This window comes from Rana temporaria, chromosome 2 (assembly GCF_905171775.1).
Source record: "Rana temporaria chromosome 2, aRanTem1.1, whole genome shotgun sequence".
NCBI lineage: Eukaryota > Metazoa > Chordata > Amphibia > Anura > Ranidae > Rana > Rana temporaria.
The window spans coordinates 48,780,848-49,069,205 of record NC_053490.1 but is presented as its reverse complement, the minus strand read 5'-3'; the positions used below and the strand labels follow the sequence as shown (position 1 = coordinate 49,069,205).

General features: G+C 45.7%; 1 protein-coding gene across 2 annotated transcripts; it reads left to right on the top strand.

Moving 5' to 3' along the window:
• Window positions 1-69,877: 69,877 nt before the first annotated feature.
• Window positions 69,878-253,389, top strand: SESN3 (sestrin 3). 2 transcript variants are annotated; one of them, XM_040340172.1, is made up of 10 exons: window positions 69,878-70,115; window positions 169,128-169,190; window positions 188,791-188,988; window positions 198,867-199,049; window positions 200,416-200,652; window positions 204,262-204,409; window positions 234,194-234,312; window positions 236,836-237,026; window positions 240,981-241,125; window positions 245,388-253,389. In XM_040340172.1, exons 1-10 carry the CDS (start codon window positions 70,041-70,043, stop codon window positions 245,472-245,474), a joined length of 1,446 nt encoding a protein of 481 aa, XP_040196106.1. In that variant the 5' UTR covers window positions 69,878-70,040; the 3' UTR covers window positions 245,475-253,389. The 2 variants fall into 2 exon arrangements, with proteins under 2 accessions (XP_040196106.1, XP_040196107.1); XM_040340173.1 differs by lacking the exon at window positions 169,128-169,190.
• The last annotated feature ends 34,969 nt before the right edge of the window (window positions 253,390-288,358 follow it).

Below are 288,358 nucleotides of genomic sequence, written 5' to 3'. Positions count from 1 at the left end.
CCATCGCTGGATCAGGACAACGCAGGAAGCCGGGAACGAGTGGATTATCACCGCTGGAGGTTTTTTTTTTTGAATAAAGTACTTTATTCTACGGTGTGTGCGTGTTTTTTTTTACAAGACTTTACACTTCCTTCGTGAAATGGTAGGGGTACAGTGTACCCCATTACCATTTCACACAGGGGGGGGTCAGGATCTGGGGGTCCCCTTTGTTAAAGGGGTCTTCCAGATTCTGATAAGCCTCCCGCCCGCATACCCCCACAACCACCGGGCAAGGGTTGTGGGGATGAGACCCTTGTCCCCATCAACATGGGGACATCCTCCCCATGTTGAGGGCATGTGGCCTGGTGCCGTTCAGGAGAGGGGGGGGCCGCACTCTGTCCCCCCCTCTTTTCTGCGGCCGGCCAGGTCAACGTGCTCGGATAACGGGTCTGGTTATGGATATTTAGGAGGAACCGCACGTAATTTTTTTTTTAAATTGACGGCGGGGTTCCCCTTAATATCCATACCAGACCTAAAGGGTCTGGTTTTTGAATTTGCGGGGACCTCCGCGCATTTTTTTTTCCCGAACGCCGATCCCGGACCCAAACTTTTTCCAATTATTCGGGTTCGGGTCCGGGGTCGGGAAAAACCCAAAGTCCGTACCGAACCCGAACTTTACAGTTCGGGTTCGCTCAACTCTAGTTATAACACCTGGCAGATTATTTTTTTGCCACCTGTGTCTCATTGCAAAGATTTCCCTTCACTCCCTGTCCTATGGCCCAACAGGAAGTTAGAGGAAATCCCTGTAAATTAAGGGAATCCCTTGGGGACCCCCAGGTCACCAGAACTAGTGTTCTCATTAGAAGATTTCCCCTCTATTACTTTTCTGGGGACAACCCAAAATTCACTTTCACTGTCAATGCTATTGGTAAACAGAACAAATAGAGTGAATCTGCTTAACGGGGGAATAGACAGCAATAAAAACTGATAGGGGTTCTAATCCATCTCCACTCCATCCAAAAAAAAAAAAAGGTTTCTAAAAAAAATAAAAAAATAAAAACATTTTCATTAGAGAGTCCCTTTAAGAAGAATGTAAACAAGAGCAGGGCTGGCATTAGATATTGTTATGGTTATAGGAAAGCTGGAAGCCAGGGTGTGTTATCAGTGTAAGTTCAGACCTCAGGAGGCCTCTCTCTTCTCTTAGCAAAACAAATCATTCTTTCACAAACTACATCATGCTAAAGAAGAGGGGGAAATAGTTATATGAGAGGCTTGTAGGATTATAACAGTTTACAGCCGGACTATTGGATAGAAGGTGGATGGGTTAGCACCCCAGTCTGGGTTTTGTGCTGACTGTAACCCTGTGAAGAAGAACTCTCCTTTCTTTTCACTTTTTTTTTTTTTTTAACAACAAGGTTGGTCTTTATTTAATGCAAGAGTGGTACAATACAAGGTACAAGGTATAAAGAACAAAGCAGTATCATAAGCAGACATGAGGTCCAGGAAACATTTGCACAGAAAATAATCTACTGTAAGCCAAGCTTAAACACAATTCAATGGAGCATATGCACCAGAGGTAATGACAGTGAAGTGACCCGGGAGAGGGGAGGGGGGGGGGAACGGGGAGGGGGGGGGAACGGGGAGGGGGGGGGGGGGGGGGGGGGGGGGCCAGCAAGGAAGCAGGGTTTCAGCAGGCGTGATCAAAGAGGGTTCATCCATGGTCCCCATACTCGCTCAAACTTCCACGGGCATCCCCTGTTCATGTATGTCATTTTATACAGAGGAAGAACAGCGTTAACTGCATCCATCCAGGCACCCACCGTGGGAGGGGCCCTAGAGGTCCACTTCAATAGAATTGCCTTCTTCGCATAGAAGAATAACAATGATAGCAACAGCTTAACATATCGAGGTCTTTGCTCATCGTCCTGTACCCCCAGGAGCATCAGCTCCGGGGAGACCGGAAGATTCAGGTGGAGGCGGACATTGACCGTCTCAACCACAGCGGACCAGAAGTCCACCAACCTAGGACAGGTCCAGAACATGTGCATATATGTGCCCTCTGAGGTGTAGCATCGTGGGCAGTTAGGCGAGCGGTGCGGATATATCCCATGCAGTCTCTGAGGGGTGAAATACACCCTGTGTATGAACTTTGCCTGTATCAGCTTATCCCTAGACGAGATCACCAGTTTATACCCATCATCGAAACACTCCTCCCAAGTCTCCCTATCTAGGGACGGGACATCCACCTCCCACTTACGCCACAGGGCATCCATCTTGGGGGAGTCCTTGCTAAGAATCGTTAGGTATAGAGTGGACAGCGCCTTTTTTAAGGAGCTTTGGGCCAGTAAGTCCTCAACCAGGTCAGCCCTGAGAACGGGGGGGGTAGGGAACTGGGCCCTAAAAGCATGCCGCAACTGGTGGTAGCGAAACAGCATCCAGGGCGCCAGACCAAAACGAGTAGACAGGGTCGAAAAAGGGAGCAGGGACCCATCGGCAACAATGTCTCTCAGGAGTTTAATACCGAACCGCGCCCACAGCTGCGGGTCCGGTATGGTGCGAAAGTGCCCGAGGTTAGGATTCCCCCACAGTGGGGTAAAGGGGGACCACCTGCCGGGGGATTGAAAGCGACGCCTAGCCGCCCCCCATACCCTCAGCGTGGTTCTAGACGGACCCGGCAACAGGGGGTATCCAGACGGGCCCCGGTAGACCAGGTTGCTAAGTTCAGTTAGGGACCCCACGATAGCCGCCTCCAGACAGACCGCTGCATTGGCCCTGGACTGCTCAAACCACCACCGGACCGTGACCAGTACAGCAGCCCAGTAGTACACCAAAAGGTTGGGCAGCGCCAACCCCCCGAAGCCAATAGGCAGCTGAAGGGTGGACCTGGCCAACCGGGGGGACGAACCCCGCCACAGAAAAGAGCCAATGCAGCTATCCAATTCCCGAAAGAGGGACTGAGGCAGCCATACAGGGCTGTTCCTGAAAAAATATGTAAATTTGGGCAGAAAAATCATCTTGAGAACATTTATGCGCCCAAGGAGGTTCAACGGCAGAGTGCTCCAGCGCGAGCAGTGGTCCCTAAGCCTATCAACCACCGGTCTCAAATTGAGTCGGTAGTAGGACTGCAGATCCCGGGAAACCTTCACCCCCAAGTACACAAATTCTTCAACCCACTGTAGCATCGACTGCGAGGACACCTCCCTAGCCCCAGCATCCAGCGGGAAGAGAACAGATTTAGTCCAATTGATACGTACCCCAGAGTACTTACCGAACTCATCAAATATCTCCAGCGCCGAGGACAGGGAGTCGACTGGATCGTGGAGATACAGGAGAGTGTCATCCGCATATAAGGATATTTTCTCCTCCAGAGGGCCTACCCGGAGGCCCAGTACACGGTCCGAGTCCCTGACCATGACCGCCAGGGGCTCAAGGGCCAGGGCGAACAGGCTGGGTGACAAGGGGCAACCCTGCCGGGTCCCCCTCCGGAGGGGGAAATAGTCAGAAAGATAGTCGTTCACACGAATCCTAGCCCGAGGGGACCTATATAGCATTCGGAGCCATTGGAGAAACTTAGGACCAAAGCCGAATCTACGGAGTACCTCCCACAAATAGTCCCACTCCACCGAGTCGAAGGCCTTCTCAGCATCTAGAGAGGCCACGACTCGGGTGCCCCCATTATCATGTTGCGCATCCAGATTCAAGAACAGGCGACGGATGTTGATGTCGGTGCCCTTCCCAGGCATGAACCCGGTCTGGTCCACGTGTATCAGGTCCTCAATCACAGTGGCCAGCCTAAGAGCCAAGAGCTTAGCAAGGAGTTTGGCGTCCGCATTAATAAGTGAGATAGGCCTGTAGGAGGCACACTCTTCAGGATCCTTACCAGGTTTGGGCACCAACACCACAATCGCGTCAGACAGTGAATCAGGAAGATACCCCAGATTAAAGGCCTGCTTAAGTAGGGAGGTGAGCCTGGGAGCAATAAGCTCCTGGTGCACTGAATAAAATTCAATTGGGATACCATCCGGGCCGGGGGTCTTCCCAGACTGCATAGAGTTTAGGGCCACCTGTACCTCCTCCAGTGATACGTCAGAGTCCAGGAAGGTACACTGCGCCTCAGTCAAGGAGGGAAGGGAGATCCGATCCAAATAGTGAAGCAGCTCTGCCGTAGTATAGGTTACTCTAGAGGAGTACAAGGATTGGTAGAACTCCAGGAATCTAGCCCCGATGTCCACAGAGGACGTAAGCAACCCCCCATCTCGGTCACGCAACCTCCCCACATGGGTCAGGGGTCGCTGCCCCCTGGCTAGCCAGGCCAGCAGTCGACCATTCTTGTCCCCGTATTCAAAGACCCGCTGGGCACTCTCTAACATGGACTTCTTGGTGAGGTCCACCCTGACCAGGGAAAGATCTCTCAGGGCGTCGCTCCAGGGCACGTAGTGCTCCGAGTCCGAGTGACCGAGTGACTTGAAGGCATCCCACTCCACCAGGGGGTCCACAGAGCCCTCATTGTCCAGCCAGAAGGCACAGAGGGCCTCCGGCATCTGCTCCTGAATTCCGGGATCCATGATCCAGTACTTGGATAATCTCAACAGGCGCACTCCCTCCACCCGGGACAGCTGAAAAGTAACAGATACCGGAGCATGATCTGAGATACCTCTAGAGAGGATCTCCACGTCAACTACCCTCCTGAGTAGTTCAGGGGAGGCAAACGCCAAGTCGATGCAGGACATAGTCCGGTAAGTGGTAGACAGACAAGTATAAGCCCTGGTGGAGGGGTGCAGCTGCCGCCAGAGATCCGTCATGCGGAATGCATCCGCCCAATTGGCCAGGCCATGTTGCTGTGGGCCAGAGGCATGCAGCCTGTCCAGATCCCTAGACATAACAAGATTAAAGTCCCCCACAACTAATACATCACCAACGTTATACATAGTAGCCAATTGCATTATAGAATGGAGGACATCTAGGTCCGCAGGGGGGGGCAAGTATACACCCACCAATACAATAGGTATGCCCGATATTAAGGCATGCAGCAGCACATACCTCCCGCCCGGGTCCAGCTTAACGTCTAGGAGCTGGAAAGGGAGGGATCTATGTAACAGCACACTGACGCCGCGAGCATAGTTAGAATACGTCGCATGATAATGTGCTCCAACCCATGCCCTCTTTAAACTCAGGATACGGGAGCCCATCAGGTGTGTCTCCTGAAGGATACACACCTGGGGGTGGAGCTTCTTCAAGTAGTTCATGACCAGCGACCGTTTCACTGCCGAATTGAGTCCCCGCACATTCCATGAGATCACTCTGCACTTAGCCATATGGGATGTCAGAAAACAGCGGAGAGATCCCCCCCGGACTGTGCCAGCCAGAGCCAACCCACCAGAGAGACCTGAGCCCGCCCAGCCCCGGTCCGCCAGATCCAGCCAACGCCCCGGGAGTGCCCCAGTACCCCAATGTGTACACATACATACTGATAAGCATAGAGAGCAAAGACCAACCAACCTTATATACAAATAAAACCTTTAACCCTCCCGCCAAACCGTGGTAGAAGAACAGCCCTCCCCCCACCCCCCACCCCGCGCACCTCGGAACATTAAGGAGCACTTAAAACCCATCAACCCCAAAGTTTATGAACAGTACCACCAAAGTGGGGAGCGTGTAGCCAGAGTTGGACACTAATGCACCTTCCACACACAAAGCAGAGGAGAGAAGTAAAATAGAAAAGGGGGTAACCCAAGTCTCTCTCCAGTGCCCTGGAGCGATGCAAGACGGATGGCTAGCTTAACGTTTTCACCTGCCTGGGCAGGGGCACATACTTAAACAGTCTGAACGTTGCATTAACAAGAGCACTGGGATTGCGGGCAGTATCCACGTGTTGTAATTAGCCCCCAGCGGCTCCATCATGGCGCCCATCGGCGGGAGAGGTGGGGGACATCTGCCGAGTACTATAGGGCGGTAGGGCATCCCAAACGGATATGGCAGCGAGGGGGGAATAGGTCTCTTGCAGGAAAGTCAGCTCAAACACCCCACCGCTGCCACGCCGACATGTCCCGGCAGCCCCATGAGCATACACAGACCGCAGGAACCACCGGACAGTCACAGACAGTACTCACTTGTAGGTGAAGAGGCTCCGCAATCCCATAGTAATGGATTCAAAAGGGTGGGGGTTCAGTTTAGAGTCTCGAGCCATGCAGAGGCATCCCTCGGAGAGGTGAAGAAACGCACCGTCTCCCCATCCACCACTCGCAACTTCGCCGGGAATAGAACACTATATTTGATCCCCTTGCGTCGGAGAGTCGCTTTGACAACATCAAAAGAGCGGCGCTGCCTCTGGGTCTCCATCGTATAATCCGGGAATAGCATCAGCCTGACATTCCGGTACGGCAGTTCCCCTGCAGCGCGGGAGGCCCGAAGCAGCTCGTCGCGGTCCCGAAAGTTCAACAGCCGGAGAATAAACGTGCGGGGAGGGGCCCCCTCAGGGCCAGGTCTAGGGGGAACCCTGTGAGCCTGTTCCACCGCGAAGTACGGAGAGAGCCGGGCCGCCGGTAATAATGAGCGGAATAGCTCCTCCGCAAACTGAGCTGGGGCACGACCCTCCACCCCCTCCGGCAGCCCCACGATCCGTAAATTATTGCGGCGACTTCTATTTTCGGCGTCCTCCGCACGGTACTCGAGGGCTTTAACCTTGGACTGCAGGGCCCTGATAGAGGCATCATGTCCCGAGACTGCGTCTTCCGTCTCGCTCAGCCGGTGCTCCACTTCAGACACCCGGGAGCGGATCTTATCAAAGTCCTGCCTAATGAGGCTGACATCCAGCTGGACCTCCTCGATCTTGTTGGTCAGGGCTGCCTGGCACGACGTGATAGCCGCCATCACTTCAGGGATGCCAGGGGGGGAGTGAGCCGGGCCCTCCTCGTGGTCCGTCTGCGACGCCATATTGCAGATGCGTGCAGGGGACGGCAGGCCGCCGGTGCTGAAAGTGGTATCCTCCGGGATATACGCCGGGAATTTCAGTCTCTTGGGCTTCTTCTGACTCCCGATGGCTTTAGGCGGCATCAAGAGCACCACGGGGCCCCGCAAACAGGCCCAGGCAGGGAAAAAAGGCTATTTCACGGATCACACTCCAGGAGAGTTCAGGGAACACGTCCTCTCAGTCCGCCATCTTGGCCACGCCCCTTTCTTTTCACTTTGACTGACTGGAATGGAACAGGAAGTGAAGGGAAGACCCCATAAGCAGCAATCTGTCTGTGACTCCCTGAGGGAAATTTCCCCTCACTTCCTGTACGTATCACAAGTGTCAGACAGAACAGAAAGAGAAGAGCAAATTCCTCTGTGTGGATATATTGAAACCCTGATAGAAATTAACCACTTCACCTCCAGAATTACCCCCTTCCTGACCAGACCAAGTCGCTCCGACTTAGAAAAAGGTTCATGTACTACTTTGGGACGACTTCAGGCCGACTTTCATTGACTTCAATACAGAAGTCATTTTGCAAGTCGCCTCTGAAGTCATGCTGCCTCTGTGTGAACCGGCTCTAACAAAAGGGAAATAGAAAGAAAAAAGAAAAAAGACAGAAGACAAAAAGAAAAAAAGATTTAAAAATGTCTTCCTTCTTTGTTCATGTGGGCCACAAAGTGTCACATATTTCATCCAAATGTGCATTTATACAAATCAACTGTCTTTTACAGCTCAGCTTCTCAATATTAACCTCTTCCCGCACGGTCAGTCAGGTGCCGATGCGCGTGCCTGTCGACCGCGATGTCCACCAGGCACCCACGATCGGTGGTCACAGAGACAGGGATGTGGAGCTCTGTGTGTAAACACAGAGCTCCACGTCCTGTCAGGGAGAGGAGACTGATGGTGTGTCCCTTGTATATAGGGACAACCATCGGTCACCTCCCCCAGTCACCACCCTCCCCCCACAGTAAGAATCACTAATTAGGGAACAGTGTTGTAACTAACGGCGTTTAAATAAACGCCGTTAGGTTACGATGGGCCTCCTGAGGGCAACGAGTAATCTATCAGATTACTTTTTCCCTCTCAGCAACGCCGTTCCCATTACTGGGCGGCGTTACCGAAATAACTCCTACCCGTGTCAGCAGTCCTGCAGCCGTCGCCCATCGCCGTCGGCCATCCATCATTAAAAAGAGCGCGCCTCCTGAGTGTTCCGTGATTGGCGGAACACTAAACAGAGGCTCTGCTGGGAAAATTAGTGTTCCGCCAATCACGGAACACTCGGGAGGCGCGCTCTTTTTAATAATGGATGGTCGCCGGTGTAGCAGTAATATTACTGCACGAGAAGTAGAACACAGCGGAGTCAGATTAACCCTGCACGCGCCGAGAGCTACTGCCGAGGAGCACTGCATCTGGATGACCGCGGGGGACACAGGCTTGTATAGGCTACCTACGGGGGGGGGGGGTTCAGTCTATATGTCACGGGGGTCAGTCTGGGGGGGTCATTTTGTATGTCGCAAGGGGGGTCAGTCTGTATGTCAAGGGGGGTCAATCTGTATGTCGCAAGGGGGGTCAGTCTGTATGTCATGGGGGGGGGTCAGACTGTATGTCATGGGGGGGGGGGGTGGTCAGACTGTATATCGCAAGGGGGGTCAGTCTGTATGTCATGGTGGGGAAGGGGCAGTCTGTATGTCATGGGGGGGGGGGTCAGACTGTATGTCGCAAGGGGGGTCAGTCTGTATGTCACGGGGGGGGGGGGTCAGTCTGTATGTCACGGGGGGGCAGTCTGTATGGAGATTTTGTAACAGCCTCACTGTGCCTGTAACATGCATGTTACAGGCACAGTGAGGCATGTTTACAGATGGCACAGTGTCGTCTTTTTAATACGCTGGCAAAAAAAAAGTCAGTTACTTTGCTGAGTAACTAGTTACTTTGCCAATGAAGTAACTGAGTCACTAACTCAATTACTTTTTCAGACAAGTAATTTGTAACTGTAACTAATTACTTTTTTAAAGGAAGATGAGCAACACTGTTAGGGAATACATTAACCCCTTCCTCGGCCCCTAGTGTTAACCCCTTCCCTGCCAGTCACATTTATACAGTAATCAGTGCATTTTTATATCATTGTTCGCTGTATAAATGTGAATTGTCCCAAAAATGTGTCAAAAGTGTCCGATGTGTCTGCCGCAATATCGCAGTCCTGACAAAAATCGCAGATCGCCGCCATTACTAGTAAAAAAATAAATAATAATAATAAAAAAAATGTCATAATTCTGTCCTGTATTTTGTAGACGCTATAACGTTTGTGCAAACCAATCACTATACGCTTATTGCGATTTTTATTTTTACCAAAAATATGTAGAAGAATACGTATCGGACTAAACTGAGAAAATTATTATTATTATTTTTTTTTATTGGATATTTATTATAGCAAAAAGTAAAAAATGGTGGGTTTTTTTCAAAATTGTCGCTCTATGTTTGTTGATAGCGCAAAAAATAAAAACCGCAGATATGATCAAATACCACCAAAAGAAAGCTCTATTTGTGGGGAAAAAAAGGACATACATTTTGTTTGGGAGCCACGTCGCACGACCGCGCAATTGTCATTCAAAGCGTGACAGTGCTGAAAGCTAAAATTTCACCTGGGCAGGAAGGGTCTATATGTGCCCAGTAAGCAAGTGGTTAAATTAGTTGTAAATAGGATAGTTCTTCTTCATATCCTCACTTTGTATATATTAGTGTAGCAAAGTCTTTAAAGCGGGAGTTCACCCGGAATTTTTTTTTAGCAGTATATTGGGCCTAATTACGGGAAGCAGAATCGGGTGTTTTGATTAAAATCAATGCAGTACTTACCTTTTTTGAGATAGATGTTCTCCCGCCGCTTCCGGGTATGGTCTTCGGGACTGGGCGTTCCTATTTGATTGACAGCCTTCCGACGGTCGCATACAGCGCATCACGAGTTGCCGAACGTCGATGCGGCGCTTTCCGGCGCCTGCGCACGGACGTTCGGCTACTTTCGGAAACTGGTGACGCGCTGTATGCGACGGTCGGAAGGCTGTCAATCAAATAGGAACGCCCAGTCCCGCAGCCCATACCCGGAAGCGGCGGGAGAACATCTATCTCAAAAAAGGTAAGTACTGCATTGATTTTAATCAAAACACCCGATTCTGCTTCCCGTAATTAGGCCCAATATACTGTTAAAAATTGATTTTTTGGGTGAACCTCCACTTTAACCTCTTCCGGCCTAATGAGGACCTTCAAGGCCAAAGACAGCTGACATCCTTCACTATGTAGTGGGTTGTGCAGCATAGTGGGTGCAAAGATGGTGAAAGTCATTGGGCGCCAGGCACTTTTTTGGATGCAAAAGAGGTTTTATTTATTTTAACAGTCTTTTTTATCCGAGACTTCACAGTATAACAAATGTATGTGGCGTACCACATGAATAAGCATTAATATCAAACAGGAAATAGTTAGTCACGTATGAGATCCAGATAATGTGAAACCTCGGATTGCAAGTAACGCGGTTAACGAGCGTTTCGCAATACGTGCACTGTTTTTTTGAAAAATCCTGACTCAGTTTGCGAGTGTTGTCTCGCAAAACAAGCAGGATCCAAGCCAAATTACTTTCGTTTCCATTTGACTTCTATGGGGAAACTCGCTTTGATATGCGAGTGTTTTGGATTGCGAGCATTCTCCTGGAACGGACTATGCTCGCAATCCAAGGTTCCACTGTATTATAATAGTTATTTACACTTTAAAGGCGGTAAAGCAATAGCATTGCTCCCTAACCATCTATCTAATATAAACAGTTGTAACAGTATACAAATGGTTAGTGTTGTTATCCGGCTAGATCCCTGTCTCTCCTTAGCCAAGGAAGACGCACCGACTCACCAACATCTGAAAGAGAGAATACAAACAATGTAAAAGCATCCTGTCCTATAAGAACATGGTGCAATATGTACACAGCGATCTGAGCTGGTCCTCAGCTGAGGGCAGCAATAAACGTAAGAACATCCTATACATGTCTACAATATTTATGTAGTGGCCTGCTCCTGTTGGGCGGGCGCTGCTTTAAATTTAGAGGGGGTCTGAGTTGTTAATTGACTCAGGCAAATTTAATTTTGGGCAATTTAGCCTCTGTTTCAGCCATGGCTGTGCTGGGAGTAACCACCATTGTTCGCTAGGGGGGGGGGGGGGGTTTACCATCACAGGCCAAGGGTGGCAGCAGCAGAGTCAGGGTGTATTGGGTGTCTCCCTCAGCAGCGAATCAGAGGAGTGTGCATGCTGGGGAGGGGTACTTAAAGGACAGACTCTATTGGACCAGGGTCGTCGGTCTGGTCATCCCACACACCTCGTGACCCACCTGGCCGGGGGTGCGTGCTCCTGAATCCTGGCTCCGGGACCATGCTGGTCCGGGGTTGTGGTTTAGCTAAGTAGGCCCAGTAGTCAGACTGGGTCTGCGCTTTCAAGGTGATCCTGTGCTGTCTGTCCTGCGGGAGGAAGCCACTTGATGAAGGAAACCAGGGGAGGACTTATCCTGGATAGGACCATGCAAGAGGCTGGTATCTTGGGAGAAGGCCTGGAAACTTAATCGAAGGATGTACCGTCCACTGAGAGGCTTGATGGTGAAGGTCTGTGGCAGAGACTGTACTTTATTCTGTGCGCCATTCCGTTTGCTAGGCCAGTGAGAGGGACCTATCCGAGTGAGCAATACCCACTCTTGCTAGAGTGGCGACAAGAACTGTTTGCTGGAAGCAGGAGGGTTTCCTAGTTGAGATTATGCACCTGAACCTACCTACCTATTTACCCTTCCACCCCTTCAACCATTTCTTCTTTTCTTACCAAGTTCTGCAAATAAATCCTAGAAAAGAAGTGTAAAGTGTGGACATTGAACTTTTTCAACTCTCTTCTACTACCCTGGACAGCGAGAAAATAGAGGTAACATGCCGCCCGAAATACTCAGCAGCTCCTTCGGGGGTAGTGCTTCATTTACATATTGAAAGCAGGCCCCATTCTCTTTAAAGCGGGAGTTCACCCCCAAATCAACTTTCTGACATTAGTTCCAGCATACTGCTAACATCTGCAGTATGCTGTTTTTTTTTTTTTTTTTCGCTACTTATCGTTTTATGAGCCCTTGTTATCCGGCTCCGAGCGGGGAATCCTGCGGGGAGTAGGCGTTCCTAAGCGAAGAGGAGTTGATTGACGGGCTGCTAAAGCGCGTCACGGCTTCTGAAAATACCCAAAATGACACTCGGGTGTTTACGGCACTAAACGGCGCCTGCGCCTGCCGTGTAGAGCTGACTGTGCAGGCGCCGTAAACACCCGAGTGTCACTCTCGGGTATTTTCGGAAGCCGTGACGCGCTTTAGCCGACCGTCAATCAACTCCTCTTCGCTTAGGAACGCCTATACCCGGAAGCGATCCCCGCTCGGAGCCGGATAACAAGGGCTCATAAAACGATAAGTAGCGGGAAAAAAAAAACAGCATACTGCAGATGTTAGCAGTATGCTGGAACTAATGTCAGAAAGTTGATTTGGGGGTGAACTCCCGCTTTAAGAATGCCACCCCTTTCATAATCAGTATAGAACCTCCTTTTCTTCTTCAAAAGGAACTCCAGGAACAGGGCATGACTGCATTTCAAGCAACAAGCAGTCAGGCCAAATTGCAAGGGGCCGCACTTCGGGGACACAGGTCCCCTTGCAAGAATATCTTCAGTCTGCCCATATGGCAGCCAAAGACAGAAACTTCATTCATTCTTTTGCAATTAACAACCTGCTGAAGTTCACAGACCGCTCTTTAGGGTGAAATACCCCAACAACTTTAATCTTTAGCCAACATGGCTCAAAATGATCCTCTTCCTGTAACTGCCGGCAGTATTCAGTCCAGCACAGTCCTGGCGCTACAGCTTTCTGGGATATTCACATTAATAATGTAGCGCCTGTGTACTTTCGTACAGGTGCTATATTTAAATTTAGTGGGGGAATGAGAGAGTTATGTTGCTCTCATTCCTTAATTTGTTAAATTTGGCTGTCGCCAAATCTGGATTGTCCTGTGGGTCAGTCTGTGCCCCAGAGATGCAATCTAATCTCTGGGCAGCAGGTGGCGCCAGAGGGGGTCTAGGCGGAGTCGCTTCTTCTCAGCAGCCAATTAGAGGAGTTTTCTCTCGCGGGGCATGCTGGGGAGGGGTATTTCTGTGGCGGAGGCCGTTGTTCTGGGTTCTTCGCGGGTTCCTGGTTCCAGGTGCGGCACCCACCTTTAGGGTGTGCGCACATCACGGGCCTGCTACGCGGAGTTCCTGACTCTGGGCTCTCATAGCCCGGAGCAACTGATGCTGCCAAGGGGCCCCAGTGACCTACTGGGTTCCCACACCTATTGAGAAGATCCCAAGCTGGGTGCTGTTCGGTGGGGGATCGGTCTGAGGAGAACCCGGAGGCAGGTGATCCAACAGGGCTTGAACGAACCACGGGGGATCTGGGTGACCGGACACTGACAGGTCACATTCAAACTGTCAGTCGGTGACCCCAAAGACAAGCTGGGAGGATTTGCTCTATCGTTCAAACTTTCAAGTACTAGGCATGTGGCAGAGGTCTCACCTTAACATCCCAATTTAATTAGTGCCAGGTCGGTGGCAGAGACTTGTTCCTCCCAGAAGCTCTAAGTGGCACTCTGGCTGCCAGGCCTGTAAGAGAGGTCTGTCCAGGGGCACTTTACCCACTCCGACTGGAGTGGCGACAAGACGAATACAATTGCTAAAGGGCAGGACTGCCTTTACTATCCATAGCCTGATTCTGTGAAGTTGCTCTTCCTTCATCAACCTGTCCTGTCTACCTTAAGTTGACATGTTGGTCGTGTTTGACCAGAGAATAAAGCATTGAAAACGTCAACCAACGGTTCTGGACATTCTGTTACTGCTCTCAACACTACCATCACCCCTAGACACAGTATAGAGGTAACTTAAATACGCTGATCCCAAATCTAACCAGCGACTCCTCCGGGGGTAGTGCTACAATAACATTTTAAATGGGTGTGCAAGGTAACTGTCAGCAGAGCGTCCTTGACATCACACAACCCATATTTGTAATCCGCAAGGTATCATTTTGACAGGACTTCACCAATAATATCTGGGATCTGGCTTACTGGTGAGTACGCTGTCCAGATTACTTTTACGGCCGTAGCCCCAGACATTTAACATTGAAAGGTTTTTCCCCTTTTTAAGAACTTGACACAAAGGATACTAGAGTAACTTCAGCAGAGTGTCCTTCACTTCACAAGGGCACCTTTATAATTCCCCAAGAGAGACGGCTGTGGTATCTCCATAACAATTACCAGTATTTCCTGGGAGCGGGCAGGATTGAGGTTCCTCTTGTAACATTGGGGCTGTGATTGCTATGGGGCCTGTGATTACTAGGGGCACTGTGATGGAGCTGTTATTACTAGGGGCACTGTGATGGGGCCTGTGATTGCTAGGGGCACTGTGATGGGGCCTGTGATTGCTAGGGGCACTGTGATGGGGACTGTGATTACTAGGGGCACTGTGATGGGGACTGTGATTACTAGGGGCACTGTGATGGGGCTGTGGTTGCTAGGGGCACTGTGATGGGGCTGTAATTACTAGGGGCACTGTGATGGGGCTGTGATTGCTAGGGGCACTGTGATGGGGCTGTGATTACTAGGGACACTGTGATGAGGCTGTGATTACTGGGGCACTGTGATGGGGGATGTGATTACTAGGGGCACTGTGATGGGGCTGTGATTACTAGGGGCACTGTGATGAGGCTGCGTTTACTAGGGGCACTGTGATGGGGCTGTGATTACTAGGGGCACTGTGATGGGGCTGATTACTAGGGGCACTGTGATAGGAGCTGTGATTACTAGGGGCACTGTGATGGGGGATGTGATTACTAGGGGCACTGTGATGGGGCTGTGATTACTAGGGGCACTGTGATGAGGCTGCGTTTACTAGGGGCACTGTGATGGGGCTGTGATTACTAGGGGCACTGTGATGAGGCTGCGTTTACTAGGGGCACTGTGATGGGGCTGTGATTACTAGGGGCACTGTGATGGGGCTGATTACTAGGGGCACTGTGATGGGAGCTGTGATTACTAGGGGCACTGTGATGGGGGATGTGATTACTAGGGGCACTGTGATGGGGGCTGTGATTGCTAAGGGCACTGTGATGAGGCTGTGATTGCTAAGGGCACTGTGATGAGGCTGTGATTGCTAAGGGCACTGTGATGGGGCTGTGATTACTAGGGGCACTGTGATGGGGGCTGTGATTACTAGGGGTACTGTGATGGGGGCTGTGATTACTAGGGGCACTGTGATGGGGGCTGTGATTACTAGGGGCACTGTGATGGGGGCTGTAATTACTAGGGGCACTGTGATGGGGCTGTGATTACTAGGGGCACTGTGATGGGGGTTGTGATTACTAGGGGCACTGTGATGGGGGTTGTAATTACTAGGGGCACTGTGATGGGGGTTGTGATTACTAGGGGCACTGTGATGGGGGCTGTAATTACTAGGGGCACTGTGATGGGGCTGTGATTACTAGGGGCACTGTGATGGGGCTGTGATTACTAGGGGAACTGTGATGAGGCTGTGATTACTAGGGGCACTGTGATGGGGGTTGTGATTACTAGGGGCGCTGTGATGGAGCTGTGATTACTAGGGTCACTGTGATGGGGGCTGTGATTCCTAGGGGCACTGTGATGGGGGCTGTGATTACTAGGGGCACTGTGATGGGGGCTGTGATTACTAAGGGCACTGTGATGGGGGCTGAGATTACTAGGGGCACTGTGATGGAGCTGTGATTACTAGGGGCACTGTGATGGGGGCTGTGATTACTAAGGGGGACTGCACTGTAACAGGGCACTGTAATCATTACAGTACAGTCCCCCTTGTATCACAGTGGCCATTTACAATACAGTGCAGAGGATCAACTATCCCGTCACCAACCACCCTATGAACGCCCGACCAACCCCTCGTATTAGTCCCTGCCAAAATTGGCTGCTCAGTCTAATATGTCTATTTCTTGTCCCAGTCCGGGCCTGCTTCAAAGTAAAGAGGTTCATAATTATTTTGGTTGTGTGCACACAGCAGCTGCATCTACAAGGCATACAGACAAGTATTCCATAAGTAAGAGAAGTTCTTTATGGGCAAATGCATTTATCTTCTACAAACACACCTGCAGGTCAGATTCCAGCACCCACCTGTTTAGCTATCATCACTCCTCTCCTGTATAATATGGATGCAGTATCTTTATTAGAGTGAATCATTACCTGCAGAAAAATAGCAGACCTTCACATTAAACCCAGAAGGATTACCATGCACGCTTTAAAAGAACAAAGCTCACACGATCGTTCTCAGTTGAACTTGTGTAAAAAAAAACAACAAGCAGATTACGTGACAACCCAGGATTGCCATATAGTCTATGTTCTTCACACATAATAATAACAACACATTTTTATTACCTCTATCAGTGGTCTGACTACTAGGCCATCACCGTGGGCACAGATAACTGATACTCACAAATAAAAGATGCTCAACCACGAAATATACAATACAGGAAAAACCTTGGATTGCGGGCATAATTCGTTCCAGAAGCATGCTTGTAATCCAAAGCACTTGTATATCAAAGCAAATTTCCCCATAAGAAATAATGGAAACTCAAATGATTCGTTCCACAACAATTTATTCATAAGTCCTTCAGTTTATAGTCCATATAAAAAGATTATAGTAAGTAAAAAAATGATTGCGCTCGTTCTAAATGTGAAAGTGGAAAAGCTGCGACCAAAAAGTGTTATACCACACAATACAAATACAAAAACAGAAAGCAGATCGCGCTAATATATATGACAAGCTATCTGCAAAACCTGTAAATCAAATTGAATGACAACGTATGCAGTGAGCTGTGGTGAATATGACTACTTAGTGAAAAAAATATATATATAGTCCTTAATAAAAAACATATAACTCATAAAGAGAAAAAAAATTTGTGATGAATAAGTCTTATGAATGAGCCAAAAGTCCACCAAGCAGAAGGTTCAAATTGAAGATGTCCCCAGTGCAGGATAAATAAAACATCCCAGGAAAGGTGATGAGAAAGGCACTTCCACCAAAGACAAACACTGCCTCTTACCAAATTTTTTTGGTCTCTGTTTAAGGAGACCAAATACAGCATGTAATGATGTGATTCGAACAGGTAATCCCACAGGTTAGTCCAACTCAGAGCTCCCAGAATCGATCAATCATCTCAGCCAACCAAAGGTAAGTATATGCAAATAGAAGAGGGACTCACATAGTGTAAAATCCTCGCGATTTATTAAAAGTAAAAAAGGTATGCACTTACATCACGTTAGAACAGTTAAGGCATCCAATAGACAAACAAGCCGGCCAGCTCTAAAAACGAACGCCCGTATCTTCCGGGTTCAAGCGATATGCGCGGTGAGGTCAGAACGTCGCCTCCCTACGTTTCGTCGCAAGGGGACGTGGTCACGGAAAAGATTATAGCAATGTGATAAGTTGTGTAACCATAAAATGTCCATCCACAAATGGAAACCTCCACAAGGGGATTAGAAGCAGAAATCCATCAGGAGCAATGTCTTGGGATATACAAGTAGCGTCATGTCACAAGTGAGTATAAAAGAGAAGACAGGTGCCTCCAAGTGTAGCAATATGTTGCTAAATGTTGTACCTTCATTAAATGTAACCATATTGCTACACTTAGGCCGGGTACACACGGACAAACATGTATGGTGAAAGCGGTCCGTCGGACCGTTTTCACCATACATGTCTGCCAGAGGGCTTCTGTACGATGGTTGTACACACCATCGTACAGAAGTCCGCGCGTAAACAATACGCGGGGCGTGTCCGCGGTGTCGCCGCGTCGATGACGCGGTGTCGCCGCGACAATGACGCGGCGACGTGGGCGGCCCGCCTTTAAAATGCTTCCACGCATGCGTCGAAGTCATTCGACGCATGCGAGGGACGGCGGGCGCCTGGACATGTACGGTAGGTCTGTACTGACGACCGTACATGTCCGAGCGGGCTGAATTCCAGCGGGCTGTTTTAAAACAAGTCCAGGAATATTTGTCTGCTGGGAAAAGGCCCGGCGGGCAAATGTTTGCTGGAATTCGGCCCGCTCGCGCCCACACACGACCAAACATGTCTGCTGAAACTGGCCTGCGGGCCAGTTTCAGCAGACATGTTTGGTCGTGAGTATGGGGCCTTAGAGGCGCCTCTCTTCTCTTTTATACTCAGTTGTGACATGACGCTACTTGTATATCAAGACATCGCTTGTATATTAAGGCAAAAATGTTGCTTGTCTTGCAAAACGCTCTCAAGCCAAGTTACTTTTAATCCAAGGTTTTACTGTATATACAAATCAAAAAAATCTTCTATAGGAGGAAAGCACTAAATGGTGAAAACTGTGGCCAGGCTAAATTGGACGAGCATCACAATTTGCAAGTGTGTCATGTTAAGGCAGCCCATTCATAATGGATGGAGCACCAACGCACTTCAACAGACCGATTAAATCCGGCAATAGATGCTGCGAATTTTGTCCGGTTCAGCAGGGACCGGCTGAGATTTGATCTATCTATGAACAGGCTGATTGTACTCAAGTCGATCCATCGACAACCGGCATGTTGGATATCTAGCATGTGATTATTGCCAATGGCTATAGTCGTTAGCAATAATTTAATTGTGGCTCCCTGCACCCCTTGCAGGGAGAACACAATAACGGGAGGGATTCCCCCATCAACACTGTCTGTGTTGATGGGGGAATCAAGCGATTTTTTCCTCTGCAACCCGTGGTTACAGGAAAGAAAATTGCATAATCTATGGCCAGCCTTACAGAAATGACCCTTAGGGCTCTTTCACACAGGCGGACCATTCAGACCTGAACGGACGCTCCATACATCTCTATGGAGCGACGAATGTCAGCGGTGACTTGTCCGCTGACATCCGATCCGACCCGCTTTGCTAATTCCAGATGGATGAAAACCCTATTTTCCATCCCTTTGGCAGATCGAAACGAATGAAAACAGACTCTACTGTCCATTTTCATCCTATCCTCCATAGAGGACAGCGGAGATCTGACAGGTCAGTTTCTGCACAGTGTGCAGAGACGGACATGTCATCCGCCGGCTCATCGGGGATCAACTGAGCGATCCTCGCTGAGCAAGTGGATGTCTAAAAACGGATCTGCCCATGTGAAAGAGCCCTTAGACACCACTGTACACCAAAACTCATGCTTTGTGAGAATGCTCACCTCTGCACTGCAGACTTAAAGGGATACATTTTTGTAGCGTTATCACCGTAGGGGCTGCTAAGTGATGTGGCCCACCTGTTACCCTGCCCAGCCCGGCATTCACTTCTCAGACACTCCAAGACAATGAACAGTCCATTGACTTTGTTTTGTTGTTTTATTTAGGGAATTTAACCACTTCCTTACTGGGCACATATACCCCTTCCTGACCAGGTGAAATTTCAGCTTGTGGCACTGCGTCACTTTAACTGACAATTGCGCGGTCGTGCGAAGTGGCTCCCAAACAAAATTGACGTCCTTTTTTCCCCACAAATAGAGCTTTCTTTTGGTGGTATTTGATCGCCTCTGCGTTTTTTATTTTTTGCGCTATAAACAAAAATAGAGCGACAATTTTGAAAAAAAAACAATATTTTTTACTTGTTGCTATAATAAATAGCCCAATTTTTTTTTAAAAACATTTTTTTTCTCAGTCTAGGCGATACGTATTCTTCTAGATATTTTTGGGGAAAAAAAAAATCGCAAGAAGCGTCTGGTTTGCGCAAAAGTTATTGCGCTTACAAAATAGGGGACAGAATTATTATTATTTTTTATTATTTTTTTTTACTACTAATGGCGGCGATCAGCATTTTTTTCGTGACTGCGACATTATGGCGGACACATCGGACACCTTTGACACATTTTTGGCGCCATTCACATTTATACAGCGATCAGTGCTATAAATATGCACTAATTACTGTATAAATGTGACTGGCACTGAAGGGGTTAACACTAGGGGGTGAGGAAGGGGCTAAATGTGTACCCTAAATTGTGTTCTAACTGTAGGTGGAGGGGGGGTGACTGGGGGAGGTGACCGATCTATGTCCCTATGTACAAGGGACACAGATCGGTCTCCTCTCTCCCCTGACAGGACATGGATCTCTGTGTTTACACACAGAGCTCCACGTCTTGTCCCTGTAGCTGCCGATCCCGAGTCCCTGGCGGACATCACGGCCGCCAGGCACTTGCATCGGCATCTCAGCGATGCGGCGAGCACGCGCGCGCCGCCGTCGGATGCGCGCGCAGGCCGTCTTTTTACGGCCTGTTAGGCCGGGTACTCACGAGCAAACATGTACGGTGAAACCGGTCCGTCGGACCGTTTTCACCGTACATGCCTGCCAGAGGGCTTCTGTACGATGGCTGTACTAACCATCGTACAGAAGTCCGCGCGTAAACATTACGCGGGGCGTGTCCGCGTCGTCGCCGCGATGATGACGCGGCGATGACGCGGCGACGTGGGCAGGCCTGCCATTTAAAGGCTTCCACGCATGCGTCAAAGTCATTCGACGCATGCGAGGGACGGCGGGCGCTCGGACATGTACGGTAGGTCTGTACTGACGACCGTACATGTCCGAGCGGGGCAGGATTCCAGCGGATGGTTTTAAAACACGTCCAGGAATATTTGTCTGCTGGGAAAAGGCCCGGCGGGCAAATGTTTGCTGAAATTCGGCCCGCTCACGCCTACACACGACCGAACATGTATGCTGAAACTGGCCCGCGGACCAGTTTCAGCATACATGTTTGGTCGTGTGTACGGGGCCTAAGAGATTCAGAACCACCCCGCGGCCGTATAAAGTCGTACGGCCGTCGGGTAGTGGTTAACTTGGATAGGTATGGGAAATATGGGAGGCCCAGTAGAATAATGGCAAAATTGCTAGGGACAACTATGTACACTCTTTGTACACTTCTCAAGGCTCCTCCTGCACAACTCTTGCTTGCAGACTATTGCTCTCTCTCTTTCTAGGATCAGCTAGCACATGGTTAGGCCTGACACTGGCCCAGCCAGGCCTTAGGAATTGCCCTTTGCAAGCAGGGACCGCGGGTCTCTGTAGTGTAGCAGAAAATATGGAAACTCTTCTTAGTGCTAGCTGTCCTTACAGATGGACTACTGCTCCCAGTCAGCCCTTTCTAGGCCCTGTCAGCCCTCCTGGCTGCAGCTGCCTGACTTCACTGCCCGCAACATCACAGTCCACACCACTGGTTCTGAACCCATCCCAGACTGCGCACTCCCAGTCCTCTCTGGCATACCTTCCCAGTCCTCTTGACTGTGCATGTCACTCACCAGCCATCCTGGCTTCCTTTCCGGTGGTTCCTTCCTGAAGACTTGCCCGGCAGTACTAGCTCCTGTCTCTCTGACTCCTCCTGTTCAGATCCTTCATGAGTTCTTGAAAAGGCTCCATCCTGCTGCACCCAAGTCCCAGGCCCAAGGTCATCCCCCACCCCAGACTGGGGAGCGCTCTTAAAGGCCCCGACAGCCTAGTACTCCATCCTCAGTTCTTCCACCAGACAACTCCCCCCAGCTGGGTTGACCATGAGTATTTCAAGGTGGCTTGCCCCCTGCCAATCCTAGTTGGGGATTGTTCAGGGCTCCCTGTGACACCCCAGACAGATCCACCTCTCTTCCTCTCCTCTTCTTCTAGAATCCTCTAAAAGAAAGAGGGAGGTAACAGAAAAGTAATGCTGTCTGTGAGTCATAGCTGCTACTCTGAGCCACTCCCAGCCCACACAGATCAAAAACAAACAGGCCCAGGTTCCAGCTAGGCTTGCTTAAATTTGCCAGCTCTATCAAAATTCCTAACCTCTAGCAACGAACTATGTGAAGGGTGCTATTCAAATGCTTCAGCATTCACACAGCTATTGTGAACAATGCCCATAATGTGTCTGATATGTGTATTTCCTATGATTGGCAGCTCCATCTAGTGGCCATAATGCTGTAATTTCCTGATTTCGGTATTTCAAGAAAATGCACATTAAAGGGAATGTTTTATTTGTGATTGCTGTGCAAGCGCTGAGGCATTTGCAAAGTACAATTTTTTATAAATAGACCCCAAAGTGTAACTAAAGGGGGGGAATGGAGTGGTGAGGTGTAATGCCGCATACACACCATCACTTTATGTGATGAAAAAAAAACGACATTTTCTGTGAAGTAAAAAACGACGTTTTTGAAACTTAAATTTTCAAAGACGAAGTTGCCTACACACCATCGTTTTTTCACAATGCTCTAGCAAAGCGAGGTTACGTTCACCGCTTGTTTCCATTGAAGCTCGCTTCATAACTAGCTTCTGGGCATGCGCGGGTTTAAAAACGTCGTTTTAAATGTCGTTTTTTGCTACACACGGTCAATTTCTGTGAAACAAAAAACGACTATTGAAAAAAGACACATGCTTAAATTTTTTTTTGTCGTTTTTCACAAGACATAAAACAATGTTTTCCCCCACACACGGTCATTTAAATTGACGTTTTTAAAAATGTCGTTTTTTTTCATCACATAAAGTGATGGTGTGTACGCGGCATTAAGCTCTTATGGCCCAGTTAAAGAAATTACAGTATAATTAAAGGCAACCATTTTTTTCATTTTGGATATATCTAAATACTCGAATGACAGTATAAATGAAGTTTACTGAATGCCCTGAATAACGAAATGAAATTTGTCCGAATTTCCAAAATTTGAATTGAAATTTGAATTGAATTCCGGTCAAATTCGAACTGTAAACATATTTCTGAAATTAAAGACTGTGTGTGTTATTAGAGTACCATTTCGAAATAATGCTGTTTTTGTTAAGGTGATTTAAAGAGTCATTGTGATTTGGTGAAGATTTTTATTTTGTTTGTTCACTTTGCTACATTCAAATCGAAAAAATAAAAATATATATATATATATATATATATAACATTTTCGATTCAACTGATTAAAAATGTATACATTTTGAATCGGTCTAATCGAAAACGTTATATATACAAATTTACCGATTTTATATGCATAAAATCTGTAAATTTGAAAAAGACATTAAACGAATAGTGGGGATATCTTCCAATAGGGACACTAGTTCTGGTGACCTGGGGGGCACGAAGGTATTTCCTTAACCACTTGCCCTCCAAAAGGTTTTACCCCCTTCATGACCAGGCCATTTTTTGCTTTTTATACTTTTTATGCTTTTTTTACACTGCGTTACTTTAACCGACATTTGCGCAGTTATACAACACTAGTGTACATCAATGACATCTATGGCCCAGATTCACAGAGAGCACGGCGCACATTACGCTGCCGTAGAGTAACCCATATACGCTACGCCGACGAAGCGCAGAGAGGCAAGCATGGAATTCAGAAAGCCAGTACTCCCAACGCTGCGCCAGCGTGGCGTGGGTATCAAAGGCGCAGGCCGGCGTAGGTGGAAGTGGGCATGACCCATGCAAATGAGGCGTGACCCCATGTAAATGATGGGCCGAGCGCCAGACAAGTACTTATAACGAACTGCGCATGCGCCGTAACGTGGATGCATCCCCCTGCGCCTGCTCACAACCACGTCGAAACAACTGCCTAAGATACGCCGGATCACTGCGTACGCCGTGAACGTAACCTACGCCCAGCCAGACACACGTCCAACGTAAAATGCGCCGGCTTGTGTTCCTTGGTGCAGACCTTTGCATGTCTGCTGCTGGGTTACACCTCCTTTATGGGGCATAACTTTATGCCGGACGTACAACTTATGCGCACCTCTCGTAGCCTGCGTCGGGCGCACGCAGGTTCGTGAATCGCCGTATTTCCCTCATTTGCATGTTTGAATAGCTAATCAATGGGAGCGGCACTATGCGCCCAGCCTAAATGTGCACCCACTCTACGCCGGCGTAGGCAAGTTACATTGGCGGGATGAAGCCTGTTTTTAGGCGCATCTTAATTTGTGGGTCCGGCGCACAGATACGACGGCGCACATTTGCACTAACGTCGGCGTAACTTGATATACTTTGGCGTAAGTGCTTTGTGAATCTGGGCCTATATATTTTTCTTCCCTACAAATAGAACTTTCTTTTGGTGGTATTTTGATCACCACTGTGTTTTTTATTTTTTACGCTGTAAACAAAAAAACTACCAAAAATTTGAAATAAAAATGTAACTTTTTTAACTTTTTGCTATAAAACATCTCCAAGAAAAAAATATTCTAAATCAAAATTTCCTCATAAATTTAGGCCAATATGTATTCTGCTACATATTTTGGGTAAAATAAATTCCCAATAAGCCAATATTGATTGGTTTGCGCAAAAGGTATAGCTTCTACAAACAATGGTATATATACACTTGATTTTTTTTATACTAGTAAAGGCAGTGATCAGCAGGGGTTATAACCCTCCCTTACTCCATCCAAAATGAAAGAAAATCGTTTTGCTTATAGTTCTATTTTAAAGCGGTTTTCCACCCTAAAGTGAAGTCCCGCTGATCGGAACCCTCCCCCCCTCCGGTGTCACATTTGACACCTTTCAGGGGGGAGGGGGGTGCAGATACCTGTCTAAAGACAGGTATTTGCACCCACTTCCGGCCCGGCATTCACGGGCAAAAGACGGGCATTGCGTCACATCCCGTCGCCCCCCCGTTGTGTGCTGGGAACACTCGGCTCCCAGCACACAGCGGGAGCCAATCGGCAGGCGCGGCCCGACTCGCGCATGCTCCATAGGGAACCGGGCAGTGAAGCTGCAGCGCTTCACTTCCTGGTTCCCTCAGCGTGGATGGAGGGGGGAGCAGCAGGGTGACGAGCGATCGCTCGTCATCTGCTGCGGACGCCGCTGGACTCCAGGACAGGTAAGTGTCCTAATATTAAAAGTCAGCAGCTGCAGTATTTGTAGCTGCTGGCTTTTAATATTTTTTTTGGGCGGAACATCCGCTTTAAGGGCCTTGGCATCTTGGTACATTTGTTTTTTCTCATATTATTGTGCGTTGCGTTAAAGTGGAAATAAAGTTCCAGTGTCACAAACTGCCAGCAGGCCCTTTTTTTCAGAAGAAACATGCAATGTCTCTTCTGCAATAAAATACACCTACCTGCCTGCTCACAGCGCTCTCTGGCATGTACACTGAGCTCAGCTTACATCATCGGCACGGTGATGTCATCCCACGCCAGCCAATTAGGATTGCCACCTTTCCTTCAAACCAAACCTGAACACTTTAGCGGACTTGGCCACCTTTGGGTGCCCCAAGGAGAGGAGTAATGCAGTGCGCATAGCGTGCCGCAGCTAACATTGGGTGTGGCCAAATTGCTCTTGCTGACTTCATTGCCCTGCCCCGCAGTGATGCCGAACCTGCCCACAGACAGCCGACTGCAGCTCCCGGATGGCAACAGATTTGTGTGTGGCTCTCTTGGTTACTTGGGGAGCCATAGCCCAGTCTGAATAATGTGTCTGGGTTTCAGTCTGTCTGAAATCCGGACATATGATTCAAAACCCAGACTGTCTGGGTGAATCCCAGACATGTGGTAACCCTACAGCCAATGAAGACAGTGGATTCCCAGCATCCCGGAAGAAGATGTGGGCACCAGTGAGGGACTGGGAATGTTGAAGGAAAGGAACGTTTGCCTCCGCTTTAACCGGATATACTGCTAAAATGCTTCATACTTACTTTAACTAAGCAGTCCTGATTTATTTCCCCCCATAAAGTGAGTGTTTTCCCATTCTCTTCAGTGTTTCTTTATGACGGCCATTTCTGTCTGGAGCCCCCCTAGCATCCTATAGACTGCACAGAGACAGCAGATTTATGTTCTTATTTGTTCTGAGAGTCCCAGTCTCCACCACAAACCAAACAAGCAGTAACTTTTCCTCTTATTCAGTATGTCGTGTCATTTTCCCAGGCAAAGCTCAAATCTTTCCTATAGAGCAGGGGTCTCCAAACTTTCCAGTTGGAAGGCCACATTGTATATTTTACAAATATAATATAAGTAGTGCATGCTTTTAGGTAAACAGCAATAATACAGTATCTCACAAAAGTGAGTACACCCCTCACATTTTTGTAAATATTTTATTATATCTTTTCATGGGACAACACTGAAGGAATCACATTTTGCTACAATGTTGTGTAGTGAGTGTACAGCTTGTATAACATTGTACATTTGCTGTCCCCTCAAAATAACTCAACACACAGCTATTAATGTCTAAACCGCTGGCAACAAAAGAGAGTATACCCCTAAGTGAAAATGTCCAAATTGGGCCTAATTAGCCATTCTCTCTCCCCGGGGTCATGTGACTCATTAGTGTTACAAGGTCTAAGGTGTGAATGGGGAGCAGGTGTGTTAAATTTGGTGTTATCACTCTCACTCTCTCATACTGGTCACTGGAAGTTCAACATGGCACCTCATGGCAAAGAACTCTCTGAGGAAAATTTGTTTTTGCTCTACATAAAGATGACATATAGGTGGATTCAGAAAGACTTAGGCCGGCGTATCAGTAGATACGCCGGCCTAAGTCTGAATTTGCGCCGGCGCTAATTTAAGCGTATTCTGGAAACCAGATACGCTTAAATTAGGCTCAGATACGAGCGGCGTAAGTGTCTTACACCAGTGGTCATCAACCCTGTCCTGCAGGGCCCACTAACAGGCCAGGTTTGCAAGATAACTGAAATGCATCACAGCTAATATCATTTGCTCCTCAGTGATTGCAGTATTCTAGACTGCATCTCCCCAAGGTAATACATAAAACCTGGCCTGTTAGTGGGCCCTGCAGGACAGGGTTGATGACCACTGTCTTACACCGTCGTATCCTAAAGTGTAATTTTTAGGCTGACCGCTAGGTGGCGCTTCCATTGCGGTCGGCGTAGAATATGTAAATCACTAGATACGCCTATTCACGAACGTACGCCCGGCCAACGCAGTAAAGATACGCCGTTTACGTAACGCATTATCAGGCCTAAAGTTATTCCATCAAATAGCTGGGATAGTAATGTTAAGTATGGCCGTCGTTCCCGCGTCCAAATTCGAAAAATTTTACGTAGTTTGCGTAAGTCGTCCTTGAATAGGGATTTACGTCATTTACGTCCACGTCGAAACCAATAGGACCGTGCGGCGTACTTCGCCGCAATGAACACTGGGATATGTAGGCGGACGGCGCATGCGGCGTTCGTAAAATACGCCAATTGCGTAAGGTCACCCTCCATTACCATAAAACACGCCCCCTCAGCTAAATTTGAATTAGGCGCCATTACGCCCGCCCGATTTACGCTACACCGCCGTAACTTAGCAGGCAAGTACTTTGTGAATCATGTACTTGCCTCGCTAACTTACAGCGGCGTAGTGTAAACACGATACACTACGCCGCCGCAATGATACACCTGCCTACCTGAATCTAGCTAATAGGCTATAAGAAGATTGCCAAGACCCTAAAACTGAGCTGCAGCACTTTGGCCAAGACCATACAGCTTCTTAACAGGACAGGATCCACTCAGAACAGGCCTCGCCGTGGTCAACCAAAGAATTTGAGTGCACGTGCTCAGCATCATATCCAGAGGTTGTCTTTGGGAAACAGACATATGAGTGCTGCCAGCATTGCTGCAGAGGTTGAAGGGGTGGGGGGTCAGCCTGTCAGTGCTCAGACCATAAACCGCACACTGCATCAAACTGGTCTGCATGGCTGTTGTACCAGAAGGAAGCCTTATCTAAAGATGATGCACAAGAAAGCCTGCAAACAGTTTGCTGAAGACAAACAGACTAAGGACATGGATTACTGGAACCATGTCCTGTGGTCTGATGAGACCAAGATAAAAGTATTTGGTTCAGATGGTGTGTGGGAGCGTGTGTGGTGACAACCAGGTGAGGAGTACAAAGACAAGTGTGTCTTGCCTACAGTCAAGCATGGTGGTGGGAGTGTCATGGTCTGGGGCTGTATGAGTGCTGCCGGCACTGGGGAGCTACAGTTCATTGAGGGAACCATGAATGCCAACATGTACTGTGACATACTGAAGCAGACCATGATCCCCTCCCAGAGACTGGGCCGCAGGGCAGTATTCCAACATGATAACTACCCCAAACATACCTCCAAGATGACCCCTGCCTTGCTAAATAAGGAGGGTAAAGGTGATGGACTGGCCAAGCATGTCTCCAGACCTAAAAGAGAAGGTGGAGGAGCGCAAGGTCTCTAACATCCACCAGCTCTGTGATGTCGTCATGGAGGAGTGGAAGAGGACTCCATTCCCAACCTGTGACGCTCTGGTGACCTCCATATGGAAAGTGATGGTGAAGCGCTGTGAACTAATAATAGAAGGGGGATCTCAATACCTAACAAGTAGGTAACCCTAAAGTGAAATACATAAATAAATAAATACTAGGTGACTATTACAGGGAAAGAGAGGTGAATAAACAACATATAATGTGAACATAAAGTGACACGAATGTACCAGGCTGGATAAACCAGAAACACAGTAGTAAAGGTAGGTGCATGGATGTGAACCAAACAGTAGCTTACACAAACTAAAATAACTGTGTACAGAAACAACGTATAGCAAAAAATGCGTGAAAAAAGTATTTTTAAAATAGTGACATCCCAGGAGACAGTCCATGCCCTATAGGGTTGCCATCTTTTCTTCAAGTCAAACCCGGACACTTTAGCGGCGCACAGATTTTTATATATATATATATATATATATATATATATATATATATATATATAAAAAAATCTGGGATTCTCTGACCGGGCCTCCCGTCCCACCGGGAAACCTGATCCTCCATCCGGCGCCTTCTGTGTTCAGGCAGAGACTGACACTAAGCCGTAAACGGCTTTGATTCAGTCTCCGCATTGAAACCACGGAAGCGGCGTCATGACGTCACTTCCGGGTTTCTCGGCTGCCAATGGCGCCGGATTTAAAAAAGTACACAGTATTCAGAATCGCCGTTTTCGGCAATCTGAATACTTTGAAGTGCAAAGGAGGGCTCGGAGGTCTTTTAGACCCCGATCCCTCCATAAAGAGTACCTGTCACCACCTATTGCTGTCACAAGGGATGTTTACATTCCTTGTGACAGCAATAAAAGTGATCAAAATGTAAAAAAATAAAAAAAACACAATTTAATATTATAAAAAATAAATAAATAAAAAAGAAAACAAAAAAAAAATGTTTTAAAGGGTGAACCTCCTTAATCGCGCGATTAATCGTGAGTTAACTATGACATTAATGCGATTAATCGCGATTAGAAATTTTAATCGCTTGACAGCACTAATATATATATATATATATATATATATATATATATATATATATATAAGCTACTGTATGCATATATTTTGAAGTTAAGCACAAGAGTCTCCTTTATATCAGAGTCCACAGAGTTCCCCTTTTACATCAGAGTTTCCTTACTGTAAAGGGGGGGGGGGGGGCAGACTTTGCAGTAAGGGAAAACTCTGGGGACTCTAACATAAGGGATGTTCTGGGAACCATGATTTAAGGGGGAACATTGAGGACTCTGATGTAAGAGGCAACACTGTGGCCTCTGGTGTAAAGGGGAACTCTGATGTAAGGGGTGCTCTGAGAACCCTGATTTACCTTACTGTACTCACAGGAGAGAGAAGGGGGGGAGCAGGAGAGAGAAGGGGGGGGAGACTTCAGTCACAGACAGGGATGGATGTAGAGCTCACTCACCCCTTGACAGTCAGCACCTCTCATCTAGATGTAGATGAGGCTGCTAGATTTCAAATTTCCGGCCCCCACTTTCCTTTTCTGAGGCACAGCACCAGGGATTGGAGTGTGGGCAGACACAGAGGGGTAGGGGTATGAGGAAGAGCTGCAGATCAAGCCCTCTCTCCTCTCCCGTCTGTGTGGTGGGAGGGGGAATTGACAGGTGCTGACTTTGAGCAGTGGGAAAGAGAGTGTAACAGACACTCTCGGCGTACACAACTGCAGCCAGAAACCCTGCTGGGAAGCCATAGTCTGATCTGAATAATGTGTCCGGGTTTTAGGTGGTCTGAAACCCGAACGCATGATTCCAAACCCGAACTGCCCGGGTGAATCCCGGACAGATGGCAACCCTAATGCCCTAGAGGGTTATGGCAGTGCTGGAAAATAATGATGGCCACACAAAATATTGACACTTTGAGCCCAATTTGGAAATTTTCACTTAGATGTGTACTCACTTTTGTTTCCAGCGGTCTAGACATTAATGGCTGTATGTTAATTTATTTTGAGGGGACAGCAAATTTACACTGTTATACAAGCTGTACACTCACTACTTTATATTGTAGCAACGTGTAATTTTTTCAGTGTTGTCACATGAAAAGATATAATAAAAATATTTACAAAAATGTGAGGGGTGTACTCACTTTTGTGAGAGACTGTATGTATGAGAATGATACTGGCATAATACATGTGGCAATTTGAAGAGATAAATCAAACCCTTGACTCCAGATTTTATCAAAATTGCAAAGCAACCAAAGACATACCATGGTGATTTTGATTGACTGCAAAGAGATGGCATCAAACATGTCCTAAATGATAGCAGGCACGTTTTATTCCACACATTACAATATAATTGTACAATCTCCTTGGGATCTACCAACAGCTATGTAGTGCTAGAGCCTGTCTGATTGGATACAAAGTAACAAGATAGTTTAGCCAAGTCCTCATATTAAATAGTTTTGGTAGATCTAAAATTGTTTGCACAAGGACTGTAAGGCCTCGTACACACGACCGGACAGTCCGCTGAAAACGGTCCGTCGGACCGTTTTCATCGGATATGTCCGGTCGGAGATTTCTGTCTGATGGTTGTACACACCATCAGACAGAAATCCGCACGTAAACAATACGCGGGGACGTGGCCGCGCCGTCGCGGCGACGATGACGCAGCGACGTGGGCGGCCCTGGAAGTTCAAAGCTTTCACGCATGCATCGGTTCAGTACGACACATGCGAGGGATGGCGGTCGGTCGGACATGTCCGGTGAGTCTGTACAGACGACCGAACATGTCCGACGGACATGGTTCCAGCGGACAGGTTTCTTAGCATGCTAAGAAACATTTGTCTGCTGGAAACTGTCCGATCCGCCGGACAATTGTCCGGTCGGGCCTACACACAACCGAATATGTCTGCTGAAACTGGTCCGTCGGACAAATATCAGCGGACAGATCCGGTCGTGTGTACGGGGCCTAAGGTGCATTGTAACATGCTTTACACCATGCGTTTTTAAGACATTACCTCTACAACATTTTTACCGTTTTTTTTAAGATATACACTGAGCAAAATTATTAACGCAACACTTTTGTGTTTGCCCCTATTTATCATGAGCTGAACACAAAGATCTACGACTTTTCCTATGTACACAAAAGGCCAATTTCTTTCAAATATTGTTCACAAATCTAACTAAATCTGTGCTAGTGAGCACTTCTCCTTTACCAAAATAATCCATCCACCTCACAGGTGTGGCATTATCAAGATGCTGATTAGACAGCATGATTATTGCACAGGCTTGCCTTAGGCTGGTCACAATAAAAGCCCACTCTAAGAGCCCTTTCACACTGTGCCGCCCCGAGCGTCGGCAGTAAAACTCCGAATTTTTTAGGAGAATTTTCGGTGAATGGAGCAGCTGTTTGAGGGCGCTTTGCATTTGCTATTTTTAACGCTATAGTACCTGCAAAGCACCCTCAGTGTGAAAGGGAAAGTTTTACTGTATTAGGGGGTCAGGGGGTCAGTATCTGGTGTGACCACCATTTGCCTCATGCAGTGCAGCACATCTCCTTTGCATAGAGTTGATCAGATTGTTGATTGTGGCCTCTGGAATGTTGGTCCATTCCTCTTCAGTAGCTGTGCGAAGTTGCTGGATTTCGTCAGGAACTGGAGCACGCTGTTGTATACGTCGATCCAGAGCATCCCAAACATGCTCAATGGGTGACATGTCCGGTGAATATGCTGGCCATGCAAGAACTGGGATGTTTTCAGCTTCCAGGAATTGTGTACAGATCCTTGAAACATGGGACCGTGCATTATCATGCTGCAACATGAGGTGAAATACACCACTGCATGTATCCCTCTCGGTTTTGTTCCAGTATGTCTCTCACAGTCTGGTCTCTGTGTGCCCCCTCAGTTTGGCCCTCGTGTATCCCTCTCAGTTATGTCCCAGTATGTCTCTCACAGTCTGGTCTCTGTGTGCCCCCTCAGTTTGGCCCTCATGTATCCCTCTCAGTTATGTCCCTGTATGTCTCTCACAGTCTGGTCTCTGTGTGCCCCCTCAGTTTGGCCCTCATGTATCCCTCTCAGTTATGTCCCTGTATGTCTCTCACAGTCTGGTCTCTGTGTGCCCCCCTAAGTTTGGCCCTCGTGTATCCCTCTCAGTTATGTCCCAGTATGTCTCTCACAGTCTGGTCTCTGTGTGCCCCCTCAGTTTGGCCCTCATGTATCCCTCTCAGTTATGTCATACTTGCCAACTGTCCCGTTTTTAAAGGGACAGTCCCGTCAAATAGGACCTAGTCCCGGCTAATTTAGCCTGCCGGGACTTGTCCCGGCTATTGGGGAAGGCAGGTGCGGCTTCTGGGTCTCAGCAGGGACCTGAGCCTGCGGTGTGTGTTTGGGATGCAAAGCTCCAGCCTCCCCCTCCAATCAGCAGCGCGGTGTGCTGTGAGACCTGGGAGGCGGAGCTCAGTGTAGCTCCTGTCGGCTGGCCAGAGAAAGGGAGGAGGTGAGTGAGCTGAACTTTTCTGGGAGAAGTTTCCTAGGGTGGATAGCAGTACACACTTTCAAGGAGATTTTTTCTTAGGAGAAGAATCGGGGGAGATAGTGAGTTTGAGTGTGGGGGGGGCGGTGTGAGGTCTGCAGCCCAAACACATTTTGACAAATCACTTCTAAGCATGAACACTCTGTGCAAACATCATCCAATCCAATTGCTCAGACTAGATAATGTGGGGTCATTTATAGCCATTCATGTAACCTGTGTGTGTATGTGGTGAGTTCACACTTCTCATTGTACAGACTCAGAACCTGTATACATGTATAATCAGAAGTGTGAACTCACCACATACACACACAGGTTACATGAATGGCTATAAATGACTCCACATTATCTACTCTGAGCAATTGGATTGGATACAGAGTGCTATAAACTGGATTACATAGATCTGTACTTACATCTAGTACTGTTGTAGGATTCATTGTTTTAAATGTTTTTAGTGGATGAGTTTTTTTTTTATTATATCTGACCATTATCGCTATCTGACCACTTCTCAGTCCCCCTCTCCTGTACATACTGCCCCAGCATACCCTCTACACTCCTCCTCCTCCTCTCCTGTACATACTGCCCCAGCATACCCTCTGCACTCCTCCTCCTCTCCTGTACATACTGCCCCAGCATACCCTCTGCACTCCTCCTCCTCTCCTGTACATACTGCCCCAGCATACCCTCTGCACTCCTCCTCCTCCTCTCCTGTACATACTGCCCCATCATACCCTCTGCACTCCTCCTCTCCTGTACATACTGCCCCAGCATACCCTCTGCACTCCTCCTCCTCTCCTGTACATACTGCCCCAGCATACCCTCTGCACTCCTCCTCCTCCTCTCCTGTACATACTGCCCCATCATACCCTCTGCACTCCTCCTCTCCTGTACATACTGCCCCAGCATACCCTCTGCACTCCTCCTCCTCTCCTGTACATACTGCCCCAGCATACCCTCTGCACTCCTCCTCCTCTCCTGTACATACTGCCCCAGCATACCCTCTGCACTCCTCCTCCTCCTCTCCTGTACATACTGCCCCATCATACCCTCTGCACTCCTCCTCTCCTGTACATACTGCCCCAGCATACCCTCTGCACTCCTCCTCCTCTCCTGTACATACTGCCCCAGCATACCCTCTGCACTCCTCCTCCTCCTCTCCTGTACATACTGCCCCATCATACCCTCTGCACTCCTCCTCTCCTGTACATACTGCCCCAGCATACCCTCTGCACTCCTCCTCCTCTCCTGTACATACTGCCCCAGCATACCCTCTGCACTCCTCCTCCTCTTCTGTACATACTGCCCCCATCATACCCTCTGCACTCCTCCTCCTCTCCTGTACATACTGCCCCCATCATACCCTCTGCACTCCTCCTCCTCTCCTGTACATACTGCCCCCATCATACCCTCTGCACTCCTCCTCCTCTCCTGTACATACTGCCCCCATCATACCCTCTGCACTCCTCCTCCTCTCTTGTACATATTGCCCCCATCATACCCTCTGCACTCCTCCTCCTCTCTTGTACATATTGCCCCCATCATACCCTCTGCACTCCTCCTCCTCTCCTGTACATACTGCCCCAGCATACCCTCTGCACTCCTCCTCTCCTGTACATACTGCCCCAGCATACCCTCTGCACTCCTCCTCCTCTTCTGTACATACTGCCCCCATCATACCCTCTGCACTCCTCCTCCTCTCCTGTACATACTGCCCCCATCATACCCTCTGCACTCCTCCTCCTCTGCTGTACATACTGCCCCCATCATACCCTCTGCACTCCTCCTCCTCTCTTGTACATATTGCCCCCATCATACCCTCTGCACTCCTCCTCCTCTCTTGTACATATTGCCCCCATCATACCCTCTGCACTCCTCCTCCTCTCTTGTACATACTGCCCCAGCATACCCTCTGCACTCCTCCTCCTCTCTTGTACATACTGCCCCAGCATACCCTCTGCACTCCTCCTCCTCTCCTGTACATACTGCCCCCATCATACCCTCTGCACTCCTCCTCCTCTCCTGTACGTACTGCCCCCATCATACCCTCTGCACTCCTCCTCCTCTCCTGTACATACTGCCCCCATCATACCCTCTGCACTCCTCCTCCTCTCCTGTACACACTGCCCCCATCATACCCTCTGCACTCCTCCTCCTCTCCTGTACATACTGCCCCCATCATACCCTCTGCACTCCTCCTCTCCTGTACATACTGCGGAGTGGGTGGAGCTTCGGGGAAGTGAGTGTGGTAATCAGGGCTTTTTTTCAGGGGGAACTTGGGGGAACTCAGTTCCACCACCTTTGGCTCAGACCCTTTGGCGCCTGCTCACCACAATCACTTGTAAACACAGAAGTCTGGTTTCTGTGTTTACAAGTGACAGCTCTGCACTCTGTGTGTAACCCCCTGAGCTCTGCACTCTGTATGTAATGCAATCCTGGTGTTTAATGCCCCTTTAAGACCCTTCTACTGTTTGTGAAATCTGAACGGGGTCGTGGTTGAGTTCCTGCACCTATCTTCTGAGAAAAAAAGCTCTGGTGGTAATTAATTAATAGCTGTGCTGCAAAGTGTCCCTGGAATTTTTTTTCAAATGTTGGCAACTATGTTATTATGTCCCAATATGTCTCTCACAGTCTGGTCTCTGTATGCCCCCCTCAGTGTGGCACTCATTTATCCCTCCCAAGGGGGGGGGGGGACACACAGAAACCAGACTGTGGGAGGCATACTGGGACATAACTGAGAGGGATAGATAAGGGCCAAACTGAGGGGGCACAGAGACCAGTCTGGCTCCTGTGTGTCCGCCTCAGTCTGTCCCCTGTGTGTCTCCCACAGCCTGTCCCCTGCGTGTCTGCCCTCAGTCTGTCCCCTGCGTGTCCCCCTCAGCTTGTCTCCTGTGTATCCCCCTCAGTCTGCCTCCCAAGTGTCCCCCTCAGTCTGTCCCTTGTGTTTCCCCCTCAGTCTCATGGTCACATGCCTGATAAAGCGGTCCTGCATGGCTCCAAAATGTTGCTTTCTGCTGTAACGATGTGATCGCTGATTAAAGCCTTGGACTCATTTTTGGAGATCTTGGTGTGCTGATGACACCCCCCTCAGTGTGTCCCCTGTGTGTCCCCCTCAGTCTGTCCCCTGTGTGTCCCCCTCAGTCTGTCCCCTGTGTGTCCCCCACAGTCTGTCCCCTGTGTGTCCCCCTCAGTCTGTCCCCTGTGTGTCTCCCACAGTCTGTCCCCTGTGTGTCCCCCTCAGTCTGTCCCCTGTGTGTCCCCCTCAGTCTGTCCCCTGTGTGTCCCCCTCAGTCTGTCCCCTGTGTGTCCCCCTCAGTCTCTCCCCTGTGTGTCCCCCTCAGTCTGTCCCCTGTGTTCCCCCCTCAGTCTGTCCCCTGTGTGCCCCCCCCTCAGTCTGTCCCCTGTGTGCCCCCCCTCAGTCTGTCCCCTGTGTGCCCCTCTGAGTTTGTCCCTTGCATGTCCCCCTTACTCTGGCTCCTGTGTGCCCCCCCTTAGTTTGTCCCCCGTGTGTCCCCCTTACTCTGGCTCCTGTGTGCCCCCCCTTAGTTTGTCCCCCGTGTGTCCCCCTTACTCTGGCTCCTGTGTGCCCCCCCTTAGTTTGTCCCCCGTGTGTCCCCCCTTACTCTGGCTCCCGAGTGCCCCCCCCCCATTAGTCTGGCTCCTGTGTGCCCCCCTTAGTTTGTCCCTTATGTTTCCTCGTTATTCTGGCTACCAATTGTCTCCCTTAGTTGGGCCCTTGTGTGTGTCCCCCTTAGCCTGGCTTCCGATTGCCCCCCTGAGTCTGGCCCTTGCGTGTCCTATCCTATATCTATTTAAAATGCATGATAAACTCCCTTTAAAAAGGTCTTGACTTAATTCTCTATTACTCACTTTATAAAATAATGAAGGTGCTTGATTTTCAGCTTCCTCTATATCTGACATTTATAGGAGTGCTCATTGTTTCTGCCCTGTTTTTGTACATTTGCTGTGACCAAGCAAAAACATCCTGTCATTATTAGGCATGTATGAAGATGGGTTTAATTCTCCATCTTGGATTATCCAGATTTAGGACAATACAAGCTGTTGACGAGCACATATCACGTCAGTCCCCTCAGGGCAGAAATTGTTATTATGCACACATCGGCGTCTGTGGATTTCAGTGTCAGTGCAGAAAATAATCAGCATCAAAAAGACAGAAGTGATTTAATATCTAGTGATGGAATTCATACGACTTTAATGTTGTAGTAACACCTCTTATTAGCCTTTAAACATTCCCCAAACCAATGAAAAATAGTAATAGTCATCCTAATAGCACTTGAGCTAAGGGAGGTAATACTCTTGATTGATAAACTCTATTTTCATTTGCATTAGTACACCTAAAGTGGTTCTAAAACCAAAAGCAAACATTTATTATATTGCAGATTACCAGTTCTTAGATATGATGGCTGCATTAGATTTATTTTTATTTTTTTAAGCTTTCTTTCCCTAATTTTCTTCTGAGGATCTGGCCAGTAAGTCTGTTGTGTTTCAAAAAAACAACCTCTCTTGCAGATGTAGCAGTTAGATGGATCAACCCAGGGGTCAAGTCCTGGGGAAAAAAGAGTGGGAACTCCCACCCAAGATCCACTCCCCCACCAAAAAAAAAAAAAAATGATACGCTCAAATGCATAATTACTAAACCGCATGTTTTTTTTTTTATCGATCCACTGTACCTTAGTAATCCTTTATGTTACTGGCCGTACTGGTCTGCCGCAAGTTATCGCGGGATTTAGAAAGAACTTTAAGCAAGTTCTTTCTAAATCCCGCGATAACTCGCGGCAGACCTCCGCAATGTCTCCTGGGAACAATGACCAAAGCTCCCAGGAGACATTGCGGCATCGAGGAAGTGACGGAATACCCACACACTACCCGATGAATCCATATACAGGAAGCGGCCAGTAACATAAAGGATTACTAAGGTTTGCCTGCCCCTGACAGTGACTCGAGCTGGGCATCGCCGCTTAGTGAAGGATTGGCTCGGGTGGCTCGGCTGCTCTCAGCTGCTCTAGTTCTGCAAAGGGAACTGCGTTCCTGCTGTGAAAAAAGTGCAGGGACGCCATTCCCACGCGTTCCCGCAGGACTTGAGCCCTGGATCAACCCCACCCCTATGTTTATCTGTCATTCAGGAATAACACTCGTCACAATTTTGTTTTTCGCTTGGGTCTGCGTTTTATTTTTTTTAAATAAAGGACTGGTGTGTTTTTATTATGTGTTTTCATGAACCCTTTGAGCACTTTTTTGGTAATTGAGTTAGGGTACTATGCAATGCTGTATTCTGGCCTAGGCCAACAAGGCCCAGGCCTAGGGCAGCACTTTGCAGGGGGGCAGCACAGACAGAGTCCCTGCCGGCTTGTGCTACACTGTTAGTGTAACACAAGCTCCTTCTAATTTTGACTGTCCTATCAGCCTGGACCACAAACCTTCCTCACTGTGCTATATGTTTTCTGCTGCACTATTGGCATGGTTATATCTTCTTAGTCCTCTCCAAAAAATTATCAGAAATTTGTGCTTAAAGTAGAACTATAGGCAACACTTATTTTTTCATTTTGGTTAGAGTGAGGCTGTGTACACATGGTCGGACAAAACCAATGAGAATGGACCGAGGTTCAGTTTCATCGGTCCAAACCGACCGTGTGTATAGCCCATCGGTCTGTTTTCCTTCGGTACAAAATTTTAAAACATGCTTCAAAACCGAACCGATGGACCGCTGCCCCATCGGACCAAACCGATGGTTAGTACAGAAAAGCATCGGTTCAAAACCCACGCATGCTCAGAATCAAGTCGACGCATGCTTGGAAGCATTGAACTTCGTTTTATTCAGCACATCGTGTTTGACGTCACCGCGTTCTGACCCGATCGGTTTTTGAAACGATGGTGTGTACGCACATCAGACCATCAGGCCACTTCAGCGGTGAACCAATGAAAACAGTCCGTCGGACCATTCTCATCGATTTGGAACGACCGTGTGTACAAGGCCTAAGGGAGGGTTATAGCCCCTGACAGTTTATTTTTTACCATCGCTGACCCATTGCAGCGATTTCCCTTCACTTCCTGCCCCACAGCCAAACAGGAAGTGAGAGGAAATATATGCACACTAAGGAAATCCATGCCCCTCCCCCCTAGGCCCAAAGAACTAGTGTCCCCACTCGAAAATGTCTTAAACAGAAAGGGGTGTTGCCTTGACAGATAGGGGTGGATCATATTTAAATTAGGGGGTGCATACGTTTAGTCAGGCCTAGGGCAGCACAAACCCTAAATACACTACTGGTACTATGTACCCCTACTCATTCACATGGGGGTGGGGGGCTGGGATCTGGGGGCCCCCTTGCTAAAGAGGGCTTCCAGATTCTAATAAGCCTCCTGCCTGCAGACCCCCACACCAACTGCCAGGGGTGTGGGGAAGAGGTCTTTGTCCCCAAAGTAAATAAAAGCAAAAAAACAAAAAACAATGCAAGACAATATAACATTTGATATACACAGCTTAGTCAGGCTGGTGCTCTGGTTGGAGTGTGTCCACGAGTATTTATAAGGTGCCTGCTCCCTGCCAGCCATTTTGCTGGGGATTGGCTGGGGCCCTCATCAATACTCCAAGCAGCTCCTCCTAAACACCACCCTCTACTTCTGGAAGCTTCTCCAAGGTTCCAGAGAGCTGGGGGAGTTACCCACATTTTCCTACACTGCAACTATTGTTGGCTTCACAGTGCCCACAAGCAAAATGACAACGGTGTGGACATAGTTTTATAAACTATCTTTTTTGAATAACTATGCGGAGCGGCGGCGGATTGTAAAATAGTAAGTGACCGCATATATATTATAAAATGCATGATGAAAGGACATACATTTAAAAAATGCTTATTGTGGTTGGAACCCCTCTTTAAGAGATGGTTTGCTCTAAAAATGGGATAGAAGGACAAAATAAATGTGCCTTGTTGAACATCTGTTTTTACCATGAATCATATAATGCATTGCAGTAAGCCTTGACTCAGGGTTTCAGATTGTTGAACCAAGACACCAGAATATGTAAGCTTCACATTCATTTTTATATGTATAGATGCTTTTCATTTTAAAGTTAATTCCCGTATTGTGATTCATTTTAAAAATAACATCTGTCAGAAGTAATAGAATGCAACTAATGTCCATAATAAATCAATTAAAACAACCATATATGAAATAACAGACGCTCTTTGTTGTCAATGTGTAAACACTGGGGAGATCTGGCAAAGGCAGGGACCATGTAACCTTCTTGTGAGTACAAAGCCTGAGGAAGATACTGTAAGATACAGGCCCATTTTCAAAGACATACAGTAGCTCATAGCTGAGATAGGTTATCATTTGGTGATGGGTGGCAAATGAAGACACTTGCCGCTAAGCTTGATCTACTACAGTAGCAATCCATGCAGCTGCTATGGGGCCCAGGGTAGAGAAGAAAAGGGTGAGTGACAAAGTCCACCAAAATGCTGTTCTCCTTATCTGCCCAGCCTGAATGATAGTACCTTGACTAGCATGTAAGAAGGTTGGAACGGTTAGTGGGTGCTGTCCCAGACTGGGAGGGTTGAAGTTAATGCTTTACCCACTCCCCGTCATTTTTTTTTTTGCCCCATTTTCATGTCTAGGTCTGGACCTTGTGTGATATACTGTACATACCCGTGTTTCCCCGAAAATAAGCCCGGGTCTTATATTAATTATGCCAACAAAAGACACAGTAGGGCTTATTTTCGGGGTAGGTCTTACCATGTATTGTGCTGTCTTCTCTCCCCCTCTCCCTCCCTGCCTGTCAGGAATCCCCAGTGTAAACTGAGTTAAAATGCTTGTACAATCCTATAATCCACTCTATTACAGTAGTATATAATGTACAATGTGTGCGTTTCTGTAATATAATTGTGCCAAATACATTTGTTATTATGCCGCTATGCACTTCTGTTACCTGCCGGAGCTCTCTTCCCCGCAATTATATTACAGAAACACACACATTGTACATTATAAACTACTGTAATATAGTAGATTATAGGATTTTACAAGCATTTTTAACTAGGGCTTATTTTTGGGGTAGGGCTTATATTGCAGCCCTCCTGGAAAAAAGCTAGGTCTTATTTTCAGGGTAGGTCTTATTTTTGGGGAAACAGGGTAGCAAGACAGTGGTCCGGTCTGAGGCCCTGTGGAAGTTCAGGGTGTTGTCAGTGGTTCCACGGGAGACATTTTGCATGCATAGTACAGCCTTGGGTTGTGAGACCCATAGGGGATGGATACAGAAGAAGAGCCCCGTAAGTGTAGGAGGAAGACACTCGTCATGGCCCACAGCAGAGACTTTTTACTTGGGGTTTGCCTTGAAGATACCAGCACTGGATTATGCCTCCAAAAGATCTACACTTGCATGAGAGAGCCTGTGAAGGACTAAGGACACTGGAATGCACTTTCACAGGTATGCCAGGGCAGCACATTAGCCTGTAGCTATAGTAAGAAGTAGGGAAGCATCATGTTTTGCCTGTTGGACTGTAAAATGTATACTTTTGCACCTTATTAAGTAAAGCTTTCAAAGCTTTGTCCTTGCCTGGTCTGAAGTTGTTAAAGAGGTGTATTGCAAGTAACCGGCACACATACAGTTAACAAGTGGGTCTTCAACACATTTTGGTATGAAGACATCAGCGTAGAATGAAGTAACGTGAAGACATAAGTAGTTGCCAATAGTAAAAGAAGTGTAACAAGCAGCCTGTCAATAGCTTGTTCTTGTTATAGGTGGCACAGCCTCTAGCAGCAAGGAGATGTTGTCGGCACTCCTTGTGCCAGTGGTCTGTCTCCCATAGCAATGTGTCTTCCCTATCCTGTGTGTGTGGAGCCTGCGCAGAGTGCACAGCAGGGCCCATTCCGCTACTTGGGAGTAGTAGTGGAAAATGCTAGATAGGTGGTTGTGGAACTTGGCCTCAACATGTCTCTCCAAAATGCAAGGTAATGTGAAGGTGTGCATTGTCAAAGGAACCGAGAATTAACTGGAGAACAGTTACATTGCAGTATACATGGTGTATGTTAATCTCTGAGTTGTAGCGGCCCGTCTTAAAATTGAGTAGTCTCACGCGGCAGCCTCTGCCTTGTCTCAAGGTATCGCGAAAATGACACAAAGTAAAGGTACCCTGTGGGCCTCACATAAGACCCAGTATATGGCGTCCAACAAGGTAATGGGGAATATGGAGGATGTGAATAATAACCACACATTAGCTATCCCTGTTGGCTCAGGCCCTACCAGCCAGCCTACAAGCGCTACTTTGAGTGTAGATGGATCTGATGCCTTACAGAGCCTGTTTTGGCAAAATGTCACTTCGCAGCGCCAACAGCAATACCAGAGTCTCTTCTCCTTCACCACAAGTTGGTTACCACTGATACCAATGGTCTTCTTTGAGTTGCCCACCAATGTAAAGCAGCCCTTCGCTCCCACTGACCACCAAGGTAAGGGTGTCCCTCCTTTTCCCACTGGCCACCAATTTATGGGAGCAGTGTCTTCTACAATGACCATCAAAATAAGGGAACCTTCTTCCCCCACTGACCACCAAAGAAAGTGGATGGGCATCTACCCTGACTGGGGTGGCAGAGTATAGAAAGACAGACAGCCTAAATGAGAAGAAAGAACTTAAGAGGGATATCCTAATGAAGATCTAAAACCAAATATTGTTTGGGAGTACACAGGGCCGCCATCAGGGGGGTGAAGGCAGTACACCTGTAAGGGGCCCGGAGGTCCCCAGGGGCCCCCAGGGCCCCATATGGCAACCCCCCTTTTTTTATTTTATTTTTATTTATTTATTATTAAAGTGCCAATTTTTTTTTTTTTAAGAGGTCCGGAGATCCCCAGGGTCCTTTTTTTTATAAAAAAAAATCTTTTTTTTATATATTTTTTTATTTCTTTTATTTTTTATATAAATAAGTGCTGTCAGTTAAACGCGTTATTAACGGCGTTAACACAAACCCATTTTAACGCCGTCAATTTTTTTATCGCGCGATTAACGAGGTTCACCCTTTAAAACATTTTTTTTTTGTCAGCACGTACCTCCTAACCCTTTCACGCCGACGGGACGCATATATGCGTCCTCGGCGTTCGGGGGTTATACCGGGATGATGCCTGCAGCCGCAGGCATCATCCCGGTACCGTTGTTTAGAGCGGGCGATCAGCTATCCAAACATAACAACCGATGCGGCTAAAAGCCGCTCGGTTGTTATGCCGGAGGAGCGGGAGGGGACATCCCCCCCTCCCGCCGCCTTTCGCCGCTCTGACCGGGCCTCCCGTCCCACCGGGAGACCCGATCCTCCATCCGCCGCGTTCTGTGTTCAGGCGGAGACTGACACTAAGCCGTAAATGGCTTTGATTCAGTCTCGTCATTGAAACCACGGAAGCGGTGTCATGACGTCACTTCCGGGTTTCTCGGCTGCCAATGGTGCCGGATTTAAAAAAGTACACAGTATTCAGAATCGCCGTTTTCGGCGATCTGAATACTTTGAAGTGCAAAGGAGGGCTCAGAGGTCTTTTAGACCCCGATCCCTCCATAAAGAGTACCTGTCACCACCTATTGCTGTCACAAGGGATGTTTACATTCCTTGTGACAGCAATAAAAGTGATCAAAAAGTAAAAAATTAAAAAAAAACAATTTAATATTATAAAAAATAAATAAATAAATAGGAAAACAAAAAAATAAATGTTTTAAAGGGTGAACCTCCTTAATCGCGCGATTAATCGTGAGTTAACTATGACATGCGATTAATCGCGATTAGAAATTGTAATCGCTTGACAGCACTAATAAATATATATATATATATATATATATATATATATATATATATATATATATATATTAAAGGGCCCAGAGGTCCACAGGGCCCCAGATGGCAACCCTCCTTTAAAAAAAATATATATATATTTTTTATTTCTTTTTTTCTTTTTGTTAAAGGGTCCAGAGGTCCCCAGGGCCCGGATTGCTACCCCCCTTTTCTTTATATATATTTTTCATTATTTCTTCTTCTTTTTGTAAAGGGCCCCCCCGCTTCTCAGTTCACGGCAGCCCCCCCGCTTCTCAATTTCAGGCGGCAGCACCCCCGGCTCTCTGCTCCAGGGGGCCCATGCCTGCTGAAGCTGTGTAAGGGTCCCCATAATTCATGATGGCGGCCTTGGCAGTACATCCAGTGACACTTATTTTTTTTATATTTAGAAAACTGCAAAGAGTTGGTGACTATTGACACTGCTTTGCCTGAACACCACAAATTGGATGCAGCCAGAGAAAAATATGCATTGCACCAAAATATTGCTCTTAATTAGGCCATGGCCATCTATAACCAATTAGTGAACTGCTGCTTGTTCAATAGTGCCTTTGTTATCACTTACATCCTTTGAAGTATTATCCCCGTAAATGAAGAATGAATTCTTCCTCTACAGGAATGCAACACAGTAGTAAAATAGTATTTGGTGAGTCACGTGACCCATTCCTTTCCATGTTTCTCTATGTCTTCCAGCTTGCAAATTAACTGTTGAAAGGAGTTGTCAAAGCATGCTATGGTAATATTACAACTCAATCAAGTCTAAAATGGCCAACTAAAAATAACTACTATTTATGTCATGAGATGTCCAGATTATATACACCCGGAATATGTCGCCCGAGACCATAGAGATATCTATATATTGTATATGAAGCTTGTTTCTCTATACCATCTATGTCATAATTTAATCTGATAGGACACCTTTTTCATTTGTGTAGTTTGAATTCATCTGCCTGTCCATATATACACAAAATTACCAAAAGCATTGGGACACCTGCCTTTAAACGAACATGGGGCTAGATTCACATAGCCCGCCCTAACTTTGCGGCGGCGTAGTGTATCGTGTTTACACTACGCCGCCATAAGTTAGCGAGGCAAGTACATGATTCTCAAAGTACTTGCCTGCTAAGTTATGGTGGCGTAGCCTAAAGCGAGCGGGCGTAAGGGCGCCTAATTCAAAATAGGCTGAGGGGGCGTGTTCTATGTTAATTTGTGTTGACCTGACGTGATTGATGTTTTTTTGGAACGGCGCATGCGCCGTCCGCCTACATATCCCAGTGTGCATTGCGGCAAAGTACGCCGCACGGGCCTATTGGTTTCGACGTGGACGTAAATGACGTAAATCCCTATTCACGGACGACTTACGCAAACGACGTAAAATTTTCAAATTTCCACGCGGGAACGACGGCCATACTTAACATTGGCTACGCCACCTGGGGGGCATGTTTATATTTAGGCAGCCTATCTCTTACGGAAACGGCGTATCTTTACTGCGACGGGCGGACGTACGTTCGTGAATAGGCGTATCTAGTGATTTACATATTCTACGCCGACCGCAATGGAAGCGCCATTTTACAAATCTCCATACAATTTAGCATCTACAATAATTTAAATCCCTCCAACATTAGCGGACTGTTATGTTTTAATTGCTTTTGAGAAAACTTAGTGGATTTGTCTGGGGGGGGGGGGGGTGAATTTTTCTTTATTAGGGGTATAGTAGTGCCTGCAGCCTGCAATACGTTGGGTGCACTATACGCCCGTTGAGTGTCAGAATCTCAGAGCATGTGAATGACACTACAAATATTAATTCTAAAAATATCTCAAATGTGGCAAAACATTTCCAAGAATTTCACCATGGTAATCTTGATACTCCTTCCTTTTTTGGTGCTGAACAGGTTAATACTCATCGTATTTTGCTTAAGCGTGAAGTGTGGTGGATCCATACCCTCAATACTAGAAAACTGTATGGCTTGAATGATAGGATGGACATAAATCTTTTTTTAACATAATCTCATTGTTTTGATACATCTATTGTACCACATTGAACATGCTTTATTTATTCATGATATGTCCTGCAGATACCTGCTGTGCTTCTTCCTTTCTTTTCTCCATGTGTTTTTAATTGTTTTGATTACTTCTGATCAGGATGCACCCGCCCCATTTGGGGTGCGTACGTTGTTATAAATATCAGTTTTTAAATTAAACATATATGCTTTGATGAAGGCTTCTTTGCTGAAACACGTCAGCGTATAGCCTGTACCCATGTAACCAATAAAGTACTTTTATTCAAGAGCATCCGAGTTTCTAGTCCTTTTTGATTCAAGTTTGGTTGTAGTTGGTTGTGGTTTGTTTAAATGGACTTTTCTGACGTTTTATGAAGAGTAAGTTCTGGAACAATTAAGAAAATTAAAATGTTTGAGGTCTTTAGGTGCTACAGCCAAAATAACTTATTTTGCTCTGCAGCTCTACATTCTAAGGCTGGGTTCACACTACTACACTACTTTCATCCTACTTTGCTCTGCTACATTGGTCCTACATTTATCCAACATTGGTCCTACATCCATCCTACTTTCATGAACAGGATACTACTTTGGCCCGACTTCAATGATATTCAATGGGCCTGAAGTAGGATCAATGTAGGACCAAAAGTAGTACAGGGAGCATTTTCAAAGTCGGACCGACTTGTGTAGGACGCTACAAGACGCTCTCATAGGGAAACATTGAACACAGAGCAAAGTAGGATGAAAGTAGTGTAGTAGTGTGAACCCAGCCTAATCCTGAGTACACAGGGTCGGAATTTCCGACAACAAATGTTCGATGGGAGCTTTTTGTCGGAAATTCCGACCCTGTGTAGGCTCCATCGGACATGGAAAAGGAAGAAGGAAAAAGAAAAATAGATATTATACACAAAAGGTCACACGGTTGATAATAAAAATAAGGTTTTATGGAAATACAACTAAATATTTTTGTATAAGATTGTAAGCACAGTGTGTATTATAAGAGAAAAATTCTTAAATAAAAAGGAATTTAATTAAAGTACGAGACCTAAGCGCTCGGTCTGGTAAAACGAACTTTCGTAATGGAGATAGCACATTCGTCACGCTGTAACAGACTGAAAAGCACGAGGCTGAAAAGCGCAAATCGTCTCTCACCAAACTTCTACTAACACAACTGGTATTGAACTTCCTTTTAATAGTGTCATCGTACGCAGGGCCGGCCTTTGCGGTGTGCGGGTTGTGCGACCGCACAGAGCGCCATGACAACAGGGGCGCTGTGCGGCCGTCACAGCTCGCAATCATTTTAAATAAATAAATGATGTGTGCCGGGAGGCCGCCGTCCGGGTCCCTGCTCGGGCAGCCAGCACGGCACCCGGCGCTGCAGAGGGGGGGAGGCGCCGACGCGCCCGAAGTGTCTGACAAGACACTCTCACACTGGTCCCCCCTGCTGGCTGGCACGCCCTCCGTTCCTCCCTCCTCCTCCTCCTCTCCTCCGCTCCTCCGCGTCTTGTCTCAGGTCAGGTGGGTAGCGCGGCGCCGTTGCGTGCATGCGTAATGCATGCAGTTCAAAGTCTAACGGCGGGACCAGAACAGGACGGGACTGAAGAAAAGTAACGGTAAGGCCGCCCGTCCCCTCCACCTTATCTAGAAGGCTGATAGGTGTCATCCCTCCTCCCACCTCACCTGTTTCCCAGGCACCAGATGTGAGCCAGTTTTTTTAAAAAAACGTAAAAAAAAAAAAAGGATGTTATATAGCAAAAATTATATTTTTTTGTCAAAATTGGTCTTTTGCTAAAAAAAAAAAAAAAGGAAAAAAATAAAACACAGAGGTGATCAAAAACCACCCGCAGTTGTCAGCTTAAGTTATGCAGTGCACATATACAAAATGGCCTGTCATGAAGGGGGGCGTAAATCACTGATTAACCACGTGACCTCTGGAAGATTTACCCCCCCCCCCTTCATGACAGGCCATTTTTTGCAATGTGCACTGCGTAACTTAAGCTGACAACCGCACGGTCATGCGACGCTGTACACAAATAACATTTGTATTTTTTTTTTCTTGTGGTATTTGATCACCTCTGCGTTATTTTATTTTTTCCATGTTTTTTTATTTTATATTTTTTTTTTTAAGACCAAATTTGAAAAAAAAAAAAAAAAGAAAATGTTACTTTCTGCTATATAACTTGGAGCCCTTTCACACGGGGCGGATCAGTAATGATCCGCCTCCGTGTGTCCGCACAGCTCAGCGGGGATCCTCCGTAAAATCCCCGCTGAGCTGGCAACTGACAGGGCGGTCCCTGCACACTGTGCAGGGACTGCCCTGTGTTTCCTCCACTCTCCCCTATGGGGAATCGGATGAATACGGACCGTATGTCCGTGTTTATCCGATCCGGCAGACGGAAGAAAAATAGGATTTCTTCCGTCCAATTTTGCGGATCTTTGCAGAGGCGGACAAATTACGGGTGTCGCTGACACCCGTAATCACATAGGGACCCATGTATGTCCCGTTTTCATCCGCAACGGACAGATGAAAATGCGGACATACGGTCCGTACGTGTGAAAGGGGCCTTATCCAATTTTTTTTGTTGTGCTTCAGGAGGGCCATTTGGAGTACAAAAGGTCCTGATGTCAGTGGGGAAAAAACAATGCTCCATCTTTGGTGTCAATGGGAGAAATTGTGCCCCATAATTGGTGTCATTAAGAGATATTGTGTCCCATCATTGATGTCAATGGGAGTAATGGTTGCCCTATAATCGGTGTTGTCAGGAGAAATTGTGTCCCGTCATTGGTGTCATTGAGAGAAATTGTGCCCCATTATCGGTGTCATTGGATGAATTGTGTCCCATCATTGGTGGCAGTAGGAGGAATTGTACCCAAGGGCTGAAATAAAAGCAAGCAAAGGCCACATCTGGCCCCCGGGCTGCATTTTGGAGACCACTGATTTAGGCCAATGTTTTTGGTACAAAATATCCTAATAAGTGTCTACAAACTATTGGATATATTTATGGAATTTCTTTTTTTTTCTAGTAATGGCGGAGATCAGTGACTTATAGCGGGGCTGCGATATTGCGACGGACAATCTGACACTTTGTGGGAACCAGTGACGCATTAAACAATGCCACATTTTTTGGTGTCAGTGAGAGGAGTAATAACCCATCGTTGGTGTAATTGGGATGAACTGTGCCCCTTTGTTGGTGTTATTAGAAGGAAATTGTTCCTCATTGTTGGTGTCATTAGGAGGAATTGTGCCTCATTGTTGGTGTCATTAGGAGGAATTGTGCCCCATTGTTGGTGTCATTAGGAGGAATTGTGCCCCATTGTTGGTGTCATTAGGAGGAATTGTGCCCCATTGTTGGTGTCATTAGGAGGAATTGTGCCCCATTGTTGGTGTCATTAGGAGGAATTGTGCCCCATTTTGTATGTCAGAAGATGAAATATTGCCCCAAGGGCCAGATAAAAGCAAGTAAAGGGCCACATCTGGCCCCCACGCCGCAGTTTTGAGACCCCTGATCTAGGGCAATTAAAGGCTTAACTGTGTTGCCTAACAAGTGCTTTATGTGTTTTTGCAGTGCCTCAGTGTGAAAGGGGCCTAAGGCATTTTTACAGAGAGGGGCGTTTTTGTAGCATTGTTTTAGCGGCCAAAAGCTGCTCCAAAGATGCTGCTTGCAGGACTCAGTGTGAAAGGGTCCATAGAGATGCATGGATTGTTTGCACATGCACTAAAATTGTCTGTTTATTAAAACAAATTATTTGTTACAAATATTTTTGTCCTCTTTGTGTATGTTTAGGTGACGAGGGGGTGAAGATGGGGGGGGGGGGGCGCCACGGGATTAGCTCGCACAGGGCGCCTGAACACCTAAGGCCGGCCCTGGTCGTACGTCTTGTGTGTCACCGCGTTCTTGGCGTTCAGAATTTCCAACAACATTTGTGCGAATGTGTGTATGCAAGACAAGTTTGAGTCAACATCCGTCGGGAAAATATCCAAGTTTTTGTTGTCGGAATTTACAATCGTCTGTATGCAGCATAAGAACAATGTTGCTTAGGCCTGTCTGATCTAGAACCATGTTAGCTATATTAATTTGAAAGTGGTTTGGCCCAAATGATGGCACTCATTCAATAAAGAACTTAACCACTTCCTGACAAGGCCATTTTTTGCGACACGACACTGCGCCGCTTTACCTGACAATTGCACGTGCGACGTTGTACCCAAAGAAAATTGATGTCCTTTTTTTCCCACAAGTAGAGATTTAGTTTGATGGTGCTGTATTTGATCACCTCTGCAGGTTTTTTTTTTTTTTTTTTTGCGCTATAAACAAAAAAAGAGAGACAATTAAAAAATAAACTCAAATTAATTTTTACTTTCTGCTATAAAACATTTCTAAAAAAACAGCAAAAAAACAAATTTATTCACCAGTTTAGGCTGATATGTATTCTGCTACATATTTTTTTCAAAAAAATCACAATAAGTGTATATTTATTGGTTTGCGCAAAAGTTATAGCGTCTACAAAATAGGGGAAAGATTTATGGCATTTTTATTATTTATTTATTTTTTACTAGTAATGGCGGTGATCAGTGATTTTTAGCAAGACTGCGACATTATGGCAGACAGATTGGACACCTAATGGAGTTTTTTGACACTTTTTTGGGAACCAGTGACATTATTACAGTAATCAGTGCTAAAAAATTGCACTGTTATTGTACTAATGACACTGGCAGGGAAGGGGTTAACATCAGGGGCGATCTCCCCTGTCAGAACAGAGATTTGCCTTGTTTACTCAGGCAGATCCCCATTCTGTCACTGCGGGGAAAGATCGCGGCTGGCCGGTGGACATCAAGTCCGCCGGACCCGCTGATTGGCTCCCCCGCTGGCCAATGGCGCGCCCACAAACTGGGTACGAGCTGTGTACGAGCCGATGTACACCTATGGCGATTTGTGGCATTGAGCCACCTTGCTGCAGTATAATGACGTCGGCTAGTTGGGAAGTGGTTAAAGAGGAAGCTTAGCATACTTAGCCATAATGATTACTATTTGCCATAATGATTATGTTCAGCAATCCCCTTCTTGAAATAATTATAGCAAGTGACAAATGTGCTATATCTCACTATTACAGGGTTATGAATACCTTTGATCTGCAGATTAGTTCTGCCTGATCAGCTCTCTAAGTTGTCACTCACTCCTCCATGTGTCATAACTTGTTTTGTAGTGCCAAAATCCTGTCACTCTAGCAGTTAGAATTATTGATTGATTTGAATGCAGGAACATTTAGGGTCACTCAGCATAATTGTTGTTTGTGTGGGCTGTGTAGATTAGAGATGACAAAATTGATACATGCAAGTCACAAATTGACGCAAGTCCAGCCAGTTCCCTTTGAGCCAGGGTTTACTGGGAACTCAGAAACACAACGTCCTCAATGTAACTAGTAAAATAAAGCAGGAACAAAGATTGTCTCTGGACAGCCGCACTCTAAACAAATTGTAGCCTTTTATTAACCACTTGAGACCCGCGCTATTGACAAAAGATGTCAACAGCGCGGCTCTCAGGTGCCAAGTGGACGTCTTTGGACGTCCTTTTTAAAAGCATTACCCGTGCACGCCTCTGGGGGGCGCGCAGCGGGTAAACACTGTCCCGGCGCATCGCTGGGGAGCCGATGCGTGTACCTGGCCGCCGCGATTTCCACCGGGTACACGCGATCATCGGGAACACAGCAGGGACGTGGAGCTCTGTGTGTAAACACAGAGCTCCACGTGCTGTCAGAGGAGAGGAGACCGATCTGTGTCTCTTGTACATAGGGACACAGCATCGGTCACCTCCCCCAGTCACCCCCCTCCCCCCACACAGTTAGAACACACCCAGGATACACATTTAACCCCTTCCTCACCCCCTAGTGTTAACCCCTTCCCTGCCAGTCACATTTATACAGTAATTAGTGCATTTTTATAGCACTGATCGCTGTATAAATGTGAATGGTCCCAAATTTGTGTCGAAAGTGTCCGATATGTCCGCCGCAATATCGCAGTCCCAATAAAAATCGCAGATCGCCGCCATTACTAGTAAAAAAAAAAAAAAAAATCATAATTCTGTTCCCCATTTTGTAGGCGCTATAACTTTTGCGCAAACCAGTCGCTTATTGCGTTTTTTTTTTTTTTTTTACAAAAATACGTCGAAAAATACGTATCGGCCTTAACTGAGAAAAAAAATTGTTTTTTAAAAAAATATTTAGTATAGCAACAAGTAAAAAAAATATATATTTTTTTTTAATTGTCGCTCTTTTTTTGTTTATAGCGCAAAAAGTAAAAACCGTAGAGGTGATCAAATACCACCAAAATAAAGCTCTATTTGTGGGGGGAAAAGGACGTCAATTTTGTTTGGGAGCCACGTCGCACGACCGCGCAAATGTCAGTTAAAGCGACGCAGTGCCAAAAGCTGAAATTTCGCCTGGGAACGAAGGGGGTTTATGTGACCAGTAAGCAAGTGGTTAAAAGAAGGACAGCACTACAAGTCACAGCAAAATAAAATAAAACCTGACTGCTGACGCGTTTCGCACTGAAACTAGTGCTTAGTCATAGCGATGACTAAGCACTAGTTTCAGTGCGAAACGCGTCAGCAGTCAGGTTTTATTGTGCTGTGACTTGTAGTGCTGTCCTTCTTTTAATAAAGGATACAATTTGTTTAGAAGAAAGGAGTCACCGCTCCAGGTGGATCTTGTGGGCAATTAGGAACCTCTCAGGAAACCAAAGGTGCCAAGGGCTGTCCCTTTCTGTGGCTGTGTCTTGCTGTGTATGCTCACTTTTACCGAATAAAGACAACTTTCCGAAGTTTATCTGGAGTGCGGCTGTCCATTTTCTCTCAAATTTTTTTTTTGCTAGAAAATTACTTAGAACCCCCAAACATTATACATTGTTTCTAACACCCTAGAGAATAAAATGGCGGTCGTTGCAATACTTTCTGTCACACCGTATTTTGGCAACGGTCTTACAAGTGCACTTTTTTGGGAAAAAATACACTTTTTTTTAATAAAAAAATAAGACAACAAATAAAGTTAGCCCAATTTTTTTTATATTATGAAAGATAATGTTACGCCAAGTAAATTGATACCCAACATGTCATGCTTCAAAATTGCGCCCGCTCGTGGAATGACGACAACGTTTTACCCTTAAAAATCTCCATAGGCGACGTTTAAAAAATTCTACAGGTTGCATGTTTTGAGTAACAGAGGAGATCTAGGGCTAGAATTATTGCTCTCGCTCTACCGATCGCAGCGATACCTCACATGTGTGGTTTGAACACCATTTTCATATGTGGACGCTGCTCACGTATGCGTTCGCTTCTGCATGTGAACTCGGTGGGACGGAGCGCGTTTAAAAAATATTAGTTTTTTTTATTTATTTTACCTTTTCAGTTTTATTTTTTACTCTGTTCTTTAAAAAAAAAGCGGTCACTTTTATTCCTATTACAAGGAATAGAAAAAAAAGCAGGTCCTCTTAAATATGAGATCTGGGGTCAAACAGACCTCAGATCTCATATTTACACTAAAATGCAATAAAAATAAATAAAAAATGTGACATTTTGACATCGCTTCCACCCTTCTATGGTATGGAGACGGGTGGGGGCCATCTTCCCCTCACTCGTCTCCATACCCAGCCACTAGAAGGACCGGCGGCTCCGGTAAGTAGCTGCTCCGGTAAGCCACGGCTCCGGTAAGCTGCGGAGGGTACGGGAGAGTGGCGGGAGGGCCCCTCTCCCACCACCGATAAAAGTGATCTTGCGGCGAATCTGCCGCAGACACCACTATTATCGGAAACTGGACCGCTGGCTGAAGAGGAGGATACCTGGGTTTATGGCAGCCAGCTGCTGCCATAACAAAGATATTCCTCTTCAAACAGCCAACATATATCGGTGTGCGGCGGTTCGGAAGTGGTTAATTAAAAAGTGCGCTACTGCTATTTTAGGTTGTAGAAAGAAGGGACTCTTAACTATTTATTATTATTTATTTTATTTATTACAGGTTCCGTACGTCTATATACTAAGTATCTATATAGAAGAAACAGGACCTTCTTCCTCCTCCTGGTGATCCCTCTAGTGATATAAAGATCTATATAGAAGAATCAGGATCTCCTTCCTCCTGCTGGTGATCCATCTAGTGATCTATATAGAAGAATCAGAATCTCCTTCCTCCTGCTGGTGACCCCTCTAGTAATATAAAGATCTATATAGAAGAATCGGGACCTTCTTCCTCCTCCTGGTGATCCATCTAGTGATATAAAGATCTATATAGAAGAATCAGGATCTCCTTCCTCCTGCTGGTGACCCCTCTAGTGATATAAAGATCTATATAGAAGAATCAGGACCTTCTTCCTCCTCCTGGTGATCCCTCTATTGATCTATATAGAAGAATCAGGATCTCCTTCCTCCTGCTGATGATCCCTCTAGTGATATAAAGATCTACAGTATATAGGGGATCAGAACCTCCTTCCTCCTGCTGGTGACCCCTCTAGTGATCTATATAGAAGAATCAGGATCTCCTTCCTCCTGCTGGTGATCCCTCTAGTGATATAAAGATCTATATAGAAGAATCAGGACCTTCTTCCTCCTCCTGGTGATCCCTCTAGTGATCTATATAGAAGAATCAGGATCTCCTTCCTCCTGCTGATGATCCCTCTAGTGATATAAAGATCTACAGTATATAGGGGATCAGAACCTCCTTCCTCCTGCTGGTGACCCCTCTAGTGATATAAAGATCTATATAGAGGAATCAGAACCTCCTTCCTCCTGCTGGTGATCCCTCTAGTGATATAAAGATCTATATAGAAGAATCAGGACCTTCTTCCTCCTCCTGGTGATCCCTCTAGTGATCTATATAGAAGAATCAGGATCTCCTTCCTCCTGCTGATGATCCCTCTAGTGATATAAAGATCTACAGTATATAGGGGATCAGAACCTCCTTCCTCCTGCTGGTGACCCCTCTAGTGATATAAAGATCTATATAGAGGAATCAGAACCTCCTTCCTCCTGCTGGTGATCCCTCTAGTGATATAAAGATCTATATAGAAGAATTAGGACATCTTTCCTCCTGCTGGTGACCCCTCTCGTGATATAAGGATCTGTATAGAAGAATTAGGACATCTTTCCTCCTGCTGGTGATCCCTCTAGTGATATAAAGATCTATATAGAAGAATTAGGACATCTTTCCTCCTGCTGGTGATCCCTCTAGTGATATAAAGATCTATATAGAAGAATTAGGACCTCCTTTCTCCTGCTGGTGATCCCTCTAGTGATATAAAGATCTATATTGAAGAATTAGGACATCTTTCCTCCTGCTGGTGACCCCTCTAGTCATATAAAGATCTATATAGAAGAATTAGGACATCTTTCCTCCTGCTGGTGACCCCTCTAGTGATATAAAGATCTATATAGAAGAATTAGGACCTCCTTTCTCCTGCTGATGATCCCTCTAGTGATATAAAGATCTATATAGAAGAATTAGGACATCTTTCCTCCTGCTGATGATCCCTCTAGTGATATAAAGATCTATATAGAAGAATTAGGACCTCCTTTCTCCTGCTGGTGATCCCTCTAGTGATGCATCCTGAAATTATATTTGCTTTTTCCACTGCCTGGCCACAGTGTTTGCTCATTTTGTAATCATCTGAAATAAGTACCCCCAAATCTTTTTCTTCTGTAGTGCTGTTTAACACTGTTGCCCCAATGTTGTACACAGGACCGATGCTTAGGGCTCTCTCTGCTGCTGGGCGAAGTGGCTGACTGCTAGCAGAACACTAAAAAGGTGCTGCTTGTTAGTTTTGGGGAGCCCATTAGGGGGCACCCTGTTAGTCAGGAACTGACCTGGGATTCCTTAGTAGCTTGAATGAGCAGATGTTTTATTTGTTTTTATGCTATAGGCTCTACTTAAATCTAACCCTTCCCTGCTGTATTCAAAACTACAAAACATGTTTTTGGCTTGACATAGACTCTAATCATCAGCATCTGGCATATTTCTGTAGCATGTCCACAGCCTCTGACACTCTGATTTAAAAAAAAAAGCCTTAGCGCTCTACAAACATGTTTTCCTGCAGCGGTACTAGTTTGCTGTGTTGGTTATGATTAAGCAGCACCTTAGGGCCCTGTAGTCACACCCGTTGTTTTGCTGAGGCATGCCTAACATGGCCCTTACATGTGCCGCTTTCATGTTTTGGAAACAGAGGCGGTATGACAAGACAGAGAGTTACGGACTGTCTGATTCAATGGCTTCAGTGCTAGGAGCTATAAAGATGTCTAAACTGCCCCGCATTTATGTAGTCACTTGAGAAAGAGATCATCAACTGCTGGAAGAAGAAGACAGCGCCTGCATACATTTTAGTAAGCCCATCTCATCTACCATCCTAAAAAGTAGAAAGCACATGTAGCGCCCCCTTTACTTCCAGACTAAGGGCACTACGCTAAAGTTAGTGGGAGAATGAGAGAGGTAAGTTGCTCTCATTCTTGATTGTGTTAAATTTGGCTGTCGCCAAATCTGGATTGTTCTGTGGGTCAGTCTGTGTGTCCAGAGATACAGTCTCATCTCTGGATGGTAGGTGGCGCCAGAGGGGATCCAGGCGGAGCCGCTTTTTCCCAGCAGCCAATGAGAGGAGTTGAGCCTCGCTGTGCATGCTGGTAGGGGGTATTTCTGTGGTGGAAAGCCGTTGTTCTGGGTTCTTCGCGGGTTCCTGGTTCCAGGCGCGGCACCCACCTTTAGGGTGTGTGCACATCGCGGGCCCCACCACTATGGCCTACCTGGTCTGGGGTTGCGCGCAACGCGGAGTTCCAGACTCTGGGTCCTTCTGGCCTGGAGCCACTGATGCCACAAAGGGGCTCCAGTGACTTACTGGGTCACCCTTCTATTGAGGAGATCCCAGGCTGTATGCCGTTCGGTGGGGGATCGGCTTGAGAAAAACCCGGAGGCAGGTTATCCAAAAGGGCTTGAACGAACCATCGAGGATCTGGTGACCGGTTACTGACAGGTACGCTGAAACTGTCAGACGGTGACCCTGACGTGACTTATTGGGAAGATTCGCTCTGCTGTTCACCCTGTCAGCATTGAGCCTGTGGCAGAGGCCTCAACTGGCGTCTTAATCCGATCAGAGCCAGGCCTGTGGCAGAGGCCTGTTCTTCCCAGCAACCTTGGAGTGACGCTCTGGCTGCCAGGCCTGTGGCAGGGGTCTGTCCGGGGGCACTTCACCCACTCTGGCTGGAGTGGCGACGAACTGTGTCACTGCAGAAAGCAGGACTGCTTTCCTACTATCCAGAGCCTGATACCGCAAAGTTCCTTTACTCCATCAACCTTTTCTGTCTACCTCAAGTTGATGTTGGTCGTGTTGGGCCAAGGAATAAAGCATTCAGAAAACCTTATCTGCAGATTGGACATTCTTTTATTGCTCTACTCACTACCTTCACCCCTAGACAACACATAGAGGTAACTTAATATGCCGATCCCAAATCAATCAGCGGCTCCTGAGGGGGGTAGCGCTACACACATGTAAAGGAATCCCTGATACTTTCCTTATTATCATTCCTGGACTGAGGCATGTTTCTGCTGTCTGCACTCTACAATGCATACAGCAAACAGGCTGGAAGCAAACAACACAGTTTTTTAACAAGAGGTCATAGAGGATCCAGGGTATGCCTTCTCAGCAGCAGGGATGAACTAAGGCAGGTTCGGTGATGAGTCCAAACTCATCTGAGCACCGGGAAACTGTCACTCCGGGGGGAGTTGTATACTATGGGGTAGATTCAGAGAGAAGATACGACGGCGTATCTCCAGATACGCCGTTGTATCTCTGAGTGTGCGGGGTCGTATCTATGCGCCTGATTCATAGAATCAGTTACGCATAGATTTCCCTAAGATCCGATGGGCGTAAGTGTCTTACACCGTCGTATCTTAGGCTGCATATTTACGCTGGCCGCTAGGTGGCGCTTCCGTATATTTACGCGAGGAATATGCAAATGAGCTAGATACGCCGATTCAGAAACGTACGTCCGGCGCATTTTTTTACATCGTTTACGTTAGGCTTTTTTCGGGGTATAGTTGCCCCTGCTCTATGAGGCGTATCCTATGTTAAGTATGGCCGTTGTTCCCGCGTTTGAAAACTTTACGTTGTTTGCGTAAGTCGTTCGCGAATAGGGCTGGACGTAATTTACGTTCACGTCGAAAGCAATGACGATTTGCGGCGGAATTTCGAGCATGCACACTGGGATTTTTTCGAGCATGCGCCGTTCGTAAAAAACGTCAAATACGCGGGGTCACAGTTAATATACATAAAACACGCCCACATCATCCACATTTGAATTAGGCGGGCTTACGCCGACACAGATACGTTACGCCGCCATAACTAAGGGCGCAAGTTGTTTCTGAATACAGAACTTGCGCCCTAAATAACGGCGGCGTAATGTATCTGAGATACGTTACGCCGGGCGGATAGATAGACCATTCTATCCAGCCCAGTATGTGTGTCTGTGGGACAGGGAATGCCTCGCCCATTTATGACTAGCTGTCCACAGTGACAGCTTCTTGACTGGGTAGCTTAGATGGTTCGGGCTTGTGTCCAAATTTGCCTGAGCTCATAGTTGCCTAGCATCTGATAGACCTTTTGGAAAAGCTGCTATGGGGTATATTTATAAAACATTTGATGGACAAATGTCACAAGAATTCATCCAAGCTGCACAAATTCTGCCCATATTTTTAGTAATACTTTGACTTCTTATGACCGTCAGCTCCATCCAGTGGCCGAAATGTGGTATATTTCAGACTGAAGTATTTAAAAAAAAATATACTGCATTTTGGCCACTAGATGGCGCTGACGATCATAGGAAAGGCGCAGAGGCATAGCTTGAAGCTTGTGGGCCCCAATGCAAAAGTTGACCTGGCCCTCACCCTGTGCTCCTCTCCATTCAGGAAATGGCTCACAGCTTGTCCCCAGCCAATGAGAATGAAGGGGTGTGGACTGTGGAAGGCAAAGTGGAAGCCCAGTACTGGAGCGTGGCTGTGGGGCCCTTGGGCAGATCGGAGCTGGACTTTGTGGAGGATATGATAATATGACAGGGAGACTGCATGTGACTCGCCCCTTGTGACAGCGCTGGTACTTGGCTCAGTGCTGTCACATGGGGCAGGGATATCATTAGCCTAGTGTAAGATTTTAACCACATAAGGACCGGACCAATATGCTGCTACATGACCCAAGGGGTTTTTATAATTCGGCACTGCGTCGCTTTAACAGACAATTGCGCGGTCGTGCGACGTGGCTCCCAAACAAAATTGGTGTCCTTTTTTCCCCACAAATAGAGCTTTCTTTTGGTGGTATTTGATCACCTCTGCGGTTTTTATTTTTTGCGCTATTAAACAAAAATAGAGCGACAATTCTGAAAAAAATGCAATATTTTTTACTTTTTGCTATAATAAATATCCCCCAAAAACATATATAAAATTATTATTTTTTTCTCAGTTTAGGCCGATACGTATTCTTCTACCTATTTTTGGTAAAAAAAATCGCAATAAGCGTTTATCGATTGGTTTGCGCAAAATGTATAGCGTTTACAAAATAGGGGATAGTTTTATTGCATTTTTATAAATTTTTTTTTTTTTACTACTAATGGCGGCGATCAGCGATTTTTTTCGTGACTGCGACATTATGGCGGAAACTTCGGACAATTTTGACACATTTTTGGGACCATTGTAATTTTCACAGCAAAAAATGCCTTTAAATTGCATTGTTTATTGTGGAAATGACAGCTGCAGTTTGGGAGTTAACCACAGGGGGTGCTGTAGGATTTAATGTTCACCTAGTGTGTGTTTACAACTGTAGGGGGTGTGGCTGTAGGACTGACGTCATCGATCGAGTCTCCCTATAAAAGGGATGACTCGATCGATGCAGCGCCATAGTGAAGCACGGGGAAGCCGTGTTTACATACGGCTCTCCCCGTTCTTCAGCTCCGGGGAGCGATTGCGAAGGAGCGGCTATAAATGAATAGCCGCACCGTCGTCCCGGATCGCTCCCCGAGGGAATCCGACCGCCGCATGTAGCGGGGGGGTCCCGATCTACATGCGGCGGTCGGGAAGTGGTTAAAGCTCAACTCCAGGCAAATAAAAAATGATTCCTTGCAGTGGGGCTGCAATTTAATCACTTACTAAGTATGTAGCTTCTTCATCTTTTAATCCTTGCCTATGTTCCGGTTTAAACTGGTGCCATGACTGTTGCCCAAAGATTTCCAATTTCACGGTGGCTCCTTTCTCCCGCAGCATCCTATGGAGCCACCATTGTATGCAGGGCTAATGCCGCGTAAACACAACCGTTTTTCGGGTTGTAAAAAATGACATTTTTAATGGTCTAGAAAAAACGACGTTTTTTTCAACCCGATCGTTAAAACGGCCATGCCTACACACGATCGTGAAAAAAAAAATGCTCTGGCAAAGCGCGGTGACGTACAACACGTACGATGGCACTATAAAGGGGAAGTTCCATGCGGATGACGCCACCCCTGGGGCTGCTTTTGCTGATTTCGTGTTAGTAAAAGACGATTCACGCTTTTCTGTCTGTTACAGCGTGATGAATGTGCCATCTCCATAAGGAACAGTAGTTTTACCAGAGGAGCGCTCCCGTCTCATAACTTACTTGTGAGCATGCGCGTTTTTTTCAATTAGAGCATGTTCGAAATTTGTAATGCCCATTTTTTACATCGTGAAAAATGCTCTGGAGCCCACACACGATCGTTTTTAATGACATTAAAAGAAACGTAATTCTTTACAACCCGAAAAACGGTCGTGTGTACGCGGCATTAGAGTTGTATCTCTCTACACTGTGTGCATCAATAGAATCACACAGCCCCACAGCCTAGGATGGCAAGGCACTCCTTTAGCCCTCTCTCCTCCACCTTCCTCCTACTACAAGCTAACAGAATGACTGTCGACTGTTATGTCTTTCCTGTAAAGACTGGAAATTCAGGGAAGCAGCGCTGGGAGAACAGGAGCCAGCAGAATAGAAAACAGTAGGTCAGTAGTCCTGGGATAAGAATTTTAACAAATAGTTTACTGGGAAATATGTATTTAATTGTGCTCAACGTGTTAAACTTAAAAATGCTGGGCCAGATTCAGAAAGATCAGCGGATCTTTCTGCTGGCGTAACGTATGTCATTTACGTTACGCCGCCGCAAGTTTTTCAGGCAAGTGCTTTATTCACAAAGCACTTGCCTGTAAAGTTGCGGTGGCGTAGCGTAAATCACCCGGTGGAATTCAAATTCGGCGGGTAGGGGGCGTGTATCATTTAAATGAAGCGCGTCCCCGCGCCAAACGAACTGCGCATGTGCCGGCCGTGACTGAATCCCAGTGCGCATGCTCCAAATGACGTCGGCAAATCATAAATTACGTAAAAAATTCAAATTTTGTCGCGGGAGCGACGGCCATACTTAACATTGGCTGCGTCTCATAGACCCTGGGGTAACTATACGCCGGAAAAAGCCTAACGCAAACGACGTAAAAAAATGCGCCGGGCGGACGTACGTTTGTGAATCGGCGTATCTACCGAATTTGCATATTCTGCGCTGAAATCGACGGAAGCGCCACCTAGCGGCCAGCGTAAATATGCAGCCTAAGATACGACGGTGTAAGAGACTTACACCTGTCGGATCTTAGGGAGATCTATGCGTAACCTGATTCTATGAATCAGGCGTGTAGATACGACCGAGCGCACTCAGAGATACGACGGCGTATCAGGAGATACGCCGTCGTATTTCTTTCTGAATCTGGCCCGCTGAGTTTAATACTGCTGTAATCACTTACCGACCACGCTATAGGAAAATTACGGCTACAGCGTGGTTGTCCAGTTCTGGGAGGGCGTTTATAGATGTCCTCCCAGAACCACGCCCACTGCTGGCCCGCTGCGGTGCACTCCCGTGTGCTCTGTAATCGCTATGTTCTTCAGACACAAATGATCACAGATCGGGGTAAAGGGCCAATCACAGCGGCCCTTTACCATGTAATCAGCTATGCCAAACCACAGCTGATTACGATGCCAGTTATCGGTATTCCTTTCCTCCCGCTGTCACAGCATAGGGTGACCACGTGTCCCGGATTGCCCGGCACAGTCCCGCATTTTGCAGGTCTGTCCCGGGCACCTTCATTCCAGGACAATACAGTGTCCCGGAATAAAACTGACACAGCCACCCCACGGGCCAATCTGATGCCCACAAAAAAAGGGCAGCACATCACAGCTTTACTCACTGACAGTACTTGTCCTGGCCAGGAATGCCTGGAGGAGCCAATCAGTGCCTACTTGGTGCCCTTCATTGCTAGATATCAGTACAGTATATCAGTGTTGCTTCATTAGTGCCCATCAGTGCTGCCTATCGGTGCCCATCAGTAAAGGAGAAAAATTACCTGTTTGCAAAATTTTATAACAGAAACTATGAAGTTTTTTTTTAGGGCCTATTTTCCTTTGTTCAGCAAAAAAATAAAAAAACCCAGAGGTGATTAAATACCACCAAAAGCAATGATAAAATGTCACATGGGTACAGTGTTGCATGATCGTGCAATTGTCATTCAAAGTGTGACAGCGATGAAAGCTGAAAATTGGCCTGAGCAGGAAGGGGGTAAAAGTGCCCAGTAGGCAAGTGGTTGATGTAGAGCTAAAGGCAAAACTTTTTGTTTCATTTTAGATAAAGTAAGGTAGGGTTATGACCCCTGTCAGATTTGTTTTGCCCTCTGTGTCCCAATAAGGGGAGATTTCCCTTGAGTTCTGGTCTCATAGACTAAACAGGAAGTAAGAGGAAATCTCCAGTGAGGGGAATCCCTGGTTGTCACCAGAACTAGTGTCCCCATAGGAATATTTCCCCTCTATTCCTTCTCTGAAGACAACCCAAAGTTTGGGATTTTTTTCCAACTTCGGTGTGCTCACTACAACCCTTCTGCCCAGGCTACTCTGTGCCCGCTACAAACCCCCCCCCCCCCCCCCCCAGGTTACACTGTGCTTACTACAACCCCCCCCCCCCAGGTTACACTGTGCTTACTACAACCCCCCCCCAGGTTACACTGTGCTTACTACAACCCCCCCAGGTAACACTGTGCTTACTACAACCCCCCCCAGGTTACACTGTGCTTACTACAACCCCCCCTAGGTTACACTGTGCTTACTACAACCCCCCCCCCCAGGTTACACTGTGCTTACTACAACCCCCCCCAGGTTACACTGTGCTTACTACAACCCCCCCAGGTTACACTGTGCTTACTCCAGACTGTGGACTTCATTCAGACTGGCCCACTTTGACAGGTCTCTCCCATGGCGGCCGGAACAAATCCCGCCCCCCCCCCCGGCCACCCAAGCCCCCTCTCCCCCTTCACTAGCCACTAGCCATTCTACTTTAGAGTAGAACAGCTGGTACTGGTACTCTTATAGGCAGGACCAGTGGGAAAGCTAGACATTATTTTACCCGTGGCAAAGAATCAGTTTGGTGCCCCCCTTTATGGGACAAGATTAGGCAGAAGTGAGAAACTCCCAGGCCATAGCTGTTGAGTCAGCTGTCTGTCCCCTCCCCCATGCTCCTCTGTCATCCCCCCTGCTCCTCTGGTCCTTCCCCTGCCTCTTTGTTCCCCCCAGGTGAGTACTACAGGGAGGGAGAGGAGGTGAGCGCTGCGGGAAGGGAGAGACAGAGGAGCGGAGGGGGGGGGCAGCGGTCCGCTGTCACTGAAGCCGGCCCACTAAGCCACCGGCCCACCGGGAAACTCCCTGTAGTCCCAATGGCCAGTCCATCCCTGCCCCCAGGTTACACTGCGCTTACTATACCCCCCCCTAAGAGCAGAGTTGTGCCAAACCCCCCCCCCCCCCCACCCGGTTTGGTTCACACCAGAACTCTCAAACATCGGACCCGAACTGCGAACCCTATCAAAGTCTATTGGACCCGAACTTGAAAAATCAAAAGACTCCATTTTGAAGGCTTATATACAAGTAATTGCCTATACAAAGTGTATGGGGGCCCGGGTACAATTTTTTTTTTTTACAGGATCAGTGATTTTAATAAAGCTTAAAGTGAAACAAAAGAAATGAAAAATTCCTTTAACCACTTCAGCCCCGGAAGGTTTTACCCCCTTAATGACCAGGCCATTTTTTGCGATATGGCTCTCCATCGCTTTAACTGACAATTGCGCAGGCTTGCAATGGTGTAGCCAAATAAAATAAAGCTTTCTTTTGATGGTGTTTGATCACCTCTGCGGTTTTAATTTTTTGCGCTATAAACAAAAATAGAGCAACAATTTTGAAAAAGAAAAACAATATTTTTTACTTTCTGCTATACTGTGATACATATAAATACAAAACATTTTTTTTAACCACTTCTCTACTTTGTGTGTTTTTCAGATTTGGTGTTTACAAGACTAAAACAGTTTTTTTTGCTAGAAAATTACTTAAAACCCACAAACATTATATATTTATTATTTTCTAATAACCTAGAGAATAAAATGGCGATCATTGCAATACTTTTTGTCACACCATATTTGCGCAGCGGTCCTACAAGCGCACTTTTTTTGGAAAAAATTAACTTTTTTTAATTAAAAAATAAGACAGCAATACATTTGGCCCAATTTTTTTATATATTGTAAAGGATAATGTTACGCCGAGTAAAATGATACCCAACATGTCACGCTTACAAATTGCGCCCGCTCGTGGCATGGCGTCAAACTTTTACCCTTAAAAATCTCGATAGGCGACGTTTAAAAAATTCTATAGGTTGCATTTTTTGAGTTACAGAGTAGGTCTAGAATTATTGCTCTCGCTCTAACGATCGCGGCGATACCTCACTTGTGTGGTTTGAACACCGTTTTCATATGCGGGCGCTACTCGCGTATGCGTTCGCTTCTGCGCACAAGCTCGTCGGGATGGGGCGCTTTAAAAAAAAAATTTTTTCTTATTTATTTTTATTTATTTTATTATTTTTTACACTGGAAAAAAAAATTGATCACTTTTATTCCTATTACAAGGAATGTAAACATCCCTTGTAATAGAAAAAAGCATGACAGGTCCTCTTAAATATGAGATCTGGGGTAAAAAAAACCTCACATCTCATATTTAGACTCAAATGCAAAAAAAAATAAAAAAAATTGAAACTGTCATTTTTTCAAATGACAAAAAAAAAAAATGTTTCTTTAAGACGCTGGGCGGGACTGACGTTTTGACGTCACTTCCGCCCAGCAGAGCTATGGGGACGGGTGGGGGCGATTTTTCCCTCACTCGCAACCCCACACAGCTGCCGAACGGACCCGATCTCCTCCGCTGCTACCGACGGCTCCGGTAAGCGGCGGAGGGCGCGGGAGAACGGCGGGAGCCCCACTCCCGCCGCCGATAACGGCGATCTTGCGGCGAATCCGCCGCGGAGACCGCCGTTATCGTTAACAGAACCGCTCACACTAAAGATGGATACCTCGGTTGTGGCAGCAGCTGCTGCCGTTGCCGAGATAGCCATCTTTAAAGTTAGGCCGTATAAAGACGTACAGCGGTTTGGAAGTGGTTAAATAAACGTATTCATCAGTTTAGGCCAATATGTATTCCTCTACATATTTTTGGTAAAAAAAATTGCAATAAATGTATATTGATTGGTTTGTGCAAAAGTTAGTGTCTGCATGGGATAGATTTATGGTATTTTTTTATTGTTCTTACTGGTAATGGCGGCGATCTGTGATTTTTAGTGGGACTGTAACATTGCGGCGGACAAATCTGACCTCAAGTGACACTTTCTGGGTATCAGTGACATTTTTACATTCATTAGTGCTAAAAAAAATGCATTGACCAATCAAGGGGTTAACTGTGTTCCCTGGGTGTGTTCTAATTGTGTGGGGGATGGGCTTACTGGGACAACACAGCCTCCTGTCTTTATTTTTTACACTTTTTTGGTGAATGGGTAGGGGGGTACTATGTAACCGATACTCATTCACAAGGGGGGGCGGGATCTGGGGCCCCCTTATTAAAGGGGGCTTCCAGATTCCAATAAGCTCCTCACCCGCAGACACCCACAGCCACTGGCTAGGATTGTGGGGATGAGGCCCTTATCCTCTACAACAAGGTGCTTTGGGGTGGGGGCAGCCCCAAAGCACCCCCCCATGTTGAGGGCATGTGACCTGGTCTGGTTCAGGAGGGGGGGGGGGGCGCTCGCTCACCCCCCCTCTTTCCTGACCTTCCAGGCTGCATGCTCGGACAAGGGTCTAGTATGGATTCTGGGGGGACCCCAGATTCCATACTGGGGAGGATGGGATCTGGGGCCCCCTTGTTAACCGGTTAACGACCGCCCACTGTATATATACGTCCTGTTTTTAAAGATGGATATCTCGGTAACGACAGCAGCTGCTGCCACAACCGAGGTATCCATCTCTTCAGTGAGCGGTCCTGTCAACGATAACGGCGGTCTCCGCGGCGGATTCGCCACGAGATCGACGTTATCGGTGGCGGGAGAGGGCCCCCTCCCGCGCCCTCCACCGCTTACCGGAGCCGTCAGCAGCGGCGGAGGCAATCAGGTCCTTACAGCTGCTGTGTGGGGATGCGAGTGAGGGCAAGATGGCCCCCACCCGTCCCCATAGCATTGCTGGGCGGAAGTGACGTCAAAACGTCAGTCCCGCCCATGCGTCTTAAAGAGACATTTTTTTGTTGTCATTTTTTCAAATGACAACATTTCCATTTTTTTTTTTTTTTCATTTTAGTCTAAATATGAGATCTGAGGTCTTTTTGACCCCAGATCTCATATTTAAGAGGACCTGTCATGCTTTTTTCTATTACAAGGGATGTTTACATTCCTTGTAATAGGAATAAAAGTGATAAAAAAAAAATTTATTTCAGTGTAAAAAATTATAAAATAAATAAAAATAAATAAGAAAACAAAATTTTTTTTTTAAAGCGCCCCGTCCCGACGAGCTCACGTGCAGAAGCGAACGCATACTTCTACCTATTTTTTGGTAAAAAAAATCGCAATAAGCGTTTATCGATTGGTTTGCGCAAAATTTATAGCGTTTACAAAATAGGGGATAGTTTTATTGCATTTTTATTAATTTTTTTTTTTACTACTAATGGCGGCGATCAGCAATTTTTTTCGTGACTGCAGCATTATGGCGGACACTTCGGACAATTTTGACACATTTTTGGGACCATTGTCATTTTCACAGCAAAAAATGCATTTAAATTGCATTCATTATTGTGAAAATGACAGTTGCAGTTTGGAAGTTAACCACAGGGGGCGCTGAAGGGGTTATGTTTCACCTAGTGTGTGTTTACAACTGTAGGGGGTGTGGCTGTAGGTGTGACTTCATCGATTGTGTCTCCCCTATAAAGGGGATGACACAATCGATGCGCCGCCATAGTGAAGCACGGGGAAGCCGTGTTTACATACGGCTCTCCCCGTTCTTCAGCTCCGGGGAGCGATCGCGACAGAGTGGCTATAAACGAATAGCTGCGCCGTGGTCCCGGATCGCTCCCCGAGCGGACCCGACCTCCGCATGTAGCGGGGGGGGGTCCCGATCGGACCCCCCACCCGCTAATAGGCAAGGACGTACAATGACGCCCATGTGCCTGTACGTGCCATATTGTGGACGTACATTTACATGCGGAGGTCGGGAAGTGGTTAAACGGAGATTTTTAAGGGTAAAAGTTTGACTTCATGCCACGAGCGGGCGCAATTTTTAAGCGTGACATGTTGGGTATCATTTTACTCGGCGAAACATTATCTTTCACAATATATAAAAACAATTGGGCCAAATTTATTGTTGTCTTATTTTTTTATTAAAAAAAGTGTTTTTTTTTCAAAAAAAGTGCGCTTGTAAGACCGCTGCGCAAATACGGTGTGACAAAAAGTATTGCAATGATCGCCATTTTATTCTCTAGGGTGTTAGAAAAAAATATATATAATGTTTGGGGGTTTTAAGTAATTTTCTAGCAAAAAAAAACTGTTTTAGTCTTGTAAACACTAAGGGCTAGATTCAGGTAGCTGCGCTTGATGTTACGGCGGAGCAGCGTATCGTATTTACGCTACGCCGCCGCAACTTACAGGAGCAAGTGCAGTATTCACAAAGCACTTGCTCCATAAGTTGCGGCGGCGTATCGCAAATGGGGCCGGCGTAAGCCCGCGTAATTCAAATGTGGAAGGGGGGGGGGCGTGTTTTATGCTAATGTTTGATGAACTGACGTGATTGACGTGTTTTACGAATGGCGTATGCGCCGTCCGTGTACATATCCCAGTGTGAATTGCTCCCAAGTACGCCGCAACGACGTATTGGTTTCGTCGTGAACGTAAATTACGTCCAGCCCTTACGCAAACGATGTAAAAAAAAATCAAATTTCGAAGCGGGAACGACGTCCATACTTAATATTGGCTGCGCCACCTAAAAGCAGGAGCAACGTTATGCCAAAAACGCCTTATGCAAACGACGTAAAAAACTACCGCCGGGTGCACGTACGTTTGTGAATCGACGTAACTAGGTAATTTGCATACTCTACGCCGAAAACAACGGAAGCGCCCCTAGCGGCCAACGTAATATTGCACACAATTATACGCCGCCGCATTCAAGTTACGTCGGAAGCCTATTTTTTAGACGTATCTGCCTTGGAGAATCGGCGTAACGATACGCCGACGCAGATTTGAAATTACGGCGGCGTATCTGGAGATACGCCGCCGTAACAGGTACTTGAATCTAGCCCTAAATCTGAAAAACACCTTCTGTCCTTAAGTGGTTAAAGGGGGCTTCCAGATTCCAATAAACTCCTTGCCCGCAGACCCCCACAGCCATTGGCCAGGGTTGTGTGGATGAGGCCCTTGTCAACTTTGCCACCATCAACAAGGTGCTTTGGGCTGGGTTGGGGGCAGAGCCCCCCTCCAAACCCCATGTTGAAGGTATGCAGCCCGGCTTGGTTCAAGAAGGAGGGGGGCTTGCTGACCCCCCCCCCCCTGCCTGACCTTCCAGGCTGCATGCTCGGACAAGGGTCTAGTATGGATTCTGGGGGGGGGGGGGGGCACCCCACGTCGTTTTTTTGCCGGCAATTTTTCTTTTGACATCGCTGGCTTCCTGGCAACCAGCTTTTACTGTGCCCAGATTGGGCAAAGCTTTTGCCCAATCAGAGCGCAGAATGCACTGTGCAGGGTGGCTGTATCAGTTTCACCCTGGGACTATGTATTGTCCCGGAATGAAGGTGCCCGGGACCTGAAAAATGCGGGACTATCCCGGGCAATTTGGGACATGTGGTCACCCTAACACACATAGAGACTTGCATGCTTCTTATTGTGCACGGGTGGGGGTTGTATTGGGGGTACAGCGCAGTCCCCCCTCCCAGGTCACACATACCTCCCAACTGTCCCTGATTTGGAGGGACTGTCCCTCTGTCCCTCATTCCTCCTCATTTGTCCCTCATTTTGGTCTGATCTATAAAGTTGTATATAAAATGCACTTTTTATCTATCAAAAAGTGTTTCCCAGAGCTAAACCTTCCATCTGATTTGTAAATTGCTGCATTTGTAAATTCTAAAAGCCAATATAAAGGAATAAAAGTGGTAAAAAAAAAGCACTTGTGGGTTTAACCAATCTTGTTTTTTTGTACAATTCTCCTTTAAGGGGGCGTGGAAAGGGGTGTGTCCTATGCCTGCATACTTTTTCTGATAGGTGTCCCTCATTCCCATCTCAGAAAGTTGGGAGGTATGGGTCACATGATCACACACACCGGCCAGGGACATTTCCTTTCTCCCGGGCTTCTGATGACATCAGCGCCCCGCCCCCTCCAGAGAAGCCGGACCCGCCCCCTCCAGCCATCGGATGTATTATACTGGGACTGCAATAACAAGAGACATAGACTGTACCATCCCTGACTGTGGGGGGGTGTCAGCCATCTGAGAAGCAACAACCGGCGAGCCCAATTGAGGTTATAGAGGGGGGGTAGGTGACTGACACAAGTACTGTGAGGGAAAGCAGGGAAGTGAGTGGCGGGTGGCGGGTGGACAGTCCCCACACAGGAGACAAAGCCCGGCTCAGCACTCTCCCATCCTCCTCTCCCTCACACAGCTGCACCCCTTGTTTATCACTACTCCTTTTGTCCAACAACTAAGCCCTAAGCTCTGGTGGGCGTGGCGACTCCTGTTTTCGAGTTTTTCTCATTGGCCGAGCGTCCTTTCTCCTTTCTCACTCCGCGATTGGCTGGCACAGAGCAGTTACCGGGGGGCGTGACGTGAACAGCGGCTCAGCCGCGATTGGCCAGCACAAACGTGCAAGTGAGAGGAGGTCCCTGTCAGCGCAATGGGGGCGTGGCTATGCCTGCAGAGGGCGGGAGCATGAGGGAAAGTTATAGGAGTGGGCGTGTAAGAGGCGGGGTGGTGGGCGTGAGCGGCGGAGAGGTTATATATACCTCAGCTGTGTGGGCGTATCTGTACGAGTCAGCCCCGCCCTGTGGTGCCTGTCACTCGTCCTCCGTCTCCTGTGGCCGGTTTGTGCTCTCGGGGCGGCCCGCAGTTCACAGCTTACCGGCCGCTCTTCCCCAGACAACCAGCAAACAGCCAGATCACCGGCCGGGGAAGAGGGAACACCATGGACAGCACGGAGAGCCTGAGCAACAGCAGGGACTACCTGATCTGCAGAAACTGCCACAAAGTGCTCAGAAAGGTGAGCTAACATCTGACAACTATTACTGCAACTGTCCAGGGGGGAGGAGGGCTACAAGTACCAGCATGCCCGGGCATGGCACACTTACAGGAAGTCTCAGGTTGGTAGAGATGGGGGCACATCTGTCCCTGGAAATGCCTCAGACTTCTATCATCCCACATAGAGACCCATTGCCTGAGAGATCTGTTATCATTGGAGCAGAGGTGCTGTGCATAGAGGAGTATATGGAGAGTGCAGGGGTAGTACATGAAAGAAGGGGTGGTGCTTGGAGCGTGCAGGGGGTTGGCGCAAGTAGCGTGCAGGAGTTGGCGCATGCAGGGGTTGTGCTTGAAGCCTGCAGGGATGGGGTTGAAGTTTGCAGGAGGTGGCGCAAGTAGTGTGCAGGGGGTAATGCATGGAGCGTGGCACATGGAGCATGCAGGGGGTTGGTGAATGGAGCGTGCAGGTGTTGTGCTTGAAGCGTGCAGGAGGTGATGCAAGGAGCGTGCAAGGGGTTGGCGCAATGAGCTTGCAGGGGTTTGGTGCTCGGAGCGTGCAGGGGGTAATGCATGGAGAAATACATGAAGCGTGCAGGGTGAAATGCATTGACAAGTACGTGGAGCGTGCAGGGAGGAATGCATGGAGAAGTACATGAAGCGTGCAGGGAGGAATGCATGGAGAAGTAGGTGGAGCGCGCAGGGAGGAATGCATGGAGAAGTAGGTGGAGCGCGCAGGGAGGAATGCATGGAGAAGTATGTGGAGCGTGCAGGGAGGAATGCATGGAGAAGTACGTGGAGCGTGCAGGGAGGAATGCATGGAGAAGTATGTGGAGCGTGCTGGGAGAAATGCATTGAGAAGTACGTGGAGCGTGCAGGGAGGAATGCATGGAGAAGTACATGAAGCGTGCAGGGAGGAATGCATGGAGAAGTAGGTGGAGCGCGCAGGGAGGAATGGATGGAGAAGTAGGTGGAGCGCGCAGGGAGGAATGCATGGAGAAGTACGTGGAGCGTGCAGGGAGGAATGCATGGAGAAGTATGTGGAGCGTGCAGGGAGGAATGCATGGAGAAGTATGTGGAGCGTGCTGGGAGAAATGCATTGAGAAGTACGTGGAGCGTGCAGGGAGGAATGCATGGAGAAGTACATGAAGCGTGCAGGGAGGAATGCATGGAGAAGTAGGTGGAGCGCGCAGGGAGGAATGGATGGAGAAGTAGGTGGAGCGCGCAGGGAGGAATGGATGGAGAAGTAGGTGGAGCGCGCAGGGAGGAATGGATGGAGAAGTAGGTGGAGCGCGCAGGGAGGAATGCATGGAGAAGTACGTGGAGCGTGCAGGGAGGAATGCATGGAGAAGTACGTGGAGCGTGCAGGGAGAAATGCATTGAGAAGTACGTGGAGCGTGCAGGGAGGAATGCATGGAGAAGTACGTGGAGCGTGCAGGGGGGAATGCATGGAGAAGTACGTGGAGCGTGCAGGGGGGAATGCATGGAGAAGTACGTGGAGCGTGCAGGGAGGAATGCATGGAGCGTGCAGGGAGGAATGCATGGAGCGTGCAGGGAGGAATGCATGGAGAAGTACGTGGATCGCGCAGGGAGGAATGCATGGAGAAGTACGTGGAGCGTGCAGGGAGGAATGCATGGAGAATGCAGGGAGGAATGCACAGAGAAGTAAGTGGAGCATGCAGGGAGAAATGCATGGAAAGTACGTGGAGCGTGCAGGGGGTGGTGAATGCATGAAGCGTGCAGCATCATTGGACTTGGCAGCACTGCCATACCCTAGAAATGTCTGCAGCAATGCTGGGTGATGTAGAGGATCTCCATGGAGGTCTCTTTTTTTCCGCTTTTGGTGATCTGATAACGATGCAGAGTTGAGGTCGATGAAATATACCTGATGGTGGGCGGAGCCATGCTGGAACATGTTTTTAAGATCTCCACAAGGTCTGTTCTGCCAAACTGCGATGGCAATGAAGAGTAAAGTGGGGGGTTGGTGCCAGCGACTGCGGAGACAGCGGGTGGCACTCACATCTAATGCAGGTGATGAACAGTATTCATTCTTTGTATTGGCATAATTGTTTCCCCTTAATTGAATGAGTGATGGTGGCCCAGAAATGTTCTTGCACAGGGGGCCATTGGCATCAAATAGCAGCTTCGTCTCGCGCCGCCATCCTGTAGGTCTCAGTATGGTTTGGGCAGGTGGTGAGCGCTATATATCCATCATAATGCCCTAATCTTTCTAATTCAAGACGGAGGCCCCTTTTATTTTTGTTTAGGGGCCCATTAATCTGAGATGGTAGCTGAGAATCCCTCCTCCATCATCCTGTAGACCTCGGCATATCGGGTCAGTTTATAAGCAGTATTCATTCTTCGTATTGACCAAATTGTTCTAAAGGAAGGGGGGCCCCAAAAAATGTTCTTGAACGGGGGCCCTCTGGGATTTAGGGGCCCTTTCCCTTTAATGGAAGTAATGGAATTAAGCAGGGGGCCCAAAATGTTTTTGCCAAGGGGCCCATTTACATGACCTGAGCGTTAGGTGACAGGTGGCACCACTCCTTTGCCATCCTGTAGATCTTGGTAATGTTTGCCTCCTAGGGTAGGAGATGAGTGGTATGCATTCTTCATAGTGCCCTAGTCATCGAATGAGGAGGTGGGGGGTCAAAAATATTCTTGCATGGACCCTCTGGGAGTTAGGGACCCATTTACATGAAACAAGGTTAGGTGACTGCTGAGGACTCCCTCCTCTGCCCTCATAAACACCTTGGCACTGCTCGCCTCTAGAGAAGCAGGTTAGCACTATGCTTTCTTCATAATGCCCTATTTATTGAATGAGGGAGACGGACCCAAAGATATTTTTTCATGGGGCCCTCTGGGAATTAGCGGCCCATTTACATGAAATTAGGTTGGGTAGCAGCTGGGTATTTCCACCTCTGTCCTCCTATAGACCTAAGCTCACCTCTAGGGAAGGAGGTGAGCACTATGCATTCTTAATAATGCCCTAGTCATTGAACGAGGGGCCCAAAAATATTTTTGAATGGGGCCCATTTACATGAAATGAGGTTGGGTGACAGCTGGGGACCCCTTTCCCCTGCCTTCCAGTAGACTTAGGCACTGCTGACCTCCAGCGTAGGCGGTGAGCACTATGCTTTCTTCATAATGCCCTAGTCCTTGAATGAGGAAGAAGGGGTAAAAATGTTTTTGCATAGGTGCCCATTTACATCAAATGAGGCTTTGTGACAGTTGGGGATCCTCTCCTCTGCCTTCCTGTAGAGCTTGGCACTGCTCACCTCTAGGGTAGGAGGTGAGCACTATGTCTTCTTCATAATGCCCTAGTCATTGAAAACAGGAAGGGGGTCCAAAATATTTTTGCATGAGGCCCATTTACACCTGTTACCTAACCTAATTTTATGTAAATGAGCCTCATGCAAAAATATTTTGGACCCCCCTTGCCCTTTTCAATGACTAGGGCTTTATGAAGAAAGTCCTGTAGACCTATAGGGCAGAAGATTAGCTCTATGCATTCTTCATAGTGCCCCCACCACTGGCTGCATCTGATACACATCTGCATAGACGTCCACCTATAGTCCTCTGCCGAGAAATAGTCCAAGTGCAAACCGATCCATCGCATGTGACAACTGCACATTTCCTATTGCGCTTTGATTGCGCACATTTGTGCTGGTGACATTAAATAGATTATTCCTGCATATTGAGCGGTGTTGCCAACCTACCAGATTGAAATTTACTGGCACGACACCCGAAATTTACTGGCGCAGCCACGTTTTTACTGGCATTTCACAAAAGTTACTAAATTACATTTTTTAGGTGCAAATTTCAGTATTTAGGCTACAAACAAGTACGCTAGGCAAATAGCAATGTGATTTAAGGTAGATATTAAGGTAAAAAAACATATTTTTGTTATTTTCGATATAATAAGAAAAAATAATTCAATCACATCACCCTCTGCCACCAACACTCCCTGCCTTCACCCACCCTCTGCGGTGCCTCCAATCACCCCCTGCCTCTATCGTCCCCTGCCTCCATCCCCCTCTGCGGTGCCACCAACAACCCCTGTCTCCATCCCCCACCCTCTGCGGGGCCACCATCCCCCTCTGCAGGTGCCACCAACACCCCCTGCCTCCTATCACCCCCTGCCACTAACACCCTCTGCCTCCAATCACCCCCTGCCTCCATCCCCCTCTGCGGTGCCACCAACAACCCCTGTCTCCATCCCCCACCCTCTGCGGGGCCACCATCCCCCTCTGCAGGTGCCACCAACACCCCCTGCCTCCTATCACCCCCTGCCACTAACACCCTCTGCCTCCAATCACCCCCTGCCTCCATCCCCCTCTGCAGTGCCACCAACAACCCCTGTCTCCATCCCCCAACCTCTGCGGGGCCACCATCCACCTCTGGGGTGCCACCAACACCCCCTGCCTCCTTTCACCCCCTGCCACTAACACCCTCTGCCTCCAATCTCCCCCTGCCTCCATTGCCCCCTGTCTCCATCCCCCTCTGCATTGCCACCACAGCCACCATCACCCCCTGCCTCCAATCACCCCCCGCCTCCAATCTTCATGCGCAGTTCCAAGCCGAACCAATCTCGGCTATTTTTACTGGCACATTCCTTCAACCACGAACATTTACGAACAGGGGAAAAAAAGTGCCTGTTTTTACGAACTGTGCGTAAAAATACGGACGGTTGGCAACAGTGATATTGAGTATTCTGTCACAAACTGAATATTTGCACAAAGGAGGTAAATTTTTTTTTTTTTTTTTTTTTTTTATCCTATACACCACACTATTGTCATACTGGATAGTGAGATCCTAAAAACAGATGCCCCCCCCCCCATAGACATATGACCTGTCAGTATATAATGGCCCCCCGACTGAAATGTGAGGAGTACGATCCTTCTCCCCCTGCTGTGACAGCCAGCAAACCCCATTCATCTGTGTCACGGTCATGAGTCGCCTTGTGTTTGCCACTTGTGTAGAAGTATTCTGTAAGGTTACACCTGCTACCGGCCGTGGAGGGACTGTGTCAGGGACTGCGGAACTACAGATTTCTGAAGGTTCTACTAGGAAGGTCTTACTAGGTCCACCAACATTGTAGCTATTATTAGCCTTGTAAGGATAGGATGTTGACTTTTTGTGGGTATTTTAGGCATCTGAGAAGTTATGTCTGCTGTGGCAACAATTAAATTGCATTCATGGGCAAAAGCAACAACAACAACATCTATACTGATGTCTGTCGCCAACATCGCCATGGCAGTTTTTGTGTTTCTGCGTCATCCTTGTTTCACCCTTTCAGTAAATGAGTTGATTTCCCACTTCCTATAACCAGGTGACAACGTTGTTTGTTCTGCGGTAGAATCACTGCAGCGTTGTCACCCTGTGCACATGTTGTTTAAGTTTTTTGTAATGGCTGCAGCTAACGCTTTCAACGCCAAAGGTTTTCTAGAGGAAAAAACCTTTAATTTGTATAAATAAAACTAGGGTTGTCCCGATACCACTTTTTTAGGACCGAGTACAAGTACCGATACTTTTTTTCATGTACTCGCCGAAACCGAATACCGATAGTTTTTTTTAGTTTTTTTATGTCATGTGACAGTTTTCAAACCACAATACAGACTAAGTCCCCTTTCACACTTATACGACTTGTCCCACGATTTTGGACTGCAAAATCATATGACAAGTCATTCTCCATGATTTTCAATGACCACCATTCATACTGGCACGACTTTAAGTTGTGCCGACTTCAATGTAGTCCCTGCACTACTTTGGTCCGATTTCACACAGGCATTTATTGAAATCGCGGCCGCAAAATCGCCGTAAAATAGTGCGACTTTGAAGTCGCACAAGTGTGAAAGGGGCATAATGATATGAAGAATGCTCCTTACATTGGTGGGCAGTGGGAAGAATGCTTCTTACATTGGTGGGCAGTGGGAAGAATGCTACTTACATTGGTGGTCAGTGGGAAGAATGCTCCTTACATTGGTGGGCAGTGGGAAGAATGCTCCTTACATTGGTGGGCAGTGGGAAGAATGCTCCTTACATTGGTGGGCAGTGGGAAGAATGCTCCTTACATTGGTGGGCAGTGGGAAGAATGCTCCTTACATTGGTGGGCAGTGGGAAGAATGCTCCTTACATTGGTGGGCAGTGGGAAGAATGCTCCTTACATTGGTGGGCAGTGGGAAGAATGCTCCTTACATTGGTGGGCAGTGGGAAGAATGCTCCTTACATTGGTGGGCAGTGGGAAGAATGCTCCTTACATTGGTGGGCAGTGGGAAGAATGCTCCTTGCATGTCACAATTCAATTCTACTTACCTGCCTGAGGACTCGCTCTGCTCTCCGCCCCCTGCCCCTCTCGCCGCTCAGTCATCGCCCCTCCCCTCTATCCGCCCGTTTTACGATCGGTCACCGCCCTGCTCTCTGCCCGCTCTCTCATAAAAAGTACCGGACTGGGCATCAGGAGCAATTGCGCGAGTACAAATACTCTCGCAAATGCTCGGTATTGATCCCGGTATCGGTATCGGGACAACCCTAAATAAAGCCTAAGCACTCCAGGCAGTGTAATGTGCTTTGTCTCAACATTTGTCCCTTTTGCAGGACAGCTTGGCCTGCAAGTTAATGTTAATGTGGAGAAAAATAGAAATAAAGGGGTGCATAATTAAAAAAAAAAAAAATTATATTCTGAATATTGTCATTGCAGGTATGAGCCCCATACAGCTACTAGATTATAGGTGACATTAGGCGACCAGTCCTCCTAAACCAGGCTTTCTCTATCAGGATTCCTTGGAATCCTCTGAGTTCCCAGAGGTTCGTAGGGTTTTCTATGAGCAACACGTAATGTCAAACTTTCAGATAAGTGAAACTGACACCAATCATTGTTTTAATTATCTATAAGGGGGGTTTCTTCCTACTTACCACCAATGTAAAAAGCATTCTTCCCGCTGACCACCAATGTAAGGAATGTTCCTCCCACTGACAATCAATGTAAGGAATGTCATGTCAACCCTTCAGATGTTACCAATGTAATGCCACGTACATACGAATGGATTTTCAGTTGGAAAAAAATCAAGTCCGACCGTGTGTACGCGGCATAAGGAATACCATGTTAACCCTTCAGATGAGTTCCCACTGACACAAATAATTTTTAAATGATCTATAAGGGGGAATTCTGCCCACTGACGTGACGACCAGTGTGAGGAGCATTCTGCCCACTGACGTGACGACCAGTGTGAGGCGCATTCTGCCCACTGACGTGACGACCAGTGTGAGGCGCATTCTGCCCACTGACGTGACGACCAGTGTGAGGCGCATTCTGCCCACTGACGACCAGTGTGAGGAGCATTCTGCCCACTGACGACCAGTGTGAGGCGCATTCTGCCCACTGACGACCAGTGTGAGGAGCATTCTGCCCACTGACGACCAGTGTGAGGAGCATTCTGCCCACTGGCGACCAGTGTGAGGAGCATTCTGGCCATATATGGGGCTGCTTGCCGGGAGACAGAGGTAGACAAGGTCTCCACAGTACCATAGAAATCTATGGTGCTGGAGGTAGAAAAGCACCATGGGAGTCAGTGCGGAGACACGGCCGGGATGGTAAGATTTACGACGTGGGTTGTAAACAATCCCCAGAAGCTTCGGGCACTGGAACTTGGAACGTGCACTTGCTCTTTGGCTAATAACTGTCCAAAATCCTAAAGTGAAAAACACATAAAAAATGTGCGTCAACGCATATAAGAAATGCACTTTGATCCATTACACTGCACCTGCCTGACGATACAAAAAATCCACCTTTACGCATATCTATAGATCTAAATGGGTCCTAAAGATTAGTGTTGTGTGGATTGATCCTTTTTTAAGTGATTTGTTCAAGGTCAAAAAATGCTGACGGCGTGATTCGAAGCAACGGGTCTGACCGAATCTTTATTTGTGTGTAACTGTACCGTGACGCTCGGCGGGTTACTGTACAAGCCTCCTCCGTGCATTGTAGACTTGTATTCAGCATGTTGTTGTGAGACGGTAGGCGTTCACGTCACTCTGTACGACTTGTGTATAAAGCAGTGCTCTGCGGATAATCCAGCCCTCGGGCAGAAGTATATATTGAAATGTGCACAGTTATTTCTTGATTAGTGGTTCATTACCTTGAGGCTCGCTCTTGTTTGTCTCTTTTTTTTTTTCTTCGTCCTCTTTTCACGCACTTGCCATAGAGCTCAATAGATTACACGCCTTTCATGTTGCAGAGCGAGAGACGTCCGGACCTGCCTTGTTTGCGCATTTGACATGTTTTGCTGCCTGGGTCTTACTCATTCTCTGCTCGCAATCCCTATTAATTCACATTGGATTGTAATTGATATGCTGTTGTCAAAGCTTTAACTCTCTTGAGATCTTGGCAGGTTCTTATTTCTTGTTTACTGAAACTGCGATTCCTTTGTTGCACGTTAGAAGGTACCGGGATCGATTCCTGCTCCTTTCTACAATGCTGCATTTAGATGCTGTTTTACTGTTCAGCTATCTTCTTTTTTTTGTAATTTTTTTATATAAATTCTTTATCTTAAATAGAAACAATGGGGTAGATTCACGTACCTTTAGGCGGGCGTAGCGTATCTCCGATACGTTACACCGCCATAACTTTGAGAGGCGAGTTTGGTATTTTCAAAGATTTTGCCGCCGAAGTTACGGTGGCGTAGCGTATTATGGCTGGCGTAAGCCCGCCTAATTCAAATGTTGAAGCTGTGGGCGTGTTTTATGTATATTAACTGTGACCTCACCCCACGTAAATTACGTTTCGTTCAAACGGCGCATGCGCCGTCCGTAGACGTATCGCAGTGCGCATGCTCAAAATGACGTCGGCAAATCGGTATGCTTTCGACGTGAACGTTAATTACGGCCAGCCCCATTCACGGATGACTTACGCAAACGACGTAAAATTTGAAAAATTTGATGCGGTTCCGACGTCCATACTTAAAGTGGTTGTAAACCCACTTTTTTTACTTTTACCTACAGGTAAGCCTATAACAAGGCTTACCTGTAGGTAAGGAGAATATCTCCTAAACCTGCACGGTTTAGGAGATATTCCCCTCGCAATGCGCCGCGGGCATCTACGACGAAAGGACCAGCAGCGGACGGACCTTGCCGAGTTTTAAATCTCCCGCGCACGCCAGGTTTCCAACCGCAGGGTCTCTATACCCTGTAAACAATCATTTCAGCAAAAAAAAATGTTTTATTTACAACTCCTTTAATGCATAAGGGGGCGATGCATAGTAGCCCAGTATGCTTTACCTTTACAGGGAAGCAAAGAGGAAGTATCACCCATCAGGGTTTACTTCCTCTTTAAAACTTGTTATGAGGCTGAAACGCATCAAATGTTTACTGGATTTGTTACCCTTGTATGACATTGCTTGAATAAAGACAAGGGACTGCAGTTTATGGTGCTGCCGGCTCTTTTGGTCGGTCCGTACCTTGAGTATTCACCAAGGTGCTGGCCCCAGTACTACCCTGCTATGCTCCCTTGGCATTCCCATTGTGGGATAAGTAGACAACCTCCTATTGCGGGACCAGGCAGTCTGGGCTCTGTTGGACCCTGCTATGCTCCCTTGGCATCCCTATTGTGGGATAAGTAGACAACCTCCTATTACGGGACCAGGCAGTCTGGGCTCTGTTGGACAGCTTTGCATTGACTTTCCAGACGCTTCAGTGATTTAGATTGGATCCTGAACCTTCAGAAGTTGTTGATGGAACGGACTCATTTGGAGTATCTGGGTCTAGTCCTTGACATAGCTCAGGCTGAAGTGTTTATTCCACAGGAGAAACTTTAGACGCTCCGGTCTCAGATTGCCGTTGAGTTCATTGGCAGGCTAGCTTGTTATTAAAAAATAAATAAATAGAATAATACTTGTATATTAACCTCCTTTTTACTAATCACATTGGTGGAGCTGTCACAAAGGATACAAATGAATGTCTATTTTTGAGAACTGGGTTTTAACCCTCATTACGTAGGATTGAAGCCACAGGGATAGAGAGATATATAGCCAGATTCAGATAGACTGGCTTAATTTTGAGGTAGCGTATCGCATATACGCTACGCCGCCGTAAGTCAGAGAGGCAAGTGCTGTATTCACAAAGCACTTGCCTCCTAAGTTACGGCGGCATAGCATAAATGGGCCGGCGTAAGCGCGCCTAATTCAAATGATGAACAGGGGGGCGTGTTTTATGTTAATGACTAGTGACCCGACGTGATTGAAGTTTTTAACGCCATTCGTGGACATATCCCAGTGTTCATAGCTCCAAAGTACGCTGCAAGGACGTATAGGTTTCGACGTGAACGTAAATTACGTCCAGCCCCATTCACGGACGACCTGCGCAAACGACGTAAAAATTTCAAAATTCGACGTGGGAACGACGTCCATACTTAACATTGGCTAGGCCAGCTTTTTGTTCGACTAACTTTACGCCGGAAAAAGCTTTACGTAAAAAAAATGCACCGGGCGTACGTACGTTTCTGAATCGGCGTATCTAGCTCATTTGCATATTCTACGCCGAAATCAACGGAAGCGCCACCTAGCGGCCAGCGTAAATATGCACCCTAAGATACGACGGCGTAGGAGACTTACGCCGCTCGTATCTTAGCCTAATTTAAGCGTATCTGTTTTCCAGAATACGCTTAAATTTACAACGGCATAGATTCAGAGTTACGACGGCGTATCTACTGATACGCCGGCGTAAACGTCTCTGAATCTAGCCAATACCTTGGAGGACCAACTCCAACCCTGACTCAAAGGTTGCTGGTCTCTTTCTAATTGCGTGAAAGGAACATTTTTTATGATGTATACAGTAGCTAAACTAAAAGAGGCTTTTCATGTTCACAGGATTATTTTACGAGGCGTTTGCGTGTGGTGTAGGTGTTTATAATAATGAGGATATGTTGAGTTCTGGATGATTTCATAATGCCTTTGCTATTAAAGTAGAACAAAGTTCTCACAAAAGAATACTGACTATTGTAAAACTTTGGTCAGTTTTCCCCTTACTTTGTTCATGGTTTTCTCTCTCTGCATTGTGTATATTCTGTAGACTCTTTGTACGAACTTCCTGTGGATTAGAGCGGCACGATTCTGGCTAAAATGAGAATCGCGATTTTTTTTGCTTAGAAGAGAGATCACGATTCTCGCAGCGTAATATCATCTTTCACATTAAAACAAAAAAAAAAATGGGCTAACTTTACTGTTTCGTTTTTTTTATTATTCATTGAAGTGGATTTTTCCCCCAAAAAAATTGCATTTGAAAGACCGCTGAGCAAATACAGTGTGACATGAAATATTGCAGCAATTGCCATTTTATTCCCTAGGGTCTCTGGTAAAATATATATAACGTTTGGGGGTTCCAAGTAATTTTCGAGCAAAAAATATTGATTTTAACTTTAAAGCGGCGTTCCACCCAAAAGTGGAACTTCCGCTTAATCCACTCCTCACCCCCTTACATGCCACATTTGGCATGTATTTTTTTTTTGGGGGGGGGTGGGGGCTTCAGGAGGAGTGAGACTTCCTGTCCCACTTCCTCCTTCCGCCCAGGGGCCGCTAAGGCGATACGTCAGATCGCCTTTTGGCGGCCCCCTTCCTGTAGGCGATCACCTGGGTCACGTGACAGGTCCCAGGCGATCGCCTGTCCAATCGGGTAGCGCAGCGCCGCGCCGCTAGCTTATGCGCAGTGAGTGCCCAGCCTTGAAGTCAAAAGCTGTCACGGCCGGGTGCCCAGTTAGGATGGAGGCGCCGGCGAAGAGGGGGGGGGGGGAGCGTCGCATCGCTGGACAGTGCAGCAGGTAAGTGTATGTTCATTAAAAGCCAGCAGCTATGCTTTTTGTAGCTACTGACTTTTAATAAACATCCAAAAAGGCTGGAACTCCGCTTTAAGACACAAGTGTCAGAAAAAGATTTGGATTTGGGTACATTTCCTGCATTACATACAGAAGTTTGCTCTAAGAAGGAAGTTAGTTACAATGGGCCAGATCCACAAAAACCTGGCGCAACTTAAAAAATCCCATTTAAGTTACACTGCCTTAAAATTTCTACCTAAGTGCCCGATCCACAAAGCACTTACCTAGAAATTTCAGGCTGTGTAACTTAAATCCGGCCGGCGCAAGGCGTTCCTATTCAAATGGGGCGAGTCCCATTTAAATGAGGCGCGCTCCCGTACTGCGCATGCGCGAAGTTACGTTACGCCGAGTTTTGTGGATCGCGCCGGCTAAAAAAAGTTGTGTCGGGAAAAAAAAAAAAATTAAAAAAATTTGACAGCGCCGCTCGGCATGCATTCCTGAGGGAGAACTCCATGCCAATTTTCAAATAAAAAACCGGCATGAGTTCCCCCCCCAGGAGCATACCAGGCCCTTAGGTCTGGTATGGGTTGTAAGGAGACCCCCCTATGCCGAAAAATCGACGTAGGGGGTCCCCCTACAATCCATACCAGACCCGTATCCAAAGCACGCTACCCGGCCGGCCAGGAATGGGAGTGGGGACGAGCGAGCGCCCCCCCCTCCTGAGCCGTACCAGGCCGCATGCCCTCAACATGGGGGGGTTGGGTGCTCTGGGGCAGGGGGGCGCACTGCGGCCCCCCCACCCCAGAGCACCCTGTCCCCATGTTGATGAGGACAGGACCTCTTCCCGACAACCCTGGCCGTTGGTTGTCGGGGTCTGCGGGCGGGGGGCTTATCGGAATCTGGGAGTCCCCTCACATAAGGGGGCCCCCATATACCGGCCCCCCACCCTAAGTGAATGGATATGGGGTACATCGTACCCCTACCCATTCACCTGGAGGCAAAGTGATAGTTATTAAACACACAACACAAGGGTTTTTAAAATCATTTATTAGTCTGCTCCGGAGGCCCCCCCTGTCTTCTTTAGCTCTAATACCAGGGGGGCTTCTTCCGCTCTCCGGGGGTCTTCTCCACTCTCCGGGGGGGGTCTTCTCCGCTCTCCGGGGGTCTTCTTCTATCTTCGCCGCTCTCCGCTGTTGACTCGGCGCACCCCGGTTCTTCTCCAGCTGTCCGGTGCCTTCTCCTTCAGCGCTGGCTGCCTGCTATCTTCGTGTGTTAGCTCAATTACTAGCAGGCAGCCCCCCCCGGAGAGCGGAGAAGACCCCCCCCGGAGAGCGGAAGAAGAAGCCCCCCCCGGAGAGCGGAAGAAGCCCCCCCTGGTATTAGAGCTAAAGAAGACAGGGGGGGCCTCCGGAGCAGACTAATAAATGATTTTAAAAACCCTTGTGTTGTGTGTTTAATAACTATCACTTTGCCTCCAGGTGAATGGGTAGGGGTACGATGTACCCCATATCCATTCACTTAGGGTGGGGGGCCGGTATCTGGGGGCTCCCTTATTTGAGGGGACTCCCAGATTCCGATAAGCCCCCCGCCCGCAGACCCCGACAACCAACGGCCAGGGTTGTCGGGAAGAGGTCCTGTCCTCATCAACATGGGGACAGGGTGCTCTGGGGTGGGGGGGCCCGCAGTGCGCCCACCCCTGCCCCAGAGCACCCAACCCCCCCATGTTGAGGGCATGCGGCCTGGTACGGCTCAGGAGGGGGGGGGGGCGCTCGCTCGGCCGGGTAGCGTGCTTTGGATACGGGTCTGGTATGGATTGTAGGGGGACCCCCTACGTCGATTTTTTGGCGTAGGGGGGGTCTCCTTACAACCCATTCCAGACCTAAGGGCCTGGTATGCTCCTGGTGGGGAACCCATGCCGGTTTTGATTTTACAAATTGCCGTGGAGTTCTCCCTCAGGAATGCATACCAAATGCCGTCGCTTGAATGTGCTTTTACATGGTGTTACTAACTTTACACTTTGTAAAAGCAGCCCTAATTTTACACTTGCAAACTAAAACTTACGGCGAAAAAACGAAGCTGAAAAGCTTTGTGGATCGCCCTAAGTGCTAATTTGCATACCAGAAGCGGCATTTCGACTCGAAATGCCCCCAGCGGCGGATGCGGTACTGCATCCTAAGATCCGGCAGTGTAAGTCCCTTACACATGTCGGATCTTCTGCCTAACTTTGGAAAACTGATTCTGTGGATCAGTTCCAAAGTTAGAACCAGGGATACGACGGCTTACGCCGGCGTATCCCTTTTGAGGATCTGGCCCGATGTTTCATGTTGTTACAAACTTGGCAGACTGCCTGGATTTTTCCTTTACACAAAGAAGTTTATCCCTTTGATCTAAGAAGGAAGCATTAGTTACAATGTTTCCTGTTAAGAACTTATGGGTTTTACTCTGATGACTATGGCAGAATGCGTCAGCGCTAAATACCCTTTAAAGACTCATAAGCATGTAATACAATTTAGATTGTTATTAAACCCAAACATTTCAGCAGCTGACCCCCAGTACTTACATTGTGAGCCCCCTCTTCCTCTTCAGAGGCCTGCGCCCTGTTATGTAAAAAAATAAAAATCTGCTTTTTGATTTGCAGTGCCACACAGTGTTTGCGCTTTACTGCGCTTTCTCACACTGTGCAAGTTTATGGGTCACCCGGTTTACTGAGTGGTAAAAGGAAACTATAATGGTTTTGGGGTCAGTTTAAAGCGGGAGTTCATCCGGAATTTTTTTTTTTAACATTAGATTGAGGCTCATTTTGTCTAGGCCGGGGAATCGGCTAGTTTTTTTTAAAACGAAGCAGTACTTACCGTTTTAGAGAGCGATCTTCTCCGCCGCTTCCGGGTATGGTCTTCGGGACTGGGTGTTCCTATTTTGATTGACAGTCTTCCGAAAGGCATCTATCGCGTCACGAGTAGCCGAAAGAAGCTGAACGTCGGTGCGGCTCTATACTGCACCTGCGCACCGACGTTCGGCTACTTTTGGAAAATCGTGACGCGATAGATGCGACCGTCGAAAGACTGTCAATCAAATAGGAACGCCCAGTCCCGCAGCCCATACCCGGAAGCGGCGGAGAAGATCGCTCTCTAAAACGGTAAGTACTGCTTCGTTTTAAAAAAACTAGCCGATTCCCCTTGACAAAATGAGCCTCAATCTAAGGTTAAAAAATGTACATTTCCGGGTGAACCTCCACTTTAATTTTATTATCTACAGTATAAGTTTTTGAAATTCTTTTTAAAACCTTTTTTTGCTATACATAAATATATATTCTTGGTTATACAAATAAATCTTTAATACAAGGCTCCAGAGTGTTCCAGAGTGCGGCGGGTCAGAATGAATAGCAGCCCTGTGCGTTCTCAGAGGAGTGCGTTTTCACTGTGGGTGGTTGAGGGTAAAGGAATCGCTACGATTCCTGCCTTGGACTACAGGAGAGTCAGGACGCCCACTAACACACAACTCCTTTCCCTATCTGCAACGTAGAGAGCGTCCTGACTCTCCTGCTCGCCCCCTCAAGGTAGGGGGTGAGCACGACACTCCACACCAGGGAGAAAGCCTCACATTACTGTGTGTAGTTACAGACACAAGAACAGGAAGTGAGGATTTCTCAGAAGAAATAAGGACATTTAAAAGCAAAATGGAAGGATGAGGTAAGTGAAGGAGGACTGCACTAAGGTAAAGGAAGCTATTTAGGGAAAAAAATTGTATCTTTACAACCCCTTTAAATATTATCTTGCTTCCATTAAAATCCCTACCCATTTTTTCCCCTAAATTTTTAAAAACAGAAACAAAGTCATTGTTTAGGCACTTCCTGTCATAGGGTGACACCTCTCTGTCTCCTCATTGGTGCTCCATTGTTGTTACCCTAACCCACGGGTTTCTGATACTAATGATCATTTCAATGCACACATTCAGACATGGTCACTATCAGAAAGCCCACCCTGAGTAATGCCATTCAGCCATCGCTGAAGTGCATGTAGACAGGAAGTGACAGCAAAGAATATGCAGGAGATCAGCTACACTGAGCTACCACATAGGGTGAAAAGAGGGCAAAACATGTATTCTAAAAAGCCAATTGTTTGATATGCAGTGTTTGATTAAAGCGGGGGTTCACCCTATCGACCAAAAAAAAAAATATTTTTTTTCTTTTACCTTAAAATCAGGCATTGTAGCGCGAGCTACAGTATGCCTGTCCCGCATTTTTTACCCCCGTACTCACCTTGTAGTCGTCCATCGAAGATACCGGGGAATGGGCGTGCCTATGGAGACGGAGGATGATTGACGGCCGGCTCTGGCGCGTCACGCTTCTCCGGAAATAGCCGAAATAGGCTTGGTCTTCACGACGCGTGCGCATAGCCTGTGCGCAGGCGCCGTGAAGAGCCGAGACCTACTCCGGCTGTCTTCGGGGAGAGTGACGTGCCAGGGCCGGCCGTCAATCATCCTCCCTCTCCATAGGCACGCCCATTCCCCGCGGGAGCCGAAATCTACGATGTCCGAGTACAAGGTGAGTACGGGGTTAAAAAAATCGGGACAGGCATACTGTAGCTCGCGCTACAATGCCTGTCTCGATGGTAAAATGTGTCGGGGGGGGGGGGGGGTGAACTACCGCTTTAACACAATATCATTCAGTTGGGGGTTGACATCTACTTGTGTGCTCAAAAAATACGTCCTACTTTGCCTATTGAGGCAGCAGGCAATAGACACTAACCCGTAGCGACCAACTCATCTGTGACCAACACAATAAACAGAAATAATGGAGCTGGTTGCTGTTGATTATTTATTCTAGAATATTTCTGTTGCTCTTCTTAATGGCTGATTGAAAATGCTTGACAGAGTCTGTTATTAAAATTAAAATTCCTACCTGGGCAGGTTAGTATGAGCTAGTTGATACGTGCTTCGACGCATCCCTATTATGTTAATCATTTGTTTTCCTTTTCTGGACGGAGAAAAATTTGTATGCCAAGAAGAAAATAATTAAAATTCAACCATGGGTATGGAAGGTAAATGATAATGTAATCTGCATTTTATTTTACGAGCCTTGTTGGAAACAATGAAGGTTCACTAAGGGCCCGTTCACACCCATGGTTTAGCTGTTGTATGCACGTTGGGTGTGATGGTGCAATGTGGTGCCATTTATTCTGAAGAGCAGTCCAGCTTACCTTGCATATAGTTATGCGTTCGCACAGGGGCGGACTGACAACTCATGGGGCCCCCGGGCAATAGGAGATTATGGGGCCACACAGTACTGTATACGCACACACACACACACACACACTGAGAAGTTACTGGAGAGGCGGGGCATCTATAATCTTGGGATTTCTAGACCAAAAGGATTTAAGTGACATTTCAGTGACAGATGTAAAAAATTACAGATTTTTACATGCTGTCCCTGGTTTTACTGAGGCTGGTAACCCTGATGGGGCCCCCTTAGTGGCATGGGGCCCTCGGGCAGTGCCCGAGTGCTCAAATGGTCAGTCCACCCCTGCGTTGGCAGTGCTCTGTTAAGAAAGTTATGTATATAGATACAAAGTTGATAAGCTGGAAAGAACACATAAGTCCATCTAGTTCAGCCATTCTCAGCTGGGGTTCTGTGAAACCCTAGGGCTCCTGCTGAGGTTCCTTGAGCTGTGGCTGATTGACCTCATATTAGCTGATGCCTGCACAGTTCCAAAGCCCACACCACTTGGCAGAGCTAGCTGCATGACACAATAATTTTGTAGCCACCTGTATCTAACCACCATGGTTAGGAGTAGGGATGAGCTTCGAGTTTGAGTCAAACTCATGTTCGACTCGAACATTGCCTGTTCGCCTGTTCGACGAACAATTAGGGGTGTTCGCGGCAAATTCGAAAAGCCGCGGAATACCCTGTTAAAGTCTATGGGAGAAATCTAAAGTGTTAATTTTAAAGACTAATATGCAATTTATTGTGCTAAAAAGTGTTTGGGGACCTGGGTCCTGTCCCAGGAAACATGTATCAATGCAAAAACAAGTTTTAAAAATGGCCGTTTTTTCAGGAGCAGTGATTTTAATAATGCTAAAAGTGAAACAATAAAAGTGTAATATTACTTTAAATTTCGTACGGGGGGGGGGTGTAAAGTCAGCATGTGAAAAAGCGCATGTTTCCCGTACATAGAACTGTCCCTGCACAAAGTGTCATTTCTGAAAGAAAAAAAGGCATTTAAAACCGGCTTTGCGGCTCTAATGAATTGTCGGCTCCGGCAATTCAGAGATGATTCATTCATAAAAAAAAAAAAAAAAAGCCTGGGGGTTCCCCCAAATTCCATTAACAGGCCCTTCAGGTCTGATATGGATATTAAGGGGAACCCCGCCATCAATTTAAAAAAAAAATGACGTGGGGTTCCCCCCAAGTATCCATACCAGACCCTTCAGGTCTGGTGTGGATTTTAAGGGGAACTCCACCCCAAATTTAAAAAAAAAATGGTGTGGAGTTCCCCCAAAAATCCACACCAGACCCTTATCTGAGCACGTTAACCTGGCCAGCCGCAGAAAAGAGGAGGGGACAGAGTGCAGCCCCCCCTCTCCTGAACTGCACCAGGCCACATGCCCTCAACATGGGGAGGATGTCCCTATGTTGATGGGGACAAGGGCCTCATCCCCACAACCCTTGCCCGGTGCCGGTGTATATTATGCTGACTGAGGATGATGATATATGCACTCTTTTTTGGTGGAGCAATAAAAAAGCGCATAGGGGTGACTTTTTCAAAACTTTCAGCGCTGTTCCAAGCAAGAGTATAATATGGTGTGGTTCCCCGCTGGTGCTCAAGAAAAAGAGGGTGATGGGGTCCAGTTTCGCACATCCAGAGTGTCAGCAAAAAAAATTATGAGATGCCGCTCAACCAACTCGGTCCATGTTGGGTGTGAATGGCATCTTCAGCCAGCCCTACGAGACTCCTACTGATGCGTTTTGCCCCAACATCGGGGCTTAGTCATAGATCTCTATGACTATAACATGGATCGAGTTGGTTGAGCGTCTTACTGACACTCTGTAAGTGCATAGGGGTGCCAGCGCAACGTTATATGTGTTACTGCAAATGCATGATATTACCATGTACTGCTGAGCTCTGCTTTTAAAAATGCCAGGTGCCTGGCTTTCTAATTTTTCAATCTTTGCTGGCTTGACAAATTTAATACATGGCCACCAGGTCTTTCCTCAACTCCCACTTGCTCATCTCAGCTTGGCACTGGCATGCAGAATGTGATAACATGCAAGCACAGTGAGAACATGCAAACTCCTTGTCTTGACCAAGATTCTAACCAAGTACCTCCATTCCTGTATTGACTTCAGTGGGTGCCTTTGGTAAGCGTAATGCCTCCCGAACGCAACGTGGCTATGTACTGTGAACATCATGGCAATGTGAAGGTCACAGGTGTGCCGACAGTATCTGTCTCTGGCCTGGTCAGTCCATATGTAAGTAGGGAGGCTTCCAGGTAGGATGGCATGTTCCTGTCTTTTCCCTACTCCTCTGGAACCTATCCTTGATGGTAAGCACTGTCCCTGGCAGACAGGTGACTTGTCCCTACTCTAGCCACATGCGAAATGCATGCCAAGCCTGGGAGCAAGGGTCTTATATAGACTGCCTGACCCAAGATGGCCTCCAGAGCCACATGGGGGCGCCGGCACATGCGCAGTGTGCTCTCATTGGGTGGCGCTGTCCATTCAGAGAGCCGTGCCGCAGCTGTGACTCCCGCGCTCATGTATGGGAGTGACATTATCGTGGCTCGGCCAGTCAAACAGCTGAAGCCCGTAAACCTGGAAGGAAGACCAGATGAAGATGGAATCACTGCTGGAGGGCTTCGTTCTAAGGCTGAGTTCACATCTAAGTGGCTCGCAGCAGGGGCCCGCTGTGTCCCTGTTCTCTGATAAATCGGGCCAAATTTTTGCCTGAATTTGACCCTGAAACAGAGCTAAAGACGCACAAGATTGCTGTGCAAACCGCTACCGCAAACCGCTACGCAGCTGCCACAGAGATATATGAACTGGCTCTATAGAGAGTCAGTCAAAATCTTGCGAATTGCATGCAGAGAATTTCGCACTAGTGTGCCAACCTAAGGCAAGTCTTTCATAATGTGCTAGTATGCAATGCATACTAGCTTATTATGCTATTATCCTTCAGGGGACCATTTAAAGAGAAAAAAATTTTTTTTGCAGTTTGCTACCGCTTCAACGTTCCTATATATACACACACGCCTTACTTGAGTGTTTTTTTTTCTTTTAAAAGGTGGTAATCAGCCAGTATATTATATTTGCATATTCACGTATATTGTCCCCTACATGTTTCAGAAATTTTTCAGAGGCAGGAGGCGGATTCCAGGAGGAAGATACCGCCGGGAGCCTCTAAACTAGAAAGGCAGATCTTTAAAACGCAGGCTAAGAAGGCAGTTATTGCAGCCCTGAAGAACGCATCAAATTTAATACGTATCGTTTATCAATTTAAAAGCCGTGCGAAGAAGCCCGATGTGTATACGGGACAGAATGTTGATCAAGATGTCCCTTCCCAACGCATTCTATAATAAATTTGTTGAGCTGTTCATTCCAATGTTCTTTCTCTTGGGGGGGGGGGATTCTGCTTTTGAGTACAGCGATACGGAGACTGACGCGCGCCGTGTATAGCTATACACTTGGGGTGAGGGGCTTGTCGTGTGTTGGATGAATGCGCAAACTCTCAAGTGGTCCTTTGGTGGATATTAATAAAGTATCAGGTTTCAGGCTTGACAAACACATGTGGGGAGGGAGTCTTGGAGATTTAACAATGCCGCTGCACTCCTTCCTATACCAGTCTATTCCTCCAGACTAGCTACTCTTATGTCTTTTATCAAAACGTATTAAAGCGGAAGTCCAGGCACACATTTTATTAAGGAATTTTTTCTTGATTGCATGCAAAGGCACAAAGAAATCAAGACTTTAGCAGGCCATACATGATGCCATTTTTTTCTTTCTTGCCACCACAGGTTGCAGGTAAGAAAATCACTCAATTCCCCCATCCGCATAGTCAGTATTGATAGTGGAATCCCTCCCGCGAAGCGATCATATTCTCAATGCGGGGGGGGGCAGGCGATCCCTGCCGGGAGAGCACAGTGATAATTGCTAGCAGCTTTAGCCACTGGCAACAATCGCATTTAAAAATTCGACATGCTGGTTGTACCTAGTTGTGCACCATTTTGGTACTGAAAAATACGTAAAAAAAAATATATAAAAATATATTTTTAATTAATGTCATTCATTTAAATTGAATTTATTGTCGCCCATTATTGGCACCTTTATGAAGCAGTGTTAAAAATCTTGCTTGCTAAATTTTTTGGTGCATATTTGGGAAATCGCACAAAAAACAAACCTCCACATTGAATGCATTGAAAACACAATGTTGAATTTTTTGATGCATTTTTTGAGTCAGATGACCTACAAAAATCACACCATAGGCAAGGTAAAATCGTGTCAAAATCACGGGCGTTTTCGGCAGCCATTAGCAGCACTTTTTTATTTCAACATGCTGAAAACCCTATTTTTGGCCAAAATGCGGTGGCCGAAATTTTGGTGCATTACTGGTTATACCCAAGTCAATTGATGGATCGACTTTGGTACAATCAGCCTGCCCAGCCGAGATTCGAACCGTCTATAGCCGACTTCTTTAACCACTTGCTTACTGGGCACATATACCCCCTTCCTGCCCAGGCGAAATGTCAGCTTTCGGCACTGTCACGCTTTGAATGAAAATTGCGCGGTCGTGCGACATTGCTCCCAAACAAAACTGATGTCCTTTTTTTTCCAACAAATAGAGCTTTCTTTTGGTGGTATTTGATCATCTCTGCGTTTTTTATTTTTTGTGCTATAAACAAGAAAACGACAATTTTGAAAAAAAACACAATATTTTTTACTTTTTTTTTTTATTGGGACTGCGACATTATGCCGGAAACATCGGACACTTCTGACACATTTTTGGGACCATTCACATTTATACAGCGAATGGTGCTATAAATGTGACTGGCAGGAAAGGGTTTAACACTAGGGGGCGAGGAAGGAGATGATTGTGTTCCCTAGGAGTGATTCTTACTGTGGGGGGAGAGGACTGACTCAGGGAGGACCGATCTGTGTCCCTATGTACAATGGACACAGCATCTGTCTCCTCTCCCTGACAGGATGTGAATCTCTGGGTTTACACCCACAGATCCACGTCCTTGGCTGTGTAAAGGCCGATCGCAGGTACCTGGTGAACATCGCGGCCGCCAGGCACGTGCATCGGCACCTCAGTGACGTGGCGGGCACGCGTGCGCCACTGCTCACGCGCCCCCCAGTGGCCCGGAGGAGCCGAGGACATCAATAGACGTCCTCCCGGCATTGAAGAGCCACCTTGTGGCTGTCAAACTACAATGGCCCGGGTACAAAGTGGTTAATAAAATGTATCTTGTATCTGTCATTTAGATCTGTTTAATGGGACTGATAGCCACTATGCTCTCTATTCCAGTGTTTCACAACCTTTTTTTTAATTGTGGCACCCTTTAAAAGTATGTAAAATCTTGGAGCACCCCAGTCTAAAAAAACATAAATGTTACTTATCAATGTAAAACCGGAGCCTGGGGCGATGTACACAACAAAGGGGTTCTCTGTATTTTTAAATTGGAGGAGTCTTTTTAGGACCCAGCGAGTAGCATTGTGTGGAGCCTGGTTGGATAGTCCTTTGAATTGCTGCAGTATTTTCTGTCCCGGTGATTATAGACAGATCTTTACAGTCCTGTGTTAAACATTAGCCTCTCAAAGTCCACACTGAAGAGTCCAAGTATAAAGCCAAGGCCATGGCTCACGTCGTAGGGCCCATGTCTCTTGCGCAACGCCTAATGTACTGTGTGGTTGTGGTACAGAAGGTTGCTGGGAGGACCTAGAATGCGGTCTTTTGTTGTTAAACCTGCAGTCCAATCGGTCATTACTAGTTTTAGGTGAACAGACTGATACTCAAACGTTACCATAGAGCGGTGTTGACAGTCTTGCATCCGTTCCAGAAGCCCTTAAAAAAAGAAGAGTAGAGCGGGAATTTCAAATTCGGGGTCTGCTGTATGGGCAATGACAGCTCATCACCCTCAGAGAGGTACAGCAAGGACCGGAGGGAGTTGCGGATGCATCATGGCACCCTGCATTGTTGCTAGGACGTTGCTAAGACACACTCAGCTGTAAGGCTGCATTTGCTCCTGAGCATCGCGTTTTTAGTGTTTTTTTTTTTTAAGTTTCTGTAAGCACGTTTTTTGAACGCTTGTGTACAGCATTTTTGAAACGTTTTTGTGCCTTGGCATTTTTTAGTTAGCCAATGCAGAAAAATATAATTTGTTTCATCATTTATTGCTATGTTGTTTAAGCTTTTTCTTCATCCTTTTATTTATAATTTATTTTACTTTTTTTTTTTTGTAAGGGGTTAAGGTTTAAAGGTTAGGGGTTTAATTTATATTTTTATTTATTTTGTTAGGTTAGGGTTAATATTGGAAGTTAATATTAGGGTTAAGGATTGGGGTTTGTATTTTTTTGTTTATTTATGTTCACTTAACTACTTCAGATCCACGGTATAGCCGAAAGACGGCTACAGCGTGGACCTAATTTGCCAGGAGGGCGTCCATGGACGTCCTCCCGTTCTCGAGTGGCCTGATCCCGACCCCTTATCACGTAATCCGCTGTCAGTCAATGATGTAAACAGAGCCGGTAATTGGTTATTTTTTCTCCTCATGCTGATAGCGTGAGGAGAAAAATCTGTGTCCATGAGGCCTGATAGAAACCAGCAGGATCAAAACTGCAAAATGCGGCGGCTGTCAGAGGGACATCGATCCCGAACAAGGAGAGCCGCCTGCTCATCTGTGCCACCTGCCAGTGCCCACCAACGCCACCCTTCAGTGCCCACCAGCACCACCCATCAGTACCCACAGTGCCAGCTATCAGTGTCACCTACCAGTGCTGTCTTATCTGTGCCTCAGTGCCCACGAGTGCAGCCTTTCAGTGCCCACATAGTACCACCTCATCAGCACATATCAATGGAGAAAAATTACCCCATTTTATAACAAACCATGAAACATGATTTATTTTTTTAAATTCTCCATGTTTTTTTGTTTAGCAAAAAATTCAAACCCCAGCGGTGATTAAATACCACCAAAATAAAGCTCTATTTGTGTGAACAAAGTTATATAAATTTCATTTCGATACAGCGTTGTATGGCCGCGCAATTGTCATTCAAAGTGCATCAGCGCTGAAAGCTGAAAATTGGTCTGGGCAGGAAGGGGGTTTAAGTGCCCAGTAAGGAAGTGGTTAATTTTTGCATTTGAGCAGGAAAACCACCAAAAATGCACAACAAAACCCACTAAAATGCTTGAATTAAGCGTTTCCATCAGAGGTGCACCGAAATTGGACATTTTGGTACCGAAATTGACAGTTTTTTTTAGATATAATTGTATTATAGTTGACTTTTTAATTAATATCATGCATTTAACTAAGTTTGTTGGCTATTATTGGCACCTTTAGCGCAAGAAAAATGTATCCCTTTTAAATTCTATGTATGTCTTCACGATGGTCCGCCGCGGTGTTAAAAATCTTACTGCATTTTTTGGTCAGTTAAAAAAACTGCACTAAAAGCGTACCTCCCCATTGAAATGCATTGAAAACGCATCAATTACGCACCCGTGTTAAGCTTTTGATGTGGTTTTTGAGTCGCATTAAGTATGAAAAACACCATAAGCACAGTAAAATTGTGTGCGTTTTCGGCACCATTATGGTCATTGTCAAAATACATTTTCGGGTGATATTTTTCGGTCCATCTCTAGTTCCCATGCATTTCTATGGAACAAAAACGCTTCAAAAGCACACCAATCTTCCCGATTTGAGCAACAAAAAAAGCTCCAGAACTTTTTTTGAGTTTCAGGCAATTGGCTTCAGACGACTTGCAGTGGAGATGTGAACCTTCTCCATATAGTATATAATTGTTTTTTTCCTACTCCAGCCTTTTGGAGCTTCAAGCTGAGGTGAATGGGGCCTTACTGGTCATCCCCACCATCCTAGGAGCGAGTTCCCAAACACTGAGTTTAGAGCTACTTCGTCAGGAGAGAGAGAGCGCATGTGAGGGGGTTTAACCACTTTACTACCGGCCGCCGTCAATTGACGGCAGCACAATAGTTCCATTGTTCTGACAGGACATCATATGACGTCCTCGTCTTTTAGAGCCACTAGGGGGGGCGCGCACCGGCCGCGTTACTGGGAACACGATGCGCGTGCCCGGCGGCCGCGATTGCCCAGTAACTGAGCAGGACCGTGGCTTTTTGTGTGTAAACACAGAGATCCACGTCCTGTCAGGGAGAGGAGACCAATGCTGTGTCCCTTGTACATAGGGACACAGATCGGTCACCTCCCTCAGTCAGTCCCCTCCCCCACAGTTAGAATCACTCCCAGGGTACACGTTTAACCCCTTCCTCGCCCCCTAGTGTTAACCCCTTTGTTGCCAGTCACATTTATACTGTAATCAGTGCATATTTATAGCACTGTTCACTGTATAAATGTGAATGGTCCCAAAAATGTGTCAAATGTGTCCGCCATAATGTCGCAGTCCCAATAAAAATCACAGATCGCCGCCAATACTAGTAAAAAAAAAAAAAAAAATAATAATTATGTCCCCTATTTTGTAGGTGCTATAACTTTTGCGCAAACCAGTCACTATACGCTTATTGCGTTATTTTTTTTTCTTCCAAAAATATGTAGAATACGTATCGGCCTAAACTGAGGAAAAAAAAAATGAAAAAAAAAATTGGGATATTTATTAAAAGTAAAAAATATATATATATATTTTTTCTAAATTGCCGCTCTTTTTTTGTTTATAGCACACAAAATAAAACCCGCACAGGCGATCAAATACCACCAAAAGAGAGCTATTTGTGGGGAAAAAAAGATCGTCAAATTTGATTGGGAGCCACGTGGCACGCAATTGTCAGTTAAAGCGACGCAGTGCCGGAAGCTGAAATTTCGCCTTGGCAGGAAGGGGGTATATGTGCCCAGTAAGCAAGTGGTTAAATACCAGAAAGAGCTCACATGTGCCCAGTAAGCAAGTGGTTAAATACCAGAAAGAGCTCACTCCTGTGATGGTGAACAGTAACAGGTGTGTCTTAGCAACGTCCTAGCAACACGCCAGGGTGGGATGATATGATCTCTAGAAGGTTTTCAGTCAGACTTCCTGAGGTAAGTAAATGACCTACACCTACAGAAAGGACATTATTCAACTTTAGTCAGAGCTGCACAGTTTTGTTCGTATGTACAGGTGCATAGGTAAAGGTGAGCTAACCCTTTAAGCCTCAGACCATCAGCGTTCATTAGAACTTAACTTCATCTTGGTCTCATGTGGTGGAGCAGACATTTTTGTATGGTGAAGAGGATGGCCAGGCCTGTCGGGGAGGTCAAGTGACAGGTGGGGTGAGGGGAATGCAGTGCAGCGCTGGTGCCCTGAGTAGACTTTTCAAGAGTTTACATAGCGGCCTTTGAAAAGGTTAATTCAGCATTGGCCTCCACATTCCAGCGCTGCTCATAATCTTATTGGAAACGTAAAAGATTATCCCTTTGGTGCTTGGAGGACCAGCTGTGTCATGTATTTATTGAAGCTTCTTATAACAAACAGTTTCTGCCTGGCAAAGCCATTTCATAGTTTGCAGTACCTTTAAGTCATGCTTGGCAAGCAGTCAGCATTATATAATGTGTTTGCTGTGCTTTGCCTTTTGTTCCCTAGTTTAAAAATGCAGCGTTTTGATCCTGCTGGTTTCTATCAGGCCTCCTGGACATGGATAATTTGGGGTATTTTAGCGCCCAAGGGGCACAGGTGAATGCAGCCTCATGCTAGAGCTGCACGATTCTGGGATAAATGAGGATCACGATTTGTTTTTGCTTAGAATAAAGATCACGATTCTTGCAGCGTAACATAATTTTTCACATTATACAAAAAAATTGGGCTAACTTTACTCTTTAGTTTTTTTTTTATAAAGTCATTAAGGCTGGGTTCACACCTCCGAATGCGGCTCACAGCAGGGTCCGGTGCGTCGCTGTTTGCCATTTCAAAGACGAATCGGGGGTCAAATTTTTGCTTGAACGGAGATAGAGAGCCAGTCACAATCTCCTGTCATGCAAATTGGATGCCGCGAAAACCCCATCCAATTCGCATTGGTGTGAACCTAAAGTGTATTTTTTTCTGAAAAAATTCAATTTGAAAAACCACTGCCCAAAGACATTGTGACATAAAATATTGCCGCAACCACCATTTTATTCTCTAGGGTCTATGCTAAAAATATGTAATTTAATATTTGGAGGTTATAAGTAATTTTCTAGCAAAAAATGATTTTTAACTTGAAACCAACAAGTGTCAGAAAAAGGTTTAGGGCTAGATTCAGAAAGAATGGCTGAAGTTTAGGCGGGCGTAGCGCATCTCATATACGCTACGCCGACGTAGCGTATATGAGATGTACCGTATTCACAAAGAACTTGCGCTCTAAGTTACGGCGGCGTAGCGTAAATGGGCCGGCGTAAGCCCGCGTAATTCAAAGTAGGCTAGTAGGGGGCGTGTTGTATGGAAATGAATCGTGACCCCACGTAAATGACGCGCCTAACGAACGGCGCATGCTCAGTATAGCTTCGAATTTTCTCCCTAAGTTACGCCGGCTCAATGCTTAGTCGACGTGAACGTAACCTACGCCCATCCCCATTCACGCACGACTTATGCAAACTACGTAAAATACGACGCTGTTCCGACGTTTCCGACGTCCATACCTACCATACATACATGACTTACCCCTGCTTTTTTTACATACGTCCTTGTACACGAGTACCGTTCAGAAAGCAGGGATAAGAAAAAGAGTGATTATTCCCTCTGTTCACAGGGCTCTGGGCTGTGATTGCACAGAGCTGATCAGCAGGTACCAGCCACAAATCATTGTATACATCGGGGGCCATTCTAAACTTGGCAGCGGCGTACCAGTAGGTCACTTTGCCTGCGTGGGCCGCCCCTCTGTAGTATATTGCAAGTGGACAGCCCTAAAGCGGATGTCCGCTGAAAAAAAAAGCCAGCAGCTACAAAAACTGCAGCTGCTGACTTTTAATATTAGGACACTTACCTGTCCTGGAGTCCAGCGCCGTCCGCATCAGAGGACGAGCGATCGCTCGTCACTCTGCTGCGGCCCCCGAGTCGCGCTACGCGTGCCGATTGGCTCCCGCTGTGTACTGGGAGCCGAGTGTTCCCAGAACACAACGGGGGGGGGGGGGGACATCATGCCCGCAGTCTGCCCGAAACTGTGTGGCCGGAAGTGGGTGCAAATACCTGTCTTTAAACAGGTATCTGCACCACCCTCCCCCTGAAAGGTGTCAAATGTGACACCGGAGGGGGGGGGGGTTCCGATCAGCGGGAGTTCCACTTTAGGGTGGAGCTCCGCTTTAAAGTGATCCTAAAGACTAGTTTTTTTTTTTTACTGTTTAAAAAAAAAAAACATGTCCTACTTGCCTGCTCTATGTAGTTGGTTTTGCCCAGATGCTCTTCTTCTCGGGTCTCTTTTTTTCAGTGCTCCTGGCCCTTCCCTCTTGTCGAGTACCCCCACAGCAAGCAGCTTTCTATGGGGGCACCCAAGCCGAGCTGCAGTTCTGTGTGTCCATTCGGACACGGAGCCGCAGTTTGGCCCATCCCCTTCTCTCTCTTGATTGGCTAACTAACTTAGATTGACAGCAGCAGGAACCAATGGCTGTGTCTGAGCCAATCAGGAGGGAGAGTCCCGGATGGCCGAGGCACTCGTGCAATATTGCTGGATAGAGATGGGGCTCAAGTAAGTATTAGGGGGGCTGCTGCACACAGTTTTTTTTTTACCTTGATGAACAAGAATGCATTAGGAATAAAAAAACTTCTGCCTTTACAATATTAACCACTTGCTTATTGGGCACACAAACCCCCTTCGTGCCCAGGCGAAATTTCAGCTTCCGGCACTGCGTCGCTTTAACTGACATTTGCGTGGTCGTGCGATGTGGCTCCCAAACAAAATTGACGTCCTTTTCTTCCCCACAAATAGAGCTTTATTTTGGTGGTATTTGATCACCTCTGCGGTTTTTATTTTTTGCGCTATACACAAAAAAAGAGTGACAATTTAAAAAAATATATATTTTTTACTTGTTGCTATAATAAATATCCCATTAAAAAAAAAAAAAATTCTCAGTTAAGGCCGATACGTATTTTTCTACGTATTTTTGTAAAAAAAAAATCGCAATAAGCGACTGGTTTGCGCAAAAGTTATAGCGCCTACAAAATAGGGGACAGAATTATGATTTTTTTTATTGTTTTTTTTTTACTAGTAATGGCGGCGATCTGCGATTTTTATTGGGACTGCGATATTGCGGCGGACATATCGGACACTTTTGACACAAATTTGGGACCATTCACATTTATACAGCGATCAGTGCTATAAAAATGCACTGATTACTGTATAAATGTGACTGGGTTAACACTAGGGGGTGAGGAAGGGGTTAAATGTATTCCCTGGGTGTGTTCTAACTGTGTGGGGGGAGGGGGCTGACTGGGGGAGGGGACCGATGCTGTGTCCCTATGTACAAGGGACACAGATCGGTCTCCTCTCCTCTGACAGCACGTGGAGTTCTGTGTTTACACACAGAGCTCCATGTCCCTGCTGTCACCTGCTGTGTCACCGCCGATCATGTGTACCCGGCGGACATCGCGGCCGCCAGGTACACGCATCGGCTCTTCAGCGATGCGCCGGGACAGCGTTTACCTGCTGCGCGCCACCCAGTGGCGCGCGCGGGTTTATTCTTTTAAAAAGACGCCCAAAGGAGTCCACCCGGCACTTGAGAGCCGCGCTGTTGACGTCTTTTGTCAATAGCCCGGGTCTGAAGTGGTTAAGTGGATAACTAGATACTAAAATGTATAGGTCCAGGGAATATCTGATTGCCTCTTGGGAGGGATCAGGAAGGAATTAATTTTTTTCCCCTGCTGGAGCAAATTGATTTATGCTTTTATTGTTTTTATTTTTTTGCCTTCCTCTGGATCAACAGCCGATGTAAGGTTGTATATATGGAAGTTTTAATTTGTGTGTTATTTTTTTTATTCTATATTTTTATTTATGGATTGAACTAGATGGACTTGTTTTTTTTTTTTCAACCAGATTAACTATGTAACCATGTTAGAGAGTAAAGGGGGAAATTGTTTTTCTTGTCGGCTCTGGCCCCCAGCCAGCACCAGTTGTTTGTCAAGCCTTCCCCGGCCTTTGGCAGCTGGATCCGATGTAAAAGGATCTTGTTGTTGAAGTGAACAGTTGCAGATAGAAGGGATTTGGCGAATTGCGGATGGGGATTTTTTTTTTTTTTCTGAAGTCGGACTGGACACTGCAAGAGAAAAACACAAACAAACACCTAATAAGAATGTTTTTATCTGCTTATGAAAGAGGAGTGTGTGCCGTTATTTTCTTTTTTCCTCGCCACTCGGGAATCGGATTACATAGAATGCGTTCGGCGACCCTCATTGGACTGGAGGAATGAGCCTCAGCAGAGAAGGGGGAATTGTCAAGATTACTGGCGGAGTTAACCCCTCGTCCGCTGGCTCCTGAGACTTGCACAGCATTTTTTTTTAGTTGTTTTTCTCGAAAGGAATGCTCCATATTCATAGCGCCGGGGGCGTTTCTGCTCCGCGCCTTACAGGAATACGCTCCAAGCATGTCTCTGGCACAGTTGAAGTGTGTCAAGGAAAAAATTATAATTTGCGCAGGAGTTTTTATTGCTATAAACAGGAGGGTGGGTTATTACATCTGTGTAGTATAAGCCATTGCCTGTACACCCTGATCAGCCATAACTGTATGACCACTGACCGAATAAGTGAATAACATCAATTATCTTGTTACAACGCTATCTGACGGTGGGATACCGTATTTTTCACTCCATAAAACATACATAGGTTTTAGAGGAGGGAAACGAGAAAAAAAAATATTCTGAACCAAACTGTGTACTAAAATATAAGGATGAGCTCCGGTGTGTTCGCATAGAACATGTGCAGAGCCCGCCAGGAAGTCGGCACCCGCGCTGCGCTAATCACAGCCAGGGAGACATTGTCCGATGCTCGGCTGCAGAGATCGGAAATGTCTGCCTGGCTGTGATTAGCGCAGCGCGGGTGACGACTTCCTGGCGGGCTCTGCACGTGTTCTATGCGAACACGCCGGAGCTCATCCTTGCTAAAATGTTTACCAGTGGCATTTAAATTCATCCTTACCAGTACCATTTAAGGCCTCTTTCACACTGGGGGGTTATTTGAGCGTTTTTCGAGCGTTATTACAGCATTATTCGAGCGAAGCCTCATCTGCAATCCCAATGTGCTGGTAAAGCACCGCTAAGACCCTAACGTTTTAGGGCGTTTTTTGCAGTGCCTCAGTGTGAAAGGGTTAAGCGTTTTTACATAGTTTTCGATTCATTTCAATGGAGAGGGGCGTTTTTGGAGCGTTTTTTTTCAGTGCCCAAAAGCTGCTCCAAAGATGCTGCTTGCAGGACTTTTCTCAACGCCCCGCCAGTGCAACGCCTCGGTGTGAAAGGGTAAGGCGTTTTTACAGCGCTTTTCAATTCATTTCAATAGAGAGGGGCGTTTTTGGAGCAGGACTCAGTGTGAAAAGGTCCATTGAGATGCATGGAGAGCGTTTTATGAGCGCTATTATTAACGCTAAAACACTGTAAAAACGCTTCAGTGTGAAAGGGGTCCAAATGCAGCCTTACCAGTACCATTTAAATGCAGCGTTACCAGTGCACCTGAAAATCTGCCTGACCAGTGCCCAGGCCCGGATTTCCCACAAGGCCACTGAGGCCAGGCCCTTGGGGTGGCAGGGCGCCAAGGGGCGGCAGTGGCATGGATTCCCCTGACGCCCGTAACATACAGTGCTCTTCCCATCTCAGCTGTGACAGGAGTTTGAGCACAGTGCTAGGACTCCTGTTTTGGAGGTGACAGGGTCAATAAAGAGAACCTGTCACCTCCAATTGCTATCACACAAAGTGAAAAAAAATGATAAAAAAATAAATAAATAATAAGAAATAATAATTAAATTAATAAAATAAAAAAGTAAAGAATAAGAAAAATAAGAAAATTATACAAAAATAAAAAAAAGTAAGCGAAAAGCTACAAATAAATAAAAATAAAAAAAGTGATATAAAAGTAAAAAAAAAAATATATATTTGACCACCCCTGCCATCCGGGTGCCATTGTCCATTTATTTGGGGGGGTAGTTCGGTTGGCGGGCAGGGGGTGCATTGCAGAAACTGGCCTTGGGGCGGCAGGGAGAGCAAATACGGCCCTGCCAGTGCCCATGAAAGGCAGCCTTGCCGGTGCCCACGAAATACAGCCTTAACACACACAGCTCTTTCACGGATTTGAATATCCCGGCGCCCACTGTAACAAGGTCCCGCCTCCTTTGATACACGTCACTGATTTAGTGTAGTATTGAATCAGTGTTCCATCTATCTAAGAGGCGGGACTTTTTTACAGTTCTCCACCTCGCACAGACTGGCATTCCCTGGCGGGGACGTCATCACATCTGCCTGTCGCTCAGATAGAAGACAGAGTGGCTTCCGCGGGCCATACACCATTTGTCTACTTGGGCTGCTCTGAGTGACGGCCCTAGCTGGGAGATTGCCCAGCGCTTGCAGGAGGGGGAGGTCAATATTCGCTTCACGGGACTATAGACCTTTCCTCACATTTTTTATTTGGGGGGGGGGGGTGCATCTTATGGAGCGAAAAATACAGTATATTAGGCAGCAAGTTAAAGCGGTAGTTCCCCCTCAAAAAAATTGTTACCCTTAGATTGATGCTCATTTTGTCTAGGGGAATCGGCTAGTTTTAAAATCGAAGCTGTACTTACCGTTGTAGAGAGCGATCTTCTCCGCCGCTTCCGGGTATGGTCTTCGGGTCTGGGCGTTCCTATTTTGATTGACAGTCTTCCGACGGTCGCATCTATCGCGTCACGATTTTCCGAAAGTAGCCGAACGTTGGTGCGCAGGCGCCGTATAGAGCCGCGCCGACGTTCGGCTTCTTTCGGATACTCATGACGCGATGGATGCGACCGTCGGAAGCCTGTCGGAAGCCTGTCAATCAAATAGAAACGCCCAGTCCCGAAGACCATACCCGGAAGCGGCGGAGAAGATCTATCTCTACAACGGTAAGTACAGCTTAGATTTTAAAACAACTAGCCGATTCCCCTAGACAAAATGAGCATCAATCTAAGGGTAACAATTTTTTTGAGGGGAAACTACCGCTTTAATGTTGTCCTTAAAGTTGATCTGTTGAAAGCAGAAAAAATGGGCATTGCAGTTTGTTGTGTATGGTACTTTGTATCTGCAGACGTGGTCGGGGTGCCCATACTGCCCCCTGTCCAAAGCCATAAGCACCTACAATGGGCACGTGAGCATCAGAACTGGACCACAGAGCAATGGAAGAAGGTGGCCTGGGCTAATAAAAATCACATTTCCTTTTACATCATCTGAATAACAGCTGAAAGATAAACAACAGAAAAAAAAGTGATGGTTTCCCATAAAATAAACCAGTTTATCGCGTCTTCTGTTACTTGCCGTGCGGGTTTCGGCGCATACAACTTAAAAGGGGAAAACCCTAGACGAGTCTCTATACAGGATCCTGCTGAGGTCGGCTGTTTTTCAGTTCTGGCCCAGAGATCTGACATCTCTAAGCCGGTTATAGCCTACGACAAGCCATAGCATAAAACATGTCTGCTATACGTTCAACTCCAATCACAGTGTTACGTTTTTATAAAACCAGAAGTGGGATTTTGCTGACTCGGCTAGTTGAGCAAAAATTATTCAAGTGTGAAAAATATTCCCTGACTGCAAAAAAGTTTTCTGTTAATCCTGAGCTGTTTTTACACATTATACATACCAAGTCCCAGAGCTGTGTTGGGGATCTGGAAATGGGAATTGTTATTATTAAACTAAGACTTTTGCGTGACCTTTGACCTATAGGACTAAGAATAATGACGCCGCTGTATACTGTGTCTGCTCACCCAGAACTGCCATTAGGCCCAGTGTTTGGTAATGTCCATGGTTTCCAGACATCAGGCAGTCATTGCCACTAAAGGATTCTCAATAAAATATAAAAAAATTAACATTTTATTTATGATTATATTTGTTTGTCCAATTACATTTGAGCCCCTGAAAAATGGGGGACTCTGTATAAAAATGGTTGCAGTTCCTAAAATGTGTACTTGATATTTATGTTTAACCCCTTGAATTAAAGCTGAAAGTCTGCACTTCAAGCTCATTTGGATTGTTTAATTTTAATTGTATTCTTCTGGCATACAGAGCCAAAAGTATGAAAATTTGTGCCTGTGTCCAAATAGTTATGGACCTAATGCCGCGTACATGATCGAAAATTCCAACAAGAAAACCGTGGATTTTTTCCCAGCTGAATTTTGGCTCAAACTTGAGTTGCATACACACGGTCACACAAAATTCTGACCGTCAAGAACGCGGTGACCTACAACACTACAACAAGCGGAGAAAATGAAGTTCAATGATTCTGAGCATGCGTGTTTTTTTGTGCATCGGAATTGCATACAGACGATCGCAATTTCCGACAAGAACTTTTCGCATCGGAAAATTTGAGAACCAGCTCTCAAGGGTTTGCTGTCAGAGATTCCGACAGAAAAAGTCCGATGGGGCCTACACACGGTTGGAATTTCCGACCAAATGCTCACATCGAACTTTTCTTGCCGTAATTTCCAATCGTGTGTACGCGGCATAACTGTGTTTCCCCAACTGCTGCAAACAGCTGCCCATAGAAATCAGTTATAGGAAGTGGCTTAACCACTTAAAGCGGTAGTTCCCCCTTAAAAACAACCTTTTTTTATTCCACTGCCCCCCCACATTCCATCACGATTAAGGCTCTTATTTTTTTTTTCCTGCTGTACATACCTTAGTACAGCATATTCACCCGTGCATCCGGGTTGCGAGTCCCGCGGGAGTGGGCGTTCCTCACATGCTGTTGATTGACGTTTAGCCCAAAAACGAGCTCCCCCCTGTCGCCTAAGCCGCGTCACGATTGGCGAAAGGAGCCGAACGGCGATGCGCATGCGCAGTATAGCGCCGACTCGCCGTTCGGCTCCTTTCGCCAACCGTGACGCGGCTTACGCGACGGGGGGAGAGCTCGTTTTTGGGCAAAACGTCAATCAACACCATGTGAGGGACGCCCACTCCCGCGGGACTCGCAACCCGGATGCACGGGTGAATATGCTGTACTAAGGTATGTACAGCAGGAAAAAAAAAATATGTGCCTTAATCGTGATGGAATGTGGGGGGGCAGTGGAATAAAAAAAAGTTGTTTTTAAGGGGGAACCACCGGTTTAAGGACCCCTTCACGCCGATATACGTCGACAGAATGGCACGGCTGGGCACATCCACGTACATGTCTCTTTAAGCCAAGCCGTGGGGTCGCGCACGACCCGGTCCGAAGCTCCGTGACCGCGGGACTCGCCAACCCGATCGCCGCTGGAGTCCTGCGATCGGTCCCCGGAGCTGAAGAACGGGGAGCGCTGTGTGTAAACACAGCTTCCCCGTTCTTCCCTGTGGCGCTGTCATCGATCGTGTGTTCCCTTTTATAGGGAAACACAATCGATGACATCACACCTACAGCCACACCCCCCTACAGTTAGAAACACAAATGAGGTCACACATAACCCCTTCAGCTCCCCCTTGTGGTTAACTCCCAAACTGCAATTGTCATTTTCACAGTAAACAATGCATTTTTAATGCATTTTTTGCTGTGAAAATGACAATGGTCCCAAAAATGTGTCAAAATTGTCCGAAGTGTCCACCATAATGTCGCAGTCACAGAAAAAAATCGCTGATCGCCGCCAATAGTAGTAAAAAAAAATGTTTTTTTATAAAAATGCAATAAAACTATCCTCTTTTTTTTGTAAACGCTATAAATTTTGCGCAAACCAATCGATAAACGCTTATTGCGATTTTTTTTTTTTTTTACCAAAAATAGGTAGAAGAATACGTATCTGCCTAAATTAAGGAAAAAAATAATGTTTTATATATTTTTTGGGCATATTTATTATAGAAAAAAGTAAAAAATATTGCATTTTTTTCAAAATTGTCGCTCTATTTTTGTTTATAGCGCAAAAAATAAAAACCGCAAAGGTGATCAAATACCACCAAAAGAAAGCTCTATTTGTGGGGAAAAAAGGACGCCAATTTTGTTTGGGAGCCACGTCGCACGACCACGCAATTGTCAGTTAAAGCGACGCAGTGCCGAATCGCAAAAACTGGCCGGGTCCTTTAGCTGCCTAAAGGTCCGGGTCTTAAGTGCCTAAACACGGTGCATGCATTTGGATGGACTCAGTCTGTCTGCGGCCATCTTTATGTGTACACCCCAGTGCCGGCCTATTAGCTGCACATGGCCACATTCTGTGACTAATTTTATGGGTAGCTGTGGCCCCTGGGTGGGTAAATTCTCCTGAATTTTATGTCACTTGGCCCTAGGCACTTGTGTGCATGAGGTCTACATGGAACTGAAGATGCACAGGAGGATAAGATGAAGTTAAGCTATAGAAACCACTAATAATTCTCGTACCAGGACACGTCTGTGTTTGCCACACCTGTTGGCATTCTCAGAACACCAGATAACCTGAGTAGACAGACACAACAACAACAATTTTATTTGAAGTAACACTTATAAAGCACCTCAACGATGGCAATAAAACAGGTGATGTGGTTCAGAGTCCATTTCTAGAAGATATATTGGTCATATTTATTTGTTTTGTATGACTGTAATTGTGTGCATGGTTATAAAACTCTCTCAATAAAATCTGATCAAACCAGAATGTACTGTACATTGGCACAAAATCTGCACTTTTGGCTCTGGTACTTTTTTTGCATGTTCTTTGGGTTACGACACTAGGAAGATAATTTACCATCTTCAAGTAAGCCGTATGATCAAGATCCTTTATGCGGTGGTGACCTCTGTCCTTATTAAACGGGCATGATAAGAAACTGGTGAATATGCAAATGTGGCAATACAAGCCTGAATGACTGGCTGACTGGAGACATTCAGCCGGGTTTGGCAGGGCTCTATTTTTGCCAGCTTTGACTCCCTGGTGCCATCAGAATTGATCTCAAAGTTCAGGCTCTCTACAGCCTAACACAGTGGATAAGGGTGTGCGCACACTAGATGGTATAACTGTGGCAGGGGCACGGTTCATCCCCTTGGTCCGGCTCGTTTGTGTAGTGTGAGCATTCTGAATTGACCTTCGGCATGGTCACGCGTACTGGGAGCACTTGAAAGGGGTGGTCTGTGGCATGGATTACTTTTTCTACAATTTGTAAAAGTACTATTTGAATGACCCAGTATAGTTAAAGTGGAGTTCCACCCATTTTTTTATGTTTGTCTGTGCTGCATGCTCTAATCTCATAGTGTTCAGAATGGACAATTTTTATTTAATTTGTTGCTTGTAAATACCTTTATTTTGTAGTCCTTCATTACTTCCTCCTCCTTATTAGCCTAGGCTATTTGCAAGGGTTTCTGGGATAGGCATCATGTTTCCCAGTAGTCCTTGCAAACCTGACTGAAACCTATTACGTTGCTTGTGCACTGAGCATGTGCGAGATATTCAAAGCTGAAATCCAGGAAGTCATACAGTCTGGCTTCATAATGCCCACACTTAAGATGGCCACGGTCTATTTCTAGATTATAAACTATCTAAATGCTGTAATAACCTAACAAAACGGACCTTAGTTTACAGACTAACTTTACTAGAATACATTAAGCTTGTGTATTACAGGGGTATTTATATTTAAAAAGTGAAATTGTGGATGGAACTCCCCTTTAAGGGTTTCTCAGTTAGGGTTCCTTACAAAGTTGCTAGGGGTTCCTTGAGCAATTTCTGCCCCTTAGATAAGTTTCCCCTGACACTATTGATCTTTTTAGCTTTGTGTAAGGGGGTAATTCGTCTCAATTAGAGGTGCACCGAAATTGAAATTTCAGAAACGAAACCGAAATAAAAAAAAATGTCAGGCCGAAACCGAGACCAAAAATGACCTTTTTTTTTTATAATTGTATGTTAAAACACCACCCCCACAATCGCCTCCTGCCCCCACCACCCCCTGCCACCATCACCTCCTGCCAGCACTTGCCGCCATCACCTCCTGCCCCCACCACCTCCTGCCAGCTCTTGCCACCATCACCTCCTGCCAGCTCTTGCCACCATCACCTCCTGCTCCTGCCACCATCACCTCACTCACCCCCTGCCATGGTGCCACCATTACCTTTTCCACCATCACCTCATGCCCCCACCACCTTCTGCCACCATCACCTCACCCACCTCCTGCCACAGTGCCAGCATAACCTTCCACCATCACCTCATGCCCCCACCACCTCATGCTCCCACCACCTCCTGCCACCATCACCTACTGCCACCACCAGCTTCTTTATTACCTTAAAGCTGGACATGGCTGTGCTGTGCTGTACAGGACTGGGCTGTCAGGGCTCTGTCCTCGCCGCCTGGCCGAGCGGATACGAGCTTTCCCGAGCCCGAAGCCGGGCTCGGGAAAGCTTGTATCCACTCGGCCGGGCGACGAATGCGCAGTTACGTATTGGCGCCACCGGCGCCATTTTTGAATAGCCGATCAAGTCAGGAGGACTCAGGGACACTTTGGCAGTGACACTCTTTGGCTCGTGCAGTGCACTCGGACGGAGCCGTGACAGCCCAGCGGACATCTTTTTACGGGCACCCGATGCCCATTATCGGCAATTTTTATGCTGTTTCTGCATGTCGCCAAAACAGCTGTTTTCGCCCGATATGTATCGGCACCGATATATCGGTGCATTCCTATTCTCAATGACCACAACTATAAGAAGCATTCTTTCCACTGGACCATTATACTAATGTATCATGAGTTGTAGTTCTAGTACTTTTTTAGCAGGGGTTCCCTGAGACCGTAAAATTATTTCAAGGGTTCCTCTGTGTTGAAAAGGTTGAGTGAGGATGATTCAGAAGGTGCAAAGGGTTTTTCTATTGTGATACAAAATTTTTTGTTTGATTAACTTTTGTATTTGTTGCAAGTTTTCTCTCCTCCGCTTTCATTGCTTGGTAGAGCCACCGTTGGCCACATGTCTTTTGGGGAGTACTTCTCTACCAGAAGTTCCTGTTCCTTTTGTACAAGCTTTTTGGAAACAAATACACAATTTATGTCAAGTTGGAAGGGGACTGAACAGAACTGCCACAGATTTTCTTTTGGATTGAAGTCTAGACTTTTTCGGGAAATATAAGGCGTTCAGGTTCTTGGTTTCAAAACAGTTATTGGTTTTGTCTGTGTGCTCAGGGTCATTGTCCATCTAAAGATGAACCCCTATCATTGCTTCTCTTTTGTTGGACACAGAAGCAGGTTTCCTCTAGTATTTGCCTTCAAGCTGACAACAAGTAAACAGGTTTATTTGTTTTTGGAGCCAGTTCATAGAAAATAATGGGAAGCCCCACCCACATAATGACCGTTTGTAGGCACAGCAGAATCTGTTCATGGGCCTGAGGATGCTGTAAACACAATGGCCCGGATTCAGGTAGATTTGCCCCTTATTTGCGGAGGCGCAGGGCAGCGTTTTTGCCCTGCGCCCCCGCAAATTTACTGCGCTACCCGCGATTCACGGAGCAGTAGCTCCGTAAATTGCGTGTGCGCTGTGTAAACTTGCCCTGCGTAAGGGCGCCTAATGTAAATGATCCCGTAATGTAAATTAGGCGCGCTCCCGCGCCGAGCGTAGAGCGCATGCTCCGTCGGGAAACTTTTCCGACGTGCATTGCGGCAAATGACGTCGCAAGGACGTCATTTGCTTCAAAGTGAACGTGAATGGCGTCCAGCGGCATTCACGAATCACTTACGCAAATTACGTAAAATTCGAACGTCGCGACGCGGGAATGACAGGTATACTTTAGCATTGGCTGCCCCTGCTATTAGAAGGGGCAGCCTTACGCTAAACACGCCGTACGGAAACTACGTAAATTGCGTACGCAGGGCTCGCGCAACATTGTGAATTGGTGTTAGTATGCAATTTACATACTATACACTGAGCACAATGGGAGCGCCCCCTAGCGATCATCGCTAGAATGCAGCCTAAGATATGCGTGGCATAAGAGCCTTATGCCACACAGATTTTAGGCTGCAGACGGCGTTACGATGTTCCTGAATCAGGAGCATTCGTAACGCCGGGGCAAGTAAGCAATTGCGCTGTGTAACCTATGGTTACACAGGCGCAATTGCTTCTTGAATCTGGGCCAGTGTAGAAGTTGATGGTGAAAGAACAGAGGACAGCATAGAATTGCTATCCAAATCTAGCCACCCTTAACCTCCCTAACTTCTCTAACATCTCTCTTTCCTCGACTATCGCAACTCTCTCCTCGTTAGCCTACCTTTACACAGGCTATGACCCCTTCAGTGTATAATAAATTCTGCTACTAGACTCATCCACTGTCCAGTATTCCCCACTCTGTCAATCTCTCCTTGGCTTCCATTCGTCCAATATATATATATTTTTTAAATACTAACAACATACAAAGCCATCCACAACTCTTCACTGAGCTACATCGCCAACCTCCTCTCAAAATATCACCCCAACCATCCTCTCCACTCCTCCCAAGACCTCCTGGTCTCTAGCTCCCTCCCCCTCCTCCTCCTCCGCTCACTTCCAGGACTTCTCCAGAGCCTCATGCATCCTCTGGAACTCCTTACCCCAATCTGTCCAACTATCTCCTATTCTCTCCACCTGATGATCTCTGAGAACTCTTCTCTTTAGGAAATCCTATCCTATTCTGTCTCCAAATAATAAATTGAACTTTTACTTACTCGTCGGCTTATTCCCCACAGTTGCTACCTTTTTGTATTACTTGACCATCCCTATTGCTTTTAAAGGGGTTGTAAAAGTATATATTTTTTCCTAAATAGCTTCCTTTACCTTAGTGCAGTCCTCCTTCACTTACCTCATCCTTCCATTTTGCTTTTAACCACTTAAGGACCCCTTCACGCCGATATACGTTGGCAGAATGGCACGGCTGGGCACATCAACTTATATGTACGTTGCACTTTAAGCCCAGCCGTGGGGTCGCGGCCACATGCCCGCAACCCGGTCCGAAGCTCCGTGACCGCGGGACTCGCGGACCCGATCGCCGCTGGAGTCCCGCGATCGGTCCCGGAAGCTGAAGAACGGGGAGAGCCACGTGTAAACACGGCTTCCACGTTCTTCACTGTGGCAGCATCATCGATTGTCATCCCTTTTATAGGGGGACACAATCGATGATGTCACACCTACAGCCACACCCCCCTACAGTTGTAAACACACATGAGGTCACACATAACCCCATCAGCGCCCCCTGTGGTTAACTCCCAAACTGCAATTGTCATTTTCACAATAAACAATGCATTTTAAATGAATTTTTTGCTGTGAAAATGGCAATGGTCCCAAAAATGTGTCAAAATTGTCCAAAGTGTCCGCCATAATGTCGCAGTCACGAAAAAAAAACGCTGATCGCCTCCATTAGTAGTAAAAAAAAAAAAAATTATAAAAATGCAATAAAACTATCCCCTATTTTGTAAACGCTATAAATTTTGCGCAAACCAACCGATAAACGCTTATTGCGATTTTATTATTTTTTTATTTTTTTTTACCAAAAATAGGTAGAAGAATACGTATCGGCCTAAACTGAGAACATTTTTTATTTTTTTTATATATATTTTTGGGGGATATTTATTATAGCAAAAAGTAAAAAATATTGCATTTTTTTCAAAATTTTCGCTCTATTTTTGTTTATAGCGCAAAAAATAAAAACCGCAGAGGTAAACAAATACCACCAAAAGAAAGCTCTATTTGTGGGGAAAAAAGGACGCCGATTTTGTTTGGGAGCCACGTCGCACGACCACGCAATTGTCAGTTAAAGCGACGCAGTGCCGAATCGCAAAAAGGGGCAAGGTCCTTTAGCTGCATTTGGTCCGGGTCTTAAGTGGTTAAATGTCCTTATTTCTTCTGAGAAATCCTCACTTCCTGTTCTTCTGTCTGTAACTCAACACAGTAATGCGAGGCTTTCTCCCTGGTGTGGAGTGTTGTGCTCGCCCCCTCCCCTGGAATACAGGAGAGTGAGGACACCCACTAACGCACATCTCCTTTCTCTATCTGCAACGTAGAGAGTGTCTTGACTCTCCTGTAGTCCAGGGGAGGGGGCGAGCACGACACTCCACACCAGGGAAAAAGCCTTGCATTACTGTGTGGAGTTACAGACAGAAGAACAGGAAGTGAGGATTTCTCAGAAGAAATAAGGACATTTAAAAGCAAAATGGAAGGATGAGGTAAGTGAAGGAGGACTGCACTAAGGTAAAGGAAGCTATTTAGGAAAAAATAAATTCTACCTTTACAACCCCTTTAAGCTCTCATAAGCATGGCCCATTCACCCCTCTTTTACTGATTTGTATTGGGATTGTTTTGCCTCCCTTATCTTTTTTTGAACTGCTATACAAACTGCTACATAAATCCTGTGTGATAATAATTGAAATAATAGTGCAGCTTTGCACAAAGCCAGCTCTTAATATCTTGTGACCTTACAGCAATCATGTGTTTTTCGCCTTTATACAGCTACAAGCTTGCAACCGCTCTGTATGATACCAGTTCAGTAACAATAAGTGACATTGATCTGGTCTGCCCTCAGCATGTTTGACATTACGCTATGGCAAAAACATGCACTGTAGCGTTGCTGTAACTGTAAGTTAATCAGCTACTCCTATTGATTTCATAAGCTTCCCAGGTGTTCCAATCCCAAAGTCCCAGGATTTGCTGAACCCAGGGTGACCGCAATTGTTCAAACTTAAAGCGGTGTTTCGCCCGAAAAAAAACTTTCTAGCATGTCATTCAGCATAGTAGCGCGAGCTACGGTATGCCTTTATATATTTTTTTGGCGCCGTACTCACTGTTTAATCGCGTAGTAAAGTTTCAGACTCCCCGCGGGGAATGGGCGTTCCTATGCAGAGGGCTCGTGATTGACGGCCGGCTATGGCGCGTCACGCTTCACGAAAATAGCCGGAGTAGGTCCGCCTCTTCACGGCGCTATACGGTGCCTGCGCACAGACATCGGAGCTGACTGCGCAGGCGCCGTGAAGAGCAAACTCCTATTTCGGCTATTTTCGTGAAGCGTGACGCGCCATAGCCGGCCGTCAATCACGAGCCCTCTGCATAGGAACGCCCATTCCCCGCGGGGAGTCAAACTTTACTACGCGATTAAACAGTGAGTACAGCGCCAAAAAAATATATAAAGGCATACTAGCTCGCGCTACTATGCTGAATGACATGCTAGAAAAAATTTTTTTTTTAGGAAGAACCCTAAACCTTGACAGAAAGGGACCAGTAGGAGAATGTATAAATTAGGGAAGAAAATCAGAAAAAAATCTAACACAATATTAGATGGTGGTGAAACACAGTAATGTGTTTTGAGTGCATTTATCATTAAAGTGGATGTAAACCCAAAATCTTTTTTTTTTATGTCACAATGTAGAGAATACGATTTCCTATCATCTGTGCCCAGTCTTGCCACACAGAGTTATTCCACCGCTGAGCAATCCTCTTTTTATTTTTCAGTGAAATAAAACAGACTTCCAGATAAAGACCAAAGTCCTTGCTTGAGTGACAGGTTATTTACATATCTCGTGCACTAACTTGCAGACATGCACAGCTTCTTGTCTATGTATATTCTGATGGCTGTTTACACTGAACTGTGGATCGCCACATATTTTGAAAACATTTAATCAAAACACAGGAAAGACAGCCAATCCTGGGAGAGCTGGACGGGAGAGGAGAGGGGAGGGGGATGTGAATTGTGCACTTTACAGAAGCTGTGCATGTCTGCAAGCTTGTGCACGAGATATGTAAATAATCCGATGATAGGAAATTGTATTCTCTACATTTTTTTTTCTTCCCCCCCCTCTAAGCTGTACTATTGGTTGTCCCCAAAAAAACATTCAGATGTTCAGCCAATCCAGCGTTGTCTGGTGAAACCCGCCACACGCCAAGCCCCACGCTGCTATCTTTTTTTATGTTTTATATTCTTCCAGGTTATTACACCCGGCAGCCCTGATGTGTGCTTGAGAAAGGCTGGTGCAGTGTGCTGGACATTGCCTCAAAGCCCCCTGAGCAGGGGTCAAGTCCTGGGGAAAAAAGTGTGGGAACTCCCACCCAAGATCCACTCCACCACCAAAAAAAAAAAAAAAATGATACGCTCATATGCATAATTACTAAACCGCATGTTTTTTCTAAATCCCGCGATAACTCGCGGCAGACCTCCGCAATGTCTCCTGGGAACAATGACAAAAGCTCCCAGGAGACATTGCGGCATCGAGGAAGTGACGGAATACCCGCACACTACCTGATGAATCCATATACAGGAAGCGGCCAGTAACATAAAGGATTACTAAGGTTCGCCTGCCCATGACAGTGACTGGAGCTGGGCATCGCCGCTTAGTGAAGGATTGGCTCGGGCGGCTCGGCTGCTCTCGGCTGCTCTAGTCCTGCAAAGGGAACTGCGTTCCTGCTGTGAAAAAAGTGCAGGAACTCCGTTCTCACGCGTTCCGGCAGGACTTGAGCCCTGCTCCTGAGATAAATGACTTGGGTATCCCAGAAAGCTTGTGGTAGGAGGGAGAGGCTTGATTTTTGTCTAGAAAATGCAGGACCCAGACAAAAAAAATAATCTCTGATTGTGTGACAAGGAGAGGGAGGAAAATTACGTAAACTAATGAGGGTGAAGGTCTGCTTTAAAACAGTCCTAATGTAGGTTAATGCCTAACAGATAAACCTAATGGCCTGCAGATACTTACTTGCCACCTCTGGTGCATCACACAGATTCTTATATTAGTGGAGTCTTTTAATAACAGACTGTGAGCAGGTAGGCTAATATTGCAGAAGATAAAAAAAACACCTGCCTCAGCCATACACGCTAGCTTGGGAAAGGGACCCCAGGTCTTCTATAAAGGTTTTCTTAAAGATCTGACCAGACAGTATTTGGTCCCACAATATTAGATGGTGGTGTGTTTTGAGTGCATTTAATAAAGTTTTTTTTTTTTTTTTTTTGATGTCACAATGTAGAGAATACGATTTCCTATCATCTGTGCCCAGTCTTGCCACACAGAGTTAATCCAGCGGGTGTCAGCGGATGTTTATCCGCTGACACCCGCAATCACATAGGGACCAATGTATGTCCCTTTTTCATCCGCAGACGGATGGATGAAAAAGCGGACATACGGTCCGCCCGTCTGAAAGGGCCCTAACTCTTGGGACGTACTAGGCCATTATACATGTGGTGATATTACTAAGATGATACCTTCTTTGATACGTTTCTGTTAATATTAGTTACAGTTCTGCTACTTTATATGTTACCACGTTTTATTTTAGTGGAACGTTTTACATAATGTGATTTCTAAATTTTGAAGGTTCATCCTCTTGAATTACATATAACTGCATTTTGTGTTGTCATACTTGGCACTGTGAGGCATATATGCTGTTAAAATTCTGCTCTACCATCAAACTTTTGAAAGTTAAACACCTACCTGACTGTGTTCTGCAGGATGTAAACTGAGCTGCGCATGAGCACCTTGGCATGGTTTTGTGATGTGCAGGGCTTTGCCATTACACAAAGTATAGGAAGGGTTACAGGGGAAGTCCTTCAAGTGTCGGTTCCCTTTAGATAAATAAACAACTGGACAGGAAATGCAGCAGACTGAAGCAAACCACTGGTCTTGCAAACTTTTAATAGTTTAATATGTAACATTTTATACTGCACATGTTTAATGTTTTTTTAAAGGGACATAATAGTAAAAAGTGAAAATCAAGTCTTGAAATGCACAGATGAAGTATAGCCCAGGGTTTGTTTTTCATCCAGGCATAGGTGCTGTGCACCTGCTCATCCTGCTTGTAACAGCCATCTATCTTCTGGAAACACCACCTTATCAAGGGTTGGAACCTGCATGGTTTAGGCTGGGTTCACACTACTACACTACTTTCATCCTACTTTGCTCTGCTACATTGGTCCTACATTTATCCTACATTGGTCCTACATCCATCCTACTTTCATGAACAGGATACTACTTTGGTCCGACTTCAATGATATTCAATGGGCCTAAAGTAGGATCAATGTAGGACCAAAAGTAGTACAGGGAGCATTTTCAAAGTCGGACCGACTTGTGTAGGACGCTACAAGACTCTCTCATAGGGAAACATTGAACACAGAGCAAAGTAGGATGAAAGTAGTGTAGTAGTGTGAACCCAGCCTCAGGAGATATTTACCAAATACGCTTGCGCCGGCGTCATCGGCATATGCACACTGAAGAAAGGGCATGGTCGTGCCGTTTGCTGAAGGGCCCGTGCCATCGCGCGACTCCGGACAGTCACAGACCTGGAGTCCATGGCCCCAGAAGGAAGAGGGGTGAAGATGGACATCGCTGGCTTTGTTTGCAGGTAAGTGCAACATAATGGGCTAGTTTACTTTCTCTTTAAGTTATGTGTAATAAAATGGAATGACACAGGGACTGAGAACCGAGCGATCTAACACTGTCGATCGCTCAGTGAGCAGAGAGCTGGTGTGACTGTCAGTCAGAAGCCCTCTGTTCTGCCCCCCCCCCCCACCCCCATGCGCACTGGATCTCTGGGCTGTGAAAAGGGTGGGCCTAAGGTTTTAGACCAGTTCATCCCCAGTACCCAGGAAGTAGGGTTTAAGGTAAAAACAAATTCATCCCCAGTGTCCTGTGAGTAGGGGTTGAGGTTAAGAACCAGTTCATCCCCAGCACTCAGGAAGTAGGGCTTGAGATTAAAGACCAATTTATCATCAGTTCCATGGGAGTAGGTTTGAGGTTTAGAACCAGTTCATCCTTAGTAGCCAGGGAGTAGGGCTCAAGGTTAAAATGTAATTCATCTTCAGTTTCCTGGGAGTAGGACTCAGGGTTTATAGACCAGCTAATCCCCAGTTCCCTTGGAGTGCACATGTGCTTGGAAGAAGAGGTTAAGAACCATTCATCCCCAGCACTCAGAAGGTAGGGCTCGAGGTTAAAGACCAATTCATCCCCAGTTCTCTGGGAGTAGGGGTTGAGGCGAAGAAATGTTCATTCCGACACTCAGAAGGTAGGGCTCGAGGTTAAAGACAAATTCATCCTTGGTTCTCCTGGGAGTAGGGGTTGAGGTTTGAGAACCAGTTCATCCTCAGTAGCCAGGAAGTAGAGATCAAGGTTAAAATGCAGTTTATCTTCACTTTCCTGGGAGTAGGACTCGGGGTCATAGACCAGTTCCCTTGGAGTGCACGTGTGCTTGGAAGAAGAGGTTACCGAACCAGTTCATTCCCAGCACCCAGGAAGTTGGAGGTAAAGACTAATTAATCCCCAGTTCCCTGGGAGTAGGGGTTGAGGTGAAGAACCGTTCATCCCCAGCACTCAGAAGGTTGGGCTCGACGTTAAAGACAAATTCATCCTCCGTTCTTCTGGGAGTAGGGTTGAGGTCGAGGTTGAGAACCAGTTCATCCCTTACCCTGTCCACCTCTAGGAGATTCCTGAAAACTCATTTATTCAGGGAAGCCTATCCCACACCCACCTAACAACTGTCCCCGAGCCACCCCCATCAAATCATTCCCCGCAGCTATTACCTTTTGTACCACCACCCCCTCCCTTTTAGAATGTAAGCTCTACGAGCAGGCCCCTCCTGTACCTTTTGTATTGAACTGTACTTGGCGCTATATAAATCGTGTATAATAATAATCCTTAGTAGCCAGGAAGTAGCGATCAAGGTTAAAATGCAGTTTATCTTCAGTTTCCTGGGAGTAGGTTTCGGGGTTATAGACCAAATAATCCCCAGTTCCTTGGTAGTATGGCTTGAGGTTATAGACTAGTTCATCCCCAGTTCCCTTGGAGTGCACATGGGCTTAGGAGTTAAGGTTAGGAGCAGCCAGTTCATCTCCGGCACCCAGGAAGTAGGGCTCGAGGTTAAAGAGCAGTTGATCCTCAGTTTCCTGGGAGTAGGATTTAAGATTATAGACCGGTTAATCCCCAGTTCCCCGGAAGTATAGCTTGAGGTTATAGACCACATGGGCTGTGCAGTCTCATGCTTTTATCTCTTCAGCACTCTGGAACTATTACTGCAGATTAGATTGTTCTCCCACTTGCAGCAACCTTTCCCTCAGATTGATCATGCTTGAAAATGACAAGTGATAAGATGCTTAATTATGTTTTTTCTTGCCATGCTTAGACATCATCAAGCAGATAGCATGACTCACCCGCCAGCTGGAAAAGAATATCAAAGGTTAACTAGTGGAGAAGAGAAACATTCACAGGCTTTATATGTATTTGCCTTGTATCTATTGCGTTTAAAGATACTTAGATTTAACGCCCGCCGCACGACTATTTACATCCGCAGAATGGCACGTACAGGCAAATGGGCGTGTATATATACGTCCTTGCCTTCTAGCGGGTGGGGGGTCCGATCGGGACCCCCGCTGCGTGCGGCGGGCGGGTTCCCTTTGGGGAGCGATCCGGGACGACGGCGCGGCTATTCGTTTATAGCCGCTCCGTCGCGATCGCTCCCCGAGGCTGAAGCACGGGGAGAGCCGTATGTAAACACGGCTTCCCCGTGCTTCACTGTGGTGGCGTATCGATCGAGTGATCCCTTTTATAAGGGAGACTCGATCGATGACATCAGTCCTACAGCCACACCCCCCTACAGTTGTAAACACACACTAGGTGAACACTAACCCCTACAGCGCCCCCTGTGGTTAACTCCCAAACTGCAACTGTCATTTTCACAATAAACAATGCAATTTAAATGCATTTTTTGCTGTGAAAATGACAATGGTCCCAAAAATGTGTCAAAATTGTCCGAAGTGTCCGCCATAATGTCGCAGTCACGAAAAAAATCGCTGATCGCCGCCATTAGTAGTAAAAAAAATAATAATTTATAAAAATGCAATAAAACTATCCCCTATTTTGTAAACGCTATAAATTTTGCGCAAACCAATCGATAAACGCTTATTGCGATTTTTTTTGTACCAAAAATAGGTAGACGACTACGTATCGGCCTAAACTGAGAACATTTTTTTTTTTTTATATATGTTTTTGGGGGATATTTATTATAGCAAAAAGTAAAAAATATTGCATTTTTTTCAAAATTGTCGCTCTATTTTTGTTTATAGCACAAAAAATAAAAACCGCAGAGGTGATCAAATACCACCAAAAGAAAGCTCTATTTGTGGGGAAAAAAGGACGCCAATTTTGTTTGGGAGCCACGTCGCACGACCGCGCAATTGTCTGTTAAAGCGACGCAGTGCCGAATTGTAAAAACCCCTTGGGTCATTTAGCTGCATATTGGTCTGGTCCTTAAGTGGTTAATGACATAAAAAAAACGTAATTTTTTACAACCTGAAAAACGGTTGTGTGTATGCGGCATAAGACTTCTACATGTTTTTTTACTTGGATCTACCATGCCAGTCATGATTAGTCAGTCCAGCCAAACTGACATTTCAGCAAACTGTACATCTAGAGATTTATGAGTTTCTGAAGGTATTTCTGATTTATTGCCTAATGTGCCAACAGTCAAGATATAAATTCAGTTTGGTCATAAGCCGCCACTTCTTCAGCCCCTGGGGTCCTACTTCACATGCATAAATAAGGCAGTTACACTGACTTTTCAATAAACTTTTTTGGAATCAGACATGTCCCAGTACAGTTGCTTTAATTAACTGTTAAATCATGACAAACCGGACTGGTTTGCAATGGCCCGATTTTATGCATGTCTGGGACTGCGGCAGTCCATTTTTCAAAAGTCCTGTGCGATTTCTAGGCCCAGTTCGGGTACATTTCCAAGAAAAAATTTCCACCTGAACCGGTGAACAAAACTGCACCGAACTTCTTTTAAAAACGGACTGCAAACCACAGCCTAACCTAAAGCTGACCATAGACTAGTAGAATTTTGTTTGAAATTCCTAGTTTTAAGAATGTTTGTTTGATATTTTAATTGTGCGTGTGGGGGCTAAACGACATTAGAAATTCATGCATTCAAATTTTCTAGTGGTGCACCAAAATGAAAATTCAGGATGCACTTGGCCAAAAACCGAAACCTAAATGTTTAAATGTAATAGTGAAGCACGGGGAAGCCGTATTTACATACGGCTCTCCCCGTTCTTCAGCTCCGGGGAGCGATCGTGACGGAGCGGCTATAAACGAATAGCCGCGCCGTCGTCCCGGATCGCTCCCCACGGGAATCCGACCGCCGCATGTAGCAGGGGGGGGTACCGATCGGACCCCCCACCCGCTAGAAGACAAGGACGTACATGTACGCCCATTTGCCTGTACGTGCCATTCTGTGGACGTACATTTACATGCGGCGGTCGGGAAGTGGTTAAACGCTGGTGAGCCACGTTTTTGAGCGTTTATTTGCTGAAAAAAGCCTCTGAGGACCCACTAGTTTTTTAGTTTTTTTCTACAGCCAAAAAACGCCCCAGCCAAAAACAGTTGATAACCGCCTATGTGTGCATGGACACATAGGATAACATGCTGGAGAGTTTGACGGTAGAAAAAAACATCTGAAGCCAATAACAGCAGCTGTAAAAACATCCAATCAGCTAGAGGTGACATGGTTCTTTTGTTTCTAATGCAGGAGATTGTGTGGAGATTATTCTCAGGAATTAACCCCATGTGGTTTACTTAAATGGGGAAAAATAGCCCAAGATTCTCTTAAATGAGCAATTGTTGACCATTTAATCTCCAACCACCATTAAAGTCTACAGAGTAGAAGAATGGAGATTAATTGCTAATCGTTCCCGCCACACAATTAAGGGCATTGTGTGATCGTGGGAGATCAGTCACTCAATCCCACGACTGCACCGATCACATTGAAAGTAATGTGATGAAAATAAAGGGATCAATCTCATCAGATAGCATAATAGTGCAATTAGAGTGTATCTAAACCCAAAAACATAAAATGTAATATACTGCCGTTTACCAATCCTTATATATAGTGGCTTTATTAATTTCATTTATTTTTCTTACCTAGTAGTCAGGCAAACAATACACTTCCTGTATTTGGATTGGCTATGTTCACTCTTCCACTGGCATCCATGGAGGAGCAGTGTAGCCGCTCTTGGTCAACAGCACTGTCAACCTCTGCAGAGGATGGTGTTCATTTGTTAGTCGCTTATGTAAAGTGCACCTAAATCTGTTAGTCTAACACCAAAAGCAGTATTAAACCTGAAATCAAACATTTATTATATTGCAGCTTACCAATTCTTAGAACTGATGGCTGCATTTGTTTTTCTTTTTTTAATTTTGCTTCTATTTTTATCTGGTGATCTGGCCAATAAGTCTGGTTTTCAAATGAACAATCCTTCTAGCATTTAGAGCAGGGGTCTCCAAACTGCAGCCTGGGAACCGGATGCAGCCCTTTGCTAGCCTTTATCCCCATGATATGAGGCACTATTTCTCCCCATGATATGAGGCACTATTTCTCCCCATGATATGCGGCACTATTCCTCCCCATGATATGCGGCACTATTCCTCCCTGTGATATGGGGGCACTATTCCTCCCCATGATATGCGGCACTATTCCTCCCTGTGATATGGGGGCACTATTCCTCCCCGTGATATGGGGGCACTATTCCTCCCCGTGATATGGGGGCACTATTCCTCCCCGTGATATGGGGGCACTATTCCTCCCCGTGATATGGGGGCACTATTCCTCCCCGTGATATGGGGGCACTATTCCTCCCCTTGATATGGGGGCACTATTCCTCCCCGTGATATGGGGGCACTATTCCTCCCTGTGATATGGGGGCACTATTCCTCCCCGTGATATGGGGGCACTATTCCTCCCCGTGATATGGGGGCACTATTCCTCCCCGTGATATGGGGGCACTATTCCTCCCCGTGATATGGGGGCACTATTCCTCCCCGTGATATGGGGGCACTATTCCTCCCCGTGATATGGGGGCACTATTCCTCCCCGTGATATGGGGGCACTATTCCTCCCCGTGATATGGGGGCACTATTCCTCCCCGTGATATGGGGGCACTATTCCTCCCCGTGATATGGGGGCACTATTCCTCCCCGTGATATGGGGGCACTATTTTTCCCACTGTGATATGGGGGCACTATTTTTCCCACTGTGATATGGGGGCACTATTTTTCCCACTGTGATATGGGGGCACTATTTTTCCCACTGTGATATGGGGGCACTATTTTTCCCACTGTGATATGGGGGCACTATTTTTCCCACTGTGATATGGGGGCACTATTTTTCCCACTGTGATATGGGGGCACTATTTTTCCCACTGTGATATGGGGGCACTATTTTTCCCCGTGATATGGGGGCACTATTCCTCCCCGTGATATGGGGCACTATTCCTCCTCCATGATATGGGGCACTATTCCTCCTCCATGATATGGGGCCGCTATTCCTCCCCGTGATATGGGGCCGCTATTCCTCCCCGTGATATGGGGCACTATTCCTCCTCCATGATATGGGGCCGCTATTCCTCCCCCATGATATTGGGGCCACTATTCCTCCCCCATGATATTGGGGGGCCGCTATTCCCCCCCATGATATTGGGGGCCGCTATTCCTCCCCCATGATATTGGGGGCCGCTATTCCTCCCCCATGATATTGGGGGCCGCTATTCCTCCCCCATGATATTGGGGGCCGCTATTCCTCCCCCATGATATTGGGGGCCGCTATTCCTCCCCCATGATATTGGGGGCACTATTTCTCCCACTGACACCAATAATGGAGCACCATCTCTTCCACTGATACCAATGATGGAAAGGCCATGTTTACTCTCACTGATGCTGGCCTCGGGACATTTTCTACCCCCACTGACCACAATTTGGCCCCGGACAGTAAACTGGCCTTTTGTTTGAAAAATTTGGAGACCCCTGATTTAGAGTAACGAAACAAAGAACTCAACACTGACATTGCTGTTTATTTATGGAAAACCTTAATACCAAAAGGATAACAACTATTTTTAAGGTGCGAGTTAGAGCTGAGTTGTGTCTTGTGAATGGTCCTGTAGTCTTCTGGGACCTTTGATGTGTCCCAGAGGACTGCAGGGGAAGGGGGGGGGCATCGCGGCGATCGATCTGAGGAGTGGGAGCGGGTGCCTATACTACTTTGGTGCAACTTTGATTACTTAAGTAAATGGAGCCATACTGGCAGGATCAACAGGTAATACTACTGTTAAAGTTGAACTGCTGTGTTAATGCTAGTGATAGATTGCATCATAAATGTGTTTTTTTTTTTTTATTCTGTCCATAGGTTTACTTTAAGCTACCAAAATTGTTCTTATGTTTGCCAAAGGGTCCATTGATTTGATTTTGTTACATGATCATTTTAGATGCATATATTGCTTTGCAGAGTTCTTCTTTAAATGGAAACTGCAATAAACACACACAACTGCAATAAAGTGTTCTCATTTTGCTTAATCAGCAGTTTGGAGACGGGCAAGATTGTAAAGCCATGAAGCGTTCTTATCTGTTTCATACAGAGCGATACATAATAGCATGGACAACGACAACACGTGTCACAATGAAACACTGTACTGTACGTGTACACAAACACACACACTGCATCGTTCAGGATGTAATACAAATCGTTCTAGAACATCTGCTGCTTGGGACGCACTGCGCTCAACCCAATCTCATCTGAAACATTGTTCAGCAAGGGAGAATCTGACATTGGCCCATTTTTTCACATAGCAAATGTATACTACGTTACGGGGAAATAATCGCTCTTCGGAAAACAAGAGATATCTGGTCTAAGCAAAACAAGGGCTCTCTGGTTTAAAAATAAAAAATTAAATTTTATATATATATATATATATATATATATATATATATATATATATATATATATATATATATATAAATTTAATTTTTTATTATATGGTTTTGGTGAATCTGAAAACATAAATATGAAGATGGGGTATTGCTTTACTTTGTTAAAGGGTTTTGTAAAGGTTTTTTTTTTTCTTTTATCTTAATATCTTCCTTTACCTTAATGCAGTGCTATTTTCATGTCCTCATTGTTCGTTTTTGCTCTCAAGTTGCTGTAATTCTTCTCTGATCTCCACACTTCCTGATTGTCTGTTTCCTGATAACCACAGTACTGGGAGCTTTCTCTCTGTGGTCACTAATCAAGGAGGTGTGATTACTGTGTGTCTAAAACCCCTCAGCACCAATCAGTTTCGTTTTTCAAACCATCACTGCCCTGTATTGGCTCTGTGGCTCTGTACATCACAGAAGCAGGAAACATGCACGAATGAAACATTATATGATTGATTTTTATCTATTTTTAATCATTTTTAAAATAAATCAGTTAACTATTATGCCTCTATACCCTGTAAACAGTCATTTCAGCAAAAAAATAAGTTTTTCCTTTACAACTCCTTTAAATTAAAGAGGACGTAAACCTTGATGGGTTTTACTCCCTCTTTGTTTCCCTGCAATGGTAAAGCATAATGGGCTACTATGCATCGCATTATGTGTCACTTACCTGAAACCGCAGCCTGCGATGTCCCCACTTCCACGAAGCGTCCATATTCCTTACGGGTATCGTGGCTCTGGCACTGTGATTGGCCGAAGCCGCGATGACGTCACTCCCGCACATGCGCGTGAGTGCCGCCAGTCACAGCACGATCTCCTTTAGAAACGGACGCTGATTGGTTTTTATGTACAGCTGCACCAGATTTTGCACTCCATTTTTGTAAATCAAAACCATTTTCTCCATATGAAATGTTGCTGCAGCTAAAAACCGCCTTCCATTCATTCAAGTGTGACTTTTCACACCAGTGCGGTGCGCTTGCGGGTTTGTTCCCGAAAAGTTCTGCAAGCAACATTTTTGGGGCGGGTTGGGAGTGCTGTATTTAGCGATCCCAAAACGCCCTGACGATTGGAATGAATGGGCAGCGCTTCGGAAGCGCCTGGGTGTTTTTGGCAACCATTATCGGCATTTTGTTTTCTTTTGGCACAATGCCAAAAGGAAACAATTTATTTTCGCCCACTATTTCGGTGCATCACTATTTTTTATGGCTTTAGATATGCCCTTAAAGCAGGGTTCGACCAAAACCCGGGCGCCCGGTCGATACCCAACATGTCATGCTTCAAAAATTGCGTCCGCTCGTGGAATGCCGACAAACTTTTACCCTATAAAATCTCCATAGGCGACATTTAAAAAAATCTACAGATTGCATGTTTTGAGTTACAGAGGAGGTCTAGGGCTAGAATTATTGCTCTCGCTCTAACGATCGCGGCGATACTTCACATGTGTGGTTTGAACACCTTTACATCTGCGGGCGCTACTCAGGTGTGCGTTCGCTTCTGCGCGCAAGCTTGGCGGGACGGGGTGCGTTTTCTGGCTCCTAAATTCCAAGCAAATTTGTCAAATCCTGCCTTAAAGTAAAACTATGTTGCTTCTAAAGTACCGGTATATAGACGTTCCAAAACAGATGCAGCTGTTAACACACAAATCTGTTTTTGGATAGCGCATGTAAGCAATAGAACCTCAGTCAGGTGCTTAATGTTGTCTGTGAGACTATTTTGGAGGTTCCTCCTCAATACCCAAGACTGAACTGAGGAGCATTTCTCTAGTGGGGACACAAACCACAAAAGAGAGTGGTGAAAGGTTAGAACCTTTGAGGGACTTTTTACTGCATTCCGTGCCCAATGATCTCACATAGAGTTGCCGTACAAGGCCATTCAACTAAAATCTATTGCTTTCATTGGGCCTGTACACACACATGCGTAAATATCAGTTAATTAGTTCCGTGTTTAACCACTTAAGACCCGGACTAAAATGCAGGTAAAGGACCCGGCCAGTTTTTACGATTCGGCACTGCGTTGACTTAACTGACAATTGCGCGGTTGTGCGACGTGGCTCCCAAACAAAATTGGCGTCCTTTTTTCCCCACAAATGGAGCTTTCTTTTGGTGGTATTTGATCACCTCTGCGGTTTTTATTTTTTGCGCTATAAACAAAAATAGAGCGACAATTTTGAAAAAAATGCTATATTTTTTCCTTTTTGCTATAATAAATATCCCCCAAAAATATATATATATAAAAAAAATTGTTTTCATCAGTTTAGGCCGATACGTATTATTCTGCCTATTTTTGGTCAAAAAAAAAAAAACCCAATAAGCGTTTATCGATTTTGGTTTGCGCAAAATTTTATAGTGTTTACAAAATAGGGTATAGTTTTATTGCATTTTTATTAATAATTTTTTTTCCTACTAATGGCGGCGATCAGCGAATTTTTTCGTGACCGCGACATTATGGCGGACACATCGGACAATTTTGACACATTTTTGGGACAATTGTCATTTTCACAGCAAAAAATGCTATACAAATGCATTGTTTACTGTGAAAATGACAATTGCAGTTTGGGAGTTAACCACTAGGGGGCACTGAAGGGGTTAAGTGTGACCTCATATGTGTTTCTAACTGTAGGGGGCGGGGCTGGACGTGTGACATCATTGATCGTGCTTCCCTATATAAGGGAACACACAATCAATGACGGCGGCACAGTGAAGAACGGGGAAGCTGTGTTTACACACAGCTCTCCTCGTTCTTCAGCTCCGGGGACCGATCGCGAGACTCCAGCGGCGATCGGGTCCCACGGTCACGGAGCTTCGGACCGGGTCGTGCGCGCGCGTGCCCGCGACCCACGGCTGGGCACTTAAAGAGGACGTACAGCCGTGCCATTCTGCTGACGTAAATGTGCAGGAGGCGGTTCTTAAGTGGTTAAAAAAAAAATATGCGTTACTGGTCAATATTTCTTCTGCATACATGTGTAAATCACACCTCCCACTTGAACAGCTGATTACTGTATATTATTTGAATATTTGCCATTTTGGGAACTAGAAGAACTTTTTCTTGTGTAAGCATGTGTACTATATGGACCACACTTGCATGTTTTGCGCAGGAACTTTCTTCCAGGAAGATCCGATGTTCATACATCAGATACCATCTACAAGGACCTTTTATATGTCCCAGATACCTTCTGCTGCATTTAGAATATCTAAACACAGAGGAGCCGGTGCGAATGTGGCCTAAGAATGAATCCCTTTAACAAAGAAGACCTGCAAGGCAAACTCGCTGTGAGCTCTTCTGCTCCTGAGCACAGAAGCGTTAATGGGCCCTATGGACGCCTCGCGTTCTAGTTTTCATAAGCTTCGGTTACAGGAGCATTGTTATAGCCCCAGAGCAGAAGTGAAGCAGAAGGCAGGCCTGACGGATCACTTCTGACAATTCCCGTGGTTCTTATTTATTTGGCAGTCCGGGGCCGGCTTTAAGCAGAGCTGTGGATTGAATCCTTGCCCAGAAAAGATTGTGATCTCCTGCTGTAGTCAGCATTTGTGAGATAAGGAAACGCCACTACATGATACTGCGCCGTACAGGCCGAGCGTTTGGGAATAGCCAGAGACTTGAACGGCAGATCGTAATGTCCATGACCCAAAGTCTTCTCTTTTTTTTTTTTTTTTTTTTTAATTAACCACTTCCCTAACTTGGTTGAACTTGAAGTGTAATGCCGCGTACACACGATCATTTTTCGGCATTAAACAAAACGTTGTTTTTAAAAAATGTCATTTAAAATGATCTTGTGTGGGCTTCACATTATTTTCGGGTTCTGAAAAACGACAAAAAAAAAATTCGAACATGCTGCTTTTTTTAACGACGTTTTAAACAATGCCATTTTTTGGGTTGTAAAATTTTTTTGTGTGTGGGATAAAACGACGTTAAAAACCCACGCATGCTATGTTATGAGACGGGAGCGCTCGTTCTGGTAAAACTACCATTCGTAATGGAGTAAGCACATTCATCACGCTGTAACAGACAGAAAAGCGCGAATCGTCTTTTACTAACATGGAATCGGCTAAAGCAGCCCCAAGGGTGGCGCCATCCGCATGAAACTTCCCCTTTATAGTGCCGTTGTACGTCACCACGCTTTGCTAGAGCATTTTTTTAAAACAATGGTGTGTGGGCAACGTCGTTTTAATGATGAAGTTGGAAAAACGTAGTTTTTTTTCTACATGCTAAAAAACTTTTTTTTTTTTCATGCCGAAAAATGATCGTGTGTACGCGGCATAAGTCCAAGAGATGTAACCACAGTTCAATGGAATTTAGTACAATTTGATTGGATTTTACAGATATGTTTTCGAAATGTAATGAAAATGTGGAGGTGCAGGTATGTTTAAATTTGAACAAGTAAGGCCTCTTGCACACTGCTTCCTAAAAACTCAGCATTTTTAGGCACACAGGCTTTTGTTTTTTACTGATCTAAATCCAGCACATTTGTTTTCAGTTTCAAAGCTCGTTTGGCTGTACTTCTCCTCTGAATCACAGGAGTGCAGTTTGTTCTGCACCCCTGTGACCCGTTTTCAGCAGACAGCGGAAACATTCCAATCATGTGGTCGGTATCCGCACTCATGCCTGGACCAGCACATGGCTCAGCCTCTCAGCAAGCCGCTGAGAGCTTGAGGCGGCTGCCTCCCATCCCCTCCACAGCCCAGCGCTCCAGTGAGCACGGGGGCAGAACAGAGAGCCAGTGACTATCAGTCATCGGCTCTGTGCTCATGAATCTCTGAAAATGAGGAATCAGCTGTGTTTTGATCACTAGGTTTTCAGTCTTAGAGCCGGCGTTGGACAGATGCAGCATCGGATCGATGCTGCATCCACCTAGGTAAGTAGGATTCAAGAAAAAAAAAAAAAATCCTATACGTCTCTTTTTAAATTCCATTGTGAGAGATAAAGTTTATTTTATGGATGTACATGCAAATACTTACAAAATTAACACAGGGAATTTTGGCCAGGAATACTGATGTTCAAGCATCGGTACCGTGTGCAAGTATAGGTAAATGATCCAATGAAAAACTTGCAAAAAATACTCTGTAGTTTCTCTTTAGGCTCCATGCACACTGAAGCTGATAAACTGTAGTTTATTGGCGTTTTTTTTTTTTTTTTTAAAGCCCATAAACATAGCCTATGTGCCCATGCACACCTGGGCGTTTTTTTAGTGTTAATGAGCTTTGGAGTTTATTGGCTTTTTTCTGAACGCCCGAAATTTGCGTTCAAAGTGCCGTTTTTTGGCGGAAAAAAAACGCTCAAAAACGCAAAACGCCGAAAAACGCTTAAACGTAGGTGCCAGCGTTTTTTAATCCATTGAAAAAAAAAAAAGCTACACTGAAAGACGCTGATTAAAGCTATTGCAAAAACGATAAAAAACGTTGAAAGGCTCCCTGCAAAGCTACTGGCGTTTTTTTTATAGCTTTTATCAGCTTCAGTGTGCATGGAGCATTATAGTGAGTTGTCAACAGAATAAATGTAATTTTATAAAGCATGCTGCCTACAAAGACAAAGTGACACTACTAATTAGACACAAATCAGGGACACCACAGCCCACACAACTCAACTGTGATAGAAACCACCTACAAACTAATGCTAAAGTAGTAACATAGGGCCAGATTCACCAAAGAGATACGACGGCGTTTCTCCTGATACGCCGTTGTATCTCTGTTTCTATCTATGCGACTGATTCATAGAATCAGTTACGCATAGATATTCATAAGATCCGACAGGTGTAATTGTTTTACACTGTCGGATCTTAGGATGCAATACCGCGGCCGCCGCTGGGGGGAGTTCGCGTCGTAAACCAGCGTCGTGTATGCAAATTAACAGTTACGGCGGATCCCCGATGGATTTTCGCGTTCGCTACGTCGCTGCTAGTCTAGTTTCCCGTCGAAAAGTTTGTCGTCGTTTGAACTGCCCTAACTTTAGTCAGCAATCGTATTGCTGTCTAAAGTATGGCCGTCGTTCCCGCGTCGAAATTAAAAAAATAACGTTGTTTGCGTAACACGTCCTGGAATACGGAAGTACGCTATGCGCGTCGCCGTTCGAAAAAATTACGTCACGGCGCGCAAAGCACAACGGGAATTGCGAAACGGAGCATGCGCAGTAGGGCCGGCACGGGAGCGCGCCTAATTTAAATGGCACACGCCCATTTAAATTGGCCCGCCTTGCGCCGGAGGCCGCCGGCGTAGGATTTCATCGCAAGTGCTTGGTGAATCAGGCACTTGCGATGAAAACTTGCAGCGGTGTAACATATCTACGATACGTTACGCCGCCGCAATTCTACGTGAATCTGGCCCATAGTTCCCTAAAGCAGTGGTTCTCAACCCTATCCACCAACGGGCCATGTTTGCAGGTTTTCCTTTATCTTGCACAGGTGCAATAAATCAGAGTCAATAGGTTGGTATTTTGGACACCTATTTTATCTAAGAGAAATTCCCATAACATGTCCTGTTGGGGGTACTTGAGGACAGGACTGAAAACCACTACCCTAAAGCAGAGGTCCCCAACCCCTGGGCTGTGGACTGCTGCCAGTCCATGGCCTTGTCAAGAGAGCGAGGCTTGATTTGTATTTGCTGTGTGTATAGCAGAGCTACAGCCAAAGAATCTTCAACATCCAACACATTTTGGGGCGTGTCAAAGGCCTGTGCCATGGCATGGTATTGAATTTCTCTATTTATAACAAGTGGGCCGCCATGTTTTTTTCTGTGGTCGGGTATAAAAAAGGCTTCTGAACATCCATACTTTCTGCCATGCAGGGTAACTTCTGTGGTCATTCTGCTTTTAGAAAAGGAAACTATTGTCTTGTAGAAGCTTTTGCCGACTATAGGCAGACTCATGATCTTCTATAAGTGACGCAAGACTTGTTTCTATTGCAAAGAGGGGACAATGACAGAATGACCACATTCATGGTACACAGCAAGGATGTTCAGAAGCAATTTTAAACCCGACCACTGAAAAAAATGTTTGTTATATATAGAATGACAGATATGGAAACCTCTACCTCAGGGGTCTCCAAACTTTTCAAACAAAGGGCCACTTTATTGCCCTTTAGACTTAGATTGGGGCCAGCAGGGGAAGAAAATGTCATGGCCCCAGCATCAGTGAGAACAAATATGGCCTCAGGGTTGGTGGTCAATAGGAGGAGGAGTATTCTCCTATTAGTAGGAGAAATAGTATCCCATCATTGGTATCAGTGGATGACATAGTGCCCCATTGTTGGTGTCAATGGGAGGAATAGTGCCTCATGTCAGTGGGAGGAATTGTGCCCCAAGGGCCGGATAAAGGCTAGCAAAGGGCCACATTTGGCCCTCGGGCCGCAGTTTGGAGACCCCTGCTCTACCTGTACAGTATAGCATCGGGACTTGCTGCTGTTTCTTGTCCAATTGACAGATGTTGCAGACGGTTGTAGTATGTGTCGGGGGGGGGGGGGTGTCATTAAAAAAATAAACTGTCGCTATGCTCCAAACTTTTCAAAGGCCCAGTTTATTGTCCCTTCAAATTTTAGGAGGGCCATATTATGGCCAGCGGGGGCAGAAAATGCCCCAGGCCCAGCATCAGTGAGAGTAAATACGGTCTTAGGGTTGGTTGTCAGTAGGAGGAGTGGTGCCCTTACTAGTAAGAGGAATAGTATCCCATCATTGGTATCGGTGGAAGAAATAGTGCCCCATTGTTGTTGTAAGTGGGAGGAATAATGCTTCATATCAGTGTGGGGGGGGGGGAATAGTGCCCCAAGGGTCAGATAAAGGCTAGCAAAGGGCCACATCTGGCCCTCAGTTTGGAGACCCCTGCTCTGGATGAACAAAGTTCAGGTTTGTGTTTAGTCATGTATTTGGACTACCAATTAGAGATGCATGGAGTTTTTGGTTTTTGGCAAAGTGCATCCTGCATTTTTGATTTCGGTAACAAAATTTCCATTCGGTGCACCTCTACTACCAGTGTATATTCCAATCATTGTGATACTCATTCTGGGCTCTCATCCCTCTGTTTACCCAGCCAAGTACATTCCTCTCCTACCCATCAGTTTACCGTGCCAAGTTTTTTTTGATGTCACAATGTAGAGAATAAGATTTCCTATCATCTGTGCCCAGTCTTGCCACACAGAGTTAATCCAGCTCTGAGCAATCCTCTTGTATTGTTCGGTGAAAATTAACAGAATTCCAGATAAAAACCTGTCTAAATAAAAAGTCCTTTCCGTCCCCTTGCTTCGAGTGACATACGTTACCTCTCACAATGAACTGTGGATCACCCCCCATATTATGATAAACATCTAGGAATGTGCATGTGTCCAAGCTAGTGCACGAGATATGTAAAAACCCTGTCAATCGAAGCAAGGGGACGGAAAGGACTCTTTATTTAGACAGGTTTTTATCTGGAAGTCTGTTAATTTTCACTGAACAATAAAAGAGGATTGCTCAGTGCTGGATTAACTATGTGTGGCAAGACTGGGCACAGATGATAGGAAATCTTATTCTTTACATTGTGACAGCAAAAAAAAAAAATGTTTGGGTTTACATCCACTTTAAGCTTTCCATTGGCTGCTGGCATTTTGATACAAAGATAACTGGGTGGTTTAGTATTAGGCTGCTTGGTACTAAAAGGTGCCTTCTTATGCCCTGGTGAAAAGGCATAGAATAGTACATATAGGGGTAGATTCACGTAGAATGGCGTTTCTTTGTGCGGGCGTAACGTATCCTATTTACGTTACGCCTCCGCAACTTTTACAGGCAAGTGCTGTATTCTTAAAAGAAAGCGTAAATAGGCCGGCGTAAGCCCGCCTAATTCAAATTTTGAAGAGGTAGGCGTGTGTTATGTAAATCAACCCTGACCCGGCGTGATTGACGTTTTTCCCGAACGGCGCATGCGCCGTCCGTGGAATTTCCCAGTGTGCATTGCTCCAAAGTACGCCGCAAGGACGTCATTGGTTTCGACGTGAACGTAAATGACGTCCAGCCCCATTCACGGACGACTTACGCAAACAACGTAACTTTTTCAAATTTTGACGCGGGAATGACAGCCATACTTAACATTGGTACGCCGCATATACGCCTCATATAGTAGGGGTAACTATACGCCGGGAAAAGCCTAACATAAACAGCGTAAATGTACTGCGTCGGCCAGGCGTACGTTTGTGAATTCGCGTATCTAGCTGATTCACATATTTCTAGGCGTAAATCAGCGTACACGCCCCTAGCGGCCAGCGTAAATATGCAGTTAAGATACGACGGCGTAAGAGACTTACGCCAGTCGGATCTCATACAAATCTATGCGTAACTGATTCTAAGAATCAGGCGCATAGATACGACGGCTCGGACTCAGAGTTACGACGGCGTATCTGGAGATACGCCGGCGTAACTCGTTTGAGAATCCGGGCCATATTGTTTTTATTCTGTTTATCTAGCTGGAGCCGCCCTTTAACTTAAGTACGGAGACATCTGCTTCAGGTTTACATATAACAAACACTGACATCACCTGCTTAGCAGCTAAAGTGATGCAATCAGAGTCATGGTGACAATTTGCCAAACACTTCAGGTCAAAGGGCATGTGTGTCATCGGTAGAGCACAAATGCCATATCATGGTTGTGCTTCAAAAGTACAGGTAAGGTGAATGGCTCTTCTTTCTGGGTTGGTGGGTTCACAAAGGCTTCTGGTAATCTAAAAATCCCCGGTGAGCTATAATCCTGTAAACTACAGTTTATTCCTTGAGATATGAAAAGAACAAAAAAGTATAATATGTTTTAAAGATCTTCTAACTGGAAAGAGAAGGTAAAAGGGGATTTTTGAAGGAAAAAAAAAGGAAGCTCTGTGTATTCGAAACAGGTCAATGTAGTAACAGCTGAGATCTGCAGCTACAAAATCCACTTATTCCTCCATTCCATTCAGCTCCATTGTGGTGGGACAAAAAAAATGCAATGGATTTGTGGGATTTGCTGTATTTCAGAAGACTTCAAGAGGAAGTAAACCCCAAAAATGTAATAAAAAAATAAAGAACCCTGCAAGACAAAGGCATAATATGCATAGCATACTAGCTCATTATGTATTACCGTATTTATCGGCGTATACCGCACACTTTTCCCCCCTGAAAATAGGGGGAAAATCACGGGTGCACGCTATAAGCCGATAGTGTACCTTGGGCTCGGAGGGGAAGGATGGGGACGAGCGCCGCTGGAATCCATGAGCCGTCTCTCCTGTTTACTCGGCTCTAACGTCACGTGCACAGTCCCGCTTCCGCCACCGGCATTGGACAAGTGTTCTATCAATCACAGGAGCTGGTCCAATGCCGATGGTGGAGGCGGGACTGTGTGTGTGACTGCCATCGAATGAACAGGACGAACAGGAGATGACGGCTCGTTGATTCCCTCACTCCACGAGAGAAGGTGAGGCTGCAAATGGGCACATAGGCTGCATCTAGGCAAATAAAACTTAGGGGCACATAGACTGGAGCTGGGCACATAGGCTGGATTTAGGCTGGAGATGGGGCACATAGGCTGGATTTAGGCTGGAGATGGGGCACATAGGCTGCATTTAGGCTGGAGCTGGGCACATAGGCTGCATTTAGGCTGGAGATGGTGCACATAGGCTGCATTTAGGCTGGAGCTGGGCACATAGGCTGCATTTAGGCTGGAGATGGGGCACATAGGCTGGAGATGGGGCACATAGGCTGCATTTAGGCTGGAGCTGGGCACATAGGCTGCATTTAGGCTGGAGATGGTGCACATAGGCTGCATTTAGGCTGGAGATGGGGCACATAGGCTGCATTTAGGCTGGAGATGGGGCACATAGGCTGCATTTAGGCTGGAGATGGGGCACATAGGCTGCATTTAGGCTGGAGATGGGGCACATAGGCTGCATTTAGGCTGGAGATGGGGCACATAGGCTGCATTTAGGCACACTGACCACAAAATAAAATAAAAAAGTTTTTTTCCTGAAAATTCCCTCTGAATTTGGGGTGCGCGTTATACGCCGGCGCGCGTTATACGCCAATAAATACGGTACTTACCTCAAATCATAGCCCCCGCAAGTGTCCTCGTTCCCTTCTCTGTCGGCCGACATCTCACCCGGGGATTTCTTCCGGGTATCTCTTTTGTGCTTCCACTGACAATAGAAGAGCATCAGGAAATTGGGCACTAACTGTTAATTATTCAGCCACATCAGCTTAGTGCGATTGGCATATACCATGAGTGTCAGGCTCACTTTCATTTTATGTGGTGGTGTAGCAGGGGAGAAGCTTAGTGCTGTCAATTTCAAGAACGTATATCTTGTTTTGTCAAGTATAAGTGAAAACCAAATGTCACATTGCTGTATATTGTGATTGCATTTCATGGTTCGACAAACCACAGGAAGATGTAATGTAGTAAATTGCTGTGCTAGCAATTCTCTACTCCCGACTTGCAAATATGATGTGCTGGCTGATAAGAGAGTTTGTCATAGGCAGCTGTAATGTATTTTTAAGTGCACACTTTATATATTGTACTAAAACTTTTAGGCCTCATGCACACTGCTGCTCTTAAACTTTTTGTGAGTTTAGGTGGTATTTTCTTCCTGTCCTTGAACTCCCCTCTGTTATCCCGTGTCCATGTTTTTTTGGGAGTTTAGAGGATGTTTTCTGAACACCCTAAAACGGGGCTTGACAAATTTGCTTGGAATCTAGGAGCCAGCTAAAAAAGTTAGGAGCCAGGAACGCGCCTCGTCCCGCGTGCAGAAGCGACCGCATACGTGAGTAGCGCCTGCATATGAAAGCGGTGTTCAAACCACACATGTGAGGTATCGCCGCGAATTGGTAGAGCGAGAGCAATAATTCTAGCCCTACAGCTCCTCTGTAACTCAAAACATGCAACCTGTGGAATTTTTTAAATGTTGCCTATGGAGATTTTAAAGGGTAAAAGTTTGTCGCCATTCCACGAGCGGACGCAATTTTGAAGCATGACATGTTGGGTATCAATTTACTCGGCGTAACATTATCTTTCACAATATAAAAAAAAAATGGGCTAACTTTTCTGTTTTCTTATTTTTTAATTAAAGTGTATTTTTTTCCCAAAAAAGTGCGCTTGTAAGACCGCTGCGCAAATACGCTGCAACAGAAAGTATTGCAACGTCCACCATTTTATTCTCTAGGGTGTTAGAATAAAAAATACATATAATGTTTGGGGGTTCTAAGTAAAGGGAAGGAGATGGGCGGGCAGTGAAAACAGGCAGGAGAAGCTCCATTAGCATTGCTGGTTGTCTTGTCATACCCACGGGCGCCAGATTCCAGGAGGTAGCATAGGGCTGCAATCGCAGCGGGGGGTGCGCACGGAGACAGGATACGCTAATTCTAGTCGAAAATGTGACCAGGCACCCGGGGTTTGTCAAACCATGCCCTAAAATCACGTTAAGGAGAGGGAATTTTGACCACAAAAATCGCTGAACGCTGTTAAACACCTGTAAACGCTAGGTGCGTTTAGCACTTCTGTGTTTATTTCAATGGCCAGAATAAATGAAAATCTGGCCAATGAAATAAACACCCAAACTGTGTTAAATTCCCCTAAACTGGTTTGAAAAAATGCAGCTTAGGTGAGTTTATAACGCTGATTTTCTCCTGTAGAGATAAACAATCTTTTCAAGAAACCCAGTGTGCATGAGGCCTAATCCAGAAGTTATTTTTCCCACTTGCTTTTTCATATTTTGATGATTGCATCAGTATATCAAGAAATATGATTGGCATAAGTGCCAGTAATAATAAGACTGCTCAGAAAAGGTCAGTTAACGGCATGGTGGGTATGTCCCCCCAGATAATCAGACCTGACCTGTAGGCTTTCAGGTCCCCCACCAACTCTATAAAAGTCTGCTGTCTGCTCCGTTCTCAGGTCGGCTCTGAGCACAGAGCGTTGACTGTCAGTCGCTGCTCTGTGCTCTTCCCCTCTAGCACTCTCTGAACTGCCAGGCTGTGCAGGGGGCAGGAGCGGCTGGCTTGGGCTCTCAGCAGTGCGCTGAGAGGCTGAGCCAGCTGGTGGTCAGGCATCTGAGCTGAACCTGATCATAGAGACCGCTCAGACTGATATATACAGTGCTTGCATGGGATCTGAACTCTGCAGGTATTAACGGACAACCTTCAACCACCTTTCTGCTGTCGCGCATTAAAAAAATAGTGAAGCCCAAGGCAGTCAAAAGCTGATCTATTGGAACAAAATCAGTCTTGTGCCAACCGAGGAAGCATATATGGTGCTTTATAGCTCATTCTATGGGGTTGATTTACTAAAGCTAGGAGAGTGCAAAATCTAGTGCAGCTCTGCATAGAAACCAATCGGCTTCCAGGTTTTTTTCCTTTAATAAAATAGCCAGCAGGAACAAGTTCCATCCTGACATGTTTGGTGCTAGGCACAGCGCTTTCTCAGACAAAGATCTTTACCATTCTCATATTTAATACTAGGGTTGTCCCGATACTAGTATCGGTATCGGGACCGATTCCGAGTATTTGCGTATTTTACTCCCGCAAATACCCCCGATACCGAAATAGAATACTCCCACCCCCCCCCCGCCGCCGCATCCCCGCTTGGTTAATACGGGCGGGGAACCTTACAGCTTTCATTTGAATAGCTGTAGTGTTTCCCGAGGGGACATGGCTGCAAAATGGGGGGGACATGGCTGCAAAATGGGGGGGACATGGCTGCATATGGGGGGGACATGGCTGCATATGGGGGGGACATGGCTGCATATGGGGGGGACATGGCTGCATATGGGGGGGACATGGCTGCATATGGGGGGGACATGGCTGCATATGGGGGGGGACATGGCTGCATATGGGGGGGGACATGGCTGCATATGGGGGGGACATGGCTGCATATGGGGGGGACATGGCTGCATATGTGGCGGGACATGGCTGCATATGTGGCGGGACATGGCTGCATTTGTGGGGGGACATGGCTGCATTTGGGGACACATTTAAAAAAAAGTATCGGTATTCGGTATCGGCACTTGAAAAAAAGTATCGGTACTTGTACTAGTCCTAAAAAAGTGGTATCGGGACAACCCTATTTAATACATCACCCTGTCCACTTATCATACAGAGCTGCTGGAATTGTTCAGCGTAGTGCCCCTGGTGGTCTTCATACATGGCTAATGCTGTGCTTTGTAGAGGCAGTGCCATTCTTTAGAAAGGCTATTTACCAGAAATGTAAGCAAATCCTGAAAGCGAAAGAAAAGTTTCAAAGGTATGTATGCTGATTGGCTCAGTTTTATTCTGAAAACGTTCAGGTTGACAATATTATAGGATCTTTGTAGAATTTCCCTCACTTACGATGGAGTTCCCCCATCTCCTTGCTAGGGTTGGGTGATTTCCAGTGTGATAAGGACTAAGTTAGCGAATTTGTTGTACAGACAGCCTAGGACAAGCTTGTTCCAACATGGAGAATAAGGAGACGCCAACATCTTCTACCGAGGTTAGTGATATCCACTTGTGCTTTTCATGGGAACTTCTGGGAATAGCAGTTTGAGGCCTTCTACTTTTTTCGAAATTTTTCTCTTCAGAACACAAATGGTATACCTACATAAATCTACGTGTTTAGGTGATTATATTTGTCAATAGGTAAACCTTGCCCTACTGCCCTTTGTTTTGGTCATCCTTATAATTTTTATGTGCATTTCTTAATCTTTCACATTCTATGTTATTTTTTTTTTTTTTACAAATATATTTGTGTATTTCGAGGCACTAAAGCTCATTTATAGTCTCAACGTTTTTACTGTCTGAATTAGGGAAGGGATGTCCTGATCTCTCCTGCATGCCTACTTCTCACAGCAAGCAATTTTAATTTGTTGAATGGGCGCCTCCTAACCACCAGTGTCATGCAGCCTCTTCCTTTCCAGCCCAGCCATCATACGCACCCCCCCTTGAGCTCTATCAACTGTCAGGGTGACGTCATGACACCTACTCTACTAGCAATGGCAATTACGTCTGTTACCCAAAACTCACCTGGTAATACCCATTGCAGATAACTGACCAGTATACAGTTATGCCAATTCTTCGTGCTGCTACCTACCTCCAGCATTCCTTAATGCAGGGTTTGACAAATTTGCTTGGAATCTAGGAGCCAGAAAACGCACCCCGTCCCGACGAGCTTGCGCGCAGAAGCGAACACATACGTGAGCAGCGCCCGCATATGTAAACGGTGTTTAAATCACACATGTGATTTATCCCCCCCGATTGGTAGAGCGAGAGCAATAATTCTAGCCCTAAACATCCTCTGTAACTCAAAACATGCAACCTGTAGATTTTTTTAAACGTCGCCTATGAAGATTTTAAAGGGTAAAAGTTTGTCGGCATTCCACGAGCAGACGCAATTTTGAAGCGTGACATGTTGGGTATGAATTTACTCGGCGTAACATTATCTTTCATAATATAAAAAAAAAATGGGGATAACTTTACTGTTGTCTTAATTTTTAATTAAAAAAAGTGTAATTTTTTCCCAAAAAAGTGCGCTTGTAAGACCGCTGCGCAAATACGGCATGACAGAAAGTATTGCAACGATTGCCATTTTATTCTCTAGGGTATTAGGATAAAAAAATATATATAATGTTTGGGGGTTCTAATTAGAGGGAAGCAGATGGCAGTGAAAATAGTGAAAAATGACATTAGAATTGCTGTTTAACTTGTAATACCAACGGCCACCACCAGATGGCGCCAGCTTACACATCTGGTGGTAATAACTTGTAATACCAACGGCTCACCACCAGAAGGCGCCAGCTCACAAAAGCTTCCACCTTCTAAGCCCAGTCGCCAGGACCCTATTTCTAGTCGCCATGGCGACCTGGCGCCCGGGATTTGTCTAGCCCTGCCTTAATGACTATAGGGGCATTTAGGCACCATTAGTCTCCATCCAGGGCCCAACCTTTCTAAGAATTCTATTTTTGACTTAAAGGGTCGCTTAACTGTACTTCTAAAGCAAGATTAATATTATTTAGAGAGCCCAACAAAAATATTGTAAATTTAGCAGAGGCTGGGGTGGGTGAAAAAGGCATTTTTTTTGCTAACCATTAAAAGTGGTTAGCCTGTATCACCCTATTTAAAGTTCCTAGTATTTGTGTGGAATACCTTCTTTTGTCCTCTAAAAAGCCTGATGGATTAATACATCTTCATTAACAAACGCTCAACTCCAGTCACCTGTAAAAATAATCCCTTTGAGGTAGCTCTATTGGTCCTGTATTAAACGTGATGATATCGTGATGGGGCTGCCACGCGGTTAGCAAAGAGTTATGGCTTTGTGGGACCAGTTGTCCATTAACTCTGTCTATTCTGTTATAGAGGTTTCGAAACAAAGGGCCTGTTTACTGACTTTAGGGGGCCACAGTGTGGCCAGTGGGAGAAGAAAATGTTCTGGCGTCAGTGGGAGTAAACAATGCTCCATGATTGGTATTAAGGGGAGTAATATTGCCCCATTGCTGGTATCAATGGGAGGAATAGTGCACCATCATTTGGTGTCAATGGGAGGAATAGTGCACCATTATTGGTGCCAATGGGAGGAATAGTGCACCATCATTGGTGCCAATGGGAGGAATAGTGCACCATCATTGGTAGGGTTGTCCCGATACCAGTATCGGTATCGGGACCGATACAGAGTATTTGCGAGAGTACTTGTACTCCAGCAAATACCCCCGATACCTAAATAGAATACTTGCCCCATACAAATAAACCCCCCCCCCCCTGCCGCCGCAACGAATGCCGCCGCCGACCCCGTCGCATACCGCAACGCCGCCGCCACATGGGTTAAACAGCGTGCGGGGAATATCACAGCTTTCATTTGAATAGCTGTAGTATTTCCCGTTGAGCCGCCTATAGACACTCCCCCTTGCTCGGGATCTGTCCAATCCCGAGCAAGGGGGAGTGTCTACACACGGCGCAGCGGGGAATACTACAGCTATTCAAATGAAAGCTGTGATGTTCCCCGCACACTGTTTAACCCATGCGGCATCTAGGTATGGGGGGACATGGCTGGATATAGGGGGGACATGGCTGCATATAGGGGGGACATGGCTGGATATAGGGGGGACATGGCTGGATATAGGGGGGACATGGCTGGATATAGGGGGGACATGGCTGGATATAGGGGGGACATGGCTGGATATGTGGGGGGACATTGCTGCATATGTGGGGGGACATTGCTGCATATATGGGGGACATGGCTGCATATGTGGGGGGACATGGCTGCATATGTGGGGGGACGTGGCTGCATATGTGGGGGGACATGGCTGCATATGTGGGGGACATGGCTGCATTTGGGGACACATTTAAAAAAAAGTATCGGTATTCGGTATCGGCGAGTACTTGAAAAAAAGTATCGGTACTTGTACTCGGTCCTAAAAAAGTGGTATCGGGACAACCCTAATCATTGGTGTCAATGGGAGGAATAGTGCACCATCATTGGTGCCAATGGGAGGAATAGTGCACCATCATTGGTGCCAATGGGAGGAATAGTGCACCATCATTGGTGCCAATGGGAGGAATAGTGCACCATCATTGGTGCCAATGGGAGGAATAATGCCCCATCATTGGTGTCAATGGGAGGAATAGTGCACCATCATTGGTGTCAGTAGCTGCAGCTATGTCTGCAACAATGGATGGAATAATGACCCAAGCCCGGATAAAAGCAAGTAAAGGGCTGCAGTTTGGAGGCCACTGGTCTATTACATGCCCTCAGACTAAACAAGCATTAGAACTATATGACGGGTGGGGGTAGGGCAAGCTACCAAAAGGGGATTTTTATCAGCTGACCAACTGACTGAGTTTAGCTTTAAGATGGCCACTTGTGTGCGCCTGTAAAAGTTTGCTAACACTTATTTGTTTTTGTGCCCTTTGATGCGCTTAAGCGCATAAGTGCCGCGTGTGGCCGGCTATGCGGAGTACTTCTGGGTCCTCTTTAAGTGCCAGTTGGAGACAATACTGTGCTTTGTCCTCGCTGTGAAGGACATGATTGTTAAATTGTATGATGGTGTTTGCTTTCACTGCTATTCTGAAAGACTCCCACTCAACCCCCTCCATTTATTTCCATTATAATACTCTGCTATAATCTTGCATTCTGTGTGGCTAATTAACGTGACCTTGTTTGATTTTTCGCAGACTAACGAGCTCGGAGTGGGCACAATAAGCCAAGGTTCGCTAATCGCTGGAATATAGCTTTTTTTTTTTTCTCTCTGTCTAAATTAGTTTAGATCGAACATTCTTCATGTTGGCCCTCAGTTCGCAAACAAAAAAAGATTTGTTCTTGGTACCTGTGTTGGCCAATCAGATTCTTTCTTTTATTCTTACTGTCTACTGTCCAGTAAGATAAGACAGGAGCAGTCAGGTTTCGGTAGAGTTGGCAGTATTCCTAGTTCAAAACAAAGGACAAGAGAAGTTGTGGTTTTATGGTTTGTTAGTTCATAACTTGAAGTGTGCCAGTGGGCATGAAGTAGTAAGTTAAGTGAATTGGTTCGGAATAGTGACTGTGATACCACGCAGTTCTAATTGCATGTGCTAGATAACGGAGGCCCTAAATAGGAGCTCCAACCAAACTCTTCATTTTTTTTGTTCCCCCCCCCCCCCCACTTACTTGATGGTGGTATTTGCACATTTCATATATTCACCCATCCAGTGGATCCAACGTTGACCCACTGAGATCATCTCATTCCCGGCCACAGCTCCATACTGCGCCGCCATGTTCAATTTGACATCATCAAGATACCCAGCTCTTCCGGGTTCAGCGGGCGGGTGGGCATCTCGATGACGCGCCAATAGGCCCGCCCCATGTTCCTGTTCTTCAGTTAAAGACTATTAGGTAGATTCAGGTACATATGCTTAAACTTGCGGCGGCGTAGCTTAGCGTGTTTAGGCTACGCCGCTGTAAGTTAGCTAGGCAAGTACATGATTCACAATGTACTTGCCTGCTAATATACGGCGGCGTAGCCTAAAGCGGGCGGGCGTAAGGGCGCCTAATTCAAATGTATGTAAGGGGGGCGTGTTGTATGTTAATTGTGCTTGACCTTACGTTTTTCACGTTTTTTCCAACTGCGCATGCGCCGGGCGCCTACATTTCCCAGTGTGCATTGCGGCTAAGTACGCCGTACGGGCCTATTGATTTGGACGTGGACGTAAACGACGTAAATCGCTATTCGCGGACGACTTACGCAAACGGCGTAAAAATTTCTAATCTCGAAGCGGGAACGGCAGCCATACTTTAACATTGCTATTCCATCTAATAGATGGAATAACTTTAGGCCTGATAATGGCTTACGAAAACGGCGTAAATGTACTGCGGCGGCCGGGCGTACGTTCGTGAATTGGCGTATCTACTAATTTACATATTCTACGCCGACCGCAATGGAAGCGCCACCTAGCGGCCATCCGAAATATTGCAATCTAAAATAGGACGGCGCAAGCCGCCGTATCTTAGATATGTTTAAGTGTATCTCTGTTTGAGCATACGCTTAAACATAAGTCGGCGTAGATTCTGAGTTAGGTCGGCTTATCTTCTGATAAGCCGGCCTAACTCTTACTGAATCTACCTATATGCCTCCCAAGATATGGGTAAAGTGGTTATTCCTGCGCTACAGTGGAAACTATATGTGCAAAGGTGCAGCAACTATCGTTTGGGCCAACCACTACCCACAGTGACGTACATATCCCAGGAGGCACCACGGGCCTAAGGCAAAAGAGGAGAGGTGGGATCTTCCTCGGGAGGGTGAAGGTCCACTTTAAAGTAGTTGTAAAGGTTTATATATACCCAATAAAGTGACTGGCCTCAGGTGATACACAGAGATGACACAAATCCTCCTACATTAGTTGTTCCTGTTTATCTGAAGTCTTCTTTACACCCTTTCAAAGTCCAGAATTTATATATCTTGTTTGAGCTGTCAGAAAAAAAAGTGGGTGGAGAGCTGAAACTACACATTGCAGAGCTCGGTGGGAGCTGATTGGAGGGAAGTGACACACCTCCCTGCACACAGGAATAGAGCTGAAGCTGTCAAGCACAGGCTGTGTGCTGCAGATCCCCTTGTTACTCTTTGTCCGGAAATCTTGTCGGATGTAATTTATGCTGATAGCAGAGGAATGAAGCAGCAGACATAAATGACACTTGGTGCTCTGGATTAAGACAAACATACACTATAGAGGGATATTCTTTGTTCATATTTCATGTCGGAGGTTTGCAGGGGTTTAGTACTTTGCAATAGTTTTTATATATTGCAACCTTTGAATTCTATGCAGCCTGCTCAGTGGACTTTGATCATTGTATAGCTGTAATTCTGAAATTGAGCAACCACAGAGTGCATACAAACCCCACAGAAGTCTCTGCAGTTCATTTTCTGTAGTCTTTGCACATACAGCATCTCACAAAAGTGAGTACACCCCTCATATTTTGGTAAATATTTTATTATATCTTTTCACGTGAGAGCACTGAAGAAATGTCACTTTGCTACAATGTAAAGTAGTGAGTGCACAGCTTGTATAACTTTGCTTTATATAATATATATATATATATATATATATATATATATATATATATATATATATCTATCTGGACACACAGCCATTAATGTTTAAACCACTGGCAACAAAAGTGAGTACACCCCTAAGTGAAAATGTCCAAATCGGGCCCAAAGTGTCAATATTTTGTGTGGCCGCCATTATTTTCCAGGACTTCAACCCTCTTGGGCATGGAGTTTACCAGAGCTTCACAGGCTGCCACTGGAGTCCTCTTCCACTCCTCCATGACAACATCATGGAGCTGGTGGATGTTTGAGACCTTGCCCTCCTCCACCTTCGGTTTGAGGATGCCCCACAGATGCTCAATAGGGTTTAGGTCTGGAGACATGCTTTGCCAGTCCATCCCATTTACCCTCGGCTTCTTTAGCAAGGTAGTGGTCGTCTTGGTGGTGTTTGGGGTCGTTATGTTGGAATACTGCCCTGCAGCCCAGTCTCTGAAGGGAGGGGATCATGCCCTGCTTCAGTACGTCACATGTTGGCATTCATGGTTCCCTCAAGGAACTGTAGCACCCCAGTGCCGGCAGCACTCATGCAGCGCCAGACCATGATACTTCCACTACCATGCTTGACTGTAGGCAAGACACACTTGTCTTTGTACTCCTCACCTGGTTGCAGCAACATGTTTGACACCATCTGAACCAAATATGTTTATCTTGGTCTCGTCAGACCACAGGGCATGGTTCCAGTAATTCATGTCCTTAGTCTGCTTGTCTTCAGCAAACTGTTTGCGGGCTTTTCTTGTCTATCATCTTTTTTCTTTTTTTTTTTTAACAAAAAAGCTTGTGCATCATCTTTAGAATAGGCTTCCTTCTGGGACAACAATCATGCACACCAATTTGATGCAGTGTGTGGTGTATGGTCTGAGCACTGACAGGCTAAAACCCCCCCCACCCCTTGAACCTCTGCAGCAATGCTGACAGAACTCGTACATCTATTTCCCAAAGACAACCTCTGTATATGACGCTGAGCACGTGTATTCAACTTCTTTGGTCGACCATGGCGAGGCCTGTTCTGAGTGGAACCTGTCCTGTTAAACCGCTGTATGGTCTTGAACTTTCAGTGACCAGTATGAGAAAGTGAGAGCGATAACACCACATTTAACACACCTGCTTCCCATTTACACCTGAGACCTTGTAACACTAACGAGTCACATGACACCAGAGAGCGAAAATTGTTAATTGGGCCCAATTTGAAGATTTTCACTGAGGCTGGGTTCACACTTGTCCGACAAACGCTCCTACATTGGGAGCCTCGTGTAGCATGACGTGTGAAAATCAATGTTTCCCTATGAGTGCTGTCTTAACTGGTCCGACACAAGTCGGGCCGACTTTGAAAATGCTCCATGTACTACTTTTGGTCCTACATTGATCCTACTTCAACCCATTGAATATCATTGAAGTTGGACCAAAGTAGTATCCTGTTCATGAAAGTAGGATGGATGTAGGACCAATATAGCAGAGCAAAGTAGGATGAAAGTAGTGTAGTAGTGTGAACCCAGCCTTAGGGGTGTACTCACGTTTGTTGTTAGCGATTTAGACATTAATGGCTGTGTGTTGAGTTATTTTGAGGGAATAGCAAATATACACTGTTATACAAGCTGTACACTCACTACTTTACATTGTAGCAAAGATAGAATAAAATATTTACAAAAATGTGAGGGGTGTACTCACTTTTGTGAGTTACTGTATCTGTCTTCCTAAATGCTGAGCAAGGTGTTTTTACAGTCGTTTTTATCTTATGTATTTACGATCTGACATGCGAATGCCGGTAATCGTACCAATCTGACAGCTGCGCTCAGCATTTGTGAGAATATAGCCCTTTCAATCCGCCATTGATATGTCTAAGGTGGGGTAGGGCTGATGTCACTGGAGCGCTCTCTCATACATTGCAATTTGAAGAATTTGTCTTGTGTGCCCACTGCTGAAGTATACCAGATAGCTTTTTTAATCGGGTACCCAGACCAACAGTGGGCCTGGAAGAAAATGTGCTATTTTGCCCATTTAGAAAAAAAGTGCCGAACGCCAAAGCCGCCTGAAAAAAAGGGTCCGGAACTTGTTTTGAGCTTCAGGCGTACAGCGTTCGGCGTGGAGATGTGAACCATCTCCATAGCCGACAATGTTAAATCACCCCTCCACCGTATTTCAGGCTGCAATAGCGTCGGGCGTAAAAACGCCTAGGTGTGAATGGAGCCTTAGTGAGAAAGGGTCCATTGAGATGCATGGAGAGCGTTTTATGAGCGTTTTCATAGCGCTATTTTTAACGCTAAACCGCTGTAAAAACGCTTCAGTGTAAAAGGGGTCTAAGGTGATATTAAACCCAGTTTTTAAGTACTTTGAGAAGCTGATTTAACCACTTGCCAACCTTGCCAAGCGCCAGCTGTAGGCAAAGCACCCTGCCCCTGCTGTGATTGTACACAGCGGGAGCCAGCCAATGATTCACGGCCAGGACTGCTAGTCCGCTGTGTGCAATCACAGCCCAGAGATGTGTGTTGGTAAAAATCACACAGCTCTGTACAAAGGAAGCAGGCTCTACAGAGATCGGGGTCGCGCCGTGAGTCCCAGGGACACAACGCACCCACGATTGCTGCGTGCCCCCGTGGGTGTGTGATCATGGTGAGACCGGTCAACGTTATATGTTGTCGCCCCAGAACAAGAGCATTCCGTTGTCATTTGTTTATACGCCGGGCGGGAGGCAGTTAAATGCCTTGTACAAGTCAACCTGAAAATACACAATTTTGATTGAAACATTAGATTTTCAAAAGACAAAAAAATGGTATCACTGACTCTAAAGCTGCTTACTGCTCTTTACTGTAAACTAGGGTTGTCCCGATACCACTTTTTTAGGACTGAGTACAAGTACCGATACTTTTTTTCAAGTAGTCGCCGATACCGAACACCGATACTTTTTTTAAATGTGTCCCCCACATATGCAGCCATGTCCCCCACATATGCAGCCATGTCCCTCACATATGCAGCCATGTCCCTCACATATGCAGCCATGTCCCTCACATATGCAGCCATGTCCCGAGTCCAGCCATGTCCCGAGTCCAGCCATGTCCCCCATACCTTTGCCGCCGCCGCATGGAGAAGATCACAGCATTCATTTGAATAGCTGTGATGTTCCCGCACGGCGTTTAACCCATGCGGCGGTGCGGTGCGATGCGGCGGCTTTTGATGCGGCGGCGGCAGCGGCGGGGGGGAAGAATTCTATTTAGGTATCGGGGGTATTTGCACGAGTACGAGTACTCCCGCAAATACTCGGTATCGGTCCCGATACCGATACTGGTATCGGTATCTGGACAACCCTACTGTAAACCAAGCTCGAATGATTGGTGTGGGCCCCTCAGAGGTCATTCATGGTCATTCGTTCGGTATCTAGTCTTAGACTGCTGCCCTAAAAAAAGAAAAATCTTCAGTTCATTACATTTCTGCAGCTCTTAGTAGTCAAGTAGATAATATGCCAAATGCCAAGAGTTCAAATAGCGGAACAAAAGACTGAGCAATATTAAAATCTGGCATGCTGGGCCGGCTTGGATAATCCTAAAAAGCAAAATCCCTGTGGAGCTCAGCTAGTCTGCCTCTTCAGAGGGTCAGGTGGTGGTTGGGTTGTGGGGGGGTCCTGGCACTTACACGAGGTAAGATTTTCTTTAAAGTGGTTGTACACCCTGTATAACCACTTCTACCTTCATGTAAGCCTAGATTAAGGTTTACCTGTAGGTGCAAGAAATATCTCCTAAACCTCCACAGTTTAGGAGATATTTACAATAGAGGCTTGCGCCAATGTCTATGGCGCACTTTAGTAACGGCGATCGTGCCGTTTCTAAAGGAGGTCATGCCGTGACTGGCAGCTCCCGCGCGCATAACGTCATCGCGGCTCTGGCCAATCACAGCGCCGGAGCCGCGATACCCGGAAGTAACTCCTGGGACGACATGTCGCCGGCCGGTGCTGTGTCGGACAACGCAGCGGGTGCTTTGATCCCAGGTGAGTATTGCATAATGAGCTAGTATGCTGTGCTTACTGGCTTCTTATGCCTTTGTCTTGCAGGTGTTAGTTCTTTAGTTTACAACCACTTTAAAGAAGAAGTAAAGCCAACAAAAAAAATAAAAAATACACCCCGCAAGACAAAGGCATGAAGTACTTACCTGAGATCGAAACCCCCGCAGCCTCCCTTGTTCACCTCCTCCGTCGCCACCATGTCTCCCGGAGTGACTTCTGGGTATCGCATCTCCGGCGCTGTGATTGGTCAGAGCCGCAATGACGTCACTCACACGCAAGCTCGTGGGTACCACCACTTACGGCATGATCACCGTTAGCAGCAGAGTGCGCCTGCGCACTGTTGTCTACGGCGCATGCGCCTGCGCACCGTTGTCTACGGCGCATGCGCCTGTGCATCAGTGCAGGTCTTTTTTTTGCAAATATCTCCTAAACCGTGTAGGTTTAGGACTTATTTCTTGTACCTACAGGTAAGCCTTAAACTAGGCTTACCTGTAGGTAAAAGTGGTCTGTAAGGGTTTACAACCACTTTAAAGTGTAAGTAAACCCACCTATCATTTTCAGCCAAGGAAGCTGCCATCTTGGCCTATATTTAATCTTTAATCTTAAACTGCCATGGTGCTGCACATGTGATCAGTTATGACACCAGCCATTGGATGGTTTGACCGTTTGGTTGAGAGCACAACCAATGGGACAGTTAGCAATGCCGGAAATGTAACTGCTTTTTGAAACTGTTAAATCGATGGGTTTACTTCCGCTTTAAGGTAATGGTATTTCTGTGTGTAGTTTGTTGCTATTTATATTATTATATATACATAGTGTAAGCCATAGTTACTCATAGCATATACTTAAAAGGGTTCTAAAGCCTAAACAATTGTTATTTTTTTAGTTCAATAGGAATGCATTAAAATATTAGGCTTCAGCATCTCTCCTCACCCCCCTTTTACTTACCTGAGCCCTCATTCGATACAGCGCTGTGCACATCAGCAGCTCTTCTCTCCCCTAACTTCCGGGTTTCGCTGGCTTTGCTGGGGCATCAGGAGCCATTGGCTCCCAGTGCTGTCAATCAAAGGCAGTGACGAGGCCAAGTCCCGCTGTCTGTGTCAGCTGTGGGGCTCGGGAGTGCCCCCATCAGAAGCATCTTCCCATGGGGGCACTGGATAGAGGAGGGGAACCAACAAGAAGGGTAAAGAGGGGGGGGTGGCACTTGGCGTTAATGCGCATTTATCTGTGATAATTCTTTGTTTTTAAGCACCTGGAATCCTGCATTGTCTTTTTCTCTCGTGCTACGCTTCTGCATGTCCTGTCCCATGCCGCCATCTTTGTTTTCTTCATTATTGGAAGCTGGCCTTCCCTTCCTGGTTCTTGCAGTCGGCCCCCTGATGATGCAGCACCAGACATTTTTCCTGTGTTGTGGGGAAGCTGATGCCTCAAGAGATACGTGACGTCTGTATATCATTAGGTGATTGACATACCACCTAGATCAACGCATGGGGTGGATCAAATTGTAAAAACAAATATAGAGTTTGTGTGTGTAGATATACATACACACACACACACACACACACACACACAATAATATTATATATATATATAATATTATAGTGTGTGTGTAATATATATATATATATATATATATATATATATATATATATATATATATATATATATATGTATATATATATATATATATACACACACACATTCACACACGGGGGTGGGGGATATTAGAATGGGGCATAATGTATTTTTTGCTTAGGATCTATTTTGAAATTTTAGACCTGTATCCACCCATGACAGTTATTTAAGGTATCTTGCTGCCATCAATACATCCTAATTGTACAGGAGGAACCCTCCAGTCTCATCCATCAAATTTTGTTTTAATGACCCTTCCTTGTTGTGGACGCTGTTTTGGACAGCTGACGCCTTGACTCTTTAGCTGTATATTGTAAGCAAATTTAGGGCTGATAATTTATGCATGTGCGCCGTATTTCAAGATAACCCACAGGAGACTAAAAACAGCAAAAACGTGTTCTTGAAAGGAGATGTGGTTGTGAGAATGGAGAAGTTGAACAGCACAGATGGGATTTGCAGGGTATAAATAGCAATTTACAACATATAGTGTGCGTATGTATTCATTTAGCTTGTAAACATGACAGAAGGAGCAAAACCTGCCTTGGCGACATTTCCAAAATGCAACCTTTTTGGTTAACCCAAAAGAAGGAGGTTTCAGCGTTTTTATTAACCTTTCATAACTGCAAATTAAAGCAAACCTGGCCTGTGTTTTAAAAAAAAAAAAAAACAACAGCGCTATTACCTCCCAAATGATGCATTGCATTCATTGCTGAACGATTAGGGCTCAGGCACAGATTGCGGTCCACTAAAGAACTGCAGAGAAGAAAGATCGCAAGCACCATGGTCAAATGCAGCAGGACATCAACTTCATTAAGACATCAGTGTGTGCGGCATGCAACACGTTTCTGCCATTTAGCCTTACTCATGGCTGATTAAGGCCATTATAGCAGAAACACGTTGACTGTTTTGTGCTGCACACCCGATGTCTTAATAAAGCTGATGCCCTGCTGAATTTGACCAGGGTGCTGGTGATTTATCTTTTCTTCTGGTCTGTATTTGAACCTGTTGCCGCCCACGTAACACAAATGTGTGTTGGCAAAAGGATACATGAGCCACTGAGTGGCGGATTTTTCTAGTGCCCTAACTGCGTGCTCCTAGCACAGAAACAGCTGTCAAAGACAGCTCTCTGTCCCAACTAATGATTGGTAGCCGGTGTATTGTCACATTCTGCTGCCTATCGTAGAATGCTGCAGAAGTCACGTGTCGGCCAACTGCGCATGCGCGATGCGTTCCAAACGCAAATGCGATGCGTTCCAATGGATTCACGACAGTACACACCAGTGAAACCTCGGTCGGCATCCAGGCTCTTTCCTTAACATCCCCATGGATTGGAGGATGTTAAAAAAAGAGCCAGGAGGCCGAGCGAGCAGAGCGAGTCGTCCGAGCGAAGCGACGACGTGAGGCCGACTGGCCACTTTCCTATAAATCCACGTCGCCCTGAATGCCGGGTTCGCTGGTGTGTACTGTCGTAAATCTATTGGAACGCATCGCACTTGCGTTTGGAACGCATAGCGCATGCGCAGTTGGCCGCCACGTGACTTCCGCAGCATTCTATGATAGGCAGCAGACTGTGACACTACACCGGCACCCGATCGTATGATCTCTATGACAGCCAAACGAGTCCACATGATCAGCGATTTTTGCCGCCACTACGGATGTTCAGAACTATTTATAGGGACAACGGGCAGGCAGGAAGGGTTTAAAGAATTCATACTAAAGTGAAGTTAATATATCGCTATTTATCCCTTAAGGGAAAAAAAACTATTGTGACCGAACTGCTTGGCACTCTGCTTAGGTGCTTCAGCTAAACCGTGCCTCCTGCCCTCCAAACCGTTCCAGCAGACCGAGAGCTAATACCAGCCCTTTTACCCCAAGCGTACACTTCAAAAGTAGGTCAGTCACCACATGAACAATAAAACCAAATATTCGCCCCAAACATCACGCAATGGTTAGATAACGAGGTAGAGCTGAAACTAGGCTAATCCCTTCATAAGAAGCTCCAAAAGTTAGCCAAATTAGCCAACAGACAAACAATAGGTGACTAAATTAAAGTGGTTGTATACGCTGTTATACCACTTTTACCTACAGGTAAGCCTATAATAAGCATACCTCCCAACTTTTTGAGATGGGAATGAGGGACACCTATCACCAAAATTTGCAGGCATAAGACACACCCCTTGCCATGCCCCCTTAACCGCTTGCCGGCCGTCAAATGACGGCTGGACAGTGCGACTCTTGTTCTGGGCAGGTGTCATATGACATCCTCGCCTTCCCGGGCCAATAGGGTGAGCGTGCCACCCCACGTCACTGGGAACCCGATGCGCGTGTCCGCCGGGCACTAGCAATTGCCCAGTAAGGGAGCTGGACCGTGGATCTGTGTGTGTAAACGCACAAAGATCCACGTCCTGTCAGGTGAGAGGAGACCGATGGTGTGTTCCTTGTACAGAGGAATACCCATCGGCCTCCTCCCCTTGTGAGTCCCCTCCCCCTACAGTTAGAATCACTCCCTTGGACACATATGTAGAATAATACATATCGGCCTAAACTGAGGAAAAAATTTGTTTAAAAAAAAAAATGGGATATTTATTACAGTGCCGGACATTCAGAGCCTGTGCCAGAAACGGTGGCTCCCGACTCTGAGAACCCAGAAGAAACCCCCGGGCAAAAATGCCACCCATCTCAGCGGTGAGCAGGCACCGCTGGAGGGCTTTGTTCTGAGGTATTTCATAATGTGCTAGTATGCGATGCATTCTAGCACATTATGCCATTGTTTTACAGGTTTTTTTGTTCTTCAACGGTTTACAACCACTTTAACTCAAATAACAATGGGAATTCACACCTAAAAGGTACACAGTGGGAGAGACACACATAACTTAAACAGTGATTCCACCCCACCTCAGACTGACCGGCAGCAGCCTACAACAATCTGAGACACTCATACAATGTTCCAGTAATCTAAAAAGGTAAAATGTAATATGTCACCTGAGGGGTATTGTTAAATATTTCTGTACCAAGTGAAGGAGCCTCTCCAACCCAGTCTGCAGGAGGGCCACCATATTTCCTCTGACCATGAACCTGTACAAGATTAATATTACACCTTTCCATCCACTCCAAAAGGGAAGCTTCATTGTCCTCATTCAGAGACATAACCCAAGCCTCGCTCTCAATGTTCATCACGTGGTCGCCCATCATTAGAGAACGATCTGCTCTCTCCATGGGCCATAATCAGTGGGTAGGATGCTCGCCCCTAGTCCTCTCCAAAAGCTCCTGTCCTGAGTGGGTCTGTCAACGATCAAATCAGATATGAATCAAGACAAAAATGGCATCTCCGAGCGATACGTGACTGATTGTGAGGGTTTTGATTGACCCAAGTTGTGGTGGAAAAAAGAAAATCGACCATACAAGGTACATGTAGATCAATTGCACATGATTTAGAAGGTTGTGTAAAGCGCCATCAATTGATCCTTCACAGTCAATATTTTTTATGCCACAACCGAATGATTAAGGCTGATTGAAACCGTCATTATCTTTTGCTCATCGCTCTGAAATAAAAAAATGTTGCCTCGCTCAATCGATGTCAGATTTTAAAGCGGTGGTTCACCCTCAATAACAATATTCTAGCATTAAATTTAGCATAGTAGCGCGAGCTACAGTATGCCTTTATTTATTTATTTTGCCCGTACTCATTGTTTAATCCTATAGTGAAGATTCAGACTCCCCGCGGGGAATGGGCGTTCCTATCCAGAGGGAAGATGATTGACGGCCGGCTATGGCACGTCACGCTCCCTGAAGATAGCCGGAGTAGGTCTCGGCTCTTCACGGCGCTATACGGCGCCTGCGCACAGACTAGGCGCAGGCGCCATGAAGAGCCTAGTCCTATTTCGGCAATTTCCGGAGAAGCGTGACGCGCCAGAGCCGGCCGTCAATCATCTTCCCTCTGGATAGGAACGCCCATTCCCCGCGGGGAGTCTGAATCTTCACTATAGGATTACACAGTGAGTACGGGGCAAAAAAAATAAATAAAGGCATACTGTAGCTCGCGCTACTATGCTTAATTTAATGCTAGAAAAAAAAATGTTTATAGGGTGAACCCCCTCTTTAAATATACATAAAAACACCTCTAATCTGTCGTATTATCCTCCTGTTATGGGCACGCTATCCAGGAGGGGAAAAAGCCGTAAAACTAGTGAGCCATGATATGATTACTGCTCTCCTGTGAATTGGAGTGGGGTGGATTTTCTCAGCGGTATGACGGCTTCCATTGCGGAGCCGTGTGAAATGATGTGCTAAGTAAACAGACCCATTTCGCACCCAAGTGAAAGTTCACGCAGATACCCATCTTTGAAAGTGTGAGGAGGGGAGGGAAGGGGGGGGGGGGTTACCATCTTGCAGCCATCGCACTGATCCGACATTGTACAATCTGGAAAGTGGCTGATATGACCTAATCTCAGTGCTGATAACAAAGCTTGGCTCCCGCTTTAATGGAAGGGCTAGAGTTTACTTTATAACTGTGTGCAAGCGCAGAGTACACACAGAGCGAGATATTAATGTGCTTGTTTTATAGTGTGCTTAATCCTGTCATTAGTCTGTCGGTAATGATGCCATTAAATGTGGCTTCCTAGCGGGGAGGTTTGCAAAAAGTAATGACAGTTCTAAGAATTCTGCAGCTTTCTGAGGATCTCGGTAGAATCTCAAAATGGATTTTGCATCCATGACGCTTTTGTGGCATTGATAAGAAGTTGTTGCTAAGCAATTGCCGGCCAGAACCTTTATCGCCAAGCAGTCACAAAAGAAGGAACGAGGTTCACTTATGAAACCCAGGGCACGAAAAACAAAAAAAAAACATTAAACAGCTATACAGATACCGCCATTCTTTAATAAAGGGCAAAGAGAAATGCTTGCCACCTGTAATTCCTATAACTGAATTTCTGAATGTCAGTTTCTTAGTGAAGTTATATAATTCAGTAGTTAGCTGGAAACTTGGGCCCATATTAGTGGAAGGGGACACATACTCGTGTGATGTCACCAACGCTGCTGTGCATTAATACAATGGTCAAAAAAATTAAAGGAACACTTAGAAAACACATCAGATCTCAATGGGCAGTGGCGGTTCCTCCATAGAGGGCGCTGGAGCGCTGCCCCCTCTGGCTCTCGCCCGCCACTGAGTCTAATAACATACATTGATGCAATGCATGAATGTATGTTATTGTTGCCAGCTGCCGCTGGTCTATTCAGAGATGGCCGGAACTTGAGCGCCGGCCACCTGAATAACGGCAGCTGGTTGGCTGTGCAGAAGTGCCTATCGGAGCCAGTGGCTCTGATAGGCTTTCCGAGTATGTCTTATCCTCGGAACGTACGGGGGGTGCGTTCCTTGGATAAGACTGACGGCCGTCTCAGCCAAACAGGTTCCCCGATTCTGGTTATCGGTAACCTGATTGGCTGAAGCGTCACCAAGGCGGGATAAGACATCGAGGAACGTGGAAGGAGTAAGGTAAGTGCATTTTACAGGGCGCAGCGGCGACAATGGGCACAGTGGTGACAATGGGCACAGTGGCAACAATTAAAGGGCACAGTGACATGCACAGTGGCATCAATGGGCACTGTGGTGACAATGGGCACAGTGGCAACAATTAAAGGGCACAGTGACATGCACAGTGGCAACAATGGGCACAGTGGTGACAATTGATGGCACAGTGGCTGCGTTTGATGGCATGGCACAGTGGCTGCGTTTGATGGCATGGCACAGTGGCTGCGTTTGATGGCATGGCACAGTGACTGCGTTTGATGGCATGGCACAGTGACTGCGTTTGATGGCATGGCACAGTGGTGCGAATTGATGGCATAGTGACTGCATTTAATGGCATGGCATAGTGGTGATAATTGATGGCACAGTGGCTGCGTTTGATGGCATGGCACAGTGGTGACAATTGATGGCACAGTGGCTGCATTTGATGGGCACAGTGAGGCTGCAATTTTTTTTCTTTTTTTTTTTTTCGTTTGCGCCCCCCCAAAAATTTTGAGCACCAGCCGCCACTGTCAATGGGGAAAATATCGTCTTGGGTATCTATACTGATATGGATTGGGTAATGTGATGGGAATGAAAGGATGGCACATCATTTGATGGAAATGAAAATTATCCACCTACAGAAGGCTGAATTCAAAGCCCCCCATGAAAATCAAAGTGAAAAAATTATGCAGCAAGCTAGTCCATTTTGCTTAAATCATTGCAGCAACTCAAAATGGTACTCAGTAGTTATGGCCCCCCAAGTGCTTGTATGTATGCCTGACAACGTCGGGTCATGGTCCTAATGGTGTCCTGGGGTATTTCCTCCCAGATCTGGGCATCACTGAGCTCCTGAACAGACTGAGGTGCAACCTGGCGGCACCGGAATGGACCAAAACATAATGTCCCAGAGGTGTTCTTTTGGATTTAGGTCAGGTGAGCGTGGGGGCCATTCAATGGTATTAATTTCTTCATCCTCCAGGAACTGGCTGCATGCGGGCATTGTCATGTACCAGGAGGAACCCAGGACACACTGCACCAGCAAAGGGTCTGACAATAGGTCCAAGGATTTTATCCCGATACCTAATGGCAGTCAGGGTGCCATTGTGTAGCCTGTAGACGTTTGTGCGTCTCTCCATGGTTATGCCACCCCAGACCATCACTAACCCACCACACAACCTGTCATGCTGAATGATGTTACAGGCAGCATAATGTTTTCCATGGCTTCTCCAGACCCTTTCATGTCTGTCACATGTGATCAGGGTGAACCTGCTCTTATCTGTGAAAAGCACAGGGTGCAAGTTGCGACACTGCCAATTCTGGTTTTCAATGGCAAATGCCAATCGAGCTTTAAGGTTCCGGGCAATGAGCACAGGGTCCATTATTTGACGCTCGGCTCTCAGGCCACCCTCATGGAGCCTGTTTCTGTGTGTTCGGTCAGAGACATTTGAACAAGTGGCCTCCTGGCTGTCATTCTGTAGGGCTCTGGCAGTGCTCATCCTGTTCCTCCTTGCACAAAGGAGCAGATACCAGCTGATGGGTTAAAGACCTTCCACGGCTCTGTCCAGCTCTCCTAGAGTAACTGCCTGTCTCCTTGAATCTCCTCCATGCTCTTGAGACTGTGCTGGGAGACATGGAAAACCTTCTGTCAATGGAACGTATTGATGTGCCATCCTGGAGGAGTTGGGCTGCCTGTTCAGATATCGCCTCGTGCTGCCAGTAGTGACACTGGCACTAGCCAAATGCAAAACTAGTAAAAAACAGTCAGAAAAGATGTATAGGGGAAAAAAAATATTAACACCAAAGCAGCTGATTAACAATCCCCTCTGCTACTTATCTGACCAGATCAATATCCCAGGAGTTTAATTGACTTGATGCTATACTCTGATTAAAAAGAGTTTCTTGAATTTTTTTGACCAGTGTATAATGCGGCACACTGGGGTCTGGGCAGAAGGCATGGGCATACTATCCAGCCCTGCTGCTGGTAGCCTGCATAAAACTCTATGAAAGGTTAAAAATAAAAGCACACAGAGTGCAGAGGTCAGGTGGCTGTAGCGGGCAGAGGTCAGGTGGCTGTAGCGGGCAGAGGTCAGGTGGCTGTAGCGGGCAGAGGTCAGGTGGCTGTAGCGGGCAGAGGTCAGGTGGCTGTAGCGGGCAGGTGGCTGTAGCGATCAGGTGGCTGTAGCGGGCAGCGGTCAGGTGGCTGTAGCGGGCAGAGGTCAGGTGGCTGTAGCGGGCAGAGGTCAGGTGGCTGTAGCGGGCAGAGGTCAGGTGGCTGTAGCGGGCAGGTGGCTGTAGCGATCAGGTGGCTGTAGCGGGCAGCGGTCAGGTGGCTGTAGCGGGCAGCGGTCAGGTGGCTGTAGCGGGCAGAGGTCAGGTGGCTGTAGCGGTCAGGTGGCTGCAGCGGGCAGCGGTCAGGTGGCTGTAGCAGTCAGGTGGCTGTAGCGGTCAGCGGTCAGGTGGCTGTAGCGGTCAGGTGGCTGTAGCGGACAGCAGTCAGGTGGCTGTAGCGGGCAGCGGTCCGAAGGATGTAGCGCACAGAGTTCAGAGGTCAGGACAGCACCACTATAGCACACAGTAGCGATGTAAGGGTCGGTGAGAGCAGTCATTCTTTGCAGCAGAAGACACAGGAGATCAGACACTCGGAGCAGATTTCAGGGATAGATTTTTTTTTCTTAAGGGAACGTCATTCCGTAGTGGAGAGGCAAGTGTTTACTCCCTCCTTTACAGGGATATCTTTTTAGTCAATTTTCTTTATCTAACAGGGTTGCTTTGCTTTGAGCTGCTTTGGGTAACTGAGGCACCTAATTGCTTCATTGTCGATAATGTTTAGTTGGTTTATGACTTCTGTCTGCAGTACAAGAACTAAGACCAAGACTTATCATAATGAGGCCGCAGGTCCAGCTTTTTATCCTCGTGAGATTTTTAGATTTTGCAGTTCTGTGTTGTACAATGTAGAGCTGTGCTAATGAGCTCTTCAGGGAAAGCTCACCAAAACCACTATTGTAGGAGCAGTGAAGATCAAGGCCACCATGACACGCTGTCGGACTATAGGCAGTTACTGATTCATTTTAATGGAGCTGCAGCATTTTCAGCAGTGTGCCACATGTACGCTTTGTTGTGCTATACTGTCAGGCACATTGACAGCTACTGTAAATACTGTATAATATAGGCTTTGGGTTTCTAAAGGATTGACACATTTATAAAATAAATATTACGTAACAATTTGCCCAGTGAACGTGCATTTACATTCGTTCCTTGGAAAGGCAGCAAAAAAAAAAAAACGAATCTTATTAGGGTATGTCCTGTGCTGGTTGAATACTTTTCATCAATTTAAATACGTGTTTCCCCGAAAATAAGACCTACCCTGAAAATAAGACCTAGTGTGATTTTCGGGAAGGGCTGCAATATAAGTCCTACCCCGAAAATAAGACCTAGTTTACAGTGCTGTCCACTCTATTACAGTGTTATTAAGTGTAGAGAGTGTGTGGGTGGGTGTTTATGCGATCTAGTTGTGCCAAATACCTTCGGCATATCGATGACCTTCCGCTGCTCTCAGCTGATCTCTTGCTGCTTTCCTCTTCTCCTCTCCTCTGAGATGTCAGTGGGGGATCTCAAGCTCCCCTCCCTCTGCAGTTCTCGGAGCTTGGTAGAGGCTTCCGATGGAGCACAGAAGCGCCGAGCGGCGCACGGCTGATGTCACTCTGCTCTGCTTACGGTATTTGCAAGCTGTCAGCAGGAGATGTTGGGGGCCCCTCTTCCTCTGTAGTGCTCGGAGCTGGGATGAGGGCCCCGGCTGGCCATGGAAGCGCCGAGCGGCGCTCAGTTGATGTCACTCTGCTCTTCTGCAAGCTGTCAGCGGGGGATGTCAGGCCCCCCTGCCTCTGCAGTGCTCGAAGAAGGGGAAGAGAGCTTTGGTGGGTAACAGATGTGCCAAGCACTATAAGGTATGTGGCACTAATGGATTGCAGAGACATACAAATTTTGCAATATGTAGTGGATTCTAGGATTTTACAAGCACTTTACACATTTCCACAGGGGATTTATGACAGGCATGGGGGAGAGAAGACGGCACACGGCATAAGACCTACCCCGAAAATAAGCCCTAGTGTGTTTTTGGGTGCCAAAATTAATATAAGACCCGGGCTTATTTTCGGGGGGAAACACAGGTAGCAAAATATCTAATTTTGCCACTAGATGGTGCAATATAGCCACGTTTGCGCCATCTTGTGGTCAGACGTGGTATTTACTGTTTTAAATCAATGAAAAACAATCAACTGGCACAGATAATGGCCTAAAAGCAGTCTATTTTTTTTGGGCTTGGATAGATTAATAAGGAACTTACATTTTTCATGGGCTGCCTCCTGTGCTGGTCATGTGACTTAGAGCCTAGGCATTTGGTCATATGATCCATGTTGAAGATGGGCATCAGCCTTATTCACTCCACTCCTATAGGAACACATATTGTGGGTGGAGTGGCCTTATTCTATGAAAACAAGAACTCTCCTGCGCTCCGGTATTTTTGGAAGATATTATGGGATGGTTCAATTAAAGCTTTTGAATTAAAATTTAAAAGGTATCTTCTATAGTCTTGCAGCCCTCCTCAGAACCGTGGGAATTCATAAAACTGAAAGAGAAAAAAGAGAGAACGGAGGGCGCACCGACCTAGTGTGATACTGATAAGATTTTAATAAAAAATGTTAAAATAAATCATCATACTCACAAAGGGAGTATAAAATCAGGCCTTGAAAGACAATGCAGCAAAAGTCCAACACATCGGCAAAACACGATATTTACTTCAATCAATGACCGTTGTTAGGGCTGATGCGTTTCGGGGGCGTTCCACTGGAACACTGCAGACCACCAAGCTCTGAGGAAAGGGGTACGCCCCCGAAACGCGTCAGCCCTAACAACAGTCATTGATTGAAGTAAATATCGTGTTTTGCCGATGGTGTTGGACTTTTGCTGCATTGTCTTTCAAGGCCTGATTTTATACTCCCTTTGTGAGTACGATGATTTATTTTAACATTTTTTATTAAAATCTTATCAGTATCACACTAGGTCGGTGCGCCCTCCGTTCTCTCTTTTTTCTTATTCTATGAAGTCAAAAGCTCACTTATTACCCGGTTTCCTCAAAAATAAGACCTACCCTGAAAATAAAACCAAGCATTATTTTCCAGGAGGGCTGCAATATAAACCCTACCCTGAAAATAAGTCCTAGTTTAAAATGCTTGTAAAATCCTATAATCTACTATATTACAGTAGTTTATAATGTACAATGTGTGTGTTTCTGTAATATAATTGCGGGGAAGAGAGCTCCGGCGGCTAACAGAAGTGCAGAGCGGCGCTATAACAAATGTATTTGGCACAATTATATTACAGAAACGCACACATTGTACATTATATACTACTGTAATAGAGTGGATTATAGGATTGTACAAGCATTTTAACTCCGTTCACACTGGGGATTCCTGACAGGCAGGGAGGGAGAGGGGGAGAGAAGACAGCACATTACATGATAAGACCTACCCCGAAAATAAGCCCTACTGTGTCTTTTGTTGGCATAATTAATATAAGACCCAGGCTTATTTTCGGGGAAACACGGTATGAACTTTCATAAATACTAAGCTTCCAAGTTTTTAGCCATACACTCTTGAAGGGGTTAAACCATTACAGTAGATCTGCATGCAGCTCTCTGAAGCATTGGGCTTTTATCTGTACATTGTGACAAGGCCAAGGTCATGGAACTCATGCTATTGAGCCTCCGGTCTGTGCAATGATATCATTTTGTAAAGCGATGAGGCCAAATCGCAGCTTGTTTCATTTTATTGTGAAAGCTCGCTTCAGCAAGAACCCACTCCCGTCCGAGAAAAATGCAGCCTTTTGTAGAGATAAGTAAGTTACTTGTCGCAGCCTCTGTAATCTGATCTGACTGTAAAGTTGCACTGGCATTTCTCCCACTCCCAGAATCCTTTGTGCTCTTGTACGGTCAACATTTTTATAAGTATTTTTTTTTTTTTTTTAAATAAATATTCTGTTTTGCAAATCAAGATGAAACCAGATCTAGGCTTTGACTTATCAATGAACCCTAAACTTTTCTATAATAACATTGCATGACAAGTAGATTGGCTTACATAAGAGTTGATTTTGTCAGTAGGTATCAGTAAGATCTCCTTCAGGACTTTTTATTTTTTAACCACTTGAAAGTTTTATCCCCTTCATGACCAGGCCATTGTTTGCTATTCAGCACTGCGCTACTTTAACTGCCAATTGCACTGAGAGGGTCGCTAACTCACACTGATGTTGCTAGTGACACTAATACATTGATGAGTGATGATACTTTACACTGGGACTGTACTAATGACCCTGTCTGGGAAGGGGTTAACATCAAGAGGTTAACTGTGTGCCAAATGGTGTGTAATGTGTGCTGATTTTACTTTCGGAACTGTCTGTTTTTTCCCTCCTGCTTTCCAGAGAGAAGAAACCGCTAGATCGCTGTTAAGGGCCCTTTCACATGAAACGTGATGATCCGCCCCATGAACCTCCGCTTGCTCAGCGGGGATCGCTCCGCTGATCCCCGCTGAGCCGGCAGATGACAGGGCGGTCCCCGCACACTGTGCTGGGACCGCCCTGTCAGATCTCCACTCTCCCCTATGGGGGGATTGGATGAACACTGACCATCTGTCCGTGTTCACCCGATCCACTCTGCCGTCAGATGGAAAAATAGGATTTTCCTCCGTCTGCAGAATCGGAGCATCGCGGACACCGATGAGATCGGGTGTCAGCGGATGTTCATCCGCTGACACCCGCTATCTAATAGGGATCAATGTATGTCCCCTTTTCATCTGTAAACAGATGGACGAAAAAGCGGACATATGGTCCGCATTAGGGTTGTCCCGATACCGATACTACGGGACCGATTCCGAGTATTTGCGGGAGAACTTGTACTCCCGCAAATACTCCCGATACCTAAATAGAATACAACCTGACCCCCCCACCACCCGCCCGTCGCCGCCACATCCCGCCGCATCCCCGCTGCCGCCGCTTGGGTAATACGGGCGGGGAACATTACAGCTTTCATTTGAATAGCTGTAGTGTTTCCCGCCGCGCCGCGTATAGACACTCCCCCTTCCTCGGGTGAACTGTCCAATCCCGAGCAAGGGGGATTGTCTATACGCAGCGCGGCGCGAAAGACTACAGCTATTCAAAAGAAAGCTGTAATGTTCCCCGCCCGTATTAACCAAGCGGCGCGGCACAGCAGCATGTAGGTAAGGGGGACATGGCTGCATATATGGGGGGGACATGTCTGCATATGGGGGGGACATGGCTGGATATTTGGGGGAAATGGGGGGAAATGGCTGGATATGGGGGGACATGGCTGGATATGGGGGGGACATGGCTGCATATGGGGGGGACATGGCTGCATATATGGGGGGGACATGGCTGCATATATGGGGGGGGACATGGCTGCATATGTGGGGGGGACATGGCTGCATATGTGGGGGGGACATGGCTGCATATGTGGGGGGGACATGGCTGCATTTGGGGACACATTTAAAAAAAAGTATCGGTATTCGGTATCGGCGAGTACTTGAAAAAAGTATCGGTACTTGTACTCGGTCCTAAAAAAGTGGTATCGGGACAACCCTAGTCCTCATGTGTGAAAGGGGCCTAACTGTACACAGAGCTGTTTTTGTAACACAGAACTCTGTGTGTGATTGGACACAGCCAATCAGGTGATTTCCGTCAAAATCATTGGCTGAAATCAGCTGCCGAACTCGTGCTATGTCCAATCACAGCATGAGTCAGCAGGGGGGCCCCAAACCCAGAGGAAGGCTGTCGCGTACATGAACTCACCTGTGCTCATGTTCAACCCAAAGGTCTTCTATCGGGGTAAGGTCAGAAGTCAAGTTCCTCCACCCCAAACTCACTCATGTCTTTATGGACCTTGCTTTGTGCACTGGTCCAAATCATTTGGTGGAGGGGAGATTGTGGCGTGGGGTTGTTTTTCAGGAACTCTTAAGGCAGGATCCTCAAACTACGGCCCTCCTGCTGTTGCAAAACTACACATCTCATGAGGCATTGTAAAACTCTGACCATCACAGGCATGACTAGGCATGATGGGAATTGTAGTTCCTGAACAACTGGAGGGCCGTAGTTTGAAGACCCCTGCCTTAAGGTGTCAGAATACAAAGACATTTTGGACAATTTCATGCTCCCAACTTTGTGGGAACAGTTTTGGGATGGCCCCTTCCTGTTCCAACATGACTGCGCACCAGTGTACAAAGCAAGGTCCATTGAAACACTGATGAGGGAGTTTGGGGTGGAGAAACTTGACTGGCCTTCAGAGTCCCGACCTCAACCCCAGTAGAACACCTTTGGGATGAATTAGAGCGGAGACGGCAGCCCAGGTCTTCTCCCCAACATCAGTGCCTGACCTCACAAATGCGCTTCTGGAAGAATAGTCAAACATTCCCATAGACACACTCCTAAACCTTGTGGACAGCCTTCCCAATAGAGTTGAAGTTGTTATAGCGGCAAAGGGTGGGCCAACTCAATATTGAACCCTACGGACTAAGACTGGGATGCCATTAAAGTTCATTAGGTAGATTCAGAAAGAGTTAGGCCGGCTTATCAGTAGATAAGCCGACATAACTCTGAATCTACGCCGCCGTATGTTTAAGCGTATGCTCAAACAGAGATACGCTTAAACAAAGCTAAGATAGGCCGGCTTGCGCCGTTCTATCTTAGCTTGCAATTTTTTGGATGGCTGCTAGGTGGCGCTTCCATTGCGGCCGGCGTATATTATGTAAATGAGCTTTTACGCCGATTCCCGAACGTACGCGAGCCCGCCGCAGTCGATTAACGTCGTTTCCGTAAGGCCTTAGGCGGCCTAAAGTTATTCCACCTATGAGGTGGAATAACAATGTTAAAGTATGGCCGCCGTTCCCGCTGCGAGGTTCGAATTTTTTACGTCGTTTGCGTAAGTCGTCGGCGAATCGGGAGTTACGTCGTTTACGTCCACGTCGAAATCAATAGGCCCGTACAGCGTACTTAGCCGCAATGCGCCCTGTGAAATGTAGGCGCCCGGCGCATGCGCAGTACGAAAATACGTCAAACGTGAGGTCAAGCCTCATTAGCATTAAACACGCCCCCCCCCAACCCATTTGAATTAGGCGCCCTTACGCCCGCCGTGTTTACACTACGCCGCCCTAAGTAAGGAGGTAAGTGCTTTTTGAATCATGTACTTTCCTCTCTTACTTAAGGCGGCGTAGTGTAAACACGCTAGGCTACGTCGACCTTAATTTTAGGCGCCCCTACGTGAATCTACCTTCATGTGCCTGTAAAGGCAGGCGTCCCAATACTTTTGGTAATATAGTGTATGTGATGTACATTTTTTTTATTTGATTGGAATGCTGGTGACTTCATATCTCCCCATCCTGTTAATCAGTAGATCACCAGCTGAAGGTGTATCACAGGCCCATCTGCCATTGGACGGCTCAGACACACCTTTCTGTGGTTAAAAAGAGAGAATAAAGTACAGCGACCTGGAATGACACACAATTTGCAGCTTCTTAATCTGAGATAAGAACATCTTGTGGGTTTGTGGTATATGAGCACCTGTTATAAATATGCAGCTGACACAGAACTCTAGCATGGTGACTTGCAGAATTCCCTATAGACACAGCAGATACCACAGTGAGGAGGAAGAGGAAGATTTGCATGGGCCTTTTCATAGACATTGAAATAAAACGTCACTTGGCTATGTTACCATCTATCCCAGTACATCGCCTTGTTGGAAGTCATGATGGCCACTGAGTTGATGGAGGGTACATTGTATCACGGCTGGCCATACATTTTTAAAGAGGATCTTCACTCTAGAAAATAAAAGTGATAAGCTACAATTAACTGTAACTGCTGATTTTTAATAAAAGGACACTTACATGCCCAGGGATCCAGCGCTGTCCTCACCCAGGCTGGTTCTCCACCAGTCTTCAGGTCCCTGGCGACGGCATGTTTACTAAGGGTTTGAGCGTCACCGGCGCCCCCGCACCTCTGGCTAAATGTGGTATTGCACACCGCAGAGGCTTGAATCCTGTTAGTTTTGCGAGACAACACTTGCAAACCAAGTCAGGATATAAAAAAAAAAATTGCTCGTATTGCGAAACGCTCGTTAACCGTGTTACTCTCAATTTGAGGTTCCACTGTACGTACCTTTTTTTTAAGCTGGTCCGACCGGATCCCGCGCTGAGCTGTCATCCGCGGCTTCACTGTGAAGGGGGTGCAGAGGACACTGCCGACAACGGAAGCCCCATAGTAACTCTATGGGTGATGTCACTCCCCATTTATTTCACAGCTGTTGTCTGCCGTGTCCTCTGCAGAGCTTCCGCCGCTGGAGACCGGATCTGATCAGCTTCAAAAAAGGTATGTAGACTGATTTCTTCTTTACAGGGTTAGATACGTTAGTGTTAGATTGTGGATGTCTGTAGATGCAGGGATTTTAGTGTTGGGCTGGACTTGCACTTTAATGTTCAATATTTTTTAACTCTGCATCTGTCATTAAAATAATAGTTGCTGGTCCTGCCATGAGAGTCCTTGCAAGGCACTTCCTGTTACAGGGTGACAACGCTTTGTCCCTGTCTCCAAACTGTTCTCCTGCATTGGTATCCGTTCAGTCAGGCTCCCAGTGGCGACTTCAAGTGTTTTTTTTTTGTTTTTTTTTCGATATACATTTCTTACGACCTGCTGTTGTCACCATCAGGAAACCTGCCGTGCAATGCAGCCGTCACTTGGGTGCATGTACACAGGAAGTGGTTGCAGAAAGTCAGCATAAGAAATTGAAAACAGTTTGTATTTTATAAAATGACATCTTATTTATGATACACAGAGGTTTAGCAAACTAAATGTCAATCAGTCAGGATTTACTTCTGCTTTTAAAGAGATTTGACATCGGATGTAGAAGGCAGAGAGTTTTTAATGTAATGTAAATATAAATTACTTTTATAATTATATAATCAATTAAAGTTGGTCAATTACATCTGTATATATAAAAATAATCTACTGAGACTATTGCATGTTTATAAATGAAATATATTTAAAGGTTTATCTTATACTGATACAGTAAAACCTTGGATTTCGAGCATAATTCGTTCCAGAAACATGCTTGTAATCCAAAGCACTTGTATATCAAAGCAAATTTCCCCATAAGAAATAATGGAAACTCAAATGATTCATTCCGCAACCATTTATTCATAAGTCCTTCAATTTATAGTCCATATAAAAAAAATTATAGCAATGTGATAGATTGCGTAACCTTAAAATGTCCATCCACAAATGGAAGCCTCCACAAGGGGATCAGAAGCAAAATCCAGCAGGAACTACAGAGTATAAAAGAGAAGAGAGGCGCCTCTAAGTGTAGCGATATGGTTACATTTAATGAAGGTACATTTAGCAACTCACATGGTGGCTGATTAAAAGAGGCCCATTTAAGTATGCAGGCATCCGGGGTAAAACTGTCCACACCCATCGCCGTCTCCCACCGCTGTCGGTCTGCAATCGTGACCATGAAGACTACCTTGCAGTAGAGCGATCTGAAAGCGAGGCTTGAAGCGCCTGTGGCACGCAGTGTGGAAGGAATGACGTCGATGGCGGTGAGGAGGATAACCATGCGAGTTGCTAAATGTTGTACCTTCATTAAATGTAACCATATTGCTACACTTCGAGGCTCCTCTCTTCTCTTTTATACTCAGTTGTGACATGACGCTACTTGTATATCAAGTCAAAATGTATTTAAAGCGGGGGTTCACCCTAAAAACAAAATTCTAACATTACATTAAGCTCCATTCTGACATTGACTGTACGCTGATCTTTTTTTTTTTTTTTTGCCGTACATACCGTTATATCCTTATTTCCCCCCCCCCCCCCCGGCTTCCGGGTATGAATCCCGCGGGAGTCGGCGTTCCTATGCGCAGGCAAATTGATTGACGTATGACATAAGCTTCCCCCCCGGCGCATATGGCCGCGTCACGAGTTGCCGAAAAAAGCGCTATTCGGTGCGCAGTAGCCGCATAGCGCCGACTCGCAGTCCGGCTTCTTTCGGCAACTCGTGACGCGCCCGTATGCACCGGGGGGAAGCTTATGCCATACGTCAATCAATTTGCCTGCGCATAGGAACGCCCACTCCCGCGGGATTCATACCCGGAAGCCGAAGGGGGGGGGGGGGATAAAGATATAACGGTATGTACGGCAAAAAAAAAAGATCAGCATACAGTCAATGTCAGAATGGAGCTTAATGTAATGTTAGAATTTTTTTTTTTAGGGTAAACCCTTGCTTTAACAGTTTTGCTTGTCTTGCAAAATGCTCTCAAACCAAGTTACTCTCAAACCAAGGTTTTACTGCATTTAAGTTATGGAAAAATGGTGGTGGGTTGAATCACCCCCCTGGCCTCTCATGTTTTGGGGACTAAAATTATACAATTTGGGGCAGATTCTCAAAGGCGTTACGACGGCGCAACACCATTAGCGCCGTCGTAACACCTCATCTGGCCCCGGGTATCTATGCAACTGATTCTCAGAATCAGTTGCGCATAGGTACCCATTAGATCTGACAAGCGTAAGGCTATTACGCTGTCAGATCTTAAAAGTAATTTTTTTTCCCGCCGCTAGGTGTCGCATCGTCGCTTTTCCCCGTCGTCTATGCAAATTAGGTAAGTACGGCGATTCCCGAACATACGCGAGGTCGACGCAGCGAATTAACGTCGTTTGCGTAGCGTACCCGACGCGTAAGGTTGCCCCTGCTAATTAGCAGGCGCAACCAATGTTAACGATGGCCGTCGTTCCCGCGTCGAATTCAATAAAAATTACGTCGTTTGCGTAAGACGTCCGCGAATGGCGCTGGACGCCATTTACGTATACATCTAGGCAAATGACGTCGGGGCGACGTCATTTAGCGCAATGCACGTCGGGTAATTTACCCGACGGAGCATGCGCAGTATGCTCGGCGCGGGAGCGCGCCTAATTTAAATGGTGCCCTCCCCATTTGAATTGGGCGGGCTTGCGACGAGCAATCTAACGATACACCGCCGCAAGTTTACAGGTAAGTGTTCTGAGAATCAGGATGTAAACCTGTAGACCTGCGGCGGTGTAACGTAGATCTCATATATTACGCTGCCCAGGAGCAGCGCGAATGTATGAGAATCTGCCCCTTTATCTCCAAGAGATTCTGATTAACGGATGTGGAATATCACTCCCCTTGTTGCAGGAAGATAAAGTAACAATAAAGATTATCTGTCCCTTTGCCCACTGGGGAGAAAACGACTGGTTCTCTTGAATACACACACACACACACACACACACTGCTTCCCTTTGCAGCAAGGGCCACACGTACAACAGGGCCATAGGCTATGGTTTTGGAGATCTAGTTGCAGGAGTACCTTAGAGATACAAGACCACCAAACTCCACATGTAACTCAATTCTCTATTTTGCTAGTTGTAAAATTACATTATTGTCATTTTATATTTTCTATGCACACACATCCATTTATGATCGTAAACATGTTTCAGTATCTGATTATAGTGGTCAGTAAAGATATTTACCTTTTATTCAGTATATTATAAGCCCTTTTGTCCATTCTATTTTAGGATAAGAAAATCATAACCTCTCAACCATCAAGAGGACCAAGTGCCTTTATACCTGAAAAAGAGGTAACACTAAGTGGTGTAACGTGATAGTGGTGAAGGGACACAATCAAGCTTCATGCATTTGTCACAGCTTTTACCTCTTAATTTATATTATATTAAGAATTAATTCCATTCTGTAAAAAAATTTAAAAAATAAAAAATTAATCACAGGCAGCTTTAAACCTCAACCTTTAATACACCAATCTGCTCATTCACATATTGTTAAGTAAAGCTTAACTCAAGAATATATAAACTACGCAAACCGTATTTATCGGCGTATAACACGCACCCTAACTTTAAAGTCGAGGTTCACCCGAAAACTTAATTTTTAACATTAGATTGAGGCTCATTTTGTCAAGGGGAATCGGGTAGTTTTTTTAAAATCAAAGCAGTACTTACCGTTTTAGAGAGCGATCTTCTCCGCCGCTTCCGGGTATGGTCTTCGGGACTGGGCGTTCCTATTTGATTGACAGGCTTCCGACGGTCGCATATATCGCGTCATGATTTTCCGAAAGTAGACGAACGTTGGTGTGCAGGCGCCGTATAGAGCTGCACCGACGTTCGGCTTCTTTCGGCTACTCGTGACGCGATGTATGAGACCGTCAGAAGCCTGTCGGAAGCCTGTCAATCAAATAGGAACGCCCAGTCCCAAAGACCATACCCGGAAGCGGCAGAGAAGATCGCTCTCTAAAACGGTAAGTACTGCTTAGATTTAACACGCAGTCACAGTTTACCCTCTATTTTCAGGGTAAAAAAGTGAATGTTATACGCCAATACATACAGTAATTCAGCTCTGTATTCATTAACCATTTAAAGTGGATGTAAACCTGAATATTTTATTTTTTTATTTATTTTGCTATCACAATGTAGAGTATAAGATTTCCTATCATCTGTGCCCAGTCTTGCCACAAAGAGTTAATCCAGCTCTGAGCAATCCTCTTTTTTTTCTCCAGTGAGATAAACGGACAAACAGGAGAAAACTTTTGTCCGTTCTTCCCCCTTGCTGTGAGTGACAGGTTATTTACATATCTCATGCACTAGCCTCAGACAGGCATTATTTTTTAATTCCTACAACCACTCCTTTTCTGAAAACATGTGGTTACTTTTCTGGATTTTGACTGGATGTTAGTGATCATAACAGAATTTAGTGTAAGGAAGAAAATGTATGTTGACAAGGAGAGTGTAGAGGAGGGCGGGGAGTCTACTGACATCACGACTTCACCCACCGAGCTCCAGACAACAGACCCACCCACAGAATCCGCAGTTTTTCAGTTCTTAGACAGAGGGGAGACATTTGACAGGTAAGGATGCATGCAGGAGGCATCTATATCCTTATAGATCAGCACTATGGCAGTAGTTTAGAAAAAATGGCCATGTGAGGCACTGCACACCGCAGAGGCTTGAATCCTCGTTTTGCGAGACAACACTCTGAGTCAGGATTTAAAAATAATAAAATATCTCATTTTGCAAAACGCTCGTTAACCGCGTTACTCGCAATCTGAGGTTCCGCTCTATTTATATTGAGGTTTGGCACTCCATGACATTATTACTTAAACTCAAGTATATGGCTCTGGACTATACCTTTTCACTATATTAACCACTTAAGGACCGGACCAATATGCTGCTAAATGACCCAAGGGGTTTTTACAATTCGGCACTGCGTCGCTTTAACAGACAATTGCGCGGTCGTGCGACGTGGCTCCCAAACAAAATTTGCGTCCTTTTCTTCCCACAAATAGAGCTTTCTTTTGGTGGTATTTGATCGCCTCTGCGATTTTTATTTTTTGCGCTATATACAAAAATAGAGCGACATTTTTGAAAAAAATGCAATATTTTTTACTTTTTGCTAAAATATCCCCCGAAAACATATATATAAAAAAACATGTTTTCCTCAGTTTAGGCCGATACGTATTCTTCTACCTATTTTTGGTAAAAAAAATCGCAATAAGCGTTTATCGGTTGGTTTGCGCAAAATTTATAGCGTTTACAAAATAGGGGATAGTTTTATTGCATCTTTATATATATATATATATTTTTTTTACTACTTATGGCGGCGATCAGCGTTTTTTTTCGTGACTGCGACATTATGGCGGACACTTTGGACAATTTTGACACATTTTTGGGACCATTGTCATTTTCACAGCAAAAAATGCATTTAAATTGCATTGTTTATTGTGAAAATGACAGTTGCAGTTTGGGAGTTAACCACAGGGGGCGCTGAAGGAGTTTTGTTTCACCTAGTGTGTGTTTACAACTGTAGGGGGGTGTGGCTGTAGGTCTGACGTCATCGATCGTGTCTCCCTATAAAAGGGATCACTCGATCGATGCAGCCGCCACAGTGAAGAACGGGGAAGCCGTGTTTACACACGGCTCTCCCCGTTCTTCAGCTCCGGGGACCGATCGCCGCACTCCAGCGGCGATCGGGTCCGCGGGACCCGCGGTCCCGGTCACTGAGCTTCGTACCGGCTGGGTACTAGTACAGGACGTACGTACCTGTACGTGGATGTGCCCAGCCGTGCCATTCTGCCGACGTATATGTGCAGGAGGCGGTCCTTAAGTGGTTAATAATTACAAGCTTACATTCCACGTAGATAAAAAAAAACACAATTAAATCCAGTTATGTATTCATTAAAATGTAATTTATTGCTACATAAAGTTATAAATATTTGAATCTGTCTTGACGTTATCTCTTTGTAACGCTATACATAGCAGCACTTACACAGGGAGAGGGCAGCTCAGCAGAGTCAATCTGGGTGCTATTACTTTGCATAGTGCTGCCTGTCAACAGCCCAAACATACTTGTAGTAGGAACTAAAGCTGGTCACAAACGGCTCAAATTTGTGGATGGTTAATTCGAAAATTTGAGCCGTGGGTGGCCTGCTGACACCATCCAGCTTTACAAACTGCAGCTGGAATATCGAAAGTAGCTGGGTGGGGAAAAAAAGTTCTCCAAACAAAGGCTGCATCCAAGGAGCTGCCGTCAGTGTTGGAGTCTTCTGACAGCCGCAGGTGACGGCTGTCAGAATACATCAGCTGGAAGCAGGAGATTCATGTATTCAGGCGGTTTAGCATGGATGGGGAATCTATGGATTTTGCAAGCTGAACAGGAGATTTTTTTTATGGGTATGGTCTCGTGAGTATGCCCCGCTCAATGTCCATTCACAAGCTAGAGGCAGGCCAGGGACTAATCTAGGTTTCTTGAAAACAGTAGAAAAGAGTGGGGACACTGATATTTCTAAGCTGTTTGGAAGAGATGTCTGGATCTGGTTGGAATTGCACATCAGTTGACTGGTAAAGCAGTTAGGGGCATGTATTCAGTACTTTGCCTGGAAATCCATTTTAGTTCAGCATGAAGTCAGAGGGCCAGATCCACGAAGAAGTTACGACGGCGTATCTATTGAGACGCCGCATAACTTCTAGTTTGCTCCGGCGTATCTTTGTTTTGTATCCACAAAACAAGATACGCCTGAAGCTGGGCTAGATCCGACTGGCATACGTCTTAGTACGCCGTCGGATCTAAGGTGCATATTTACGCTGGCCGCTAGGTGGCGCTTCCGTCGATTTCCGCATCGAGTATGCAAATTAGCTAGATACGCGAATCCACAAACCTACGTCCGGCCAGCGGATTTTTTTACGTCGTAAGGCTTTTTTCGGCGTAAAGTTACCCCTGCTATATGAGGCGTACTCAATGTTAAGTATGGACGTCGTTCCCGCGTCGAATTTTGAAAATTTTACGTCGTTTGCGTACGTCGTTCGCGAATAGGGCTTTGCATAGAATTACGTTCACGTCTAAAGCATTGGCATGCTGCGGGTTAATTTGGAGCATGCGCACTGGGAATACCCCCGCGGACGGCGCATGCGCCGTTCACAAAAAACGTCAATTATGTGGGGTCAAATTAACATAAACCACGCCTACATCTTTATCATTTGAATTCCGCGCCCTTACGCCGGCAGATTTACGCTACGCCGCCGTAACTTTAGAGGCAAGTGCCTGCCTAAAATTACGATCCGCTACGTGGATCTGGCCCAGAATGTCCAATTCCAGTCTAAGGCCTTGTACACACGATCGGTTTTCCCGCAGGTAAAAAGTAAGCCGGGAAAACCAAGGGGAAATCGGAGAACCTGCTCGGTAGCTTTTCCCCCTACACACGGCCGGTTTTCCTGGCAGGAAAACTGCCATGAGAGCTTTAGTCGGGAAACCCGGCCGTGTGTATGTAGGCTTTCCCCATAGAAAAACTGCCAGCTTAAAAACCGCTGGGAATCCCTGCAGGAGAAAAGAAAAAATGTTCTAATTTTTCCTCCGGCGGTTTTCCTGTCAGGAAAACTGCCATGGAGCATACACATGGCCAGTTTTCCCCAGCCAAAAGCTGTCATGACGGGAAAACTGGGCGTGTGTATGAGGCATTAAAGTAGAGAAGTGAGTGCTGGGTGGGCATAGTCCAAAGAGAAGGTGGGGCAGTGACACTGAAGACGTCTTGGTGTCATTACCTTCCTTATACTGTGCAGCCATATAGCACAGTTGAGGACAGCAGAGAGCACATCTGAGTGTAGCAGTATAAGAAATGTATTTATTCACACGACAATTGGCAGCTTACAAGACAATGTAGTGATATTAGGCATGCACATGTAGAAATATCATTCAAGGTCAGCTTCTGGGGATAGATCTTCGCAGAACAGGATGAGCTCTACCTTGTGATGGATTGCAGCACCTGTAGCTGTAATGGAAAGGAGACACCACCAGGGGCAGCAAGCTATGTAAGTAGCAAATTACGGAAGGGTTAAGAGCCTTATAAAATGTGGATCTTCCACCTCACATTGGTCTGATGGTCCATTAATCATTCAGATGTAGGAGAACCAAGAGGGGATCAGCTGTCATTGGAGCCTATGGATGTGGATGGGAACCCTGGAGAGCACGGGAGACCACTAGGTGGCCGATGGTTGAGAATAGAGGTCGACCAATATGGGTTTTTCTCTGGCCGATGCCGATATTTAGAAATCTGGGCGGCCGATGGCCGATATATGATGCCGATTTTTTTTTTTTTTAATTGGTGGCACTGGCTCGTGGCACTAATTGGTACTGGAAGGAAGATGGCACTAGCAGAAGGCACTTATAGGCACTGACAGGTTGCACTAGATGGCACTGAAAGATGGTACTAGCAGGTGGCACTGATTGGCAGATGGCACTGGTTGGCACTGGCAGGTGGCACTAACAGGTGGCACTGGTTGGCACTGGCAGGTGGCACTGGGTGGCAATAGTTAGCACTGGTTGGCATTGGCAGGTGGCACTGATGGATTTAGTTGGCACTGGATTGCACTGGCAGGTGGCACTGGATGGAAAGTGGCACTAACTGGCACTGGATGGTGGCACTGGTATTGGCACTGGGAGGTGGCATTGACAGATGGCACTGAATGGAAGGTGGCACTAATTGGCACTGGATGGTGGCACTGGAAGATGGCACTGGACCTGTACCAGCAACACTCAATGCTGGCTAATATTACAGCCTCTGCACCTAAGAAGACAAATACCTATCAAACCCACAACAATATTTAAGCAATCATAAACTGAAATTCTAGCTAGCTAGCAAGCGCATCTAATATTACCACTCCTCAGTCAGGTCTGCCAATCAAGCATGCAGTCAGAGTCTTCCCGGCAAGGTCTCCCAAATCCAGTCTTCCTCCAGTATAGACACCCCCCGCCCCCCGTAGTACAGACACCAGAGTGTCCCACGAGCGCAGGCCCCTCCTCCTCTGTGGGCGTAAACAGAGGAGGGACGCCGCGCTGGGTGTACCAAGATGGCCACGGCTCCGGAGCTAGGCCAAAGTCGCGGTCGTTCCTGATGCTGTGACCGCGGATTGCCGCCGCGGTCACAGCATCAGGAAAGATTGCGGCTTCGGCCTAACTCCGGATCCGTGGCACCGCTAGCGGGAATTGTAAAATATCGGCCTGATTTGGATAAAAATCGGCCGATGCCGATTTCTCCAAAACGGCCAAATATCGGCCGATATATCAGCCTGCCGATATATCGGTCGACCCCTAGTTGAGAACATGTGGCTCAGGAAGTGATTTTGTGTGTGGCTGTGGTTACTCGTTTCAAGGAGGGTCTGCCTCTTTATCAAACCATAATAGATACAATAAAATACAACATAGCACGGCACAGACTGGTGGATCGTTCACACGGGGTCCGCCTGTCAGTTTTTCAGGTGGACCTGATCGGACTTTGCACTCTCCCCTATGGAGCGGCGGATGTCAGCGGTGACCTGTCCGCTGACATCCGCCGCTATCCAATCCTGCCTGCAAAATCCAGATGGGTGGTGTTTCTAATTTCCATCAGTCTAGCGGATCAAATGAAAACGAACTGGCGGACCATTGTCACCCGATTTTCCCGTAGAGGAGAGCGGGACTGTATCCGTCTCCGCTTTGCACAGTGGGCGGAGACAAACCTGTCATCCGCCTGCTCAGCAGAGATCAGCAGATCGATCCCCCCACTGAGCAAGCGGAGTCGGCTAAACGGTGGCACCCTTGTGAAAAGGGCCTAAACGATTTCCTCTATGCATGCTTCATCTGTGTTTAGTTTTGATCCCAAAAGCTGCATAGCCAAAATGGAACCCTGAGAGCATAAAACACATGAGTTCTAATATTTCCCTTCTGTATCCAAAACCAGAATAAAAAAAGTTTTGGCTGGACATGCCCTTTAGAGACAGGAGCTGCCTTTTTGATATACAGCATTCCCCCTCCTGTCTCTGTCATGGCGCTCTGTAATTCTCTCGTTTCTGTGTGATTGGGGTCACTGGGTTTGTCTAGTAAAGTGAGAGGCCTGCTGAGCTTGCAGCTCCATTCAGTCGGAGAATATAGGCTCTGTGTGTATATTCTAACTAAAAATACTCCCAGAAGGGCTGTAAAGGGACAAGGATTACAATTAATGTGTGCTGTGATAGATCTCTCTTTTCATTTTCAATGTCAGGGAGCACAGTATTTAGGCTAAACATCAGATCCATGTTTAAAGAATCACTGTATGTGCTTAATAAAATAAATTTTTAAGCAAGTGCACTTTCACACGTACAGACAGTTAGGTAGATTCACGTAGATTGGATTAAATTTAGGTTGGCGTAGCCTAGTGTTTTTAGGCTACGCCGCCGTAAATTATCTAGGCTAGTAGTGATTTTCAATCAACTTACCTGCTAATCTACGGCGGCGTAGCCTAAAACGAGCGGGCGTAAGGGTGCCTAATTCAAATGACCCGGGGGGCGTGTTGTATGGAAATGAGGCTTGACCTCACGTTTTTTGACGTTTTTTGCTACTGCGCATGCGCCGGGCGACTACATTTCCCAGTGCGCATTGCGGCTAAGTACGCCGTACGGGCCTATTGATTTCGACGTGTACGTAAACGACGTAACTCCCGATTCGCGGACGACTTACGCAAACGATGTAAAAAATTCGAACCTTGCGGCGGGAACGGCGGCCATACTTTAACATTATTATTCCACTTCATAGGTGGAATAAATTTAGGCCGCCTAAGGCCTTACGGAAACAACGTAATTCGACTGCGGTGGGCTCGCGTACGTTCGGGAATCGGCGTAAAAGCTAATTTACATAATCTATGCCGGCCGCAATGGAGGCGCCATCTAGCGGCCAGCAGAAAAATTGCAAGCTAAGATAGAACGGTGCAAGCCGTCCTATCTTAGCTTTGTTTAAGTGTATGTCTGTTTGAGCATACGCTTAAACAAACGCCGGCGTAGATTCAGAGTTAGGTCGGCTTATCTACTGATAAGCCGGCCTAACTCTTTGTGAATCTACCGAAGTATGTCCATATTTCATGCATCCGCTTTTGGATGAATTACGGACATACATGTATCCCTATGGGATAGCGGGTGTCAGCGGATGAACATCCTCTGACACCCGATATCATCGGTCCCCGCTATGGTCCGATTCTGCAGACGGAGGAAAATCCTATTATTCCATCCGTCTGCAAAGCGGATTGGATGAAAGTGGACAGACGGTCCGTGTTTATCCGATCCCCCCCATAGATGAGAGCGGAGATCTGACAGGACGGTCCCTGCACAGTGTGCGGGGCCCGCCCTGTCATCTGCCAGCTCAGTGAGGATCAACGGAGCGATCCCCGCTGAGCAAGCGGATGATAAAGGTACGGATCCTCACAGGTTCAGTACGTGGGAAAGGGCCCTAAAGCTGTATTAAGTACCTTAATTTGTTCTTGTATTAATCTAACACATTGGGCCAGATTCTCAAAGGCGATACGACGGCGTATCTCTGAGTCTGGGCGGTCGTATCTATGCGCCTGATTCTTAGAATCAGTTACGCATAGATTTCTATTAGATCCGACCGGCGTAAGTCTGTTACACCGTCGGATCTTAACTGCATATTTACGCTGGCCGCTAGGGGCGTGTACGCTGATTTATGCCTAGAAATATGTAAATTAGCTAGATACGCGAATTCACAAACGTACGCCCGGCCGACGCAGTACAGATACGCCGTTTACGTTGGGCTTTTCCCGGCGTAAAGTTACCCCTGCTATATGGTGGCGTACATGCGGCGTACCAATGTTAAGTATGGACGTCGTTCCCGCGTCAAATTTTTTATATTTTACGTCGTTTGCAAATGGGGCTGGACGTCATTTACGTTCACATCGAAACCAATACGTCCTTGCGGCGTACTTTGGAGCAATGCACACTGGGATATTCCACGGATGGCGCATGTGCCGTTCGTGAAAAACGTCAATCACGTCGGGTCACAAGTTATTTACATAAAACACGCCCCCCTGTTCCAAATTTGAATTAGGGGGGCTTACGCCAGCCTATTTACGCTACGCCGCCGCAACTTACAGAGCAAGTGCTTTGAGAATACAGCACTTGCCCGTCTAAGTTACGGAGGCGTAACGTAAATAGGATACGTTACACTCGCACAACAATACGCTGATCTACGAGAATCTGGCCCTTAGAGATTACCAAGTATAAGAGTGAGCAGCAGTGACGGCCCGTCCATCAGGGGCGCCACCCCTCTAATCCATGCACCCGGCCCCTAATCTACATGCAGGACGCATAGATTTTAATGGATTTTAATGATTAGAGGCTGAGGCTTGGCTTTAAAAAAGGGTGAGCTTGGGGCGCAAAATTAATATTTGCTATGGTTTTCCTGATTCTCCTCCGGGCCAATCGGGAAGTGGGTCTTAAAACCTGATTGGCAAAGAGGAGAACCGTCTGTATTGGCCGCTGAGGAGGAGGAGACTCTGGGGAAGCTGCCGAGGAGGAGGAGATGCAGGAAGGAGCTGAAGCTGGCCACGACCTAGATGGGGGTAAGTGCGGATCTGGTGGGCGGACGAGCGAGCTACGGGGGGGGGGGAGTTGGTGTCATTGTTTGTTTTCCGTTCCCCCTAAAATAAAATGGAGCACTAACCGCCACTGAGCAGAGTGATGACTTTATCAGTGTGGCTTTGCACTTCCCTTGGCCACTTAGCTTGGGGTTTTGGCTCAGCTGTACTGCTTCAGTAATATGGAGATCCGGACCCAGCTATGGTATTTGGCAACTTGTACATATGATTTATTCTATGTGATAAATGGCCATAACACTTAAATGAGCTTGTTGGTCATCTAATTCCAAAGCAATGGGCACTGATATGGAATTGGCTCCCTTTGTGGCTAGAACATCCTCTATTCTTTTGGGAAGGCTCCTTGCACAAGACTTTGGAGTGTGTCTGGGAATTTTGTGTCCATTCAGCCAAAAGAACATTTGTGAGGTCAGGTACTGATTGTTGTATGAGAGGACCTGGATCACAATCGGCATTTTGGTTCATCCAAAACATATTTAATTAGGTTGAAGAAAAGAATCTGTGCAGGTCACTTGAGTTCCTCAACACCAGACTCCCCAGACCATGGGCCAGATTCAGATACAAATGTGTATCTTTAGGCGGGCGTAGCGTATCTCCTATACGCTACGCCGCCGTAACTTTGTGAGGCGAGTATGGTATTCAGAAAGATTATGCTCCCGAAGTTACGGCAGGGTAGCGTATAAGGGCCAGCGTAAGCCCGCCTAATTCTAAATTGGAAGATGTGGGCGTGTTTTATGTTAATTAAGTGTGACCCCACGTAAATGAAGTTTCTAACGAACGGCGCATGCTCCGTCCGTGAACGTATCCCAGTGCGCATGCTCCTAATTACGCCGCAAATAGTCAATGCTATCGACGTGAACGTAACTTACGCAAAGCCCTATTCGCGAACGACTTACGCAAATGACGTAAACAACGCAAAATTCAACGCTGGCCCGACTTAACATTGGCTACGCCTCATAGAGCAGGGGTAACTTTACCCCCTAAAAAGCCTTACGTAAACGATGTAAAAAAATGCGCCGGGCGGACGTACGTTTCTGAATCGGCGTATCTACCTAATTTGCATATTTAACGTGGAAGTCTTGGGAAGTGCCCCTAGCGGTCAGCGTAACTATTGCACCCTAAGATACGACGGCGTAGGAGACTTACGCCGCTCGTATCTAGGCAACATTGACGCGTATCTGATTCTATGAATCGGACGCCGAGATGCGACGGCCTGCATTCGGAGTTGCAACACCGTATCTGGAGATACGCCGACGTAACTCTTTTCTGAATCCGGGCCCATGTCTTTATTGTGCTGGCTTACTATTCCTTAGGCCCCGTACACACGATAGAATCCATCCGCTGAAAAATCTCAGTGGATCGGTTTCAGCGGATAGATTCTATGGTGTGTACATTCCTGCGGATATTTATCCGCGGAAATTTCCCAATTCCAGCAGATAAAAATTTGTAGACATGTCTACAAATCTATCCGCTTGAATTGGCTCCCGCGGATCGATCCGGTGGTCTGTACAGACTCACCGGATCGATCCGTCCGAAGGGATCCCCCGCATGCGTCGTAATGATTCGACGCATGCGTGGAATTCCTTTTATGACAGCGTCGCGCACGTCGCCGCGTCATCATCGCAGCGACGGTGCGACACGTCATCGCGAGGGGATTTCGGCGCGGATTTGGATCCGATGGTGAGTACACTCCATCGGATCCAAATCCGTGGAAATCCTCGAGAGGATTTATCCGCGGATACGGTCCGGTGGACCGTATCCGTGGATAAATCCTCTCGTGTGTACTAGGCCTTAGGCCGGGTACACACGAACAAACATGTACGGTGAAAGCGGTCCGTCGGACCGTTTTCACCGTACATGTCTGCCAGAGGGCTTCTGTACGATGGTTGTACACACCATCGTACAGAAGTCCGCGCGTAAGCAATACGCGGGGCGTGTCCGCGTCGTCGCCGCGACGATGACGCGGCGGAGACGTGGGCGGGCCTGCCATTTAAAGGCTTCCACGCATGCGTCGAAGTCATTCGACGCATGCGAGGGACGGCGGGCGCCTGGACATGTACGGTAGGTCTGTACTGACGACCGTACATGTCCGAGCGGGCAGGATTCCAGCGGACGGTTTTAAAACAAGTCCAGGAATATTTGTCTGCTGGGAAAAGGCCCGGCGGGCAAATGTTTGCTGGAATTCGGCCCGCTCGCGCCCACACACGACCGAACATGTATGCTGAAACTGGCCCGCGAACCAGTTTCAGCATACATGTTTGGTCGTGTGTACGGGGCCTTAGACTTTGTAGGGGCCAGACTGTGGCCAATAGGAGTAGGAAATGTCCTGATGTTAGTAACCGTGCCCCATTATTGATGTGGGTGGGTCTACTTCATGGACAGTTTAAAAGATTAAATCAAAGTTTGATTTTCATTTATGAAGTCCTGTCCTCTGTTGCCGATTGGCAGGGATGTCTGGGTCTGAACCCCAAAACTCAAGCATGGCTGACAACACTTACATACTGTATGAATACATTCATGGGAATCTTTTTTGCTTATCATATAAAGAAGTTTTATTTCTGGCTTGTGAGTGCTGTACAATACTTATATGTTGCTGATTCTTTTATCTCGCAGCTCCTCTACCAGGCAGGGACTGTCTAATTAAAAACAATTCCTTCTCTGCAGTCGCACCACTTTTGTGAACATAATAGGTTCACTTTTGTTCCCAATAGAAGAAAAGAAAATTCAGTTTTTTTAAAAAGGATAACCAGCAAACCACATTTAGAAAACTGTGTTTAATAGCAATATTTAAAATATGCTTTTTCAAAAAACACAGACACTCCTTTGGCCTCATTCCTGACACTTGGATGCTTAGGGAAAATAATGCTGTTTACAAAGGAGACATGACTCATAACTGATATTTTAATGCTGTTCTTTCTTTTTTGTCTGCGCAGGACACTGGGTGTCTTAATCTTGGGGATATACTGCCGCCAACAGGAGGATTGGACACTCGCAAACAACAAAACCTGTAGGCCAGCCCAGGGTTTTGCCCCCTTCAACTACAAGTTTGCTTCAGTTGTTTGCTAATGTCCCAGAAGGATGAATGTCCTTCTGGGACATTCTTTCTCCATCTCTGTTCTTGTAAAGACTCTTGTGTTTTTATTAGCATTTTTTTTTTATATAGTCAAGACTATTCTCTACATTTCTACTGGAGGTTTCACCTCCAGTCAGAAGCTATCCAGCATGGTCATATACACCATGGTCATTCCTAGCCAGCCTAGCCTAGAAATGACCTTCGGGCACAGGATTCCACCTGGGGCTCTTCACAGGCTTTGTTCTGGTTAGATGTGCCTCTGTGCTTGCCCTGTCTCTGAAGACTCAATTGGTGAGTAGGCTGATTGGGCCAAGAACTGGAAGCTCCCTCATTTTTATTGGTTGCTAGATACCAAGATTTATCATTTGCCATTATAGGGGTGAAAACTGTTGTACTGAGTGCTGATGCCATCCTCTGGGTGAAGTGTCATGCCCACTCGCTCTGTGCTCTTGTTCCTGTCATACAATGTTGAAGTATCTCCTTGCTACAGCTCGTGTTGCCACATGGACCTCCCTTTTTTTTTAATTCATTCCTACTGCTTGTCTACAGTGACTTTGGCCACCTCCAGCCATCTGACCCTCCGGTAACTGACTCATACCAGGGTTTCTCAAGTACTTGAGTCCTTGCCTCTTACTTTGAAGCCTGTATGTTGCCTAACTGCTTTGCCACTGCGTCATGTCTGATTCTAGACATGTGGACAGTCCTCGTTGTCCTGGGTGCACCCAGCTCACTTTTTACTAGTTGGTGGCTGCTTGCAGGGCGGCTACTGATTTCTGCATCATGGAGTCATGTTGCTCTCTCCTGTTAGTCTCTCTTTCTTATCTTTGAAGTCCTCCTAGGCTCTCTGAAGTGTAGCTGGGTCATCTGCACTCTCAGCCGAGTTTTTTTTACTGTGGTCGTTGTAACGGAATGACCCGGGACACCCAGAGACTTTGTGAGAATGGGGGATACTCCTGTGTCAGCGTCACTGATAACTCTTGGGTCTGAGTCCACCCTGTGCCCTTTGGGCATGGGGTGGCAAGTGAATCATAATTCATGTATTACATGAGATGGGACATCACTGATAGTTCGTATTGCAGGATTTTGAGATACTGCAAGATGTTGGCCCAACCAGTCAATAGTGACGCATTCTATAATTAGCCCTGACTAGTGACATGCTAATTGAGTCAGGGCCTGGAAGATATTTCAGTGTCCTTGTGTAAAGGTGTTGTAACGGACAGGTGTTAATTAAGGTCTTCTCCCAGACCTCTAATTATATATGCTAAATACTGTTTATGTGTGGAATATACTTGTTGGAGACAGAACGTCTGTCTGGGGATGTGGATTAGAAAGAGAGCATTGTGTGATGGTGTTTTGTTTGTAATGCTGTTAATAAAGGAATGTTTAGTAATTAGCCTTAGTGTGTGGGTGGGGAGTTGATTGTTCCTTCAATGCCTTGTACTGTATATAAGACTGAAAGAAACCAATAAAATTGTCTTCATTTGAAACAAGTACAGAGCTGCGTGTATCGTCTTGATTCTGGGAAAATGGGAGGCCTGCTGGTTTGTCTGTGTGTCAGATGAGCTGTCTTAGTTGATGGAAGGTCGTAAACGGTGGTGACCGTTACAGTCGTCATGAAGGATTTCTTGACACAATTTACCCAGTTATGTGCAATCGCTGATATTAGAGGCCAAAATCGCACTCCTGAGTTATCACCAGCAACACTCAAGTTCTTGTCAGAGCTTACCCTTGATGAGTCGGTCTACTGCTATTACTCCCAGGTAAAAAAGGCAGCGTTTTGGCCCTAACTGATGGTGTGTGCACCAACCTGAAACTGGAGGATGAGTTAATTTGCATCTTCTAGTGCTGTTTTCAGCCTTGGGTCATATCGGACCCCTTAGGAGCGAAAGCCATTCTCTTTGAATGTGCTTTTACAACTGTTTCTATACGAAGATTGGAAGTGCCCTAATAGGTTGGTTGCTCCCCCTAAGTGGTTGATGGCCCTATAGCCATTTAAGACGTGGTCTATCCTTTCTGTGGATCTGGCCATATCTCTTGCCCCATTAACAAGGTGCCTACTATTCCAGTTGAGAATGTATCTTCTTTCCCAGAAAGCAGAACTTTTTTTCTCCTTGGCAGGTCTGGCCCTGTACCTAGTGCAGGTTGTTATGTTACTTTTTCAGATATTGACTGCAAAATCGTTAAAAATGATTTAACCATTGATCCTGTGCTCGTGGAAGCGCAGAGAAGATGGCTGGGACATTGAGCTTCAGTTGAAACCACTCGCATGAGTTTCCTATCAGAACATACATACAGGGCACTTCGACTGAAATCCTGGAATGTGGAGCTAATGAGTAACAAGCATTTGATCCACATGTCCTTCAAGGGGCAACACCTCTCTGGACCAGCCCTAGATGTTCTGATTAAGGATGTTACTGGTGGTAAGAGCACTCCTAAGGAGCCGACTGTGAAGTTGTCTCCCTCTCTTACTGTCAAGAAGAGACCCTTTCATTTCTCCTCTTCCTCAACTTCAGCATTGTGGACCTCTAACCCATCCAGTACTCCAAGTCTGCCAAATACCTTCATTTTCTTGTAGGTGCGTTTCCACTTTGTCAGATTGAAGAGATGGCTTTTACCTTGGGCATATTGCAATACATATGCTTGGGTCCGAGAGATGGTGTCCCAAGGCTAAAAAAAAGTTTGATTCCCTTGCCCCTGCCCCTCAAACCTTCCTGTGTCTCTTCACAGACTAAAATGCTCTTCTGGGCTCTATGTACATGGTGTCATAATGCCAGTCTCTGCCATGGAGCCGTTCCAGTGATTTTAGTCAAAGCTGTTCACTGTTCCCAAACCTATCCTGGACCTCAAAACTTTGAAGGTCTTTATTCTGGTCCACAAGTTCTGGATGGAATCGACCAAATTTGTAATATGTGCTTGCAGTGTATGGGTCCCATCCTGGACACATCTCGGGTCAGAGTACTCCATTGCCAGGAGAAGCTTCAAACTCTCCGGTCTCAGATTCAAACTCTTCACTCCTGAAGCCCCCCCGGCTCTCCACTTTTACACAAGAGACATGGGACTGATGGTGGGCCCCTTTGTAGTAGTTGCTGGTGCCCAATTTCACTCCACCCCCTGCAACGTAATATTCTGTCGGGCGACAAATCAGTTCTGTCTTTGGACAGGCCAATTTGGTTACCAAGGACGAGGCTATGATAGCTCAGGAATATGGCTCTGGAGTCGAGGAATCTTTTCTTACCATCTTTTTGAAAGGGTGGGTCCGAGACACCTTAGCAAGGGGACTTGGTCATCAAAGGAGTCTTGTCTCTTAATATTGCAGCTTCAGACTATTAGGTTCTCCCTTCAGCGTTGGACTAACCTGTTGGATGCCCATCTTATCCAGATTCAGCTGCACAACTCTACAGTGATGTATATCAACCAGGAGGGAGGAACCAGAAATCTCTTCCTGGCAAGAGAGGTAGAGTGCATGTTCCAACCTTGTCAGCCCTGAAAATTTGAGACGTAGACTGATTTCCACAGCCAGCATCATCTTGACCTTGGAGAGTGATTTTTATACCCGCAGGTGTTGTGTTTTTTTTTGTTTGTTTTTTAAGTGATCACATAATCTCTGTTCTTAGCTGCAGAAGGAGCTTGGAGAGGTGGAGAAACATCAGTACATTGACTTCACAGTGTATGGGGGTGTATCAGTACAAGTTTGGTCATTGGAGGACAGGAAGGCTGTTATCCCAGCACAGCCAGAAAATAACCACACTTAGATGAATATGCTCTTATGCCTAGCATGGTCAGTTTGAAATAGGAGAGCAGGGGGACTGGTAGGATTACCAGGTATTTCACACCAATGAAAGAAATACAAAGAGAACAGGATACTCTTTAACAAAAGTACATAGTACCACAGACACGCATCAGGAGCATGAAATGCTGGGGTAACATATTCTTTACCAGCATGGCTGTTAGAAAACAGGTTCCAATGGATGGGGCATCTCGGAATCTGGGATTCTAGCTCAAGGCTAGGAAGTCTGCTTCCCTTAATTTCTATCATGGATGTGAAAGACTTGCTTTACTTGTGGTTCATTTGGGGGTTTTTACTGCATGAGTTTCTCTGTGAATCTGGCCTTCGGCACCAACTATGGTCAAGTCTCTGCTTTTTTTTTTAGGATAGTGCTGAGACAAGATCCAATGGACACCCAAAGCGAGGATGCCAAAGTGCATTCCTGTCAAGCTGTTAAATTCAGAACTACATAAAAAAAATTATGCAAATTTCACCGCCGTGAAAAAAGCTAAGAAAAGGAAAAAATAATAAGGGTTAATTAAAATTTAAACTACACATTTTAGGGTTAAAAAAAAAAAATGAATATACCAATTTTATTCTACAATTTAGCCCTTTTATAAATCAAGTTTTAGGGACATAGGCCCGGATTCACATACATTGGCACATATTTATGCCGGCGTAGCGTATCTAATATACGCTACGCCGACGTAGCGCAGAGAGGCAAGCACCGAATTCTCAAAGCTCCCAAACTGCGCTGGGTTCCCTCGGCGTAAGCCGTCGTAGGTGGAAGTGGGCGTGAGCCATGCTAATGAGGCGTGACCCAATGCAAATGATGGGCCGAGTGCCATACAAGTACTTAAAACGAACGGCGCATGCGCTGTCCCGTGGACGTATCCCAGTGCGAATGCTCAGAATCACGTCGGAACTACTCCCTAAGATACGCCGGGTCACTGCCTACAACGTGAACGTAACCTACGCCAAGCCCTATTCACGTACTACGTAAACAACGTAAAATACGACGGCTGTGTTCCCTGGTCCATACCTTAGCATGAGTTGCGACTCATATATGGGGAATAACTTTACGCCGGACGTACGACTTACGCAAACCGCATATATTATGCGCCGGGGCGCAAGTACGTTCATGAATTTACGTATCTCCCTCATTTCCATATTTGAATAGGAAATCAATGGGAGCGCCACTTGCGGCCAGCGTAAATATGCGCCCACGATACGCCAGAGTAGGAAAGTTACATCGGTCGGATGAAGCCTATTTTCAGGCGTATCTCAGTTTATGGGCACGGCGCATATTTACACTTACGCGGCGTATCTCAAGATACGTCGGCGTAAGTGCTTTGTGAATCCGGGCCAAAGTATTTTTAGAGATGTGGTGCTAGATACATGAATGAATGCTAATTTTAAAACCTTTACACTGAAACAATTAAAAATCAATACGACACTAGGGGAATAAAGAATAACTAATTGGGGGTCGCTGAGGATTAATAAGGGCAAAAATGTTTAAACGGGTGTTTTTTTTTAATGCACACATAACAGTAATTCACAAATGAAAGCTGCAATAGTGCAGAGCAGGAATGGCGCTGTTAAACTAATTAGTCAGTCCTGCAGATTCCATAGGGAAAACACATCACTCTCTGTGACAGCTATGTGCTCTGCTTTGTTTTTCAGGAGCATACAGAACTCCTGATACAGAGAAGGGCGGCTGTCCCATGGACAGCGCAGCACCAGTGGATACACCGGGAGAAATGCAATCTCTCTGTGTAATCCACAGGACTGAGCTGTCAGTTTGACAGCTCAGTTTTTCATCACGCAGGACATAGCCTCATACCAACCTTTCTATAGACATCTGTGTGCAAAAATGTTTGGCTCCCTGATGGGGACTGTGCCCAAATTTATGTTACACTGCTAAATATGGCTGTCATGTGCTGGAGCCCTAAAAGCTCTAAATTCAGGTTTCAGGTGGTCTCTAACAGCATACAATGCCTGCCATTTGTTTACATTAGTCATCTGGCCAAGATGCAGCTCTCTATAGAAAGAGGAAAGGAGCTGTGATTTCAGTGCCTCTGTGATATTTAAAGGGGTTGTAAAGGTTCGTGTTTTTTTACCTTAATGCATCCTATGTATTAAGGTGAAAAAACACCTCGCTGCTACGGGCCCCCCCCTCGTTTTACTTACCTGAGCCTGTTCACCTGCTCTGCTCGTTCCCAGCGTCCTCGTTGATTGGATAGATTGATAGCAGCACAGCCATTGGCTCCCTCTGCTGTCAATCAAATTCAATGGCACGGCTGCCGGGGGGCGGGGACCAAGTCATCCACTCTGCGTCTATGGACGCCGACTGTATCACACGGGAGCGCGCCCCCAAGCTAACCCCCTCAAGAGAGAGCTTCCCAGAGGGGGTTAGCTATTGCGGGGAGGAGCCGCGAGAGCCTCATGGGGACCCCAGAACAGGAGGATCGGGGCCACTCTGTGCAAAACGAACTGCACAGTGGAGGTAAGTATGACGTGTTTGTTATTTATAAAAAAAAATAAACCTTTACAACCCCTTTAAGAGATCATTTTTTTCCACAATACCTAAGGCTGCAGAGGTGAATGTGGCCTTGTTTTAGAATGTTTGTTTTTAAATTTGTAAATACTTTATTGTGCATAGACTGGGCACACGTTCACTTTAACATACTTTACATCTAAAACCAAAAATTCTCTTTTAGGCTTTGGTTAGACTGTGGAAGTGCTTTTATTTCAGCCTTTGTCCCTCTCTATTTGCGACCATCATCATGAGGGCAGGAAAAAATATAAAAAAAATGTACAGTTGCTCTGGAACAGGAACAGAAGAGAAATCTTCTAATATGGACACATGTTCTGGTGACACTCAAAGGACATTTCCCTTCACTTAAAATCGATTTCCTCTAACTTCCTGTTGTATCTCTGGAACAGGAAGTGAATCAATAGGACAAAGACGATAGCAAATAAAAGCTGACAGCGCTCTCAACCCTGCAATACCCCATCCAAACCCCCCCCCCCAAAAAAAAAAAAATGTAGCTTTAGATGTACTTTCAGGAAGGAGAGATACAGACAGAAAATTATTCTGAGTAAATCCTTTAATAGATCAGCTCATTTGCATTTAGGCAACCCTCTAGGTTTTATAAACCTATTGCTATAACGGGTAATATCCGAATTTCCATATCGGTGGTATATTTGAAAATGTGATCAGAATTATCAGGATTTGATAAGGTTCATTTTCTGTTTTTCTACCATCCATTATAATGTATACAAGGGTTTGGATGGTTGTCCAATGCCAGCATAGGCCTCAGGAAGGTTTATATCTGGAATCTGCTGAATGTGAATCCGTTTTTTCTTCTTCTATGTAGTTCTGGAGGTTATGGGGACTGCTTGTGTAAGGAAATGTCTCAAGTGTTCTTCTCTCTCATTCAGTTTGGCCAAAGCAATGATGTGGTTACACTTGTTAACCGATTGGTGGAAGAGTACAGCACGTCCGGCCGCCTGGATAACATCACACGAGTCATGAGCCTCCACCCACAATATCTGGAATCCTTCCTCCGCACGCAGTTTTATATGCTACGTATGGAAGGACCCCTGCCTTATCATTACAGACACTACATTGCTATCATGGCAAGTATTTATTTTACTTTTTTATTTATATATTTGTTTTCATTTTTTTTTTTTTTCTTTATTAAAATAAGTTTTTACATCCTTTAATAAAGCTGAATTTTGTAAAATGATTTATTGCATTTCAAGTTGCTGTATGATAAACAAAATATGTTGCAGGGTGACAATCAACTTGTAACTACTTGGACCCTTAACCCTTTGAAAAAGCTAATTTGTTTATTAACCACTTAAGGACCGCCGCACAACGATATACGTCGGCAGAATGGCACGGCTGGGCACATGGACGTGTATATATATATATATATATATATATGTCCCCTTTAAGAGCCCAGCCAAGCTCTGTGACCCCGCCCGCGGGACCCACGGACCTGATCGCCGCGGGTGTCCCGCGATCGGGTCACCGGAGCTGAAGAACGGGGAGAGGTGATTGTAAACAAACCTTCCCTGTTCTTCTCTGTGGCAATGTCGTTTTTTATTTTCTAAATAGGTTACTTTTAAGCTAGTGCATTGTTGGTTCACTTACCTTTTCCTTCGATTTTCCTTCTAAATGTTTTTTTTTTCTTTGTCTGAATTTATCACTTCCTGTTTCTCCTCAGTAAGCTTTCCCCCATCATCCATGGGGGTTAGTCAGCCAGAACAGCTTACTGAGGAGGAACAGGAAGTGAGAAATTCAGACAAAGAAAACAAAGAAAAAAAACATTTAGAAGGGAAATCGAAGGAAAATGTATGTGAACCAACAATGCACTAGCTTAAAGGAACCTATTTAGAAAATAAAAATATTATACTATGATTTATTATGTAAAATTGTCATATAATGAAATATTTGTGTTTTTTATAATTTTACAATTACTACCTCACGTAAAGCCCAATATTATTTTTTTTTTAATTAAACAAAATAGGTTAAAATCATTCTAGGTGTATGAAAACAAGACATGCCAAGTCTTAGGGCTCTTTCACACGGGTTGCCCGTTCAGGTCCGCCTGACAGTTTTTTTTGGGGAACCTGAACGGGCGCTCTGTGCTCCTCTATGGAGCCGCGGATGTCAGCGGTGACATGCCCGCTGACATCCGACCCGCTCCGATCCGCCAAAGTGTGACGGAGGAAAAACCTACTTTTCCATCCGTCTGGCGGATCGGATCGGGTGAACACGGACAGACGGTCCGTGTTCATCCGATCCCCCCCATAGGGGATAGCGGAGAAAAGACAGGGCGGCCCCTGCACAGTGTGCGGGGACCGCCCTGTCATCCGCCGGCTCAGCGGGGATCAACGGAGCGTTCCCCGCTGAGCAAGCTGAGGTTCACGGGGCGGATCATTACTGATCCGCCCCATGTGAAAGGGGCCTCACAGTTTATATTCTTAAGAAAGCAGCCAGAGCTGCGGTAGAAAAGCCTGTCCCCTGCCAGCATGCTGTAGAGCAAGACCCTTGTTCTCTATGTGGAAGCAGTGATCTATCTGTGGGGGTCCGACAATCCCCCTACTGAGAAAGACCTATAGCTCTGCAATCAAAAAAACTCATGCTTCCTCCTATTGGAAAGCTCTCACTCGCCAGGGCGCACAGGTCGGATTTCTGTAGAGAGACCACTGCTTTCACACGGCAAAGGTCATTCTCGCTGCTCAGGTTGTGGCTGCTTTCTTGAAAAAAAAAAAAAAAAAAAAACTTTGCACACTTTTTTTTTTTTTTTATGCCCCTGGAAAGCATTTAGCTGTTTTGACCATTAATGTAAGATTTATGAGTCAAGTGCAATCAAATTCTCCTTGTCATTACAGCTGAGGACAGTGGTGCCTCACATGATCAGCTATGACACCAGCCATTTAGCAGCTTAAATGTTCAGTTAAGAGCTGACATAAGCACACTGGTAACTGTGACAGTTATCACCAAAGACATTTCTTGAATGTAACTGTTAAATCGGTGGGTTTGGTTCTGCTTTAAGGAAAAAACATCTGTTCCTCTGCATTTTACCATGAAAGATATTAAAAGTTTTTAGGTTGTTAGAAATGTAAAAAAACTGGAATCAGGGTTAGAGATTAGTAATGGATTGCAAAGTTTATACATACTGTCACACTTTTCCTTTTCTTTTACCTTTTCTTTCTTCCTTATTTCCTCTATCTCCAGTTCTCGCTTTCTAGTTCTTTATTCCACCCTCTCCAGTTCTCTTTTTTGGTCTATCCAGTCCTCTCACAATATATCTCATACCCAAGGTTCTCTCTCTTCTCTCCAGATTTTCTCTCTTCTCTCCAGTTCCTCTCTCTTCTCTCCAGTTCACCTCTCTTCTCTCCAGTTCCTCTCTCTTCTCTCCAGTTCCTCTCTCTTCTCTCCAGTTCCTCTCTCTTCTCTCCAGTTCCTCTCTCTTCTCTTCTCTCCAGTTCCTCTCTCTTCTCTCCAGTTCCTCTCTCTTCTCTCCAGTTCCTCTCTCTTCTCTCCAGTTCCTCTCACTTCCCTCCAGTTCCTCTCACTTCCCTCCAGTTCTTCTCACTTCCCTCCAGTTCTTCTCACTTCCCTCCAGTTCCTCTCACTTCCCTCCAGTTCCTCTCACTTTCCTCCAGTTCCTCTCTCTTCTCTCCAGTTCCTCTCACTTCCCTCCAGTTCCTCTCTCTTCTCTCCAGTTCCTCTCTCTTCTCTCCAGTTCCTCTCTCTTCTCTCCAGTTCCTCTCTCTTCTCTCCAGTTCCTCTCTCTTCTCTCCAGTTCCTCTCACTTCCCTCCAGTTCCTCTCACTTCCCTCCAGTTCTTACTTCCCTCCAGTTCCTCTCACTTCCCTCCAGTTCCTCTCACTTCCCTCCAGTTCCTCTCACTTCCCTCCAGTTCCTCTCACTTCCCTCCAGTTCCTCTCACTTCCCTCCAGTTCCTCTCACTTCCCTCCAGTTCCTCTCTCTTCTCTCCAGTTCCTCTCTCTTCCCTCCAGTTCCTCTCTCTTCCCTCCAGTTCCTCTCTCTTCTCTCCAGTTCCTCTCTCTTCTCTCCAGTTCCTCTCTCTTCTCTCCAGTTCCTCTCACTTCCCTCCAGTTCCTCTCACTTCCCTCCAGTTCCTCTCACTTCCCTCCAGTTCTTCTCACTTCCCTCCAGTTCCTCTCACTTCCCTCCAGTTCCTCTCTCTTCTCTCCAGTTCCTCTCTCTTCCCTCCAGTTCCTCTCTCTTCTCTCCAGTTCCTCTCTCTTCCCTCCAGTTCCTCTCTCTTCCCTCCAGTTCCTCTCTCTTCCATCCAGTTCCTCTCTCTTCTCTCCAGTTCCTCTCTCTTCTCTGCAGTTCCTCACTTCCCTCCAGTTCCTCTCACTTCCCTCCAGTTCCTCTCACTTCCCTCCAGTTCCTCTCACTTCCCTCCAGTTCCTCTCACTTCCCTCCAGTTCCTCTCACTTCCCTCCAGTTCCTCTCACTTCCCTCCAGTTCCTCTCACTTCCCTCCAGTTCCTCTCTCTTCCCTCCAGTTCCTCTCTCTTCCCTCCAGTTCCTCTCTCTTCCCTCCAGTTCCTCTCTCTTCCCTCCAGTTCCTCTCTCTTCCCTCCAGTTCCTCTCTCTTCCCTCCAGTTCCTCTCTCTTCCCTGCAGTTCCTCTCACTTCCCTGCAGTTTCCCTTTCATGTTTCCAGTTCTTTCTCATGTTTTCCAGTTCCTCTCTCATCTCACCAGTTTACCTGTCATGTGTTTGGTTCTTTCTCATCTTTCTAGTTCCTCTGTTGTCCCGCCAGCTTCTCTGGCAGTACCTTCTCATTCGTCCCACCAGCTCCTCTCTCGTCCCGCCAGTTTCCCTCTCATGTTTCCATTTCTTTGTCATGTTTCCAGCTCCTGTCTCATCTTTCCAGTTCTCTCTCAACTCCCCAGTTCCTCGCTCATCAGTCCAATTCTCTCTCTCTCTCATCTCTCCAGTCTCTCTGGTAGCTCCACTTCCTTTCCCCTCTCCCCAGTTCTTCTTTCATCTCCCCTCTTCCCAGTTCCTCTCCCCAGTTCTTCTTTCATCTCCCCTCTTCCCAGTTCCTCTCCCCTCTTCCCAGTTCCTCTCCCCTCTCCCCCAGTTCCTCTCCCCCTCTCCCCCAGTTCCTCTCCCCCAGTTCATCTCCCCTCTCCCCCAGTTCATCTCCCCTCTCCCCCAGTTCATCTCCCCTCTCCCCCAGTTCCTCTCTCCTCTTCCCAGTTCCTCTCTCCTCTTCCCAGTTCCTCTCTCCTCTTCCCAGTTCCTCTCTCCTCTTCCCAGTTCCTCTCTCCTCTTCCCAGTTCCTCTCTCCTCTTCCCAGTTCCTCTCTCCCCTTCCCAGTCCCTCTCTCCTCTTCCCAGTCCCTCTCTCCTCTTCCCAGTTCCTCTCTCCTCTTCCCAGTTCCTCTCTCCTCTTCCCAGTTCCTCTCTCCACTCCCCAGTTTCTCTCTCCACTCCCCAGTTTCTCTCTCCACTCCCCAGTTTCTCTCTCCACTCCCCAGTTTCTCTCTCCACTCCCCAGTTTCTCTCTCCACTCCCCAGTTTCTCTCTCCACTCCCCAGTTTCTCTCTCTACTCCCCAGTTTCTCTCTCTACTCCCCAGTTTCTCTCTCCACTCCCCAGTTTCTCTCTCCACTCCCCAGTTTCTCTCTCCACTCCCCAGTTTCTCTCTCCACTCCCCAGTTTCTCTCTCCACTCCCCAGTTTCTCTCTCCACTCCCCAGTTTCTCTCTCCACTCCCCAGTTCCTTTCTCCTCTCCCCAGTTCCTTTCCCCAGTTCTCCTTTCCTCTCCCCTGTTCCTTTCTCCTCTCCCCAGTTCCTTTCTCCTCTCCCCAGTTCCTTTCTCCTCTCCCCAGTTCCTTTCTCCTCTCCCCAGTTCCTTTCTCCTCTCCCCAGTTCCTTTCTCCTCTCCCCAGTTCCTTTCTCCTCTCCCCAGTTCCTCTCTCCTCTCCCCAGTTCCTTTCTCCTCTCCCCAGTTCCTTTCTCCTCTCCCCAGTTCCTTTCTCCTCTCCCCAGTTCCTTTCTCCTCTCCCCAGTTCCTTTCTCCTCTCCCCAGTTCCTTTCTCCTCTCCCCAGTTCCTTTCTCCTCTCCCCAGTTCCTTTCTCCTCTCCCCAGTTCCTCTCTCCTCTCCCCAGTTCCTCTCTCCTCTCCCCAGTTCCTCTCTCCTCTCCCCAGTTCCTCTCTCCTCTCCCCAGTTCCTCTCTCCTCTCCCCAGTTCCTTTCTCCTCTCCCCAGTTCCTTTCTCCTCTCCCCAGTTCCTTTCTCCTCTCCCCAGTTCCTCTCTCCTCTCCCCAGTTCCTCTCTCCTCTCCCCAGTTCCTCTCTCCTCTCCCCAGTTCCTTTCTCCTCTCCCCAGTTCCTTTCTCCTCTCCCCAGTTCCTCTCTCCTCTCCCCAGTTCCTCTCTCCTCTCCCCAGTTCCTCTCTCCTCTCCCCAGTTCCTTTCTCCTCTCCCCAGTTCCTTTCTCCTCTCCCCAGTTCCTTTCTCCTCTCCCCAGTTCCTTTCTCCTCTCCCCAGTTCCTTTCTCCTTTCCCCAGTTCCTCTCTCCTCTCCCCAGTTCCTTTCTCCTTTCCCCAGTTCCTCTCTCCTCTCCCCAGTTCCTTTCTCCTCTCCCCAGTTCCTTTCTCCTCTCCCCAGTTCCTTTCTCCTCTCCCCAGTTCCTTTCTCCTCTCCCCAGTTCCTTTCTCCTCTCCCCAGTTCCTTTCTCCTCTCCCCAGTTCCTTTCTCCTCTCCCCAGTTCCTTTCTCCTCTCCCCAGTTCCTTTCTCCTCTCCCCAGTTCCTCTCTCGTTTTTCATGTTCTCTTTCATCTCCCCAGTTTCTGTTTGCTCTTTCCAGTTTCCTCTCCAGTTCTCTTACAATCTATCATACTCCAGTTTATTTCCTGTTTCTCTCTCTTCTCTCTAGTTCTCTCTTGCCCCTCTCTCCAATTCCTCCTTTCTCTCTTTTTCTTCAATTATCTCTGTTGCTAGCACCTACCTGGTCTGACTCTTCCCACAGCCTAACCTACCTGCATGGGGACATGCAACCAGTCCCTTGATTGGGCTTCTCAGTAACATGAATCTCTGTTGCTCAAGCTGATCACAGGTTTTGAAAAAAAAAAAAAAATTCCACTGACATGAATGCGCTATTATGTATGCCTTATGTAAGCTTTGCATGATAACAAACAATCTTTCTGGAAAGAGCACATGTAGAGAAAGATAAAGTCAGAGTTTTCATAGCCTGTGAAACTGGCAGGGGGTGGTTAAAACAAGAGTAAATATAGTGATGACACATAACAGCTAGCTAATTTTCTGAGTTTTTTTTTAATGTAAGATACATTTGGTTATTTTGTTCCTTGCTATATCTTTTACGATTTGTTACAATTTAACTGTTAGTAGAGTGTGGCATTGATAGATCACTTAAAACACAGAGACTTTACAGATAAACTATATTGTCAAAAGTATTGGGACGCTTGCCTTTACATGCAATTGAACTTTAATGGCATCCCAGTCTTAGTCCGTAGGGTTCAATATTGAGTTGGCCCACCCTTTGCAGCTATAACAGCTTCAACTCCTCTGGGAAGGCTGGCCACAAGGTTTAGGAGTGTGTCTATGGGAATGTTTGACCATTCTTTCAGAAACACATTTGTGACATGGATGAATGAGTTTGGGGTGGAGGAACTTGACTGGCCCGCACAGTGTCCTGACCTTAACCTTTCAGATGAATTGGAGTGAAGACTGCGAGCCAGGCCTTCTCGTCCATCATCTCTGCCTGACCTCACAAATGCGCTTCTGGAAGAATAGTCAAACATTCCCATAGACACTCCTATACCTTGTGGACAGCATTCCCAGAAGAGTTGATGCTGTTATAGCTGCAAAGGGCGGGCCAACTCAATATTGAACCCTACGGACGAAGACTGGGATGCCAATAAAGTTCATGTGCGTGTCCCAATACTTTTGACAATATAGTGTATAACTTCCAGTGCCGTAAGAACCATAATCACAGACCTACAGTCAGGTCCATAAATATTGGGACATCGACACAATTGTAATCTTTTTGGCTCTATACACCACCACATCGGATTTGAAATGAAACAAACAACATTTTGTATATGTGTTTCCCACTTTTTAAGGGACCAAAAGTAATGGGACAGATTAACAATCATAAATCAAACTTTCACTCTTTAATACTTGGTTGCAAATCCTTTGCAGTCAATTACAGCCTGAAGTCTGAAACGCGATGACATCACCAGACGCTGGGTTTCATCCCTGGTGATGCTCTGCCAGGCATCTACTGCAACTGTCTTCAGTTCCTGCTTGTTCTTGGGGCATTTTCCCTTCAGTTTTGTCTTCAGCAAGTGGAACACATGCTCAATCGGATTCAGGTCAGGTGATTGACATTGCATAACATTCCACTTCTTTCCCTTAAAAAACTCTTTGGTTGCTTTCGCAGTATGCTTCGGGTCATTGTCCATCTGCAATGTGAAGCGCCGTCTAATGAGTTCTGAAGCATTTGGCTGAATATGAGCCGATAATAATATTGCCCGAAACACTTCAGAATTCATCCTGCTGCTTTTGTCAGCAGTCACATCATCAATAAATACAAGAGAACCAGTTCCATTGGCAGTTATACATGCCCACGCCATGAAACTACCACCACCATGCTTCACTGATGAGGTGGTATGCTTTGGATCATGAGCAGTTCCTTTCCTTCTCCATACTCTTCTCCTCCCATCACTCTGGTAACAAGTTGATCTTGGTCTCATCTGTTCATAGGATGTTGTTCCAGAACTGTGAAGGATTTTTTTAGATGTTGTTTGGCAAACTCTAATCTGGCCTTCCTGTTTTTGAGGCTCACCAATGGTTTACATCTTGTGGTGAACCCTCTGTATTCACTCTGGTGAGTCTTCTCTTGATTGTTGACTTTGACACACATACACCTACCCCCTGCATAAGGATGAGCTCCGGTGTGTTCGCACAGTCCACGTGCAGAGCCCGCCAGGAAGTCGGCACCATGCTGCGCTAATCACAGGCAGGGAGACATTTCCCAACTCTGCAGCTGAGCATCGGGGACAATGTCTCCTAGCTTGTGATTAGCACGGTGCCGACTTCCTGGCAGGCTCTGCACGTGCATGTAAAAAAAAGCAGTGCAGCGCTAAAACACAAAAATAAAATAAATACAATAAAGTCCATAAAATCAGAGTGGAAGAGCCACAGGTATTAACAGGCCTCTTGGACAGTCAAATGGGGTACTCGGGTCAATCACCATAGGACACAGCAAATGTGTTTCCTCCACCAGAAGTGCAAACCGCTCACCTGAACATATGGACCTCTGTATGAACAGCAGGTCTATCACGCTGTCCCTTAAGAAGGGGTAATAGTGAAAGTGGTTTCTCCTCAAAAATCCTTTTCTCCAGGGTCATCAGATGATGGATGGTCACCAGACAAACTCACAAATGGAATATGGAAAAGTATAAAGGAAACACATAGTGCTCTCCATTTGACCAAAATACAATATACATTTATTTAAAAAATTACTCACAAACAATGCACTATGTCCTAGTGCATGATAAGTAAGCATACAAAGATAAAAAAAAACAGGTGGGTGGCGGTCCTGACATCAATGGAAACCCCCCGCACGCGTATCGTCCAAGGTACAGGACTTCTTCAGCGGAATCACGTTGACTGTGCGAACACACCGGAGCTCATCCTTACTCCTGGAGAGTGTTCTTAATCTGGCCAACTGTTGTGAAGGGTGTTTTCTTCACCAGGGAAAGAATTCTTCGGTCATCCACCACGGTTGTTTTCCGTGGTCTTCCGGGTCTTTTGGTGTTGCTGAGTTTGCTGGTGTGTTCTTTCTTTTTAAGCATGTTTCAAACAGTTGATTTTGCCACACCTAATGTTTTTGCTATCTCTCTGATGGGTTTGTTTTGTTTTTTCAGCCTAATGATGGCTTGCTTCACTGATAGTGACCGCTCTTTGGATCTCATATTGAGAGTTGACAGCAACAGATTCAAAATGCAAATAGCACACTTAAAATGAACTCTGGACCTTTTATCTGCTCCTTGTAAATGGGATAATGAGGGAATAACACACGCCTGCCCATGGAACAGCTGAGCAGCCAATTGTCCCATTACTTTTGGTCCCTTAAAAAGTGGGAGGCACATATACAAACTGTTGTAATTCCTACACCATTCACCTGATTTGGATGTAAATACCCTCAAATTAAAGCTGAAAGTCTGCAGTTAAAGCACATCTTAGTTTCATTTCAAATCCATTGTGGTGATGTATAGAGCCAAAAAGATTAGAATTGTGTCGATGTCCCAATATTTATGGACCTGACTGTGTGCCATAGAAGCAATATGTTGTTGTAATTTAGCTTGTCTGCAATGTGCACTGTAAACCAATGTCTTGTAAAAGTACAGTGACTGTATTAAAAGTACCATAGCGCTAGGTCTTATTTTTGGGGAAACACGGTAGTACTTTAAATGGTGGATGTTGTCCGGTGTGGTTTCATTTGAATGCACATTTGTTGTCTTGTTTGTGAATTATATACACCCATCAGCCATACCTATATGACCACTGATAAGTTTACATAAATAGCATTGATTATCTCATTACAATGGCATCTGATAGTTGGTGGGATAGATTAGGCAGCAAGTAAACTTGTTGTCTCTGAAATTGATATGTTGGAAGCAGAAAAAAGCACCCCACCTTGCACCTTACAGGACCTAAAGGATCTGCGACTGACAGCTTGGTGCCTGATAACCACAGCATACCTTCAGAGGTCTACAGGAGACCATGCCTCGATGAGACAGGCCTGTTCTGGCAGCAAAAGGGGGGCCTACTAAATATTAGTTGGATGGTCATAAAGGTATAGCTGATCGGTGTGCATTTACTTTAATAGTGAGTGGGAGCATTCCTTTTATTTCATGCTCATTATCATATGTTTTTATAGAAATCTATAAAGCTTTAACTATCATGGTTGTGTTTTTTCCCTTGTAGGCTGCAGCACGACATCAGTGTGCGTACTTGATAAATATGCACGTAGATGAGTTCTTGAACACAGGGGGATCATCAGAATGGCTGAACGGCCTGGAGTATGTGCCACAGCGGCTGAAAAACCTTAACGAAATCAACAAGCTTCTTGCACACAGGCCTTGGCTAATAACAAAAGAGCACATACAGGTGTGTGAACATGCCAGGGACTCGGGCGTTTTTTATATCTGCTACAATTTGTATGGGACAAAAGTGCGCGAAGTGTAACAAACAGAAGTTGATTAAGGCTCCATTCACATTTGTGGACATCAAAGTTGCATGACAAGTCGTTCCCCATGCTTTCCAATGATAGCCATTAATATTTGTGCGACTTAAAGGAAAACTAAAGGCAGAATTATTATTATTTTTTTTTTAAATAACAAACATGTTATACTTACCTCCACTGTGCAGCTTGTTTTGCACAGAGTGTGCCCGAATCCGGTCTTCTGGGGTCCCTCGGCGGCTGTCTCGGCTCCTCCTCGCAAAAGCTTTCCACCTTCATGCGAGCGAGTTCGCATGGTGGAAAGCGTTTGCGGGCGCGCTGCCGTGATACATCGGCGGGCATAGCCGCCGACTGTATTACTCGGCCCCGCCCCGGCGCACCGTGTCATCGGATGTGATTGACAGCAGCGCCAACCAATGGCTGCGCTGCTATCAATCCGTCCAACCTAGCCAATCAACGGCCAGGCTGGGAACCGAAGAAGATCACAAGGACGCGCGCGGGACTTTCGAGGAATGAGGTAAGTAAAACGGGGGTTCGGGGGGGGGGGCCGGTACCGTCGGATGTTTTTTCACCTTAATGCATAGGATGCATTAAGGTGAAAAAACATTTACCTTTACAACCCTTTTAAAGCGGAGTTCCACCCATAAATGGAACTTCCGCTTTTCGGAACCCTCCCGTGTCACATTTGGCACCTTTTGGGGGGGGGGGTGCAGATACCTGTATAATACAGGTATTTGCACCCACTTCCAGGAGAGACTCCCGCGTATAACACGCACATAGGATTTTCCCCTGATTTTAGGGGAAACAAGTGTGTGTTATTCGCCAATAAATACGGTATATTGCCGAAATGTTTATATATTTTTTTGCACTCCCCAGAAAACCTTCCAAAACTTCTATTCCAAAAGTTACACTCCCAATTCATGAGATTCATCCGGACTAAGACCCCTTTTCACACTGGGGCAGGAGGTGCGGTGGCGGCACTTTACCGCTAATTTTGCGGCACTATTTGGCCGCTAGCGGTGGTAGTTTTCACAGTCTTCGCTCTAATTCATCCCAAATTCATCGGGTTAAGGTCATGATTCTTTAAAAAAACAATCACGTTCCTCCACCCCTGTTATATTTTCGGTTCATAAATTTAAGCACATTAAAAACCGAAATAAGCCCGCCTGGGTATATCCTGTGGGATACTTTGTATAAAGAGGGTGGGTGGTGCTTTTTAATTCCTCTGGCAGCACTATAAAATTGGGATATATATGACATGTATTTACTCCATTTTTATTCCATCTTTTACAGAAATTGGTGAAGACGGGAGAGAACAATTGGTCGCTGGCTGAGCTGGTGCATGCGGTGGTACTGCTGGCTCACTACCACGCATTGGCAAGTTTCGTGTTCGGCAGTGGCATCAACCCCGACAGAGGCCCCGATCCTCCAAATGGGCTCCACTTGGTGGTGAAAAACAAGCTTTGCGTTTGTGATTTTGCCAACGACAACAGTATAGAGAACACAAGCCTGACAAGTAACAGCACTGAGGTCAGTAGGGGAATGGATGAGTTGTGTTTGCTTTCCTTATCACCAAATCCTTCTATTATATCTGCCGTCCTCCAAGAAACAATAGCAGGAAGGATAGCTCCTCTGCCATAAACAAAACTTGTAACATCAGCTCAGGGTATTCTGGAGGTTTTATTTACTTTACACCCAACAGAGAAGCTATTTAGGAAAATCCCTAGAGGCCAAGTATAAAAGTGTTTGAGGGCTAAGCCCTGCACATTATGACCAGATTTTAAAGTGTCAGTGTGTGTAAGGAACAAAATTATATATTTATATATATATATATATATATATATATATATATATATATATATATATATATATATATATATATATATATATATATATACATATATACATATATACATACATACATACATACATACATACATACATACACACACACACACACACACGTACACGTACACGTACACACACACACCTCAAATGAGGGCTGGTGAGGAGTTTGGCTCCCTGGGAGTGGGGGGGGGGGGTGAGCACCGCCGGCGGGTGGGTTTGATCGGAAGCCGTTCTCTTGGTGGAAGAGTGCATGGAGTTAGAGGAGAGCTAAGGGATCACCGAGCAGTAAAACACGCTGTAACAGCTTACATTAAAACTGTCTCCGCTCTGCCCACTCACACAGCCCCGCCTCCTTCTAACTTAATATTTATTTTTGTAACTTAATTCTGCATAAAACATTTAAGTGTAATTTCATGAGATAATTTATGATGGCGTGATTAGGGGTGGGGCAGGGTAAGGGTTGAGTGGGGAAACTGGTGACGAGTAACCCTTGAGACCTGGCTAGTAGATCAGGACTTGAGCCTGTGTGTGTGTGTGTGTGTGTATATGTGTGTATATATATATATATATATATATATATATATATATATATATATATATATATATATACAATGGCAACTTTTTTGTGTGTTGTACCATGCATATTTGCACAAATGTAAGCCATCAACCTAAACTGTATGGGGAAAAAAAAATATATATATATATATATATATATATATATATATATATATATATATATATATATATATATATATATATATATATATATATATATTAATACTAGTGGTGAACCAAAATGTAAATGTCAGTAGTGAAACTGAAAATTCAGGATGCAGTTGGCCGAAACCGAAATTGATGGTTTAAAAAAAAAAAAAAAATCAACTTTTTAAGTAATATTTAAATGAATATGAATTTATTGTCAGCCATTATTGGCACCTTTTGAAACCTCCTGCTTGCTTCCTTTTTTTGGTACATATTTGACAAAATGCACTTGCCCATTAAAATGCATTGTAAATGCAGCAAAACGCATCAAAAATGCACGTGTGTTGCGTTTTTAATGCATTTTTTTTTTAGTCACATGGCCAAATACACTACAAACAAGGAAAAATCGTGGGCAGTTTTGGCAGCTGTTCACTAAAGGATTTTTTTTTTTAGCTAAATAGCTTCCTTTACCTTACTGCAGTCCTGGTTTTATGTCCTCATTGTTCATTTTTGCTCTGATGTTGCTGTTATCCTCTGTTCTGAACAGTCTGTTTCCTGATGAAAAAAGTCATGGGAGCTTTCTCTCTGTGGCACTGATCAAGGAGGTGTGATTACTGTGTGTCTTAAACCCCTCAGAACCAATCACTTTCGTTTTACAAACCATCACTGCCCTCTATTGGCTCTGTGTCTCTGTACTTCACAGAAGCATGAAAAAGCATGCATAAACGAAACTGAAACTATAGGTACATTTTATATGATTGCTTTTTATCTATTTTTAATCATTTTTAAAAGGAATCAGTTATCAGTGTCTCTATACCCTGTAAATAGTCATTTCAGCAAAATAAATCCTATTTTCGGACGATAATTTTCAGCTCATCACTAGTTAGTACAGCTCGGCAAGTCATGTATATTTCCCCATGTTTTGTCTCTTTAAACCTCTGAAAGTACAGAAAATGTCTGTGATCTGCCAGAAATCCAGTGTGCTACCATCTTCCCGCTGAGATCCCAAGCAGTGTTGGCTGTATTCAGTTTTATTATACTGAAATGCAGAACAATTTCCCCCTTCTCATCTCCATAGCGTAAGGGGAGGTATTCTGTAGTCTAGTAAGGGGAAACTAGGCAGGACTTATTACAGTCCTTGTGATTTCAGTGCATCAGAGTGCACAGGATGCTGGGTGCAGCAGAATGCACAGGTGCCAGGCATAAAGTGATTTATGCCTGGATCAACAGATATATATATTTTTTATGTCCTTGCAGTTTTTTAAAAGGATAATACTTGTTGAAATTTGCTTGTATTGCAGGGATGTACTGACTACTTTTTTTTCAACCTATACTTTAAAGGGTAACTCCACGTTGGTGGGGGGAAAAAATAGCAAATAAAAAAAATAATATAGTGTATACAATTGCTACACAAGTCATATTGTAATTGAATGTTATAAAAAATTACCTTTGCTTTTCAGTCTGCAGCGCTGTAATTTTCTGTAACGTACAATGCAACCTGGAGGTGTTCTGTACACTCTTTGTCACTCCTTCTTGTAATAAAAACGGCAGAGGTGATCAAATACCACCAAAAGAAAGCTCTATTTGTGGGTAAAAAAAAAAGTTATTTGGGCACGTCGCACGGCCGCACAATTGTCAGTTAAAGAGACGCAGTGCCGTGTCGCAAAAAATGGCCTGGTCAGGAAGAGGGTAAATTCTTCTGGGGCTGAAGTGGTTAAACATTGTTTTATTTTACATCCGAAGATTTACTTCTTAGAGTAAATGTTTATCACGATCCAAAACTAAAAACAAAAATGATTAAAAATGACTATATATATATCAGGGGTGTCAAACTCAATTTCATTGTGGGCCGCATCAGCATTATGATTGTTCTCAAAAGGGCCGATTGTATCTGTAAGATTAGATGTCCAGCACATCCCTTCCCCTTTACATTAGATGTCACCCAACCATCAGAGATTGAGTCCCCCACTTTCCCTTACATCACAGTGCATCCCACTTTCCTTATGCTGCTGCTGGATGCATTGCTTGAAAGTAGGGGGCTGGGGGAGCTCTGCTGCAGCTGCAGGAGGGGTGCGAGGGCCACATGAAATGGCCTGGAGGGCCGGATTCGGCTTGCGGGCCTTGTGTTTGACACCTGTGATATATATACATTGGAACCTCGGTTTAAGAGTAACTTGGTTTGTGAGCGTTTTGATTTGCGAGCAACTTTTTTAAATTCTTACTCAATTTACAAGTGTTGACTCGCAAGCGGAGCAGAATTCAAGCTTAAATAGGCCTGCAGTACCTTATTTGGCCTGAGGTACAGGGGAGCAGTAGCTGAGAAAAGCAGAACAATGGTCTGCAGTACCTCATTTGGCAGGTACGGGGGCGCAGGAAATGAGCTGAAGTGTCCTCAGGCCTTTTCGGCGCTCTCTGGTGCCCCCCCCCCCACCTCTGGCCGCATTTAATCCTAATCCTTTTATAGAATTGCATATATCTAAAACCTAACACCAAAACATGAAATAAATGCCATAGTGGTGCTGATTTGTATAACTGCTACAATTGTCTCTAGCAGAATGATAGACATTCGTTATACTTTCTGACTTGCAGAATGCCGACTATGAAAGTGAAATAGAAGTTTTGATGGAGAGAATGAAGAAACTCCAAGAAGAAAGAGAAGAGGAAGAAGCATCGCAGGAAGAGATGGCCACACGTTTTGAGAAAGAAAAGAAGGAAAGTCTGTTGGTTGTCTCCGGAGGTAATTTGAGATTTGTCATCAAGTGCTGAGCAAGTATATAACATTGACTCGGCCAGCATTCATAGCAATACAGCCTATCAGGGGCTGCCATGATTACAGACAATGAAGCTCGCTATTTCTCTAGAAAATACTGACTTTAATGAGACCACAGCGGGTCCGTTCTCTAGATTGCCGATACATTACTTGAGGATTCTTCCAATACATTTCTTAAAGGGCCAGTGACCTCACAGACAATGCAACCTGTGAGTTCTCTAGGAAGAAGTCACATCAATGAGCCTATAAGTACTCTAGGAAGTGGTGACATCAATGAGGCTATAAGTACTCTAGGAAGTGTTGACATCAATGAGCCTAGAAGTACTCTAGGAAGTGGTGACATCAATGAGCCTAGGAGTACTCTAGGAAGTGGTGACATCAATGAGCCTAGAAGTACTCTAGGAAGTGGTGACATAAATGAGCCTAGGAGTACTCTAGGAAGTGGTGACATCAATGAGCTCATAAGTACTCTAGGAAGTGGTGACATCAATGAGCCTAGAAGTACTCTAGGAAGTGGTGACATCAATGAGCCTAGAAGTACTCTAGGAAGTGGTGACATCAATGAGCCCAGGAGTACTCTAGGAAGTGGTGACATCAATGAGCCTAGAAGTACTCTAGGAAGTGGTGACATCAATGAGCCTAGAAGTACTCTAGGAAGTGGTGACATCAATGAGCCTAGAAGTACTTTAGGAAGTGGTGACATCAATGAGCCTAGAAGTACTCTAGGAAGTGGTGACATCAATGAGCCTATAAGTACTCTAGGAAGTGGTGACATCAATGAGCCTAGAAGTACTTTAGGAAGTGGTGACATCAATGAGCCTAGAAGTACTCTAGGAAGTGGTGACATCAATGAGCCTAGGAGTACTCTAGGAAGTGGTGACATCAATGAGCCTAGAAGTACTCTAGGAAGTGGTGACATCAATGAGCCTAGGAGTACTCTAGGAAGTGGTGACATCAATGAGCCTATAAGTACTCTAGGAAGTGGTGACATCAATGAGCCTATAAGTACTCTAGGAAGTGGTGACATCAATGAGCCTATAAGTACTCTAGGAAGTGGTGACATTAATGAGCTTATAAGTACTCTAGGAAGTGGTGACATCAATGAGCCTAGAAGTACTCTAGGAAGTGGTCATATCAATACATTCTCTAGGAAATAGTGACATCAATGAGCCTGTGAATTTTCTAGAGAGCAGGACATCAATGAGTCTATAAGTTAGTACACGGTAACATCACAGAACCTATGAATTTTCTAGGGAACAGTGACATCAGTGAGTCTGAGATCTCTAGAAAGCAGTTACCTCCACAAGACTATAAGCTCTCTAGGGCAAGCAACCTGGGACCTTCCAGCTGTTGTGGAACTACATTTCCCATGAGGCATTGCAAGGCTGGCAGTTACAATTACTCCCAGAGGCATGATGGGACTTGTAGTTCTGAAACTACAAGGTTGCCTACCCCTGCCTTAGAGAGCTTATAGGCTTGTGGAGGTAACTGCTTCCTAGAGACCGCAGACTCACTGATGTCACTGTTCCCTAGAAAATTCATAGGTTCAGTGATGTTACCACGTACTAGAGAACTTATAGAATCATTGATGGAGTGGTAACCTCGACAAGCCTAAAAGAAGCAGTGACATCAATGAGCCTGTGAGTTCTCTAGGAAGCAGTGACCATAATGAGCTTATGAATTATGTATGAAGCAGTGACTTTAATGAACATATAGGTTCTCTAGGAAGCTGTGACCTTCACAAGTCGATATACGTTCTCTAGAAAGTGGTGACCTATACAAGCCTATAAGTTCCCTGGGAAGTGGTGAAATCAATGAGCCTATAAATTGTGTAGGAAACATTGACCTCATCAAGCGTACAAGTTTTGTATTTTGCATTTCATGAATTTATTTATGGTTGCCACTGCCACCCCCTATTGAGTCGCCCGGACCCTTTTTGGGCGCTGGCAGTCTGAATTACAGTGGCAGGGTATTTTTTTTGAAGCACCTTATTAGAGAGAATGAATATTTGCTTTCCCAACACTGAACCGCCTCTCCACCAATCAGGTGCTCGGGATCCGTTACCTGTAACATGATTGGCTGAAACGACAGGCGCTGTGATTGGACGCCTATCAGGCCTCCAATCATAGCAGAGGATGGAAAGAGAACCGGAGAATACATCGAGGAGCGTGGAGGACACCACCGCCGTGACCCGCTGCCCCACCGAGATGGGGTATGTGCCAGACGGGCGGGGGATGCACACTGGTAGCATTTGATGGGCACATTGGCGGCAATTGATGGGCACAGTGGCGGCAATTGATGGGCACAATGGCGGCAATTGATGGGCACAGTGGCTGCGTTTGATTGGCACAGTGGCTGCGTTTGATGGGCACAGTGGCCGCAATTGATGTTTTTTTTTTTTTTTTTCATATTTTTTAAAACATTTTGATCTTCAGCCGCCACTGCGTTTTGAGCAGTGTATGGTCAGCTTTATTTATTTTGGAAACATTGACCTTGGTGCCCTCAATCTGCCTATTTGCTGTCTAGCTGATTTTTTTTTTTCTTTAGAATGCAGTGACATCAGTAAGGATGCAACCTACAAGTTCTCTAGTAGAAAATGACATTACTGAGAATACTTCCTCAGAATTGCCTGACCACAAGTAATATCAGATCATGGAGGCTGACTGTGTTGTAGTAACATTTGTGTCTTTGAGAATACAACTTATCTATGTTCTGAAAACCTGTGATAGAACTGAGAAGGTCGTCTTTTCACTTCCCAGGAGCCAGTCACATCACTGAGAATATATAATCTACATGACAGTTGAAATTTACTGCAAACCAAACAAAGGATACATGTACCGTATTTGCCGGCGTATAAGACGACCCCCTAATTTTCCAGGAAAAATTTTGGTTTTGGGATATACTCGCCATATAAGCCTACCCCCTTCCTTCTAGTCTTTCTGGAAGCTGAGGGGTAGCCAGAACAACCGCTGACAGAAACAACCGCTGGCAGAAACAGGCTTTTTTCAAATCTCACTGTGCCATTACATTACATGCCTCACTGTGCCATTACATGCCCCACTGTGCTATTACATTACATGCCCCCACAGCACTGGCGTAGCAAGGGGGGGGGCAGGGGGTGCTGGGGCCCCGGGCGCGAAATTAAGGGGGGCGACTTTCCGTGCCTCCACCTAATTTTAGATCCCCGTGTCACCGACACGGATGTCCGGCCAGCGGCCAGCGGCCACCATGTTTAATGTCCTCCAGCGCCCTGTGATTGGGCATATGGGGGTCATGTGAGGAGTGGGGCTGGAAGTCCCGCCTCCGCACATGACCGCCATACGCCCAATCACAGAGCGCCGGGAAAGTCTGAACATGGCGGCGGCCGGGGGGAGACGTCAGGCACTGCAAGTGTAAGCCGCCGTCTTCCCCTGCGGTACGGCGCTGTGTGGAAGGAGTGTCAGCATGGAGTGGGCATGCTGGGTGTGGATGGCGCTGGCGGCCGGCGGGGAAGAGAGTCGGGACTCCGAAGCAGTTCTGGGGTCCTGTCCGTCCTGAGGAGAGTCCTGGAGGAGTCTCTGGAGAAGAGCAGCAGAGTCAGACAGAGGTAAGGAGGACTCTGAGGATCGATTTTCACCAAGCTGGGGGGAGGGGGGTGCGAGTATTGCAGGAAGTAGGACTTCTACTGTAGGTGTCAGTGTAAGTGTATGTGTCAGTGTAGGTGTCAGGTCAGTTTAAGTGCAGGGGTCAGTGCAGGGGTATGTGTCAGTGTAGGTGTCAGTGTAGGTGTCAGGTCAGTGTAGGTGTCGGGGTCAGTGTAGGTGCAGGGGTCAGTGTCGGTGTAAGTGTCAGTGTATGTGTCAGGTCAGTGCAGGTGTAAGTGTCGGTGTATGTGTCAGGTCAGGTCAGTGTCAGTGCAGGGGTCAGTGTAAGTGTCAGTGTAGGTGTATGTGTCAGGTCAGTGTATGGGTCAGGTCAGGTCAGTGCAGGTGTAGGTGTCAGTGTAGGTGTCAGTGTAGGTGTCAGGTCAGTGTCCGTGCAGGGGTCAGTGCAAGTGTCGGTGTAAGTGTCGGTGCAGGGGTCAGTGTCAGTGTATGTCAGGTCAGTGCAGGGGTCAGGTCAGTGCAGGGGTCAGTGTCGGTGTAAGTGTCGGTGTATGTGTCAGGTCAGGTCAGTGCAGGTGTCAGTGCAGGGGTCAGTGCAGGGGTCGGTGTATGTGTCAGGTCAGTGTATGTGTCAGGTCAGGTCAGTGCAGGGGTCAGGTCAGTGCAGGTGTCAGTGCAGGGGTCAGTGTCAGGTCAGGTCAGTGCAGGGGTCAGGTCAGTGCAGGTGTCAGTGTCAGTGTATGTGTCAGGTCGTGTCAGTGTCAGTGTATGTGTCGGGTCAGTGCAGGGGTCAGTGTCAGGTCAGTGCAGGGGTCAGGTCAGTGCAGGGGTCAGGTCAGTGCAGGTGTCAGTGTCAGTGTATGCGTCAGGTCGTGTCAGTGTCAGTGTATGTGTCAGGTCAGTGCAAGTGTCAGGTCAGTGTATGTGTCAGGTCAGGTCAGTGCAGGGGTCAGTGTAGGTGTCAGTGTTAGTGTATAGGTTAGGTCAGTGTAGGTGTCGGGTCAGTGTAGGTGTCAGTGTAGGTGTGTAGGTGTCGGGTCAGTGTGTAGGTGTGGGGTCAGTGTAGGGGTCAGGTCAGTGTTAGGGGTCAGTGTAGGGGTAGGTGTCAGTGTAGGGGTAGGTGTCAGTGTAGGGGTAGGTGTCAGTGTAGGGGTAGGTGTCAGTGTGTAGGTGTGGGGTCAGTGTAGGGGTCAGGTCAGTGTTAGGGGTCAGTGTTAGGGGTCAGTGTAGGGGTAGGTGTCAGTGTAGGGCTAGGTGTCAGTGTCGGGTCAGTGTGTAGGTGTCGGGTCAGTGTGTAGGGGTCAGTGTAGGTGTCAGTGTAGGGGTCAGTGTGTAGGTGTCGGGTCAGTGTGTAGGTGTTGGGTCAGTGTTAGGGGTCAGTGTAGGGGTAGGTGTCAGTGTAGGGGTAGGTGTCAGTGTAGGGGTAGGTGTCAGTGTAGGGGTAGGTGTCAGTGTAGGGTCAGGGGGTAGGTGTCAGTGTAGGGTCAGTGTGTAGGTGTCGGGTCAGTGTAGGTGTCGGGTCAGTGTAGGGGTCAGTGTAGGTGTCAGGTTAGTGTAGGGGTCAGTGTAGGTGTCAGGTCAGTGTAGGTGTCAGGTCAGTGTAGGGGTCAGGTTTGTGTAGGAGTCAGTGTAGGTGTCGGGGGTCAGTGTAGGTGTCAGGGTCAGTGTAGGTGTCAGGGTCAGTGTAGGTGTCGGGGTCAGTGTAGGTGTCGGGGGTCAGTGCCATTACCGGTTAAACTTTCACATATACACGATCGGCGGCTCTATAGCCTGCCAATTGTGTATATGTGCTGGCTGCGTGCCCCCCTACCCCCCTCCAGTACTGCCGCCACCCCCCCTCCTGACCCCTCACCTTTAATCCCGGGATCCGCTGCCCCATCTGCGGCCCGGGACCGGCTCGGGAGGGTGTCAGGAGGTAAGATGGGAGGGAGTCCAGCATGTTCCTCCTTGCTGATCTCCCTCCAGGCTGTGAATGCAGAAGTGATGTGTATTACATCTGCATTCACCTGTCAGTCATCTGGCTGCTATAGCCAGAGAGAAGAAGCAGATCTGTGCTTCATCAGCTTCTTTTGGGGTCCCCAGGTGACATTAGGGGTCCTAGAGACCCCTAATGTCTCCATAAAGAGGACCTGTCAGTGTACCTGTGCTATTATATAGGGGGATTTGTATCCCCCTATGTAATAGCAATGACATCAAGTGTAAAAAAACATAAAAAGAGGGCAAAAATTTGTAACTATATAAACAGTTTAAAAAAAATCTCAAATGTTTAAGTCCCCCACGTTTACGCACATATAAACATGGATGTTTATATAAGGGGGGGGGGGGGCGAAAAAAAAATTCCGCCCCGGGCGCCCATAACTCTGGTTACGCCACTGCCCCACAGTGCCATCACTTATGTTTTGCAGCTTCTGGCTTCCAGGCCGGTGACAGTCTCCGTCTGCTGCGAGCGTCCATGATTTGAAAGCCGCGCCTTCTTCTCAAGCTGTCCTGTGATAGGCGGAACACAAATTTTCCCAGCAGCGCCTCTGTTCTGTGTTCCGCCTATCACGGATGTCCTCTCGTCCGAGGATGAGAAGGCATCCGTGATAGGAGGAACACAGAACAAAGGCGCTGCTGGGAAAATTTGTGTTCCGCCTATCACAGGACAGTCTGAGAAAAGGTGCGGCTTTCAAATCATTGACGCCCGCAGCAAACGGAGACTGTCACCGGCGTATAAGACGACCCCCGACTTTGGATGCATTTTTTTGCATCTAAAAAGTCGTCTTATACGCCGGAAAATACGGTATAAGCAGCAAGTTGTTTGCCCAATATGTATGATACAGCAGGGAAGCCTAGACAGCAAAATACAAGAACAGAGTGAGTGTGTGTGTGTGTGTGTGTGTGTGTGTGTATATATATATATATATGTATATAGATATATATAGATATATATATATATATATATATATATATATATATATATATATATATATATATAGTATAATATCCCCTATATACATTATATTGATAATATAATGTGTGTGTGTATATATATATATATATATATATATATATATATATATATATATATATATATATACACACACACACACATAATATTACCAATATAGTGTATATTGGTGATAATATATATATATATATAATATCATCAATATACACTATATTGGTAATATTGTGTGTGTGTGTGTGTATGTATATACTGATTGTATGTATGTATGTGTGTGTGTGTGTGTGTGTATATATATATATACACATATACATACAGCCTAATTATCGGGATCTGCTTGCTGGTGGCCACAAGACCTGCGCCCTTCAGCTCCAAAAACCATAGTGGGGACTATTTTTCCCATTGCCACTAGCGATGAGGCATTATTTATTTTACTGACACACACACAACAGGGCACTATTCCTCCCACTGACACCAACGGCAGTATTACTCCCACTAACCGCAATGGTAGGACACTGTTCGTCCTCCCCCTGATACCAACAATGGAGCACTATTCCTTCTGCTGACACCAACAACAGGGCACTATTGCTCCTACTAATATGCAATGGCCCGGATTCACAAAGCACTTACGCCGACGTATTGGATATACACCGCTTAAGTGTAACTATGCGCCGACGTATCTGTGCGCCATGCCCACAGAACTAGATACGCCTGAAAATAGACTTCTTCCGACCGACGTAAATTTCCTACGCCGGCGTATCTTGGGCGCATATTTACGCTGGCCGCAAGTGGCGCGCCCATTGATTTCCTATTCACATATGCTAATGAGGGAGATACGTCGATTCACGAACGTACATGCCCCCGGCGCATAATATACACGGTTTACGTAAGTCGTACGCCCGACGTAAAGTTATAAAGTTATTCCTCATTTATGAGGCGCAAGTCATGCAACTGTATGGACCAAGGAACACAGCCGTCGTATTTTACGTCGTTTACGTAGTATGTGAATAGGGCTGGACGTAGGTTACGTTCACGTCGCAGGCAGTGATCCGTCGTATCCTAGGGAGTAGTTTCGACGTGATTCTGAGCATGCACACTGGGATACGTCCACGGGACGGCGCATGCGCCGTTTGTTTTAAGTACTTCTATGACGCTTGGCCCATCATTTGCATGAGGTCATGCCTCATTAGCATGGCTCACGCCCACTACCACCTACGCTGGCTTACGCCGAGGAAACCCAGCGTATCTTTAGCAGCGAGTGCTTTGTGAATCCAGTGCTTGCCTCTGTGCGCTGTGCCGGTGTAGTGTAAAAAAGATACGCTACGCCGGCATAAATATGCGCCAATGTATGTGAATTCGGGCCATAGTCTTTTTTTTTTTTGTCTCACTCTAACCACCAAGCCTCTGACATTTTCTACTCCCACTGACACTGGGTCATTTTGTACTTCCACTGGCCATAACCCATTCTCCCTAAAATTAAAATTTAAAGCATGGAATACTAGCCCTTCAATTGGAATGTTTGGAGACCTCTGCCCTAGTGGATTGGACACACTTGCATTATTATGGTGTCATCAGGGTCCTCCAGTGAAACATACAGTACTGTGCAAAGGTTTTAGGCAGGTGTGAAAAAATGCTGTAAATTAAGAGTGCTTTTAGAAATGAAAGTGTTAATAGTATTTTTTCTTTTTTTTTTTTTCAATTAAAAAAATGGAACGTAAATGAACAGAAGAGAAATACAAATCAAATCAATATTTGGTGTGACCAACATAGGTGTGCACAAGGAGTGTGCCTGGGCACACCCTAATCACTCTGTACTGTGCCGATTCCCCTTACTGCCTGGGCTCCCCCTGTGTTGTGCCTCTCCACTGCAGTGCTGCTGGCTTCCCTCCTCTCCTCTGCCCCTGGCTGCTGTGGGGGATATTTCAGGATTGAGAGCTGGGGATGGAGCTAACTAATTTATCAGCTTTTTTTCTTTTCTAAATGAACACACTCACGGTAAACTGTGTTTACTAGGCTTCAATTTGTGAATGAACAGGAAGCCTCTCAGCGGAGAAGCCACTTTGGAAAAAGGCATGTGTTTTTGAGCTTTGGGGTTCACACCCTAATGCAATAGGCTGCGCACACCTATGGTGACCAACCTTTGCCGTCAAAACGGCATCAATTATTTTAGGTACACTTGCATACAGTTTTAAAGGAGCTTGACAGGTAGGTTGTTCCAAACATCTTGGAGAAATAACCTCAGATCTTCTGTTGATGTAGGCTGCCTCAAATCCTTTTGTCTCTTTATGTAATCCCAGATAGACTCAATGAAGGGCTCTGTGGGGGCCAAACCATCACTTCCAGAACTCCTTGTTCTTCTTTACAATGAAGACCGTTCTTAAGGACATTGGCTGCATGTTTAGGGTTGTTGTCCTGCTGCAGAATAAATTTGGGGCCAATTACATGCCTCCCTGATGGTATGGCATGATGGATAATATCTGCCTATATTTATCAGCATTGACACCATTAATTCTGACCGAATCTCCAACTCCATTTGCAGAAATGCATCTCAAACTTGGAAACAAGGAACCTCCACCATGCTTCACAGTTGCCTGCAGACACTCTATTATTGTACCGCTTTCCAGCCCTTTGGCAAACAAACTGCCTCCAGCTACAGCCAAATATTTCAAAGTTTTACCCATCAGTCCAGAGTACCTGCTGCCGTTTTTCTGCACCTCAGTCCTTATCTTTTTGTGCATAGTTGAGTCGTTTAGCTTTGTTTCCACGTCCTGTGCTGGCTGTAGCAGGAGGCAGTTTGTTTGCAGAATGACTGGAGCGTGGTACAATAATGAGTGTCTGCAGGCAACTGTGTAGCATGGGGAAGGTTTCCTACAAGTTTGGGGTTCATTGCTGCAAATAGAGTTGGAGATTTGGTCAGGATTAATGGTGTCCTCAATGCTCAATTAGGAAAAGAAAAAACTGCGCCAACATATATTTTAAAGCAAGTACATAAATCGGAAAGAGTCCAATTAAGTTGAAAACGCCTCAGATTCAGAATCGGGACGAACAACACCCTGGTGCACTTGTTATCCTTGTGAACCACCACCATATGGAGAGCAGCTTACCAGATGATAGATAAACACCAGCGGTATATGATAATCCACAACAGGATAGACCAAAGTAAATGTAGCCACAGCAAGGGTTCTGACTCCTCAGATTAGGAAGACACCGAATCCGTATCAGGCAGCCAATCCATAAACCATATATAATAAAGGAGACCGGATCATAGCGCAATAACATATAAACTTGGGATTTTTGAAAAGTAAAAACCTACTTGCAGACATCCGTGTAAATAAGGCATGTAAAATCGGATGCCGGCCGGCATAACAGGAGCCCTTCCTCCTAACGTCGCCGTCCCATACGCGTTTCGTCATAAATCTGACGTTTTCAATGGGAATGGGCTCTGCAGTGGTTCACCGCTTTATATACCCAAGCCTCGCTTTGATCACAAGGAACAGAAAATGTAAAAGACTCCATTTTGAGTAAGGGAGAAGCCGCTAAACTGGCCCTTATAGATTAGGACAAGGGTCAACAAGGACTAATAAAAAATTCCTTATCAAAAAAACAAAAATAATTAAATAAATAGCAAACGAGGAAAGATAAATTAACTGAAGTTGCATTCATACCTAAACGACCAAAAATACATATTAACACCCGCAACCAATTAAGCTCAATGCTCAATTGTGTCCTCAATGCTGAGAAATACAGGCAGATTATTGTCCATCCTTCCATACCGTCAGGGAGGCATGTGATTGGCCCAAAATCTATTCTACAGCAGGACAACAACCCCAAACATACAGCCAACATCATTATGAACCATCAACAGCGTAAAAAAGAACAAGGAGTCCTGAAAGTGATCATTTGGGCCCCACAGAGCCCTGATCTCAACATCGAACCTTCCTGGGATTACATGAAGAGATAGAAGAATCCTGAGGCAGCCTACAGCCACAGAAGATCTGTGGTTAGTTCTCTAGATGTTTGGAACAACCTACCTGCTGAGTGCTTTCAAAATCTGTTTGCAAGTGTACCTAGAAGAATTGATGTTGTTTTGAAAGCAAAGGGTGGTCATACCAGATATTGATTTGATTTGGACTTCTCTTCTGTTCGTTTTACTTTCCATTATTTAGTTTTTTTTATAAAAATTCACCATTAACACTTCTATTTCAGAAAGGATTTTTAATTAACTTATTTTTTTACACCTGCCAAAAACTGTTGCACAACACTACAGTACACTACAGAGGCGTAACTAGAACCTTCAGGGCCCTGGTGCAAGAAACCATGGAGGGCCCTCCTGACCTCCGGCCAGGGCCCTTCCTACTAATCCTGGCAGCAGCAGGACCTGGATAGGAGGGGGAAAAAATCCTCTTTATTTTCCTCCTGCTGCCACTGAATGTCTATCGGAGGGAGAGGAGGAGAAGCAGACTTTTGGTGGCGGCAGGAGAAAAATGGAGGGGATTTGTTCCTCTAAATGCCCCCCATCCAGGTGTTTAGGGGCAACATGTGCGCTATTGCAATTGTGACCCCTGTAGTTACACTCCTGGGATGAGTGGCAGCGGTGGTGATGGGGGATGGGATCAGTGGTGGTTAGGGAGGGATAGGATCAGTGGCATCGGCGGCGATGGTGGGGGATGGGATGAGTGACAGCAGTGGGGGGGGTGGGATCAGTGGCAGCAGTGGTGGTTGGGTGGGGATGGGATCAGTGGCAGCAGTGGTGGTGGGGTGGGCATCAGTGGCAATGATGTGTGTGGAATCAGTGGCAGTAATGGTGGTGATGTGGGGGGGGATCAGTGGCAGTAGTGGCGGTGATATGCGGGGGATCAGAGGCAGTAGTGGCGGTGATGTGCGGGGGATCAGTGGCAGTAGTGTTGGTGATGTGGGGGGGTTCAGAGGCAGTAGTGGTGGTGATGTGGGGGGGGGGGGGATCAGAGGCAGTAGTGGTGGTTATGCGGGGAGGGGGTCAGTGGCAGTAGTGGTGGTTATGTGGGGGGGGGGGGGACCAGTGGCAGTGATGTGGGGGTGATTTGTGGGGGACCAGTGGCAGTGATGTGGGGCTGATTTGTGGGGGATCAGTGCCAGTGATGTGGGGGTATCAGTGGCAGTAGTAGTGGTGGTGGGGTAAGTATCAGTGGCAGTAGTGATGGTGATGTGGGGGGGGGGGTTCAGTGGCAGTAGTGGTGGTGTGGTGGGCATCAGTGGCAGTAGTGGTGGTGATGTGGGGGGGTTCAGTGGCAGTAGTGGGGTGGGCATCAGTGCCAGTAGTGGGGGTGGGGTAGGGGGGGGGAATCAGTGGCAGTGTTGATTCAGATGGATGGGTGCCACTCACTTGCAGATCTCTTGGTTCCCCCTCCTTGCTAGGTCTTCCTTGGGCGAGCAGAGAGGATGGGCGGGCCTGCGAGTACCAGTTTGTGCAGGCGTAGTCTGAGACGATCGGCGGAGCGGGCGGGGACTGTGCCCGTAAGTGTGGGTGGAGAGGATGGGCAGAGAGGATGGGTGGAACGGGCAGAGAGGATGGGCGGAGCCGGTGTGTACTGTGCCGTGTGTGTGGGAGGAGATAATGGGCGGAGCGGGCAGGGACTGTGCTGTGAGTGCGAGAGAAGAGGATGGACGGAGCGGGTGGAGAGGGCGGGGACTGTGCCGAGGATGGGCGGAGTGGGTGGGCACTGCAGTGTGCTCGCGAGTGCGGGCGGGCAGCTGTTTAAGTAAATGACCAATGTGAATGTACTATCTCCCGGGCGGCGGCGGGCCCCCCTACAGTGGCAGAACTCAGGGGCCCGGTCGCAAGTGCGACTGGTGCGACCATGAAAGTTCCGCCACTGACTGGGGATCAGTAACAGTGCTGATGGAGAGGAGGGATGGGATCAGTGGAAGTGCTGGTGTTGAGGGGGGGGTGATAGCGGTTGTATTTGAGGGGGGGTGGCTGCGGTGGTGCCATCCTCTCCCACCACCACCTGTGCCTCTTACTGATCCCATCCCCTCACCACTGATCTCATCCCTATCACCTCTGTTGTAGAAGGAATGAGGGGGATAGGGATGAGATCAGCGGGGATTCAGAGTCCGCTCTGTACACCAAAAAAAAAAAGTTGGCTTAAGTTTGACTATAAGATATAGATCTGTATCCCTAACCTCAGCCACAGTTACATTTAACCTTGAGCTGGTTATACATTAAGTTATGTAAGAATGTGACAGAATAATACACATTATATAATTAAAACGGGGGGAAAAAATGAACACTGCACACAGAGCTCATTCAAGAGAGGAGGTGGCTCCGCAGCCTACTGTATTGACTGTAAAAACAAATTGAAAACATTTCTTCATTAACTGGTGCTAGTCCAGGCCTCTTGATAGATTATGACCTTGAATTAGTCACTGTGACCTACCCTGCAAATTGGGATAAGTGCTCTACTATGTACCATATGTATATTTTATATCTGCATTCTACAAATCACTGTAACTGTATTTGAGCTGGGGATTTGCATTAAATTACCCAGGGCCTCCAGTGTGAAGGCATGGAAAAAAGGAAGCTCAGATCAACCAATCACATTCCAGAGCAGGTGGTATTAAAGTGCATTGCCCTTTATCAAGAACAGCCAGCCCATTCGTTTGAATGCGGTGATGCATGCAGGGCGCCAGACTGAGGCTCTAATTGGCATGAAAAAGTTTGGGCCCTGTGACAAAAGCGAATTAAAATTCACTATTCTATGCCAGCTTCTCCTCCCGGCCCATCAGGACAGGAGGCGGATCGAGTTGGCCGGGAGGAGAAGCCGTTGAGGGACCTGCCGTGGTGCTGCGAGTGCAGGGGACTGTGCGGTAAGTGTGGGGGGCCGTGTCGTGGAGCGCGAGTGTGGGAACCGTGCCGTAGAGCAATGAGAGCGGGGGGGGGCCATGGAGCGGTGAGTGCGGACCTGAGGGGGTTTGTTTGCCCCCTGGGTTTGCCGCTCCCTCCAAAAAAGGAAAGGAAGGAAACCGGAGTACCAGGAGGAAACCCACGCATGCACAGGGAGAACATGCAAACTCCAGGCAGATGGTGTCGTGGTCAGGATTCAAACCAGCGACCCTTTTGCTGCTAGGCGAAAGTGCTACTCACTGCACCACTTTATTGAAGCAAGAAGGTAAAGCTGGCCATACACAGGGCGACTTACATCAGAAAGCGGACGAAATGTGAGCCGTGGGTGGCCCTGACAGAATCCTGCAGCCTGACATACTTTTATCTGAGAATAGAAGGAGCTGATTGGAAAATTGTCAGTTGAAAAGCAGCTGCGTGAAGTCGGATGCAGTCACTTTTGAAGCTGCAAGTGTTGGCTGTCAGAGGTATAATAGCTGGCAAAAGAGAATTGTCCTTCCACGCTAGTTAGCCTAAAGTTAAAGTGATTGTAAACGATCACCTTGTAAAACAACCCATTCGGTTTAAAATACAAATGAGATGCAAAACCTTTGTGTATACAGCCGTGGGCAAAAGTTTTGAGAATTACACAAATATTCATTTTCACAAAGTCGGCTGACTCCGTTTTTATGATGGCAATTTGCATATACTCTAGAATGCTATGAAGAGTGATCAGACGAATTGCAATGAATTGCAAAGTCCCTCTTTTTCATGAAAATAAACGTAATCCCTTAAAAAAATTCCACTGCATTTGTGAAGAAGGCTTCAAAGCGCCCAAGAAAGACCGGCAAGCACCAGGACCGTCTTCTACAGTTGATTCAGCTGCGGGATCGGGGCACCACCAGTGCAGAGCTTGCTCAGGAATGGCAGCAAGCAGGTATGAGTACATCTACACTGACAGTGAAAAGAAAACTTTTGGAGGATGGCCTGGTGTCAAGAAAGGCAGCAAAGAAGCCACTTCTCTCCAGGAAAAACACCAGGGACAGACTGATATTCTGCAAAAGGTACAGGGATTGGACTGCGGTAAAGGCATTTTCTATGATAAATCCTCTCGTAGATGTTTTGGGGAAACCGGGGGAAAAAAACCTTGCCCGGAGAAGAAAAGTTGAGCGCTACCATCAGTTCTGTGTTATGCTAACAGTAAAGCCTCCTGAGACCATTCATGTGTGGGGTTGCTTCTCAGCCGAATGGTCCCACTCACAATTTTGCCTAAGAACACAGCCATGAATAAAGAATGGTACAAAAACATCCTCTGAGAGCAACTTCTCCCAAGAACAGTTTGGTGACGAACAATGCCTTTTCCAGCATGATGGAGCACAAGTGACATGGGGAACAAAACATCAACATTTTGTGTCCATGGCCAGGAAACTCCCCGGACCTCAATCCCATTGAGAACTTGTGGTCAATCCTCAAGAGGCAAGTAAACAAACAAAAACACTAATTGTGACAAAATCCAAGCATTGATTATGCAACAATGGGCTGCCATCAGTCAGGATGTGACCCAGAAGTTGATTGACAGCATGCCAGGGAGAATTGCAGAGGTCTTGGAAAAGAAGGGTCAACACTGCAAATATTGACTCTTTGCATAAACTTAATGCAATTGTCAATAAAATTAAATTGAGCTGCTTCTACAGGAAAAACTCCTGTAGAAGCAGCTTTTGTTTAAGCCCAGCGTGCATGTCCATAAAAGGAATTCAAGTTGTTCTAAATGCTAATTTTTTTTTACCTTAAAGCATTAAGGTAAAAAAAACTTCTGAATGTAGCTTCCCCCCCACCCAGAGACCCCAAGACCAAAACCATTGCATAGAGCAGGTAGGTATGACATGTTTGTTATTTAAAAAAAAAATGGCTGCAGGTGCTGATCAAATGAAAAATTTCAGACAATCCTGTTCAACATAAGTCAACTTCTCTCGAGTGGGATGGATGGATCGAAATTCGGCCAGTTCCTACTGAACTGGCAAAATGTTGATCCATCTATGACCAGCTACAATCCTAAATGTGTTTCTCTTTTCTTATTAGATGTCCTAAAACATGGTAGCTTGTAATTTTACCCTTTTTTAATTTTACATACATCTAGGAATATGTATTTCGCTAGTGTTGAAGGTAGGAGGGACTAGGCAGGGTTATTTCATCATTTTCCTAAGCTCCTGCATATATAGAAATGCGCTTTTCTTCTAATCATACTGGCGACCGTGATATATGTGGCCATTTACTGATAGGTGCCCACATCTAAGCAGCAGCAAGGGTGACAATGATGCCTTGATTTCACTGCAGAAGAAAAAGCGTTGTCACTCTATCAAAGAATGGGCCTATTCAATAGTTCTACTAGCAAGAACAAGTATTTGCAGACTATTCCAGGGATTATTTACTTGTGTGGGCAGCCTACTTCACATATGTGATTTTATATTTTGTAAAAGTAAAAATTTGAAGACTAGACCACGCTCATACAAATACAGATATTATTCAATAAAGCAAATGTGTACTAAATGAAAAAGGTAATAGTGTCTGCGCTGTGTGGCAAAGGGATGGAAAACGTGAAAAAGAAAGGGGGAAAAAAGGGCGATACACTGAATATGTGAACGTAAAAGTTGCCTCAAATAGCCATTAAGTAATCCAAATAGCAGCGAGTAACAATAATCCAAATAATAGTGAATAAGTGAAACAGAATCAATAATAATATAAATCATACAACACGGTATAACATGTGAATGGATACATATACCTATACACAATAGAATGTAGTATGGTATGCCAAAAACATACACATCTACAAGGAGTGCATATAATAAAGTGAATAAGTGAAAAAAAATATGAATAAGAGTCTCTAGATCGTGATCCCAAAGCCGAGTGTTGAAGGATGGAAAACACTTCAAAGTGCAGAAACACCTCTTGTGGCTCTTATGTGCTCACCTCACCGCTGTTGTACTTACAGCCTAGTATTCCTCAGTTACACCAGGTGGCACAATCTTTCTGAAGGTACACTTGGAGGACGCAGTTCCAGGTAGACACATGTAGAGAAATAACAGGGAGGTATATTAGACACATGTAGAGAAATAACAGGGAGGTATATAGTGTATTTCTATGACCCTTCTTGTGATTTAGATAGGAATACAATGACAATGCACTCACTCAGAGTAACAAGATGCAGAGCCTATCCTAATAGAAATCAATGTGACAAATGATCAGGGGATCCCCTGATGAAGTCACGTGACGTGACGATACGCGTCGGGATTGGAGCACTGGACATTGCACATTCTGACGGTCAGCAGACGAGCCCGATGCTTGTGGATGTTTGGCACCAGTTCAGCTATTTTAATGTGAGTTTTTTTACATTGTTTTTATCAATAAATCTGTTTGCAACGGGATTATGCGATGTGTCTCCTCTCTACTTCACTACCACTCTCTGAGCCACCGTTTGCCGCAAGTGTGAGCCCATGAGATAAGGAGGAATAAGATAAGACAAGCAGGATCTGTTACGAGCTCGGCGCTCGTGGAGATGGGCTCTGCATCTTGTTACTCTGAGTGAGTGCATTGTCATTGTATTCCTATCTAAATCACAAGAAGGGTCACAGAATTACACTATATACCTCCCTGTTATTTCTCTACATGTGTCTAATATGCCTCCCTGTTATTTCTCTACATGTGTCTACCTGGAACTGGGTCCTCCAAGTGTACCTTCAGAAAGATTGTGCCACCTGGTGTAACTGAGGATTACTAGGCTGTTAGTACAACAGCGGTGAGGTGAGCAGATAAAAGCCACAAGAGGTGTTCTTGCACTTTGAAGTGTTTTCCATCCTTCAACACTCGGCTTTGGGATCACGATACAGAGACTCTTATTCATATTTTTATTCACTTTTTTATATGCACTCCTTGTAGATGTGTGTGTTTTTGGCCTACCATACTACATTCTATTGTGTATAGGTATATGTATCCATTCACATGTTATACTGTGTTGTATGATTTATATTATTATTGATTCTGTTTAACTTATTCACTATTATTTGGTTTATTGTTACTCGCTGCTATTTGGATAACTTAATGGCTGTTTGAGGCAACTTTTACGTTCACATATTCAGTGTATCGCCCTTTTTCCCCCCCCTTTCTTTTTTCACGTTTTCCATCCCTTTGCCACACAGCGCAGACACTATTAACTTTTTTATTTGTCACATTGTTTTCTATTAGGATAGATCACTAGGTGTTTGCAGCAGTGTCCCTTTAATTATTTTAGCATACAGACAGCGCAAGAGTACCTTTGTATACAAATGTGTACTAAAGTTCATAAAAAAAAAAACTGTTCAAATCAAACTCTCAGTGAAAATAAATACATCCAAAGTTGATGAAAAAAGTGTTGAAAAAGGGAGAGGGACACACAGGAAAAAATACAGCGCTTTCCTCTTCTCCCAGTAGAAATCCAGCAAACTCACCAGAAATATATGACCTTTTTTTCCTCAAAGCAGGTCAAAGATCGCTTAGGGTATCTCCAACAGGTGTACTTGTTCCACCAGCCATATCCTGAACACATGGACAACTAAATGCCACCATCTGCTATAAAGTGCTCCTGTGCCTTCAAGAGATCCTGTGCATACCTCACTCGCATAGGGAAGATGTAAAGGAACGTCTCATAGTGTAGTATATTTGAATTTTATTAAAAATCAATACAAAATGCACTTGCATCAATATCAATATACCCAGGCATAAAAATGGAAACTGAAAGCACCTGATTGCACTTCACCTGCGCTCCAACGACCAGAAATGATGTGTTCTGGAAGCCCCGCCCAAATGCATTTTGTCAGCAACGTCATCAGGGGTCACACCACAAGAAAACTGGCAGACTGTGCCTTTGTGATGTCACCAGACTGGCATCCACTTACAAGAGTGACACCATAATTTATCTTGATGGAATTCAATTCATTCAATCAAGATGAATTATGGTGTCACTCTTGAACTTCTCTACACATTTGCTTTATTGTGAATTTAATAATATCTGTATTTGTATGAGCGCGGTTTGGTCTTTAAATTTTTTCTTCTACATGTTTACCTTTTTTTAAGCTGGAAGACGTGCAGCTCTACAATATTTTTCCAAATTTTTCACATTTATTTGTTAGTATTGATTATATGATAAGTATATTTTTCACACTTGGGTGCATTTTATATGGTGTTGTGCATGAGTGTATATTATTATTTTGAGAGAATTTATATTTTGCATATAGTTCGGTCCTTTATGGGTAAGGCTTCTACAGATGGGAAAAAAACGTTTTGCTTTGCTTTCCACTTAATTTTTTCTTTGCAGTGTAGTTTTAAACTCAGATATGAACACTTCACCTTCTGCAAAGTAGCTGCATGTGTGACAATGGGCCTCACCGCCCTCCAGAGCACAGATGACTGGGGCAAAGGTTTCACTTCACATAGGTGACATTTGCATTTCTTTAAAAACAGAGTCCCTAGCTAATGTTTGATAACAAGAGACAGCCTCTAGCTTGTTATGTTTACATTGTACGTCATGATTTTTTTTTTTTAGCTACTTTATTTACTGAAGAAATTCTGTAATTCTAGATATTCTGTATTGGCTTGACAACTTTCCCGTGTTTTGGGCACCCTGCAGGCACTGCTGGCTGATGCTGTTTCGAGGGAAATGATGATTAGGCTAGAAAACCTTGACCAATTTTTAGGCACCCTAAGATGAGCTGGCATGAGGGGGTGCCCGTATGTGCCTCTCCTGTCCCTCTCCAAAGACTGGGCATTTGTGGTTATGCCGCAAACTAGGGTTGTCCCGATACCACTTTTTTAAGACCGAGTACAAGTACCGATACTTTTTTTCAAGTACTCGCCGATACCGAATACCGATACTTTTTTTTAATCTCATGTGACAGTGGTACGTGTGTCAGTAGTTTTATTTTTTATTTTTTACAATTTGTTTTTAATTTTTTACAATTGTTTTTATTTATTTATTTTTTTTTACATTTTTTTTTTTATATAATGCTTTTTTTTTTTTAAGGGGGGGTGGACCGTGTCAGTGTGTTTTTTCTTTTCATTTTTTGTATTCTTTTTTTTTTTTATCAGCCCTGTTGGGGGGCTTTGGTGAGATATCAGGGGTCTTGACAGACCTCTGACATCACCCCTTTGAGACAGGGAAAGAGACTAAGGACACATGTTCCCCAGTCCCTTTCTCTGCAGCCTCAGCTGCGCTGAAAATGAATGGAGAGAAGACAGCGGCTTCTCTTCATTCATAAACTGAAACATTGTAAACACAGTTTTCGATGTTTCAGTTATGTGAATGGGCAGAGTCAGTAATCACTGACTCTCTACATTCAGAACCGTAAGGAGCCGGATTTACCGGCTCCTACCGCTGCTTTCCATCCTGACAGTTCAAGGGGGTGGAGGAGGAGCACAGAGGGAGACAGAAACACAGAGGGGGACGGAGACGGGGACATGGAGGGTAGACGGAAACACGGAGGGGGACACATGGATAGAGATGGCAGCACGGCGGGGGACACACAGATGGGGAGGGGGACACACAGATGGAGATGGCAGCACAGAGGGGGACACACTGATGGAGATGGCAGCACGGAGGGGGACACACAGATGGAGATGGCAGCACAGAGGGGGACACACAGATGGAGATGGCAGCACAGAGGGGGACACACAGATGGAGATGGCAGCACGGAGGGGTACACACAGATCTCCATCTGTGTGTCCCCCACGGAGGGGGACACACAGATGGAGATGGCAGCACCGGGGAGGGTCACACAGATGGAGATGGCAGCACGGGGGGAGACACGGAGGGGGACACTGAGTGTAGACGGTAACACGAGGGGGACACACAGATGGAGATGGCAGCACGGAGGGAGGGAGACTGCAGCAAAATGGAGGGGGGCTGGAGGAGGACACAGGACAGTCAGTGGTGATCGTGTGGGGGGGAGTTACAAGCACCGATCAACGCTGATTTTAAAGCAGCTGAAAGCCGCACGGGGGGGGGGGAGAAGCGGAGAAATTACTTTTAAATATATACAACGGTGATCGGTGCTTGTAACTTCCCCACGCACTGATCACTGCTGACAGTACAAGTATCGGGTGAAGCATCGGGAGCATTTGCCCGAGTACAAGTACTCGGGCAAATGCTTGGTATCGGTACCGATACTAGTATCGGTATCGGGACAACCCTACCGCAAACTGGTAAAAAAAAATGTTAATCAATTGGATTGTACCTGCAAATATAGTCCTTGTCTAAGATCGGTCCCACACGTGGAAGAATTTACATAGGCTCTGTGTGTGGCCATTTTATATTACCATAGCTGTGCAGGCCTGGACCATCTGTTCCCATAATACAGGAGCTATATATAATAATAAATCCAAAAATTAAATCGCACTAAAAAGCGTATAAGCAGATGGCAAGACAAATAAATTGTGTACAAGTGAAATAAAAAAAGAAAAGTCGCACTAATATACTCTAAACAGCAATAAACAAAAATTGTCCAATGTAAATTTATATTAAATAAAAAATAGTCCCAAAAGGATGATCAGTAGTTCCAAAGATGATAGCAGTGATATAAAATGTCCCAAAAAGAAAGTAAATCAGTGAAGATCCTGGTGTACACCATCAATTCTCCAAGTTCTGTAATCAAAAAGGCATTTATAATTTAATAGACCCTATTAAAAGGAATAAGCATCCTACGGATCACTACCACATCCTCATGACTACCTTATCGGCAGACAGAAATTAACCAGCATTAAAGGAAAGTCGGAAGAGCCACATAGTCTAAGGGGCAGATCCACAAAAGAATTACGCCGGCGTATCTATTGATACGCGGCGTAATTTTAAATTTCCCACGTCGTATCTTTGTTTTGTATCTTCAAAGTACTACTTACAAAATCATTGAAGATAAGTGCTTGTAAAGAAAAATAATCCTGGGAATCGGAAGACCACTTTCTGGTTTCGTAGTGCGTGATGGCATCACGAGCGGTAGCTCCACCCTGCGCGTTTAGTCACATTTAACAAAATGCATGAGCCGTATATGGCTTACTCTAGGCAAGGTTAGTAAAAGGTGATGGGTAATACTGCATAATAGAAGAGGGATAGCAGAAAAAAAAGTGGTCCGTGGAGTCTGTCCCATATTATTATTATTATTATTATTATTACTTTTTTTTTTTTTTTTTATAAATCTTTGATTGTCCCAAGCATGTTTCAATCCACTTACTGTTGATTGTCTCCCTACCTCTGCTGGAAGTCTATTCCAAGCGCCAACTAACCTTTCGGTAGAATAATACTTTCTAAGTAGTTCTTACTTTTGAACTTTCCTTCTGCTAGTTTGAGGTCATGTCCCGTGTTCTTTCTATTCGCTTCATATTGAGAATACCAACAGTTGATTGACTTTTGAAAAGTTTTTAGACTTCAAAAGAGTTTGCTCTAAACGACATAAGCTGGCCTCCTGAGTGGAGGACTGTTGTAGCTTTGAATAGGTTGGAGAGCAAAAGTCAACAGATGAAAAGTCAAGATGTTTGTTTCTATTCTTTTATTCATTCAAATTTTTAAGGAAAATGTTCCAACGCATTTTGGGGCTTCCAAGTCTGCCAAGGACTTCTGAGATGGAAACAGAACAAACCGTGCATGACTTTCCCATGACGCTTTCCAGCTAGAAAAAAAAAATCTAATTACAATTTGCATTAAAAACAGAATTTTTGATTGAGAAACAAAATCCTGCAGGACTCTGCTTGACTTGACAGGTTGGCTTCCTGGCATTTCATTCCAAAACACCCTCTTTTAACATTATGCTAACAGAGATCATGGCATATCCTGGCCCATTGTCAAGATTGAACTGGTTCTTGTTAACGCATTTCAGTTCAAACCTCTGTTTACTAATCACATTGATGCAATGTGTTCTAAACACAAAACCTCAACATTTCACAGACTACCACTTTACAAGGACAATGTAAATCTTCCCCACTGTAATTATTCTGTTAACCACTTAAGACCCAGACCATTATGCAGGTTAAGGACCTTGCCTTTTTTTGCGATTCGGTACTGCGTCGCTTTAACTGACAATTGCGCGGTCGTGCCAAGTGGCTCCCAAACAAAATTGGCGTCCTGTTTTTTACCACAAATAGAGCTTTCTTTTGGTGGTATTTGATCACCTCTGCGGTTTTAATTTTTTGTGCTATAAACAATAATAGAGCGACAATTTTGAAAAAAATTCAATATTTTTTACTTTTTGCTATACAGGCATACTCCACTTTTAAGTACACAATGGGACCAGAGCATGTATGTAAAACAAAAAATGTACTTAAAGTGAAACAATTCCTTTTTTCACTTCTAGGGTGTAGTGGGGTGTCAAGAGCTGTAGTGGAGACGTCAGGGGCACACTGGAACAGGGCGGGCTATGCTCTCGGAGCTTCAGCTGCTTCTACTGCGGCTGCAAAATTTCTGTACAGTACTTGTAAGGCACTTTACATACACTCGGGAGTATGTCCTTACTCGCGAGTGTATGTAAAGTGAGTGTACTTAAAGTGGGGTATGCCTGTAATAAATATCCCCCAAAAATATATAAAAAAAACTTTTTTTTCCCTCACTTTAGACTGGTACGTATTCTTCTACATATTTTTGGTAAAAAAAAAAAAGCAATAAGCGTTTATCGATTGGTTTTGCACAAAATGTATAGCGTTTACAAAATAAGGGATAGTTTTATTGCATTTTTATTAATAATTTTTATTAATTTTTTTACTACTAATGGTGGCGATAAGCGATTTTTTTTCGAGACTGCGACATTATGGCGGACACATCGGACAAATTTGACACATTTTTGGGACCATTGTCATTTTCACAAAAAGTGCTATAAAAATGCACTGATTACTGTGAAAATTACAATTGCAGTTTAGGAGTTACCCACTAGGGGGCACTGTAGGGGTTAAGTGTGACCTCATATGTGTTTCTAACTGTAGGGGGGGCGGGGCTGGACGTGTGACGTCAGTGATCGTCTTTCCCTATATATCAGGGAACAGACGATCACTGACACTGCCACAATGAAGAATGGGGAAGGTGTGTTTACACACACCTCTCCCCGTTCTTCAGCTCCGGTGACCGATCGCGGGACACCGGCGGAGATCGGGTCCCGTGGGGGGCGGTCACAGATCTTCGGACCGAGTCGCAAGCGCGGCGGCGCTCTCGCCACCCCACGGCTGGGCTTAAAGAGACACGTACAGGTACGTGATTGTTCCCAGCCATGCCATTCTGCCGACGTATATCGGCGTGAATGGGTCCTTAAGTGGTTAAAGGATAGGTATAGTGTGATTCCAGTGCTGTGGCGATTATTGCAGTTTACCATCAAAACAATGTTAATGCTGCTTTCTCATTTTACAAGCTTCCATATTTTGTTACTGTATTAGATAATAAAATTTGTAGATCGCCTAGAAGGACCTCTTAGTGGGTCGGTGCAACTACTTTAGTCTGCTCATCAGTGACGGCTGGTGATACATTTTTTTGGAGGGGCACAAACTACTCCCGGTCCTTACCTGCCAATAGAGCCTCCAGACTGGGCTGTCACGGCTCCCCTGATACCCGGCAGCTTTCGTTCTCCAAATCTTCAGCCTTCTGATTGGCCGGGACAAGACGCCAGAAACCAGAAGTGACGCAATGTCGAATTTTGAGTCACTAAAATCTAAAGTGTGGGGGGGGGTTTGGAGCGCAGAGGACAACATAAACCAAGCCAATTGGAGCCTCAGGCTCTAATCACGTGCTTGTTTAAAATTGATGGACCTCATAGATTGATTTCTTTTTAAATAAATGATAATATGACTAACATTTTTTAACATTCTAAAGTTTAAAAAAACGTTAGTCATATTATCGTTTATTTAAAAATAAATCGTTCTATGAACTTTGGGGGACCGGACGCCACTGCTGCTCATGTTTCTTTAGTAAGATAAAGTATCTTCCATACAGGCACTGCAATGTTTTCAATAAGTCCGCTGACTCAGAGACTTGTACTGTGGGATGAAGCTGCAAAGCATGACCATAGTGTAGCTCTTCTGGAGCTGTGATTTTAAAAGCAGACCATTCCAAAAAAAAGAAAAATACTGCCAAAGAAAGATCATATCTGAATTTAACATAATAATAATTATTATAATACAGGATTTACATGGTGCCAACAGTTTGTGTAGAGCTTTACAGCATGAGGGAAATCGGTACATTTTCAATACAATTTAATACAGGTGGAATCGGAGGGCCCTGCTCATTAGAGCTTACAATCTAAAAGGGAGGGTCAAGGGATACAAAAGGTAATAACTGTGGTGAATGAGTTGATGGAGAAAGTGAAAGTACATGTGTCAGGTGGAAGCAGGATAGGCTCCTCCTAAAGAGAAGTATTTTCAGGGATCTTCTAAAAGTGGACAGAGTAGGAGATAGTCAGCCAGATTGGGGTAGGGAGTCCCATAGGATGGGAAATCCCCGAAAGAAGTGCTGGAGATGAGCATGGGAGGAGGTGACAAGGGAGCTAGACAGCAGAAGGACTTGGGAGGAACAAAGAAAATGTTTTGGTTGGTATTTTGAATACAGCGGCCCGGATTCAGAAAGGACTTACGACGGTGTATCTCCAGATACGCCGTCGTAAGTCCAAATGCGCACCGTTGTATCTATGCGCTTATTCAGGAACTGAGATACGCCTGAATTTTGCAAGATACGACCGACGTAAGTCTCCTTACGCTGTTGTATCTTGGGTGCATATTTACGCTGGCCGCTAGGGGCGCTTCTGTAGATTTACGCGTCGAATATGCAAATGATATGCAAATGACCACAAACGTACTTGCGCCCGTCGGATTTAGCTACGCCGTTTACATAAGGCTTACGTCTGGCGTAAGTTTACCCCTCATAAAGCAGGGGTAAGTCATGTTAAGGTATGGACGTCGGAACAGCGTCGTATTTTACGTTGTTTGCGTAAGTCGTACGTGAATGGTGCTGGGCCTAAGTTATGTTCACGTCGAAAGCATTGAGCCGACGTATCTTGGGGAGTATTTGCGACGTGATTCTGAGCATGCATGCGCATGCGCCGTTCGATCGGCCATGCATTTACATGGGGTCACGCTTCATTACAATACAACACGCCCACTGCCTTGCTACTTTGAATTACGCAGGCTTACGCCGGCTCATTTATGCTGCGCCGACGTAACTTTGGGAGCAAGTGTTTTCTGAATACAGTACTTGCCTCTCAATGTTACGTCAGCGTAGCGCATATGAGATGCGCTACGCTCGCTCAAAGATACGACAATGTATCTGAATCGCGGCCTAGGTTAGTGATGGAGCTGGGGGGCAGAGTTGTGGATGGCTTTATTACTTTTCTGTTTCAATATTTTTATTAAAGATTTAAGAATCATAGCATGCCATGGTTTGCCCACGCAGGGGCATTTTCAGATAAGCATGTGTATTGTTAGTTTTTCAAATTTAATTTGTTGGGTGGGCAGAAGCCAGTGGAGGGGCTGGCAGAGAGGGTTACCTGTAAAAGCCTTTCTTGTGATTCCCAGTTTCTACATAAAAGCAGGGAAAGAGTTTTGGGAGCTGGGCCAGCACAGAGAGTTTTTAGACATTCCCAGGTGTGTACTGCTGTTTTTCACAGAACGCCTTATATTATTTTTTTTTTTAAACGGGTAGTTTTCTGATTGGACGAGGTAGAGCAAAACTACATCAACGCCACAATCTTCGCCTTCAATCAGGAAACACCTTGTATTCATTGAAGAAAAACAAAGGGTTCTATAAATAGTGGCAGTGCCGAGCAAGTGACCCCCTGTGGTCAGCGAAAGGTGCTCAGCACAGGACCCAGAAGATTGTGGTTATCACTATAGGAGCACCAACTACTACAGGGATTATCTGCTTCCTCAGCAGCCCCTCCAATATGAGGTATACATACTGTGACAGGAAGTCAGGTAAATCTGTGGGTGTTGTCACAGACGGGACATACATTTCTGCCTTGTTTAGACAATACACCAATTGTTATTAGGCGTCGGCTGCAAAAGCAGCCAGAGAAGGTCTAAGGGCTTTGGAAAACTTCAGCTGTTCAGAATGAGGCAATTAAGGCCTCTATAAGTAATCCAGAGGATTACCACTGATTTGCTGCATCACGAGGCTTTGTGAGTAAGGAGAGCAGTGTACTGAAAGTCTTCTGAGGAGGTGAGGAGAAGATTGATTTTTCTGTGTGATAAAAATCAAGACTATTGTTTTTTCTGCTATATGACCAGCAGTGTCTGCCCAGCACTAGGCTGTGCCAGACTCCATAGATAGGTTCCTGTGTGGTGAAGATAGACGCCCCAAGTGGCCAGGGTTTATTTTATGTTTGATTTTGTTTATGCTGTTTGGATGCTTGCACTTGTTTCCAGCAAGATGGAAGAATAAACCCAAATCTTTGTTTTCAACCGTCTTCGACTGCCTGTCTGTATAAATTCAGTGTGTAGTGAACCCAACCAAGGGGTCACACACCCCGCTACCGAGCTAACCCCTTACAATACTTCCATTGGTTCAAGCTGGACCAATGTAACTATGCAATAAGGATCATACCTGGATTACAGCTTTAACAAAAAAAATATGATTTTTCTGTGCTTTTAAAACTTTTTTATATTGGCAACAGGGTCTCTTTAAAGGGACTTACAGATGCAGAAGCAGCATATAATGGGACAGATTTCTAACAAAATAAAGCCTGCATGACCTTTAAAACGCCACATGAGAAAAATAAACTTATGGCTGCAGTTGTGTTACAAAGTGATCTTGGAAAGCTTAGATAGGAGAAGCGTTCTAGAACATAGGTTTGAAAATCACATTTGCCTTTAATCTTGTTTAACGTGGTGTATACTTTTTTGCACATATCTCTTCCCCTTCCCAAACGATGTTTTGATTGGTTAATGAAGCAGGATCCATGAAGCATCCCTCGTGACGGTTAGCAAATGCTCATTAACAGCTAGCAAAGCCCATATGTCGCAGCACTGTGGACAGCTTGTGAGGAGCTGTCTGAGAATCACCACCAAGGTCACATTCAGTCAGCCAGTCGGTAATTAGCTCCATGGAAGTTGGTTACGCAATGTAGCCACCTGCCTCTGCAGGAATAGAGGACACTTTCTACAGATAGAGGAACGCTATTTGCTTAGTAAAACATTGTTAGAGCTGTAGAGAATTGCTTGGCTACGGTAAACAAGGACCATGGACTAGCTACAATTACTCATAGCCTACCTAGATGCTGATCAATAAAACTGACATTTATGTACTATGTTAAAAAGGAATCGAGTCCATGAATGAGTGCAGAAGCCACATACTGATCAGCACTAAGCCAAGTAATCTTGAGAACTAAACCAAAAAACCTTGAGCACTAAACCAAGAAACCTTGAGCACTAAAGCAAGAAACCTTGAGCACTAAAGCAAGAAACCTTGAGCCCTAAAGCAAGAAACCTTGAGCCCTAAAGCAAGAAACCTTGAGCCCTAAAGCAAGAAACCTTGAGCCCCAAAGCAAAAAACCTTGAGCACTATACCAAGAAAAACTGCACCACTCCAGATGCTGATCAATAAAACTGGCATTTATGTACTATCTTAAAAAGGAATAGAGTCCATGAATGAGTGCAGAAGCCACATACTGATCAGCACTAAGCCAAGAAATCTTGAGCACTAAACCAAGTATTCTTGAGAACTAAACCAAAAAACCTTGAGCACTAAAGCAAGAAACCTTGAGCACTAAAGCAAGAAACCTTGAGCACTAAAGCAAGAAACCCTTGAGCACTAAAGCAAGAAACCCTTGAGCACTAAAGCAAGAAACCTTGAGCACTAAAGCAAGAAACCCTTGAGCACTATACCAAGAAACCTTGAGCACTATACCAAGAAAAACTGCACCACTCCAGATGCTGATCAATAAAACTGGCATTTATGTACTATCTTAAAAAGGAATCGAGTCCATGAATGAGTGCAGAAGCCACATACTGATCAGCACTAAGCCAAGAAATCTTGAGCACTAAACCAAGTATTCTTGAGAACTAAACCAAAAAACCTTGAGCACTAAAGCAAGAAACCTTGAGCACTAAAGCAAGAAACCTTGAGCACTAAAGCAAGAAACCCTTGAGCACTAAAGCAAGAAACCCTTGAGCACTAAAGCAAGAAACCTTGAGCACTAAAGCAAGAAACCCTTGAGCACTATACCAAGAAACCTTGAGCACTATACCAAGAAAAACTGCACCACTCCAGATGCTGATCAATAAAACTGACATTTATGTACTATCTTAAAAAGGAATCGAGTCCATGAATGAGTGCAGAAGCCACATACTGATCAGCACTAAGCCAAGAAATCTTGAGCACTAAACCAAGTATTCTTGAGAACTAAACCTAAAAACCTTAAGCACTAAACCAAGAAACCTTGAGCACTAAAGCAAGAAACCCTTGAGCACTAAAGCAAGAAACCTTGAGCACTAAAGCAAGAAACCTTGAGCACTAAAGCAAGAAACCTTGAGCACTAAAGCAAGAAACCTTGAGCACTATACCAAGAAACCTTGAGCACTATACCAAGAAACCTTGAGCACTATACCAAGAATAACTGCACCACTCCAGACCCTAAACGTTGTCCTCCATGGTGGTATTTTGTGCTAGCCAGGGAGCCTGTCTCCAGTACTAGTACTGTAACTGTGATGAAGATTGTACACCAAAAACTACACTCTGTAAAACCGCTTTCAGGCAAAATTGACCAGCAGTGGGTCCCTTGCCAGGAGCTGCACATCTTATACTTTTGCACCCCAGTGGACTTAGTCATAGTGGTCAGCCCATAGGAGTAAAATGTATCAGCTGTTTATAAGGGATCTTTTTTGTGTGCCAAAAGATTTACATCTCTCCCCCCTGTTCTGAGATTTACAAAGCCTTGCAAGACGGCACATCCATGTTTTTGCAGGCTGCGATTGGACAGCGACGAACGCTGTACTGAGTGGTACTCATGTTTAGGGCCCTATGCGTTCACAGACAAATACTTGAAGTTCAGGTCCTCTTAATTCTGGGCATTCATCTTCGAACACATAGAGCCCTTAAAATAAGTACTAGTCATTACAGCGTTCAGCCTCAACCTGCCAAAGACATTGACGGGGCTGCAGACAGTGGGGCTGTATGCTGTACATGTCCCACCCAGGAGAGGGATGCACAACAGCTAGAGTCCCCTATGTGCAAGGGGCCTAGGGGGTGGAAATGTGAGATACCTACCATTGCATTATGTAATTTAATTGACAGGATGTATCCTTATGAATTTTGCATATTTAGGAGAATGTGGCTATTTCATTTTTTTTTTGACTATCTACTTTTTTTTACACAGCATTTGACGATGAAGTGGTTTCAATGTCCAACGCCTCCCGCTATATTGAAGACCCTGGATTTGGATATAAAGATTTTGCAAGAAGGGGAGAGGAACATCTGCCTACATTCCGAGCACATGTATGCGTGTATAGTTTTGTATACATATTTTATATATAAATATACACACACACTATATTACCAAAAGTATTGGGACACCTGCTTTTAAACGCACATGAACTTTAATAGCTTCAACTCTTCTGGGAAGGCTGTCCACAAGGTTTAGGAGAGTGTCTATGGGAATGTTTGACCATTCTTCCAGAAGTGCATTTGTGAGATCAGGCGTGGATGTTGGACGAGAAGGCCTGGCTCGCAGCCTCCGCTCTAATTTATCCCAAAGGTGTTCTATCAGGTTGAGGTCAGGACTCTGCAAGCCAGTCAAGTTCCTCCACCCCAAATTCGCTCATCTGTGTCTTAATGGACCTTGCTTTGTGCACTGGTCCAAATCATTTGGTGGAGGGGGATTATGGTGTGGGGTTGTTTTATCAGGGGTTGGGCTTGGCCCCTTCATTCCAGTGAAGGGAACTATTAAAGGGCCAGCTTACCATGACGTTTTGGACAATTTAAATTCATGCTCCCAACTTTGTGGCAACAGTTTGGGGATGGCCTCTTCCTGTTTCAACATGACTGCGCACCAGTGTACAAATCAAGGTTCATAAAGACATGGATGAGCGAGTTTGTGGTGGAGGAACTTGACTGGCCTGCACAGAATTGGGATGGGATGAATTAGAGAGGAAACTGCGTGCCAGGCCGTATCGTCCATCATCCGTGCCTGACCTCACAAATTAATTTCTGGATATCTTTCTCTCTCTCTTTTTTTTCTCTCTCTTATATTCTTTTTCTTTCTCTCATTATCTCTCTTGAGTCTGTTGCGAAATTTCATACCTGGTGATCCTGCCACTGAAATTCCTTCCTATTAAATGCTGCCAACACTAAGGCCTCTTTCACACAGGACGGATCAGTGATGATCCGCCCCGTGAACCCCCGCTTGCTCAGCGGGGATCGCTCCGTTGATTCCCGCTGAACCGGCGGATGACAGGGCGGTCCCCGCACACTTTGCAGGGACCGCCCTGTCTTTTCTCTGCTCTTCTCTATGGGGGGATCGGATGAACACGGACCGTCTGTCCGTATTCATCCGATCCACAGACAGATTGAAAAATAGGGTTTTCCTCCGTCTGCAAAATCGGAGTATTGTGTAATCGGGTGTCAGCGGATTTTTATCTGCTGACACCTGCAATCTCATAGGGACCAATGTATGTCCCTTTTTCATCCGTACACGGATGGATGAAAAAGCGGACATACGGTCCGCCCGTGTGAAAGAGCCCTTGCAATTGCCTTGCAATTAGCCTGCTGTGCAAGCGTCTTCTGTTGGCCATTGGACTACCTATCTGACTGAACGAGTGCACATGGTAGGCTGAGAATGCAAAAAAAAATTCGCTAAATCCTAACTTTATGGAAAAATTCAATGTGCTGTGAATACCAACTTATTATGAGCTGCAGCTGAGACAAGGCAATCAATTGCCCTAGAATGAAATTAATATATACACAGCGCTGCTCACTACCCAAATCTTTCTCGTACACAAAAGCATAAATCAACAAAAGTCCATATATAACCAAGTGCATATTGAAAAAAAACAAGAAATACTTGAGAAGAAAAAAAAACTTGCTGATTGCGAGGTTGCAACTTAGCGTTGACAGCATCAAACATAAAGTGCTGCTACTGGCAGGTTCCCCCGGGTAGGAGACTACAACAGTATCACAAAAATAAATTTTCTAAAGAACATGGTATACATTGAGGTACCAAACATACTGAAAAACAACATTTTGCATTGATTGCAAGAACCATCCCTTATTATTATTATTATTATTATTATTATTATTATTATTATTATTAATAAACAGGATTTATATAGCGCCAACAGTTTGCGCAGCGCTTTTAATCGGGGAAGACAGTACAGTCACAATACAAATCAATACAGGAGGGATCAGAGGGCCCTGCTCGTTAGAGCTTACAATCTTATTGTTTATTTAAAGCGGAGCTCCGCTGAAAAACAAAATATTAAAAGTCAGCAGCTACAAATACTGCAGCTGCTGACTTTTAATATTAGGACACTTACCTGTCCTGGAGTCCAGCGCCGTCCGCAGCAGAGGACGAGCGATCGCTCGTCACTCTGCTACCCCCCCCCCGCCATCCTCGGTGAGGGAACCAGGAAGTGAAGCGCTCTGGCTTCACTCCCCAGTTTCCTATGGCGCATGCACGAGTCGCTCTACGCCTGCCGATTGGCTCCTGCTGTGTACTGGGAGCCGAGTGTTCCCAGAACACAACGGGGGGGGGGGGCAGGAGCTGACGTCATGCCCGCAGTCTGCCCAAGACTGTGTGGTCGAAAGTGGGTGCAAATACCTGTCTTTAGACAGGTATCTGCACCCCCCTCCCCCTGAAAGGTGTCAAATGTGACACCGGAGGGGGGAGGGTTCCGATCAGCGGGAGTTCCACTTTAGGGTGGAGCTCCGCTTTAAAGTACTTTTCCTTTGCAGTCTGCAACCAACCACCGTTTTCTTTAGTTGTCAGAAAAACTTATATATTTCCTTCCTTGTTTGGTGCAGGACTACTCTTGGGAAGACCATGGATTCTCGCTGGTAAACCGGCTTTATTCTGACATTGGCCACCTTCTAGATGACAAGTTCCGGATGGTCTACAATCTCACCTACAACACCATGGCCACGCACGAAGACGTCGACACCACCATGTTAAGAAGAGCCTTGTTTAACTATGTGCACTGTATGTTTGGAATCAGGTACGTATAGGAAGGTCTGCTTTGGCGTAGGGCTAAAGAAAATATTGTATGTGTTGTAAATAATGAACTTCATTAAAGCCGAACTGAAGCCACATTTTCTTTTGTTTACAATAGAGTGGGAAGGAGACAAAAATTACTGTCTGTGATTCCACTGGGGAGATTTTTCTCACTTCCTGTCCCTCTGACACCCATACAAGAAATGGGGAAAGTAGTTTTCACCATAACAGGAAACGCAACTTTCTCAGCGCAAGAGGTTCATAGAGCCACTGTCACTCACCGCTATGGAGGAGGAGGCGTGGCTTTTGCTCTGTGCCTCTCTCATGCTGCTGTGTGCGGGCTGCACATACAGTTGTATGAGGGGGTTCTGATAAGTATTGAGCCTTACCCAGAGAAAAAGCTAGGAAGCTGTAACTGCCACACTATTCTACATATTCCCCCAGGAAGGCAATGCACTTGTGACATCTGTCCTGCACCTTCCTAAGTCCCTGCAAATAAAATTCTTCCGACTGCTGGTGTAACCACTCATTTGCAGCACTAGTTGCCTCCAGAACACTCCCAAATCGTTGTCCGTTTAGGTGTTTTTTGAGATTGGGGAACAGATGATGGTCAGAAGGAGCCAGGTTGGGCGAATAGGGTGTATGAGGCATCACTTGAAAGCCTAAGGAGGTCAGTTTTTCCATTGTTTCACCTGCAGTGTGTGATAAGGCGTTGTCATGCACCTTTGGAGAGCTTTCCTCAACAGTTTTCCTTGATATTTTGCCTCAACTTTGTCAATAAAGCACAGTAATATGCTGCATTGATGGTTGAACCCTTTAGGAGGTAGTTCACCAGTAGAACTTCCTTCCTGTCCCAAAAAACTGTCGCCATTTGCTTCTGCACTGACCCTTGTACACAGAACTTATTTGACTTGGGGGAACCATTGTGCCTACATCCCTTAGACTGTTCCTGTTGTCTCAGGATCATAACCAGTGGCGGCTGGTGCTCAGAATGTTTTGGGGGGGGCGCAAACTGCAAAAAAAAAAACATCAATTGGAGCCTCACTGTGCCCATCAATTGCAGCCTCACTGTGCCCATCAATTGCAGCCTCACTGTGCCCATCAATTGCAGCCTAACTGTGCCCATCAATTGCAGCCTCACTGTGCCCATCAATTGCAGCCTAACTGTGCCCATCAATTGCAGCCTCACTGTGCCCATCAATTGCAGCCTCACTGTGCCCATCAATTGCAGCCTCACTGTGCCCATCAATTGCAGCCTCACTGTGCCCATCAATTGCAGCCTCACTGTGCCCATCAATTGCAGCCTAACTGTGCCCATCAATTGCAGCCTCACTGTGCCCATCAATTGCAGCCTCACTGTGCCCATCAATTGCAGCCTCACTGTGCCCATCAATTGCAGCCTCACTGTGCCCATCAATTGCAGCCTCACTGTGCCCATCAATTGCAGCCTCACTGTGCCCTCAAACGCAGCCACTGTGCCCTCAAACGCAGCCACTGTTCCCTCAAACGCAGCCACTGTTCCCTCAAACGCAGCCACTGTGCCCTCAAACGCAGCCACTGTGCCCTCAAACGCAGCCACTGTGCCCTCAAACGCAGCCACTGTGCCCTCAAACGCAGCCACTGTGCCCTCAAACGCAGCCACTGTGCCCTCAAACGCAGCCACTGTGCCCTCAAACGCAGCCACTGTGCCCTCAAACGCAGCCACTGTGCCCTCAAACGCAGCCACTGTGCCCTCAAACGCAGCCACTGTGCCCCATCGGTTGCCGCCAGTGTGCCCCATCGGTTGCCGCCAGTGTGCCCCATCGGTTGCCGCCAGTGTGCCCCATCGGTTGCCGCCAGTGTGCCCCATCGGTTGCCGCCAGTGTGCCCCATCGATTGCCGCCAGTGTGCCCCATCGATTGCCGCCAGTGTGCCCCATCGATTGCCGCCAGTGTGCCCCATCGATTGCCGCCAGTGTGCCCCATCGATTGCCGCCAGTGTCCGTCCCCCCCCCCCCCTGCAGGCACTTACCTGTCTCGGGTCAGTGCATTCCTCCACGCTCCCTCCGAGCATTCCATGTCTTCTCCCGTTCTCTTTTGCTATGATTGGATGCCAATCAAATCGCATGTCGCTTTAGCCAATCAAGTGACAGGTAACCAGACCAGGTGCACCCGATTGACTGAGAGGCGGGTCAGTGTTGGGGAAGCAAATTATTAGATTCCCTAACACAGCACTGTGTAAACAGTGAATGCACAGCGTTGCGCCCGCTGTTTACCAATTTGGAAGCCTTTTAGAGCCCATGGCTCTAATCAGGATGCCTATTGGAGCCGACGGCTGTAATCAGGCACTTCCAAAAACACCTCCGCCACTTTAATTCAGATGAATCTATCTATTGGAGATTGACGGGTGCAGGAGAGAGGGTTGGCGCTTCTGCGCCCGCTATGGACGCACTGCTACTGATCATAACAGTAGATCCATGTCTCATCATCAGTTACCAGTTTGTCCAGGAAATCTGATTAATTTCTTGCAACATGTTCCAAAACAGCCACTGATGTCTCCACACGTTTTGGGATCCACTTTGCTGGAAGCTTTCTCATTTTCAAGTCGTTGTAGATAATGGCACCAACACTCTCATGTGATATTCCCAGATATGTAGCAATACTTTTGGCTGATATTCGGTGGACCTCCATGATCGTGTTATGAATGGCTTTCACATTTGCAGGCTCAGAGTCAGAAACAGGCCTTCCACCGGGTTTCTCACTTTCAACACCGAAATGGGCATTTTTTAAATTGACTACCAAATGTTTAACCACCTAACCCCCGGACCATATTGCTGGTCAAAGACCAGAGCACTTTTTGCGATTCGGCACTGCGTCGCTTTAACTGACAATTGCGCGGTCGTGCGATGTGGCTCCCAAACAAAATTGGCGTCCTTTTTTCCCCACAAATAGAGCTTTCTTTTGGTGGTATTTGATCGCCTCTGCGGTTTTTATTTTTTGCGCTATAAACAAAAATAGAGCGTAAATTTTGAAAAAAATGCAATTTTTTTTTACTTTTTGCTATAATAAATATCCCCCAAAAACATATATAATAAAAAAAAAATTTCCTCAGTTTAGGCCGATACGTATTATTCTACCTATTTTTGGTAAAAAAAAAATTGCAATAAGCGTTGATCGTTTGGTTTGTGCAAAATTTATAGCGTTTACAAAATAGGGGATAGTTTTATTGCATTTTTATCAAAAAACATTTTTTACTACTAATGGCGGCGATCAGCGTTTTTTTTCGTGACTGCGACATTATGGCGGACACTTTGGACAATTTTGACACATTTTTGGGACCATTGTCATTTTCACAGCAAAAAATGCATTTAAAATGCATTCTTTATTGTGAAAATGACACTTGCCATTTGGGAGTTAACCACAGGGGGCGCTGTTGGGGTTATGTGTTCGCTGAAGTGTGTTTACAACTGTAGGGGGGTGTGGCTGTAGGATTGACGTCATCGATTGTGTCCCCCTATAAAGGGGATGACACGATCGATGCAGCCGCCACAGTGAAGAACGGGGAAGCCGTGTTTACATACAGCTCTCCCTGTTCTTCAGCTCCGGGGACCGATCGCGGGACTCCCGCGGCGATCGGGTCCCGCGGTCGCGGGAGCGCGCCCGCGACCCACGGCTGGGTACATGTACAGGACGTACCTGTACGTACATCTGCCCAGCCGTGCCATTCTGCTGTAGTACATATGCAGGAGGCGGTCCTTAAGTGGTTAAGTTACAGCTTTATCTTTTGATGAATGAGATTGTATTGTTCTATTTTTTTCCTAGCAGATCTGTGATCAATGTTGCTTCCATCTAGGAATCAGTATATAGTCAGACAAAGCCTGTGTAATGATTAATAAATCTCTCTCTGCTATGCCATGGTACCGTACGGGTGAAATAGGCTGTGTACTTAATTTCCTCTTGTCTGGCCTGATTTTCCCCAGGTACGATGACTACGATTATGGGGAAGTTAATCAATTACTTGAGAGAAGCCTCAAGGTTTACATTAAAACTCTGACCTGTTACCCCGAGCGAGCCACAAAACGCATGTATGACAGCTATTGGCGTCAGTTCAAGCACTCTGAAAAGGTGAGTAAGCCAAACGCCTAACCCCATTCCACAGCAGCACTGAATACTAATAATAATGTAAGCAGCAAAAGTCTGCATCAACGAACTGGTTTCTTTTTCTTACCCTTTCTTAACCAGAGGTCATTGAAGTCGAGATGCACAGAACAAATGTAACATTATCAGTATGCATCACCTAAACTACTATTAAACTTCTGGTTTTCACATGAAAGAGATGACCGTGGGCAATGCACTCTAGGGTCAGTTTTTTAGCTTGGAGAAGGGAGTGGGGAGGAGCAGGGGAGTGCTTTGCAGTCCTAGGGTATGTGGCTGTGTGTTTCTATTGATGTGTACAGTGTAGGGAGACATAACTCTACTCCCTGCATACAAGGGTGGCTGCAAGAGAAAGGTCAAAAACTAAAAAAGAAAATAAATGCAGCAATCACAATTAAAGTGTAACGCAAGTCAAACCCCAACTAAGCTTACAGACTAACTTCACCTTTGACATTGTTTAAAGGATGTTTTAATAAATATTCTGCTTATGTTTTTTTTATTTTAAGATGACAAAGTGACAGATTTTTTTAAAGCATTTTTTAGTTGGCCCACAGTTACACAAAAACTATTTCAACTTTTACAGATTTTTTTTTTAGCTCACTATATTGCACAATGACAGCTGAAGAAGGACCTTGTGTGATCACCGTGATTGGCTGTTATGCTGATCACTAGATTGGGACCATAGGTGTGCGCACAGGGTGTGCTGGGTGTGCTTGGGCACACCCTGATCACCCCATATGCATAGCATTATCCAGAAATGGCACCAGGTGGGTGGTTTGGGGTGCCAGTGATCAGTGTAAATGCCCTCATTATATTAAAGGCTAGGTTCAACTATAGCAGTGATGGCGAACCTTGGCACCCCAGATGTTTTGGAACTACATTTCCCATGATGCTCATGCAATCTGCAGTGTAGGTGAGCATCATGGGAAATGTAGTTCCAAAACATCTGGGGTGCCAAGGTTCGCCATCACTGAACTATAGGTACACACTTCACTTGTATTTAGAGTGTAGCATAATATGTTCCCAATCAACTGTCCCCCACCATCAGAGCTTCCTCCATGTGACAGCAGGTGGCGTTCATGTGTGATTGAGCTTTGGAGTGCACACCCTAATGCAATAGGCTGCACACACCTATGATTGGGACCATGGCAAATGTTTTTTGTTCATTAGTGTAGGCCAGCAGGTGACATTGACAGCACAGTCTCAGAACTAGGAGCGTGAACAGATGGGTGCTCCTAGTTTTAAAATGTTATGTAGCTTAAGGCCCCTTTGACACTGAAGCGCCCCTAAAGCGTTGGTCGCTTTTGCAAAGCTTTTCGAGCGCTAATGGGCGGGTTTTTGAAGGTCACGTGACCTTTTTTAAAAAAAAAAGGAAAAAAGAGCAGTTTTGCAGCACTCATTTCAATGGGCAGGGACCCTTTTGGAGTGCTATTTATAGCGCTCCAAACCCGCCCCAAAGATGCTGCTTGCAGGACTCTTTTTTTTTTTTTTTTTTGTTACTGTCCCGCAAGGGCACTGCACCAGTGTAAAAATCACCCACTGAAGTGATTGGGAGGCAGTTTTCAGGTGCTATTTGGAGCGCTCAAAATGGAAGTAAACCCTCTGGGGGAAGTTACACATACAGGTAAGCCTAGATCAGGCATGTCCAAAGTCCGGCCCGGGGGCCAATTGCGCCCCCCCTGGTGATTTAATATGGCCCCCATGGGGATTTGGATATATATATATATATATATATATATATATATATATATATATATATATATATATATATATATATATATAGCCATTGCAGCCTCACATGTGCCCTGGGGGCCACAAAAGATATATACCGTATTTATCGGAGCTGCCTCGGAGGGGACAGGACGTGCGCCGTCGGATTACATGAAGAGAATCTCCCATTTACTTGGCGGCGTCTGTAATAGGAAGTCCCGTTTCCTGGGATGCCATTGGATTACTGTTCTGTTTATCATAGGAGGTGGGACACGAGTAAACAAGAAATTCTCCCATTTGTAATCTGACGGGCACTTGTCCCTCCCCCTTCCTGTCCCCTCTGAGGCTGCAGATGGGCATCGATCAGGCTGCACTGATGGCAATGGTAAGGCTGTATTGATGGCAATGGTGAGGCTGTATTCATGGCAATGGTAAGCCTGTGTGTGTTATACGCTGATAAATACGGTATATCCAAATAACACGCCCAAGCTCACCATTAGTCCTAAGCAGCGCTCTGGATTTGTTGGGGCCACAAAAGAGATATATACAGTATATCCAAATAAAACGCCCAAGCTCATCTCTTCACCACACACAGCCACAAAGGCAAGAGAATTCTTGTTGGGCCGTGTATTAGTGCGTGCACGAACACACTTGGATCAAATTTTAATGGTTCAAAGAATGTCAGGCCAAATAGTCGGCCCTCGAGCATGTTCATTTCATCAAATGTGGCCCTCTTTGAAAAAAGTTTGGACACCCCTGGCCTAGATTAAGGCTTACCTACACGGTTTAGTAGATATTTACCAAAAAGAATGCACCGATGTCTACGGCGCATGCGCGCCGTAGACAGTGACGCAGGCACGCTGAGAATGGTGGTTTTGTGAATGGCTAATGCCGGCTTTGACGGCTCCTGCGCGCATGCCACTGTGACATAATCGCCGCTCCGGACAATTGCAGCGCCGGAGCGGCTATACCCGGAAGTTACCTATGGGAGAGATGTCTGCGCCTGGAGGGGAAGACGAGGATGGCTTCGGGGGCTTCGATCTAAGGTAAGTAATTCATAATGAGCTAGTATGCTAGTCATACTAGCTCATTATGCCTTTTATCTTGCAGGTTTTTATTAAAAAAAATGGGGGTTTACAACCTTTTAAAGACCTGAAAACTGCCTCAGTGTGAAAGGGGTATAAAGGATAAGTTCACATTTAAAAAAAAAAATTTAAATAAATACAGCGTTCCCAAAACGCCCCTGCCCATTGCAATAAATGGGCAGCACTTTTCAGGTGCTTCGGAAGCGTGGCAACATAGGAGTTTTTAACTTCTTCTTTGGGAGTAAAAGCTCCCTGCTAGCGGCCGAAAAGCGGTGGGAAAAGCGCCGCTTAAACAGCAGTAAAGTGCAACTAAAACTAGCAGCACTTTATCGCTAATGGCCAGCGCTTTCAGTGTGAAAGCAGCCTTAAAGCGGTGTTCTGCCCAAAAAAAATTAAAGACCAGTAGCTACACATACTGCAGCTGCTGGCTTTTAATAAATGGACACTTACCTGTCCTGAAGTCCAGCGATGTCGGCACCCGCAGCTGATGTTTCCATCAACTATCGGGTGCTGCTGCCGCCATTGCAGGTAAGGGTACCTGGCATTGTAGCCTTTCGGCTTCACGCCAGCAACCCTTCCGCTCCTCTCTCATACTGGCCTGGCGGCCGGGGCAGCGAGGAGGGAGCCCCACGCTGACGTCACTGGCCGCGGCTTTTACTCCCAGAAGTGGGAAAGGATACCTGTCAAAGACGGGTATCCTGTCCCCCCTCACCCCGAAAGGTGCAAATTGTGGCACCGGAGGGGGGGGGGGGCATTAGATGAGCGGAAGTTCCACTTCTGGGTGGAACTCCACTTTAATGTTCTCGCAGCACAGGGAACCCCATCTGAAAATGGTCGATTCCCTCAATGGGAATGAGTTATTTTTCATCTAAATAATGACCCTCTATCCTCAAGCCAGGGCAATGCTAGCTAGCAGCACTATACTGTCAATAAACACCTTTGGGGTGGGGATCCTACTGCTGTCAGGCGGTGAGAAGGAGGTTTACAACTGTTATGGGAACTATTTCTGATTGGGACTCTAAAAACAAAAGTTAACGCAGTGATTGCTTCCTGTGAATCTGTTCTTGCAATTGCATTATTAACTTTTGAGTCCCAATCGGAAATGGTTCCCCTCCTTCCACTGCCCTGCACATGGTGACAACCCAGCATTGATTTAGCTGTAGAAGAATTAGTGTTGTCACCCTGGCAGAGTAAGTAACCCTCACTGACAGGATCATCAGGTATTTTTTTTTTTTCAATTATTATGGGGCTAGTTCTTGTTTTTAAATGGAAACTTATAGCATGAACGTGCATCTATCTACTTTAATATATGGATTGAAGATGTGAACAGTTGTAAGAACTATTTGTGAATGGATCATACAAAAATTGGCTCTTGTGTGGCAGGTCATTGGCCGACTTTCTTGTAATTTCTCACTCATTTCTCTTCTGTGTTTCTAGGTCCACGTCAATCTGCTCCTAATGGAGGCCCGCATGCAGGCCGAACTCCTCTACGCTCTACGAGCAATCACCCGACACTTGACCTGAGGTTCGTCACATCGCCCGGGATGCGCCGGCAACATCATCATTCAGTTCAGCAGCAAGAGAGGCCCCTGTCATGTAGCATCAAACATATGCATTTCTCGTGTCAGTGCTGGCCCACTCAATGTGGCAGTAATGTGCAATCATCTGTGTTCTATTTTCTACGATGCTTTATCTTTACTAATGTTAGCAAAACGGCACTACTATAAAATATATATTTTTTCTTTTTTTCTTTTTTTTTTATTACATTTTGGCAGTAACTAATCCACACTGCTTTTCCAGAGAGCTCTTTGTTTAGACACAGGATTTATTTTGTTGGATTTTTTTTGTACATAGATATGTAAATGTAGCAATTCTGGTTTGCCTTGTTCCAGTAAAGTTTAGTGCTTTGTTTATATAAGAGAGAAAAAAAACAGAAAAAAAAAAACAGGAATATAAGCTGTTCTGTCTAACTGATACACAAAAGGGCTTATACGGTGAGGCAATGCAGAGTACTGAGAGTCTACACAGTGCAGTATCAACCAATCATAAATAGATTTCTGGGTGGATCATGGCATGGTTCGATTCCCCTACTGCTTCTTTCTTGCTGTCTTGGTTCTCCTCAATATGAAGCTACTTTGAGTGCTGGCCACCATCTTCATTCATAGGGGTATTCATTAGAGAGCACATAATACAATATTTCTATGTCGGAGCTACTTTGTGTGCTTGCCATCACATTCTCCATCTATGGGGTATCCATTAGAGGGCACATAATACAAGATGTTCATGTCCTGCCCCATTGTCGACTGGGTGAAAGAATGTAGTCCTCTTTTAAAAGGCTGTCTGATGTGGGTTGCCCAATCTCAAGTACCCCTTTGACATGGGTTTATGTATTCTCAAAAATCGTTGATATCTATAAAACAGTAAAATCATAGATGATTCATGGGACCCATTGGTTGTGATCGGAGGATTTTTTGAAATAAGTAGAAAACATTCAACAGATCCCAGCAGACGCCTTGAAGCACTTCGCAGTCACGAGTGAATAATCACAGGACCTTCATTAACTCCAATAAATACTCTGATTACTGCAAATGGTCCATCTTCTTGTTCCTTAAGTGCAGTCACATCCAGACAAGGCTGGGGGCACCATGAAGCAAACAACAAAGGGTAGTTTGAGAAAATCTCTTGAGGATGACATCCGGAAAGATAGCCACCCTTGCTTAGATTGGTTACCCGATTGCCAGCTCTTGACTGCAGCTGATGCATGGATCTGTGGTCCTTTCCTCTGCTCTATAGAAGCGTGAAGGATGTAAATACTCCCTGTGTGCCAATGAGCTCTACCTTATACCAGAGACCCTTCTTGTTGCCTCCTAGGTGTTCAGAAATCTTAAGAAGTTCTCCAAATCAATTCTTGTAATTATCAGGGCACCTACTGCCACCTTGAAAAGACCTTTGAGTTATTTGCTAAAACTCTAAGCATATATGAGTTCATGATGTAGAAATATGCCCCTCATCCCTGGAACCCACCAGTAGCACATCCTGGGGTACACAAACCAACTATTCAGGACCACATTGCAAGTGGATTCTTAGGAGGAATCTCTGGAGAACTTAGAACAGTGACAACAGTACCCTGTTGCTACACCATGCTGGTCATTGAGAGATGTCCCTAACAGGGTGTCAAGTAGCAGGGAAGAAGCAGCAGGAGATCAAACCTTAACTCCATCCACAACGGGCACATTTCTGTAAAGTTGCTCCTTCCCTCATCTGTAATGAACTGAAGGTGCTTCCTGCACTGTCTTATCGAATTAGCCCAAGAAGGCTTTTTCTGACCAATCTGCCAGAAAAATTGGTCGGAAAAGCTGAATCTGTGCCATAAGTTGAAGTTCTATATCATTATGTATTATGATAGCAGCGTCTGCGTCCATGTTACAAAGAGGTGGATTTGGACATGGACGGTGGTCGCCAGCGTGAAAAAAAATGTGAACGTTCTCTTTATACCATGGAATATTCTGCAGCATGCTACTGATGTGTAAAGCTCTGCATTTTAGTTATACTCTCTAACGGCTCTGTCCACCCAGAACATAGTCCTCAGTAATAGGAGAATACAGATGAGCTGAATTCATTGACTTATTATATCTTGGCCTTTCCAGGGGAAAAACTTCCTTTCTGGTCTTCTCTGTAATTGTGAAAGTACATAATAAATGAAAAGTGAGCTTGTCTCCTCATAGCTGACACAGGCAGACAGGTCTGTGCACAGTACAGCAGAGATCCACACTGAAAGTCATAAAGAGCCATTTGGTAATTAAGGCACCAAACCTGAAATGGTAGTTTTGGGTGGACTGACCCTTTAAAACAGAAGATTTTTATTGATTTTATTTCCGTTCATCATTCGGGCATAGCTGAGGAAGTGTGGTTTTTTTTTTTTTTTTTTTTTTTCATACTTTTTATTATGAAATACCAAAGTGTGCTCAGAAAACATAGAAACCAGTCAGAGGCACCTGGTTCAAGACCGTTCAAATAAGCATTAGTCTGCTGTTAAAGCCTGGAAGACGGTGGGATTGATTTACTAAAACTGGTGCATTGTAGCCAATCAGCTTCTAACTTCAGCTTGTTGAATTAAGCTTTGGCAAACAATCCTGGTAGCTGATTGGTTTCTATGCAGATACCAGATGTGCACGCTCCAGTTTTAGTCAAATCAACCCAAGTATTTTAAAAGGACCACTAAAACTAAAGCAAGACGTTACTTTATGTGAAGGGGTTAAAGATAACATTCGCAAATCTGTATGTTAAAGGGCCCAGTTCTACACAAAAACTTGAGATTTATGCAAGTTTGCTGTTGTCTAGGTAGTTGCGATTTAAAGTAACCCTGTCTCCAGAAAATAAAAAGCAATCCTGCAATAACAGTTATAATACTTATCTGTCCGGATGGCTGGGACTCTGATCTTCACTCTTACATGCCACTCACACTTGTCATACAACTTTGGACATCATAGTCTCATGACAAGTCCTTTCCTATGTTTTCCACTGATAACTACTTCAAAGTAGTTCATTCATTACTTTGGTCCAACTTTCATGCAACTTGAGGGCCATAGACTTCAATGTGTTCAATGTTACCCTCAAAAGCTGCATCAAAGTCGTACCTGAATGTTTGTTTTACATTCAACAGTGGTTCTGGCTTTGCAGAGGGACAATAAGTCACATCCAAGTTGCACTCCCAAGTCGTGCAACTTCGGAGTAGTACAAGTGTGAATGGAGGCTTATAAAGAGTTCTGCCAGCTGAAAAAAACTTTCAGAATCCAACACGGTTCTGGAAATGTTAAGTGCCTGCATCAGTCAACTTCTATGTCACTATAGCTGTGCGTAGTCACAGTAGCTATAAAGCGGATAGCGTGTGGAATCACAGCCCGTGAGGGGGGCTGCAGGTATCTGAAACACCCCAGAAGTGTGTTGGATCTGAATATTTTTCAGCCGGTATGAGTCAAGAGAGTGAAGACCAGAGTCACCGTCCTTGAGATTGGTAATATAGCTCTTCTTTTGCCGAGTGACTTATTAAAAAAAAAAAATTCTGGATAGAATTATTTTTAGGCTAGAAGAGTTCTTGAAGGTTACTGGACAAGGATGTCGGATGGTTACGGGGAAATATCACTTGTTTTTAAACCAACTTCAATTTCCGTATATTCAGATTTGATGGCCTATGAATTTTATCTGGTGCTCTTCTACATAGAACAACTGCTTGCTTGCGTTTACTGGCTCCCAGCATTGAATACCTTTATAATGTGTCATGTTGGTGGCCTTTAAAGGCTACTCTTAAAATATAAGCTACTTGATGGAGCTTCCAATCTATTGTATAGAATCAAACAGAGTTTCAATATATTATTCATCTTTGAAAGATGTACTAATAACGTTCCTTCATGTTGTTGTTAGAAACAACAACCATGCCTTGTTCCTTGGGGAATGTTTCCACTGCTCACTGGATTTCCTGTCTAGAATATCTTAGTTTCTGTAAATGAAACGTTTGCCGTTTTAAACTCTGAACTGCATCGAACATGTCCACACCTCCCAAACAATGGTGGGAGGACCCTGATTATCAATCTACTTGGAGAAGGTGGAGTTTGGTGACACTGCTGTGGATTTGTCCAAATAAAGTGAATTGGGTTGTGGTTTTAGAGCAGATTAGCCTAGGCTGAATTGTCCTGACGATGTAAAAACGTTGGGAGTGTGATTATTATTTCTATTGTTGCCAGTTGCCTTTTCAGCTTTTGGTTGTCTGATGATCAAAATGTTTTTCTCAAATAATTTCACAATAAAAGTCGGCTCCACCAAAAAAAGATATTTCGGACTTTATATAGCAAGGAAACATTACAGTAGTTTGGGTCTATGCCCGCTTTCCTTACTATAACTGTGAAGGTCCCACTGTCCTGTACCCACAACCATTTGTTTATTATGCATTGTAAGCCTCATTTGGCTTTATACTGGGCAGAACTTGAAAATCTGGTAAAAATCCAAGGAAGATAGCAAGCAACTCACATTGCCTGCAACCATGCAAAACTAAAATCTCAATTTTGGGTGGAGTTGCCCTTTAACCCTCAAGTTTATATTTTTGCATTCGTTAAAACAAAGCCTTTTATAAGGGTTGAATAAGCAAGAAAAATGGTGATGTATTTTTTTTTTTTTTGGAATGTGAATTGAGGAAGTGGTGACGTCTCTGAAGCACTTTTTAATTGATAGCTGCCTTTTTGTGAATGTCTGGTCACCTGGCGAAATCGGTCAGCTGATCTTAAAGAGCACAATTTGCCATTTTGTACGCTGAGGCAGTAATTTGTCCATCAGTGTTTTATAATCCGTGCCATCATAGAGGCATGGTCTAGTTTGTTTCTCAGTGGTAAAAGTAGCCTTGTGACCACTTACCATTTGTGATAGGCTAGTTACTGTTTTCGGTCAACAGCATGGCTTCCTCCACTATGTCCAGGTGTAGCACAATTATCTCTGACAAAGCAACTGTCAGGCGAAGTGACAAGGATGTGCCTGTTTTGACTTGACTAGTGGCTATATCCCTCATACCAAGAGCAATAAGATTAGAGTTATGATTGGTTATAAGTTTTTTTGTGTATTTGTATGGGATCATGTGTTTGGATTGTGCTGTTTATAAAGGGGTAGGCTATTGAGAGCTGACGTTTCAGTTGTCCACTGGCTTCTCATTGTTGGTAGGACTTTAGTATGTGAAGGAGCAGTCTGTACAGCAAGCACTTACAAAATATTTGCAAAGATTTTAAAAAGCTCCCATCTTTGGGGAATCTTTGAAATAAAACTTCAGTTCCAGTATTGAGATGTTAAACACAAATCTGCTTGAAGCTTGGTAAGGGGCCCACTTACAAACTGCTCTTATACAAGCTGACGCCTGTATGTACAAGGCCTTAGGAAGTCAGGAGATCTCCTTGTCTGCTTTCCCAATTCCTATACCCCCTCCCCTGCACCGATAGACTCCCTTGTGGGTGGGAACTTGGGTGTTAGCTAGGGTCTTCAATCCACTAACTAACCTTCTATTGTGCCCTGGCTATGCCAAGTCCATCGGAAACTCAGGTTCTTAATGGGCTGATCCTTTCAATCTATACTAATGGCAGTTGTCATTTGGAACTTAGTGGATTGCATTCAGCATGCTTGGACTACTTAATACTCACCAAGGCTACAGGAAACGCAATTACATGTTTGCTTAGTTAATCATGACCAATCTCAGCTGAGGTTGACCATAAACATGGGCTTGCCATTGAAACAGAGCAACACCAAAACGGCATTCAATATATCGAGAGGTTGTCTTTTTGGGACAGTTATAACTACTGCAGCAGCCAAATAAATAATCAAATAGATTGCTAGCTAAATAATTCTACAACTAAATAGCTCTTGACAAATGAGATAGCTCTCATTTCTCCTCTAGACTGTTTTTCTGTATAAATCTTCATAGACCAGGGGTCTCACTCCCTCTACTACACTTTTTTTTTCAACTTTATTCACCTATGTGCTGATTTATAAAAGCCAATGTTCATCAAGTCCTACTTGGTGTCAGTTTATATCAAATACCCCTCAAAGTATTTAAAGGTATATGCCTATACCACCTGATTGCATTTTTATTTATTTTTTTCAATTCATTCCTTGGGGCTTAAAGTGATTTGTGCCATTCCTCCTGGTATTCCATCTTGCAGTATCTCCTGTAAGCTTTTTATTCCTCCCTCTCTTATGTCACACCTTTCTAGCAATCTTTATATAGCAACTGTGCAAACGCTGTGTAAAAATTCACTCACTTTCACTTTAATGATCCGTAGAGTTTTATTTTCCAATTGGCTGGAATTTATAAAAATAAGTAATTCAAGCCAATCAGTAAAGAGGAATGCCATTGTATCCTAATGCTTTGTAGAAGGCAACTTTACCTCCCAGTTTGAGTTTTCACAGCTGCTATCTAGGAATTGCTAGAGAGCTTTAAATGAGAGAACGAACAAAAAGAGCTTACGATAGTTTCTATACACAAGTACTATAAGATTAGATAGCATGATGGATGTAAAAATAAATACTTTCACAGATCTATCTTATCCAATAAATGTCTTGGATGTCTTATCTTATCTTATATTGGATGTCTTATCCAATAAAATGATAAAGTCCACAGGCAAAAGTACCCCTTAATATACATGTGATACTGATTCAGAAACACTGCTTTTCTGCATTCTACATAATACAAAGTAGAATAGTAAAAAATTTGTAAGGTTCATAATGACTCTTGACAGTTGGCTGGAGCTGACGCTTTAATTGTTGAGATGTCACCTCAAGGTTGTAAGAATGCTTGATCTCAGTCCCTGCCTACCCACCTGAAATACAAGTGTTTTGTGGACTGACCCTTAAATAAGAATTGGATATAACAAAGTTAACGAATAAACTATAACTACCACCATATATGTAAACCTGTATGTATCACTACCTGTTCTTATATCAAGAATCTGTCACAATGCTATATGCCTTACATACACTATATGGCCAAAAGCTTGTAGAAAACTGACAATCACATTTAATTGAGCTTGTTGGACATCCCATTCCAAAATAGTAGTTGCCATTATGAAGTTGCCCCTATTAGTTTGCAACTACAATAGACTCCATTCCTCTGGAAAGGCCTTCTACAAGATTTTAAAGTAATTTGTACGGTCAGATACTGATGCTGGATAAGAAGACTTGACTCTAGCATTCCAATTCATCCAGAGGGTATTCAGTGAGTGAGGTTGAGGTCAGGTCACTCCATTTCCTCCACACAAAAATCATCAAACCATGTCTTCATGGAGTTGGCTTTGTTCACAGGGGAACAGTCTTATTGAAACAGAAAATGGCCTTCCCCAAACTATTGCTACAAGGTTGAAAGCACACAATTATCTCAAATATCTTTGTATGTTTGTAGTATTTACATTATTGAAAACACCTCAACTCAAAAATTTGGAGGGGTGTCCACATAGTAGCTAAAGTCTCCACAAACATTGGCCATATAATGTAGGTTTTGTGACCGTCGTCCTTCGTACATTTGGACTCCAGGTGCCTCCTGTGTTTTCAAAGTATTACATATCCTCCCAGCAAAAAGTTTCAAACCCATCTCCGGCTGGCTGTAGGGTGCCAAGCCACATCATATGCAGCTCCCTTGGTCAGTGAAAGGGTTGGGTTGAAAAACGCTGACCAAAAGTGACTATTTGCACATCGTTTCCTGCACCCTTTCCTCTTCCTATTCAGAGAGCAGGGTGTCTTTTGTACTTGACCTAATTGTATTTTTTTTTTCTTTCAAATGTTTGAAATGTTTACTTCAAATTCATTTTACCTTCATTCATCAGTGTACTAATGATGGCACCAAGCTGTGATATTTTGTATGCAATGTTGTAAGTGAACAAAGGTAAAGTGCAATATATCATTGAAATAGCCACCGTAGAATCTGAAGTGTCCTTTGTAATCTTTTATTGATCTTGAACCTGGTGGCAAGAAATCTTTTTCTTTGTTCTGACGAGAAATTTTCATTGTTGTTTTTTTTTTTTGTTTTGTTTTTAATTTCAGCAAATAAAAAAAGGAGGTTGGTTAGTTCAAAGCAATAGTGAGTGGAATTTGCTTCTAGCATGAACAATCCCGATTTTTTTTTTTTAAAGGTCATGAAACCCTTGACAGGTTACCCACCTCACTTTCTATGCCAATGGTGGGCTTGGGTCTAAAGGTCTGGCTGGAGTCTAAGATGGATATTTTCTATCTGTGGTAAAAATTGGCATGCTGCATCTCGTGCCTGGCTGATATTGGTATACATTTTGTTAGCGAATATGCTTATTATAGTGATGGTATTTCATGCCCTAGAACAGGGTTCCTCCAGAGGTTGATAGCGGTTCTTTGAGCAATGTCTGCCTCTCAGATAAGTTCCCACTGACACCATTGATCGTTTTAGCTAATTGTAAGGGGGTAATTCTTCTTAATCACCACAAGTGTAAGGAGCATTCTTCCTATACTAATGTATCATGGGTTATAGATATCAGTAAGTAATTTTTAGCAGGGGTTCCCTGAAGGGTTCCTCTATGTTTAATAGGTTGAAAAAGGCTGCCCTAGAGAGCATCAAGACTGTATGTGTGGTCCGTCTCCTCTCTTAACAGTCTGAAGAGCATCCCAAGCCTTTAGCATTTTGGTGGCTTTCATGCAGCCCTTAAAGTTGCTTTAGCTCAACCATGTCAACTTACAAAACACATCAAGATGGTAGTGTCCTGCAAATGAAGACATTTTATAATTCCCTCCCTGACAGCTCATGTCCCCTAGCTTCCCACCATCGTAATGCTGCAGCTTCTGTCAATCCCTTTGGCATTTACCAATTCCAGTAGTGTCAGATGCCTGTGTCCACCACCATGCGCAATGGTTTCATCCTCTGACCCCTACATCACTACAGGATTCAGGAGTGGCCTTGGGATTGATGGAAGGAACAGGGACCACAAACTGACAAGATTGATGAAGGGTGCAGAGCTGGAACAGTGGGGAGATAGAAGTCATAGGCTACTGGAGAGGTGAGTATAAGGGCTCTTATTTTACAGAATTCCTTTATCTTGGTCACTATAATACAGAGATTTGTGGAACTGCTAGTTGTAGCTTTAAACTTGCATTAAGCAGGCGTTTAGAAAATAAAGCTTACAAAATGCTTGCTTAAAGCTACAGTCAGTGCTCCCATATAAACTCATTATTACTGGAACCGGAGATTGTTGTAATCGTTTTTAGAAAGCAGCTCAGCTCTTTATAAATGCTTTTCATATGTTTTATAAATGAGTGTTGACTGTGAAATTTTTCAGGCAACAGTTAACCAGTTGGGATTTAAAATTTTTTATTGTGTATAGGCATTTCTACTTGGAGCCTCTCTTACTGAAAAAAAAACCTGTAGTAAGTAACATACCAATTAAAAAAATTCCAATGTTTCTAAAATTTTACATTTAGTTTGTACTTTGCATTTTACAAATTGTACATGTAACATTTTTTGTTTTGGGGGTTTAATACTGCTTTTCCTAGCCGCAAAACTGGCAATGTGAGAATGGCAGGTTGAGAACTGACTGCTGCACTGAATCCCTATTGCCACATTAGAGTTGGAAGCCAGGAAAACATCTAAATACCAAAAATAAAATGCATACAGGCATACCCCACTTTTAAGTACACATTGGGGTTTATTTACTAAAGCTGGAAAGTGAAAAATCAGGCTCACTTCTGCATAAAAACCAATGAGCTTCCAGGTTTTTTAACCAAAGCTTAATAGAACAAGCTGGGGTTAGAAGCTCATTGGTTTCTATGCAAAAGTGGGCCTGATTTAGCACTTTCCAGCTTTAGTAAATAAACCCCATTGTGTACTTAAAAGTGGGGTATGCCTGTATAGTGCAGCTGTTTACTTGTCAAAGGATTGGAATTTCTGTCCATCCAGTCCTGACATTTAGAAAGCCCCCTCTGTATTTTCTTATGTGGAAGATGAGCTGTTAGTGCCCACATAGCTGTCTGGAATTTGAAATCCCCCCCACACGTATCTCCCTCTTTCTGCAATGCTGCTGGGATTAATCAGAGCCACGCTTTGTGCTGGCACTGACCAATCAGAATCACTCTGATCTGTCCTGGAATCCCAGCAGAGAGAAGATGAAGAGCGTGGATTTGAAAGCTTCACGAGCACTGGTAGCTCATTAACCCCGGAGGTAAGTACAGAGTGGCCCAGGTGGGCAAGGAGGGTTTAGGATGTTAGTTCTTTCATATTTTCTGAAGATTTTAAAAGACACTTTTTTCGGTCGCTTTCCCAGCCTGTGCCTGAATAGTGAAAGGAAAAGCAGCATGCTGATGAGCTCGTTGTGCTTTAGAGTTTTTCAGTGCAGCCCATAGAGTTCATTAAATGTTATGAAACCGCACAGGCACCATGTTTGAGATGGCAGATGGCTGCTTGAGAACAGAAGACCATGCAATGAATAAGAGCAACTCTAGGAAATATCAAAAAGTCTACTCTGTTTCTCCTAATTTAAGTTATATGTGACCCAATCGAGACAGATTTTAAAAAGCTCCCACAAGTGGTACTCGGCATAGATCGTTTTTTTTTTTTTTTCCCATGCAATGTCTAATTTTCTTAGTGTGTTGAGATGTGAATTCCCAGCCCGTTCACATTACTTAGCGGTCAGTTTTCCCCAAGCACCAGACTACTGACCTGCCAAGACAATGCAGCATGTATAGGACAGTGACTTTTCAGCCAAGCTACTTCTGTCATTATTGGAGATTAAGATTAAGTAATTCACAAGAGGATGCATGATATCTGTCCGGTGGTCCCTCTAGTGAATTACTAGCTATTCCTTTAATAAATTGCTAGGTAGATGGAGGAGTCCCTAGAGGCAGAGGATTCATGGGGGGATCAAACACCAATCAATATTATTTCATTTGGATTGAGTTTCTGTTTAAGGTCCTCCAAATTTTCACAAGGAAATATTAATAAAATTTAGGTAGACCAAAACCTAGTTTTTACATGTAGGAGAAATTTGCCAATGCAGGAGATGATGCCAGTGTCTTTAGAATGGACATCCTTAGACCCCCCCCCCCCACACCATATACTAAACTTACCTGTGTCCTATTGCAGCAACTCGTTTCTTTGCAGCTAGCACTGGGTTCAAATGTGCCAGCGACCTATGAGAGGGGTGTAGCCATTCCTCCAGCCATGTGATAGTGATTGACTGCTAAGCCTAGGCACCATCACAGGGGAGTAGGTCACATGCTCCTTCATAGCCAAAAGTGGCAGGTACTCTTGCTAGGTATAGAGGAGCTTTGAGGGAGCACAGATAATGTGAATATAGGAGGGCAGACGATGCCCTTTCCAGGAGCACCATCCCTTGCCCCTACACGAGCAACGTGGCATTGCCTCTCTTACCGCTCATGTGACGAATATGTGCAATGGCAAAGATGGTGGGTGTGACGGTATCGGTATGATATCCCCGTCAAAGATTCCCTTCTTCCATAAGAACATCACCCAATATTCCACTAGGAGGAATATTCCTGAGATCGCCCATTAAGCCACACATTAGTCCAGGCTTACTGCTAGAACAAGACAGACTTTAATGTTATATCACACAGCTTATATGTCATTTCCAAAACTGTTACAATGACAAATCTCCGCCCCCTCACACTGGGGCTTCCATACAGATGATTAGGCAGACACGACGGAGCCGATGCTAAAAACACATTTTCTTTAGACAATGACATCAAGGACGCTGATTACTAGTTGTACTAACTACATTAACTAGACCGCTCGACCCCGCATATAGAGAGATAATTACCACACTGGAGCAATCAGAATAATTAACACAAGCCACTTAAACACAGATCTCCTTCACACAACACAATAGATCAATTAACCTTTAGAAATAGTGAGGGGACATTAGCACGTCAATAACCTGGTAGCCGAGGACAGAATCACACAGGGCAAGCAGGGAGAATTAGACTGAGACATATAGGCAAATGCATCACAATGGCCCCCCTTTTTCTCCCTGCTACGGCAAACCCGGTTGGACCTTCCCTGGTCCAGTAGGGTTGACGGGTTTAGAGCTTTTAGTCCGAGGTTAACTCCGTTTGGCGTGACTGACCTCCCTTGGCAACTGCTTCAGACCCAGGTATGCCACCGGGTCGTCAGATCACACGCCGGTCAGTCCCTAAGTCTTTGTGCGATCTGCAAAGTCACCAGAAGTCAGTGTGAAGACGGCGAATGGGTCTGTGCGCCGCCATCTAGGTGTCCCGCTATGGGAGGGGCAGGTTATGGCTCTGAAGTGACAGTCACAGGAGATTCATAAAAAGAAAAAGTTATATTTGTTGAAATGCTGTAGCACCGGTGCTCAGAGTTCGGGGGGGGGAATCAGGGCCCCATAGGGTCAGCCACCCTCTGCTCCCTCCGCAGCCGCCAGTTCTCCTCTTTGAGCTTCTCCAGCTCCATCTCCAGTTCATGGAGCCTGGGGGGGTCAGCCTGCTGTGACCTCAGGTGGTTCTCCTCCTCCATGCGGCTTATGCACTCCTCCAGCTCTATGTACTCACGGATCAGCTCCTGCTTGCTCATGTCCTGCAGGCTCTCCACGTGGTCCTTCATCATCAGGAACTGGGTGGTGGTGTAAGGGGCCACCGGTGGGCCCTTGGCGAACATCTCGGCCCGCATCTGGGACGCCCGCTGCGACTCCCTCTCCTCCAGTCGCTTCTTCTCCCAGGTCAGCTTGTTATACGGCTTCCAGGACCTCTTCTTCTTGGGGGCTAGCCGGCGGTGCCTCTTTCTGCCCAGCTCCCTCCAAGGCCCCTCCGGCTTATGGCTGTCGCCCATGACCAGCTGACAATGGTGTTCCCTGTTGTCCGTAATACCAGATTGTACCGTGAGGACTTCGTAAATAGTGTCCAATGGTTCTTCCAGACCCAGCTCCTGGGGATCCCAAGCCGAGTCTACACAATGGGCTGCTGCTGGTGGGCGGTACCCAGGTTGAGACCAATTTGACCTGGTGTTGTCGTTCATGGGGCAATTCTGCTTGAAGTGACCCAGCTGTTTGCACCGGAAGCAGCGTTGTTCGTTGTCCTCTTGGCGTGGATAGCGAGGGCTAGATGTCAGAGGTCTGTTAGGCGGTTGGTATCTAGCGGCTGGTGGGTGTGAGGGCGCCGTTGGTCGTGGAGGTTGTACCCGTGGTGTGACCTGGTTTGTCTTGCGAGTATCCGCATATTCATCTGCCAACTTCGCGGCCTCTGGTAGAGTCATGGGCCTGCGATCTCTCACCCAGTCTTTGACATCCGTCTGGATGTGATTGTAAAATTGCTCCAGGAGCATTAGTTGCAAAATGTCTTCTGCGGTGGTGGCCTGGCTGCTGTTAACCCAGTTAGAGGCCGACAGGGACAACTGGCATGCCCATTCTGCGTAAGAGTCTTTTGTGGTTTTGCGTGAGTCCCTGAACTTCTGTCGGTGGGACTCTGGGGTTACTGCATAACGAGCCAGGAGCACTTCTTTAACCCGGGCGTAGCTATGGATATCCTGATCTGGCACGGTCCGGAAAGCATCAGAAGCTTTGCCTGACAGTTTGCCTGACAATATTGCAACCCACTCTCTTCTAGCTATTCGGTGTCGCTCAAAGTCTGCAAGGTAGTTATCAATTTCACAGTCCTTTTCATCAAAAGCGCTAAACGGGATCTTCCTTGTGTCTGCTGTGCTGTACTCACTGTTTGGAGAATGTGCGGCTGCTTGTGCGGCTGCTTGTTGGACTGCTGCCAGTTTTAACTGTAGCTCTGCGTCTCTTATTTGTTTAGCCTTCTGTAGTTCTGCGTCTCTTATTTGTTTAGCCTCCTGTAGTTCTGTGTCTCTTATGTGTTTAGCCTCCTTCGCTAACAGGTCCATCACTTTCAGCACCACATCCGGCGTTGGGTTCGGGCCGAACCAAGCTAGCTTCTCTCTCATTAGCTTGTTGGTTGGTGACTCCATCTCTTGTACTGCTGGCGTTGCTGCAATCACGTTCTCCTGGTCTATCTCCATTAATTCTGCTATGATGACCCACTTGGTTTTGTTGCTAGCAATCCTTCCATGAACTTCCAGTAGTTCTTCCAGTGTCTGCTTGAAATCCGGGTGTGAAGGGGAATAGAAGGGAAAATCCCACTGCTGCCAACCAATTTGTGACGGTATCAGTATGATATCCCCGTCAAAGATTCCCTTCTTCCATAAGAACATCACCCAATATTCCACTAGGAGGAATATTCCTGAGATCGCCCATTAAGCCACACATTAGTCCAGGCTTACTGCTAGAACAAGACAGACTTTAATGTTATATCACACAGCTTATATGTCATTTCCAAAACTGTGACAATGACAAATCTCCGCCCCCTCACACTGGGGCTTCCATACAGATGATTAGGCAGACACGAGGGAGCCGATGCTGAAAACACATTTTCTTTAGACAATGACATCAAGGACGCTGATTACTAGTTGTACTAACTACATTAACCAGACCGCTCGACCCCGCATATAGAGAGATAATTACCACACTGGAGCAATCAGAATAATTAACACAAGCCACTTAAACACAGATCTCCTTCACACAACACAATAGATCAATTAACCTTTAGAAATAGTGAGGGGACATTAGCACGTCAATAACCTGGTAGCCGAGGACAGAATCACACAGGGCAAGCAGGGAGAATTAGACTGAGACATATAGGCAAATGCATCACAGTGGGCTTTGATGCTCACATGCTGCACACATGTATCTATGGGTGGCTGAGGTTTCTGTGCTGAGAGCGAATTTCTAGTACACTGACCGAGCTGTCATATTTTCCGGTCTCTAGTAATGATTGGGGACTGGTTACCAATCATGTGACCACTGACAACCAATCATAATGGTTACATGAATGGGCACTCCATCCCACCCTCCTGGGTGTAACGACCCTGTTAGAGGGAAAAAACAGGTGACTTTATTCTAACAATCTAGCTACCAACTCTAGGGTGAGTGAGTGAATAACTTGTATAGCGCTACAAATGCGAACCATATCGCCTCAAGGCGCTTTTTCCACCCGGTGTCATCCTTATCCTTCAAAAGAGGTAGGTCTTAAGTTTTTTCCTGAAGGCCTGATGGATTTCTTCCATGTGGATGTTCGTTGGTAGAGCGTTCCATAGCCGTGGTCCTTGGACTGCAAATCTTCGTTCTCCCTTCAATTTGTAGTGGGACTTGAGGATGTAGAGGAGGTTTTGATTAGATAATCGTAGAGTGCGATTGGGGCTGTAGTGTTTTATTTTCTCGCATAAGTATTGAGGAGCCTTTCCTTGTGTACATTTTGTGGGTAAGACAGAGGGTCTTGAATGTGACCCGATCCTTTACTGTTAACCAATGAAGGGTCCTCAGGGATGGGGTGATGGATTCCCAGGTTTTTTTTCCCCGTTACCAGCCTGGCTGCCGTGTTCTGGATGACTTGTAGGCGCGAGATCTGGTATTTTGGTAGTCCTAATTAGAGGGGCTTTGCATAGTTGAGTCTAGAATTGATGATTGTTCCGACTACTACCGCTGTATCCTCTTCCAGGATGAAGGGGATGAGTCTACGCAGTAGGCGGAGAAGGTAATGGGAACCACTGACTACTGATCCTATTTGCGCATCCATCAACATTTACTCCGGTTACTCCGAGGCTTTTGACCTTGGTACTTGGGGCGATGATCTGTCCAAGGATGGTGGGTGGTGTCCATGAGGTCCTAGCTTTAGTCTTTCAGTTTGCGTGGAGGAGGAGAAGTTCTGTTTTGGATCCGTTCACACTGAAAACTTTCTGATGACCATGCTATGACAATCCCCCACCCTATAGTTGGAATTTTATGAAAAGGTTTATTTAGTAACAGTAAAAATATAGGTGGAGCCCATTAACCTGCAGAATCCAATCATAAATCCTTTTTTTATAATGTTTTGTTTCTGTAAGCTGCTTGCATCCTGACTGGCTGCTGTGGGTTACTATACGTCATGCCTCTTTGTATGATATCGATATAATGTGAGAACAGTGGGAATACTGAAAACTGTAATAGTAAATTGTGTTCATTTTCAACAATTCACTGTTAGGCTCAACAATGATTATCTGGCATTGTGGATGCACACTGTCACATGAAAAGTTTAAATATCAAAACTGGCAGTTGTAGACATCCCGAAAATTCTCAAAATTTCTTCAAAGTTGAAGTTTCTTTGTGACTTCTCAGTTCCCAGATGAACCATGATTATTGTATTGCAATACATTTTATACAGAATTTCTGTATTATTGTAAATAAAGAGCATTTTTGGAATGCCATGTCTTGCCTATTTGATTGACAACTTTTAGTGATTCGTTCCAAAGCCAAAAACTTTTTTAGTGTTTGATGAAACCCTGTACACACGATCAGATATCTGATGGAATCTAATCCGATGGATTTTTTCGTCGGATATCCGATGAAGCTGACTTTCATCAGTCTTGCCTACACACCATCGGTCAAAAATCCGACCGTGTCCAAACGCGGTGACGTAAAACACTACGACGTGCTGAGAAAAATTAAGTTCAATGCTTCCGAGCATGCGTCGACTTGATTCTGAGCATGCGTAGATTTTTGACCGATGGACTTCCACACAGACGATCGTTTTTTTCTATAGGTTTTTTTATCCATAGGGAAAATTTAAAACATGTTCTATTTTTTTACCGTTTTCATCAGACAAACCGATCGTGTGTACAGGGCTTAAGAGTAACCATCTCTATTGCTGTCTGTGTCCCTGCTGGGAAGATTGACTCTTTGCATGGGTCCTGGAGATGATGGTCGCCAGGACTAAATATGAGGCAAAGTCTGAAATTCTGAGTAGTCACTGGAACAGAAAGAGGGGGAAACCTCCAAAGAAAAATGAAAATTACTTTGTTCTGCTTGCAGGCTGAAAGAAAGCCTTCCATCTATGAAATCTAAGAGAGTCCTCCATGAAATTGAAGAGGTCCCCCCATCTATAAAATCGAAAGCCTAATACACTCTATCAACTTTTTTTCGTTCAACCTAGTGGGCTAAATAAAAAAAAACTGAAGGCCTCTGGAGGAGATCCTGTACTAATTATTCGATGTTAGTTCAACGATCTCCCCCCACTGAGCTATTGTGTTGTGACAGCGGAGTGCCCCCTCCCCGCCAGAACACACCGATCAGCCGATCTTTTTCAGTCATGCTCCTTTGGCTTAATGTCCAGCTTTTGACAGTCTGGCTGCGGTACACACGAGCCAAATGTTGGCTGGTTTCTATTGAACCAGCCGATACTGTGTAATATTTGGCGCGTGTGTACGGCCCCAAGAGAGCCCTCTATCCATAAAATCTAAGCAAGCCCTCTATCCATAAAATCTAAGCGAGCCCTCTATCCATGAAATCTAAGGAAGCCCTCCATCCATGAAGTCTAAACGAGCCCTTCATCCATGAAATCTAAGCAAGCCCTCCATCAATGAAATCTAAGAAAACCCTCTATCCATGAAATCTAGGCAAACCCTCTATCCATGAAATCTAGGCAAACCCTCTATCCATGAAGTCTAAGCGAGCCCTCCATCCATCCATGAAATCTAAGCAAACCCTCTATCCATTAAATCTAAGCGAGCCCTCCATCCATGAAGTCTAAGCGAGTCCTTCATCCATGAAATCTAAGAGCGCCTCCATCCATGAAATCTAAGCGAGCCCTCCATCCATGAAATCTAAGCAAACCCTCTATCCATGAAGTCTAGGCAAACCCTCTATCCATGAAATCTAAGCGAGCCCTCCATCCATGAAGTCTAAGCGAGCCCTCCATCCACGATCATTTTTCGGCATGAAAAAAACGACGTTTAAAAAAAAAAGTAATTTAAAATGATTGTGTGTGGGCTTCACATAATTTTTCAGGTTCTGAAAAACGACAATTTTTTTTTAGACCATGCTGCATTTTTTAACGACGTTTTAAACAATGTTGTTTTTTGGGTTGTAAAAAATTATCGTGTGTGGGCTAAAACGCCGTTAAAAACCCGCGCATGCTCAGAAGCAAGTTATGAGGCGGAAGCACTTGTTCTGGTAAAACTACCATTCATAATGGAGTAAGCACATTCATCACGCTGTAACAGACAGAAAAGCGCAAATCGTCTTTTACTAACAGAAAATCAGCTAAAGCAGCCCCAAGGGTGGCGTCATCTGCATGGAACTTCCCCTTTATAGTGCCGTTGTACGTGTTGTATGTCACCGCGCTTTGCTAGAGCATTTTTTTAAAACGACCGTGTGTGGGCAACGTCGTTTTAATGATGAATTTGGAAAAAAACGTTTTTCAACATGCTGAAAAACTATGTTTTTTTTTCATGCCGAAAAATGATCGTGTGTACGCAGCATAAGAGCGCCTCCATCCATAAAATCTAAGCAAACCCTCTATCCATGAAATCTAAGCGAGCTCTCCATCCATGAAATCTAAGCAAACCCTCTATCCATGAAATCTAAGCGAGCTCTCCATCCATGAAATCTAAGCGAGCCCTCCATCTATGAAATCTAAGAAAGCCCTCCATCCATGAAATCTAAGCAAGCCCTCCATCCATGAAATCTAAGCAAGCACTCCATCCATGAAATCTAAGCAAACCCTCTATCCATGAAATCTAAGCGAGCCCTCCATCCATAAAATCTAAGCAAACCCTCTCTCCATGAAATCTAAGCGAGCTCTCCATCCATGAAGTCTAAGCGAGCCCTCCATCCATGAAATCTAAGCAAACCCTCTATCCATGAAATCTAGGCAAACTCTCTATCCATGAAGTCTAAGCGAGCCCTCCATCCATGTAATCTAATGCCGCGTACACACGATAATTTTTCGGCATGAAAAAAACGACGCTTAAAAAAAATGTCATTTAAAATGATCGTGTGTGGGCTTCACATAATTTTTCGGGTTAGATATTTTTTTTGTCGTTTTTCAGAACATGCTGCATTTTTTAACGACGTTTTAAACAATGTCGTTTTTCGGGTTGTAAAAAATAATCGTGTGTGGGCTAAAACGACGTTAAAAACGTGCGCATGCTCAGAAGCAAGTTATGAGACGGGAGCGCTCGTTCTGGTAAAACTAGCGTTCATAATGGAGTAAGCACATTCATTACGCTGTAACACAGAAAAGCGCAAATCGTCTTTTACTAACAGGAAATCAGGTAAAGCAGCCCCAAGGGTCGCGTCATCTGCATGGAACTTCCCCTTTATAGTGCCGTTGTACGTCACCACGCTTTTCTAGAGCATTTTTTTAAAACGACCGTGTGTGGGCAACGTCGTTTTAATGATGAAGTTGGAAAAAAACGTTGTTTTTCAACATGCTGAAAAACTATGTTTTTTTTCATGCCGAAAAATGATCGTGTGTACGCGGCATAAGAGCGCCTCCATCCATAAAATCTAAGCAAACCCTCTATCCATAAAATCTAAGCGAGCCCTCCATCCATGAAATTTAAGAAAGCCCTCCATCCATGAAATCTAAGCAAGCCCTCCATCCATGAAATCTAGGCAAACCCTCTATCCATGAAATCTAAGCGAGCCCTCCATCCATAAAATCTAAGCAAACCCTCTATCCATGAAATCTAAGCGAGCTCTCCATCCATGAAGTCTAAGCGAGGCCTCTATCCATGAAATCTAAGCGAGCCCTCCATCCATGAAATCTAAGCAAACCCTCTATCCATGAAATCTAAGCGAGCCCTCCATCCATGAAGTCTAAGCGAGCCCTTCATCCATGAAATTAAGCGAGCCCTTCATCCATGTAATCTAATCTAACACACGATAATTTTTCGGCATGAAAAAAACGACGTTTAAAAAAAATGTAATTTAAAATGATCGTGTGTGGGCTTCACATAATTTTTCGGGTTAGAATTTTTTTTGTCGTTTTTCAGAACATGCTGCATTTTTTAACGACGTTTTAAACAATGTAGTTTTTCGGGTTGTAAAAAATAATCGTGTGTGGGCTAAAACGACGTTAAAAACGTGCGCATGCTCAGAAGCAAGTTATGAGACGGGAGCGCTCGTTCTGGTAAAACTAGCGTTCATAATGGAGTAAGCACATTCATTACGCTGTAACACAGAAAAGCGCAAATCGTCTTTTACTAACAGGAAATCAGCTAAAGCAGCCCTAAGGGTCGCGTCATTTGCATGGAACTTCCCCTTTATAGTGCCGTTGTACGTCACCGCGCTTTTCTAGAGCATTCTTTTTTAAAACGACCGTGTGTGGGCAACATCGTTTTAATGATGAAGTTGGAAAAAACGTTGTTTTTCAACATGCTGAAAAACTATTCCGAAAAATGATCGTGTGTACGCGGCATAAGAGCGCCTCCATCCATGAAATCTAAGCAAACCCTCTATCCATGAAATCTAAGCGAGCCCTCCATCCATGAAATCTAAGCGAGCCCTCCATCCATGAAATCTAAGCGAGCCCTCCATCCATGAAATCTAAGCAAACCCTCTATCCATGAAATCTAAGCGAGCCCTCCATCCATGAAGTCTAAGCGGTAAAACTACCGTTCATAATGGAGTAAGCACATTCATCACGCTGTAACAGACAGAAAAGCGTGAATCGTCTTTTACTAACACGGAATCAGCTAAAGCAGCCCCAAGGGTCGCGTCATCTGCATGGAACTTCCCCTTTATAGTGCCGTTGTACGTGTTGTATGTCACCGCGCTTTGCTAGAGCATTTTTTTTAAAACGACCGTGTGTGGGCAACGTCGTTTTAATGATGAAGTTGGAAAAAAAGTTGTTTTTCAACATGCTGAAAAACTGTTTTTTTTTCATGCCGAAAAATGATCGTGTGTATGCGGCATAAGAGCGCCTACATCCATGAAATCTAAGCAAACCCTCTATCCATGAAATCTAAGCGAGCCCTCCATCCATGAAATCTAAGCGAGCCCTCCATACATGAAATCTAAGCAAACCCTCTATCCATGAAATCTAAGCGAGCCCTCCATCCATGAAATCTAAGAGCGCCTCCATCCATGAAATCTAAGCAAACCCTCTATCCATGAAATCTAGGCAAACTCTCTATCCATGAAATCTAAGCGAGCCCTCCATCCATGAAGTCTAAGCGAGCCCTCCATCCATGAAATCTAAGCGAGCCCTCCATCCATGAAATCTAAGCAAACCCTCTATCCATTAAATCTAAGCGAGCCCTCCATCCATGAAATCTAATCAAACCCTCTATCCATGAAATCTAGGCAAACTCTCTATCCATGAAATATAAGCGAGCCCTCCATCCATGAAGTCTAAGCGAGCCCTCCATCCATGAAATCTAAGCGAGCCCTCCATCCATGAAATCTAAGTAAGCCCTCCATCCGTGAAATCTAACCAAACCCTCTATCCATGAAAAGTAAGCGAGCTCTCCATCCATGAAAACTAAGAGCGCTCTCCGTCCATGAAATTTAAGAGAGCCCTCCATCCATAAAAACTAAGAGCGCTCTCCATCCATGAAATCTAAGCGAGCCCTCCATCCATGAAATCTAACCAAACCCTCTATCCATGAAATCTAAGCGAGCCCTCCATCCATGAAATTTAAGCGAGCCCTCTATCCATTAAAACTAAGAGCGCCTCCATCCATGAAATGTAAGAGATCCCTCTATTCAATCCAAACTGCATGGATATTTGAATCACTCGTACTTACTTTTGTATTCTGACAGCCGTCTCCCACCTAAACAGTGTCTGCATCAGAATTGAAACAGGAGCTTTGTGGCCAACAGTTGTTCATCTGTTTCCTTCGACAAGCAATTCAACAAATGACTTTTGTCAAGCTGGGTGGCGTTAATAGGGGGGCACCCACAGCCTGAATTTTGACCGATTCAACATGAATCACCTGGAATTTGAGCTGTGTCTGGCACCTTTAAGAGGGAAACCCTCCTACCACTTCTTCTTGTGACTACAGGACAGGACTGGAAAAAGAAGGAAAATCTGTTGAATAAGACACAAATAAAAAAAAATAATAATGACACATGGTTTTAGCCATTTCTTACTCTGGCCAAAATGTGTGGGGGGGGGTCTACTTAAAGAGGAGCTCCAGGCTCCCCCCATACAATTAAAAGTCAGCAGCTACAAATCCTTAGTATAAGGACAGTTACCTGTCCAAGGATCCTCACCTTAGCAGATTGTTCAGCTTTGGGTGCAGGAGCCGGTTTCCTACTGTGCATTGTGAATGGTCCCAGTAGTCTTCTGGGACCTGTGATGTGTCCCAGAAGACAAGACTGCAGGGGAAGGAGGGAACACAGAACTTCTGGCTCAACTCTCCGCGGCATTCTGAGCCAGAAGTGGGAGCAAGTACCTGTCAAAACCAGGTTAAACCCCCCCCCCCCAAAGTGGCATTGAAGGGGGGAGGGTGCAGACAAGCGGAATTCCCTCTTTTGGGTGGAACTCCACTTTAAGATTACTTTAATCTGTTTGTTTGTATTCTCTCTCCAAAACTCTGAATTGGTTGCTGGTCTTTCAGTCTCTTAATTTGACTATGCAGGAGGAGCGCTGTCACCCTAGGATGGGTGGACTGTTGGCTGGGAGTGCACTGGCAGCCTACAGCACAGCTTCCAGCTTTTGTACCATCCACCATTATGGTGTGTGCTCATGGTGGAGGGCAGAGCACAGAGCCAGAGGGTCGTTCATGGCAAGCCCAAAAGGATTTTTTTTTATTTTAATATAAATGCACATTCTGTCCCTATAACATAATTCTGATCGTAAATTCATAATTGGGTTTTAATTATACTTTAACTACTTGCCGACTGTAGTTAGCCCGTAGCTATACGTTGGCTCTCATGCAGGCCCCCGACTCCCGTGCGTGTGCCCGACAGGCACGATCGCCGCCGGGCACCCACGATTGCTCGTTACAGAGTGGGGACCGGGAGCTCCCGGTCCTGTCAGGGAGAGAAATGCTGATCTTCTGTTCATACAATGTATGAACAGAAGATCGGTCATTTCCCCTAGTGAGGCCACTCCCCCTACAGTTAGAACACACCCAGGGAACATACTTAACCCCTTCCTCGCCCCCTAGTGTTAACCTCTTCCCTGCCAGTGGCATTTTTATAGTAATCCAATGCATTTTTATAGCACTGATCGCTATAAAAATGCCAATGGTCCCTAAAATGTGTCAAAAGTGTCCGCCATAATGTCGCAGTACCGAAAAAAAAAATCGCTGATTGACGCCATTACTAGAAAAAAAAAATATTAATAAAAATGGCAAAATGGCAAAATACCCCCTATTTTGTAAACGCTATAACTTTTGCGCAAACCAATCAATAAACGCTTATTGGATATTTATTATAGCAAAAAGTAAAAAATATAATTTTTTTTTCAAAATTGTTGCTCTATTTTTGTTTATAGGGCAAAAACTATAAACAGCAGAGGTGATCAAATACCACCAAAAGAAAGCTCTATTTGTGGGGGGAAAAAGGATGACAATTTTGTTTGGGAACCACGTCGCACGACCGCGCAATTGTCAGTTAAAGCGACGCAGTGCCGAATCGCAAAAAGTGCTCTGGTCTTTGACCAGCAATATGGTCTGGGGGTAAAAGTGGAGGTTCACCCAAAAAATCTATTTTTAACATTAGATTGAGGCTAATTACGGGAAGCAGAATCGGGTGTTTTGTTTAAAATCAATGCAGTACTTACCGTTTTAGAGATCGATCTTCTCCGTGTCTTCCGGGTATGGGCTGCGGGACTGGGCGTTCCTACTTGATTGACAGCCTTCCGACCGTCGCATACAGCGCGTCACAAGTTTCCGAAAGTAGCCGACCGTCGGTGCGCAGGCGCCGTATAGAGCCGCACCGACGTTCGGCAACTCGTGACGCACTGTATGCGACCGTCGGAAGGCTGTCAATCAAATAGGAACACCCAGTCCCGCAGCCCATACCCGGAAGCGGCGGAGAAGATCTATCTCTAAAACGGTAAGTACTGCTTCGATTTTAAACAAAACACCCGATTCTGCTTCCCGTTATTAGGCCCAATCTAATGTTAAAAAAAAAAATTCGGGTGAACTCCCGCTTTAAGTGGTTAATACACTAGACCAGGGATCTCCAAACTATGGCCCTCCAGCTGTTGCGGAACTACACGTCCTATGAGGCACTGTAAAACTCAGACATTCACAGACATGACTAGGCATGATGGGAATTACATAGTTACATAGTTACATAGTTAGTCAGGTTGAAAAAAGACACAAGTCCATCCAGTTCAACCACAAAAAACAAAATAAAAAAACACAGTAAAATCCTATACACCCAACTCCATACCCACAGTTGATCCAGAGGAAGGCAAAAAACCCCAGCGGAGCATGATCCAATTTGCTACAGCAGGGGAAAAAATTCCTTCCTGATCCCCCGAGAGGCAATCGGATTTACCCTGGATCAACTTTACCTACAAATCTTAGTACTCAGTTATATTCTGTACATTTAGGAAAGAATCCAGACCTTTCTTAAAGCAATCTACTGAGCTGGCCAGAACCACCTCTGGAGGGAGTCTGTTCCACATTTTCACAGCTCTTACTGTGAAAAAACCTTTCCGTATTTGGAGGTGAAATCTCTTTTCCTCTAGACGTAAAGAGTGCCCCCTTGTCCTCAGTGTTGACCGTAAAGTGAATAACTCAACACCAAGTTCACTGTATGGACCTCTTATATATTTGTACATGTTGATCATATCCCCCCTTATTCTCCTCTTCTCAAGAGTGAATAAATTTAGTTCCTCTAATCTTTCCTCATAGCTGAGCTCCTCCATGCCTCTTATCAGTTTGGTTGCTCTTCTCTGCACTTTCTCCAGTTCTCCTATATCCTTTTTGAGAACTGGTGCCCAAAACTGAACTGCATATTCCAGATGAGGTCTTACTAATGATTTGTACAGGGGCAAAATTATATCTCTGGAGTCCATACCTCTCATAATTGTAGTTCCAGAACAACTGGCGGGTCGTAGTTTGGAGACCCCTGCACTAGACTCTAGTCCTCTTGTTCATATGTTCCATATTGCCCTTTAAAACCGATTGATCGAAAGATTACTTGGACATAGAAATGACAGAGCAAATCAATGTATGACTGCTGGATTCTCTACTGGGTTACATTGATAGGACAGCTTAGAAATCCAACTATTTCCTTCCGAGATACTTGCAAGTGCTTTCCTGGCTGTCACCTTAAATTTCCATTGACTGGCGATGATTTTTTTTTAAGAGAAAGCAGGGAAAAAACATAAAACAAAATTAAATAAACAGGACACACATAAATGCACGAAAAACACTAAATGAAATAAGCAACCCTAAATTCTTAATAAGAAACAAAAAAAATATAGAACTCTTTTGTTCAAGTAAAGATTTAGGGCCAGATCCACGTACCTCCGCGCATTTTTCTGTCGGGCGTTGCGTATCTAAGATACACTACTCCGCCGTAACTTTCAGCGTATTTTACGTATCCTGAAAGAATTTGCGCCGTAAGTTACGGCAGCGTAGTGTAACTGTGTCGGCGTAAGGGCGCGCAATTCAAATAGATAAGATGTGGGCGTGTTTTATGCTAATACGTCTTGACCCAACGTAAATGACGTTTTTTTCTGAACGGCGCATGCGTCGTCCGTGGGGGTATCCCAGTGCGCATGCTCCAAATTAACCCGCAACAAGCCAATGCTTTCGACGTGAACGTCATTCTACGCAAAGCCCTATTCGCGAACGTTTTACGCAAACGACTTACACGACGGAAAATTCGACGCTGGCCCGACGTCCATACTTAACATTGGCTACGCCTCATATAGCAGGGGTAACATTACGCGGAAAAAAGCCTTACGGAAACGACGTAAAAAAATGCGCCGGCCGGGCGTACGTTTGTGGATTGGCGTATCTAGCTGATTTGCATACTCGACGCGGAAATCGACGGAAGCGCCACCTAGCGGCCAGCGTAAATATGCACCTTAGATCCGACGGCGTACTAAGACGTACGCTAGTCGGATCTAGCCCAGCTTCAGTCGTATCTTGTTTTGTGGATACAAAACAAAGATACACCGGAGCAACCTAGAAGTTATGCGGCGTATCAATAGATACGCCAGCGTAACTTCTTTGTGGATCTGGCCCTTACACTCTTACATTTTACCATAGACATTGCTGAAATATATTCTGTGGAGGCCCCTGGGCAGTTGAAATCTTGGGGAACCCCTTGCAGTTATCTGGAGGTTTCTCGTATGTTTGCTCTAGTTGGGTACCATTGAACTATGCAGTATGCACGTTGGCCACTAGATGGCGATGATGATCACTACTGTACATTACACGGATGTAGGCTGCACAACATTTATTACAAACTGACTGCTGAAAGGAGATGAACTTTTTAGAGACAACCTGATGTCTATGAATTATGTACTTTAAGTTGTTATATTGTGTATATGTTGTAGGTTAATACAGTATTTAGCGTCTTTAATGTAAAGTTTTTGTTTCTTTGAGTCGATTCATTTTTTTCCTAACAACAATTTAGGAAAGTTCATTGTAATTTTCTTTCAAGAACAAATCAATATTATTTTGTCCCGTTGTTGCGGGGCCCTTAAAAAGTGTGGCGCCCATAGGCCGGTGCCTACTCTGCCTATTTGATAATCTGACACTGACCACAGACTACCACAATGCACAGTAATGTGTCAACCAGGTGGCAGTCCCATCAATGGCGGGCTGCATAGGGGGCGCACAGGTGCCGTTCCCCCCCTCCATGCATACGGCCCCCTAATCTACATGCAGGACTCTGGGTGCATGGATTCCAATGGGGAGGGGGGGTTTGAAGCACTTGATTAGAGCCAGAGGCTCTAATAGGTGTCAAAAAAGGGTGAGCAGAGCACTGCGCTTTGGGCCCACCCAGTTTTGTGACAATAGCGAATGAACATTCTCTATTATAACACGGATTCTGCCTCCCAGACAATCAGGAAGTGGGTCCTGAGACCCGTTTTCTGATTGGTCAAAAGGAGAAGCTACCCTATTGGCCCGAGGATTAGACGCACGGCGAGGACACCACCGTGATGCAGAGGATGAAACGCACGGCAAGGACACTGATGCAGCAGCTTTAAAGTTGCAATGAACTCACAAAGAAGTTGCTCCTTCATGTTATACTCTGTTTCTTTCTTACATTTAGAGCAAAGCAATAAGAATAAAAAATCATCAAAGACATGTAAAATGTTGGTGGCTGTAGACCATGGGTCTTCAAACTACGGCCCCCTAGTTGTTCAGGAACTACAATTCCCATCATGCCTAGTCATGTCTGTGAATATCAGTGTGTTACAATGCCTCATGGGATGTGCAGTTCTACAACAGCTGGAGGGCCGTAGTTTGAGGATCCCTGCTGTAGACAAATGGGAACTGTACCTGTGCATGCAAGGAAACAATCCGCCTCTGGTTGATCAATGTACATTTCAAGGATCTTAAAGGGGTTGTAAAGTGTGAGGCCTCGTACACACGACAGAGTTTCTCGGCAGAATTCGGCGAGAAACTCGGTCAGAGCCGGATTCTGCCGAGAAACTCTGTCGTGTGTACACTTTCGGCCCGATGGAGCCGCCGAGGAACTCGTCGAGAAAATAGAGAACATGTTCTCTATTTTCTCGTTGTTCTATGGGAGCTCTCGGCCCGCCGAGCTCCACGGCGGCTTCAGGGCTGAACTGGCCGAGGAACTCGATGTGTTTGGCACGTCGAGTTCCTCGGCCGCGTGTACGAGGCCTAACGGTCACCACCGTTTACGACCTTCCATCACATCCAAGACAGCTTATCGACACTCCAACCAACAGGACCGATCCATCCCATTTCCCCAGAATCAAGACGAGACACGACGCTCTGTACTTGTTCCAAAATGAAGACAACTTTAATGGTTCACTCTCAGATTGTATACAGTTTTCAAGGCACAGGAACAATCAAACTCTCCACCCACACACTGGGAGGACTTCAATACACTTTCAAATGGCTGATTGCTAAACATTCTAGACATGTCGGCGCCAGCCTATAATTATCATGATCTAATCACTGCACATTCCTTCATTAACAGAACTCAAACAAAACACCATCACACAATGATCTCTTCTTAATCCACATCCCCAGACAGACGTTCTGTCTTTGCATACAGCTTGACAGAAAGGTATTCACACCTCTGAGCATCAATAGGCTTAAAGCAGTGTTATCACACAATTAAAGGCCTTTCAAGAGCAGACTCAATTAGCATGTCACTAGCCAGGGCTAATCATAGAAATGAGCCACTATTGACTGGTTGGGTCACAATTAACCAACAACTTGCAATTTCTCAAGATCCTGCAATATGAACCATCAGTGATGTCCCCTGTCCTGTAATTTAGGACATCATTTCTGTCACCCTATGGCCCTATCGGACATAAAGTGACCCTAGACATAAGACTCCTTGGTGACGCCGGTACAGGAGTACCCCTCATCCTTACAAAGTCTATGTTTGTCCCAGGTCATCCCGTTACATAAAGGTTCATGTTTTTTCACCTTAATGCATCCGATGCATTAAGGTGAAAAAACATCTGACTATTACCGGCCCCCCAAGCCCTCGGTTTACTTGCCTGAGCCCTCGAAATGGCCCGGCCTTCTCGGCTTTTCATTGGATAGATTGATAGCAGCGCAGCCATTGGCTCGCACTGATGTCAATCAACTCCAATGATGCAAGGCCTGGGGGGCGGGGCCAAGTCCTGTAGTCGGCAGCTACGGATGCCGAGTACAGGACTCGGGAGAGCGCCCGCAAGGTAACCCCCATGGGAGAGCGCTTCCCAGAGGGGGTTATGAGAAGCAGACAGCGGCCGAGGGACCCCAGAAAACGAGGATCGGGGCCACTTTGTGCAAAACTAGCTGCAGAGTGGAGGTAAGTATAACATGTTTGTTATTTTTTTTTTTATTTGAAGCTTTAGTGTCACTTTAATAAACTTTTTTGCAGATTCCTACCTTTTGTTATTCTGAAGAAATCCCTGTGTGTTTGTCTGTGTCCATGTGCTCAGTGAATGAGAATGGAAGTGATTTTATAATTATCAGCTGGTCTGTATTCCTTTATACGCAATTTAGCAAACAATCATTTTGTTAGGGTTTGCACTTAACGCTATTTTATTTACAGTATGGATTTTGTAACAGTTAAAATGGTGTCATTTGTTTCATATCAAACTTGCAATTGCTTATAAATTTGACAAAGAGCTGTGTACATGATGATGTCAGTAAAGTATACTGCGGTGCTGGATGGAATCTCAAGGTGTTGGACATTAAAGCTGAACTCCAGGATAAGCAAATATTGTCTAAATACATACGTCGGGCCAGATTCACATAGAGATACGACGTCGTATCTCTGAGTTGTGCCGGTCGTATCTATGCGACTGATTCATAGAATCAGTTACGCATAGATATTCCTAAGATCCGACAGGTGTAACTGTGTTACACCGTCGGATCTTAGGCTGCAATTCCAGGCCGGCCGCTAGGTGGCGTTTCGGTTTATTTACGCGACGATTATGCAAATGAGGAGATACGCCAAATCCGAAACGAACGACCGCCCGGCGTTTGTTTTTTTACGTCGTTTGCGTTCGGCTTTTTCCGGCGGATAGTTACCCCTGCTTCTATGAGGCGCAGCCAATGTTAAGTATGGCCGTCGTTCCCGCGACTAAATTTGAATTTTTTACGTCGTTTGCGTAAGTCGTTCGCGCATACGGATGGACGTAATTTACATAAACGTCGAAACCAATGATGTCCTTGCGACGTAATTTGGAGCAATGCACGCTGGGAAAATTTCCGGACGGCGCATGCGCTATTCGATCGGCACGGGAACGCGCCTGATTTGAATAGTACACTCCCCCTAGCCGCGGAATTTGAATTCCGCCGGGGGATTTACGATACGCCGCCGCAAGTTTTGAAGTAAGTGCTTTGTGAATTACCCACTTGCCTCAAAAACTTGCGGCGGCAGATCTTAAATCACATAGGTTAGCGGATCTTTAGATCCGCGTAACCTATGTGAATCTGGCCCGTCATGTGTATTCTTTCTAAATCTTGGTGTGCTTTGTGTATATCTTCCAGATCGGTGCCGTGATCCAGTGTGAGACTTTACCTCTGTGGAGCTTCCTGTAATAAAGACCGCTCACTGCTGCTTTCTATCCTTGTGCAGGGTGACTGGTCTTGTCTCCGCCCCCTCCTGTAGTTTTCTGTAGGCAGTCTGTAGTAGGTGGAGCCTGTAGGGCCCCTCCCACAGATCTTCTTGCTGCACAGGTTATGTACAGCACAGTGACGATGCCACTGCTACTGATATCTGGGTCATTTTGGCATTTGGTCCGGATTTATATTCCTTTGTGGTTAGTGAGGACTATACTGTATGTAAATTTGACAATTTTTGTGCCCAGGCTTCAACTTTATCAGTCAAGTCATAGACCATTAGTCTCTGTCCCTTTGACACATCACACGGCCACATTCTGGACAATGAAGAGCATTGTATAACCAAGAGTAATGAATTCCTCTTTATAGCATGACTTGAGTGTTGAAAAGTACTTAAAGTAGAACTAAATGCAATACTTTTTATCTCATTTTGGATAGAGTAAGGGATGGTTATAACCCCTGTCAGCTTTACTTTTATCAGTGTCTCATTGGAGAGATTTCCCTCTACTTCCTGTCCCACAGCCACAACAGGAAGTGAGAGGAAATCTCTCCAAGGTGAGGAAATCCCGGTTTGTAACCAGAATGAGTGTCCCCATTAAGTGTCCCCAGCGTCCAATCAGACACAGTGGCCCGGATTCAGATAGAGATGCGACGGCGTATCTCCTGATACGCCGTCGTATCTCCGAGTTCCGACGGTCGGATCTATGCGGCTGATTCATAGAATCAGGTTCCGCATAGATCTCCCTAAGATCCGACAGGTGTGAGTGACTTACATTGTCGGATCTTAGGCTGCAATCTCCCGCTGGCCGCTAGGTGGCGTTTCGTTTTTTGTACGCGACGAATATGCAAACGAGGAGATCCGCCGATTCAGAAACGAACGCCCGCCCGTCGCTTTTTTTTTTACGTCTCTTGATTCTGCACATGCGCACTGGGTTGCGTCCACGGGACGGCGCATGCGCCGTACGTTATTCGTATCTTTATGACGCTCGGCCCATCATTTACATGGGGTCACGCCACATTAGCATGGCTCACGCCCACTGACACTTACGACGAGTTACGCCAAGGGAACCCAGCGTAGATTAGGGAGCAAATGCTTTGTGAATACTGTGCTCGCCGCTCTGCGCTACGTCGGTGTAGCGTATATTCACTACGCTACGCCGGCATAACTATGCGCCAAGGTATGTGAATCCGGGCCATACAATATATATATATCAAAAGTAAGTTGAACATCACTAATCTAATAAATGAGTAGCAGTCATATATAAAGTTGCCACTAGATGGCACCAAAGCCAAGAAACACAAAACCCAGATATAAAAAAAATGTAAAATATTTTTTTTTTCCACTTTAGTAATTTGTTTGTAGTGCTTTACCCCAAAAGGTTCCCTGTTCTTGTGCCCATGATTCTACAAAAATCACCACACACTCTGACACACCTGGCTATTTATTCCAGATGTATACGTACAACCCCAATGCCCAATCTGCGTAACAACAGAATGCAATGGTTTGCAAATCTCATTAAAAAAGCGGAGTTCCACCCAAAAATGGAACTTCCGCTTATCCCACTCCTCACCCCCTTACATGCCACATTTGGCATGTAATTTTTTTGTGGGGGGAGTGGGGGCTTCAGGAGAAGGGGACTTCCTGTCCCACTTCCTCCTTCCGCCGAGGGGCTGCAAAGGTGATTAAGCTTAATCGCCTTTTGGCAGCCCCTCCCTGTAGGCGATCGCCTAGGACACGTGACAGGTCCTAGGCGATCGCCTGTCCAATCAAACAGCGCAGCGCCGGAAGCTGTCACGGCCAGGTGCCCACAGTGACAATGTAGACGCCGGCCGGGGAGGGGGGGAGAGGAGCGGAGCCCCGGCCGGCGCGTCGCTGGAGCGCTGGAGCAGGTAAATGTCTGTTTATCAAAAGCCAGCAGCTACACTTTTTGTAGCTGCTGACTTTTAATAAACATAAATATTGTCTGGAACTCCCCTTTAACCAATATTTTATTCACAATAGAAAATGAAAAACATATCAAATGTGAGAAAATTAATAATTTTAAGTAAAAAAAATAAGGTAATTTTTTAATTGATGGCAGCAACGCATCTCAAAAAGTTGGGATAGGGCAGCAAAAAGCTGGCAAAATAAATGGTACTAACAAGGAAGAGCTGGAAGAACATTTTGCAACTAATAAAGTTAATTAGCAACAGGTCAGTGACATGATTGGGTACATAAAGAGCATCTTAGGCCCCGTACACACGACCGAACATGTCTGCTGAAACTGGTCCGCGGACCAGTTTCAGCAGACATGTTCGGTCGTCTTTACAGCCGAGCGGACAGGATTCCAGCATACATTTGCCCGCCGGGCCTTTTTCGAGCGGGCAAATATCTCTAAACTTGCTTAGAAACATGTCCGCTGGAATCCTGTCTGTCGGACATGTTCGGTCGTCTGTACAGACCTACCGTACATGTCCGTGCGGCCGCCATCCCTTGCATGCGTCAAATGACTTTGACGCATGCGTGGAAGCATTGAACTGCCAGGGCCGCGCACGTCGCCGCGTATTGAGTACGCGCGGATTTCTGTATGATGGTGTGAACAGCCATCATACAGAAATCTCCGGGCAGACATATACGCTGAAAACGGTCCGGCGGACCGTTTTCATCGTACATGTTTGCCTGTCTGTACGAGGCCTTAGAGATGCTTCTACCTCGGTGCCATCTTGCTTGTGGTCGCTGCCTTGGTACTGCTGCATCTCCAAGGGCAACAGAGGTCCTGCCAACAGTCCTGATAGACCAGTTACATAGTCAGGATGAAAAAAGACACAAGTCCATTTAGTTTAACCAATGAAAGAGAAAAAATATATATATCATACAATCCCATATACACAACTCCATACCCACAGTTGATCCAGAGAAGGTGAAAAACCCCAGCAGAGCATGGTCCAATTTGCTACATCAAGGAAAAAAATTCCTTCCTGATCCCCCGAGAGGCAATCGGATTTTCCCCGGATCAACTTTAGCTATAAATGTTAGTAACCAGTTATATTATGCAAATTTAGGAAAGAATCCAGGCCTTTCTTTAAAGTTGACATCTATCCGGTGGACTCTACTGCAAGCAACCTCCAGCAGAGCTACTTAAAGCGGTTGTATACCCAAATTTTACCTACAGGTAAGCCTATAATAAGGCTTACCTGTAGGTAACATTAATATCTCCTAAACCTGTACGCTTTAGGAGATATTCCTTATGCATGCAGCCGCTGTCAGCGGTGCATGCGCTCTGAATGCCCCAGCAGCGTTGCCGGACCTTGCCGGGAAGAAAACTACCGCGCGCATGCACAGGAGTGACGTCATCGCGGCTCCGGCCACTCACAGCGCCGGAGCCACGAACCCGGAAGACACGACGAGGGTAAGATCCTCGGTGTGGACCAGGCTCCCATACAGGGGCTTCTTCTGAGGTATTTCATAATGAGTTAGTATGCGCTGCATGTTCCTAAAGTCTCAGGCCCCGTACACACGGCCGAGGAACTCGACGTGCCAAACACATCGAGTTCCTCGGCCAGTTCAGCCCTGAAGCCGCCGAGGAGCTCGGCGGGCCGAGAGCTCCCATAGAACAACGAGGAAATAGAGAACATGTTCTCTATTTCCTCGTCGAGCTCCTCGTCGGCTTCCTCGGCCGAAAGTGTACACACGGCCGGGTTTCTCGGCAGAATTCAGCCAGAAACTCGGTTGGAAGCTGAATTCTGCCGAGGAAACTGGTCGTGTGTACGGGGCCTCAGAATGCTCCTAAAGTATGTCTGCAGTCTCTGACCATCTCTTTCAGCATGTCTGTTATCTCTGACCGTCTCCAGTTGTGTATCTGCAGTCTTTGTAGAATTGAATTAACTAATATGTTCGGCTCTTTGTTGATGTCAGAGGCCCCACTTGAAACCCCCTATATAAATAAAGTTGTAAACGACAGACAGAGCTGGACTGGGACAAAAATTTGGCCCTGGACTTCATCTAGACTGGCCCACTTTGGCCCACTATGACAGGTCTCTCCTATGGTGGGCGGACAACTCCTGCCCCCCCCCAGCCACCCAAGCCCCCTCTCCCCAAGCCCCCTCTCCCCCTTCACTATCCACTAGCCGTTCTACTTTATTAGAGTAGAACGGTTGGTACTGGTACTCTTATAGGCAGTACCAGTGGGGAAGCTAGACATTATTTCACCCGGGCAAAGAATCAGTTTGGTGCCCCCCCCCCCCCCCCATTGGACAAGATTAGGCAGAAGTGAGAAACTCCCAGGCCATAGCTGTTGAGTCAGCTTTCTTTCCCCTCCCCCATGCTCCTTATGGCCCTCCCCCGTGCTCCTTATGGCCCCCCCATGCTCCTCTGTCGTCGGCCCTGCCCCTCTGGTCCTCCCCCTGCTTCTCTGTTCCCCCCCCAGGTGAGCACTGCGGGGAGGGAGAGACAAAGGAGCGGCGGTCCGCTGTCACTGAAGCCAAGCCAACTGAACCATCGGCCCACCAGGAAACTCCCGGTAGTCCCAATGTCCAGTCCATCCCTGACGACAGACCGTTTATGGACATTTCACAACATTACTGTAACTTCTACATCTAAAATAAGATTCTGAAGCACAAAACTATTTTTTCCTGCTGTATATTTGATTAAACATCCCATGAGGTTCTAAAGATAGCTGAACAGGACATGAAATTATCAGTTTTCCAGTAGGTTGAAACACAAAAATTATTTTTCAGAAGAAATGGGAATGCTGCCAATATGGTGCTGCAGCCAATAACCGTCCACGCCTAGTGCTGAGTCACGGACTTCTGCGCACAACGACTGTTCTGATGGAGGAACGCGTCTCAAACTGCAGGGTGCAGCCCAACCGATCATCCCACAGCTTCATGAGAAAGGAAAGAGGGACAACCCGGAAAATAATCCTTTTCTGCATGGTCATCCATACTTTCATTATACACTATGAGGAAAATGGCTTGTGGACACCTCAAATGTGATGTCCATGTACCGAGGGGTGGGGTCCGGTTGCCCTCCCCCCTTGGTAGGCTGCATTGATTAGCGCTGATGAGGCAGCATTGATGGTCACTGGTAGGCTGAATTGATGGGCACTAATAGGTTGCATTGATGGGCACTGGTAGGCTGCATTGATTGGCACTGGTAGGCTGCATTGATGGGCACTGATAAGGCAGAATTGATGGTCACTGGTAGGCTGCATTGATGGGCGCTGGTGAGGTTTCATTGATGGGTGCTGGTGAGGCTGCATTTGATAGGTGCTGGTGAGGCTGAATTTGATGGGCGCTTCATTAAAAAGAGTGGGTTATACATGGGCAGGGCAAAGGGGGTGAAGTCAGGGGTGGAGCCAGAGGGAGGGGGCGAAAAATGAGGTTTCGCCTTGGGTTTCAAAAAACCTTGCACCAGCCCTGTTCCAACCTTGCTGGAGAAGGCTCTTTTCTGTTATAACATAACTGTGCCTACATAAACACTTGGGGGCAGATCCACAGAGATCTGCACCCGCGCAGCGTATCAGAGATATCTCTGGCGGCGTAGCGGCGCGTAATTCAAATCGGCGATTAGGGGGCGTGTTTCATTTAAATGAAGCGCGTCCCCGTGCCAAATGAACTGCGCATGCTCCGTTTCTAAATTTCCCGCCGTGCATTGCGCGAAATGACGTCGCAAGGACGTCATTTTTTAAACTTAGACGTGACTTACGTCATCCCGATTCACGGACGACTTACGCAACAAAAAGAAAAAATTCAAATTTCGACGCGGGAGCGACGGCCATACTTAACAGGGCAAATCTAACTATACGCCGCAAAAAAGCAGCTTTAACTATACGCCGGAAAAAGCCGACTAGAGACGACGTAAGAGAATGCGACGGCCGCGCGTACGTTCGTGGATCGTCGGAAATAGCTAATTTGCATACCCGACGCGGAAAACAACGCGAACTCCACCCAGGCTTATGAAGACGTACGCCTGTCGGATCAAACCCAGATGCCGTCGTATCTTGGTTTGAGGATTCAAACTAAAGATACGACGCGGGTAATTTGAAAGTACGCCAGCGTATCAGTAGATACACCGGCGTACTCGCTCTGTGGATCTGGCCCTTGGTTTGAAGTTTTGCATGGAGGAACTTGAGTGACCTGCACAGAGCCCAGATCTCAACCTTACTGAACGCCAATGAGATGAATTAGAATTGCGATTGTGAGCCAGGTCTTCTCACCTGTACCTGACCGAGCAAGTGCTATTTTGGCTAAATGGACACAAATTCCAAAATCTTTGGGAAAGTCTTCCCTGAAAAGAAGGGGCCGTTACAGTTGTGTATTTCTACCTCCAGAGGAGCCACTGAATTGTTTTGTTATTTCTGTGCACACCTGAAGATGACACACCTTGCTCACCCACCACTTACCGACACACCTTCAGATATTTCAAAGCAATCAATAAGGGCCCTTTCACACTAGCGGACCGTATGTCCGCATTTTCATCCGTCCGTTTGCGGATGAAAACGGGACATACATGGGTCCCTATGTGATTACGGGTGTCAGCGGATGAACATCCGCTGACACCCGTAATTTGTCCGCCTCCGCAAAGATCCGCATTTGCAGACGGAAGAAATCCTATTTTTCTTCCGTCTGCCGGATCGGATGAACACGGACATACGGTCCGTGTTCGTCCGATCCCCCATAGGGGAGAGCGGAGGAAAGACAGGGCGGTCCCTGCACAGTGTGCGGAGACCGCCCTGTCAGCTGCCAGCTCAGCAGGGATTTTACGGAGTATCCCCGCTGAGCAAAGCGGACAGGGCCCTTAGACAATAACATAAATGTATTTTCTGCAACAACGGGTTGCACTATGATGGGGACACCTGATGTAAGGGGTGCTCTTGATGGGGACACCTGATGTAAAGGGGGCACTATTATGGGGCACTCTTGATGGGGACAACTAAAGTAAGGGGGCACTCTTGATGGGGACACCTAACGTAAGGGGGCACTCTTGACGGGGACACCTAATTCTTGATGGGGACACCTAATGTAAGGGGGCACTCTTGATGGGGACACCTAATATAAGGGGCACTCTTGACGGGGACACCTAATTCTTGATGGGGACACCTAATGTAAGGGGGTACTCTTGATGGGGACACCCGATTCTTGATGGGGACACCTAATGTAAGGGGACACTCTTAATGGGGACACCTGATGTAAGGGGGCACTATTGATGGGGACACCTAATGTAAGGGGGCACTCTTGATGGGGACACCTAATGTAAGGGGGCACTCTTGATGGGGACACCTAATGTAAGGGGGCACTCTTGATGGGGACACCTAATGTAAGGGGGCACTCTTGATGGGGACACCTAATGCAAGGGGGCACTCTTGATGGGGACAGCTAATGTAAGGGGCACTCTTGAGGGGGACACCTAATTCTTGATGGGGACACCTAATGTAAGGGGGCACTCTTGACGGGGACACCTAATTCTTGATGGGGACACCTAATGTAAGGGGCACTCTTGACGGGGACACCTAATTCTTGATGGGGACACCTAATGTAAGGGGGCACTCTTGATGGGGACACCTAATATAAGGGGCACTCTTGACGGGGACACCTAATTCTTGATGGGGACACCTAATGTAAGGGGGTACTCTTGATGGGGACACCCGATTCTTGATGGGGACACCTAATGTAAGGGGACACTCTTAATGGGGACACCTGATGTAAGGGGGCACTCTTGATGGGGACACCTAATGTAAGGGGGCACTCTTGATGGGGACACCTAATTCTTGATGGGGACACCTAATGTAAGGGGACACTCTTAATGGGGACACCTGATGTAAGGGGGCAATCTTGATGGGGACACCTGATTCTTGATGGGGACACCTAATGTAAGGGGGCACTCTTGATGGGGACACCTAAAGTAAGGGGCACTCTTGATGGGGACACCTAAAGTAAGGGGCACTCTTGATGGGGACACCTAATGTAAGGGGGCACTCTTGATGGGGACACCTAAAGTAAGGGGCACTCTTGATGGGGACACCTAATGTAAGGGGGCAGTTTGAGAAGCAGCCATGATGTAAAGGAGGACTCCGATAGGGACATCTGATATAACGGGGCACAGATTTTGTTTAATAGTGTTTTCCAGGTTGTGACAGTGTGTGATAGACTGTCAATGACTCACACATACTGTTGACATTATGACCCCTGACTTTTATGCTGCACCCCCCAGATCAGATAGGCTAGATCCAGCCTGGTCCTCATTACTGACTTGCCATGCCTTGTTGCGCACGGTGTCTCTGTGTACAAGCGGACATACTGGTGAAGGCAGGGCTTTGCTTCCTCATGTCAGAGCCTCCAGCAAGGAGAACATTGAGCAGCACAATGATGAAATCACAATTTCTCAGGCCAAATCTCCTCAGACTAGCAGACATAAGAAGCAGTGCCTATGATCAGTGGTTCTCAACCACCGGGCTCCAGTCTCTCTCCGCCTTGGCTTTCTGGTTGCTGTGGCAGCTAACACTGTCGCACAGAATGCATCTGTAGAAACAGCCCCCAGCAATGGCAGATACAATTATCTGAGCTGACATCAGTCTCCAGCAACACATGATAATTGGCACTGACTTTGCCCAAATCTCCCACAACTGAGGAGGAACTTCAGCCCTGGACATACAGACAGGGAAAAGGCAGGAGAGGAATGCAGCAATCACTTCACACGGGTGACGGAGACAAGAGCCAGGGAAAGATTTCGGTAAAGTTGACAGCACAGAGCCCCTTCCCTGGAATTCATAAAGAGATGTACAGACCTTAGAAGTGTCTCTCCTCCGTATGACAAAGTCAGTGCATGCAACAGACTCAGAAACATGGACATCCATTTCTTGCAAACATGTGTCAGAATCAGGAGAAATTACCCCAAAATGGTCTTATTTACCCCCCAGTGTGACCATGGCCGAAATAAAAAATGACATATATGATTCAGTCTGTCAGTAACATCAACACAGCAATCTTTGTTTTTCTAACTTCCCCCATAACACAATTTTACTACATGGTGACCCTGCCTGTAAGTCTATTGTTGTTCAACTTCCTTTAACAGTCTAAATTGTCCTGCAGATGTAGCCGTAAGAGGGTTGAGACAAGTCATTTAACACTGACAGGGGTGCTTACAATGATCGGCTTTTATTTTTTTATTAAAAAAAAATATCCCAAAAGGAACAAAAAGTGGTAGCTGGAGTTGAGCTTTACATTGTTAGACACTAAAGTACAGCCCATCTAAATCTACTAGTCCATCAATAACCACTGCTTCCATTGATTGATAATGCTGCCGATCGCAGAATAGCTCTAGTACTACAGTGGGAAGTGAAAAAATGTCTGGGGTGAGGGTGGGGAAGATTAGGCAGCAAATGTATACATTTCCTTTGGAACGATAGAAAGGAGAGAACTGGAAAGGGACATTTTGGCAGCACATAATACCATGTCTCTCTCTCTCCCTTTCCCCATCCCCCTCTCTCTCCCCCACTCTCTCTCTCTCCCTCCCCTCTCTCTCCACCCACCTCCCCTTCTCTCTCCCTTTCCCCCTCCTCTCTCTCCCCCCTCTCCCTCCTCCTTCCCTCTCCGTTCTCTCCCTATCCCTCCCCCTCTCCCCCCCTTTCCCCTCTCTCTCCCCCCTCCCGTCTCTCCCCCCTCTCTCTCTCCTCCTCCCCTCTCCTTTCTCTTTCCCTCCCTCCCTCCCTATCCCTTCCCTCTCCTCCTCCCCTCTCCCCTCTCTCCCACTCCCCCTTCTTTCCCTCCCTCCCCCCCTTCTCTCCTCTCTCTTCCCCCCTCTCTATTCCCTCCCCTCCCTCTCCTTTCTCTCCCTCCCTCTCCTCCCCTCTCTCTCACTCCCCCCTTTATTGCCTCCCTTCTCTCCTCTCTTCCCTCCCCTCTCTTACTCACCCCCTCTCTCTCCTCCCCTCTCCCCTCCTTTCTCTCCCTGTCTCCCCTCCCTCCCTCCCCCTCTCTATTCCCTCCCCTCTCTCTTCCCCTCCCTCTTTCTCTCCCTATTCCCTCCCCTCTCTCTCCCTCCTTCTCCCCTCCATTGACATCAATGATTTGGGCAACTATTCCTCTGACACCAATGATTTGGGGGACTATTCTTCCACTAGGAGCACTGATCCCATGACACCAATTATTTTGAAGACTATTCTCCCTTTGGGCAACTATATTGTCAAGTAGATTGTTCTTCCACTGCGAGCAACTATCCTACTGACACCAATGATTTGGGAAACTATTATCCTACTGGGGTAACTATCGTATCCCACAGACACCAATGATTTGGGAGACTATTATCCTACTGGGGCAACTATCGTATCCCACAGACACCAATGATTTGGGAGACTATTTTCCTACTGGGGCAACTATCGTATCCCACAGACACCAATGATTTGGGAGACTATTATCCTACTGGGGCAACTATCGTATCCCACAGACACCAATGATTTGGGGAACTATTATCCTACTGGGGCAACTATCGTATCCCACAGACACCAATGATTTGGGAGACTATTATCCTACTGGGGCAACTATCGTATCCCACAGACACCAATGATTTGGGGAACTATTATCCTACTGGGGCAACTATCGTATCCCACAGACACCAATGATTTGGGAGACTATTATCCTACTGGGGCAACTATCGTATCCCACAGACACCAATGATTTGGGAGACTATTTTCCTACTGGGGCAACTATCGTATCCCACAGACACCAATGATTTGGGAGACTATTATCCTACTGGGGCAACTATCGTATCCCACAGACACCAATGATTTGGGGAACTATTATCCTACTGGGGCAACTATCGTATCCCACAGACACCAATGATTTGGGAGACTATTATCCTACTGGGGCAACTATCGTATCCCACAGACACCAATGATTTGGGGAACTATTATCCTACTGGGGCAACTATCGTATCCCACAGACACCAATGATTTGGGAGACTATTATCCTACTGGGGCAACTATCGTATCTCACAGACACCAATGATTTGGGAGACTATTATCCTACTGGGGCAACTATCGTATCCCACAGACACCAATGATTTGGGGAACTATTCTCTCACTGGGGGTAACTTTCCCACTAACACCAATGATTTGGTAGAATATTCTCCCACTGATTTCAGGTTATTCTTCCACTGGCAACTATCTCACTGTAACTAATAACTTAGGAAACTGTTCTGGGAGAAACTATCCCACTGACACCAGTGTTAGTTTTGGCAGCAAATTAAAATTTAGTTTTAGTCTTATGCCGCGTACACACGATCAAAATTTCCGACAACAAATGCTCGACGTGAGCTTTTGGTCGGAAATTCCGACCGTGTGTATGTTCCATCGGACATTTGCTGTCGGAATTTCCGACAACAAATGTTTGAGAGCGGGTTCTCAATTTTTCCGACAACAAAATTTCTTGTGGGAAATTCCGATTGTCTGTATGCAATTCCGATGCACAAAAATCCTACGCTTGCTCAGAATCGATTTGACGCACGCTCACCGCGTTCTTGACGTTCAGAATTTCCGACAACATTTGTGTGACCGTGTGTATGCAAGACAAGTTTGAGCCAACATTCCGTCGGAAAAAAATCCACGGTTTTGTTGTCGGAAAATCCGATCGTGTATACTAGGCGTTAGACTTTTGACTCTATTTGACTAAAATCTAATGAGTTTAATTAAATTGTAATGCATTATTTAGACATTTCTCTAGCATTACCAAATTTATTATATACTCCTGAAGTAAAACATTCTAATATGTTATTAATTATGGTATTAAGGTTTGAACAAACTCACAGATACAGATTTAGCTATTCTGGATGGTTTGAGGAGGCCTGTAATGTAAGGTGACCAGATTTTTTAAATTAAATCAGGGGACATATTTTTTTTTTTTTACTAGTAATGGCAGCAATCAGCTACTCTTTCCTGCTGCTGCCTGCCTCCCAGCCTGTCAAGTCATACTCCCAAGGCCCGACTACTACTGGGTGGGGAGCGGAGGAAGATCACTCTGCCAAATAAGGCTCCAGGCGGCTGGCCGGGACTTGAGCCAAGGCAGAAGAACATGCAAGGGAGCTGAATGGGCATGCACCCGAAACTGAAGAAATATTCCCTCCACTCCGACCAGCACATGATCATCAGAAAGGGGCACAGATAATGGGAAAAAAATACACACCCTCCCCCCTAAGCTAGAGCGGGGGGATGTAATTCAGATTTTTTTTTTTTTTTTATTCTGCACTGACTGTCTTTGAATTTGCCCCAGCCCCTGTTCAAATCCAATCCGGGGACAGACTTGGTCTGGGGACAGTGTCCTCAATCCGGGGACTGTCCCCGGGAACCGGGGATGTCTGGTCACCCTACCGTAATGCTGCACCGTGCTGGATGGTGGTCTCAGGTCTGACTGATGGCCTGTAATGCACAGTGCCCTGGATGACGGTGGTCGGAGGTGGCCTGTAATGCACACAAAGTGCTCTAGATCGACAGTGGTCTGAGGGGAGGCTCCAGGCCTGTAACTAATGTACACACTTACACTTATACTGGTTAATTATACGGATTGAAATGCTTAAGTGCTTCTTTTACCACTACTATTCCTTTATATTGGCTTTTGAAAGTTACAAATGCAGCAATTTAGAAATTGGATGAAAGGTTTAGTACTGTAAACAGCGGCGGTGCGTCCATAGTGGGCGCAGGAGCGCCGCCCCCTTTCTCCCCTGCGCCGTCACTCAAGTGTACAATACATAGAGATTCATGCATTGCATGAATCTCTATGTATTGTCGCCGCTGCCGCCCACTATTCAGATGGCCGGCCCCTGGTGAGCGCCAGCCATCTGAATAACAGCAGTTTGTTGGTT

Bases quoted from the DNA above. Each gene is read 5' to 3' on its own strand.
- SESN3 (XM_040340172.1), top strand. From the start codon at position 70,041: ATGGACAGCACGGAGAGCCTGAGCAACAGCAGGGACTACCTGATCTGC. The intron at 200,653-204,261 runs GTCAGTAGGGGA...TCTGACTTGCAG, and splicing joins TGACAAGTAACAGCACTGAG to AATGCCGACTATGAAAGTGA. The intron at 204,410-234,193 runs GTAATTTGAGAT...TTTTTTACACAG, and splicing joins TCTGTTGGTTGTCTCCGGAG to CATTTGACGATGAAGTGGTT.